Source organism: Hyaena hyaena, unplaced genomic scaffold, assembly GCF_003009895.1.
Source record: "Hyaena hyaena isolate Hyena2069 unplaced genomic scaffold, ASM300989v1 scaffold_254, whole genome shotgun sequence".
NCBI lineage: Eukaryota > Metazoa > Chordata > Mammalia > Carnivora > Hyaenidae > Hyaena > Hyaena hyaena.
The window spans coordinates 619,127-900,221 of record NW_024080890.1 but is presented as its reverse complement, the minus strand read 5'-3'; the positions used below and the strand labels follow the sequence as shown (position 1 = coordinate 900,221).

Sequence of the window (281,095 nt, the reverse complement as noted above, 5' to 3'; positions counted from 1 at the left end):
CGCCCAGGCCCTGGGGCAGCGGCGGAGGGCTCCCCCAATTCCAGGAGCCGCTTCGCGGAGCGAGCCGTGGGAAGAGGGACAGGCAGGGACACCGAGGCCTGGGCCCTGGGTCTCTGCGGCCTCGGGCTGGATCCCAGGCACTTCGGGCAGCGTTGGCTGGATACACAATCAATAGGAAATTTAGAAAATACAGAAGTGTGTAAGGATGTAAACAGAAGACACGGTGATACTCCCAGCAGGGCCATCTTTTTCCATCCAGTGTTTTGATAAAAACAGTATGGAGACCCTTTTCCGTCTGCCTTCTTCACCAGCCGCGGATGGGAAGTCGGGAAGCTTCCCGCCAGGCTGTTACGGAGCCATCAGATCGGTGGTTTTAGTGTCTGCCTGATTTAGTCCCTGATTTAACCGCTTGTTGTCCTCTCCTCTGCTAGGAGGCTTTCCCCTGACATTCCCCGGGAGGCTGGCTTGGGGAGGATGTGGCTGTTGGAGAGGCAGCCAGGGTCAAGGCTGACACCTGGCCCAGCCAGCTCAGGATGGCGCAGCCCCGGGGCGAGGGGTGGTCCCTGGAGGCCAAGGGCAGAATTTCGGGAACCTCAGGGCTTGCAGACACGCCTGGGGACCTGCAGGCACGGAGACCACTGCAGCAGAGCTCGGGGGCCATGCAGAGCAGAGAGCACCTCGTCCCTACGTTGCCAAGGTGACACGGAGGCCTCTGATTGCCCAGGAGGAGGCGCGGTTCCCCACCGGGCCTTTTCGTCCGTCTGCAAAGGTGTTTTCGTTCTCTCTGACCCGGTTTCCGTGGTTTTTGGCATTGTTGTTGTGTTGTTTGTTTGAAAAGAAAACACACAGACTTATGTCACGAGGAGGCAAAGACGTCACAGCCACCAACTAATAAAAATGACCATAAGCTAGTCCCCAGCCCAGGCACGTGCAGTGACGTCTCCCCAGTACGGCATGACTGCTAATGAGCCGTGCAGACAGGACATGGGACAAAGCGGCACAAAGTCTGTGGCGTTAGCACACTGTGGTCCTGCTCACGTCCCTGTGGTGGTCCCTGTGAGACCAGAAAGGACAAAAATTTGGTCGGGGAGAAACAAAGACAGCTCAGCCCACAGCTACTCAGGACGGGTGAGAGTTTTCAGGTGCGCAGAGCTTCTTGGGACCAGCCTGACCAGGAAGAAGATCTCACCAGCCTTGCCTCAGGGCCAGGAATCTCTGGGTCACCCCAGGACCTGGAAGGAAGCTTCTAGAACCTTCTAGAATCTTCTCACAAATAAATCAAAGACCTGAAACCAGTAGGCAAGGCTCAGGGCCTGGGCCACCAGATCGAAACCACAGAAGTGTCCAGGCTGCTAAACCAGCTGGGTTTGCTCAGGGCTCCTGTGCAGCCGCAGTGGATGCGGGGGCTGCCTCCCAGCTCCCCTCACCACGTCCACCAGCAGACGGGGGGTGATGTGTGATGGTCTGATGGAGGGTGAGCTATTCGGAACCGAAAGGTGGCTTAAGCTCCTAAAGACCAGAGGAAGCCCCCATGTCCCCGGCGGGCTTTGCCCACTTCAGCTCTGCTCATGTCCCGACAGAGGGAGCCCAGGTGCTCTCTGTGCGGGCCACTGACACCACGCCATCGGGGCTCTTGGTGGTGTTGCCGGGAAGTCCTCTCCCTTGCCCCTAGCTGCCGGCACCGGCTCCCGAGACTCCGGGGCTGGGGACCGGTTAGTGGCAGCCAAGCCGCTGAAGGAAGCTGGCCTGTCCACGCCGGGGCCGGCCCACAGCCCAGCTCCCGCTGTCCCCGCTCGATGGTGCGTGGCTGCAAGGCCCTTGAGTTGGTGTGAGGAGTACCTGAGGGGCTTTTGGGAGCCCCGAGTGCAGGAAAGGCCCACGATGGACAACTTTGAAATAATAGGACAAGCTCAGTAGGGGGATATCCCAGAGAAGCTGGCAGTAAGGGACACCTGATCTTGGGGCCATGGGCTGTGTGGGTGCTGCGGGCCGTGGGGCCGTGGGGCCGTGGGCTGAGGGAGAGACGTAGCATATGGCTGGGGAGGCTCAGCTGAGCAGGGCCGACTCGCGACTGCCAGGCAGCTGGCAGGGGGCCAGGTGGGGCAGTGCACATAAACGGGAGTGCCCAGCGAGGCGTCTTCCTTGGCCGCTGGCCCCTGAGCTGAGTTTATGCTGACCCTGACTGCGCCCCATCTCTCCACTCTGGGAGTGCCCTCCTCCAGGCCCTCCACCTAAAGCCGAGGCACTCAGAGACAGAGCCCAGACAACAGCTGCCTCCCCTCGCCCCCCCCCGTGCCCCCAAAACCCGATGAGGGAAGGGGGGGAAGGATGAGGAAGGAGACACTCAGGTTCTAGAAGCAGAAGTCCTTTGCTGGGTTCCTACCAGCTACAGGACAGGGTTCAACGAGACGCCCTCCCTCCTCCCTCCTCCCTCCTCCCTCCTGGTCATTCAGGAGGCTCTGCCCACCCTGGGGGCGGGGCACATGCCCCAAAGCCCATATTTTGAAATGTCGGCGGTGAAGCTGGGTCCTTCAGGCCCACACAGCTCACTCTACCCGCCCCCACCCTGGTCCAGTGAGTCTGGGGAGGCCTGAGGGGGCAGAGCCCAACAGGCCCGAGGGGCCCCCCCAGATTCGCTGGGTCCCGGGCCTCCGTTCCAGAAGCCCCTCTCCAGTGCCAGCGACCCTCAGTCCCGGCGTGAAGGGGCACGACTCTCCTGACTGGCACCTCTGGTCCTCGGGTCAAAGGCAACAACCTCCGTCCTGGGGCAGCCAGAGGGCTGGGCTTCAACCTTGAGTTGTTTCTGTGCTGGCTCATTTGCACACGTGTGCACGTATGGGGGGGGGGCTAGAACAGGTGTGTAAAGACTCCCACACCTGCACAGGGTGAGCTCTTCTTCTTCCGGGAAGAGGCCGGTGCTGGGGCCACGGCCGCGGACCCTGGGATTCCTGCGGTGGCCACATCCTCCTGACTCTGGGAAGAAGCCCCGGCCGGGGTGGGGGGGTCAGGAGCCCGCTGAGCAGAGGCAGAGGGACAGGCGAGGCCAGACCTGGGCTGTCGGGGGTGGGGTGCCACCCTCTGCTCCTGGGAGCCCCGCCCACTGTGTCGTCTCTATTGCCTTTAAGAAGCCAGGCTCAGAACAGTGAGCCACCACGTGACGCCCGTTGGGATGCCCAGTATAAAACACAAAGACTAAAAGAGCAAGTGTGGGCGAGGATGTGGACAAGTTGGACCCTGCGCACGGCTGGCGGGAATGTAACGCAGCACAGCCGCTGCGGAAACAGCATGGCGGCTCCTCAGAAAGCTAATAGTAGAATCACCACACGACCCAGCGGTCCCCTACAGGGTGTGTGCGCCCCAGGGACCCGAGAGCGGGACCCGAAGAGGTGGCAATCAGGATTATTCACAAGAGCTGGAATGCGGAATCAACCCCAACGTCCCTCCCCCGATGGGTGAGCAATAAGCACAGTGTGGACTGGTGGACGATGGAATACTACTCAGCCCTGAAAAGCAAGGACTCGCTGACATCTGCCACAGCATGAAGGAGCCTCAAGGACGTCATGCTGAGTGACGCCAGCCGGTCCCCGGAGGACAAATATTCTACTGATGCCACGTGCACGAGATTCCGACAGCAGAGCAGACACGTAGAGGCAGAAAGGAGAGTGCTGGTTGTGGGGGGCCTGGGAGTCTGTGTCATGGGGACAGAGTTTCTGTTTGGGGAGATGGAAAGTTCTGGAGATGGATGGTGTGAATTACTCTTTTTTGAAAAAAAATTCTAATGTTTATTTTTGAGAGAGACAGAGAGAGAGGGAGAGAGAGAGAGCGCGCAAGCAGGGGAGGGGCAGACAGAGGGAGACACAGAATCTGAAGCCACTCCAGGCTCTGAGCTGTCAGCACAGAGCCAGACGCGGGGCTTGAACCCATGAACTGTGAGATCATGACCTGAGCAGAAGTTATCCGAACACTCAGCTAACTGAGCTGCCCAGGCACCCCAGGAATGTGAATTATATAATGCCGCTGAACTGTGCACCTAAAAATGGTTAAGGCAGTAAACTTTATGTATATTTTATCACAGTAAAAAAACAAAAATGAAAAAAAAGCCACGTGCAAGGATTCAGCAAGACCCCAAGTGACCATCCCACAGAACTCCACCCCCGTCCTCACAGACCAGAGGCCACCTCTGCTCGGAGGCAAGCCCAGAATGCATGTGCTCAGGCACACACCGGCCACCGGGGAGATGTGGCTCAGACGCCGGCGGCCGCTCTGAGCCCACACTGGCAAGGGTCGTTCCCGGGAATTCAGGGCAGCGGGGGGACACTGTCCTTGGTCACCCCCACATCACCCTTCCCTCCATTCCGAGTGAGTCTCCCCGGAGCCCCACACTTCCTACAGCGGAGCCTCTCCTGTCCCCTGCTCCCCTCCCCCGTTGCCTGTGTCCAGCTCCGGTGACCCTGTGCTGAGGCTGGAAGGGCCCAGAACAAGGGAGGCGGGCCCTGTGGAGCAGGCGGAGGCCCTGGCGCACCTGCTGAAGGACTTGCACCCATAGGAGGCGGCCGGGCTGGAGGCAGGGCTCGGCTCACCATCTCCCATTCTCTCCTGTTAGCGGCCGCACGGGCAACCCACGAGCACGTACGCTTCTGTCCGGGACTGCAGCGCTGGACGTGAGGGGTGCGGGTGGGTGTGGCTTGAAGATCTGTGGTGTACGTGTCTCTGCGTGTCAGCCCCCCCCCCCAGTAAAGAGGAAATGATGGTTCTTGGGGTTACTGGACCACAAGCACCCCATGACCAAGGGACCAGCATGGGGCCCCTGGCCCTGTACCCACTACACTCACAGGGAGGCCCCCACTCCAGCCGCGTCCACCCACGTTGCGGCCAGAGCAGCCCCTGGCCTGGCCTGGTGCCCTCCGCCAGCTGAGACCCGAGGCCCCAAGCCCTCCGGGGAAGGACATGCTTCCTACGGGCCCCCACGTGGGTTTGCATTTCATATATCTTTTGGGGGAAGAGGATTTGAACCATAACTGGCATGCATTTTATTTAATTATTTAATTATTTATTTATCCTGGGGGGACTTTCATTTATTTATTTATTTTTTTAACAAATAGTTTATTGTCAAGTTCGTTTCCATATAACACCCAGTGCTCATCCCCACAAGTGCCCTCCTCTGTGCCCCTCACCCCCTTCCCCCCACTGTGCATGCATTTTAATGTGTAATTTTCAATATCTTTACTAAGATGGGCTCTTGCTATTATGTTTATTGGCCATTCGTGTTTCTTGTGAGTATCAGGCCTTCTTTCCTGCCCTGTCTTCCGTTAGCGGCTTTTAGCCAAGACTCCCTTGGTTGCGAGAAACAGAAATGCAACCCAAATGGCTTTAAGCTAAAAAGGAAGGTTTGTGGTTTCAGGTTAGGTGTCAGGCTGAGCTAGATCCAGGCGCTCGTAGGAAGTTTCTCTGTTCTCTTGCATCTTTTCAGCTCCGTCTCCCAGCTCAGCTGCCCTGTGTGGCCCTTGGTTTCCATCAGCTCATTCCGTCTTGCAGCCATGATGGCTAACACCGTGGGAGCGCCTGCCTTCCGCTCGGCGGTTCTGGCTCGCAGCCCATGGTCGCCCTTCATCGGCCAGGGGTGGGCCACACGTCTGACCTCTGGAGGGGAAGTGTAGATCAGCCGACTGAGTCTCACAGGCTACGGGTGAGAGAGGGGTGGTTCCTGAGTCCTGTTACCCCAGAAAGGAGCCACAGATGCCGTCGGGGGAGGAAATCAAAGCATGTCTGGTATTAAGGTGAATGCTTCTTATTTATTCTGAGAACCCTTTACATATTTTTCTTATGCTCTCTTTGTGAGTCTCTCCCTGGAGGCCAGCACTGCCTGCTGGCTGTGTCACTGCTCTGAAGCCCTTGCCCTACGGTGTCCTTGTGTGATGACATTACATCAGGAGGGTTGGTTAGGCCACATTCCCTGGGTGGAAACGATGCCGTCCAACAGAAAAGGGAAAAAAAAGTGTGGCTCGTACTTCCGTGAACAGCTAAGCATTTAAAAGCTTATCTGGGCACGGACGTCACCGGCGAAGGCTAGAGGGAAGGAACCGTCACTGCGCCTAATAAAAGTGTGGCCGCACCTGTAACAGTCACTGAGGTCGCGGTGAGAGAAAGGGCACCCAGGGCGGGTCGGGCAGGTGCAGCGGCCTCAGGCCCTCACTCGCTCTCAGCGGTGTGATAAGGAGCACACTCGGAGCTGTGAACCGCGTGAGCAGGTTGTGGGCTGAAGGCAAATAGAACGGGCGGCCTGACCCTCCCACAGGCTCATCCCAGGCAGGCCCTGGGTCCGCGGTCCAGAGGTCCAGCTTCAAGGCTGCCTCCCCCCAGCCGGCTCCCTGCCCTCCCCTCCCCCATGCTCTCCCTCGGCCCCTTTCCAACCTTTCCGGGGGGGTAGATTCTAAAGCGTCAGGGAGGACGTTCCTGTGGACACTGTGCTCCCCCACCCCCACCGTCAGGATCCCAGGCCACGTTGTCATTGTCGTCCTGGTTGTGAGCTTAAATTCAAGGATAACATCGCAGCTGGGGCTCCTGATAAGGGGCTTCTGCACGGCTGCAGGGCAGGAGTGTGCTGGGGCCGGGCGTGGGGCAGGCTCACGGCCACGTGTGGGGCAGGCTCACGGCCACGTGTGGCCCTCCTTACTGCCCGGAACGATGCATCTTTGGGGAGCCCCTCGGGGCGCAGGCCAGCCCTGCTGGGGAGCCCCTTTCCCAGGCCTGTGCCCAGGAAGGAGGGGTCTTTGGGGCTGAGAGAGCAGCCCAGGGCAGTGATTGCAGGGGCGGAGGGAGGGGGGGACAAAGCATGAAAGGCAGAGATAGGGTCACAACAGGCAAAGGTAGGCGTTGTTTCCTCAGGGTTTTCCAGAGACGTGGAGCCGGCAGGGGATGCATGGGGGGGTGGGTGACAGGTAGGTTGATACATGTCATGGGTGGATGGGCTCACGCGGTCGCAGAGGCTAACAGTCCCCGGGCCTGCGGCCTGGAGGCCAGGGACCCGGGACCGCTGTGGTTGAGTCCTTGGAGGCCAGGGGAAGGAGACACCCAGCGCCCCTCTTCCACCTGGGGCGAAGGGAGCCGGCAGAGGACCCCGCTCTGTGCCTTCTGGGACCCCCCGCAGGCCCCTCCCTCCGAGTCCCCGGCCCCTCAGGAAGTGGAGGTGGACAGTCAGGAGCCGGCAGGAGTCTGCCACCGGGTGGGGGCCAGGACCACGCACTGGGGAGCGGCCTGGAGAGACGGGGTCCCGTGGTGGCTGGCCCCACACGCTCCGTGGGACGAGGCCCAGGGCTTGGCCACGACAGAGAACGTGACCACCACTGCGTGGTTGGGCCTGGGCCCTGCACCCCCGGGGAGGGGCTGAGCTGTCACGGAGCAGCAGTGTGGGGTGGAGTCCCTGTGTCTGGGACTTGGGGACAATCCCTCCTTCCTGGAACTTCATTATATTCAGTACATGTAATTAATATTCTTCCTGTACGGAGATTGGAGGTGACTTCATGAGTCAGAAATACGCTTGCAAGCCCTTCAGGGTCAACTTTGCTGGTAGGGCCGCCCCCCAGCGGCCCCTGCACATGCTCACAGTCTCCCGCACACCCTGCTCACACGCACACCTGCACACGTGTGCTCACACGGTAACACCCACACGCCTCCCTCTGCACCCCCGACGGGCCACCCCCACCCCCACCAGGCACCGTTCCCCACTTCCCCTCGCAGCCACAGGGCACCCCTGCAGGCCTCGTGGCCGGCGTGACAAAATTGGCCAAACCCCGTGTAAACACACCTGTCTTCACGCGGGGCCGCCTCTCGTGTCTGCCGCACACGCTTCCTGCCTGGAAAACCGCGGAGCTGAGGGCTGCTAGGACGGTCCATGACGCGGTCCCTGACGGGCACCATCCCGGGCTGCAGGGCGGTCCCTGGGCTGGGGCTGGGCTGGCCGCCCGCAGGGTGGGGGTCTTGGTCTTGCAGGGCCAGAGGGTCACGAAGGAGCACAGCAGACAGGCCCGGGTCCCAGGGCAGCTCCACGCCGTCAGCCGAGGGATGTGAGTGCCCAGGTGGCAGGCACTGGGCAGCCTTAGCACGAGGGCCGAGCCCTGGGAACGGGGCCCAGGCGGCCAGGCCGGAGGTGGGAGGGGGCCGGGCCGGAGGCTGAGTGAGAACCGGCCGGAAGATGGCCAGAGGGGCTGGGGTTTCCCGAGAAAGAGCCTCAACCTGACCGGGTCCCCAGGCCCACTGAGGCACACGCAGTTCAGAAGCATCAATTTCTGCCAAACCGATTGTAACAATCCCAGGAGAGCCAGGGGCTGCCACGTGGGGCCGACGGGACTGTCCCCTTAGACGGGGAGCCCGGTGGGTCCCAGCTGCCCGGCCCCTGTGTCCAGGCTCCCAGCACGGGGGCCGCCTCTCCCAGGCCCCCACCCCCACCCCCTGACACCACCCGGGCTCCCGGGTCTCCGGCGGCTGCTTCCGGGCCTGTCTCTGGCTAGTCCAGTTCTAGAGGCGCTCACCACGCCCTCCTGAATGCCACAGGCTGCACCCGTGTCCCTGGGAGGGCAGTGAGGTCACTGTCTCTGACCTTTGTCCTTCCGCCCTGCCTCAGGGTGTGCTCAGTCTGTCTGAACTCCAGGAGCGAAGTCCCACCGAGGAGGCTGGGACGCGGCGCCGCGGCCGCACCGTGTGGGGTGCGGTCTGTGCGCCCGCCAGCAGCCTGTCCCCCGCACAGCCGTCCTCCCTCAGCCACCTGGGGCTGGCTCCAGATACACCGCTTCCCCCCGAATCCTGGCCTCGGGTCTGCCTTCAGGGATCCCAAACTGAGAGCCCTTGGCTTTGCCCCCAGCAAAGGGGCCCGAAGCCCACTCCCTCTCCCCCCAGGGCCTGTGGGTTCAGAGCCAGGGTTGGGGGAGTGGGCATCACTAGGGGCCTGTGGACGGGGCCACAGTGAAGGATCGCCCCCCGAGAAGGGGATTGCGAGGTGGGTCCGGCCACACCGTGGGGCTCCTGGCCCCGTGAGGTCATTCTCCTTGGGCTCCTTCCCCCTCCCAGAGCGGAGCCCGTGAATCCCCACCTTATTTAGATTAGGTTGGAAATAACTTCAGCTGCAGCCCTTGGCTGATTTAATCAGAGGAGAAGTGTGGAATCTCTTAGAACACTCCTGGTGCTGATGTTACCCGCCCGCCCTTGAAACGGGCTCTTAGCCACAGCTGCGACCTTGTGGGAACTCAGTGTGGGGCGTCCCTACCTGAGCCTCTGCGAGGAGGCGGGGAGCAGGGCATGCTGGGAAAATCCCAGCAGCACACCTGCCCCTTCCCTGCCATGCCCCTCCGGTAGCTTCCTGGGGGTCCACCTTCAGGAAACCTGACATTTTCAAATATAAATTTTTTTAAAGTTTATTTATTTTGAGAGAGAGAGAGAGAGAGAGAACATGAGTAGGGGAGGAGGAGAGACAGAGGAGGGAGAGAATCCCAAGCAGGTCTGTGCTATCAGTCCAGAGCCCAACATGGGGCTTGAACTCACAAACCATTAGTTCATGACCTGAACCTCTGAGCCACCCAGGCGTCCCTCAAACACAAATTTAAATAAAATGCAAGTGACTGAGGATTTATTTTCTTTGCATAATGGTTTCCAAAAGGATTCCCTTAAACATGACCTGAACATTGATTACTCTTTAAAAATTTTTTTTTAATGTTTATTTTTTTTTTGAGAGAGAGAGAGAGCGAGCAGGAGTGGGGGAGGGTCAGAGAGAGAAGGAGACATAGAATCCGAAGCAGCTCCAGGCTCCGAGCTGTCAGCACAGAGCCCGACACGGGGCTCGAACCCACAAATCGTGAGATCATGACCTGAGCCGAAGTCGGACACTTAACCGACTGAGCCCCCTGCACCCCTTGAATACTCTTATAAATGCAGCCTTCCTGGACGCAGGTCACTGCAGATCCGGGGTCCAGCAAGGCGCCCACAGGAGATCAAGGGGGCTGGGACGGTCCCAGACAGGCACACGTTGCATTGAAGGCCAAGCATGAGGCTCTAGGCAGTGACAGACACTCTGAGGGCAAATCACAAGGTGCAGAGGGACCGTTGCTTCTAGATGCTTCTTTATTGTGGGCCAGCTGCTGAGGCCTGGGCAACACAGCACAGTCAGCACAGAGCAGGGAGCCCCCAAGCTCATCATGCGGACCCCAGGGGGTGGGCATCAGGTCCGCGGTGGCAGGGGGGGGGGTGGCCACAGAGCTGAGCCGGGAGCACGGGAGGGAGCGGGTGAGTGCTCTTCCTCGCCGCGGCCCCCCAGCATCCCCAGGCCGGCCCCTTGGGATGCCCCCCCGAAGGAAGTGTAAAGGGTGAGGGCTGGTGGCCCACTCCCCCCACCAGCCCACCCTCCATCGCGTCTCCCCCCTCCTGGGGCTCAGTGTGGGCGCGCAGTGGGACCGGAGCCCCTCGTTGTGGACGACATGCCAGCCCCCCACACCACGCCACAGCGCAGGGTGGATGGCCTCCAAGGAGGGAAACTGCTCTGTAATTTGTGCTACGCGGGTGCGTTTGTGTCCTGGGGCCGCCGTAACACAGCGCGGCAGACTGGGCGGCGGCGGCCCTGTGTCCCCGAGTCCGGGGCTGGAGCCTGGGGCTGGGGGTCCCGCCCTTCCCGGGACGCGCCCCACGGCTTCCCCGTGTCCCCCTGCGGTCTCCCCCTAATGAGGACGCAGTCATGTGGGGCCGCGCCCGCCCCGCCGGCCTTACTTTAGCCTCATCACCGCGGTAAAGACCCCATCGCCAAATCCGGCCCCCTTCGGAGGTGCCGGGGGCCTGGGCGGCAGCCAGGCCTCTGGGAGGGACAGGGGCCTGTGAGCGCGGCATGAAGGGTGGGGACTCGCAGGACGGCGGCTGGGAACTCGCTCCTGCGTGTACTGGACACTTGTGTCGTGTCGCGTCTGCAGTGAAGGGGACGAACACAGCACTTCTGCTCGGGGCGGGGGCCTCGGGCGCGGGAAGAAGACGGCGGACACCAAGGACAAACGAGGACTTCTCAGCCCCCCTGCCACTCGCCCCTCGGGGTCCGTGGCTGCCGAGGGGAGGAGGGGCCGACCCCGGGGGGCTGGGGCTGGACCCCCGGAGAAGCACAGGGCCCAGGCCCAGGCCCAGCCCCCCCGCAGGGCCGGGCTCCTTCTCTGCCATTGCACAGCCGCGTCCCGCAGTGTAGACAGCCCGCCCGGCCGGCTCGCGGCCAGGAGGAGCCGGTCCCGCTCCCCGTCTTCACGTCCGATGAGGAGGAGATAGAGCTGCAGCCCCTGCCCTGCCCTGAGCCCCTTGTGCCTGGACCTTCCCTCTGGAAAGGACTCCCATCCCCGGGGCCCCTGAGGGTGTTTGGGCCGTGGCAGGGGGTCCGCAACCCCCTCCACCAGCCCCCCGGCAGGGCTTCCAGGGATGCGGCTCTCGCAACAGGAAGCCTGTGTCTCTGTCTTGAGAGTCACTCTTTCTGCAACGGCTTTAAAAACAGCGAATGTGAAGGAGCCGCGAATTGACTGAAGAGGGTGCGGACCTTGCCGGCCGCTGTGAGATCAGCGCTGTCCCGGCCTGGCTGGAGCCCACGCGGGCTCTGCCCCGCACTCCCCGGCCCCGCGCTCCCCGGCCCTGCGCCCCCCAGCCCTGCAGCAGGGTCAGGGCCGGGAGGGCTCCCGCTCCCAGCCCCCCCCCCCCCAGACCTTCCCTGCTCACTCCTCTGCAGGCCTGCCCCCACACGTGGTGAGGAAGAGCACCACTTTGCAGGGACGTGGGGCAAGAATGTGGGGGCGGGGGTGAGCTGTGTTTCCAGAAATTTCTTTCCCAGTGCAGAGTGATGTGTGAACCCTGCGGATTCGCTCTGATTGTATCAGGTCTCTCATTGATTACAGGAAGTCAGGGGCTGATGTCAGCAAGGCCCTCGGCTCCAGGGGAAGGAATCCAGTTGACCACTTCTGCCTGTGCTGTTTCCTCCCACCAACCCCCCCAAAAAATGACCTAGGCAAAAATCAGGCCTGGGTTTGGCACAAAATGTCCTTTTCAACATAGCCCTCCTGTAGGCGGACTGCAGAAGCCGTAGGCCTCCGGGCCTGGACCCCACCAAGGTCAGGAGACATGGCACTGGGAGGCAGCCCAGGGGTGCCCCAGGGTGGCCCGGCGCGTCCCAGAGTAACCCAGCGTGACCAGGGTGGCCCGGCGTGATCTGCAGTGGCCTTAGTGTGGCTACTGTGGCCCTGAGTGGCCTGGTGGAAGGTGGCCCCAGGTGGCCTTGGCTCAGAGGCTGGCCCTCCTGCAGGCTGGGGTCGCTCTCCCCCTCCCTCCGTGTGGCGCAGCCTCAGTCCCGCTTTGGCCTTGGGCCAGTGAGGACCCCGTGAGCCCCGCGGCCCGGCCCCCGCCCCCCTGCCGGCCAGGCACGCGGACTGAGGTGTGTTCACCCTGCTTCCAGCTCTACACCAAGCCCCTCGCAGCGTCTCTCCTGCTGTGCCCGCCGAGACCCCGGCCGCTGTGCCCACGCTGCACAGGAGGAAACTGAGGTTCGGGGCCGGGACTTTGTAGGCCACGGGGGAGGGGGAAGGCAAAGCCAGGCTTCACGCCCGTGGCATCTGACGGTGGCCCAAAGGCCACCAACAGGCTTTGCCATCTGTCTCTCAGAAAGCCTCTGTCAGGGGGACACGGGCCGGCCTGGCGGGATCCGAGCCCCCGAGGCGGGTTCACACCAAGCCCCCCATACCCCAGGCAGCTGGCTTCTCATCAGGATTCTCTTCATAGAAAACACGCTGAGGGCCCTTTGGGGACAGGAGTGAGCCACCCCCCCACCCTCAGTGCCACGTGGGGCAGCAGGGAGGGGCCGAGGACCTTCCACGATGTGAATGCCCACGGTCACCGGGGTGGCTCGGAAATGTGACTCTGGCCAAGCCGTGTCGAGAAGGAGCAGAGGACCGGGCCCTGCCCCCCCCCCCCGCCACCCGCTCCTCCCCCCACATCACAGGCTCTGGTTCTGCACCTGGGGCTTTGACACCTGGGACCCGCTGCCCCTGGAGGGATGCGTCTCCCCGGGCTTACTGATTCCTACACACAAACAGGGTGGGTTTGTGCCCTGTCCTCGCCCCCCCCACCCCTGCCCCGCACCTCAGCTCTGCCCAAGGTATGCAAATGAGCCGGTGGTAAGCCTGCTGACCCTGCCTCACCAGTTCGTTCCCCTGTAAACCACAGGCTCTGCCCACACCCCGCCCCCTCCTGACTGGCCTTGGTGCTTCGCCATGAGGCCCACGTGGTGTGCCACGAACACTTTCAGTGGCTGTCATCTCCTGATCTGTCGGCCTCACCAGAAGGACATTAAAAGTTAGATTTAAAAATTTGTTTTAATGTTTATTTATTTTTGAGAGAGAGAGCAGGGGAGAGGCAGAGAGAGAGGGAGACATAGAATCTGAAGCAGCTCCAGGCTCCGAGCCGTCAGCACAGAGCCCGACGCGGGGCTCGAACTCATGAACTTCAAGATCACAATCTGAGCCTAAGTCAGGTGCTTAACCAACTGAGCCACCCAGGCACCTCTAGTGTATTTATTAATTTTAAAGTGTGTGTGTGTGGGGGGGGGGGAGATTGGGCACGTGTGTGCGAGTGGAGGAGGGGCAGAGAGAGGGGGAGAGAGAGAGAGAGAATCCCAAGCAGGCTCTGTGCTGAGATGGTGACCTGAGTTGAAATCAGGAGTCACACACTTAACCGTCTGAGCCCCCCAGGCACCGTGAAAGCTGGATGTTAAACAACTGTGCGCACAGAGAGCTGTCGGGTCTGGCCTGGCAGAGGCCCCGCCCCTGGAAGAGCATTTGCAGTGACCGGTGTGCTCTGGGGTGTAATCCTCGGGTCCCCGTGGCCCTGGTGGACGCCGAGCTGTGAGCTCCAGGCCCGAGGCCTCTGCAGCAGGGACTGGGAGGGATCTGTGCCCTTGCTGGCCCCCTCCTGGGCCCCACTGCCCACATCCCTCCTCACCCTGGGGCAGGGCGGCCACCGTGAGGGCCCTTGAGGGTCTGCATCAGGTGTCCACAGAGGGGGCGGGCCACGGGGCAGGGCTGTTGCGTACACTCCCTCGGGTCTGCCCCCGGCCGGGAACCACCCCCTAAGCACCCCTGCATCCCCGCGAAAGGGACACCGGCCCCAAGACGGGCCCCAGGACCAGGGAGATGGAGATGGGCGGCCTCGTCAGGGCCAGCCTGGCTCCCTTCGTGCTCACTGCCAGAGCCTCAGTCTGGCCTGGGCTCACCTCCACCCTCTTCCCAACGTGGCCTCGCCCCTCTGCTTCTAGTCCAGCATATTCTGGCAGAGCGACCGCCAGAGCACACAGCCAACGCTTCCGCGGCCCAGGACCCTGTAAGAACCCCTCATGTCCCCTCCTCCCTGCTGCCTCGGGACCGAGTGGCCGGCTGTGCCGCCACCTGCCATCCTGTCCTGCCCCCCGCCCGCCCCCGCTGCCGGCCGGGACTCAGCAGCTGAGTCCCCGGGACAGCGGTGAGCGGCTGGCCTCTCTGCCGCTGCTGGAATCCAGCCCCTACGTCGTCACGTGCCCGTCACTCAGACTGCTCCCGAATCCGAGATGCCCAGGAGCCCCCTGGGGTCAGAGAAGTCAGCCCCGACTTGCCCAGTTGACTCTCAGAGACCATTCCTCAGAATGCGCCGGGACAGGAAGGCAGCAGTGACAGACAGAAGGGACAAGGGGGCTGCGCCGGGGAGATCCAGCCCAGGTCCCCCAGGGGCGGGACAAGCATGGGGGCCTCCCTTCCAGAAGCGCAGGCCTGGGGAGGCCCCGCGCTAAGGCCGCCCCACAATCCTCAACAGCAAAGAGCGGAGCATCAGGCAGGAGGGGTCAAGACTCTTGGCTGAGGGGTGACGGGTCAGGAAGCTGACACGCGGACTCCCGACCCCAGCGCAGACAGGCCAGCCGCCTCCCGCCCAGAGGACGGGCGAGCTGGGAGCAGACAGACATCAGAGGCGGCGGCGCCGGAAACCGGCTCATGCCCCCCAGACTTCGCCCTGTGCCCCCCGGGGCTTCCCGGCAGGACGCGCCTTGCCGGGCTCCGCAGGGTCCCCGCGGGGGGCTCGGCGTTCCGATCAGCAGATGTGACCTCAGAGTGGCGGCAGCTCCCTTTCTGGCCTGAGTTCCCAGCAGCAGAAACCGGAGCCCCGGGGAGAGTCCGGAAACAGGTGGCCCCCGGGGGAAGCCACGCTCCAGCCCCTCAGAGCCTCTCCACCTGCTGCGGGCACTTGCTCTGCGGGGTGGCCTGCAGGAGGCAGGGGGCACCTGCGCCCCGCTGAGCAGAGGTGCCCGCCCGCCCCCGCCCCCGCACACCCCGCCCCTGCAGCTGTGGGGCCTCCGGGCAGAGCGCCTGCTCACGTGTGGCTGCGGGTTCCGGGTTTGGCTCTTGCCTCAGGCTCCCGCGGGTCGCAAGTCTGGGAGCCGAGCAGCCAGAGACCCCTCGCTGTCAGTCGCCAGGAGAGCCTGCTGGGCCCTGCCCCGGCCGGGCCTCCCAGCCACCACCACCCTGCCCGCCCACTGCCCCCAGCTTCTTCCCGTCCCTCCACAGCATCTCCTGAAGTCACATCTGCCACACTCTTACCGTGTGTATAAAATGCAGCGCACCTCGTAAGAGGTAGAGTGTTTTGGGGCTCCTGTGGGGGCTCAGCCGGTTAAGCGTCCGAATGGCTCCAGTGATGATATTGCAGTTCGCGAGTCTGAGCCCCGCGTCGGGCTCTGTGCTGACAGCTCGGAGCCTGGAGCTGCTTCCCATTCTGTGTCTCCCCCTCTCTTTCTGCCTCTCTCCTGCTCCCTCTCTGTCTCTCTCTCTCTAAAAAATAATAAACATTTACAAATTAAAAAAAAAAAGAGTGTTTCCTTTTGTGTGACTTTGAGCTGCTGTGCTGTCTGAGGCCTGTTGCTTTCCCATTGGGTTCTTGGATCACATACGTCAGCAGCTTGGACAATGTCCCCCGTCCTCTCCCCAGATTCATGTCAGCTCAGAATGGGACCCTATTTGGAAACAGGGTCCTTGCAGATGTAATCAAGTTAAGACTCGGTCATGGGGGAACAGGGTGGGCCCAGGAGCTCCCGGAAGAGGGAAATTCCAACATGGCGGCGTGAACAAGCCAAGGAGCCGCTGGAGCCCCCGAGGCTGGATAGGGCAGGCAGGTGCCCCCTAGAGCCTCAGGAGGGAGCTCGCGGGCGAACGGCCCTGGCGCCAAGGGGAGAAGTTTCCGTTCACATGGCATCGAGACCGGACTGCGGGTGTGATGGGTGGTGGGTGGAGGGCAGAGGTCAGAGGAGAGGTTACCCCGGCAGAGTGGGCGGGGGCACGGGGGGCTCTCGGAGGTGCTGGGGGGCTCCACGTGGATCCCATTACAGAGGTGGGGGTCTCAGGGGTGTAGACGGGTGAGCGTGTGCCGAGCAGGACACAGGACGCGTGCCTTCCATGCTGCACGAGCTACACGCTCAAACGCCCTCTCCCCACCACCCTGGGAGTGTGCTCCTCTTCAGAAGCCGCACCTGCCTGGAAGGCGCCCGTGTACAGCTGGTAAGCTGACTCTCTGGGGCTGCCAGGGAGGCCCGGGGGTCTCCCGGGGGTCGGCCCAGCCGCAGGCAGTGGTGGGGGGTGGGCAGGGGGCGGGGAGCGGGGCCCACAGTCCAGCCCCTCCTCCCTGGCCTCCCTCGCTGGCTGCGGCCCAGCAGCCACGGACGTGCCCTCTCCCAGGGGTGAGCCTGGGTTCCCAGTCCTCGCCGACTGAGAACCCGCACGGGTCTTTGCCTCTTGGACTCGGTCTCCCCATCTGTGAAATTGGGGCAGCAGGAACCCGCCTCCCCATTGTAATGACAAGGAAGCCATGCACCTGCCAGGCCCTCACGAGGTCACTGCTTTATAAGTAGGTGCATAGAGCGGCCTTCCGGGTACGGGCTCACGGCCGCTGGGCGAGCAAAGCCTGGTGTGTGGCAGGACCGTTTGGGTTTTTCTTTTTTTTTTTTTTTTTAATGTTTTTTATTTATTTCTAGGAGATAGAGAGAGAGAGAGAGAGAGAGAGACAGCGTGAGCAGGGGAGGGTCAGAGAGAGAGGGAGACACAGAATCCGAAGCAGGCTCCAGGCTCTGAGCTGGCAGTCAGCACAGAGCCCGACGCGGGGCTCGAACCCACGAACCTCGAGACCATGACCCAAGCGAAAGTCGGACGCTTAACCAACTAAGCCACCCAGGCGCCCCCCGTTTGGGTTTTTCTATCCCTTCACAGCCCAGGCCAAGCCGCAAGCCCTCGGCGTCTGTGTGCTGATAACGGCCCCCGAGAGCTGGGACCCACGCCGCGGTGTGCAGTCAGCTCCCGTCCTCAGAAGGCTTATCGCCACACGGGTCTGGATGCCTTTCTAATTCCGGGCTTTCCGAGCAGCCTGTGGCTCCTTAAATGGTCAAATGAGGCCTGATGGTGGCCCCGTCGTCAGCTCTGCCTTCAATCACCTGCCACATTCTGCTGTCCCCGCACCAGCCCCGTGGGTCTGGGACAGCACTCACTGTCCCCACAAGCAGCCCCGGAAGGAAGCCACTTCCTCTGAGCACTGAGAGCCTGGGGACCCAGGGCCACACTGGCTGTGAGCGCACTCCCCAGAGGGCTGGACTGCACAGCCGGCTTTAGCAGTCTACCCCATGAGCTCCCCTTTCCTCCTAAAAGGTCACCTCACTCCCTGGTAAACACACTTCTGAAATCAAGGAAGAGTCTAATTGGAAAGATCAGGTGATTAATCTCAAGGACTCCAGGCACCGTAGATGCAGGTGCAGCTAGTCTGGGGGGGGGGGGCGCGGTCCTGAGCAGCCCCCCCCCCCAACCTGAGGCAGAGCCGTGAAGCACAACAGGGAGGCCCTCGGTGCCGTCGGGCCAGGGGACAGCAGAGCAGACGGTGGCGGGGCGGTGGGTCTGTGGCCCGAGGCCGCTCTGTCTTCTGTCCTGGTCTCCGTGTCCACAGCCCCCTTCTCTCCAATGTCCGGCTTGGGTGACGAGTCACAGGACCCCACCGCGGGTGCCCCCCTCTGCGTGTTGCCTCCAAGTCTCCCAGGGGACAAGCGGCGGTTTGGGGAGAGCGCCCCAGCCAGGCTGGCTGTCAAGAGGTCCCACCCCAGGAGGGAGGTCCCCGAGCCACCAGGGGCCCATGCTTGGCCGGGACACCCCCAGGTGCCCAGGGGCTTAAGGGGAATAGAGAGTAGGCGCTCTCATGGGAGCCCGGGGGCTCCAATCCTGATGAAGAGGTCAAAGCGCCACCATCTGGGTCACCCAGGGCCCGTTTCGGATTCGCCCTCCGTGAGAGTTCTTGCGCACGGCCTCTAGATGGCCGTTTGAGGGGTCCTGTCTCCGAGGCTGGGCCCACACTCCTGTCCCCAGGGGCAGGGCTGGGTCGTCCCACTCGGCCAGCGGTCTGCGCCCTGGGGGGTCTCACACGCAGTGAATTCGGACAGAGCAGCATCACGGCAGCAAGATCCTGGCTTTGAAGAAAGCACCCCCAACACTGCCCATGCGGGGGGGTGGGCAAGACGCTCGCGGAGCCCCTGTGGTCTTCGGGCAGGGGGCGCCCTGCCTATAGGCTTCTGCCGCTCCCCTACGTACCCCTCCATCGCCGTCACGGCCCCCCACTCCCACTGAGGGACACACGGGTCCCCGTGGCTGGCCCCATCTGTGCCCCAAGTGAGGAGGGGTGCCGAGGTGTCTGGGAGAACAGGACGACCCGCCACTGGGAGTGCAGGGGTGCTGCTGGGCGAGGCACCGAGGGCTTCCAGGCCTGTCTGTTCGTCCGTCCGTCTGCAGTGGTGCCCGCCAGCCTCTCTCTTCTAGTTGGGCCCCTGCCTCTGCAGGGTGAAGGTGCAGAAGAGCCCACAGCCCCTCCCCACCCCTCTAGCCGGCACTCGGTGTTCCCTGCACACCCCCCACCGTCTGCCCTGGGGTCTGGGGCGGGCTCTCAGACCACACTCAGGGCTCCGTGCTCTCCCTGCTCGCTCACCAGCGCCACAGGGCAGGGGCCGGGGTGCGGAGGAAGCTGGGCCGCCTCAGGTGCCCCGGGGCCGTGCTCCGTCCCCCCGGGGATGTCTGGGGTGCACTGTGCAAGGCCCACACGCGCCAGGCCAACTCCCCGGAGTCCAGTAGCCCGGGGGCGGCGAGCTCCAGGTCAGCCTCTGAAACAGACCCCGTTCCCAGGTGCTGAGTCTGCCCCTAACCCAACCCCCGTAAGCCTGCGGGGTCTCAGGCCTCTCCTTCCCCGTGGGCGGGAGGGAGAAGCCACGTTAGCCATCAAAGCGTTTAGAAGGAAGAGGCCTCAGGACCGTGAGGGCGCAGAGGCTGGCCCGGCTTTGGAGGGACGGATGTCTTTGCAGATTTCTCCCCCCGGTCCAGAATGTTCCGGACAACCGGGGTCAGTCGTCAGGGCTTGAGCATGCCCTCCACGTGCCAAGTGCTATGCTAGAGGGGGGTGTCCCGGAGGACCCAGGCACTCCATGTCTCCTGGGAGATTTCAGCCCAGAGGAGGACCCACCTGGGCCTCCGTTCCCACCGTGGGCACCCAAACTGAGTGCACCAGGGCTGTGCCCCCCAGGCCCCACCTGCATGTGGGCCTCCCTCCAGGCGACCTGGGTCATGGCTGGAAGGAAAGAGGATCCGAGGGCCTGGAGGCCAAAGGAGGGGACAGCAAGAGCCAGAGACGATAGAAGAGCTGCTGTCTTGTCCACCGCCCGTGACACAGTCTGTTCTCAGGCGCGGGCACACGGGCACACGGGCACACGTGTGTCCTGGGAGCGCAGTGGGCACCGTCCAGGGCCCTGGACACAAGTCACACAAGCAGAACTAAGAACACTTGACAAGCACACACACCAGACACACATCCCAAGTCACCTCCCGTCACGAGGGGTCCCGGAGTTCACCTGCCCTGACCCGCCTCGTGGGACATGCATCCCCTCCCAGCGACCCCGCCCCTCTCTGAACCAGGTGGAGGGAGCAAGGGGCAAGGGTCATCGGCCCTTTCCTGTGATTAAGGCCTACGGCCCGGGCGCTGGCCTCCAAGGGGCACGCTGGCCACCAAGGGGCACGCTGGCCTCCGCTGGCTGTTTCGGGAGTGGGGATCTGAGGGGAGCACCATCAAGGCAGGGTGGGGGGTTACTCCGCTCTCTCCACATGGCTCCGTGCCACGTCCCTGCTGGCGCAGCGGGGCCTCGCACGCCCCCCCCGCCGGTGTTAGAGTCCCCAGGGACGCTGTGCCCTCACAGCAGGGAGCCAAACGGCCCCATCCACAAGGAGCCCTGAGCAGAACCACGGTGGAGGTCACACACAGAGACCCGCAGAACCCACGGCCTGCCTGCTGGTTACTCCCCGTGGGGACACAAAGGTGACACAGTCCCGAGTGTGACAGTTCACACACAGCAGGGCTGAGGTGTGTGTGTGGGTGTCCTGTTGTGGGGGGGGCTTGGTGTGTGGGGGGCCTGGTGTCAGGGGAGTGTCAGGGGAGTGTCCCAGTGTCAGGGGGGTCCTGGTGTCAGGGGGTCCTGGTATCAGGGAGGGTCCCAGTGTGGGGGGGTCCTGGTGTCGGGGGTCCCAGTGTTGGGGGGTCCCAGCGTCAGGGGGGTCCTGGTGTCGGAGTGGGTCCTGGCGTCAGGGGGGTCCCCATCTTGCCAGCTGTTTGAGCTCCCGAGGAGACAGGCCAGACCTTTTGAGGCTCCCAGCAAGTTCCAGCCGCCGCAGCGGGGCGCCCCCAGACGGGAGGCATTAACAGCATTTCCTGATGACCTTCTCCTCCACCAGCTCCTCAAGCAGCTTCTCCATCAGGGCCTCCGGGTCAGAGACGCGGAGCTCCTGGAAATGGCTCCGGGCATGTTTTCTCCGCCAATGCTGCTGGATGCAGGTTCCTGGGGCTGGGGGAGTTCTCCACGGGGGGCTGGGGGCCACCCTGACGAAGCAGCACAGATGGGGCGGCATTCTCCCCCAGTGCTGGGGCCAGAAGCCCGGGTCCCAGGCGTCAGCAGGGTGGCCCCAGGCCCTTCTGGCTCCTGGCGATCCATGGCCACCCGGTGCCCCTCAGCCTGGGGGAGCCCAGTTCCATCCTGAGTGGAAGGGGACTTGGGGCGCTCCATGCAATGCCAGCTGGGACCCCCCGCACACACAGCACTGGTCTCTAACCAGGTTCTGAGCCCCCACCTTGGTGACCGTGGCCTTGGCTGGGGGCAGGGAGTTCGGCCCTGTTTGAACCCCAACCATTCAGCGAGCCTGCCCCCCGACATTCCCTGCCCCCTAAAACCCCGTCCCGGGAAAGCACACAGGCCGAGGCCATGGCTGGAGCTGGGCCGCGAGGACCTTCCCCTACGAGGGCGCCGTCCGCCGGCCTTCTCAGTGCGTCTTGAATGGAGAATCCTCAGAGGTCCTTTCTCTGATTAAAAAATAAAGCAGAGGGGCGCCTGGGGGGCTCAGTCAGTTAAGCGTCTGACTTCGGCTCAGGTCATGATCATATGGTTTGTGGGTTCGAGCCCCGCGTCGGGCTCTGAGCTGTCAGCACAGACAGCTTCTGATTCTGTGTCTCCCTCTCTCTCTGACCCTCCCCTGTTCACGCTGTTTCTCTCTCTCTCTCTCAGAAATAAATAAAAAATAAAAAAAAATTAGAAAAAAAAGCAGAAGGTTTTGAGGGTTATTGTATAATCATAAGATTTTTTTTACCCTGAAACAACAAATAAACTGAATTTCTTTCCTCCTCATTCTAAAAGGCACACTATCCCGGGAGGCCCTGAAGCGTTTGGGGTGGTGGCGGGCAGGGGGCACCTGGACACTCAGGGCGCTCAGGGCAGACGGGTCTGCGGGCTTCGGGGCCCCGGGCAGCAGAGGGCGAGGGGAGGCTGGGGAGGGGTGCGTCCTCTCCCCTGCGGGTCTGCCTCCCCTGGGCGGCACCACCGACTGCACACAGCAGCCGCACTCCTGGCACGGCTCACGCCCCCCCTCTGTCTGTGGGGTTACTCATTCCCTGGGCTGAAGAAGGCAATCATGGGCCCACTTCGTAGATGGAGACACTGAGGTGCAGGCAAGGTTCTTGCTGCATCCCGGGTCCCCTGACCAGTGAGAGGAGGGAGGGGACCCCTCCCGCCCCCCGTCAGCATCCTCCCCGCGGCCCATCCTCACACCCCGACCTCTGGACTGACATCCAAGTGGGACGACTGTTTACACAGTAAGCGGTAGGAGCACCTGGGCTTCCTTTAAGACTCTGAACCAAAAGAGAAAAAGAAACATTTTAAAGATCGCTGATGTTCTGAGAAGCTGAATTATCGGTTCGTGTTCCAGAACGGCTCCGCGTCTTCATCTCCTCGGCCCGGGGCGCCTGGCGGCGGAGGGGAGTGGGGGCTCGTGGGTCCTCCTTTCAGGGTCCCGGGGGTGGCCATGTGTGTGGAGCGAGGGGACACGGGCCAGGCCCGAGGGGCGCCCAGCTGGCCTGACCGCGATGGCCCTGGCGTCCTGATGTCCACAGCGATGGGACCTCACAGGGAGAGCCTCCTGGGACACTCAGGGGCCTGAGGGGTCCAGGCCAGGGCGGCCGCCGGGCATCACCTGGCCCCACCGCGCGGGAGCGGCCGGGGACCAGCACCTAGGCCCCCTGGACGGGGAGGGACCGAGTGCCCCGTTACCAGCACGTCTGTCTGTCATTCCTGCCACAGACCTCGTGCTTTCTGGACAGAAATAAGAATGTCCTTGAGGGACGTTTTGCATAAAAAGACGCCTAAGGGGCTCGCGGGGGCTCAGTCGGTTAGGCGTCCGACTTGGGCTCAGGTCACAATCCCACGGTTCCTGGGTTTGAGCCCCGCCCTGACAGTGTGGAGCCGGCTTGGGATTCTCTCTCCCTCTCTCTCTGCCCCCACCTCCGCTCCTGCTCATGCTCGCTCGCTCTCTCCCTCCGTCTCAAAAGAAGTACGTAACCTTTTTTAAAAATAAAAATAGATAAATAAAAAGAGCCATTCAGAAAGAAGGCGTCCGTGGAGGACGGGCCAGGTGCCCCATAGGTGCCCATCGGCGTTCATCAGTGCGCGGGTGTGAGGGGCCACACCTCTGTCTCATGCACGTGTCCCCCCACGTCCGGGCACAGGAGACAAGGACACATGCCCAGCTGCCTGCCAGGGGGGCTGCCAGGGCCGAGATGACGCACCGTCGGTCCGCTGGCCACACGGGGGCCACAGTCAGCAGGGAGGCCTGGCTGGAGAGGTGACCCTGGGCCCCGGACCTCATCGCGCCCAGGCCACCCCCTGCGCCCGCAGCCTGCAGCCCCCCATGCAGGGGTCTCAGGCTGTCCCAGTGGACATTCTCTGCCCCACGAGTGACCAGGGCCAGTCTTCGCTCAGGCTGCCTCTCCCATTGGCTCGGAGCCTGTGGGCAAGCCGCTCGGTGCCGTGGTTCAGCACCTCCCCAACCCCCCCAACCTTCTAAGCTTCTATCATCAGCCCCCTTTCTGCACCTTCCGGAAAAGTGACCCTTCCCTAAACCGCTCCACCCACGGGCTACTTGGACCAGCTTCTGAGCCATCCCCATCCCTTCCGTCACTAGGCTGCAATCCCCAGGGCCTCTCGGCCAGTGGGAGGAGGCGTCCAGCCCACAGCCTCGAGTAGGCACAGTGCCGGGTGTGGGCACCGAGGACGCGTCCCTCAGCCGACTCCACTCTCTGACCCCGTCGCCCAGCTCGGAGCTGCCAGATGCGAGTCTGGGGCTCATCGGGGTCTCAGGGTCAGGGCTCCTGAGCGCGTCCAGCGTGACCCAGTGGTGCCAGGAGCCAGCCTGCTCATCCCCCTGTGGCTGCGGACAGGAAGGGTCCCCCGCGTCCCCTCCAGGTGTGGGCAACCGGGTCTGGGTGACACAGCGGAAAAGGCACAGAACAGGTGCCAGGACTCCTGGCATCTGTGTGCGAGCCGGGCCTTGCGCTGTCGTGCACGTTTGGGAAACCGGGTACCAGGCTCTGCGTTCAGGAAGCCCACTGGTGGGTGTGGGCGCGAGGCTTCCTTCTGGAAACCACAGAGCTCCCGAGGGAGCCCCCGGACCGCCGGCTGCATTTCAGGGAGAACGCCTTCAAGAACGCACATGCCCGCTGGGGCGGGAACCCCGGGCGCGTCGGGGGCACGTCCCTGCTCGCGGGGGGGCAGGCCCTGCCCAGCCCCATGCTTGTCCATGACTGGGGCACAGAGGACCCCCGCACGCTCTCCAGGGGGCTCCGGGGATCCCACCGGGGGCCCAGCGTCGCCCCCGTCATCCCCTGTGCCCGAGGGAGTTCCGGAACCCCTTTCAGACTTTCCACCCAGGCCGGCCTCGCTGTGTGAGCTCGGGCAGGCCGCCATGCCTCCATCCTCCGGAAGCACCTGGTGGTGGGAAGGACGCTCAGCCAGCTGTGAACGCAGGCGGCCAAGTGGAGGCCTGACAGAGAGCCCGCCAGCCAGTGGGACCCTGGGACAGCGGTTTCCTCACAGAACATGGAGCTCAGCCAGGGCGAGAGCCGAAGGCCACAGGCGGGGGCGGGGCCGGGGGGCATCCGGCCACAGACGCCGTCGGTCCGGAGGTCCACCGCTCGGTCTGTGGAAGGCGGGGCTGTGCTCCCTCACACTGACAGGTGGGGAAACTGAGGCACGGAGCATTTAACATCCACCGCCCGAGACACGAAGTGCAAAGCCGCCCATCGGCGCTTGGACGTGGTCAGCATGACCACCCGGCCGCCCCGCTGCCCCGGGGCCGGGACGTCCAGAGCTCAGCCCCCGACGACCTGTAACGGCGGGAACCTTTCCTCAGAGCCGTTGTCCGCACGTCACCGTGTCGATGACGGGGGTCCCGAGGGAGGCCGGCAGGGTGCCGCCCGGCCTGCTTCGGGCTCAGAAGGTTCTCTTTAGTTCCGCTCACATGCAGTGCTGGGACCAGACATTGCCCTGTCCGGTCAGTACGCCCTGCTCTTACGACGCCTCCCAAGCGTGGGGTGAGGGGCCCGGACCCCAGCTGCGTGAGGCCCTCGCGTGTGCTGCACACGACTATAGGGGCTATCGCGCCCGGGGGGGGGGGCGGCCCGGGAGCCGGCCAGACAGAAGGAATTTGCAGCAGAAACGCCAGGTTGGAAATGGAAGGGGCAGGAACGCAGCGTCTGCTGCAGCCCCGTGAGGAGCACAAGACCCCTGGCCCCCTTCAAGGAGGAGGCGGCTGAGGCACAGAGAGGGCGAGTCACCTGCCCCAAGGCCACAGGGCCATTCTGGAGGTGGCCAGCAGGGCAGCAGCGGGGGCTGCTCCTCTCCCCTGGGCCGGGGCTGGGGGGGCCGTGCCCCGAGGCAAGCCTGGGGTCCCCGGGGGCTGAGTGGCCGGAGGCAGTGCTCAGACCCGCACACAGCTCCGGGCATGCCCAGTGAGAGCAGCACGGCCAAGCCCGCCCGCCCCAGCCTGGGCGCTGAGGCCCGGACAGGACGCATGCTGGGTGGAGCCGGGTGGCCCCGGGCTCCTGAGGGCTTGCGGGGACCTCGGAGCAGAAACACCGTGATGCGGCCACACAGCCCTGCCCCCCCCGCTTCCCCTCGCTCCCCCCCCGATCCCCCCTGCTTCCCCCTGCTCCCCCTGCTCCCCCTGCTCCTCCTCCTCCCCCCTGATCCCCCCTGCTCCCCCCGCTCCCCCGCTCCCCCCGCTCCCCCCCGCTCCCTCCCGCTCCCCCCGCTCCCCTCTGCTCCCCCTGCTTCCCCCTGCTCTGAAGGGCACGCTTGCCCAGCACTCACTGATCAGCTGGAATGGCCCCCAGGAGAGGAGCAAACCCCGGGGAAACCCTCCCACCCGCTCAGACCGTGACTTCATCAGTGGGTCACCCCCTCCTGAGTTCCTGATGAGAGCAGAGTCCACATCCCCATCCACGGGATGTGGAAAGGACACGCGCGGCCTGTGGACGGAGCTGGGGTCCAGGCTGCCGGCTGCGGGGAGGCTCAGGCAGGTGCTCAGGCGGGGCACGCGGGAGCTCTCCTGGGGACCCAGGCCACCACTTCCTGACCTCACGCTCAGGGGATCACAGCCAAATTCCCTCCATTTTTGAGTCTCGCTGCGCTTTGCTTTCCTACTTAAAGGCCAGGGCATTGCAAGGGGCTGCTGGCCCCCGGGGCGGCCTCCCCACCACCCGACTGCTCCATGGGCTGCCCCAGTAGGGGGCTCGTCACTCCCGGAAGCAGGTCCCCGCGTGTGCTGGCAGCAGGTGGGACCCAGGCAGGAGGGAGGCCGTGGTTCTGCGTGTGACCCCAGGGACAGTGCCCTTCAGCCTACAGGCCCTTTGCACTGGAAGCTTGTCACCTCTCGGGAGCACGGCCCAGTGTCTGTCTGCCCGGGCGTCCTGGGGCCACCTCCATCGATGAGGGACAGAACCGATGGCTAAATGCAGCCTGGGGTGCACTCGGCAGATGGCAACTCAACACCTTCTCCTGCTTTCCTGATCCTGTTCCCGAGATCATCCCCCTAATAAGCCACCTGTGCTCTGAGTCCTCGTCCTGATGAAGGTTCTGGGGCCTGAGAGCTGTAGCAGGTGCTTATAGGCCCAGCTGTCCCTCATCAGAAGTCACCCAGGGGTCCAGGGAGCCTCCCCACGTGGCTGTGATCATAGTGACAGCATGAGCTCCCAGCTCAGCCACGAGACCCTGGCTGCCATGTCCCTAGACTGAAGGCCACGGTCCCATCTGGCCTCCACCAGGCAGCTCTGCCAGGCTCATGGGTTTTTTGTTTTGTAATTTTTTTTTTTTTTTTTTGAGAGACAGAGCATGAGCAGAGGAGAGGCAGAGAGAGAGGGAGACACAGAATCTGAAGCAGCTCCAGGCTCCGAGCTGTCAGCTCAACTTGAACACATGAGCAGCCAAATCATGAGCTGAGCCAAAGTCAGACATTTAACCGACTGAGCCCCCCAGGTGCCCCCAGGCACGTGGGACCTTGGTACAGAAAGTCTGTGCTCCATGCATTATGCAAAGTCAACCCATGGCGCCAGCCTGGTGGCCAGCAGCCACGTGCTGGGCCGGCCACGTGGATCCCTCCTCCAGTGACCCCCTGCTAATGCCCAGAGAGCTACCCTGGGCAGCCCACGGGGCTCCCCCACCAGGACGTCTCTACCCTGGGCACGAGCAGGCCCCCAGCCTCCCCAGTCGCCTGCGGTGCTCAAGCAAACAGGTGCCCACCAGGCTCCCGGGGTGACCCGGATAGTTTGGGCTCACTGGTCCAGCTGAGTCCACAGCAGACACGCCGTACCCTCCTCCCCTCGACTGGGGTCAGTGGGCCCCCCAAACATTCCACTAATGCTGCCGCCAGTGTCTACACCAACCCCAGCATGTCTACATCACCACCACCACCAGCACCAGCATCTACACCTACCCCATGTGTCTACATCACCATCATCCACCACCACCACCACCAGCATCTACACCAACCCCAGAGCATCTACATCATCACCACCACCACCACCAACTCCAGCGTGTCTACATCACCACCATCCACCACCAGCATCTACACCTACCCCAGCACGTCTACATCACCACCAGCACCACCACCACCACCACCACCACCATCTACACCAACCCCAGCGCATCTGCATCGCCATCATCCACCACCACCACCAGCAGCAGCATTAACGTCATTGTCACAGCCCCCCGCTCTGGTGAGGAGAGCTGGGCACACAGAAGAGCCCAGCATTCGTTTGTCCATTGGCACACGGGGTCTCGCCTCCATCTGGAAGCGCTCATGGCCAACTGCGAGCTCCACTGCAGCGCCTCCCTGTGCCTCATGTGCTCCATCAGCGGGGGGCCAGCCCAGCCCAGGGGCAGTGGGGAGCACCCTGGATGAGGACCCCACCCCACCCTGGCAAGCGGGAGGGTGACATCGAGGCCCCTCCCACCGCTGGTCCGTTGGAAACGCTGCAGGAAGGGGTGCGCTGCCGCCTTGCTCCGGACTCGCTCCCTTGGCCCCTCTGCTCATTTCATCCCTCAGGCCAGCAGTCACCAGGATGCCACAGCTCATCCTGCAGTGCCAGGGGCCTCCCCGGCCGCCACACACCTGCACACGACACATGCGCAACGTACTCTCACAAGACACACACAGCACACACGCACCTCCCCGCACACACTCGTGTAACATACATGTGCACACTTGTGCTATGATACTTCATGCACAAAGAATCCACTTTGTGGATTGTGCTGTGTTCTAATAAGACTCTGGTTGTCCCCTCTGCAGGGTCAGAGCAGACTGGCCCCGCTGCCTGTATGGAGTTCTATCTGCTTCCAGGCCTGGAGAAGCGGCTACCTCCCACCCTGCCCGGGGCTCCCCTAGAAGGCCACTGCGGCCTCTCCAGCTGCAGCCGCCCTTGGGTCCTACAAAGAAAATCATCGCATACACTAACCTCACCACCCAAGGAAAATCAGGACCAGTGTGGACAGACTCCAGTGCAAGAGCAGAAAACCCACCAAGAAGCCCACCTGAGTCAGCACTTTTGCCCTAAAATTTCACACACTGCGTCCTTAAAAAGAATCGAGTGTGTGATTTCAGCTCTGTGACATTCTGGAAAAGGCAAAGCAATGGAAACAGCAAACAGATCAGGAGCTACTGGGGGTCGGGGAGGGGGTGGGGGCTCCTCTGAATGGTTACGGAATGGGCCACACGTGTCACGTTACATTTGTCAATACCCACCCCGAAGAATGTACAGTCCGAGGAAAGAACCCTGATGGGGACCACGGGCTTCAGTGAATAACAGGGCATCGCGACCGGCTCATGGGCCGTAAAGAGCACACGTAGCGCACTTCCCACAGGGAAGGGGGGGGGTGTGTGGAACCTGTACTTTCCCATCAAATCCTCTGCAAAGTGGAAAACTGCTATAAAAGAAATTAAGTCTATCAATTAGAAAGGCGGAGGAGGAGGAGGATCGGGCTGAGGCCCGGTCACTCTGAACAAATGCAGCAGCTGCAGGCTCTGACTGCCCCACAGAGAGGCTCCTGCGCCTGCACAGACACGGCCCACCCCTGGAAGCTGGGCTCCGGGCGGCGGAGGAGGCGCTGGCCTGTTTGCAGCCCAGCCGTCTGACAAGCTGCCTGACCACAGTCCTCGCAGGCGGGTGAGGGTCCCGGGGACTCCGGGCTGGGCCCGGGGCGGCCTGCTCACGCACATTCGCTTTGACAAATCACTGCGTTGCTTCATGGAGCCAATTGTAGTTTAAGGGGAGCCGTGTGTGCACCGACCGGCCTGCGCGCTGGAGCCCCACGCCCACCACGAGCCTGGGGCCAGGGCTGAGCCCTGTTGACTGAGCCCAGCCCATGCCAGCACCGCCACACGCACAGCCACCCACAGCCACCCTCGGCCGCCCCGCTCCTGACAGTGGGGCCTGGGGAAGGAAACCTCCCTCTTTCTTGTGTAAGGCCTGTTTTTCTGAGTAAACTCATTTTCCTAAGCAAGCGATCACATTCCTAAATCTATTCCCTCCAGATCATTCCTTCCACCAGCGTTTTGTCAACCGGATTCCAGGAAACAAAGAGGCCCTGAGAGACACGACCCTGGGGGCTGTGTCCTGGATTCACCCCAGGCAGTGGGGGCCGGTACCTCTCCCAGTGGGGAGAGAAGGCAATTCACGGGTGTCGCAGGGCACGGGCTTTGCTCCCCGCTGGGCCCCGGGGTGAGGACCCCGGCTAAGCCTCCCCCACAGGAACTGGCTCTTTCTTATGGATTTGCAGATGCAGGCCCAGCCTCACGTGGCCACAGCCTGAGGCCCAGGCGAGTGAAGGACTTGCCTGGTCCTGGGGGGGGCGTGGGGGTGGCGGGCGGGTCCCTGTCCTGGTGACAGAAGGGGCTGATCAGTAAGCTGAGCCCTTTGAAAGACTAATGAATTGTAAGTCTGTGCGAAGGACGGCAGCCGGACCGACTGGTCTCCCACAATATACACAAATGTCACGTAATTATGCCCTGCACCTGACACTAATGTCATGCTACATGCCAATCACATCTCAGTAAAGAAAAGACCCGGGGCGCCTGGGGGGCTCCGTCGGTTAAGCGTCCGACTTCGGCTCAGGTCATGATCTCACGGTTCATGGGTTTGAGCCCCGTGTCGGGCTCTGTGCTGACAGCTCAGGGACTGGAGCTGCTTTAGATTCTGTGTCTCCCTCTCTCTCTCTCTTTCTCTCTCAAAAATAAATAAACATTAAAAAACAGAATAGGATATCACAGACTGGGGGCCTCAAACAGTCGACACTTGTCCCTCACAGTCCTGGAGCCTGGGAGTCCAAGGTCCCACATCTCCTTGCCGCGTCCTGACACACCCTCACGCAAGCTCTGTCTTGTGTCTCTTGTTACGGGGGGCACGAATCCATTCACGGGGACCCCACCCTCACGACCAACCCCTTCCAAAGGCCCCACGTCCAGATACCGTCACATTGGGATTGGGGTTTCAACACAAGAATTTCAGGGCCACTAACGTTCAGACTGTTGCAATCAGGAAAGCTTGGTGACCACCCTTCTGGAAGGTTCACACGGCAGAGAGGCACCTTGTGGGCCATCCTGCCCTGATGCTGAGTTCCAAGCCCACAGGCAGCACCGGCCGCAGTGAGCAGGCAGGTCTCCAACCCGCCCTGACCCGCTGCCGGCCGCGGTCCCTGTGCCCGCCTTCCACACATCACCATCTTCCCAGAGCTGCTGGTGCGGCCCGGGTCTGGGCGCTCCGGCCCCGACGTGACGGAAATGCCGCGCTGTATTTCCAGTTCTGTCTTCTGGAAATGACCCACCAACAGAGGGCTGGGGACCAAAACCCGCTGGCGCCCCATGCAGACACCCCGCAGGGGAAGCCACAGGCGACGGAGCGGCCCTGACTCGTCTCTGCACACCTCTTAGCTCCCCGCGGACACGTGTTCCCCACGCGGCACCCCCCTCCGCCGCAGAGGTCACAGGGGAGGGCCTGGCTCTCCCTCTTCCGGGACTAAAATTGTGCAAGTTTTTAGGAATGGCAGGAATCCCAAATGTCATCCAAAGGACGCATGTTCTTTGATGTCATTTCAGATCACAAAGTCCATGCACGATTGATCTTTGGAAATCTCCAATCACGGGAATTGCACTGAGTGGTTTGTTTGACCCGCGTGTGGCCCGCTGTTCCGGGAACCGCTGGGTCTGCGGGCCTTGGGCACACGGGTCCGGAGGCCCCGGGGGCGGGGAAGGGCGTAGTCAGGGTCTCCTGCCCTGGCACCTTCTGCAGCACCCCCGCCGCATCGCCATCGAGTCGTGGGGCTGGGGTTCTGCTGAGTTCGCTCCCCCCCGGGCAAGAGCTTGGGGAGCAAGTTACAGAGACCCAGGCAGGCAACTCGTGGCCCCTGCTCTGATGCGGGATGGAGGCCAGGGCACTGGAGGGGGGGCTCTGGGGTCAACTCTGCCCTCGGGGTGCCTGTCAGGCCGCAACCTCGCCCCCCTGGAGCCAGAACAGACCCCTCGAATATCAATCAGTCCCTGGTGGAGACTTCCTTAGATCTGCTCCTTGGCTTGGGGACAGAACCGAAAGCCAAGCGGAGATTTGAGGTGTCTGGAACATTCCAGAGCTCTGGTCCTATTGCTCAGGGCCAGAAGCACATGCTGGCCACATCCTGACCTCAGGACGGCTCCTTGAAGTTAGTGGGTTTTTTTTCTTAGCTAAACCCCTTGCATTAAAGGGAATTTTTTTGAGATTTCCAATGTCTCCCCCCGCCTTAGTTCTCAAAGTATTTATTTCAGGGCCAAATTCCAGGCTTCCAGCCCTTGGGAAACCCCATTGCCTGAGCTTGGACCTGAGGATCCAAAGAACATGGAGGCACACCACACGCACACTCACGTGCCACCCCCACATACCACACGCTCACACACACCACCTGCACACCACGCGCACACATACAGGCGCCCCATGCACACTCACACCCTCCTCCCTCAGTCTCCGCAGACACCGCACAACCATCTCGTGTGCCCGCGCCCCTCCCCGCCTCCAGTCCCGTGGCTCTGGCTCCAGGGGCATCCACGTGTCTCCCCACAGGGCTCCGCACCCCACCCACCTCCCGCCCATCCGCCCCAGCCTCCCTGCGCCCTCTGAGAACACGGGCGTGGGCAGAGGCCCCGGAGCCACCCTGCGCACATGGTTCCCTTGTGCCCTCTCACCTCAGGGCCCCCCCCACTCCCCCAAGGGGGCCGGGTAGGGGCTTCCCCCATGGCCCCTCATTGCCACACCAGGCCCACGTCCTTCCAGCCTCCCTAAACTTCACACTGAAACGCACCCTTGTAGACGATGCCCCTCCCGTCCCTCAGGGATCCTCCAACCCGCCCCTCCCCCAGTCAGGGGCCCTCCGACCCGCCCCACCCCGGGGCCCTGGCACCTGCCTCTGCCACTGTCCCGCTCCACCCTGGTTCTTGGAAAAGCCAGCGTCCACCCGCCCCGCCCTCCCCACCCCACCCGCTCAGCCCGCTGGCCTCGCCCTGCCCCCCTCCCTGCCCGCTGGGCCCCAGATGGTGTCATCACAGGCACCGCCCTCCGGCCAGCGCCCCCCCCCCAGGCTGGGCCCTCGGGAGCCCGGGACCTCCCCTCCCCCTGCCTGTCATCTCCTCCTGGGGCTGCAGAGTCCACAGCACAGAGGAGGGAGCGTGAGAAAGGGCTGGAGTGTGTGTGTTTGTGTGCAGTGTAGGTGTGGTGTGTGTGCATGTGTGTTATGTGTGCATGTGTCTGCTGTGTGTACATGTGGTGTGTGCATATACGTGCGCATGTGTACACATGTGTGCAACATGTACATGTGTGTGGCATGCGCACATGTGTGCATGGTATCTGTATTGTACTATGTGTATCTGTGTGTGTAGTGTATATGCACATGTGTGCATGTGCGTGCATATGTGTGCATGTGCACGTCGTATGTGTGTGTGCCTGTGCGTGTGGTGTGTGTGCATGGGTCCAGGAATGCACATGTGGAGTGTGTGCACACGTGGTGTGTGTGTGTGTGCGCATGTGGTATGTGTGCATGTGTGTGCGCACATGGTATGTGTGTGAGTGTGTGATAAAGGTGCATGTGTGCGTGTGCACAGGTGGTTGTGTGCGTGTGATACCTGTGCGTGTTGTGTGTGTGCTACGTGTGCACGGTGTGTGCGCGTGCACACGTGCTGTGGAGGACCTGGCACGTGGGGGAGGGAGAGGAGGGAGGGGTCCCGGGTGCTGGCTGGCAGCCTCTCGTCTCTCCCCTGACCCGGCCCGGCCGACGGGCCTCGCTGGACAGGAGCCGCCCAAGGAGAGCAGGGTCGGGACACTGAGCCCTTGTAGGTGCGCTAGGGGCACTCCCCCCAGGCACGGGGCAGGGCCTGTGAGCCCCCGCACGGGGAACCTGGCGTGGCAGCCTGGGGGCCCGGGGAGGAGAGGTCAGCACGCGGCCCCGCCCCGCGCCCGCCCTGCAGAGGCGCACACGTGGAGAAGGGCCCCGGCTGGGACGTGGTGGGAGCCTGCAGTCGACCCCCACGGGCCTCTGCTTGACCCACACGGTGACAAGCCTCTGATGCTGCATCATTGTCCCCACAAGCCCGGGCCCACTGACCCGGCTGCCCCGTCCCCTGCTGCAGGCCGGCCCCCAAGCTGGCGGGGGAGGCCCCCCGGAAGGGGTGCAGCCATCAGGCGGATGCTGGCGCTGGTAGGGTGAGGAGGGAAGGGGCCACGCACAGAACACACTGGCGGCAGGGGAGCCCGATGCAGGGGTCCGGAGGGGCTCCTGGGACGCGGGCAGGCCCGGTGCCCTCCCTGCACACGACTCCTGTGTCTCCACAAGCCCTCGTTTCTACCCTGTCTGCCCCCTGGACTGCTGTTCCCCATGGTCACGTCACCTAATGTCGCTGCCCCCCCCCCGTACCTGGTGCCAGGGGCCACAGAATGAGTAAGAGTCAGCGAGCCAGTGAGCGCATTGCTGAGGGTCCGTGGGGCAGGACGCGGGGAGGGGCTGGAGGCGGGGGGCAGGGTGGGCAGGTCATGGGACCTGGGGTGTGGGTGGGTGAGTGGGTGCCCGACAGACACGCAGGGGCACTGGGGTGGCGGGATCTTCTGTCTTTCAGGGGGCTTGGACCCAAGGGAGCCCAGAGGTGCAGGCATGGGACCCAGGCCAGCGAGGAGGCTGCTTCCGGACGCTGCAGGGGAGGGGGGCACATGGCAGCCTCGAGGCTCCCCCCCGCCTGGGGGACGCAAGCCCTCACCTGGACCCCCTGCCCCTGAGCCACCAGCAGCGGCGTCCTGTGCTCCTGGGGCCGCGTGGCCGCGTCAGGGGGCCGTCCCCTGATCCTGCACCCCAATCCCGACTGCGCAGGCACCACCTAGCGGGCTCCGTGGTGGCCTGAGCGGAAACGGGGCGACCCATCGCGTGGGTTCCATTCCGTGGTGCGAGCACGTGGGTGGCAGCTGTGGCCTCTGGGAGATGGTCGCGCACGCATGCGCCTCACACCCCTTTTGCGCCCAGAGTGATGACGTGTTCACAGAAGCGACTCCCGCGCTCCAGCCCCGGTGGGCTGTGCACCGGCTTTATTTCTCTGTGTGTGGACTTGTTTATAGTCAGCTTGTTCCTCCCACAGGGGGGCCTGTGTCCGCTGCGGGGACCCCCAGAGCTCGGAGTGACCGGGTGGCTTCACCCGCACCCAGAAAAGCTGCCTGGGACTCACTCTAATGTGTGTGTGCGTGAGAACTGATGTGTGTGCCCGTATGTGGTGTGAATTGCGTGTGTGAGCGTGTGTGTGTGTGTGATGGTGTGTGAGTTCATGCAGGAGCGTGTGGGTGTGTGCTCGTGTGTTACTGTCTAGGTGAGTTCGTGTGTGAGTGTGTGTGTGTGCACACTGTGGTGTGTGCTCGTGTGTGTGTGAGCTCAGGTATGCAACATGTGCAACTATGTGTGTGAGTTTGTGTGTGTGACTGTGTGCATTCACGTGTGAGCACACGTGTGAGCACACTGTGGTACATCTGTGCTCATGTGTGAGCATGTGTGTGTGTGTGTGAGCACGTATGAGTGTGTGACTGCATCCAGTACGTGTGTCTGGAGCATCTCCCCTCAACGGCACACACGCTCACACGCTCTGCCTTCTGGGGGCCCCGGGCAAAGCCAGCTTGGGTCCACGTGACCCACGCCAGTGAGCACAAGAGCGAGAGGCCCCTCCTTTCCTGGGCCCCCAGCTGCTCAGACGCGCTGACCCAGGGCGCACAGGTGACTTCTCAGCTTCCCCGGGACAGGCACCCCCGGCCCCCGGCTGTCAGGACCAGGCAGGCCTGTGGCCCTGAAGGGCAATGAGGTCAGAAGGGCCAGACCCCTCGCTGCCCTGGGCGTGTGAGGCCAGGACTCCCAGGCACCGCGCACAGAGGGGCCCCGGGGTGCTCTGTGGCTCCAAACCCGGGCTGCACGCTCGCGGGCACACGGGCGCTTCCCGGCACAGTGGGGCCAGCTGTCTGTCCCCCCAGGACGCCAGGCCCCCACGGGCTCCAGGATTCAGAGCAGAGCAGTCTCACCGCGCGTTTGTTCGTGACTCCTGAGAAGTAAGAGGAAACAGGTGGCCCTCCCAGTGCTGGGGGCCGCACCCCTGCGGGGCTTCCTCTGCCAGCGGGAAAGTCCGAGCTTCGCCTCCAGACCGAGGCCCCACAGCTTCGCAGCTTTCCCCACAGAGGCCGCTTCCGTCACCACCCGGCCCAGAACATGCTCGCCGGGCAGGGAAGGACCCCGACGGCTCAGACGCGCGGCAGTGAAGCCGTCCTCTGCGCATCCCGGGCCGTGCCTCCACCTCCCTCTTCTGCACGCCCGCCCCCCCCTGCACCCCAGGCCCAGCTTTAAGACCCTCCTGGCTCCAGCCACCGGCCCACCTGCTGCCCCCCGCCCTCCTGGCTGCGCACGTGAGCCAGCTCTGCTGCCTGGATCCCGTCCTGGATCCTCAGCGCTGCCTGTCTATACTCCCCGCTGAGGAACATGGTGTAGATGGCTCGGCTGGTGCACGTGTTTCCATGTTAAACCACGGGGTCCGCTCTTAGCGCTGGCCTGGATCTCAGCTTCTGAACCCCCAGCGCCTCCCACATGCGTTCGGCGTCCACAAGGAGAACCTTCTCGACGCTCCCAAGAGGCCAGGACAGGCAGATCACAGGACGGCCACCAGTTCCTGCCGTGCAACAGCGTCTCCTCTTCCCAGATTCGTGGCGGACGATGGGCTGGGCCAAACCCCATCACTGTCCCAGGATGTGGAACGGAGCCGGGAGAGGTCAGCGACAGGATGCCTGCGGGCCCCACGCACCCAGCCCCCCAGAGACGAGCGGGGCCACAGCTCAGGGGGACATACGGTGTGGCCGCCCGGCCGCGATGCTCTCCGGACCCTGTTGGTGTTTTGGGAGGGGCAGAGACCACAGAGAGGAAGGCGAGGCCGTGTGTGGCCGACACAGCTTCGTGACTCGGGTCAAACCCCTCCCGCTGGAGCCTGGCCCAAGGAGCCGCCTCTGGGGCTGCTTGCTGCGAGGCGGGCCCTTGGCAGCAGCCCCCGCCCCCATCTCTGGGCAGCCCGGAAGCCCACCAGAGTCACCCGCTGACCATCCGATCACTCTTCACCAGTGAGTCAGGGGAAAAGAGAGTCCTCAATCCTCAAGTGTGAGGCTTACGATATGAATGACATCATTTTCCTTTTTTAAATTTTTTTTTATTTTTAAATGTTTTTATTTATTTCTGAGAGAGAGACAGAGACAGCATGAGCAGAGAGAGATGGAGACACAGAATCCGAAGCAGCTCCAGGCTCCGAGCTGTCAGCACAGAGCCCGACGCGGGGCTCGAACCCACGAACCGTGAGATCATGACCTGAGCTGAAGTCGGATGCTCAACCGACGGAGCCCCCCAGGCACCCCTGTTTTCCTGGATTTCATAAAGATTATATTTCTTGCAGGGCGCCTGGGGGGCTCAGTCAGTCGTGTCCAACTCTGGATTTCAGCTCAGGCCATGATCCCAGGGTTGTGAGATTGAGCCTCGAGTCGGGCTCTACACTGACAGTGTAGAGATCTCTCTCAATCTCTCTCTCTCTCTTTGCCCCTCCTCCTCCTCCTCCCTCTCTCTAAAATAAATTTTTTTAAAAAAAGCTTACATTTCCTGCTCTCAGAAAGAACGGAGGAATAATGGTCTGAGAATCCCGCCCCCCGCCCCCAGCCACACCCGTTAAAATGGCTGGACATGAAGGTGTGGACTCTGGACCTGGCAAAGGGCGGCATCTCAGAGCCTCACAATAGTGAGCAGTGACGTTTCTGGAAGGGACTCCATCCTTCTGGACAGAGGAGGCGGGAAAGGGGAAATCCTGGACAGGGAGGAGCTGGAGGCAGGACCCACTGCAGCCCAGCAAGGGCCACGGGCGCTGACCTGAGGTGGAAAGGCTGGTCCACGGCAGGTGAGATGGACTGTGGTCTGACCCAGCTAGGCTGATCGCTTGCAGCTTTAAAATGATAAAAGGGGGCCAGGGTGGGGGTGGGCTCAGCTGGTTGAGGGTCTGACTCTTGATTTCGGCTCAGGTCATGATCTCATGATTCATGATGAGTTCAAGCCCTGAGTCGGGCTCTGTGCTGACAGGGAGCAGCCTGCTTGGGATTCTCTCTCTCTCCCTGTCTGCTCCTCCCCTGAGTGCTCGCTCTCTCTCTTTCTCTCTCAAAATAGATCAAAAAAATTTTAACTTAAAAAAATAGGTAAAATTAAAAAAAGAAAGTCAACATTTCCCAGAGGATTTTAATAAGACCCAGAGCCTACACAACATAATATTTAAAACATTAAGGATAATCCCAGCAATCCAAAATTACTTGGTGTTCAAGGAACCACAAAAATCCTCAAGAGAATGACAAGCAACAGGTGTCCCCCCACATGGCCCAGCGCTGCCATCATCTGATAAAGACCTTGAAGCACCTGTTGTCATAACTATGCTCTATGTGGTAAAGGAAAATACCCTTGAAGTGAATGGAAAGATTCAAATTCTCTGCAGAGAAACAGAAACCACAAAAAAGAACTAAATAGAAAGTTTAGAACTGAAAGAAAATAGCTGAAATTAAAAAAAAAAATAGGCAGGCTTAATAAATGGCCATGACCGGAAACAATCAGCGAACATACAGATACATCCATGGAAAATTTCCCACCTGCACAACAAAGGAGAAGTAAGATTGGAAACAAGGAGAAGGCACAGAGCTTGGGGACCCTTCGCATAGTGTCGAGGTCCCCCGTTCATGGCGTTAGGGTCCCCAGGGTGGGGGGGAGGAGAACAGTGGTGCAGAAAACATCTGAACTAGTAATAGCAGAAACGTCCCAAATTTGGGGAAAGACAAATTTACAGCTTTTTTTTAAAGAAGTCTGGCCTTCTTTTTTTAAAAAAATTTTTTTAATGTTTTATTTATTTCTAGGAGAGAGAGAGAGAGAGACAGCGTGAGCAGGGGAGGGTCAGAGAGAGAGGGAGTCACAGACTCCGAAACAGGCTCCAGGCTCTGAGCTGGCAGTCAGCACAGAGCCCGACGCGGGGCTCGAACCCACGAACCGCGAGATCATGACCTTAGCGAAAGTCGGACGCTTAACTGACTAAGCCACCCAGGCGCCCCACAAATTTACAGCTTTAACAAAGCTCAGCAAATCCCCAACAGGCTAAACGGGAAGAAAATCACGCCCAGACACATCACAATCTGCTTAAGAACAACAGCAAGGATCATGAGGATCTCGAAGCAGCTGGAACTAAATGGCCCAGCCAGGGAACAGAACTCAAGTGATCGTGGATTTCTGATCGAGAGGCCACAAAAGGACATGGCAGAACCTGAAATGCATATTTCCAAGTAAAAGAAGTCGGTCGGAAAAGGCTACAGACTGTGTGCTTCCAACGCAGATATTCTGGGAAAAGGTAGACGTACAGAGACACAGGAAAGGCTGCTGGGGCTGGGGGAACGGATGGCCGGAAGGGGAGGGAAGCTACGTGTAAGATGCTGTATGGAGGCCACCTCTCATTACACACTGGTCCACACCGAGAGGGACCCGCACTGTCAGCTGGGGGCTTAAGTTGAGAGTAACAATGTAGCAATACTGGTCATCAGTTGTAACGAGTGTGCCTCCTTAGCAGGGGCGGGAAACCAAGCCGGCGAGAGGGTGCGCACCTCCCTGTACTTCCTGCTCGATTTTTCTGTCAACCTAAATCTGCTCTAAAAAAGACTGGTAATTCAAAAGAAATCAGGCACAGGATAAACAAGTACAAACATTTAAAAAGTCTTTAATGTTTTTATTTATTTTTGAGGGAGAGGCAGAGCGAGCAGGGGAGGGTCAGAGAGAGACGGAGACACAGAACCCAAAGCAGCTCCAGGCTCCGAGCTGTCAGCACGGAGCCCGACGCGGGGCTCGAACCCACGAACCGTGAGATCATGACCTGAGCCGGAGTCAGATGCTCAACCAACCGAGCCCCCCAGGCGCCCCTACAAACATTTTTTAAGACAACACGGAGGCAGAGAAGGCAGGGGGACGGCTTCTCCAAAGAAGGGTTATGTGGTTGGGGGCTCCTACGTTCTGTTGGAGGAGCCAAAACGGAAAGTACGCAGCCACACTGAGGTGAAGCCAAGAGCTAAGTTAAAAGGCAACACGAGGAAATACGGAGGCGAGAAGCAGGGCAGGGGAGCAGCGGCATGAAGCCGGGGGGCACCAGGAGCAAAAGCAAAATGCGACCCCGCCCGGGTCACCCGAGAGCAGTCAGGTGTCTGGTCCAAACACACCCGCCCGGTGCACAGCAGCAAACCGCACGGGTCCCTCGGAAAACCTTTCCGCAGCAAATCCGCGCTCGCGGTGTCCACGGAACACGCGGTCAGGAACCAGGGGCACGGCTCTGAGGCGGTATGTTCTAGACCAGTGACCGCGGCACCAAGAGACGGACAGCGAGCCCAGCTTTAATCCCAAGCTAGGCTCACGGCGGGCTTTGGGGGCCCTGGGCACCTGGCGGGGTGCTGAGCTGGGGCCGGTGGATCCCTGGGCACTGCCCCGGGGGGGTCCTATCACCCGCAGGCAGGTTCCCCCTCGCGCCCCCGCCCCCCCGCGTGGGGAGCAGTATCCTGGGGTCCAGGGCCCCGCACTGTGGTGGGGACGAGAGGGTCCTCACACTGAGGCGATGTCACAGGCGGCCCCACGGCACCTCCACCTCCACTTTCCATCCTGAGTCACGTTTGGCTCCGTGAGAACATTCTTCGTCTGCCCATTTGCTGAGGGTGAAACATCCAGGTTCCCTTCCAGCCGCAGAGGAAAGTTGGGGCCGGGAGGCTCCCACTGGGGCGCTGGGAAGGGGCCCACGCACGCCGAGGCCAGGCCCAGGCACTCCCCGCCCTCAGGCTGCGACCCCAGGGCAAGCGGGGGCTGGGTGACCCCAGGGAGACGGCCTCACGGGACACGCGGGGCGTGGCTGCCGTGGATGAACCGCAAACCCCACCTGCCTGCAGGCTGGACAGTGCGGCTTGGCTTCCCAAAAAAGAGTCCAGTGGCTTAGAGAGATGGACCCACTATTCCGTGTCTGCCTTCCTGGGACAGCCGCAGCGGGTGGGGGCGGCTGGGGGCCACGGGGGCGCCCGGCCCACAGTTTGGGTGACGGCGTGAAGAGAAACAGGGCTGGCCCCGCAGGGGAACTGAGAATAAAACAGAGCACCGTCTTCACGGGCCCCCCGGGGAGCCGCGGGGCTGGGCAGGCGCTCCCCGCGGTCCCTGTAACTGCGGCAGGTGGGGGGAGGGGAGATGGGCTGGAGGCACTGGGGGCGGCCGTCTGCGGAGGGGGTGTCTCAGGTTCCCCACAGGCCCCAAGTCCAGGTGTGAAGGGAGGGACCAGCGCCCCCCACCCCCGCCCCGTCATGATGGCAGGTGACTGGCGGCGGCGCCTGCGTGCGTGCGCGGGCACCGGGCGAGGCGGGTGGCACCGGGCGAGGCGGGCGGCGGGAGCAGGGCCGGGGTGGCCGCCCAGAGCCTCTGCGCCGTCCCTCTGCCCCAGCACTTTCTCCTGCGGGGCCGCCCCGCCCAGGCCCTTTCCTGCCGGCCGGGGCTTTCCGACCGTTACTCACCACGTTCCCGGTGTTTGTCCGTCTGGGCTCCTGCCCGTTCCTCGTTGCTTTCACTTGCCCGGGGCCTTTCTTGTCTTCACGCCACTCACGTAAGGAGGGCTTCGTGCGGCCGGCGCCCGGGGAGGCTGGCAAAGGGCCAGCCCGAGAGCAGGCCCCGGGCGCGCCCCAGCTCCCCGGCACCCGGACGGGTCAGTGCGGGGAGCACCCACGTCCCAGAGCCCGCCTGTCTAGCTCTGCCTCCCCCTGCCCCCAGGCTCCAGCTCAGAGAGCAAGCAGTGGCCTGGCCGAGAGGCAGGCCCACCATCTGCCCCAGACTATGAAGCTTGAGGGGTGGAGAGAGAGAGGGAGGAGGGAGGGGTCAGGGGACCCCGAGGGGCCAAGCAGGGCGTGATGGGGCAAGAGCAGGGTGCTGCTGGGGTGGGGTCCCCGGAAGCAGGTGCCGAGACCAGATCCCAGTTTATGTGGGAGGTGACCCTGACCCAGCAGGAGGGGAGTCGGGGAGGACAGGAGGTGGGGTCCCCCCGTGGGGGCCTCGGGGACACTACAGACCCACCCAAGGGCTGCCCTGGCTGGGGGGGGGGCGCTGAGTATCCCCCAGCCATCCGACATTGCCGCGGGCCCCGCGACAGCAACCTCCTACGTGTCTGGCTCCTGTGGCCAGATGGGGGCTTCAGGCAGCCATCAGCACGCCCAGAGGCCGGGTGCCCGGGGACCCACGGGGCCGGGGACAGGCTGCCCTGCCATGGCCACAGCTGGAGAGAGAAATAGCCGGCTTTTCCCCGTTCTGCCCACCACTAGGCTCCCACCAGAGAGTGAGATTGCCCAGGCCTGGGGCAGGCAGTGGAGCCCTGGGACCCAAGTTCACTGGCTGTTCTGGGAGCTCACGGGCCCAGCACCCCACGTGCCTCTCGGAGGCCCAGTGGGTGGGTGGCCTTGGCCTTGGCCCTGGCCCGCGGCAGGGGAATGTCCAGCAGACTTGCAGGGTCTGGGGTGGTCAGGGGAGCCTTCCCTGGGGCCGGGCTCTCCAAACAGCCCCGAGAAAATCACGGGCCCGAGCCCCACACCCCCACCACCATTTCCCATGGGCAGGGCCTGGGCGGCCAGGATGTCAGCTCTCGGGGGCCCAGCCCACCAGCTTCCACCCTGGGAAGGCCCTGCTCTCACGTGGGCCCTCAGTGGCGCTCAGGCGCCGCGTCTGTTCCCCGCCGGCTGCAGCGGAAGCGGGGCTCTCCACTTCCCGAGCGCTCCCGAGGCCGAGCTCTGTTTTATTCCCCAAATAGGAAGTCTTCTGCAAGCTTCTGGCCAGCTACACGGGGCACTGACTTCATCTCGGCCCGGACTGACGGGCAGGAAGTGTCATTACCTAACTGGGCCGATGGGCCGATAAGAAGCCCAAGGAGAAAGCCATCCACAGGCCTCGGCCCTGGGAAGCGGCAGGAAGGGCCGGCAGTCAGGGCCACGGGCGGGGAGGACCCGCCCCGCGGCTCGGGCCGTCCACACTGCCCCTCCTACGTCCCCGGGGGCCTCCTGAACACGCTTGCGAATGTACCAGGGCAGAAAAGTCCCTGAATGTCCTCCCTAAAATATTCACACTTAAAAATATTATGATTCAACCTCATGCTCGCACGATGGGGAGATGGTTCTCGGAAGAAAAGGTTTGAGGGCACGGATGGGTGCCTGGCACTCAGCCATCACCACGTCCTGCGTGGAATCCCTCAGGATCCCGAGAACCTCAGACCGATCGCTGTCGGCTCTGTGATTAGTCGAAGGGGTAGTAGCTTCACGCCTGCATTTGGGGGGAGGCCATCCGCCAGGCCCTCGGGGCAGGACCATCTCCCCAAGACGGAAGCTGCTGTCCTTCACCCCGAGGGGGAGAGAGGGGGCCCAGCCCTCAGAGAGGGCAGGCAGGCTGGTCTGCGGAGAGCAGCGCAGCCGGCTGTGGTCTCTGTGGTTATTTCCGCGGCCCCCACCTCTGCCCTCGAGACTCCAGGGCTCCCGGGCAGCACCCACATCAGCCCCTCATCTGGAACCCAGAGGCTGCCGGGCCCACAGGATGGTGGCTGTGGACACGAGCCAGGGCTCTGGGCCAGAGCGCCACAGAATCGCGTGGCCGCCCAGGAGCAGGGCAGGGGCGGCCGTCCAGCCCTCCACCCAGCCCCCCATTTCTGGAAGGGCTCTCTGCACGCCTGGAAGCCTCGGGCAACCAGATCGGCCCCTTGCCCGGCCTGAGGCTCCAAGTTCGTCTGCGCCGTCCTTAAATGAGGCCCCAACAGCCAGATTGTAGGTTTTGCAGAGAATCTTGAGCACTTTCCTCCTGGAGTCGGTCTCCTTCACACAGGAGGTCGCCGGGGGTCTGAGGCTGCCGCTGCTGAGGGCAGGGCCTCGCACGGAAGCTCCGTGGGGGAGAGGCAGCTAAGAGGGGGGCCTGGAGGCGGAGGACGGGAGGACAGCCTGGAGGGGACTGCAGGCACCAGGCCAGGATGCTCACGCACACCCCTCCGTCATGGCCCCAGCAGTCCGCAAGGAGATTCCCGAGTTACACGGGCTTGCGCAAGACCGCTCCTGAGGGTGCCCCATGTGCGGGCCGAGCCGACGCTTAGCACGTGACAGCAGCAGGTTCGGCCCTCACCCCTGCTCCCAGGGGAGGGGGCCTACTGGCCTGTGGCTGCATGACCTGGACTATGCCTTCAACCGGAGCGCCAAGCCCATGAGGGCCCCTACGACTGGCCAAGGCCCCGGAACTACACGGACAGGCTTGAGTCCCTCTCAAACCCCACCAGGTCCCACAGCCCCCTTCCCCACGCCGGGCCACCAGGTAGGGCCGAGGGGCTGGCTCCAGGCCTGAGCTGGCCGCTGGCCATCGTGTGAGCACAGGCCCCTGAGCCGGGGGGAGGGCCAGAGGCAGGCCTGGGCTGAACCCGACGTCCCAGGTGTGACCTTGCGAGTCATCAGGCCTCTTGCATCCCGGCCCGGGTTGCGGAGGATGACGCTGCCTCCAGGGAGGGAGGCCCCAGCCTCCCACACCCGGGCGCTCTCTGCGTTGCTGTCACTGCAGACACGCCCGGGCCTGGCTGCTCGGTCCCGGGGAGGGAGTGCTGCCCTGCTTCCGGGTCCGGGCCACTGCAGCGCCCTGGGGTCTGAGCCCTGGCGGGGGCTCTGGGTCTCAGGTGCTGGACTCAGGGGCCGCCGTGCCCGCCCTCGATTCTAGAGGCCAGAGTGGGCCCTTCTGGAGCTTATAAACGGGCCTCAAGACAGCCCTCGCCATCAGGGGGTCCTTCCCTCGACCCGCCGTTGCCAGCGGCCCACGGGTGCCCCCAGCCCACCTGCCGGGTCACCCGCCCCTGTGCCACCTCCTCAAATGTCCTTGCAGGTCAGAGGCTCAAGGTCATTCCTCACAGCAGAGCCTGGCCCCGGACAGTCAGAGCCTGGGGTCCTAGTGAGGCCCCCCATTCAAGGGCAGGAGGGGGCCTGAGGCAGCCCCCGGGGCCGGGCGGGGTGGGAGGCGGGCGGGGCACGGCCCCCCCACATCGTCGTCAGCCTTGGATCATCGCCTACAAGTTTTGTTCTGCTTTGTCAACCCCCGAGGCGCCCTGTGAATGTCCTGCCTCTCTGTCCCACAGCCTCACTCGCTGCTCTCCCTCGGGTGGGATCTGGGGAGTCCTGGCTCTCAACCCGGAAGTGCTCCGTCTCCCTCCCCTGTGGATCCAGGTAGGAGGACAGATGGCCTCCCCCCTCCCCTTCTCTACATGAGGGTATCTACCCACCCCCCCCCGCCGTGGCCCAACCCATCGGCCACCTCTGCCTCTGGGCCCTCCTGGGGAGGCTCGAAGCTGCCCACCCTCAACCAGCCCCTTTCTGCCCAAACCGGCGCAACCCGGTTCCTCGAGCCGCGTTGACAAACCCTGACCAACCCAGCAAGCAACCCCCCCTCCCCTGCCCCGTGTCTTCCGTCCAATCGTGCTCGCGCCCTGGGCTCTGCTCCCATCACCCCCGCATCCCGCTCCCCTGCCCCCTCCCCAGGCCCTTCTCTGGGGCTCCGCGAAGACACCTGTCGTCTGCACATCTGTCAGTGCCCCCGTGTGCCCATGTGTGCACACAGGTGTAAGCACGCATGCATGTGCGTGTGTGCTCAAGTGTGTGTGCACGCGTGCAAGCAGGCGCACGGGCGTGTGCATGTCTGAGCACGCCTGCGTGCACATTTGTGGGTGTGGGCACGTGTGTGCATGTGCAAACCCTCAGCTCCTCCTGTTTGCTCTCTGGGCAGACCCCGAGCCGTCTGCTACCTCCCTGGCCCGTCGGCACCTGCTCCAGCCTGTCCCGCCTTTGGAGTGTTTTATGTCAGCCACCCTATTTTTCATTTTTAGGATTTGCCATTTTCACGTCTCGCCACTCCTGTTCTGTATCCGCCGGTTTGATTTCATGATTTTATTTGAATGAGTGCGGTTTCTGGGGCACCTGGGGGCTCAGTCGGTTAAGCATCTGAGTCTTGGTTTCAGATCAGGTCATGACCTCACGGTTCGTGCGTTTGAGCCCTGCATCCAGCTGTGCTCACAGTGTGGAGCCTCCCTGGGATTCCTTCTCTCTCTCTCTCTCTCTCTCTGTCCTTCCCGGCTTGCACGGTTGTGTGTTCTCTTTCAAAATAAACAAACACTTTTTTAAAAAAACTGAATGAGTGTGGATTCTTCGCTTATTTCTTTGAGCATCACTGATTACCTGGGCATTTTGATTAGACGCTTCCATAAACTTAACTCCAACGGGAATAAACTCATGTTCTGCACATGGATTTTGTTGACTCTTTTTTTTTTAATTGGGATGAAATCCATACAACATAAAATTAACCATCTTAAAATGTGTAATTCAGTACCATTTCATAGATTCTCAGAGTTGTGCTACCATGGTCGCTTCTTAACATACAAAGTCTTGTATTTTTACATTGGGTTTGCTGACGTATTTTCAGTAGTTTCTCTTTGTTGCTTTGTTACTGGGGTTTCGCTTCTGCTTTTTTGGGTTTGGGTGTGTTTTTGTTTTTGTTTTGCCTCTCCCTCCCTGTCTAGACTTCTGTGTTTGCGGGAGCCTGTAGCCAGCCTGAGCCCAGGCCTCCTGCAGAGTCGGGGGCCAGCCCGTGGGGGTGGCGGCACAACCTTGGCCCTCTCCCATCTCTCGTCTCTGCCCCTCCCAGGAGTCCCTGGGGGGAGGGGAGGCCAGCAGCAGCATGCGCCCAGCCCCCTCTGCGCAGCCCGGCCCAGCCCCTTCCTTCACTCATGGGCCTGGGCCCTGGGAGCCGGGCCCCCAGAGGATGAGGGCTGGCCCGCCGAGCTTCCCCCACAGCCCACAGGGCTCGGCTCCAGCCCTGCTCGCGTCCCTCCGAGATCACCCGGCCTCCAGTCTGCAGAGAGGCTGGTCCTGCCCCCCGAGCCCCACAGCCATCGCCATGCCCCGCGGCGGGCAGAGGGTAGGCGTGAGCGCACAGGGCCACCTTGCCCCAAACTCACACCTGTTTCACTGGGGACTGGCTTTTGCTCTGGTAGAGCAAGGCCCTCCGGGCTGGGCGCCGCGCTGGGCTGCCGTGACGGAGGCTTCGGCCAGCAGTGTGCCCCGAGCACTCCCCACGCCGACCCTTTGCAGACGCCGGACACGGGGACCCACGTGCACATCCCAGGAGAGGAGGCTTGGTGTCTGAGGGCTGGGGACCACCCCGTCTGTGTGAAGCAGGTGCGCCGGGCGCCCAGGGGGCAGCAGCGAGCCCAGCCGCCCGCCCTCCGGGCAGCACTTCCACACCCGCAGAGGATGCGCCCGTGACCCCTTGTCCCCGTTTAGGGAACACTCCGTCCCCGAACAAGCCCAGGGAGCCTGCAGGGCACTTGCTGCACTTGCTGAGACCACGAGGGGACCCTCCAGACAGCGTCCTCTCTGGCATCCGCCAAGACCCATGCCAGACTTTGGGGAGACCTGGAAAACAGTTTGGAACAAGATATAGGAAATGAATTCTATGAAAGCCAATTAACAAAATGACCTTAACTGACCTGGAGATCAATTCTTTACGTGATCCGTTTATCCATAACTGCAGACACATTTTCAACCTGGTCTGGGCAGTTAGCTGCAGCCCTTTGCCAACACAGGCAGAGCAGGGGCTCAAAATTCTGGCCAAATGCCTTGGCCATGACCAAGGGCACATTCAGAAGAAAAGACAGTGGGCCAAGCTGGACCGGTGCATATTGGCAAATGTGGCTGCCGTACGTCAGCCGGGAAGAAGGTTGTGGGGATGTTCTCAGTTACTCACCAAGAAGATCTCCCGGGCCCTGGCTCTGGGCAAATGGGCTTCAGCTGAGGGGTGTAACTCTGAAGAAGCAGCAGGGCGCAGGGCTCAAGAGTGCTGCGGGTCCCAGCAGCGCCACCTCTGCCCGCTGTGTGGCCTCGGGCCAGTGACTCTCCCTCTCTGTGACTCAGTTCCCCCCATGGGATGGTTGTAAGGATTCGGTGAGCTCACACCGCCCAGGAAGTGCCTTCGCAGGTCAGTAACGCTCCCCGTGGCTGAGTCCCTGTTCCTTCTGCCCCCCCATCCCCCCCCCCAGCCTCCACCACGTCAGGGCCTGGGCCGGGACACCCCGAAGCCCCCACGGGGCCCTGGGGAAGGGACAGGCACACAGGCCCTCCCGGAGCCCCCGGAGCAGCTCCCTCCTCCCTCCTCCCTGCCTGCTCCTACACGGCCCTTCTGTCCCCTCCCCTCCCCCAACACCCCCTCCTTCCCCCCCCAACCTGCACTCCAGGCTGCCCCACCCAGGAGTCCCTCCCTCCCTCCTCCTCCCTCGTCCACCGCTATCAACTGCAGTGTTTCCCCAGCACTATCCGTGTACATTGTACACACACAGCAGGCTTTGCACACGGTACCTGAGCGCCTGGCTCTGTGCGCACGTACACTTGGGTTCACGCATCCTACAGGCCTCTGTCCTTCTTACTTTGGATACATTTCAAAGGAAATCCTTGTAGCCGGCTTTTGCGAGAGAAAAAGCAATAAGCAATCTAAACGACGGTCAATAGGGGAGGCCGCGCGTCACCAGGGACGCTGGGTGCTGCCCGCCGGGTGGGGGGGTTCCCAGGACAGACGGGCAAGCGGGCGAAGAGAAGTCGCACGTGTGCTGGCACCTGCCCAGCTTGTGCTCTGCGGGCCGGTCCTCGGAGGGGTCTCCAGGACGGAGCCCAGATGCCTGGGGGTGGGGGCAGGGAGGCAGCCTCTGCAGAGACCCTCCCTCTTGCCCCCTGGGGCCCCTCCAAGTAACGCGCCTGCACCCAAGTTCAGGGGACCCCAAACTAAGATGGGTCTCCTGCCTGAGACCATGATGGAGAGGTCCTAAACGTGGGTCACCGTCATGGCTGTGCTGCTCGGGAAAGTCCCTAAAACTCACCAACTTCACACTTAAAACAGGTGGATTTTATGGGATATAAATTCTACCTCCTAAAGGTGTTTTGAACAAAAGTTCCACATTAGGCCAAGGGAAGTTCACGAGGTGGGGCGGCCCGTGGGGGGGGGGGGCTCTGCCCCGTGCAGTGACCCGCCCGCAGTCCCCTGGCTACCACCCTGCAGCCGCGGGGCTCTCCTGGCCCAAGTTCACTCCTGCAGCTCAAACAAGAAAAACCTAAACAAACAAATGCGGCCGAGGCGCCCGGGCCGCACGCTTTGCTCCCGGCTGCAGCGGAACATTCTGTCTTGGAGCCCCCGCGGCTCCCTGCGCAGGGAGGTGGCCGGCCGCCAGCACCCACAGCTGCCAGCGCCACCCCGCGGGCCCCAGGCTCCTGTGAGGGCCCGTGACCCCAGGAGCACCTCCGTGAAGGGGCCCGGCCGGGCAGGCCAGGTGGCTTGGCGCCCCTCCCGCGATGCCCCTCGCCCTGCTCGCGTCCCGGACGAGCTGGTGCCCCGTCCCGTCGGCTGCTCGGGCCCCAGCCTCTCCTGGCCTCTGCCGGCCCGGCCCAGCGCCCCTCCACCCGCAAGGGGGGTTCCCAGGACGGATGGGCAAGCGGGCGAAGAGGAGTCCCACGTGTGCCGGCACCCGCCCCGGCCGGTCACGTGCTGCCCGCTGCCCACCCCAGCGGGAAGACTAAGAGGGGGACGGCCAGTCCCAGACGGGCATGGCGAACACGGCCGCCCGCCCGGCACCCTCTTACTGTCCGATGCTTCACTTATCAGACTCGGACGGAAATACGGGAACGTGGGAGCAGTTTTCTCGGCCAGCCGAGGCGTGACCACGGGCGAACGCGACCCCCGTCAAACCGCTAAAACTGCAGGTACTGGCTCAGCACCAGCGGACCCTGGCGGACACCTGGAACTTCTCGCTCGGCAGACGATACGCAAATGCAAGTGTCACCCAAATGGGGGCCACAGCTGCGCCCGAGCAGGTTCTCAGGCATCAGTCTGGCCTCTCCTTTGCTGCTGATCCGCACTGGTCCTCAGACCTTCCTAGCTTGTGACTCTGCTCCTTTCAAAGTTTTCCTGGAATTGAGGTGGTATTAGGCTGCCTTCCGGGGGTCACATGGGACCCGAGCCGAACACTAATGGTGACGATGGGACGGGATAGCCACCTGTTGACTGGTTTTTGACTTTTCATTAGGAAATCATCAAACATATACTAACGTGTTAGGTAGAAGAGTCCATCACCCCCACAGCCGTTGTTGACAGTGACCAACGACTGCCAGCCAGTGTCTCCATGTCTACACCCTGCCACGCCGGCCAGTGGCTCCATGTCTACACCCCCCACGTCAGCCAGTGGCTCCTTGTCCACACCCCGCCACGCCGGCCAGTGGCTCCTCACGCACACCCCGCCACACCAGCCAGTGGCTCCTCACGGACACCCCACCACGCCAGCCAGTGGCTCCATGTCTACACCCCACCATGTCGGTCAGTAGCTCTTCATCCACACCCCACCCACAGCCCAGCTTTACTCTCAAGTAAATCCCCGACATCAGACCGCTCCCACCATGGGGCCGCAGAAGCATCATAAAGACACTGTTTATAAAGGAACCATCGCACCGTCATTACACACACGGAAAGGAGAAGAATGCTCCCTTAGTACCATCAGGGTTCAAATCCCGCCCCCCCCACCCCCACCCCGGCACGCAAATGCTTTGGGACAGCTTATGTGTGCTGATACTCTGGGCTTATCACAGTCAGGCCTGAACCAGCTCGGGTGCTGCTCTGGTTGCCATGTCTCAGGTGGAGGTGGACGAGGGACTCTCGAGGTGGAGCCAGAACATCCCTCTGTCCTCTGAGCTTCTGGAAGCTTCTGGAAGCCAGCGGTCCCACCGGGAGCTCGCATCTCTTTCCGCTGGGCCGGAGGGGCACTGTGCCGTCCTGTGGTGCACGGTGTCTGGTGTCCCTCTCCCTGCGATTAGCCGATGGGGGTCTGGATGTGGTCGGCGTGTCCCACCCGCGGTGAGGGCCCCCGCGGGCTGGCCACCACCTCACCCCCACAGCCATTAGGGCCATCGGCCACATCTGTTATTGCAGTAGAAGCAGCAAAATGGCAATATCTTAATTCCAGGATTCATTCTTCATTTGTTAGCCGACTTACCGACTTTGTTTGCCGGGAAAGGCAGGATAAATAGTTGTTCCGTCACCTTATCGGTTTCTAAAGAATGAGTCGGTTTCCCAGCATCCTACAGAGGTGAAGAGCGAAGTAATTAACTGAAAGGTAAATACACAGGATGGCAGCACGGGGCATGGGCCGTGCACGGGGAAACAAGGCAGAATGAAGACCGTGAGCTGCGGAAGGCGCAGGGGACAGGAAACCTCACCTCAACATGCTGGAATGAGACCAAATGAAGTGAGGACATGAGCCTTGTGGGAATCGGGGGGAAAGCCTTCCGGTAAAGGGAGTGTCTTCTCCAGAAAAGCCTTTTCCACAGAAAAGCGTGTGGGCCCACGCACTTCCTCGAACGACGGGGCCCCTCCTGCCCAAGGGGGACAAGCAGATGGAGGGGGCACACAGGAGGCATGGTGCACACAGCTCCCCCACACACGGGGAGACGTCAGAAGCTGGAGTGGGGGGCGGGGGGGGGTGCATGACGTCCCTGGGGAAGCAGGGTGGGATAGAAAGATCTAATGGAGGGTGAGCAAAGAGGGACACGTGGACAGGCCACCAGGCCGCAGGAAGGGAGCCAGACTGAGGACCAGAGCCCACGACCCGACGAGCCCTTTCGGCCAGGCCGTTAGGAGCCGCCAGGCAGGGCGCAGGGAGTGGGCGGAGTGGGGGTGAGCAGCTGAGTGCGGCCAGGCTGGGGCTGCCGTCGGGCAAGGAATTGAAGCGTGAGGTTTCCCAGGCAAGTCCAGCGGAGGGAGGGGGACAAGGAGTTTCCAGACAGCACGACGGTGATTAGAGTGAGGCCGCCCCTGAACTGCGGGGAGGAGGGGCTCAGGTGCCCAGAGAGGCCAGCAGGAGGGGCGGGTGCCCGGGCTCCTGGGGACGGCGGCGCTGGGGCGAATGTCAGCAGGGATGCCTAGGTGACTCGGACTGGAGGACCGAGCAGGGGCCGGCTCCGGGAAGGAAGGGGTGCCAGAGGCCTGGGGGCGCTCTGGGGCGGCTCCGCAGGGCAGGGGACAGGAAGGGAGCTGGTGGCGGCGGAGTCCCCTGGGAGGGCCACTGAGCCGTCCGCCCCGAGCCCGTCCAGTGCTGCCGGCCGCAGGTCCTGACAGGCCAGCCGGGGCGGGGCAGCGCTGGCAGGCGACAGGGACCAGCTTGACAAAAGTCCCTAAAACGAGGTGGCTTTCACGGGAACAACAGCTGCCGCTCCGCGCTCCTCCCGGGGACCTGAGCCCCTGCTGTCCCTGCGTAGAGAAGACTCCGGGGTTCGTGGTGCGCAGGGGGAGCCCGGGTCGTCTGAGCCGCAGGCACCCCTCCAGCGGAGGCCAGGCCCGGGGCACTCCTGGGGCGTCTGAGCCCGTGCCAGCCCCCCGCCCGCCCCCCACGGTCAGCGTGTGTCACTCAGACAGGAGGCGGGGCGGTCGGAGCCGGTCTGGAGGGAGCGCCAGGACGGATGCAGGGGCCCTCGGGCACCCCCTGGGTCTTCCTCTGGGCGCACTCAGCAGGCGTGTCCTGGCTGTGGCCCAGCAGGGTTGCGGCGGACGAGGCCGGCGGTCTGGAGGGGCCTGTGGAATGCCTCCGGCTCTGCAGTCCTGAGGACGACTTGTGTCTGCACGTGTGGTCGGCCGCGACCAGGGGAGGCGGTGAAGGGCGCTGCCTCCTGGGTGTGGCCGCCAGGCCTCCTGTCCCCGCCGGGGGAGGGGCCGTCCTGGGGACGTGGGTGGCATCTGCTGCTGTGGACCTGGCACAATCTGCAAGGTGCGGCCGGCAGTGACCCCGGCGGAGGTAGGGGGCGAGCCGGGTGACAGTCCCCGTTTCTGCAGAAGGCTCCGACCCGCCCGGCTGCCTAGGAGGCAGACGGACACCCGCAGGCCAGCGCCCGCTTGGCGGCCCTCCGCGCCCTCCTCCGTGTGACAGCGGCACTCACGAGCAGGCTCTCGGGGGCCTCGGGGACGGCTCGGTGCGGGGGCTGACTGCTCTCGCAGGAGGAGACCTTGCTACAAGACGACGTCCGTCTGGCCTGTCCCAGCCTCCCCCACATGACCTGACCGGGACGCGGGCGGGACCCCTCGAGGCGGGGGGCCCTCTAGGCGGGCTGGGTCACACCCCACTCGAGGCCGAGGCCAGCGTTGTCTCCGCCAACAGACAGGACCTCTGGAATCCCTTCAGACCTGCCACTGCTTCCCTCGGTTGGGGCTCAGCTACTGAAATCCAGAAACTTCTCTGCAAGCCACTCCCAGTACAACACAAGCCTCACTTCCCCCCTGGATGGGCCTCCAGAGAGTGGGGCCACGTGGGGGTGCCAGGGCTGTCCGTACCCCTCCCACACACGTGTGCACACATGCATACAAGTACACACTCATGCACACACCACACACACGCATACACGGACACATGAACACACACGGGTGTGCACACATGAGGAAGTGCTCACTCACTTGTGCACACACCTCACGCATCCACACATGGACACATGAACACCCTCACACACGGGCGCACACACACGTGGAAGTACACACTCGTGTATATACCACACACATCCACACATGGACACACGAACACACGTGTGCACACACATGCACACACACACACACACACACAGGGCAGCTTCCCAGTCATCCCCCGCTGTCCCCTCAGCAAGAGCCCAGGCTCTTGCTCGCTGTGTGTGGGGACAGCCCGCCTGGCCTCAGGATCCTGAGGAGCCCCAGCCCCACCTACAGTCCGGGCTGCAGCCACGTGGCCGCGGGAGTGGGGGAGCAAACAGGTGGGGGAGTCCCGGCTGCGCCCCCCACCCCAGGAAGGCAGGCGCCCAGTGCTGAGTGGGGCCTGTGAGCAGCGGGCAGGCCAGGCTCCTCGCCGGCCGGGAATTCTGGAACTCGGGGCCGCTCACCCTGAGAGGTGGGGCGGCCGGTGCGGGCGGTGGGCAGAGCGGACGGCAGGCCTGGCTGCTCCCCTCCCGAGGCCCCGACGTCCCAGGCCAGCCCACTGGGGGCTGGAGCCCTGGTGCGAGGCCGATGCCCCGCTCGCGTGGCTCTGGGACCCGCCTTGGGCTCCCTGGGACAGAAGGGCACCCGCCGCCACCTGGCCTCCAGGCTCCCCTACTGCATGAACATTGGTGGGAGACATAAGCGCCCCCCGCCAGGATGCCCACGCCTCTTCTGGATGATGACGACCCCTCGCCCCAGCCCTGCCTCCCCACCCCCAGCGTGGCCCCCGGACCCTCCTTCCCCCTCCGGTGCTGCGGCTGCGCCCAGGGCAGACATGGTGGGGATCGGAGCAAAGCCCGGACTGGGCGCCACAACCGCGCCCGGGGCTGTGAGGCGGCATCACGGGAGCAGGGCCGCTCAGCCACAGGGCCCGCCACGGGCACACCGACCTGCCACACGGGGGGACGCGGCCCTGGCGGGCGGTGCTCCCCTCGGAAGCAACCGTGGCTCTAGGCCGTCACAGACACCCGTCTGGGGAGAGAGCCCCTGGGAGACGGGTCACGTGGGTGGACGCGGTGCCAGGCCGCTCGGAGGCGCTCAGGGTGCGCGGGCAGACCGGCCCACTCTGGCCGCTAGCCAGCTGCTGTCTAGAGCCTCTGGGGGCGCTGGCCGTGCACCGAGACGCGGGAGGGAGGCCAGCCGCTCAGGACTCCTTTCCAGGTCCCCGTGGACCCCGTCATCCCTCACGCTGGAGCCCAGTGCTGTGAGGCCCATGTCGAACACCATTCTCCCGGTGACGCCCAGAAGCCAACAAGAAACGGATGCCCCATTTCACCACTTTTGCTCGACAGTGCAGGGCGCCCTCGCCGGAGCAGCGAGCCAAGGCAGAGAGGCAGGAGGCAGGCACACCCAACAGGGAAGGCCATGAACTCTGTGCACACAGGACACGATCTCACACGTGGAAAACCCTCGAGACTGCGCGCGCACACACTCACACGCAGAAAACCACCACCGTCCGAACCAATAAACGAATTCAACAGATTTGTCGCGGATACAGAATCAGCACACAGAAGTCTGTCAGGCTTCTGTACACGGTCCGGAAAGGAACCTAAGAAAAGAATTCTGTTTACAACAGCAGCACAAATCCACCGAACCCCCAGGAATAAACGTGGTCAAGGAGAGCGCTTGCACGCGGAAATCCACTGTGGGCTGTGTGTCCACGTGGCTGGCCGTGGAGCCCAGGTGCCCAGTTCAACATTATTCTGGAACTCTCTGTGACTGAATGGGTAAACAAAGTGTGTGTATACGTATGCCTCGGTCCGTCTGGGCTGCCATAGGCCGGGTGGGTTATAAACAACAGACGTGCGTCTCACAGGGCTGGGGGCTGGGGGTCCACAAGCCGGGCGCCACCACATTCTGTGTGTGGGGAGGCCCCTTCTCTGTGTCCTCATGTTGGGGGGGAGGGACGGGGCTCCTGATAAGGGCACCGATCCCATCACGCCCCTCCCCCCATTAGGAGCTAATCACTTCCCAAAGGCCCCCCCTCAGTAACATCACACTGCGGGGTAGGAATTTAACAGAGTTTTGTAGGGATGCAGACGTCCCATCTACAGGTGTGAGGGAGGGCAGTCTGACACCTGCGGCCGCATGGATGAGCCCGGAGAACGTCACGCTGAGGGACACAAGGGCTTATGTCACAGGAGGTCAAAGGCCACGTGATCGCACTTATCTGAGGTCCCTGGGGCAGTCACATCCAGAGGCAGGAAGTGGGACGGTGGGGGCTGGGGAGGAGATGGCAAGTCAGCTCTAATGGGGACAGAGCTTCAGTCTGGGAGGATGGAAAGTTCTGGACACGGACGGCGTGGATGGCTGCACAACAACATGAGGGGCCTCAATGCCACGGACACGGACACTTAGAAATGGTTATGGTGGTAAATTTTGTGTTATTGTGTTTTACCAAATTAAAACCGGCCGAGCAGGCTGGGGAGAACTACGGGCGTCACAGGAAGTGCAGGACCGTGACAGCTGTGGCCCGTGTGTCCCCGTGTGCCCGTGTGTCCACGTGTGCCCGTGTGTCCCCGTGTGCCCATGTGTCCCCGTGTGCCGAACGTGCCTGCATGTGCGGTGTGTGCTGAGTGCCCGCCTGTGCCCACGTGCTGTGTGTCCTCGTGTGTGCCCTCTTGTGACCATGTACACCTGTCTGTACATGCCTGTGCCTATATGTGTCCTGGGTGCCCGTGGGCGCCCACGTATGCCATGTCTGCCTGCGTGTGCCCATGTGTGCTGTGTGTGTGCTCGCCTGTGCTCACATGTGCCGTGGGCCCATGTACCCACCTGTACCCACGTGTGCTATGTGTGCCACGTATGCCCGTGTGTGCCATATGTGCCGCCTGGGCCCGCGTGTGTGCCATGTGCCCGTGTGTGCTCTGGCGGCATGCACTTGTGCTCACTGGTCTGGGGCCACTCGGCGGGGCAGCTCTGCCTCTGGAGAAGTGGGCCTGGGGGACGCGTCCCGAGTCCCAGGGGCCCCCGTCAGCCGCTGCGACGGCCTGCAGCCCCAGAGCGGCTCCTGGAGTCTCGGCGCTGTGAGGAGCTCCCCGGACAGCAGCGCGGGGCCTGGACAAGGGGCCAGAAGACGGCCAGCTGGGGCCCCGGTTCTGGCGCCTCTGCTCCCTGGGGGGGCCGGCGGGGTCTTCCCGGGGGCAGCTGACATCCCTTCGTCCCGCGGTCACTCAGACACACCGACAGGAGTCAGCCGGTACTGGAGGTCACCTTTGAGGTCACTGGGTCACTGCTTTAACGTAGGGGATTTGCTCCCGCAGCCGTGGTCAGGAACTTGACCACTGGTGTGGCTGTGGGGTGTCCGTGAACAAGAATACAACGCATACACAACTCACAGAGTGCAAACCGCCGGGGTGTGCAAACACTGACGGGCGCTCCAGCGGAGCACGCCCGGGCGGACACACAGCCCCTGGAGGGACGAGAGCCCAGGTGTGACCCCAGCACTTTCAGCTGCTGCTGGAGGAGTGGGCGGACAGACGGCCCTTTCTCAAAAAGGACACAGAAGAGGACTTGGCACAATGGCCAGCTGCCTGCAGAGAGCCCGGAAGGACCGGCCACAAGTCCAGAGGGGGCGGCCGTCTCAATGCCACGTGCTCATCCTATGGTCACTATGCCCGCAGGGCCCCAAGGGCAGCTCCGGGCACAGCCAGACTCGGCAGGGACGAGGCGAGGCCAGTGTGGTGGGAGAGGTGGACAGATGCCCCCAGTCGGACCAGACGCAGGGCGCACCTGCCTGGACAGGTGGTCCCGCCTCCAGACTGGACTGTGACCCTGCGTCCCCCTTCATACCATCCACTGAGCTCGGGTCTCTCCCCTCCCCACCCTGCTAGGTTCACACTAACACACACCACGCACACGACACACACTCACACGTGCATCTTCCGCGGCAGGCCCACGCATCACCACCCTGCTGGACCGTCACCCCCTGGTTTCACCAGCAGTGGCTGCACGGCCCGCAGCCCCACCCCCGAACCTCGCGTGCAGTGATGGTTGGGGGTCGAGGTCGAGGCAGCCTGTCTTTCCTGCTGCAACAGGAAGTTCCCGCCACCTCCGCCCAACCCCTCAGGGGTCTCCCTCGCGGCACACCTGCAGCCTGGCCTTCTCACAGCCGCCAAGCACAAGCCAGAGCATGAGGCCCGAGCGAGGCGGAGGGAGGGACGCAGGACAGCCAGGCAGGCCCGGGCCTGGGTGGGAGGAGCGGCCTGAGCCCAGGCCCGAGGGGCCGCAGGGTGCGCGCGTTCTGCGAGGGGTGGGGGGCCAGGAGCCCTCAGACTGCTCCAGGGTCCCCATCGCGGGCACCTCGCCCAGCCCCATGGCCCTGGACACCTGTGTCCCCTCAACTACAGCACCCCGGCGCACAGTCCACTCACAGAAGCCACGTGGCCTCATCCAAGGGCACGCAGAGAGCCAGGCTCGCCCTGTCCTGCCCACGGAGGTAATGACCTCCATGACCTGCAGCTGTGGCCGAGGGGGAGGAGGGCATTTTGGAAGGGAGAGCGCGTGAATGTTTGGTTTAAGTAAAAGTACGAGCACAGAGCAAACCTGAGAAAATGAAACGAAGCGTGGACGCTGCTCTGCCCCGGCGGTAGGTATCAGGTGGGGGTGCTGCAGGCTGGGGGCTGAGGACCCCCTGGCACGTAGTGACCCAGGCCAACAAACCGACAGACTTGCTGACTTGGAAATGCGTGGCCGCAAGGGACCAAAACCCCTCCGTGCCCAACGAGTGCCACTCATCACCTCAGGGCCACTGCCAGGACCCCCGTCCCCAGGCCCTGTGAATTCGAGGCCCCTGGTGGCCACCGCACCTTCCCGGCTCCTCCCACCCAGCCCTGCAGGGCCAGGTGAGCACGGAGGGGGCTGGTGGGATTTGGGGGGCGGCACGGGAGGGGCTGTGCTGGGCCATGTCTGCCAGCATCCATCCCCGCAGAGCGGCCAGCCTCCGTCTGGAGGTGGGCGGGACACAGGAGGTCCCCCTGACAGCCCGTGACCTTGGTAATTGCCGAGCACCCCACCTCCATCGCTCTGTGAAACTGTTGCTGGGTGGCCAAGGACACAGCTTGGACGAGGACGCAGCCAGGCCTCAGACAGCCCCACCCAGGCCCGTGGTCCCAGCGGGCGCAGAACCAGTGAGTCTGGGCAGTGGTACTGGGTGCTCCCCCCAGGGGCCGGGTGAGAGAAGGACACAGGCTGCCATCAGCCGCTGACGAGAGGGGGCCTCCACATACAAAATGGGTATGTGGCCCGAGGGAGGTTCTGGTGGGGTTCAAGAGCCCCCAGAGGAGGGAGGGGCCGGGCAACCCCAGCTGTGGGTGCTGGAGGGCCACTGAGCACTACGGGGCTGGGCGGAAGGTGGCCTGTAGGCCCCCCCGGCCTCACCTACAGACGTGGGCTCTGCACCCTGAGGGCAGCTGACTTGGATGGACCGATATGCGTGGAAGCCGCTGGAACACAGTCCCCCACGCATCCAACATAAGATGTCCACAAATGTGGGAATAGTGGGCAGCTGAACAGGGGCGCCCAGAAGGTGGGTGGAAGGTGGGAGGCCCACCCGGTGTCCTGGACAGGTCACGGGCGGGGCTCAGAGCGGGAGACACGTGGCTGCCACAGCCCCCAGCATGGGGTCCCCGCAGCCCTGCTCCCATCACTGCCGTGCAAGGAGGAACGTGAGACGCGCAGGGTCCAGCAAGGGCAGAGTCACGCGAGAATCGAGGCTCCTGCAGAGCGCTGTCCGCCGGGAGCGGCCTGCGCCCACGTGCCACACATGCAGAAGGGCTCCGACCCTGTGGCCAGGGCAGAACACTCCGTGTCCCCATTGGCAGGGCTGTGCCCCACCTGTGTGTGGGCAGGTTACAAGCACCAGCCTCACTCCACCAGGTTGTCGGGCCAGTCTGTCCCCTGGGGCCCACACCCAGCGCCGGAGGGAGCTCAGAGGGGCCCCCAGCGGGCCAGTGCTCCCAGTGTGCAGGGGCCCGGGGCCTCCATTCCCTGTTCTGGAGCAGCAGGGGCAGCGGGTGCGGGGGTTGCACGGTGCTAGATCATCAGAGCTTCCCGGAGGCCAGCGAACCACTGACCCCGCTCACTGAGGTTCCCTACCTCCCCCTTGGGTACTTCTGGGGCAGGAGAGGGATGGGCCAATTCCGGAAACTTCCGAGGGTGGGACCCTGGAACCAAGATCCTTTCAAAGAGCAGGAAAACCTTGGCCTGAGGGTGTGGCTTTCCTTCTGGTTCCAAAGCCTTGACAGCCAGGCCAGAGGCCACGACTTGTTTGGGACCTGGGGCCACCCCGAGGGGTCAGCACCCTGTCCGGCTCCTATTTGTCTCAGTCCGAGTACGGGAAGGTCTTTGTTTTCGGATGGACACAACCAGACGGCCACCCATGACCCCGGGGTGGGGGGGCCTGTGGGGGATCCCAGGCCGTAACTGACACATCCGAGGGGCAGACACTCTGGATGCTGACTGGCAGGGACCCGCAGGTGGCCAGGGCGTCTCTGCTGCCTGACCTAGACCATGCTGGGTCCGCACACCCTCACACCAGCCTCAGCAGACAGCATGTCTGTCGTCAATGTCTCACTAGCCAAAGCTTCCAGACTTTTCTGCGTGCCCTCAACACCCCTCAGAGCACCGTCTGCTGCACACAGAGCTTCAGCAGCATCTCATAGCCAGACCCTGCTCCTAAATGGCTAGTTTCCAACAGTCTGACTAGACCTCAGGCGGTGACGCTAATGACCAGGAGCCAGTGAGGCCAGAGCCACAACACCTCACCCCAGCCTCGTGGGCCAGGCGGGGGTGGGGGGGAGGCTGCCCCACCGTGTCAGCCCCTCCAGCGGGGGGCAGGCCCCATTTCACTCCAGGGCTGACCCCACCCCCACCCCCGGGCGGTTGCTTAGTGACCAGTCCCTTGGCCTCAGAGAGCGTGTGGCTGTGTTAACACTGGTGTGGTTTTTAGATCAATGGCAAATTTCCTGCAGCAGAGGCAGCCAGACGTGGTGAACCCAAGTCTTTGCAAACGGGCCGCTTCCTCTTGGCCTTGGCCATGGGCAGGAAGTGGAGGCAGCGGAGGGTGGGAATGTGGTCCGAGGAAGGCCGGCGGGCTGCTGCTCTTTCCTCTTTGGCAGACACCTGCCTGGGTTCTGGTGAGCCCCCTTGCACCCAGTGACCTTCTGGGGCCTCTGAACCTTCGCACCCCACCCCACCCGCCAGGAGCAGGGTGCCCCATGGGGACAATGAGGAGCTCCGGAGGGGCTTGGGAAGCCATCCTCACCGCCCTGGGAAATAGGCTTGGCAGGAATCCAACAGCACCTGCTGGAGGGACAGACCCAGAGAAGTAACCCCTCACTTCCTCACACCCCAGCGTGCGTGCACACACACGGGGCGGGTCCACAGGGCCTTGAGGATGGCTGTGAAGGGCAGGAGTGGGTCAGGGGTACCTGCTGACTGCCGGCTGTGGCACGGGCGGGCAGCCTGCTGGGACACCCTTCATGCAGCTCCGAGGTAGAGATCAGTCTCAGCAGAGGGCTGTGCTCAGTACACAGAACCCCCTCAGCGTCCCTCCCCCCACACCCCAAACAGGGAGCAGCCCCATTTTCAGGGGACCTATGGGGACAGGAGGGGTCACCAAGAGACCTCAGATCCACAGGTGACCATGGAGAGGTACTGCGTATGCTCCGTCTGCAAAGTCACAGAGGGCCATGGCCAGGTTTCTTGGTGACATGACGGATGTGGTTGCCATCTGTGTGGAGCACCCAGTCCAGAGGGGAAGCAAGCGTTAAGTCATGTGTCAGAGTCCTGGGGCTGCCGGACCAAAGCACCCCAAACCGGGCAGATCGAACAGCAGAGATTTATTCTCGAAGTTCTGGAAGCCAGAAGTCTGAGATCAAGGTGTGGGTAGGGCTAGTCCCTCCTGAGGGCTGTGAGGGAGAATCTGCTTCAGGCTCTGGTGTTGGCTGACGTCTCTGACATTCCTTGGCTTGAAGAAACATCATCCCAATATCTGCCTGTGTGCCTGTGTCCAAATTTCCTTTTTATAAGGACACCAGTCATATTGGATTAGGACCCATCCGATGGCCTCACTGTAACTTGATCATCTGCAAAGATCCTCTTTCCAAATAAGGTTGCATCCACACATACTGGGGGTTGAGACTGGAACATCTTTGGGGTGGGGGGGACATGATTCAACTCTAACAAGTACTAAATCCCAAGTAAACATGTAAGTTCAGATTTCTGAAAGTGCTTTGAAGAAAAATATGGCAGCCGGGGCGACCTAATTACGCTTTAGATCCAGGAATGTGCTGTTATCAGAAGACGCCTCTCAATTGTTCTTCCTCACTGCCTATAGCCCCCATGTTTTGGGGGCTCACACGGAGGGTTGGGGAGCCCAGGGAGTCCGGGCAAGCCCCTGCCAGGCTGACTGGTGAGGGCAGGGCACGGTGATGCCAAGCAGGAACGGAGCCCCGAGGCAGCAGTGACCCGGTGCTCCAGCCACCTGGGGCTCCTCGGGAATCCATCCTGACAACGGGCCATCGGTGCCGGGCCGGCCCTACACATCGCTCTGACCTCAGAGCCGTGCTGCAGCGCTGCTGGCTCCCAGGGGAGTTCCAGCCTGAACGTTCGATCCTGCCTGCCGCCGCTGCCGTTTCCAGGAACCGCCATCACCCCGCCCCAGCCCCCACCCCAGGAGCCTGCTCTGGGAAATCAAAACGGAGAGTGGAAGGCAATTTCCAAAGAGCTTTCCCGGGAGGAAGCACATCACTCTTCCTTTTCCAGCTGCAGAGACCGTGGCTCCGAGGTGCCAGGTGGGCGGAGCTCCGGAACGGGCCGTGGCCCCCGCCCCCGCCACACGGTAGCCTTTGAAAGCAAGAGCAAGAGGAGGGGTGGGCGGAGGCGGAGGGGGCTTGGCCAGGGACTGGCTTTGACGTAAACCTCTAAGGCTTTGAATCCACTTTGTAGTCACAAGACTCCAGCCTGCACCAGCGGCCAGGTGGCCGGGTAGGCGCGACCCCAGCCCTCTGCGGACAGGGAAGGCAGTGCTCCGCCAGATGCTTTCCCTCAGGATTTGTACCGCCTTGAAACAGCAATACAGCAAATGAGCATAAGTTTCTGGAAATTAGAGAGAGAGAAAACGCTGAGTATTAGGAGGGTCTCTTGTTAGGGGCTTTTGCCTCCACCACCCGAAGGCTTCCCAAGCCTTGAGACCCCTCCTTCCTGCCTCTGCTGCCCCTCCACCCCGACCCCAGTGGTCTCCCGGCAACCACTACTTCCTGTCACCGTGGATGAGTTTGTGCTTGTGGAATGTACAGACGGCATCACACAGTATGTGCTCTGTTTTGCCTGCCTTCTTTTCACTAGTTATGTTGGGCTCCATTCCAGCTGTGGCACGCCCTGGATCACGCCGCCGTCCCCCCTGGCATGGGCGCCCACAGGTGACCCCTTGACCTGCTGGTGCACATCCGGTTTGTTGCTAGTCTGGGGCTGTTACCCATGAAGCTGCTGGCACACTTGTGGAGCCAGCATGGATCCTGCTTTCATTCCCCCAGGAGCACAATGGTTGGATCCTGTGTTTGGCATATGTTTAACTTTGAAAGAAACTTCTAGACTTTCCCTAAAGCAGGCATTAGCTCGTTCTCCCAGCATCAAGGAAGGGGAATTCCAGTTCATTCCCAACCTCATCAACCCTGGGGATGATCAATCTTGTAAAATTTCAGACGTTCTAATTAGTGCACAGCGGTATCTCGCCGGGTCTTGATTTGCATTTCCCTGATGATTAATGACGTGAACTTATTTCCTTATTTTCCATCGGTGCGTCTTTTGGTGAAATGTCTGTTCACAGTTTCATTTTGTTTTAAACTGGGTGGTTTCTTTCCCCGTTTTGGGCTTGGGGAGGTCTTTATATTTTTGGATGCCCACCCTTTGTCAGGTATGTGCTTCGCAAAGACTTCTCTCCCACTCTGTGGCTGGTCCTCCACTTCTTTCCGGTGACTTTGGAAAAGCAAAAGTCCTTCGTTTAATGCAGTCCAATCTGTCCATTTTCTTTTATGGCTCACGATTTTGGTGTTAAAGCTAAGAAATCTTTTCCTAACTCAAGGCTACAAAGATTTTCTCCTACATTCTTGTCTAGAAATTTTAGTTTTAGGTTAGGTATCTCAGTCTACGACTTTGAGTTATTGTTTAGTATATGGTGACAGGTAAGTTCCATCTGGGTGCCGAGGGACACGCAATATGTCAAAAAAAAAAAAAAAAAAAAAAGACCCTCCTTTCCCCACTGGATGACCTCTGTGCCTTTGCTGAAAATTGTCCATATATTTCTGGGTCTATTTCTGGACTCTATTCCATTCATGTGTTCATGTATCTTCACTAACGTCAACACCACACTGTCTTGATTGTGATAGTTTTATATAAGTCTTGAAATCAGGTAATATGTGTCTTCCAAATTCGCTCTTCCTATCCCATGGGTCTTTTACACTTCCATACGAACTTGACGATCAGCTTGTCGGCTTCTACAGAAGAGTCTGGTGGGATTTTGCTCTGAAGGAGATCAGTTTGGGGAGAAGTGACATTTTAATCAACTTGCATCTTCCAACCATGAACAAAGTCCTTCTCTCCATTTATTTAATTCATCTGAATTCCCTTCCACAATTTTTCCTTCAGCAATATTTAATAATTAAGTCAGAATTAGTATGCTTTTGGTTAAGATATATCCCTAAATATTTCATATTTTTGGCGTTTTTTTCCCTTAAATTTTGGATTCTGTTTGTTGCTTGTAAACAGAATACTGTTTCTTCAGAATAATCTTGTATTAACCTTCCTACTTTTACTAGTTCCAGAAGTTTCCTGCACGTGATCCTAAGATTTCCTACACAGTTAATCCTGTCATCGTGCAGTGGGACAACTTACTACTTCCTTTCTAGCCTGGATGCTGTGTTTTTCTTCCTTTTCCTGCCTACTGCACATGGTAGGGTGTCCCGAAAGCTGTTGCATCAAAGTGGTGAGAACAGACATGCTCGCCTACTCCTGGTCTTACGGGCTGAACCGTATCCCCCTAGAAGTTCCTATTACGTTGAAGTCCTGACCCACAGGACCTCAGCATGGGACCTTATTTGGAACTTGGGCCATTACAGATGTGATCGGTTGAGATGAGGCCACAGTGGGTAAGGCGCCCTATGTCCGATACGACTGTGTCCTCGCACAGGGGAATGTGGACACAGGCGTGCACACCGGGAGATGGCCGAGTGCAGATGCAGGCAGGGCGCCTGGTGACGCACCCACACTGCCCGCACACAGCAGGCGCTGGAGGGAGGCCTGGAACGGATTCTCCTTCACGGTCGCAGAAGGAACCAACCCCCGCAGACATCTGGGTTTTAAACCTCCAGCCTCCAGGCTGTAAGAGAATAAATCTGTTGTTTAAGCCTCCGGGGCTGTGGTCCTTTATCACAACAGCTCTAGCAAACTCAGAGGCGGAAAAGCATCCGGTCTTGCACCATTCATTAGGTAGATATCAGCTGTGGGTTTTTCATAGATGCCCTTTATCAGGTCGAAACCCTCATATTTGCAAGTAAAACAAGAAAAACAGAACAAAGCAAAACAAAACAGAACAAATACAATAATTAAAATGTACAGCGGTGCTAATCAGGGTCCAGGCCACGTGGCCGTGCTCCGTCCAGCAGGCGCTGAGCCGGGCTATCCCGCTTGCCCTGCCCGTGAGACACAGCCGGTAGCCACCGCTCCCCCGCCCTGGGCCGGCCCGGCCATGTGGACAACAGAGCACAAGCTGCTGTGGCTGAGGAGCCCTTCGGGCGGGCCGCCATCTCTGGCCTCTGCCCTCCCGGCTCTGAAATGCAGGGGGAAGCGTCCTGGGTTGTCAGCTCCTCCCTGGCCTGCAGGCTGGACAAGGCAGACCCTGGGGCAGGCACCGGCGTGGTGTCCGCTCCTCCAGCACACACGTGGCCAGGAGCCTCCGGGGCCGGGCAGAGAGAACGGAGAGCCAGGCCTGCCTTCAGGGAGCCACCATGCCACGGGAGCAGACCTGTGAGGACAGGGGTAACCCGCGGTGGGCGGGCCGCGGTGTGCAGGGACTGAGCCCGGGGGACACAGGGAAGCCGCGCTGCCAGCACTACCTGGTGCACCAGGTGTCCGAGGAACCCCTCCGGGGACACACCTGCGGCCCGGCATCTCCCGGTGACCCAGCGTGCCAGGGTCCAGGCGTGGCCCCTTCTGCCCGGACCCTAGTGGGGCCTGGCTGAGGGACACCCAGGGGAAGCTCAGAATGTGGAGGGGCTGCACTCCCAGGCTCCCTGAAATCTCCCCTCACCTCTTCCTGTCCAGCCTCCACCCACACAAACCTGCCCTGAGACACCAGGTGGTCCCGGCTTGGGGACCCCCACACTCTCCCTCCCGCCTTCTACAGGTTTTGAAAGTAGCCAGGATCCAGGCAAGGGAATGGGCCATGGGCCGCACACGGGGTGCCCGGCCCCCCACCCAGCCGGGCTCCAGAGAGACGCCCCCACCCCGGCCGGAAGCACAGCCTTCTCTGCAGGCGTCTTCACCACCGTGGCCGCCCCCCTTGGCCAGCGGAGCAGCTGCGGCAGGAGGTCCGCACACCTCCCCCCCCTGCAGTGGAGGTGGCACGTGGGGGCGCCTGCCCGGACAGGCAGTGCTGGCCGTCCGCCCAGCCAGGAAGAGCTTCCTGCCCTACTGAGAGCCGGGCTCCGGCGGGATCACATTTCAGCCCCTACAAAGCCTGGTAATGGAGGTGCTGGCTCAGAAATGCCCTTAAAAGGCAGAGGCTGGCCTGGCTTCCTGTTCCCAGGGGGAGAGCAGGGGCCGTGGGGGCGCCGACCAGGGCTGCCCCGGGAGCAGCCACGCTGGTCTCTGTGGCGACAGCTGCCCGGGTCCATTTATAACCCCCACTGGAGCAGAGGGCCCTGCCCACGCCCTCCATTCCTGGGAGCCCAGCAGTGAGGAAGGTGGGTCTGCTGGTCCCCGGACCAGTCTCCCACTCGGAGAATAGCCACCTTAGCCCGCCACTGATCATGCTCCGGGTCACCACTGCCTATCGTGTGCCTGGGGGAGGCCTCGCCCTTCCCCGTCACCCGCCCCCTGCTCGCCGAGAGGTGGGGTCAGTGGTGAGCTCTGGTCTTCATCCCAGTGAGATCCGAATCCTACACCTTGCCCCGCACTCCCCCAGCCCTGCTGGCCTCCGTGGGATGTCCCCACCCACCTGGCTCTCTCCTGCCTCCCGGGCCTTTGCACGTGCTGTGCTCCTGCGGTCCTCTGGCCGGTGCCGTCCCCCGTGCTGACTGTCCGTACCCTACATCGCTCTCACCAGCAGCAGCATCTGAAGTCCCAGTGCCTTTCTGCCGTGCCCGCCCTGCCCCGGTGCTGAGCTGTGAAAGGACCAGAAAGGGGAGCGGGGAGAGGGCGAACGGCTGGGGCGGTGGAGGCTGCTCAGCAGAGAGGCAGAGGCCCCAGGTCATGGCCCAGCTGCCTGAGGGGCTGCCACCACCACCACAGGGCAGGGGCGGGGCTGCTCCCCCATCATCAGCGCTGCTGGGGCTCCCTCCCCCCGCGCCCCTGCCTGTATAGCCTGCACTGTGTCCCCAGGTTCCCACCTTCATCCGAGCCCAGTTCTCTCCTGTGTAGGCCCGGGGCAGGAGGGAACCTCCAGCTGCCAGACACCCCTTGACCTCCCCTCCCCGGGGTCCCCCAGTGACCAAACGACAGCATCCACTGGGGGGCCACATGTGCCGCACACAGCAAGGGCCACCCTCCCCCGGCTCAGGGCCATCTGTCCGCAGACACAGCACCACCCGGGGAAGGAAGCCTCGGGGCGCCCGCCCCTTGCTCCCCTGGGGCCCCAAGAGCCAGAGATTCAAATGCTACCTGGCCTCATCTCACAGATGCCCGAGGGCCTGCTGGGGCTCCCGGGACAAGGTCCTGGCCAGGGGCGAGGCCAGGCCAAGAATCCTGTTCTGACCGCACCCGCACCCGGCTCTTCCGGAGACAGGGTTGATGTATCTGCCTGAGGCCGCAGGGCCAGGGCCTGAATGTGTCCCTTCCTTTTGAACCAAGAAGCCAACAAACTGAAGGGGGCTAGCGTTCTCTGGAAGGCCTGAGCAGTTCTCTGGGGGACAGCCCTGGCCGGAGGCGCACTGCCCACAGCCTGGGTACGGCCCCGGGCCCGGGCCGGAGCCCCCTCCCGGGGCCAGTTGCTGGGAAGCGCGGCCCCTGGGCTCCCTGGGCTCCTCTGGGCCTACAGCGCTGACGGAAGCTGCCCCCCGGCTGCGGCTCCGGGACCGCGGTCAGGGCTCAGCCGCCTGCTCCCTGCTCTGCAAGGACATAGCCCAGGCTCCCCCGGGGTCACTTCCAGTATCTGATCTGGGCTCCCTGGGGCCTGGCGTGTTTCCTGGAGAAGCTTCCTCAGGAAGCGCAAAGAGCGACCCCATTTCCCACGTTCCCAGAACTGGCAGGGAGCACAAACACTAATGGGCCTTCCCAAGGGGCCCGCGAGGAGCGGTGAGGAGAGCTCAGGGCCGAGTGTGACCCTGGGCCCAGCCCTGCCCTACCTCAGTTTCCCCAAAACAAACAAGGGTGAGTGTCCCCTTGCCCTGGACACTGCACCGCGGTGTTCTTCCTGCGGTCCCAGAACCTTCCAGAGCTCACAGAGCCGGTGTGGTCTCGGCACGCTGCGGTCACAGAAGCGGAGGCGATACCCAGGCTGGGCCTGGATGGGGGGAGGGGAGGGCAGAGCGGCCTTGGGCGGGGGCTGGGTGAGTGCTGGGACCACCCACACCCAGTGGTCAGGGGGACAGATGAAAACCCGGAGGCTCCCTCACCCCTGGCCCCACAGAGGGACTCAGGACACATACGTGTTGCCAGGCAGCGGTCACCGGCCCAACAGGCAGGCCGGGGCCGGAGCTGGGGGGGGACAGAAGACAGAGGACTTCACCGTGCCCTCGCGCCCTGTCATGGCAGGTAACGGGGGACTCGTGAAGGAGGGACAAGCATCCCCTAGCTGCGGTCTGCGGGGTGGGCCGTCCCTCCTCCTCCCTCCTCGCCTCTCCCTTTGTCACGGAACCAGGGGCACAGACCCTTGCTTCCTGAGAGCGTTCTCCATCGTCCACGCGGGCTCCTGCGGTCTGCACAGCAACGCGGTCAGCGTGCCTGGCGGGCGGCACCAGGCGACCTCCGCCCGGGCCGTGTTCATCACCCGCCTGTCTTCATCAGACCCCGTCGCGTGCACCTCTGCACCTGTGTTCTCGGGCTGGGCGCGGTTCTGAGCTGGGCCCGGGGCCCGGCAGCGCGCGCCCTCTGCAACCATGCGCTCCTAAGATGCACGACCGCTGAGCATGTCGCCGTGGCTGCTGGTCTCCCACCAGCCTGGAGGAGGCCAGGCCCCTGCACGGAGCTGCTGGGCGTCCTGACACCTGCTGCCCAGCGCGTGAGACTGACCGCCTCTTCCCACACCTGCGCCTGACAGTGCCCGTGTGGCCACTGGGCCATCGAACTTTTTCTCTCTGGTTTATAGGGTGTCTTCATTTTTTACGCACCGATCCTGTCGGTTCAAAGCGCTATAGACACCTCTCCCCACGGTGTGGCTGGCTCTTAATGTTTCCCTGAGGTGGTTGTCAGAATGTATCAGCCCCCAACCTTGTTTGAGGACACCCCTGCGCGGCATCTGTAAGATGCCCCCTCTATTTTGTCTGCCAGCCTGGAGAGCAGAAGGGCAGCACTGCAAATGTGGTGGCTTCTCCCTCCGGGTGAGAAACCGTTCCTAGGCAGACGGTCACCAGAAGGAGAGTCCCTGGCTTCGCTGCTGGCTTCAGGACAGGGCAGAAGCTTTGAGGGACCCTGTCACCTGGCATCAACCAGGGCCAGGAAAGGATTCCTCTCTGGGGCATCTCACAAAGCAGGAGGGGGCTGGAGGACACCCCAAAACAAACAAATCAAACAAATGGCCATGGCTCCCTCAGCGGCCCCTGCGGGGCAGGGGTACCCAGGAGTCGGGGGCCTGTGTGCACCAAAGCCTGGGGGTGAGGCTGGGGCAGGGGCAGGGCTGACTGGCGAGGGGCCCTCGAGGCCCATGAGGATGCAGATCCTGACTGGCTGCCTGGGGGCCTGGAGGCAGGGCGCCCCACCCTGTCCTCACAGGCACGTGGCGTCACCTCTGCCCTTGGGAGCGGTGCGCAACCTGAGAGCTCAGCCCCAGGCGCGGCTGAGTCAGCACCAAGTGCCGCTGAGAGCGCTGAATTGAACAGACAGTTCAGTTCGGTGCTGCGGCCTCGGCTCGCAGATAGAAACAGATCAGCGATGAAGATAAAGCAGACGGAGCATGGCGCGGCCGGTGCAGAGTTCCCCACGTTCGAACCACACACGTGACTGCAGGCGGGGGAGGGGGGTGTCTCTGGAGACACTGCTACCAACAGCAGCCCATGGCCGATCCCGTCCAGGTGAACCTGGAGCATGAATAGAAGGTGCCAGAAGGTGAGGACCAGCATGCAGCTGGCTTTGCCCGTGGCTGGGAGGCTGTGGCCATGTGATACTCAGGCTGCCCATTCTTGGCCAACACGTGGCTGCAAGTGGTCCGGGGTCAGCAGGGTCCCTGGCGTCAGAGAACACACTGGCAGGGGGCGCCAGCAAGTCACGAGGGCCCCTTCTGGGTCCCCCTCCTTATGTGCCACATTTACAGCACCTGTGCGCCACACTGAGACCACGCCTGCGCCCTCTCCTCTGCTGGACTCTCACAATCTCTGCGCGCACCTCTCCTTGTGCCTCAGTCTCCCCACCTGGGAACCCGGGCTGTGACAGCTGCACATTAGACAGGAAAACAAACAGGAACACGTGCCCGACAGCCGAACGGCAGTGACGTGGGCTTAGTCGTGTCCCCCACATTCCTATGTTGGTTGGAGCTCTGCCCCCAGCACCGCAGGATGTGGCTGTGTGCGGCGACGGGCCTTTGGAGAGGTGATTAGGGAAGACAGAGGTCACTAGGGTGGCCCTGATCCAACGTGACTGGTGTCCCATGAGAAGAGGAGACAAGGACAGACACAGCAGAGGGACGACCGCATGAGGCCCCGGGGAGGGGACGGCGTCCACGCACCCAGGAGAGAGGCCTCTGGAGGAGCCGGCCCGGCTCACGCCTTGGACTCTTTGAGCCTCCTGGCCTGTGGTACCCGTCCTGGCAGTTGGAGCCGAGACAGCGAGCGAGCTGGCACACGGCCGGACGGTGGTGTGCCTGGCCTGGCCGAAGGGGCGCCTGCCTGCCGTGGGGCTCCCTGTGCTGACACAGGCAGGCTCTCCCTGCAACACCACCCTTGGCAGGCATCCTGATGCCCGCAGTGTGGGGGGAGGGCACTTTGTTCTCCCAGGTGCTTGCTGACGGCTGTCTCCTCCCCATAACGCCTACATCGCTCCCAGCTCCAAGGTCACCACTCGCAGCCCGGGGCTGCCAGGCCCCCTGTCGTCGAGAAGGCGTGTCCCACTGGGGAAAGGGGGCGGCTGGAAGCCCCCAGCCCCAGAGCCACTGCACATCCAAGAGATTGGCTCGCGTCCCCACATCTGGGTGACCCACTAGAGAGCACCACGGTGGTCTTTTCCCCACCAGACCCTCAGAGCCACGGACAGCCGTCCCTGGGAGGGAGGGGAGCGTGTCCCACGTGGCCAGGGCTGCTGCAGGCCACTCTCAGGCAGGGTGGGGGCCACCTGAGTCCTCCGTCTGCAGCAGGCTGAGGCCTACATGACTGCCGTGCAGGGGCAGGCCCATGGGGAGAGCCACACGTAATCCTGCACAAGCTCACGTGTGCACTCGCACTCATACCCGTGCGTGAGCACACACTTGCTGCTAACACTGGGTTCATGAGATGCTTCTGAAACATGCGGTACGGAGCTCTGACAGGAGCAGACGGGCCTCAGTGGGCAGAGGGAAGGGACAGGACCTGAGGTCCCCGGGCGGGAAATATACTTTGGAACAATGCGGGAGCGTCTGACCACAGCAAAGGCCCTCGGGCACACGGTTCCTTGTGAAACTGCGACAGACACCTCCTCCTCCCCCTCAGGCTCCCCTCAGGAACTGGACAAAAGACCTGAGTGAAAGTAAGCAGACCATAAAACCTACGACCCACAAAGAACGGGATGGCCATAGACCACCCCTCATACGCTGGCAATGAGCCAATCAGGAACGGACCGCCGGCACCCACAGGTGTCCAGCCAGTAAGGCGACCAGCTGAGAACCTCACGGAACAAGGGTCCTTGCCTAGTGTCGCCGCATTCACCTTCCACCGTCCCCTCTGCGAAGAGAGCTTTCCACTGCTCTTCCCTCCTGATCTCACGCTCTAATGAGCTCCTGCCTGCTGCGCGTTCTGCGTCCGCCTCTTCTTTCTCTAAAGTGGCGGGACAATGGGCCCCGGGTACAAGGTGAAAACCCCGTGACAGGGCAGGCGGCAGCGGCCCGAGGCTCACGGTGACCCTGGGAGGCGGACACCACCCGTCAGAGCTGCAGGAGGCGCAGCGTGGGCCAGCGGCAGCTAGCAGGGCCGTCTGAACGCCGACGGCCCCACGGTGAGCATAGCCACGTGCGCTTCCACACGGGTGCGGAGCTGTCCCCAGCTGCCCGCGTCACCGCAGCCGTCCCCCCAGCTCAGGCCCGGGGTCCGTGCATGGTCACCCTTGACAAAGACCAGATGTCTGCCCCTTACTGCCCACTTACCAAAGCGCGAGCTCACGTCGGTGCCCGGGCTGAGGGGTGGAGGGTCTCCAGGCCTGCGGTGCGGAGGCCCAGCCCTGGACAGATGGTTGCACTGGAAATTGGGGGTCTGGGGACCCCGCTCCCCACAGGCCACCTAGGCCCTTGTTTCCATTCTCTGATCCAGTGGACGGAACCGCTGGGAAACGCGGGGGCAGCAGGCCTCCAGCTGCTGACCGCGGCCTCGGTGCCCTGGTGGGCCCCCCACCCCCCCGCCGCCTGCAGGCTGCACTGGAGCAGGGGACCGGAGCAGCACCTGCGGAGCCACGGGGCTGTCATTGCGCCCCGCTCTCACTCGTCACCCCTCCCAGCCCTCAGCGTGGCAGACGGCGGGATGCAGCATGGCACCCACCCTATGGGGCCGTAGCACCCCTTCCAGCGCAGGAAATGTGTGGCCACAGAGCACGTGGGCCTCTGCCTGGCAGGATGCTTGTTCCCGCCTGCCTCGTCGTCCCCGGGAAGTCAGCCTCCCAGCAGCCTCGCCCCCCACCAGGGCGAACCCCCCCAGTCCAGAGGGGCCAGAGCACTGGATGTGCCGTGTTGGCACCAACTTTCAGGGACGCATCTATCTCATTTCCCAGCAAAGCCAGGAAGCCGCCCTGGCACCCCGGCCGCCATCCCCCTGTGCGCTCTACAGGGAACCCCTGAGAAGGGCTCAGGTGGGGTCTGGGCAGCGATCCTCAAAGGAGAGGCGAGGGTGACAGAGGCCTCGAGCCCCACCCAATGGCGCACACACAAGAGCTGTCCGAGGGGCTGGACACCCAGACAACCGTAAGGCCCCCCAGAACCTCTCCTGTCAGCCCTCGGGGTCAGCATGTCCCCCTGGGAGCAACTACTGCTCTCAAGTCACCCTTCGAGAACCTTCATCCTCTGCGTCTTCCCAGGAAGTCATTGCTGTCACTCCCGGGGGCTGGAGGGGAGGGGTTGGTGGCACGCCTGGCACGGGAGGGGACACTGGGCCTCTGTAGCACCTGGCACAGCCCAGCAGCAGCCAAGCTGTCAGCGCAGGAGGGGAGGGAGCCCGGGACCGGCTGTCCCCAAAGGATGCCAGCAGCTTCTTCTAGAAGGCACACGGGGTGGGTTGGCTGCAAACGACGTGGGCGGCTAACGTGCACAGCCTGGCTGAGTCCCACAGCGGAGAGAAGCCGGGGCAGGCGCGGCTCAGGCCCGGCCACTCGGACCTGCTGGCCAGCCGCTCAGTGCTGCACCCTCCACAACCACCTCCATCCCTGCCATGGCACAGCGTGGACGGGTCCGGGCAGGCGAGCCAAGAGGGGCCTGACGGCGCTGTCCCCAGACGGCACGGGCCCCTGGCGGGGTTTGCTCACCTAATACTTCCTGCGTCCACATGTGCCAGGCCTGGTTCTTGGTCCTTCTCATGGAGAGAAGGCAAAAACCAATGCGCAGCATGAGCCGTGCCGGCTGGGGTCACAGGCGCCTGCGGAGCCTGGAGCCAGGGCGCAAGAGCCGGGCCCACGCTCCTGCTGCAAGGGCTGCGGGATGTCTCAGAAGTCTGAGCGAGGGACGGACGTGCTCAGGTTTATTTAAAAGATCGAGCTGGCGGCCGGGAGGAGAACGAACCGGGCACAGGGGCCAGATCTTGGTAAGTTGAGGGATACTGAGGAGGGGACCAAGGGGCCCACGGAGGCCCTGGTGGTGGCACATTCATGGCCCGGGGCCGGGCCGTAGCAGCCGCCTGTCAGCCAGATGCCGCCCTGGGTGTCCCGAGAGGCCAGGTGCCCGGGCACAGCACAGAGCCAGCGAGCCGTTTCATTCCTCAGGGTCTGGCTCCGCCAGTGAGTATGGCAGTAAGCAAGTGGGCAAGGATTTGCAAGGGGGTGATGCCAAACCGGCCATGGAGGGAAGCGTTCTAAAAAGGAAGTGGGGCAGGCTGGAGCAAGTGGGGAGAGGTCCCAGCGAGGCACCTGCTGGCCAGAGTGAGGGTCCTAAAGCAGATGAGAGGGGCTGGGGGGTGGGCAGGGCCAAGGGTCTAGGTGACCTGGGTGGCAACCAGGTCTGGTGCTGGCTGCCCAGGAACCAGTGCAGGATGGACAGCTGAGCCACCAGGAGGAAGGAGTGGAGAGGCAGGCCACACTCAGAGAGAAGGCACCAGAAAGAGATCTGTCAAGCAGGAGCGTCTCCTCCTCGTGGGACTCCAGTTAACATGCACACCGCATGCCCCGGCCAGCCGCAGAGCCTCCTGGGAGCAGGGCCCTCCTCCTGCTCAGGACTCAGCTCTCCAGGGACCCCTGCCACCCCCTCCAGGCTGTCTCGGGCCACCACTGAGACTCCACAGGCCCGGGGTGGGGGCCTCCCTCAGCCTCCTCCAGCTCAGAGGCCCTTCCCTGGTATGCAGTGCAGGGCGGAGCCCCATCAGGGGATGCGAGGAGGGGTCAGGACACAGGCCCCGAGATGCTACAATAGCCCTTCTTTGCCAACTTGGAATCAGTCTGCAATCCCACATGTGAGCCGACAGGCCAGGACTATGCAGATGTTTATGCGGACATACACTCAGCCCTCCCAACTATTTCCCAAGAAAGGACTAAGCCTGCAGGAAAATTCTAGTAACTGACTTTCTAGGAAGTGGGGGGAGGGGGAGCAATGTCCAGGAAGGACAGAGCTCAGGGTCAAGGGCAGTACACTGCTGGAACATTCCGCTGCCAGGGAGCAGGCAGGCCCTGGGCATCCTTGCTCCGACGGCACCCGTCTCCCACCAGGGCACTGACCCTCGTGCGGGCCCTCCCTGCCCTCTGCCCCCGAAAGGCCTGGGGGCCCCACAGCAGCGTCCGCCTTCAGCCGGGCCGCACCGCAGGCCCCTTCCCACCAGGCTGTACCAGCAGGAAAAGTGTGGGTGCCAAAGAGACTTTTGCCAAGAAAGAACGGCCTCGTGGGCCTGGCCTGGTCATTGCTGCCATGTCAGCCCTATGGGGCTGTGGCCGCCGCGGCCCCCAGGCTGCCATGTGAGGAGAAGGGCAGGGGAGTGGGTGTCTGGCAGGTGTGAACCCGCGGAGCGTGACCTCCCTTTTCTGGCCCGGCCTCCCAGTAACAACACTCCCCTCGTTGACGGGGTGTCTCTGCACAGCACAGCAAGCCACTTAGGCCCAGTAATCATCCCTCAAATTAAGCCTCACCCGTGCAGTTGCTGGCCAGGTTATAGAACGCGGCTCGGACATCCTCAGAGGCAGGAAGGAAACTCGGACCCGGCCGAGAGCAGTCTGCGTGTCCTCTGTTTCCCCCACTTCCTGCACAGCCCTCCTCCCCCCAGGCCTTCCTCTCCTCGAGGTAAGCAGCCTTCACTAGAGCTCGGCAGCACTACCGAACGTGATGCCGAGTCGGTCCAGACACTGGGAGACAAGCTACATAGGTCTCGAGGCCACGCAGGGGCCTGGCCAGCCGGCCATGGCCTCAGGGACCCCAGTGGCCCGCTCCCGCCACGCAACACCCGGGGACCGCATCCCGTCCTCTGCCAGCTTCTGCTCTTCACCCAAGACCACACTGACTCCCTGGCAGAGCCCAGCTCCGGGTGAGTCTGCGCCCCCTCCAAGCCCCAGTTCCTTCTGTTGTGGCAGGACCTCCCGCCCAACGGCTCACTCCTCCTAGAAAGGTAGCCCTGGACAAGGCGTGGGTGTCTGGTGGGAACCCCTCTTCCTGTTCGCAGACAACCTTCTTGCCGTGTCCTCACGTGGGAGAGAGAGAGACCACCTCTTAGGTCCTTTCCTACAGGAGCACGAATCCCACCATGAGGTTCACAGCTTCATGATCTCTACCCACCTCCCAGTACCGTCACATTGGGGGTTAGGGCCTCAACACACGAATTTGGGGGACACAAGTATGCAGTCACAGCAGCCACCGAGGCTCATCGCCCGCCCAGCATCACCCGCCCTGAGCTGGAAGTCGGGGGCACATGCCCTGCCCAGGGGGGCGCTGGCCAGCTGGGTCCCAGCAGCCCAGTGCCCCGTCCAAAGAGCCTGGGGCCAGGGCGAGGAGCAGGAAGTAGCTGGGGCGGGGGCTGCGGGCTACACCTGCAGGCAGTGGCTCCCAGAGTGAAGACGAGCCAGGGGTCCGGGCCTCAGACCCTGGCCCCACAACAGATTGCTGCTTGGGTCACATGGAAAGAAACCCGGGGCTGAGAGTTCTCTGGGGCGAGGCTAGAAACTGTGGAACCCCTACTGGCCTCCACCTCGTGGGCACCTTTAGGAAAACTGAAGGCAGACGGCAGAGACGGCAGAGGCGGGCTTGTGAGACAGCAGGCGGCGGAAGCAGCCAGGTGAGTCTCAGACACGTCCACGCTGCCGGGAGTCATCAAGGCTGGCGGTCTAGCCGGCGGGGCGTGGGCCAGGCCGCCCCCTCCAGCCTCCTGGGGACCTGCCCCAGGACAGCGTCACTCGCCTCTGCTGTACAACGTCTGCAGGAACATTCAGGTCCCAGGGAAGCCCTGTCCCCCACTTCTGGTGTGCTTAAGGCTCGCTGAGGAAATGCAGATTTTACAGGAGCCCAAACTACATGCAACCAGGAAGAAATGAATACTAGGGCCAAAACCACGCAACGGGATCCAAAGTCAAAAGTGAAAGCTGACCTGCAATGGATCCCACAGCTGGGGTTTTTCTACGTGGCCCTGCCCCCGTCGGCTGTTAAATGAATTTCCAAGAGTGAACAGCCATCAGGTCATGGAGGGGCAAGAGCCGACAGAGGCCTGTCGCTGTGGGCACACACCTCCTCTTCTATGAGGAGGCACCAACCCAGAGCGCCCGGCGCTTTGCTCCCGATGGGGCTCAGGACACGCATCAGTGCGGCGAGAGCTTTCCAGGTCCTGCCGGAGAAGCGAGGGCTGCCCGCCGTGAGCTGTAGGGTGGTGGCCTGGGAGCCACAGGAAGTGCCTGCTGGTTCACACAGGACCCCGTCCACAGGCCGCTGCAACAGGTGATCTGAGCCCCGCCCTGGAGATACTACATGCAGGTTTGCAAAGAACAGAAACAAGGTGAAGTTTGGTTTGTTCGGTTCCCCTTTACTCCTGGGGAACCCCGAGGCACAAATGTCCCTCTGCCCAGCACTGTCTGGAGAGGAAACCGTGGGAGCTGCCCCGCCCAGCTGGAGCAGCGGCCCCTGGAAGGAGGCTGGCCCTCCCAGCACAGGGGCAGAGCTTCCTTCTGCCTCTCTCAAGCAGGGCAAAGCACAGCCCAGAGCAAAATGTTCCAGAAGGACTAGGAAGCATGTGCTGAGTAGGGCAGGAGGTGCAATCTGCGGGACAAGTGAAGCCATCTGGCTGCCCCACGTGCTGCGGTGCCCCCTCGGTAGAGCCAGCTGCCGTGCCCGGGCCCCGGGATTAACGTCGGTGTGGACGACGGGCCCTGGCCCAGAATCCATGTGACTGATTATGGGACAGACAGGAAGGCTTTTCGCCTGCCCGGAGCTCAGTCAGGGTTTCCTACCAGGTGACAGTGCCAGAAGCCCCAGGGTACAGGCAGTTTTGTTCCTCGCTCGGAGTCTCCCTTGCTGGTGACATCAGCAGGGCGTAGAGCAGTGCCCGGCCTGCAGGGGTGCGGAGGGAGGAAGCTGATCAGCGCGCATCTGGGCCCCTAAGGCAGGGACTCTTATTCTAAAGCCGGGCCTCTGGCCTGAAGATTGGGCTTTTCTGCTGGCATTTTCCCAGGAATGGGATTTTTTCCAGCACAGCAAAGAAAACAAGATTGAGAAAGGTCAGAGGACAGTGGGGAGCAGAGGGAGCAGCAGAGGGGGGCTCTGCTCCAGGCTGCCCTGCGGTCCCAGACCCCAGGCATTCGGTTGCTGGTTCTCAGGGCAAATGCAAGCCTGACCTACGCTGACCTCGGGTGAGGAGGAGGTTTTAGGTTTGTCAGCAGGGCTGAGATGTCACCTGTCACCGTCAGCCTGGTCCTAACCAAATGTCTGACCACAAGCACACTTGGTCCACGTCCCAGAAACACGGGATGTAAGTGCCTCAGGGTCAGTGGGAGTCCTGCACCCACCGGCCGCCTCTCAAGCACCCAAGCCCCAGGCCCCACCCAGCAGGGGGTCGCAAAGTGAGGGGGGCGGGAGGAGATGCATCTCCTGGGAACCAGGAGCCACGGGTGCCCTGGAAACCCACACCGTGGACCTTCCTTAGCTCCGTGCAGGAAAAGCTCGGACACTAAATCATAACTGCGTGGTGACCAGTCCCTCAGTCAGGACTCAGGTAAGGAAAGGGGGTGCCGGGCCCACCCCATGAGGGGTGCTCAGTGGCCCAGCTGTCCCCTCTGCCGTCTTTGCTTGAGAACGTGGCTGAGGCCAGGCCCTGGAGGACAATCTCCCGGGATGCTGCTGCCTCTGGAGTTTAATTCTTTCATGTGCTTCCCATCCACTCCTAGAAAGAAATCTACACCTGGAGGCCTTGCTTTTCTTGTCTGTGGCCGAACTCCCACCAGGGTTTCATGGGGTTGGAGAAGACATAACAGGGTAACTGGCAGGACGAGAGCCAAGACACAGGCTCAGTGCTGCGGGAAGGTACGACGGACTCCACACGTGCGCACACGCACACACACGCGTGCACACACACAAGATCTGAGGCCGTAGCCACTCACCAGGCTGTCAGGGACGTCGTTACAAAGGCTTGGACTATGTCCACAGCTGAGTCGGGCAGAAAGGGTCTGGGGTGAGGGCGGGGCCTGTCTGTGAAGAGCTGGAGGGAGGCTCAGCCCCAGGACAAGTGGCCGCTGTGGCTTCAGCCAGAGGCACCCCCGGCCATCCAGCAAGTGGTCCAGAGGAGGGAAAGCCCAGAGCAGGAGAACCCCAGGGGCCCAGGGCCTCAGCCACCGCCCCGGAAGGGCTTCTCCCTCCTCACTCCCAGGGAGCCTGGGCTCAATGGAGTCAAGAGAGGAGAGAAGCAGGGGTGCAGGGCCTCACCAGTGGGGTGGGGGCTCCAGGAGCCAGCCTGGGCACGGCCACCTCTTCCCCCCGAGGGCAAACCTTCCAGCACAACCACTGGGGGGGGCTCCCCAGGGCAGGAGGAGCAAGGCAGGGGCCCCACTGCACTGCCCACGTGGGCGTCCATGGACCCAGGAGAGAACCCCGGGGTCCCACTCCCACGGGCCCCGGGCTGCTATCCGGCAGCCCCCCAGCCCACCTGGGGCAGAAGGCCCGGCCACCCGTGTGCCCCTGCCCCCGCCCGTCATCCCGATGTGAGAAACCGCCTCCTGCTGTCCTAGCGGGAGGAAGTGCGTCCCAATGCTCTGCTGCGGCTCTCGGAGAGCCCCCGGCTGGGACGCAGGCGGGGAAACACTGAATCACCCAGGAGAGCTCAACGCGCCAAGTACCACGCACAAAGGCAGCCAGTGTGCAGTGTGTTTATACAGATTGCCATGAAAACGGGTCACCTCAGAAAGCAGCTGGGGTGACTAAGAGGTGAGTTTCTGGCCCCAGGGAAACGTGCATTCTGTGAGCTCTGTGCCAGCTGGAGGGCCCTGCCCCACTCTGCCCTACGTGGCACCGTTCAAGCTCCAGCTGCCCTTACTCTGTCCTCCACAGGCATCTGGTTGAAGGCAGGGAGGAAAAGCAGAAGCGCCAGCCCTCTGCATGGGCCCCGGGGCCGCCCCTCCCCACTCTGCCCCCACGGGCCTGCCCGTCAGCCCCACCCCAGCCCAGGCCCGGCCTCCAGGAGCTGCCTTGCTGGCCCAGAGCAGGCAGGAGTCAGCCCCCAGCCCGTGCGCCTCAGCTCTGGGGGATCTCAAACAGAGTGACACAAATACTCTGCTTTCCCAGGCAAAGGGAAGACAGGCTGCAGTGACCGCAGCAACAATCAGCTCCCCGAGACAGCAGAAGGGAATATTAATTTCGCAAATGGAACTGCAGATACCAAGCAGAATCTTTCAAAAATAACACATTTCATTATTCATGATTCATCTAGGTCTCTCCCTGCATGTTATCTCCGTGTTCTCATGTGATCAGGCAGCCATAGGAGCCTGTCACGTATCCACACGTGGGCGGGCAGAGGGGTGGGTGGTGGACACTGCTGCCATCTCCCCTGCCTCCCTCCACCCGTTGTGGGCCAGCCGGCAGCACCCAGAGCGTGCCGGCCAGAGGGCGCCAAAGGGGCTGCAGGCCGGGAGGGCCCGAGAGCAGGGCCAGACCCTGGTCTGGAGAACAAGTGACCACGGATGGGGGCGGAGGTGACACCAGGTTGTGACTAGGGACTGCCACTGGTTCAAATCACAGCTCTGCCCCTCAGGCAAGTGGCCCCACTGCCCCGGGCATGTCCCCTGCCTGCAGACTGCGGCCATGCAGCAGACACAACCATGCAGCTGCCCCACCAGTACAGGGCCAACGTGCTCACGAGAGGCCTTCGGGTCTCACGGAAATCACGGTCTGTGTCATGTGTCATGCCAAGTGCTTCGTTACAGGCCTGGCCCTGCACCAGGCCGCGTGGGTCTCACGCCCAGGGCAATGGGTCCCTTACCAGCCACCGAAGGGTCCCCAGAAACTGTCCAGGAGATGGTACACATGCGCTTCCACGTATGTCTGTGGAGAGCGGCTTACGGGATTGGCCAAGAGCTCCAGCAGACCCGGGACGGCAGAGGGGCTGGCGGCGCAGGTGACTGCGAGCCGGGCCGGCACCGAGCGGGCTCTCTCCAACCCCACAGGGCCCCATCACCTCCGCCTCACCTCTGCTCCGCCCGACGTGCGTGCCTGGCAGGAGGTCAGGGGCAGGCGCAGCAAGAACCTGCACACACCGGGCCTCAGGTCTGGGTATGGGGGCACCGGCCCGGGACACCGGGCTTCACCCTGGGGAAGCGTGTGTCCCCCTGGTCTCGGGACCTGAACCCCTGCAGCTTACGGTGGTAGCGCGGGCGGCACCGCCAGGCCCAAGTCAGCGTGGCCGCCTGCCGGTCCTAAAAGCAGAATCTATCTTGTTTACATTTTAAAACGTAAATCCGATACGGCCCCTGCCCCTAGCTCTCCAACAATCTGCCATCACACAAGCAAACCATGAAGTCTGTCCCATGCCTGTACCCACAGCTTCCCTGCTATCTTCAAACTGACCCCCCCAAACAGGTGCCCAGGGGCCCTTGCACCCACTCTTCCTGCTGCCTAGACTCTCCTCTCAGATGTTCTAGAGTAACTGATGGAATAAAACCATTTAGTCTAAACCGCTGAGCTACAAATAAATATGCCTTCAATTTAACAACTAGGAGTTGGGGCGCCCGGGTGGCTTAGTCGGTTAAGCGTCCGACTTTCGCTTAGGTCATGATCTCGCGGTTCGTGGGTTCTAGCCCCGTGTCGGGCTCTGTGCTGACTGCCAGCTTTGAGCCTGGAGCCTTTTTCNGGAGTCTGTGTCTCCCTCTCTCTCTGACCCTCCCCTGCTCATGCTGTCTCTCTCTCTCCTAGAAATAAATAAAAATATTTTTAAAAAATAAAAATAAAAATAAATAAAAAATAAAAACTAGGAGCACCTGGGTGGCTCAGCTGGTTAAGTGTCAGTCTCTTGATTTCACATCAGATCATGATCTCATGGTTTATGCGATCGGCCCCACACCGGGCTCTGCGCTGACACTACTCGGGATTCTCTCTCCCTCTGTCTGTCCTTCCCCTACTCCAAGCCACTCAAAATAAGTAAAACTTTTAAAAAATGTAATCAACTATATAACCAAGAATTTTTTTTTTTTTTGAGTCATTTGGGCTACGTATGTTCTAAGAATATTAAATACGCATTCTTGGTGGGAAAGTACCAGCTGAGGAGGCTCCACCAGGAACAACTTAAAGTCCTTACAATAAAAGTGACTCATGAAAGAAAAAAAGATTTCTAACATACAAGGAGTATAACTCACATGACAACTGGTGTTCTGAATATCATACTAGCAATAACACTTCCAAAAGACAATCACAAAGTTCAACAAATGTTTGGGAAAACTGGAATCTACAGGCAAAAGAATGAAGTTGGACCCTTACCTCATATCATACCATATACAAAAATTAATTCAAAATGGATCAAAGAAATGAACTGCAAAGGTAAAACAAAATTCTTAGAAGAAAACATAGAGGAAAATCCTCATGACCATGAATTTGGTAATGATTTCTTGGATATGATGAAAGCACAAGCAACAGAAGAAAAAACAGATTAAGTTAGAACTGATAAAAATCTAAAACTCTTGTATATCAAGGGACACTACTGACAGAGTGAGAAGACAACCCACAGAACGTGAGTATTTGCAAATGACTTATCTCATAAGGGATTGATATCCAGAATATATAAAGAGCTCCTGGAACTCAACAACAATAGGCAAACAACCCGATTCAAAAACAGATAAAGGACTTAAACAGATATTTCTCCAAAGAAGATACACAAATGGCCATAATAAGCACACGAAAAGATGCTCAACATCACAGGTCCCCAGGGAAATACAAACCAAAAGCACAATGAGATACCACTTCACACCTGTAACGATGGCTACAATAATAATAAACAACAAAATAACCGGTGTTGGCAAGGCCACGGGGGAACTGGAGCCCTCGGGCACTGGCGCTGGTGGGAATGTGAGGCTGTACAGCTGCTGTGCAGAGCAGTCTGGCAGTTCCCTGAACACACACGGGGTCACCATGTGATACAGAAATTTCACAGAGACCCAGAGGCCTGTGCACCAATATCTGCTGCAGCATCACTGAAGCAGCCGAAAGGTGGAAGCCACCCAAGTGTCCATCAACAGATGAACGGGTCGGCAGGACACGGTACCGGTGACCCCATCACCGCGCTCTGCTTTCCTGTGCTTCATGGATACTGCAGTTTTTACAAACTGAAGGTTTATGGCCTCACTCGAGTCTGTCAGCACCATTTTTCTTTTTTTTTTTTTTCTTGAAAACCAAATTTCTTAGGCTGGTTTTCTTTTTTTTGTTTGTTAATTTTTTTAATGTTTTATTTATTTCTAGGAGAGAGAGAGAGAGACAGCATGAGCAGGGGAAGGTCAGAGAGAGAGGGAGTCACAGACTGAAACAGGCTCCAGGCTCTGAGCTGGCAGTCAGCACAGAGCCCGACGCGGGGCTCGAACCCACGAACCGTGAGATCATGACCTAAGCGAAAGTCGGACGCTTAACCGACTAAGACACCCAGGCGCCCCTGTCAGCACCATTTTTCCAACAGCATTTGCTCATTTACTATCCCTGTATCATGTTTTATTCTCACAATATTCCAAACTTCTTTATTATTCCTACATTTGTTATGGTGATCTGTGACGTTACTGTTGTACATGTTTGGGTGCCCTGAACCGCACCTATAGGAGATGACCAACCTCACTGGTAACTTAACTCTCCCTCTCCCCTCAGGCCTCCCCGTTCCCTGAGACACAATAATATTGACATTAGGCCCATCAGCAGACCAACAAAGCCTCAAGTGTCCACGTGATGGAAGAATCACGTCTCTCACTATGACTCAGAAGCTAGAAATGACGAAGCTTAGTAAGGAAGGCCTCGAAAGCTGACAGGCCAAAATCTTGGCCTCGTGCACCCAGCAGCCAAATGGCAAATGCAAAGAAAAAGTTCTTAAAGGGCGTTTTTAAAAGTGTTACTGCAGTGAACACACAGAGGATAAGAAAGTGCAACAGCCTGATTGCTGATATGGAGAAAGTTTCAGTGGTCTGGATAGAAGGTCAAACCAGCCCCAACACCCCCTTAACCCAGCCCCGTATGGAACAAGACCCCAGCTCCCCACCCTGGGGAGGCTGGGAGAGGCAGGGAGGCTGTGGAAGGGAAGTTGGAAGCTTGCAGGGGTTGGTCCGGGAGGGTGATGCAAAGATATTGTCTCCATAACAGAAGAGTGTGCGGAGAGGCAGCATGCGCCGATGTGGAGGCTGCCGCACATTCTCCGGAAGATCTCACGAGGGTGTCTACACGAAACCAGATTTTCAGTGTACAAGAAATAGGCTTCTATTGGAAGAACGTGCCATCTAGGACTTTCATGGCTGGAGGGGAGTCGGTGCCTGGCTTCAAAGCTACAGAGACAGCCCCACTCTTCTGTCAGGGGCTAACGCAGCTGGTGAACTCCATCTGAAACCAGTGCTCGCTGACCATTCTGAAGATCCTAGGGCCCTCAGCAGTTATGCTACCAGACTCCACTCTGCCGTGCTCTATAAAGGGCACAAAGCCTAGACGACAGCATGTCTGTTTACAACATGGTTTACTGAATATATTAAGCCCATCGCAGGAGACCTACTGCTCAGAAAGAACTATTCCTTTCAAAATACGACCATTCACTGATGGTGCCCCTGACCACCCAAGAGCTCTGAAGGAGATGAAAGAGGAGATCAATGTTGTTTTCAGGTCAGCTCACACATCCATTCTGCAGCCTACGGATTGAGAAGCCATTTTAACTTTCTAGTCTTATTATTGAAGAAATACATTTTGTAAGGTTTGGCTGCCATGGACAGTGATTTGTCTGATGGATCTGGGTAAATCAACTGAAAACCTTCTGGAAAGAATTCACCATTCTAGATGCTATTAGGAACATTTGAGACTCGTGGGAAGAGGGCATGAGCAGGAGTCTGGAAGAAGTGGACTCCAGCCCGCACGCAGGACTTCGGAGGGCTGAAGACGTCCGTGGAGGAAGTCCCCGCAGATGCGGCGGAGACAGCAGGAGGGCCAGAAGCAGAGGCGGAGCCTGAAGACAGGGCTGAGCAGCTGCGTCTCAGGAAAAGCCTGGACAGATGAGGAGCTGCTCCTTAAGGAGGAGCAAAGAAGGCGGTTTCCTGAGTTGGGACCTGCCACCGGTGACGGTGCTGTGAAGTCTACTGAAATGACACAAGGATCTGGAATATCCCATACAATTTGCTGAAAGAGCAGCAACAGGGCATGAGAGGTTCTACCGTGGGTAGAATGCTATCAAACAGCACCACAAACCACAGAGAAATCGTTCATGAAGGGAAGAGTCAATGGACGTGGCAAAGTTCATGACTGTTGTGAGAGGCTGCCACGGACACCCCAGGCTTCAGCAGCCACCAACGTAGAGGCAAGACGCTCCACCAGCAAAAGGATCACAACTTCCTGAAAGCTCAGACAATGGTTAGCATTTTTTTATGACTAAAGTATTTTTTAATTAAGGTACGTACACTGTGGTTCTTAGACACGGCGCTACCGGACACGTAACAGACTACAGTGTAGTGAAAACACAACCTTTACATGCACCGGGAAACCAAAACGTCAGACACTTTATTGCCACACCCGCTTTGCTGCGGGCGTCTGGAGCCGCGCCTCCAGTGTGTCTAGGCTATGCATGTACGCGGATACAATGGGGTATTATTTAGCCACAAAAAGGAACGAAATTCAGTCATGTGACGCAACACGGCTGAACCCTGCAGACATTACGCTAGAGTGAGATAAGCTGGGCCCGGGCGGACAGCATTCTAGGGTTCCACTTACATGAGGACGCGGTCAAACTCAGAGTCAGCTGTGGGGCAGGGGGGCCAGGGGCTGGGAAGAGGACACTCAGGGAATAAGGAGACCTTGCTTAATGGGGACAGAGTTTCAGTTCGATGTGATAAAAGATTCTGGAAATAGAGAGTGGAGATGGTTACACAACATTGTGAATATACTGATGCCACCGAATTCTGCACTTAAAAACGGTTAAAATGGTAATTTTATGCTTATCATTTCTATGTGGTAAATTCTGCCACAATTAACACTTAAAGAATTACGAATAAAAAAGGACAAGTCTTCATTCTGTAACAGGTACTAGCACAAAGGACTCCTCATTCTACACGTGGAGAGGATTTTAAAGGTGTGCGCTCTCCTAGCTGAGGGCGTTGGTGAGCCCTGGAAACAAGTCCTGGGAAGACGCGGGCGCACTGGTGGCCTCTCGGCCTCTCCGCCTGAGCCTGGGCTGGGACACTATCAGAGACTCTGTACCCAGCTCGTCACTCCGCCTTCTGAGCATGCCCACTCCCTCCGGGGTGCCGCGTCCCAGGCTGTCTGCGCCACCCCCAGGCCCACGCCCAGACCCTACTCCGGCCAGTGGAGGCCTGCTTGGGTGGTCAGATCTGCGTCCCGGGAGACGACAGAGCAGACTCTGTCTTCAGGGCGCTCAGGAAGCTAGTAAGTCTACAAAGTATTATCAACGCTCTCCATTCACACTAACGTCTGGCAGTAGAGCTAACAGCAGGTCTGGCAGAGACAGGGCGACGGGCAGATTTACGGCTCTCCGGGAAACCCCTGCATGCCCCGGTCGGCCTGCTTGCCTCGTGCTGGTTTCCTTCAAGCCCCTGACCTGTGATGCTCTGCTTGGCGCCCCAATTAACTTTAACCCCTGAATAAGTGAAAGGCACAGCGGCACACATACACCCAGGACGCAGACTCCTTACCGCACGCTGCGCCGTGGGCAGACCCGGCGATGAAGCACCTTCCTCCGAGCTGCGGTACCGTCTGCGTCCCAGCCAGGACCTCTCAGGCCCGTGGGCATGAGGGCTGCTCTGGGCACCCAGGCGGGGCGGGGGGGGGAGGAGGGGCAGGGGCGAGGTCTGGCTGCGAGCCTGGCAGGCTGACACTTTTACAGAAAAGTTGACAGCACCAAGGGGAAAAGAAAGAGTTCTTCGCCTTAACAGGAGAGGGTTCTTTAAAAGCTAAATTAAAAGATACACGTACCATTTTACTGCCTTTGTTTCTAGTTTTAAATTCATAAAAGACTTCAAACACCACCAAGTACATGCTTTTTTTTAAAGTAGGTTTCACACCCAGCACAGAGTCCAGTGTGGGGCTTGAACCTGGGATCAAGACCTGAGCTGAGATCAAGAGGCAGATGTCTAACCGAGTGAGCCCCTCAGGCATATGCTCTCACACATACTTTTTAAACTGAGACTTTGTTAGAACTCATGTGTTCCCCTTGACCTTCACATGAAGAACAGAAATGTTTGAAAGGCTAGCCATTCCTTAAAACTCGCTTCAATTTCAAATACTTTTCCTGTGATACACATTCAAAACATGCGTTTGTCACATGTTTCTCCCTGAAGGAGTTTTCATGAGGAAAAAACGTACCCTTCTCGATCACACCCATCTACTAATTAGCTAAGCTGCATGACACTGGTGCGTGGCCCGGTTCTGGCTCTCTCTATACACTGCAGAGCCGTCTTTGGCAGGAAAAGACCCTGCGTTTCCAGAGGCAGCACAAACTAATTACACCAGTTTATCCTGTTACCTTATCAAACAAATAACCAAAAAGATGATGCCATGCAAGGAAAAGCACAAACGCACAACACCCTCGATCTTATCTGCGGGTAATCAGACCTGCGGAGCCACAGTGCACAGATGGACCCATTTCCCCATCCGAGAATTTCAAATCGCCTCTTACAGCATCTCCCTGGCTCTGACGAGCTCGGCGTGTTCCACAATCTGTCGGCTCGTGAGACAGTGCAGCGCCTCTCTCCCGGCTCCTCGCTTCAGCCGCGGCTGTAAACGGCACATTGGTTCTAAAATCTACTTAGAAGAAAATGAAGTTATTCTAAAACCCTACACAGCAGGGACAGCTTATTCATGTCGGTGACGCCAGCACTGGCTGCCACGCTGAGAGGATGCCCGGAGCCCGAAGGCCCGCAGTGACACTGTGTGGGAAACAGCACAAGGAAGGACGCACTTCCCAGAGTGATGGTAAGGGTGCTGTAGATGGCGCGTCCTCTCACGCGGGGCGTCTGTGAGGGGGAGGTGGGGGGGTTGGTATAGTCTCCTCTGCTCTCTGAGAAGGGCCCTCACAGAGAGGGCACTCTGGCACACAGCCGTGTACATCATTTAAAGGATTTCAACCAACTGCATGGGTTCTCGTCCATAAGGCCCTTTTCATGATATCTTATGTGAAAAACGAGGCTTCTGAGTTTATAGTCCAACAGCCAACATTATAAGGAGAGTTTTTTCCTACCGACCAAGTCTATGCGTTGTACGCTTTGTAACATACAACTTTCTAATACCGAGACCATATTTCAGAAATAGCAGTGTGCACATCATTGACTCTTTTGGCTTTCTTTATTCAAAAATAAAACAGGCACACACAAAAAAAATAGAACTAAAATGTCCACTGTCACCTGAAATAGCAGGTTCGCCACAAGGCTTAAAGGTAAACTTGCATTTTAGGGTATAAAGTATAATCACTAGAGAGAGGATGAATTGTTTTTCAAACCATGTATCCCAGGAAAATGCTGACCAGTGGGGCAGGTCACCCCCCTTTGTATGGGGGGCCCACAGGTCTTAGAAAGTGTCCTGAGCAGCAGGAACAGCTCTAAGGTAGCCCTCTCTAGGCACAGGACATGGGCCTTTCTAGAAGGATGGGCTGTTCCACAGACTGCCCGTGGCAAGGTCACCAGCCTCACGCAGGGACTTTCGCTTCTAGGAGGAAGTCGTGTGGATACATATGCATTCACGTCCCTCTCGACTCACTCACGGTGTACCGTGCAGGACACACGGCGCGCGGTGATGGCTCCAGAATACAAGGTGGGGGCCCGGGGGAGGGAGGGACACGCGCCCCTACGCGTCAGGCTCCAGGGCGCGGAGATCCTCCAGGAGCTCCCGGGCCGCGGCCTGCAGGCGGGGGTTGCGGCTCTTGGCCATTGCCAGGATGCGCTGCAGGGGCAGGGAGCTCCGGAACTCCGAGGCGGACTTGCAGAAGACTTCCGGCTCCAGGACCACAGACTGGACAAGCCGCATCGCGTGAAGACACACCTCTGCGTCCGGGTCTGGGGAGAGAGGGAGCGCTTCCGGTTAGAGGGACCCCTGTAGGACCCAAAGCGACAGCTGCCCCCAAGGGCTCTTGGTCTTCCTGAGTGCCAGATGCCACCGCTTAGTAACGGCATGCTCACCGGGAGTGTCCCTGCCTGGTGTAACAGCACAGCTCACAAGAGCAACACGGCAAAACCCAATCACCGTCTGTTTTCTAACATCCGTCTCCAAATATTGCATCAGATCATTTTAAGATGTGGAACTAAAAACGTGAGGGCCTTGCACGCTGTCTGCTATAATTCTGTCCACTTCTAAGAGAGTTGTAAAAGGTATTACTTCAGGGGCACCTGGGGGGCTCAGTCGGTTAAGTGTCAGACTCGATTTCACCTCAGGTCATGATCTCATAGTTCGTGGGCCTGAACCCCTGCATCTGGCTCTGCGCTGACAGTGAGGAGACTTCTTGGGATTCTCTCTCTCCCTCTCCCTCTCTATTCTTCCCTTCTCTCCACACCCCCCACCACTCACTCTCTGGAAAATAAATAAATAAAGCATTAAATGAATGGATGAATGAATCAGTGAGTGAATGAATAAAAGGTATTACTTCATTTGCCCTCCAAGTGCATCAAATCCCTCAGTGGTCACATATGACACTGATCCTGTCAGGGCCACTGAGTTCCACAAAGTCACACTGTTTCCACTTTCCCCCAGGAAGTCTCTCTGGGGTTACACCCTGCATAGATGGTAGCACCACTAACACGAGCTAGACTGAAAGAGCCCAACAGAGAACTACACCCTTAACCAACATGTAGCTTGGTTACAAGCTCTCCCTCCTACATCTCCCTATTGGGAAACTTTAATCTGCCATTGATTCACTTTTTTTTTTTTCAGTGTTTATTTTATTTTTGAGAGGGGGGGGAGGGAGAGAGAGAGAGAGAGAGAGAGAGAGAGAGAGAGAGAGAGAGAGAGAATGTGGGCGGGAAAGGGGCAGAGAAAGAGCAAGACACAGAATACAAAGGAGCTCCGGGCTCCAACCTGTCAGCACAGAGCCTGACACGGGGCTCAAACCCACCAATCGTGAGATCATGACCTGAGCTGAAGTCGGACGCTTAACCAACTGAGCCACCCAGGCGCTCCTGCCATCCATTCACTTCTTGATTGAATTGGAACCTCTTGCCTACCACCATACTTACACCTTTCAAGAAGGAAGTGGACTGAAAGAGTGAACTAAATCAGTCCTCAGTGGGAACCCACACACCAAGGCTGCCAGAGGCTTCTGCTGTTGACCCAGGGCCCCCAGGGCATGGTGACGTACCCAGGCACAGGCCATCACAGTGCTGCTTTGGGGGAGGGGAGAGCAACTGTTCCTAGTACGGGGCCCTCCCGAGACCCGGGGAAGAGCATGGCCGCCACCTGGAAGTGTGCAGGATCACTGGGAAGGCCCCTCCACCCACACACAGATGGGCAGGAACTCAGCCAATGGACAAAGGATTCCCCTCGCCCTCCAGCGTCAGTCCAGCACACACCCAGCAGCCCGCACGAGCAGTCTACAGGCTAGGGGAGGAGCCAAAGGAGGAAGGAGACGCCCGAGAACACAGATACAAGGCAAGGCCAACAGCTCGGGGTGGAGCAGGACGCTTGGGCGACTCAGCCCTCATCCTCGGCACAAGGGAAAGACAGGAATCTGAAGCCAGGGGTACGCGGAAGGCAAGCACAGCAACAACAAACCCACACCCATCTCACCCCCACGGGCGGCCCAGCGGAGTAAGAGGCCGTGCCCACGAGTAAACACCATTACATCATTCTGTGCCACAGAGCCTGGCACACTACGGCCCAGGGGCCAAATGCAGCCCAGAAACCATGTCTGTGCAGGCTGTGGGCTAAGAGTAACTTTTACATTTTAAAGAGTTACTTTAAAAAGAGAAAGAGAGGGAGAAGAAGAATATGCGGCAGAAACCACATATAGTCTGAAAGCTTAAAATATTTACTATCCGACCCATTACAGAAAAAGTTTGCTCGACGGCCCTGACACAATGTCCAACACTGAATCGGAAATGACAAAGTCCAAGCAAAGGAAACCAAAAGTCCACAGTGGGTGCTAATCAACAGTGCCAGACTCAGAGACGAACCAGACACAGAAACAACTAGAAAAGGAATTTGAAATAAATATGATTAATAGACAGGAAAATACTGCCATAGGGTTCCTACAGTACACCTGAAGCAGGGGAATATTATTTAAAGATTAATTGAAGATTGTATTGAAACCTCAGGGCAACTAATAGAGTTTTTAGAGTATAAATGATAAGCCAACAGTGTAGATAAATTGAATATTAAAATAATCCAACAGCAAAAAAAAAAAAAAAAGAGGAAAGAAGAAACAACTAGAGATCTGTTTGTATTTCCTTCTGTGCAGTGACTGAGGGCAGTACAGATGCACTGATTAGAAGACAGAGAATGCACAAAATAGCAAACCCTACTATATGCAGTCCACAAGACACCCGAGAAAAATATAAAGACAAAAAAGTTTAAAAAAGTATTTAAAATGCCATACAAGCACTAATTAAAGGAGGGCTACAGAGCCTATGCTTTTACTGAACAAAGGAGACATCAGAACAAGAAATGTTACTAGGACTGAGGAGTGACACGGCGTAATGATAAACAGGTCAACACACCAAAAAGACCTAAGAGTCTCAATTATGTATGTACCTATCAACAGAGCTTTAAAAGACACAAAGCGAAATATGGTAGAACTCTGAGGGCAAATCAATTCACAATTAGAGCTGAAAATTTTAATGTCCTTATTTCCATTATTGATTTTAAAGGAGGAGGAAATGAAATCAGTAAAAATATAGAACCCCGAACAACACAAACTAAATGGGTTTAGCAACTGCATCCATATATCAGTAATAGTAAGTTGGAAATTGAATTTTTTAAAAGACATAAAACATTTAGGCATATAAATCTTACAAAATATGTGCAAGATTTGTATGCTAAAAACCGTAAAACACTGATGTAAAGAATTAAAGACAACACATGTAAATGGAGAGATAGAGAACCCGGTACTGTAATAATGTTAATCTCCCCACGGATCTTATACTCGATGCAATCCCCAAAGCCCAGTAGGCTCGTCTGTAGAAATCAACACCCTGATTTTCAAATTTATTTGGAAAAGCAAAGGAACTAAGACAGCCAAAACAATTTCAAAAAAGAAAAACACTGAAAGATTCAGAGTACTCAATTTCAAGGCTTACAGTTACCAAGACAGTGGGATACTGGTAAAAGGACAGACAGAGATAAATGGAACAGGATTAGAGAATCCAGGAACAGACCACAGTTTTGTAAAATCTCAACAAACATATAAATGCATTAAAAAAAAATTATAGCCTTTTCAGGGTGCCTGCCTGGTTCAGTCGGTAGAGCGTGCGACTCTTGATCTTGGGGTCGTGAGATCAAGCCCCACGTTAGGCCTAGATTTACTTAATAATTAAAAAAAAAAAAGATTCATCAGAGAACTCATGGCTGGCTTAATGTTGATGTTTTATTAAAGACTAAAACCACCTTATCTTGACAGACAGACAGACCTTCAAGGTCCAGTACTCCACTTTCAGTAAATTTCTGTTTAGGTTTTCTCTACCCTCGCCCCTCCCTCCACAGGAAGTATATAATCAGTCACTCCTCACAATCCCAAGTGCAGCTCTTTCAGCCCACAGATCCTGTCTCCCTGCTTTAATGAAACCACCTTTTTGCACCATAAAAAACTAATTAATTAAAAAAGTAATAGCCTTTTCTGGGGCACCTGGGTGGCTCAGTTGGTTAAGAGTCTGACTTCAGCTCAGGTCACACTCTTGCGGTTCATGAGTTTGAGACTCGGGTCAGGCTCTGTGCTGACAGCTCAGAGCCTGGAACCCACTTCGGATTCTGCGTCTCCCTCTCTCTCTGCCCCTTCCCTGCTTCTACTCTGTCTCTCTCTCTCTCTCTCCCTCAAAAATAAATAAATATTTAAAAAAATATAATAGGCTTTTCAACAGTTAGTGCTGGAAAAACTGAAAATCCGTATATAAAAACAGAGAACTTTAATCCATATCTTGCCTCACATATAAAACTTACATGAATTAATTAAAAACTTAAATGTAAAACCCAAAACTAGAAGAAAACAAGAGATCATCTTTTGTGACCCTGAGTTTGGTAAGGATTTCTTAGATATAAAACGAAAAGCACAATCCATACAAGAAAAAAAAAAGGACAACATGGGATACACAAAAATGCGAAGGCCAACACAAAAAGATGATGAGAATCTGCTTGGTGACTGCACTGGAAGGAAATATAGACTAAGAGAAAGATAATTATGTACCAAAACCGTACAGTGAGGAGAATAACACAGAACTCGGGTCCGTTCAGGCCACAGATTAGCAAATTCTGAGTTATAACTACTCAATTTATCGTTTAAAACAATCATGGAAAACCTTATTACTGAAGACTGAGAACATTCCTATAGATGGCTCAATTATGAGTCTGGAGGTAAGTGAATCAACCATAATGAGAAAAGACAGTCATCTGACCCCAACACAAAACGACACAGGTGTGAAGATTATCTGACAAGAGTTTTTAAGCAGCTGATATAAAAGTTATTCAATGAGCAACCATAACAAGCTGGAAGCAAATGAAAAAAAAAAGTCTCAGCAAAGAAATCAAAGTATAAAGAAGAATAAAAGGGAGTTGTTAGAACTGAAAAATAACAGGAGCACCTGGGTGGCTTAGTCGGTTAAGTGTCCGACTTCGGCTCAGGTCATGATCTCACGGTTCGTGGGTTTGAGCCCCGCATTGGGCTCTGTGCTGACAGCTCAGAGCCTGGAGCCTGCTTCAGATTCTGTATCTCCCTCTCTCTCTATGACCTTCCCCTGCTCATGATGTCTCTCTCTCTCTCTCAGAAATAAATAAAATATTTTAAAATATTATTTAAAAAAAGAACTGAAAAATAACAATAACTGAAATTAAAAACTTGACAGAGAAAGAACGGAAGGGACACAGAAAATGATCGGTGGACTAGAAGCTCGGACAACAGAACGCACCCAATCTGAATAACAGAGAGGAAAAAGATGGAGGAAAAAAGAACCCAAGGCCCTGGGTCCAGTGGGACTATGAAGATCTAACATTCATGTCATTGCAGGGCTGGAAAATACCCTAAGACAGAATGGCTGAGATTTTACCCTATTTGGCCAAATACACAAACTTACAGATCCAAAAAGCTGAGCAAACTCAAAGCAGGACAGACGCCAAGAAATCTACACCAAGACACACCCTAGCCAGACTTCTGAAAACTAAAAACAAAATAAATCTTGAGAGCTGCAAGAGAGAAATGACACATCACCTATAGAAGAAAAAACAACTCAATGATACCGATTTCTCATCAGAAACCACAGAGACCAGAATAAAGTGACACATTTTCCACATGCTGAAAGAAGAGAATCCTCAACCCAACAGCCTAGGTCCAGTGGAAATGTCCTTCAGAAACGAAGAGGAACTCAAGACATTCTCGGATGAAGGGCAAGTGAGAAGGTCTGTCGCCAGCAGACCTGCTGTACCGGCCTGGCTACGCCGCACAAGATGGGTACAGGGCGGTCACTGCTCAATCTGTTCAGTGACAGCCTGTCAGTAGAGTCGCTCAGCCGCTCCCTCGCATCGCTGCCTCGCCGTGCACTTCACTGGGTTAAATGTCCTGAAGGGACCTGAAACCGAAGGAAGCCTCGCATGCAAGTATGCGCCCTAGACAGCGGCCCACGGAGACCCAAGCAAATGTAAGTCCCTGATTTGACTCCTGCCACAGCCCTATGACCAACGTCCCCCGCCCCGCCCCCACCTCCCAGCACCTTTCCCTTGCGTGGCGCCCGTAGATAAGAGCCCCACTCTTCTGGTTTGAACAGACCAATCCAGCCTGAGCCCAGAATCCTGAAGCCCTTCAGCCGCAGACCTTCATTAAAGCCCCAGGTCTTGCCTCTGTCTGCGCTCTGCCTTGACTTCCCTGTGGGGCCCCTCAAGGTGTCCTACAGGGCCTTTTTCAATCAATCTTGTGGGCTGCCGTTGAACCGCAGCTCACCATCCAGCAACCTGTGCTGCACTTAGTAAGTGTTACTTTGACAATTCATCACACAGCCCCAAAGCGGAAACAACCCAGATGTCCATCAAGCAACGAATGGACAAGCAAAACATGGTGTGTCTGGGACACTGTCCGTCAGGGAGAAGGCAGAGAGTCCTGACGCGTGCTAAAATTCTGAGATGAAGGTAAATCCTTAGATACAGGAAGTGGACTTCCCCCCCCGGGGGTTGGGTGAAGAGAAACGGGAGTGACAGCTAATGGGCAGGGCGCTTTCTACAAGTGGTGATGAAAATATTCTAAAATTACACAGAAGGCAGTCCTGTTCGCACAACTCTGTGAATATACTGAAAACTACCGAATTACACACTATGCATAGTTGAATTTCATGGCTTATAAGTTACACCTGGTTTTAGGAAAAGGAGATCAGTGGGAAAACTGGCAAAACTCTAATGGGAGCCGAAGATGAGGTTCTCACGCCGCACCGATGTAGACGTGCTGCCTCACTAACCAGCCCACGGTCACGCAGGTGCTCACGCCGGGGAAGCGGGGGGAGCATGACTGAACTGTTCTGTTCCCACAGGTGACGTGTCATTTCTCTTGTGGGGCTTTCGATGTTTTTTTCTTTCTCTGTTCAATCTCGTATGTACAATTTCTGCAACTTTTCTGAAAATCTAAAAGAGTAAACTGAAGAGAAAATAGCTAAGGGAACTTTTCTGAACAGGAAAAAATGATAAAAGAAATAATCTTGGAACGCCAAGAAAAAATACAGAATGGAAAGAATAAAAATAAGGGTACATCCAATAAATGTTGCCCCTCCTCTTGAGCTCTCCAAATTATGTTTGCTGGTTGAAGCAAAAATTATTTCAGTGTCTGATATGGTTCTCAGTGTAAACAGAGGGAATATTTACGACAAGTTTAGAACAAATGGGGGAAGATAAGGGATGAAGGGAGGTAAAGCTTGTACACATCATCTGAACTGGAAAGAAGCTGGCATGAGTAGACAGGGATTAGTTGTTATATAGAACATAAAGCTACATGAATAAAAACATTCTTCTTGGGTGGTGGTGTCAAATGAAGTTAAATGTTACACACAGAAAACTGCACAAATTTACACGTACAGTTCAAAAAATTTGGACAAATGTATACCCCCATATAAACCCTAACCCTAGCAGGATGCGGAGCACTTCCCTCCCCAGAGCTCCCGCACCCCCTCCCTGAGCTCCCGCACCCCTTCCCCAGAGCTCCCGCACCCCTTCCCCAGAGCTCCCGCACCCCCGCCCCAGAGCTCCCGCACCCCCGCCCCAGAGCTCCCGCACCCCCCTCCCCGAGCTCCCACACCCTCTCCCCAGAGCTCGTGCACCTCCTCCCCTGCAGCCAATCCCAGCCCTTGCAAGACTGATGCTCTGACTCCCATCATCAGAAATCCGTTCTGCCTGTTCTTAAAAACCATGTACATGAGCCCACACTTTTTAAAGCGCTATTTCATCATTAAAGTTCGGGCACTGCAAAACAAACGAAATAATATTCTACTTGTTTTTTTCCCTACATTTTTATCAATTTAGCCCCCTGTTGACATTCTGGGGATTATTTTCCTCTCACAAAGTCTAACTAATAAGCACTGAGATGGACAGGAAACCCCTGCACTGCACTGTGTGTTCTCCCAAGCAGTAGCCACATGTCTTCGTTAAGTGTGTTTACATTTGGGAGTGGGGGTTGGGGGGGTGGGGGAGAGAAGTGAGCTGGGAGAGTCACCGGCAATTATAAGCCACCAATGCAACTTCCCCGGGTGGCATACTCCACAGCTCGGAGCGCTCACATCACTGGTACCTGTCCCAAATGTTCCCGATGAGCATGCAGCTCATGCAGTCACATCTGTCCCCAGCAGCAGCACCAGGAAGGAGCCACACTATAGCCCGGCGTAAGTAACACCATCACATCTGTGCTGCCTGCCAAAGTGACCTGCTGTGCAAGGTACACCGTCTCGGGGCGCCGGCCCACGCTGGGCCCACGCTGGGCAGGGGCACTGGCTGCTACCCAATGACTCAGTGGCAGGCAACACTCTTCCCACAGGGATTTGGGGAAAAATCCAAACTGGAACGTTAGGATGTAACCATATCTCAATAATATGATAAGGAATTTTTAAAGTGCATTTCTCTGAACACAAATAGAAGTGAAATGTTTTACCCTAAAGCTGGTATGTGCTGACCCGGGCTCCTTAGAGACAAGCCCCTGATGGGGACACCCTCCCTCTATGGGAAGGAAGGCCTAAGAACTCCCCTTGCCCACCTTCCTACTCACTGTCCCTCCCCATTCTCCACACACACTCATCATCACCATCAAGTTCACTCTGCGGGTCCCAAGCTGGGTCCCCCAGGACACCAGTTCCCCAGATGGTGATGGGTGTCTCCACCTACCCCACGCCCACCCCACTGAGCAGGGGAAGGAAGGAGGGGCAGAGTGGTACTCTGGGGATTGAGCCGTAACTAATTAAGGACTAGAGGACAAGGACGCGTCACTGAGGTGTCCCCAACTCCACACACCCCCTGGCAGCTCTTCACAGGCACTGACTCCCATGCCATACCTCGCACACACGGACACTTGCGCGGACACAAAGAAAACTCCCCAGACACAGCCCTATGGATCTCCCGAGATCCAAACCCACTTCTTAAAGTACAGCTCGCACACACGTTCCTGTGCACTCCCATACAGCCACACACACACACTCTAACACATGCTCATGTGCACACACTCTCACACATGCTTACATACACCCATGCACACATGCTCCGCACACTCACACATACTTACACATGCTCCCACACACTTCGACACACATGTTCATGCTCACACGCTCTCAAACACACCGTTTTTCTTAGTTTATTTATTTATTTTCAAAGAGAGAATGGGCATGAAGGGGGGAGAAGCAGAGGGAGAGGGAGAGAAACAGAGAGAGAGAGAGAGAGAGAGAGAGAGAAGCCCAAGCAGGCTCTGTGTTGTCAGCACAGAGCCGAAGGTGGGGCCCAAAGCAGGGCTTGAACTCACAAACCACAAACTGTGAGATCATGACCTGAGCCGAAGTAAGATGCTTAACTGACCACCCAGGCGCCCCTTAGCAAAACTACTAAAACAAAGGCGGGCTGGGCCATTGTCTTCTCACGTGGGAACCAAGGGCTTAGATCATCCGCACCATTAGTGTAAAGACCACACGAGGCGGCGAAGGGAAGCAGCTACCACAACGCCTGGCACGTAGCTGGTGTTCCGTGCATAGCAAGTCCCACAGCACACGGACAAACTCACCCCACTCCCACGCTTGCCACGAGGGCCTTCAGTGTCCTTCCAACAGAGCAGGACGCTCCAGCCCCAGGGCTCTTGCACCACAGACCCCGCTGGCTGGAGCGCGCTTTCCCAGAGACCCTAAGGGCCTTTGTGTAAGTCAGCTGCTCACTAGCCCTCCACAACCACCTTAAAATTAACACAAAAAACGAACGCGGCCCTCCTATCCCCTTTGCCAGCCCTCGTTTTCCCAATAGCACTGTAAACATCACAAAACACATTGTATGCTTTGTCTATTTACTCTCTCTGTTCTCCCTCTTCGCCCACCAGCTCCACAAAGGCAAGGATTTGGGCTGGACTCACTGCAGCATCCCTGGTACCTAGAATGGTGCCTGGCACACAGCAGGGGCGGGCACGTGATAAAAGTTTGCTGAGTGGATTAAGGAATTACGTAATTAGAAGAAAGCTCTGCTATCAGAAGTAAATCCAATGAGAAACACTCAGGAGGCGCACTACGCAGAAAGCACCACTCGCTAGTAGGGGAAGGAAAGGTCCACTAAGTAGTAAAGAGCTAAGTGACCTACTGAAGCATCAACACTGTGAAGACGTCCGTGCGACTTCCACCAGGACGAAAAGCTTTCGCAGCCTCCTCTGTGAAACCTGACAGGCGGAGCTAAAGTTGTAGGACAGCAAGGCCATTTCTGAAGAAGAAAGAGGTAGGAGGAAATGTCTGCACTGGCTATCAAGACGGACCAATCTTGACGAGAAACCACGTGAGACTGCAGAAGGACAGAGAGACGGGGAGGGGAGGGGAGGGCCCGGGGACACGAGTGGAATGCTGGTACAGGAACAAAGGTGGCTCTGAAGAGCCATGGGGATGGGGTCAGGGGACACCCACACGGGAAAACGATTGAACTGGGTTCCCAGCACATAGCACGTACCTAAATCAAGGAGACAGTACGACCCAGTGTGAAAGGCAAAAGGAGAAGGTGTCTAGGAGATGGCCCAGCACAGTGTGGTCATGACCCTGAGGTAGGCAAACCTCCCTTAACAAGAAGTGTAGAGCATCCAGACTACATTCACACTGAGACCTTCTGGCTCATCAAAACACACCATTAAGGGGAATAACGGAAGACACAGAGTGGTAAAAAAAAAAAAAATACTTCCAACTTTTACAAAAGCAAGAAAGATCCTGTTTCTAGAATGTAAAAGTTAATAAGACAACAGACAAGCCACCAGTAAAGCAGGCAGGAGATGGGAAGAGGACCTGAAAAAGACAATATCCAAAAGGCCAGGTGGAAGTGGCTGAAATGCAGGAGGCTGACAACGGCGGCGCTCGTGACAACGGAAAGCACGCGGACGCTACCGCGCCGCTGGCAGAACTTGCACTTGCCGCAGCCACTGGGGAGAGCGGCCCAGCACAGACTACTGGAGCTGGAGACGTGCACTCCCACGATCCAAACTTCCATTTCAAAGAGACACCCAACAGGAAAGTGTTTACCTGAGAAGGCACGAGAGGATATGGAACAAAATCCAGAAACGATCAGTCACTGGAGAAACGCACGTGAGGGAACACCATGCAGCAGTGGTGCTCAACCGCGAGCCCTCCAGGGAACATTCCGAGCCTCTCCGGTTATCACAACGGGGTCCGGGCAGGGGGTGCTCCTGGCACCTAGAGGGTCGAGACCAGGATGCCGCTCGACACCCCCGTGTGCGTGACGGCCCCCACATCGCAGCACTGTCCTGCCCCAGCGTCCACCGTGCTGAGAACACGGCACAGCAGCGAGCACGTCCACAGGGACGCGCAGCAGCAGGAGGGACCTCGCAAACAAGCATGGGTGCGCGGGGGCACGACTGCACGCTTCGCTGTTCTAGAACAGGCAGGGGGGACGCGAGAAGTGCTCAGGAGGAGCACAGCGTTTCCGGGGTGCTGACGACTCCCTGGTTCTCTGGTCACAGTGCCCCCCGCCCCTGCAGCACTTCTCTCCGTCACTTCTATCGTGTGCGCTTCTCTCTAAATACGCGGCACTCACTGAACTGGGTTTGATAATGGGAAGAAAGCAAAGAGGAAGAAAGGAGAAGGCAGAGAGGAGGACAGAGAAAGAAAAATGACCATCCGCGAAAATCACACCGAAGCCGCCCTTCCCACGTCTCTGGGCCAACGTAACTCCTGCGGTCCCCCGACCCGACAGCCTGGCACCCGGGTCAGTCCTCGGGGCCTCCCATTGTGTCCACATCTCTCTACCTTGGGCCCCCTGCTCTGCCAGGGGCCCCGCTGCCTGGCTCAGCTCCCAACTCCGCCACATGAGGCCTGGGTGGCAGCAGCAACGAGCTCACAGGGCTGGTGAGGCGAATTCACGGGTTAAGGTGTGGGACATGCTCAGAGGGAGCCCCAGCCCCAAGCAGACGCCCAGGAATGTGGGCGAACAGCGTCACCTCATCAACTACCATGTCCTGTGTCAATGCACTCATGCTTGACTTCTGGGATGGTCAATTTTCCGTGTCAACTCCACTGGCCCTGGAGATGCTCCAGCTGGTGAAACACTATTTCTGGGCGCGGCATGAGGGCTTCTCTGGGAAGGGCAGCACTGGGATCTACAGACTGAGCGCAGAAACCTCCCACGGGGGCGTGCGCACCTCCACGTGCTGAGGGCCTGAGCAGAACAGAGACACGAAGGAAGGGCAACTTCACATGGCTTGCGCGGGACTGCCCTCCCTCTCCTGCCCCCAGACTCTGGCGCACCCGGCCCTCAGGCTTTTGGACAATTCAGTCCGAAACACTGGCTTTCCTGGTCCACTGGCTTGCAGACGGCACAGTATGGGGGCTTCCTGGCCTCCAAAAGTACGTGAGCCAATTCCCATGATAAATCTCCTCCTATATAAATGTGTGTGTCTCCTACTGGTTCTGTTTCCTCTTTGATACACACACGCGTGCGCGCGCACACACACACACACACACGTTCTGTTTCTCCAGGGAACCCTGATACACCTGCCCTGCAAACGCCCAGCTCTCAAATACAGGGTGTGAGGCAGGAACCCCGGCAGACCAGATCCAGTGCCGCAGTGCTGTGCACAGCCCCGGAGCCTCGTGCCCGGACAGACGGGCCGACGCGGCACCGGAGGAGCTGCGTGGGGTGCAAAGCCTGCCAGGTCGCAGTGTGTGCCCCAGCGTCTACAAAGCGCATCCAGTCTTCCAGGCGGGCAGGAGAACGGCTGCCCATATCCTGCAGCAGGGGCCTCCGCTCCTGGGGGCTGCTGGCCCCAGCTGACTGTCTGTTAGACTCAAGTCTGACCTTGGAAAGACTCTGAAAATAAACACCCAACATGACTTCAAAATAAGCTACACATCACAGCAGCAGCTCATCAGCCAAGGAAGGAAGTATTTGCTTGGTTTTCCTTTGTTACTTGTGGTTCTTTTTTCCTTAGGCTGAAGAAATAGGTGCCTTGGGCATTAACCCACAAGGTACAAATGTCTCTAAAGCCACCAGAGTGTCCTCAGTGAAAATCTAAGAAGTAGGACTTCAAATGGTGCCTTGTACATTACTTGTTCCAAGTGACAAGTGAGCATTATTTAGAGAACGTCTCGTTTTTGTCACGTGGTCTATGAATCTCTTCAGCCGTTGGCTGCACTGTTTCCTCAGGGGACGGCTGTTCTTGCCCTACAATGACATCTGACTATTTCAGGTTATTAACGGCACCCACTAGCCCTTACATATAAATGTGTTTGTTACACCACAAAAGGTTTCTCTAAAATTACTTCTTTGTGGGAGAGGAAAAATTCATTAGATCAAAAGAATCCCATTAAAATAAAACCAAAATCCACCTTCACAAATCAACCAAACTGAACTGTCTGATTCTCTAACCAAGAGACAGTTACTGAGCCGTAAGCATGAAGACAGGCCAGACTCTCGGTGTGTGATGTTGCCAGAGGAGTCTCGTGTGAAAATAGCAGTTTGGGCATATTTAGCACTACGACATAACAACTGTGAGCAAATACTTTCACGGGTGACACCTAATCTGGTCGAGCATCTTGTCACCCCTCTAGGAACGGTCCCCGGCCAGCTGCAGCGCTCTTGCCACTGGGTGCCGCTAGGAGAGGAGTTTCAGAGAGTCCGGCACCTTACCCTATCTTCTCTCAAAAAGCTGATGAAAGATGAAACCGACACAAAAAGACAACAAGCCTGTGGAATGTAATAATCTTGACACGCATCCATGGAAAAGGGAGGGCAAGCATGCTTCGACCTGTCTGGAGTCAGCTCTAAAGAGAGAGATTGATAAAACGCATGAACTTCAAGGTGACTACAAAAGGTTTGACCGAAGAATCCTGTTAAACTACAAGAATAATTAAAATATAATTTTATTTTTAACTTTTCTTGACAAGAACCAAAATCTACTAAATGAAGCAAAACCGAACAGAAGCAATCAGGTCTCTCCTGATTCAACAGTTCACAGAAGGGGGATGGGGGGCTGCTCCAAGAAAGGGCTCTTCAGCGTGGAGGGTCTGGCCAGATGGCCGATGTGGGAAATGGAAACAGCCTGGGGGTCTCCTGGGGACTTCCGGTGGCAAGAGGAACCCTTCCATCAGAGTTCTGGAAGCACTTTCTTGTTCACTTCTGAACCCCCAGTTCCTGAGACAGGGCACGGAGCTCAACTGAGCACCTGCAATAAATGAGCTGGGGCTGCAGGCCGCAGGGTGCCCTGCCCGTGATGCCGGCCATCTCGGGGGCGGGTAAAGCCTCCCAGCTCAGCAGCACAGAACGCAAAGGGGGTGCCGAGCCCCAACAACGTGCTTCATGGGAGACGAAAGAAGTACAACCTCTAGTCTCTACTCTCTTACCCAGACATTTTTTTCTTAATCAAAATAGTTCCAGGCCACTAACAAGCAAGAGATCAGAAAGTGCAAATATGACCCCACTGATAATACCTACCACGGGACACTACAGAAGAAATGATCACACTTGGGGACGGGGCGTCTGGACAGGCTCTCTAGACAATGGTTTCAAGTGGATTTTGAAGGTCTGGGAATACAATGTATCTAACCATCATGTGACTCGGAAATGGATTAGTAAAACTACAGGTAGTGGGCTAGTTTGTTTACTTCTAAGTTCGTCTTTCCAAAGTCCAAAAAGACACTGTAACTCCAACCCTTATGAATAAAATGCCCCCATAACGGATGTGAACATGTTGGCTTCTTCCACGAGCTCATTTGTTTCTGAATTACACTCCAGCATCAGATTCCTCACTTCTCTTTCCAAAATCACTCAACTTATTCAAGCCGACACTTCAGACAACAGATCGCACGCAGAGGAAAGTGGGAAGGACGCTACTTAGCCCGATTAGGGATTCGCTCCTTGTCTAAAATACTCTGCATGGCGGACAGACTGGCTCTGACACTTAGGCAGAGCTTGAGCCACAACCAACCCGTCCCACTTCAACACGTATCAAATACATTAAAATAGGCAGGTGTCAGCAGCCATAACAGAAATACTGCTGGCAAACACAGAATTCTCAGAACGGTGTATCGTCTATTAACTGAAGGCAACACGTAATTTTTACATGTCAAATTCAATGTAGGGGGACTTTATGCATTCAGCCTGGCCCAGCAGGAGACACACGAGCTCAGGCACGGGGTCCAGTGTCAGAAGGCCGGGACATGAACAGCAACTGCCATACCTCTGAGAGACAGGCTGTGGCAAGGCAGGCATTCACATCCTCTGAGCCTTGGTCTCCTCGTCAGCAAACAAGCACGCCCGGCACCTCAGGGGCGCCACGGAGCACGTCAGGGAGTGCCTGGCAGGACGTGCCGGGCAGGGGGCTCGAACCAGACCAGAACCCTTCCTGGCTACTGCGTCTCCTCTGCCGCGGGACTATCACCCACCTGCACCTGCGGCCTGACAGAACTCGGGCCCCTTATCTCAAAGACACTTTCCAAGAATTGCCTTTTGGTTTAGTCTTCTGGGAAGTTTAGTTTATGGGTAACACGTTTTAAACGTGAGAGTCTGTGGCAGAAGACGTGCTTCTGTGTACTGGGCCAGCAAGATGTGGGGACAAGCGGTGGCAGGAACGTGCAGCTTTAAATGACCGGGAGAATGATGGCTGTAACCCCAGAGGAAAACGTACAGCCGCCAAATTTCCTCAGGCTGTAACCTTCTTCACTGGACCTTTGCCCTCACACAGAGACGAAAATAGACCTAAGGAAAAACAAGAAAGCCAGAAGCAGCAGTGACCCGTGGGACGGCATCGAGCACGTCCTGCCTAGAAGGACAGGACACGAAGCCATAAAAATTTTGAAGAAATGATGGCCTAAAATATCCACCCGCGAGGGAAGCTATAAACCAGAGCCCCGGGCAGACAGAACCACATGAGGCCCCTGAGAATCACTGGTTGAAAGGCAGTAACAGAGAGACACTGAAGAGCGACGGGGCTGTCACAGACAGGCACGAAGGGGTGGGCGGCCCCGGGTGCAAGGCCACGGAGCTGCAGCACTGGCGGAAGGGTCGAGAATGCCTGCCAGCCCACACCCCGCATGTGGCCCGGATGGCGGTGGGGGAGCACTGAGGGAGCGGGACACAGACCGTGGAACTCCACCGCCTCTCACCTCATAACTGTTGAAAGTCCTGCCGGCAGGAGGAAAGATCCCAGGCAGAAACTAAGGTCTCACACAGAGGAACGGAGAGGACCAGAAATGGCAAATATGTGGGTATTTCCCCTCATACCTTATCTTTCTTTTTAATGTCTTTTTTATTTTTGAGAGCGTGGGCACATGAGCAGGGAGGGGCAGAGAGAGGGGAACAGAGGACTTAGGTTCAAACTCACAAACCGTGAGATCATGACCTGAACTGAAGTTGGAAGCTTAACCGACTGAGCCACCCAGGCGGCCCTTCCTCATACCTTTTCAAAAAAAAATTTTTTTATTCATTTTTGAGAGAGGGAGACAGAGCACAAGCAGGAGAGGAACAGAGAGGGAGACACAAAATCGGAAGCAGGCTCCAGGCTTGGAGATGTCAGCACAGAGCCCGAACCCACAAACCTCGAGATCATGACCTAGGCTGAAGTCGGTCACTCAACCGACTGAGCCACCCACGCGCCCCTTTTCAACTTCTTTAAAAGGCAGCTGTTTAGGGGCACCTGGCTTGGCTCCGATGGTGGAGAGCGCAACTCGGGACTTCATGAGTTCAAGCCCCACACTGGGTGTAGAGATTACTTTAAAAAAAATAAATCTTAAAATGTATGAGTAAATAAATAAAAAACAAAAGGTAGCTTTTAAAGTAAAAATAATAAAAATGCTTCTGGGGTTTTCCACATATGTACGGCAACAATCACAAAAGGATGGAGGGGGAGGGGAGAGCAGTGCTGTAGACTTCCGAGCCTGTACCTGAGTGGCAGGATAGGTCTTGAAAGTGGACTATGATAAGTTAAGCTAATAGGCTAATAATGGAGATAAAATGAAATAAAAAAATAATACTGTCTTAATCCAAAAGAAAACAGACACTGAAGGTAAAGAAAGAACAAAGAAAATATAAAACAAATAGCACACAAACAACAGGATGACAGATTTAAACACACACACATTAATAATCACATTAAATATACATGTTAATATAAATTAAGTATCATTAAATATAAATTTAAAAAGTTTGTCAGGTTAATTTTCAAAATATAAGGCTCAACAATACACGGTTTACATGAATAATAAATTAATAAATGATTAATACATAATCAACTAATTAATAAAGCAAAAACCTTGTTTCAAATCAGAGGCCCCCAGGAACAGCTCTCAGCCCCACCGCCCTGATCCACTGATGAGACAGCCCAGCCAATGAGAGGTTGTCACAGCCCAGCCAATAAGAGATCACTACACTTCCAGCTCCTAGTTTAGTCCAATGGACTTTCTGTTTACAAGACTCCCAACTCTTCTTTCCCCTATAAAATAGCTTCCTCTGCTCCAATTCTTCGGATGTGTCCATACTGTTGCCCTAGGCAGGTGGTACTGGGTTGCAGTTCTCTGTTATTCCAGAATAAATCCAATTTTGCTGGTAAGATAACTGGCAGTTTTATTTTTAAGGTCAACACATGGAAATCGCATTAAGTATAAAGGCAGGGTAGGTTAAAAGGATGGAAATGTGTTTTCAACATAAATATATACATTATGTATTTTTATACGTATACTTTATACATGCATACATATAAATAGATATACTAATACTAATCATAAGGAAGTTGCAGTGGCTATACTGACCTCAGCAAAGTGGAATTCAGAGGAGGGATCATGACCAGGGATAAGAAAGGACACTGTGTAACCATCAAGAAGTCAATTGCTGGGGCGCCTGGGTGGCTCAGTCGGTTGAGCATCCAACTTCGGCTTAGGTCATGATCTCGCAGTTTGTAAGTTCAGGCCCCACGTCAGGCTCTGTGCTGACAGCTCAGAGCTTGGAGTCTGCTTCGGATTCTGTGTCTGTCTCTCTCTCTGACCCTCCCCTACAAAAGCTCTGTCTCTCTCTGTCTCTCAATAATAACAAACAAACAAAAAAGGAATCAATTCCTTAAGCAGACGTAACAGTCCTAAACGTGTATGTGCCTGCAAAACACATGAAGTGAAAACTGACACAGGTAAAAGGAACTAAATCCACAGAGGTGGTCACAGATTTTGACCTCCCTCTCCTGAAACTGACAGAACAGGAGACAGAAAACCAGGACAGATAAAGACCTCGGCAACATTATCAACCCCCTTCAAAGTATGACATTTATACAACCTGCCACCCAATAACAGAGGGACATACATTCTTTTTAAGCGCATGTGGGACATTTATAAGACAGACTAAAATTGGGGCCATAAATTAGGTTTCAAAAAACTTAGAAGGGCTAGAATCACACACGGTATGTTCTCTAACCACAGTGGAATTAAATTAGAATTCAACAGAAATATACCTGGAAAATCTCCAAATATCCGTAAATTAAATAAGCCAACCTAAACTAGAACATGTGCCATACAACATATCAAAAAGGTGGTGACACAAAGCTAATAAACAGATGGTGTCACCGTTCCCCCAAAGTCAGAACCACTCTGTATGTAGTGCAGAGACACTACATGATGCTGCACGCTTTATCAGCCATAGGTGACAAGTTCATATTTCATAATGAATTCACATATATTCAAAACACAAAGACACATAAGCATTCCCTTCACTGTAAATTATCCGGGGATCAAGAGGTCACCTGATGTAAATGCAGACACTAGAAGACCCATGAAGTCTAAGCCCCTGCATCACTGTTCTGCCTCGGAAGCACTCACAGACACTCCTCTCCTTGGTGGCTGCTGGCTGCCTCTCCCCCAAGCTTGCTTACTCCTCTCCGATCTTCCACTTCCACACGGCTCACTCCATCCATCCCTAGCCCTTCAGCCTCTCAGTCTCTCTGTCTTGCTTCTCCTCTCTCAGACTCAAAGGATGCCCTGGCCCAGCCACCCCTGTCTGGGGCACCTCTAGGGCCCGGCCTTCCCCACCCACTCAGTACACCCGCGCCAGGCCTGGTCACTCGTAGGCTCGCTGCTGTTTAGGGAATAAATGAACGAAACCAAAGGACAGTGAACATAAGAGGGAACACGTTCCCCAGAGAAGCACCTGCCACAACCCTGCATGGGTGAGCACAGCAGGCTTTGATCCTGGTTCCCCCGCCTGCTTGCTCTGTGGTTCCAGAAAAGCCATTTTCTGAAAGCCACTGCTCCACAAGATGGATGGGCAGCCACGGCCCCTCCACATGTGCTGGGCTCCTGCACGCTCAAGCACACCAAAAACCGGCTGTGCTGTGTGCAGTCCGGGGACACAAAGCTCCCCGAAGAACTCGTACAGAGCGCTGACTTCTCAGGGGAAACAAGGAAAACCTACATGCACGGAGTGTAACAAATCAGGAACCTAACTGGAAAGATATGGCTAAAAGGTTGTGGACCTTGTTGCCGTCTCCAGAAACCAGAGCAGGCTCCTTCATTCATCTGACAGATGCCGACGGAACATGACGGGCCTCAAACCACAGGTCACGTCTGCGTATCCTGCAGGGACAGGGTAGACAGGGTGGCCTCCCTGGAGGGCAGACCGTGTGAATGGAGGGCTGGCCAGGCTCAAGCAGGGCAAGAGGTCACAGAGAGGCAGTGCTGGGGAGGGTGCTAAGGACGGCGCGGGACATAGGCCTACCACTGGAGCCAAGCACCGTGCTGAGGGACGAGGGAGACTTCCCAGACTTCTCAGTTCATCTGCCTCCACGCTCTGCACATCTTTCCCTCAGCTCTGACTCCCGTGCTTTTGGGGAAACTCTGTGATGGGTAGTTTGGCTTGCCAGGGAGTCAGAAATTAGGAAGGTGTTCTGGCTGGAAACAAGAGGGTCCCACGTACTAGCACTGATTGCCCCGAGATCAAGTACTCCGCTAGCCCCCTTGCCCTAAAAGCCTCAGTTTCCCTGACTAAGCATGCTCTACAGCAGCCTTTGGTTACCCAGATCATTCCTGCACCCTAAAAGAGGGAGGAGGCCCAGACCATGGGCTGTGCAGGTGTCTTGGCAGACTGCCACCAGCAAGCTTTTCCTGGAAAAGGGGGCAGTCCCCTTGCCGAGGCTTTTCAACCCATGAGTCTATTCAGCTCTTAGATAGGCCAGCAAGCAGCCCAGCATCTAGCCCATCAGTGGCCACACGCTGGCTGATTCCTCTGAAGACACCTGCCAGGTGCACAGGCTGGGTGCTTACCTTGAGAAGGATGGCTCCCAAGCCGCCTCCACCTGCCGCACCCACGCCCATCCCTCCCATCCCTCCCGGACCCCAAGCCACAGGGCGCTGCCTTGTAGAGGAAGCCAGCCATCGCAGGACAGATCTCAGGCCCAGCCTCGTCCAGAGCTGCTGCGCCTCCCCTCCTGCCCAGGGGAAGGGTGGCTGAGGGGGGCCAGTAGGCAGGCAGCAGACACGCAGGGCTCCCGCCTGCCACGCAGCCCCCCTGCTCCCAGACCCCAAGCACCCACGGTGCACGTGAGGGCGGCAGACATGCAGAGCGTGTGAGGCCTTCCCGCCCCTTCCTCGCTTCTGCCTTCACAACAGCCTGTTCCCATCTGCTTCTGACTTAAGAATCGGAACTCAAACTGTTTGGATGTCTAGGGTCTGATATTTTTCAAACGTTACAGTGTATTTGTAACACGATGCTGGTGACAGGCAGCCAGCACTGGCACGGAGGAGGGTCACAGCACAGGAACACACCCGCCTCCTTCCATGCACGCGCACCTCACCCTCCTCGGGGCTCCCTAGCTTCCCTCCACAACTTCCTTCAAAGCCTGCGCAGTTCCGCAGTTCCGTGGAGAAGTGCTGAGCCTGCCAGCAAACCACACCCTTCATCTGGGCTCTAAACGTCTTTAGGAACTTGAGAAAATGTCCCTCTCCAGCTGCCACCCGGCTGCTGCAGGCCAGGCCGCGGTGCCAGCCACCCTCTGAGGACCCAGTTCCTCCCACAAGGAGATGCTGGTAAAAACCACATACGTGTGACCAGTAAGTTACACTTACGAGCACTTTCACACACATTACTGCAGTTATATCGTGGGGAAAATCCCTTTCAGCTAAAAGAAAATGAAACACTGCTGTCAGGTAGCCCTGGCAAATAAGCACGAGTGTGCCTCGGCTGACCCGGCGGGGACAATGGAATGGACAGTTGGGACCCTGCTGTGGGACAAGAAAAGTCCTAAAGGCGCCTTTCCTCCAGTCCACAGTTGAAAGAACAGCCGAAATTAGGTAGAATGAGAGACAGTGGCAGGTCCTAAGTGTACTGACGTCACCACTCACAGTCATTCCCACAGTCCCCTGTCCGATTTCACATAAGGGCACCAACACCAGGTGTGGGCCACCACCCTCCCGGGCCCAGATCAGCGACTTGAACTTCTATGTGGAAAAGCAGCTGAGCACTTGCCACTTGCTTTACACCTTCATGATCATCCGCGCCATGAAACCCACTCCCTGCCTGTGTGGCCTCGGAGCCTCCACACGTCCACAAGCCTCAGCATCTTTGCGGGTAAAACATCACTGTGGTGAAAGCCGTGGTGAGCGGAGGCGGTAGCCCAGGGGCTACCATGCAGGAAGCGCACAAGCCCGCGTGTGGCGCCCGTATTTGCCTCCCCGGTTCACTACAGAAACAGGACGTGGGCTGCCAGCGATGAAAAATTAAGCCAGACACACACCTTTCACAGTCTTACACAGAAGTCAGCCCTCCACTGCCCTCCAGCACAGATGAAAGCCTTGCCTTAGTGATGCTAAACTCTTTAAAGAAAGACATAATTCTGATCTATACTCCTAAGAGCTAAGCACCCTGTGCACAGTCTTGAAAATTAAATGTGTAAGTTACCTCTGCTGATGTTTAAAGTCGTGCAAAGTCAAGTGAAACAGCTAACTCAGTTTAAAAAGAAACTTCACTGAACATTATTTGAAGCCAAAATAGTGCTTTTAATGACCCTGATGCCATCCTCATTCCCATTTCTCACTTCCTACTGATAACACGACGGCCAGCATTATTAAGAAACTGCTCGGCTAAACCAGGCAAACTTGTCACCTGCAGACCTGCAGAGCACCAGCAATGGGGTCCGCAGACTCTGCGCTCTCGTACGCGCTCTGCGGCACACGTCAACGCCACTGTCTTACAGATAAGGACTAGAAGCACAGGCCAGTCACCAAAGGTGCCCAAAACAGAACAAACAAGTAGGATCCGCGCTCCCTCCCCGCCCTCCCCCTTCTCAAGGACGGCAGCGGCTCTGAGGACTTCTCTGGTCTTATACCTCATACTTTGTCAAGAAGAGAAAAGCCGGTTAAGATGGCTCTGGCGGGATGTGTTTTCAAGCAAATGCAGGTGTCCCTCTAACTGTTGCACCTTCTGTATACGCTTTCACTCTGCGTATTGAGAAGCCTGGAACGGACCTGGGGAGTGTTACTGAACTCGCCACAGAGCAGTGAGTCTGGATGGTTCAGCTCCAAGTACAAAACTGCAACTCAGAATGGCCTGAGCAGTGATAATCTACCTTCTCATGTCAAGTGCAGAAGCAGGGCTGGATTTGGTGGCTCGGTTACATCGCTGAGGGCCGGGATCCGTTCTTCCCTCCGTCCTGGCCCCACAGCACCACCTGCGAGGCTGCTCCCCTCGCTCGCGCTGAGGTACGTGCTTCCTTGTCCATATCCAGTGAGGGAGAAACGTCTCCACCACTCCCAGCCTGGAAGGGTCTATCAGCTCACACGTCCACCTGTGGCCCAGCGACTAGACAGAGGAAGCCATGCACGGACCGCTCACTGGCGCACCGGCAGGACCGCCGTGGCTGCCTGGGACCAGCAGGCCTCAAGTGTGCCTTACACACCGAGGTGAGCCCGGCCGGTGTGAGAAGCCGGATGCCTGGGCCCCGCTCCCAACCAACTACACTGTGGCCTTTAGGGATGGAGACCCAAGCACGAACATCAGGGCACAGGTATGTGTTTTCTTTCTTTTGTCTCTCTCTCTCTTTTTTCTTCCCCCAAAGCCTACTGGAGTGTAGGATCTCCTTCTCTATGTCACATGGTCCATAAAAGGGAAAGCGGAGCCTTGAATAGTCAGATCTAAGATGACGAAGGTGCTGGACAAACCTATACACAGACACAACCAAAGACATCATGAAAGCAGCCGCACCAGGGTGCGGTGCCCCTGCCCAGCTTCAAGTCACGCACGAGGGCGTAGGTGGTCTCAGAGTGCTATGATCTGCCCCGGCGTGAGAGACAACTTCGTAGCCTGCGGTTAATGTGAGCAAAGCGCTAATGGGTACTTTTCCGGATCACACTTGCTGGGCAGGGGGTGAGGGGAGAGGATCCCCACCTTCTGTGCTGTTCCTGGGTTGAAGTCACAGTGGCCTCTGGAGCCTTGGCAACATCTCTACTCTACATAGGTCTCTGTGGCCTGCTGGGACACTCGGCTGGGAGCGTGATGCAGGCAAGCCTAGAAGGTGCTCTGACCATGCGTCTGCCGGTCCAGCCAGGCCCTCCACTGGGACCCTATGACCTTGGGACACAGAAGTTTTACTCTACAGTTAGAGCACTTATAGTGTTATAGTTGTGTCCAAGAAATATAACCCAACAAATACTTGGTAAACACTAACTCCACGGTCTTTACCTTCTAAAGGGTTTCTTCTGACTTCTGAATAAATATGGCTTCCATGAGGTTACATAACTAACGTCTTCAACAGTGTGTGTTCACAGCTGGAAGGCTTGCAAATCAGGTGGGAAATGTCATCAGCTGAGGTTTAATAATCTGATGAAGAACAATAATCCTAAACACCAGATCTTTCATCAGTGAGTTAATGAAGAATAGTCAATGAAGTCTGAAAGAATACAGAATTCCTATGGAGAAAATGATCATAAAATTATTCTAGTATTAGTGACCTATATTAAAACAAACCACCATAAACGAAGCTAACTGCACACATTAGAAATCTACTTTTATCTTTATGTTTTTGTTTGTTTATAAGAGAGATCATGAACAGAGGAGAGGCAGAGAGAGACAGAGACAGAGAGAGTTCCAAGCAGGCTCCATGCTGTCAGCACAGAGACCAACAAGGGGTTCGAACTCATGAAACTATGAGACCATGACCTGAGAAAAATTCGACAGTTGGATGCTTAACCCACTGAGCCACCCAGGGCGCCCCCACATTTTAGAAGCCTACTTATCTGCCAGAAAAGACAAGACAAACTGTAAGAGAAAGTAACTCCTAGTCCAAGAAAATATTAAGTCACAGTGTGTTTTGAAGTAAGACATACTGATTTTTGTTTGGTTTTTAATTACTTCTTGGCTATCTGAAATTGAAAACCTGTAAAATCAGAATTGACTGCCGTTAGCACAAATGCCCGAAACTCTCTTCTCGCTACCCTTGACCAGGGCACTGCCAACCTCCTCACAACTAACGCCTGTCCCTGCCCCGCCGTGTGCCTCTCCTGCCCTGGACTCTATGCCCCGCAGACTCCAGGCTCCCAGGTTACCAGGGAGTCCCCACAGTCAAAGTATTTTCTCCACTCCTGTTTTCTGGGTCTTAAGTTACATCTGACACCATTAGACTCTCTTCTTCTTAGAGAACTATTTCCTCCTTCTTAAAAACTTTAGACAGCATTTCCATCTATTCTTCCAGTGAATTCTTTTTTTTTTTAATTTTTTTAAATGTTTTATTTATTTCTAGGAGAGAGAGAGAGACAGCATGAGCAGGGGAGGGTCAGAGAGAGAGGGAGTCACAGACTGAAACAGGCTCCAGGCTCTGAGCTGTCAGCACAGAGCCCAATGCGGGGCTCGAACCCACGAACCGCGAGATCATGACTTAAGCGAAAGTCAGACGCTCTACCGACTAAGCCACCCAGGCACCCCTCTTCCAGTGAATTCTTATGGCCTTCCTTTGAGGAGACAGGGACAGGATCCGTATTTCTCTTTTGTAGACGACAGCCCGAGCACTGTAGAATTACCCTGTACCCCATGCCTCTGGCCTATCACATAAACTCTTTAGTTTCTCATCACCAGTGACCTTCTGGATAGTTCCATTTGGATGCATATTTTTTACTGTTACTTCAAACTGAGAATGTCCCTCACCAAACTCAACTTCCCACACACACTAGTTCCCCTTCCTGAATTGCGACTTTAAGTTAATTACATCTTCATCAGACTATAGTAAATTTTAGATGGCTTTCAACTTGTTGGGTTTGACATATGTAAGCCAAAGGTTTCCTGACATCCTTCAAGATATGAAGTGGTTGGGGCACCTGGGTGGTTCAGTTGTGTCCAACTGTTGACCTCAGCTCAGGTCATGATTTCATGTTTTGTGTTCAGCCCTACGTTGGCTCTGCACTGACAGCATGAAGTCTGCTTGGGATTCTCCCTCTCCCCCTCTCTCTGCCCCTTACCCCATCTGTCTCTCTGGAGCACTTTCTCTCTCTCTCTCTCTGAAAATAAATAAAGCTTTTAAAAATCTTTGTAGGGGGGCCTGGGTGGCTTAGTCAGTTAAGTGTCCAACTGCAGCCTAGGTCATGATCTCACAGTTTGTGGGTTTGAGCCCCATGTCAGGCTCTGTGCTGACAGCTCAGAACCTGGAGCTGCTTCAGATTCTGTGTTTCCCTCTCTCTCTGCCCCTTCCCCAGTCACGCTCTCTCTCTCTCTCTCTCAAAAATAAACATTAAACATCAAATTTTTTTAATTAAAAATAATTAAAAAAAGAACAAAAATATCTTTGTAAATAAAGGCCATAGATATTTTGCTTTTCAATCGCACAGTTATCATCACCGTTCATGTGCTAGGGACGCAGCTCACCAAGACCGTGACATAGACAGTGCTCTTGCAAAGCCACAGACCTGGGCTGACAGGGACGCTGAGGTCACATAACTTCACTTAGCACCCAAACCCCTCGGCCTCCCTCTGCAGATATAACCCAGGGACATACAACCGAAGCCCCAACCTTCTCTGTGATAGAACCAAACTGCAAACAATGGCTTTTCCTCTCGAGATGATGGACAGCTTCACACAAACTGGTCTTTCGCTCACTCACTTGACACATATTTTTGAGCACCTCCTATGTGTTAAAGTTGCTGGGTTCCATCTGTGAACCAAACGAAGACCCCTGTGCTCTAGAAGCTCCCTCCCCAGTGTGGAAGACAGACAGCAACCCCCACGGAATGAGGAGGGAAACTGTTAAAGGTGACAATGAAGTAGAATCAAGGTGTGGGGTGGATGAGACAGGTGCACTGCCCTGGGAGAGGAAAATGAGGCTTACCCTAACTGAAGAAAAATAAGATGATTGATTCATAGAAGATTTCAGAGTAACCTGAAACTTGAGAAAAAGCTAGAGAACCAGGACTTAGAAAGGATGGGACCAAGCTGACACCAGCTACAGGGCTCCTCCCAGCACTTCTTACCTCAGCACCCCTCCCCTGGCATTGGTGATGGGCAGCCCAGGCAGCCAGGAGCACCACCACAGCAGCTCTAGACTCGAGCCCAGCGGTTCCAGGGTGCGGAGAGGTAAGAATCCTCTTCCTCACCAGCCTGAGCCAGCAGAGTCTGAGAGGAAGCCTCCAGTCCAGCTCCGCTCACACGCCCGTCACTGGGACCATCACTTGGCACCGCCGGGCCCCGCGCTGACCAGGCCGGAAGGCCCGCTCCAGGGGAAATAGGCGGGAGCATCCAGGGCACCAGCCCCAAAGAGACTAGTTCAAGGCCTAACTTTCCCGGCCCAGAGGCTAATCCTGCCAGCAGAGCCTAACCTGGGGTGTGGTCTCGGTCTGGGCTGGGTGGTCAACTTGAAGGACCCACCTGGAGAGGCTGCAGAACAGGAGGCGGCGCCCGCTGCGGCTGGGCCAGTGTGGGCAGCCACTAGCTGTTTGTGGGCCATGGCAGGAGCCCCAGAGGCTGAGGAAAGGGGACATGGATTCAGAAGACCCCAAGGTCCAGTCAGGGCTCAGGCCGGTGGCAAACGGGAGAGCCGAGCCGGAACGGAGGCCAGGGGCTGCGTGGAAAGCAGGGCAAGCACTGCGGTCAGGGTGGCCGCGGCCCGAGGGAGCACAGCCGCCGGCTCCAGGACGCCAAGCTACACAGGGCACTTCGGGGGCACGAGAGCTGGGGCCACAGCTGGGGCCACTGGGAGAGGCAGCTTGTGCAAGAGAGAACAGCAAAGAAACCTAAGACCTAGTTCCTAGAACAAAGAAATGGTCTAGCTGGACATAACCGGCATTTGTGAAACAAAAGAACAAGAAAACGTAAAACTGTCCCTGAATGATATGGGAAACGCAAGCAGGGAGGGCCCCACAGGCCCTGGGGCAGAGGAGGGCTCCCGAGAGGCACAACGGGGGCTGAGCCCCCAAAGACAAGCGGGAAGAGGAAACATGGACAGATATGGGGGGGTTTCAAAGTTGTGGGGCTTCTTACGTTTGCATGTGTAACACAAACAAGGTCGTAGTTACACGTTTTCGGGAAGCTACTTTCCCTGGGCAACGACATCCTCCAACTGTCTTACCGGGTTGTTTTACCACCTTGCACAATGGACACTTCAAACATTTATTTTTAATTGTGGTAAAAAATACACAACATACAATTTACCATGTTAACCATCCTCAAGCGTACAGTCCAGTGCTGCTAAGTCCATTCACCGCGCCTCGTGGCCAGCACCTCCCTCTGTCTCCAGGACTCTTTTCATCCTGTAAAATGGACACTCTGTCCACATTAACCCTTCTCCTTCCCCTGCCCCCGGCAACCGCTGTCCTTCTTCTGGTTTCTGAGCGTGCCTGCTCTATACCCCTCACAGGAGTGGAATCAGGCAGAATTTGGTTTTCTGGGACTGGCTTACTTCACTGCACATCACGTCCTCAAGATTCAACCATGTTGTAGCAGGTGTGAGAATGTCCTTCTCTGTGGCTGAAAACATCCCACTGCGTCTATGCTCCACATTTCCTGGTTGCTTCCGTATCTTGCTGCAGTGAATGTGGCCATCCAAACATCTCTTCAAGATCCTGTTGTTAATTCTTTTGGGTAAATACCCAGAAGAGGGATAAGAACTTTCATTCCTGCTAGGAGTCTTTCAAGCAACAGTTTCCACAGAGAGTCGCTCCGAAACACCAGCCCTCCCCAGGTGTCACACTCGGCACACGGCAAGGACTGGAGTTCCGGTGTCGTGTTCTCCCAGCTTGAAGAACTTCCTCTCTGGTAAAGAAGGTCTGCCAGCAATAAAATCTCTCAGACTTTGTTTACCCAGGAATGTATTTTGCCTCCACTTCTGAGGACTAGTTTAGCTGGACACAGAATTCTTGGTAGACAGCCTCTCCTTTCAGAACTTTTTTTAATTTTTTAATGTTTTATTTATTTTTGAGAGAGAGATAGAGACAGCATGAGCAGGGGAGGGTCAGAGAGAGAGAGACAGACAGACAGAATCTGAAGAGAGGCTCCAGGCTCTGAGCTAGCTGTCAGCACAGAGCCCGACGCAGGGCTCGAACCCACGAACTGTGAGATCATGACCTGAGCCAAAGTCGGACGCTCAACTGATTGAGACACCCAGGCGCCCCTGTCTTTTCAGAACTTTGAAAACCAGATCCCTCTGCTCCATGACCAGTTTCTGACAAGCGGAGAGCTGTTAATCTTGCTGTGCTTCTCTCGTACATGTTCTTCTCTTGCTCACTCCAAGAGCAAGTTTGTCTCAAGTTTTAACAATCGGACTGTGATTTGTCTAGATGTAGATCTGTGTGTATCCTACTCGGAGCGCTCTGCACTTCTTGGATGTGTAGGCTGGTTTTCATCAAAGTTAGGAAGTTTTCAGACATTATTTCTTCAAATAATTTTTTTTCTCTTCCTTTCCCTTGAGTCTCCTTCGGGGACTGCACATATTGGCGTTTCTGATAACATCCCACAGGCCTCTGAGCTTCATCATATTCTTCACCCGTTTTTATTTCTGTTCTTCAGACCAGATAATCTGTTTATCCAGCTCTCACTTTGCTGACTCTTCCCACTGCCGGCTCAAATCCGCTGTGGAGCCTGCCTAGCAAAGGCCATTAACTTCTACTCTTTTCTAGACTCTCCTCCTTGTACTTTATCTAGGCTGTTTCAATTTTTTTAAATCTTTATGGTAGATGTTTAGTTCATTAATTTTCTGCTTTCCTCCTTAAACTAATAAAATTTCTACCAAATACTTATTTAGATGCATTTCACCATTTTTAATATGTAACATTTTTATGATTCAGTTCAAAATATGACTTGTATTAGGATTCCTTCTCTTCATGGGTTACTTAATCTCTACATGTGGAATTTTACTAATTTTTTTGTCACTTATTTCCAGCTTCACTGAATTGTGGTCAAAGACGATATTCCACATGATTCTGATCATCTGAAATTTGTTGAGACATGTTTTCTTTATAACCCAAACTCCACAGGTTTTTGTTTTGAGACTGTATTAGGAATTGCATATACAAGTTCACAATTGTTATAGCCTTTGGATGAATTGATAAGAATCTGCCTCGTATGTTTTCCTTTTACTCTCAACCATAATGTACTATCGAGTTATAGATGGAACTATATAAACATACAGTTTGCTGATTACGATTATTTTAAATCCAGTCTTTTTAAGCGGGTCATTTAGTCCATTTGCACACATAGTTTGATTTCTTCTATCATATCTTCTCTTTTTGTTTTTTCTCTTGCCAGCTTCTGAATTACTTTTCACCTTCCATTTTATCTTCTATTCCTATTATTTATAGGTGTATGTTCTGTTTTTATTACCTAGAAATTTTAACCTGCGTATTAATTACCACGGTCTGAACTGAGCCATCACTACTGCTCTCAGCCTATCGTCCACCCAGGACGCGTGCCGCTGTTCTGCTCTTGCTGTTTCTAATTCCGTCACTTGGTTTTTGTTGGCTTTGTTCTATACAGTCCGCGCCTACTTAGACTTACCCACACATTTGCTACTCTCTCTGGCCCTCGTTCCGTGTGAGATGCCACCCCTCCTGAAGTATACCCCGGGAAGGTCTGTGGAGACGCAGTGTCAGTTCTCGTTTGTCTGAAACGTCTCCACCTCACCTCTCCTCTGAAGGATTTGCAGGAGGAAGAGACCTGCCAATCCAGGCTGACAGCTGTTCTCTCGGTATCAGATGGGACAGTGTCCTGTGCTGTCCGGAGTGTACCAGCACCCTAAGAGCCACTCCTCTGAAGCCACACCCCTTCGCTGTCGTTCTGCCTCTCAGACCCTCTCTAATACTCTGTGGTTTCCATCATGAAGATTTCACTCGCCCTGCTTACAAGTAGGCAGACTTCTCAAATGAAGTAACAAGTGTAGCAAGCTCCTTCAAACACTGTTCTTTTTTTTTTTTTTAATTTTTTTTAATGTTTTATTTATTTCTAGGAGAGAGAGAGAGAGAGAGACAGCGTGAGCAGGGGAGGGTCAGAGAGAGAGGGAGTCACAGACTGAAACAGGCTCCAGGCTCTGAGCTGGCAGTCAGCACAGAGCCCGACGCGGGGCTCGAACCCACGAACCGCGAGATCATGACCCAAGCAAAAGTCGTACGTTTAACCGACTAAGCCACCCAGGCGCCCCAACACTGTTCTGTTCCACTGCCTCTCGTTCCTTCCCAGGACCTGGTTAGTCACATGTGAAGTTCACAGTCTCTCCTCCACGTCCCTTATCGGCTCCCACTTTCCCCTTTCTCTGTGCTTCACTCTCAGTCATTTCTTCAGATCTGTCTGTATCAATTTAATTATCTCCTCAACTATGTATAATCTGCTGTGAAACTGTCTAATAAATTTATAATTGCAGTCATTATACTGTTCATCTCCAGAAATACTATTTGGTCCTTTTTCAGATCTGCCTGGTCACTTCTATACTGTCTCACTCTTTACTCATACATTAATCCCCTCTTTTATTTCTTGAAACACATTAAACATACTTTATACTGCTCCAATAATTCATATTATCTGAATCTTCTGCAAGTCTATGTTATGTGTTATTTATTAATGATGTTTTTCCCATGCTTCTTGTGATTTTTAATGTGTGAGCTCAGGTTCTTAAAACCTTATCTGTAAGAATTCTTTAAGGACTTGGTTGACGTCAAAGAATTCTCCAGAAAAGATCTTCACTGTTCTCTAAATGAGGACCACCCAGGAGGTTTGAATTAAGGCTTCAAAGATGCTTGAAAAGCAACCTATGGTGGTAAATTCTCAGAAGAGATTTTCCTCCACTTTGCTCAGTGCCAAAGGTCAAACAAACAATTGTTAATTCACAACTTCTTGGGAGCTTCCTGGTGTAATCTGAGATCAGCCCCTATAGACTGAGGGCAAGAAAAGACAGAAGAAAAAGGCTGCCATTCTAGCATCATAGCTGGCGGGTTTAATAAGGAAAGGAACTTAGGCACAAGGCTCGTCTCGGCCATCCACAAGATTTGCGGGTCCCTGCACTCACCACAGAATAAAAGAGTTAAAAACAGAATTATCCTATGATCTCACAACCGCACTACTAGGTATTTACCCAAAGGATACAAGAACACTAATTCAAACAGACACACGCACCCTAACTTTTATAGCAGCATTAGCTACAACAGCTAAATATAGAAAAAACCCAAGTGTCCCTCAACTGATGAATGGATAAAGAAAATGTGGTATGTGGGTATGTGGGTGTATACATATATGTAGACGTACACACACACACTGAAATATTACTCAGCCATAAAAAAGAAGGAAATCTTGCAATCTGCAATGACATGGATGGAGCCAGAGGGTATAATGCTGAATGAAATAAGTCGGCCAGAGAAAGACAGACACCATATGATTTTACTCATGTATGGGATTTAAGAAACAAAACAAAGGGAAAAAAACAGAGGGAGACGAACGAAGAAACAGACACCTGACTATACAGAACACACTGATGGCCACCAGCGGGGAGGCGAGGGGAGGATGGGTGGGACAGGCGACAGGGATCCAGGAGGGCACTTGTGGTGAGCACCACGTGTTGTATGGAGGTGTTGAATCACTATACTGAACACCTGAAACTAATATTACACCGAACGTTAAATAATTGGAATTTAAATAAAATTTTTAAATTTAAAAAAAATAGATAAAAACACTTCTATCTTAAAAAAAAAAAAGAAACAGTTCACACAGAGGCCTCGGTGGCTCCGTCACGTGTGCTGTCCAGACCGGTTCAATGCTCCATGACGGTCTCCAGGCTCGGTCCGTGTGGCAGCTGCCGGGAGCAAGGAAGACAAGCAGCAAGCACATTCCGAGAAGGAGGTGGGGGGTGAGGGGACTCCAGGGGCCTGGGTCCCACCCGGTCTCAAGCAGCAGTCATGCCCTCTCCACAACCTCCCCTAAGAGCAATGTCCCTGCCGTCCCTGAGGGATGGAGGGGTGTCCTGTTTGCCCCACAGTGTTGGTAAATGCCTGTGGGAGTCCCTCCCGGGCTACTCATCTGGGATGGGACCTGGGCTTTGTTTCCCGTCCTCGCACCCTGTGAGGCCATGGACACTGAAGGGCATTTTGACAAACACCCTCAAAGCAGGAGCTAGCTCAGGGCTATGACTTCTCTGGTGTCCCACCTTCACTTGGCTTTTGTGTTTTGGGTACATTTACTTTTTTTCTAACCCAAGCTCTAGAGGAACCCTTAAAAAAGGTGTTTTTTGTTTTTTTTGTTTTTGTTTTGTTTTACATCACACTCAGTGTTCTGTTTTCAGTAAGGAGAGTTGGTCTGGGATCTATTCCATCGTACCGCTGCCCCCCCACTTATGCCCTGCAAGGGTGGACAGAAGAGAGATCTGAGGAGGCGGCTGGAGTTCTTTAAATGAAAGATGACGGAGGCTCAAAACCAGGTGGGGGTGGTAGACGGCGGTCAGATTCTGGACATATTTCAAACCTTCAAGATTTCCTCACAGATTGGATGTGGGTGTGAAAGGAAAGGGAGACAATTCACTATAAGGTTTTTAAAGGCCTGAGAAATCGAAATAGAGTTGTCATTAACTGAGACTGGGAAGGCCGTGGCCAGAGGTCAGTGTGGGAAAAGATTAGGAATTTAGCCTGAACACACAGAGTTTCAGTATTCACTAGACGTCCGCATGGAGACGTCCGGATGCCTGCGAGAAGATGTCCGCGTGGAGACGTCTGAACGTCTATTAGGTATCCACGGGGGAGATGCCCAGTAGACAGTTGGACCTAAGAGTATGGAGATCAGGACAGAGGTCTGGGCCAAAGATACAAACTCGGTGGGATTGTCACGGTCCCACATGCCTGACACAAACTAAATAAATGTAAGACAGGAGCAAATGCCTTCCTATTCAACTTCGTACACATGGCCAGGAAACAGCACTAAAAAGTTCCAAGTGTGACCAAAATACTAGTTGCGCTAACAGTTACAGAACACGCGGTCATCATCCCAATACACCCTGTCCTCGTCAGCTATTCACGAGCTCTCCGTGTGGCTGTGTGGCTGAGAGGAATGTCAAGAATGCAGAGAAAGCCTGGGGACATGCCAGCCACACAGCTGAACAAGGGGGAGGAAAATGCAATCCAACAGACATTAACGGAAACGGTTATTTAGTCAGGGATGATTAACAGCACCTGGTCCTATACTCTGGACTGAAAAGTCCAGATACTTGCTAGTGACTTGCTACCTTTAGGTCAAAGGAAATAGAAGAAAATGAGCTTCCACTGCAGCATGAAAGACTTAGATGAGGCATAACATATTTAACACCGAGTATGTTAGGTGTTGGTTTAGGCAGTACTGCATTTTAATAAGCGTTAACACCCTTGAGGTAGAAATTTTCATCTTGCAGAACAGAAAAGTAGAATTCTAAGAGGTTAGGTAAATTCCTAAGTAGAAAAGCTGCAATTCTAATCTGAGTCAAATACATCCAAAGCTGACATCTTCAAAATACACCAAATCTCCCAACTGGAGAGCTGAAAACAGTAGGACACAATTATTAAGAGAAGTAATGAAATCTATTTTCCTAAATCTTCTAACAACTAGAACAGACTTTTATTTGTCTAGTATATTTTCACAGAGCAGATCTACCTGAAAAACAAAGGGATAGAATAAGCCGGTTTTCAGGTTCTGTCCTAGCTCTAAGCAGTTACAGGAGTCAAGAATTCTGACAACCACACTACCACAATCATACTACCAAGGAAGCATGGATTACTTTTCAGGGAACTATTTTTCTTCCTATCTTCCTGTTCTATAATAAAATATATATTCACCTTATTATAATATACACCAGATTCTATAACAAATTTCAATTTAAGATTTTTTTTAATGTTTATTTATTTTTGAGAGAGAGAGACAGAGCACTACCAGGAGGGGAGGGGCAGAGAGAGAGGGAGACACAGAATCAGAAGCAGGTTCCAGGCTCTGAGCGTCAGCACAGAGCCTGACACAGGGCTTAAACCCACAAACTGCGAGACTATGACCTGAGCCGAAGTTGGACACTCAACCAACTGAGCCACCCAGGTACTCCAACAAATTTCAATTTTTAAGCTGAAGTAATTCCATAAATAATTCGGGGGTCAAACGTCCTGGGTTTATGAGACCTTGTCTTTGTTTGACTGTGATAACAGCTCTAAAGGTATCAGGCAAAATGATTTTATAAAAGATTTACTAGGGTTTGGGTTGTGCTGTGTCAAAAGAACGATGGTCTTCATGGACAAGAAGGCCTGATGCCACCATGGGGAAAAGTGGTATTAAGACAACTTCACCATGGTCTCCTCCTGGACACGATCGACCGTTTAAGCAGAACAGTCTATCCAGGTCAAAGAGCACCATCTCCAGTGAGTCTCAGGGACACTCAGGCTGCTCGTGCCTAGACAGCTGTATAAATTAAATTCAGACCCAATGGTTCTCACTCAGCTGCAGACAATTTCTGGAACATCACTGCTAAACAGGACTCTGGAGAACATTCCACAAAGGCCCTCCTTTGAAGAAGTAAACAGCAGACAGAAGGTGCTAGCTTAAAAAGAGAGAGGCATCTGATTTCAAGACACCTGTGTCCAGGACAGGCAGGTAAGGGTGGGAAGCACCCAGAACTGGGCTTCCACGTCTGAGGTGCTTCTGCAAAACAGCAGTCCAACCCGGTGGCCACGAGAAAGAGCCTGGAGGCCACCTGACAGGGTTTCCACTCAGCGGCTATATGACCTTGAACAAGTCACTTCACCTTTATGGGCCTTTAGATGCCTCATCTATAAAAGAGAAATTACAGTATTTGCCTTATAAATGGCATTTAGAAAACGAAATCTGGGAATATGTGTAAAGCACTTAAAACAGTGACTGGCACTCAAAAAGCATTAGGTACTCTAATTATTGTTCCCCTGTCACCACCCCTCCCCCTCCAGCTGGCACTGTGGGCATCATGTGCCCATGACAACTGGACTGGACAGGTACCTGACAGGTCAGGTCCAGGATACACCCTTGGGTCTATGGTCCTTTAGTTCACACTCTCCAGAGAAAAAAGCTGTCTGGTCAAGCATCCAACCCCAGGGGCTAGGAGTTACCATGCAATGTAAAACACGGCCCTGAAGACTAAGGAAGTCTAGTGTTTTATCCTACTTGCCACCTAACGGGTCAGCAGACTGTGGTTTCACGGGTGTTAGCAGGAGAGACACAAGACCCTGAGTCCAAGACAAAGGAGTGCATTACTCACTAGCCAACGGCCACATCCTCATGTGGGCCAGGTCAGTGAGACCCAGTTCCACAGCACCATGAACAGGCCATGGGTTCGTTACACAGAAGGAACCCCAGATCTTTCGTAACGGGTAGTAAACCTACCTGACCTTTGCCCTAGAGGGAAGCATTACCCTTACTGCATGCTTGTAAACAAACCCACCCTCTGCTCTGAACAGAGAGAGTATCTCTACCTACTAAGGGTGTTCACCATACAAGCATCCTTGCAAAGACAGCCAGGAACAAAGGAGGTCAGTTCCTCTGTTCTTAAGATATAAAGAAACATGAAAGACCTCTGTTTCCCAACAATAACTACGTAAATGGATATATATACTATGTTCATGGATTGGAAGGCACAATACTGCTAAAATGCCAATTCTCCGCAAATGAAATGTCAGTTAACATAATCCCAATAAAAATTCCAACAGGATTTTTTTGGGTAGAAAGTGACATGCTGATTTCTCGAATTATCTGAAAATGAAAAGAATGTAGAAATAGTGGGACAAACTTTGAAAAACCAGAACAGTGTTGGAGGATTTACAGTGCCTGATGTTAAGATTTATTATAGAGTATGATATTGGCATAAAGACAAAAATGGATCCATAGAACAGAATAGCAAGTCCAAAACCACAGCCTCACATATACTGTCATGTGATCTTCAACAAAGATGAGAGGCAATCTGGTGTAGAAAGCAGCCTTCATAACAAATGGCATTATGCCAACCAAGCAGCCTTACATAAAACAAGAACTGGGATTCTCACCGCTTCCCACATACAAATATTATTCCAAAATGCATCACAGACATAAATGTAAAACTCAAAACTTTAGAACTATTAAAAGAAAACAAATTTAGGGACACTTGGGCAGCACAGTCGGTTGAGCGTCCAACTTAATTAAGCTCAGGTCATGATCTCACGGCTTGCGAGTTCAAGCCCCACAAATGGGTTTGCTGCTGTCAGCGCAGAGCCTGCTTCAGGTTCTTTGTCCCCCTCTCTCTATCCATCCCCTGCTTACGCTCTCTCAAAAGTAAATAAAACATTAGAGAACAAAAAAGGTAAACAAATTTAAAATTTATGTGACCTTGAATTAGACAAAGAATTCTACACCAAAAGCCCAATTCATAAAAGAAAAAGAACAAGTTAAACTTCATCAAAATTAAGAACTTCCATCCTTTGAAAATGCTTTTAAGAAAATGAAAAACAGGGGCACCTGGGTGGCTCAGTCGTTTAAATCCAACTTCGGCTCAGGTCATGATCTCACGGTTAGTGGGTTCGAGCCCCGTGTTGGGCTCTGTGCTGACAGCTAGCTCAGAGCCTGGAGCCTGTTTCAGATTCTGTGTTTCCCTCTCTCTCTGACCCTCCCTTGCTCATGCTGTCTCTCTCTCTCAGAAATAAATACAACATTAAAAATTAAAAAGAAAAAGAAAATGAAAAGACAAGCCACAGACTAGGAGAAAACATTTGCAAACCACGTATCTGACAAAGGATTTGCATCCAGAATAAACAAAGAACTCTCGATACTCAATTAAAACAACCCATTTTTTTTTTAATGGGCAAAAGATATGAAAAAATACCTTATCAGAGAAGATAGATGGACAGGAAATGTGTTCAACATCATTAGTCATAACAAAAATGCAAATTAAGACCACAGTAAGGTGCCTCTACACCCCTGCTGGGGGGTCTAAAGTTAAACAGAGAGACCACCCGACCACTGACAAGGACATGCAGATAACACGCTGCTGGGGGATGAGCAAAATGGTAGTATACACCTACCATACACCCAGACATTCTACTCCTAGGTATTTACCCAAAAGAAACGAAAACATATATCCATACAAAGACATATTAGAATGTTCATAGCAGTTTTATTTGTAATAGCCAAAATCTGTAGACAACCCAAATGTCTATCAACTGTAGCATACCCACATCACAGAATACTATTTAGCAATAAAAAGCAATCAACTATCAGTCCACAATAACAATATGGATGGATCTCAAAATAATTATGTTGAATGAGAAGCTAGGCAAAGCAGAATTCAAGATGTAGGATTCCAAGAATATAAACCAGTGGAAGATGAAAACTATAGTGCAAAAAGGGGGTGCATGTGTGTCTGGGAAGAGAGGAGCGGGGGGATAGGAGGGAGGGACCACCAAGTAGTACAAGGTACCTCTTGGGGGTGATGGGGTCATGTTCACTATCTATACTGTGGTACTGGTTTATTTTACAGGTGTATATTTATATCAAAACTTATCAATTGTTTGCTTTAAATGTGTGCAGTTTATTGCATGTCAATTATACCTCCAAAACGCTACTACAAAAATAAGCATTCACCAGCAAGTGGAACTGAAGCTCAAGCAGAGACTGACCTAAGTAATGAAAAAATAAGGAAAGTCCATTTTTGCATACTTGAGTGAAATATGTACCTACTAAACACACAGCGTTAAAAGTTATGATGGTGACACCTGGGTGGCTCAGTCAGTTAAGCATCCGACTCTATTTCAGCTCAGGTCATGATCTCACACTTCATGAGACTGGGCTCCACATCAGGCCTCAGTGTTGAAGCCTGCTTGGGACCCTCTCTCTCCCTCTGTCTGTTTCACTCCCACTGGTGCACACGTGCATGTGCGCTCTCTCTCAAAATAAATAAACATTAAAATAAATAAAATAAAAGCTATGAAGAACAGATTGGGACAAAATTTTAGGTTAACTTGGAGGTCAGACCACTGGCCACAACATTTTTCTATATGTGTCTCCTGAGGCAAGAAAAACAAAAGCAAAAATAAACTGTTGGGACTTCATCAAAATAAAAAGCTCTTGCACAGCAAGCAAAACCAACAAAATAAAAAGGTAACCTACAGAACAGGAGAAGACATTCACAAATGACAGGTCTGGTAAAGGGCAAGAATCGAAAATATGTAAAGAACTTACAAAACTCAACACCCAAAAAACAAACAATCCAATTAAAAAATAGGCAGGAGACAGGAACAGGCATTTCTCTAAAGAGGACATCCAGATGGTTAACAGGTACATGAAAGGATGCTGAACATCACTCATCATCAGGGAAATGCAAGTCAAAACCACGAGATACCTGTCAGAATGGCTAAAATCAACAACACAAGAAATAACAGGATTGGTGTGGATGCAGAGAAAGGGGAACCCTCATATACTATTGCTGGGAATGCGAACTGGTGCAGCCACTCTGGAAAACAGTATGGAGGTTCCTCAAAAAGTTAAAAATAGATCTACCCTATGATCCAGTAATCACACTACTGGTTATTTACCCAAAGAATATGAAATCGCTAATTTGAAAGGATATATGTATCCCTATGTATACTGCAGCATAATCTATAATAGCCAAATTATAGAAGCCATCCAAGCTGCTTCATCTATTGAATGGATAAAGAAGATGTATACATATAATGGAATATTACTCAGCCATAAAACGAATCAAATCTTGCTATCTGCAATGACACGAATGGATCTAGAGAGTATAATGATAAGTGAAATGAGCCAGTCACAGTAAGACAAGTATCATATGATTCTCTCACAATTAAGTGGAATTTAAGAAACAAAACAAGCAAACAAAGGGGACAGAGAGAGACAAACCAAGAAACAGACTCTTAACTATAGAGAACAAACTGGTGGTCACCAGAGGGAAGGTGGGTGGGGGCGTGGGAGGAACAGGTGAAAGGGATCAAGAGTACATTTATCATGACGAGCGCGAAGTAACACGCAGAATTGTTGAATGGCTATATTATACAGCGGAGACTAATACAACAGTGTAGGTTAACTACACAAAGAGAGTGGACGGAGATTTTATTTCAAAGAAAACAACAACCCCACATACACATAATACAAATGTAACTTCAGGGCTGCAAGCTCTCGGATTTCCTTCCCCCTCGCCCCCCGATTCTTTCCCTGACATTCGGAGCCCCAGACAACACACTCGTCACTGCACTGCCCGCAGAGAAAGGGATGGGTGAATGCCCTCTGCCAGCTGTTTTATAAGATACTTTCTCTTTGTGGCACAGAATCACAACCCGAGAGCCATGCTCCAGAAGCAGAAGCAGGAATCACCCAGCACCCCACTGAGCTCTCTCTAATTTGAAAGCTGTCTTTAAAGAAATGCTAATTTCCTCAGACCCTCCATCCCGCCCTTACACCCTCCTCCAGCCAGAGGAGCAGGCGCCCAGGCTAGAGGAGAAGCTGCGAGGGGGACCCCCTGTCCTCACCACTCAGGAGCCACCAGAGCAGCGGGATGAAGCCCGGGCTCTCGCTGATGTACTTGAGGCCTCTCAGGTTGATGCTCACGTTGTACAGCGCCATCAGCAGTAACCTGAAACGTAGAGAAGACAGGTTGAGGTGCTGCCCCACGTGGAGTCTCGCCCCCAACACGCCTCCTGGTGAGCACCGCAGGGGTCCTGCTCTACGAGCTAGGCGACAGGCACTGTAACGGGGTGTGGGTCCCCAGGACGCCACGGGAAACTGGGACGCTCCGGCAACAGGGGCACCTAAAACCACCTTTGGAAAGTGCACATAATTGCGGGACACGACTGCAGAGAGGGTCCCACAGGAAGCCTCAAGACCAGATTTACATAGTCCTCTCTTTTACTACCAGTCCTGCGCTTACACACAGGCAACCTGCAATTCACGTGTGCTGTGTTCTAACAGTTCCGTCCAGCTGCTTAAACCTATCTTTCATTCGCTGAAAATTATCCACAATATCGGGGTAGCACACTCAGGCCATACAACGTGTTTAATCCACAGCACAAGAGATGAAGAATGCCATAACCCCAGTCCTAACAACAGAAAAGACAGCATCCAGAGTTAATCAGGATCTTAGAAGCTATCTTAAGAACTGACCACAACTGTTAAGTTAGAGTCTAATGAAAACTGGAAAACCACCAGGCAGATTTCTAACAATACTGCAGAATAGAGATCCCAAAACCTCACATTGCAAAGCAATTTAAAAAATAAAAATAAAAAGGCTACACAAAGAATCTGCAAACCCCTGAAAGAATGGATGAGCTTGCAACAGTGCAGGGAAACTACCCCTGACCAGGAACTCGGTGAGAGTGCAAATTCAGGGAGGCGTGAGGGTAGACTCCAGAAACACACAGCCGTGGTGCAGCGGAGTGGCTCTGTGCAACGGGATGGAAGGAAGGGCCTCAGATGACAGGGCCTCAGGTCCCAGAGCCCCGCAGAAAACCAGGGGAGACTGAGCTGTCCGGCTGGGCATGGGTTCACTCACGCTTTGTGGATGGCCTGAAAATCCACAAGCCAATAATTTTAATACAAAGAGAGCTAGGATAGAATCCTCAACCTGGTCTTCAAAGAATTCCCACAAATACAGTACTAACAAATGTGAGTTCATAACAAAAATCACAAAAGCCATGAAAAACACGACCTCACAAATAAGAGCAGAGAGCGCCAGAATTTTAAAAAAAGAACTGTCACATACTAGAAGTGTCAATCGCAGAACAGAAAATGGGTATGTTTAGTAGGTATAGAAAATACAAAAAGAGGGGCGCCTTGGCAGCTCAGTTGGTTAAGTGTCCAACTTCGGCTCAGGTCGTGATCTCACAGTTTGTGAGTCTGAGCCCCGTGTCGGGCTCTCTGCGGTCTGCACGAAGCCTGCCTCACTCAGATCCTCTGTCACCTCTCTCTCTGCCCCTCCCCCACTTGCACACATTCTCTCTCAAAAATAAAAATAAATATTAAGAAAAATATAGCAATAAATTTAAGAAACAAGATAAAGGAGCTACTGAGTATTATAAATGGCCAGCCCATTCAAAGGAGAACCTAGAACTCACAAAAAATGAAATGGTGACAATCAAATGGTGCCATTCAGGGGACATGGGGCAGCTCAGGCTGATAGAGAGAGGCCCCACACAGAGACACAGAGGGAGTTAGGGGTGCTGCAGCGAGCAGAGCACAGGCGGGGAGGAGCGAGCGCAGGCAGGCGGGGACACAGCTCGGGGAGCACTACCGCGTGGGGCCAAACCGGCCCGGCCACGGCCAGCAGCACGGACTGCGTCCCCACAAGGCAGCCCCGAAGAGGTCCCGCGAGCAGCAGGGGCTGGAAAGCCATGGACGGCGCACAGAGTTTGCTGGTCACGCAGGAGCCAGAGCTGAAGAGCCGGGAAAGCTGGCCACCTGCCAGGACACACACTCCTTCTCTTCAGGAAGAGAGAACAGCGTCCAGAGTCCACAAAGACGGCCTGCGATGCCAGCATACGACGGAATATTTACCCGGCAGGGCCCACCAGGGTACAGAGAGTACGGCACTTGCTTGGGGTGCAAACGTAAGGGGTGCCAAACGTTCAGTAAACAAGGCTTTTGTAATGTATTGTACTGCAAACTTTTAAAAAAATCAGAACCACTGCAAAACTGCCATACTAAGCAATACGTCAACATTTTAAAGACGGACGGGATCGGTAACGGTGTCAGGCCAAGACTTGCTGGAGCCGGAAGCAGAAGAAAACAGAGAGTCAGTCCATTAACAAGGGACTGATTAAACAAACTGTGGTACACGCACACATGCGTGCCACAGAAAATGTTTACTAGTTTCCTGTTAAAAGAGTTGGTTTCTAAGCTCTGCAACTCATGCGTGTTTGCAGCCACGCAGCCTGCTGCAGGACCTGAGACCCCGGAAGCACACGGTTTCAGTGTGGACAGTGAGCCAACGCCAGTGGCTGGGAGCCCGAGCAGGGCACAGCGTGCAGAGACAGGCCGTGCTCGCCCCGTACTTCCACAGGCATCTTCCAAGTCAGAGTAACGCCACCACGTTCAGGAAGACAACACTGGGCTGGCACCCTCCAGGGCCGTGATGCTCCGTTCTCAGATTACAGCCCTCTGCCTTCTCACTGGCCACAAGATGAGCCAAACTTGCAAATCCTTTCAAGGTTTCCCACAAAATTTTACACATATCCAAAGCCTATTCACTAGGAATCTATTTAATGAGTTACTAAGAGTGGTTCATGCTGTATTCATGAGGAAAATTGAGCACTTTACCTAGAACTTTCTGAGGCCTCTAATCCAGGATTCTAAGAAGAGAGTTCTTTTTTCAGATCACCGACACAGGTTGTCGGAATTCCCTAAAATTAAATGCACTGTCCTTGCCGCTCCCAGGCTACGACAGCGGGGCTGAGTCACTGCCACACAGATGGTATGGCGCACAAAGCCACAAGTCCTTTCTGTCCCACCCTTTACAGGTAAGTTTGTGGCCCCTGCCTTAGAGAATGAAAATAAGCTAGCTGATCTTTTTTTTTTTTTAAAGCTAGCTAATCTTTAAATCTTAAAAGGCAAAATGAACACCTGAGTGATAGCTGGAATACGGGGCAAGTTCCAGGAAATACAGTCAGTTGAAATGCCCCACTGACTACCATGTAACTTTAAGGTGGCAAAAACAATTCGTAATATTGATAAATACCTTTAAAATTCATCTTTGGTCAAAATCAGCCATCCAGAAGCAGCTAAAATGGAACAAAGGTAATTGCAGTGACCTCATGTCATTGCCAGGCTGCATCCCACAGAAGACCAGAGACTTCTCCAAGGTCACACAGGACTTAGCAAACAACAAACCCAGAAAACTTTCTGTTCCAAGATTTCTACTCTAATCACAAATATTTTGCAAATAATGTATCAGATTTCCGACTGCAAAGTCAAGACAAAATGCAGAGTCGACTCTTCTGGCACTGAGGCATTAAAAGTAAATGTCATTTCCCAAACTACTGTAGTACCAGGAGTCCGACTTCCCTCCAGTGACATAAAAAGGTAGGCAAATTCTGCTTCCTTCCACAAAGCCAAGCAGAAGACTGGCTACAAACAGACAGACAGGCTTCCAGGGCACCCTGCAGTCTCCGTGGTCTTGGGAACCGTAGGCACATCTGACATTGACAGAGTAAGGACTGAAATCAAGGCTACAATAAAGATACTGGCAACCCTGAAATGGCACAAAAGCACCACAAGAAACTCTCTTTCAAAAAAAAGGACCTTCTCTCCACCCAGCTTTCCCAGGCCTGGGGCTGAACAGATGGGCCTGGTAAGAAGTCAGGAAGCCCTCCTGACTGAGGGACAGATGAGGCTGAGTCATCAGAAGTAAAGGTGACACTCCTGAACTATCTCACTCCTCTTAAAAGAAATGACAACTGGAGATAACAAAGAACAGCCACACCCAGGACTTCAAAACAACCCAACAATAAAAAACAAAAAGGCATAACCTCTGGAAACAAAAACCACAACTGGTCATCTGGATTAAAATCAAAAGTAGCCAAATTAGCACCATCAAGTAATGCTAAGGAACAATGAGCAATAAAATGCTTACAAAAGACTGCAAATGTTGAGAGAGAAGCAAATGGCAGAGCAATACAAGCAGACACTTCAGACCACACGCTGCACAGAAGCCAGTGGGTAGAGGACTCCCAACATAGATACTGGTAACCAGCAGTGTGTTCTCTCTAATTAAGAGGCTGTTTCTTCCTTTGCTTCTTTTTTTCCGCTTTGCTCATTTGTTTCTTAAATTCCACATATATTAGCCAGGTATGATACTTGTCTTGCTCTGACTTATTTCACTTAGCATAATACTCTCTAGAGCCAACCATATCGTTGCAAATGGCAAGATTTCATTCTTTCTTAATTCTGAATAAGATTCCATTTTATGTATATAGATACCTATATATATTTATTTTATATATATAGACATCTATATATATACACACACACACACACACAAATATGTATATATAGATACACACATACATGGATACATACATACCACATCTTTTTTTTTTTTTTAATATTTTTTATTTATTTCTAGGAGAGAGAGAGAGAGAGACAGCGTGAGCAGGGGAGGGTCAGAGAGAGAGGGAGACACAGATTCCGAAATTGGCTCCAGGCTCTGAACTGGCAGTCAGCACAGAGCCCGACGCAGGGCTCGAACCCACGAACCACGAGATCATGACCTAAGTGAAAGTCGGACGCTCAACCGACTAAGCCACCCAGGCGCCCAATACATACCACATCTTCTTTATTGATTCATCAGACGATGGACATTTGGGAGCTTCCATAGTCTGACTATTGTAAATAATGCTGGTATAAACGATGGGGTGCATGTACCCCCTTGAATCAGTATTTTTGTATCCTCTGGGTAAATACCTAGTAATACAATTGCTGGATCTTAGGGTAGCTCTATATTTAACTTTTTGAGGAAACTCCATACTGTTTTCCAGAGTGGCTGCACCAGTTTGCATTCCTACCAACAGTGGAATAGGGTTCCCTTTTCCCCACATCCTTGACATTACTTGTTTCTTATGTTGTTGACTTTAGTCATTCTGACAGGTGTGAGGTGGTAGCTCATTGTGGTTTGGATTTGCATTTCCCTGATGATGAGTGACATTGAGCAACTATTCAAGTGTCTGTTGGCCATCTGGATGTCTTAGGAGAGTAATGCCTGTTCATGCCTTCTGCCCATTTTTTCATTGGATTGTTTTTTGGGTGGTAAGTTCTATTAGTTCTTTATATATTTTGGATACTAACCCTTTATCAGACATGTCATTTCCAAATATTTTCTCCCATTAGGTAGGTTGCCTTTTAGTTTTGTTGGTTTCCTTTGCTGTGCTGAAGCTTTTTGTCTTCATGAAGTCCCAACAGTTTGCTTTTGCTTTGTTTCCCTTGCCTCTGGTGAGATATCCAGAAAGAACAGAAAGAAGTTGCTACTGCTGATGTCAGAGACCTCACTAACTATGTTCTCCTCTGGGGTTTTTATGATTTCCTGTCTCCCTTTTAGGTCTTTCATACAGTTTGAATTTATATTTATAGTGTAAGAAAGTGATCCAGTTTCATCCTTTTGCATGTTGCTGTCTAGTTTTTCCAACACCATTTGTTGAATAGACTGTCTTTTTTTCCACTGGATATTCTTTCCTGCTCTGTCAAAGATGAATTGACCATATAATTGTGGGTTCATTTCTGGATCTTCTATTCTGTTCCATTCTTCATGTCTATGTTTGTATTAGTACCATTCTGTTTTGGTCACTACAGCTTTGTAACATAACTTGAAATCTGGAATTGCGATGCCTCCAGCTTTACTTTTCTTATTCAAGGTCACTTTGGCTATTCAGGGTCTTTTGTGGTTCCATACACATATTAGGATTGTTTGGTGGTTGTTTTTTTAAATAAGTACAGTAATTACATAATCTGCCTGTTTTAGATTCTGTTCCCCCTTATCAAGTTAAAACCTAAAAATCCGTGTATATAACCCTAACCAAATGTCTATAAATTAATTTTTATCTACTGTGTAGCATTAAAGGCTGAGAAAAGATATAAAAGAACAACACAATACCCGCCTCCTTGGTTAAGAAAGAAAATCTTATCATCATTGTCAAATCCCCTTTGTGAACTAAATGCATACCTTATGGACGGGAGCGCCAGCACCTCCGTTTGCCAAATGACACAGCCCCGTACTTCTAGACAGCACATGTGCAGAGCCTGACAATCCCTGTATCAGTGTCGGTGGCACCATACCATGATATTCCACACACTCTGAGATACTTGTCTACGCTGACTTGTATAGTATTTTCACATGAATTGATCACACTCTATTTTCCTATCCTCCAGCTGACAAAGGTTTAGTTAATTCTTAGTATGTGCTATTACAAATGCACTAGGATCCTAGTGTTTATAGCTGAAACTCTTTCTGGAGTACGTATGCAAAGGTGGATTTCCTGTCCCAGGCATAAGCATAGTAACCTCAACAGATGCTGCCCCCTGCCTTCATTCCCCTCCCACGAGCAGTGGATAGGTGTAAGCTGGCTCTGGACTCACACTCTCCACAGCTCTTAACTGTCAGACACAAATTTTTTTTTTCAATGAGATAGAATGAAGTTATCTCATTATGGTTATAATTTGCATTATGATTGAAGCCAAGATTCTTTTTCCATATTTATGAAGCTTGCCAGTGTTTCCTTTGTGTACTGCCTGATGATCTCCTTTGCTCATATGTTTATTAAAATATCACATTATTTTTTTTCTTAATGAAAATGCCAAAATATAGATTGTTTTTTTTTTAAAAAAAAGTACATAGAATGATCAAACTGGATAGGTTGAAACCCTAAAAATGCCTTTCAGAAGAATCAAGATTATATTCAAACTACCACCTACCTATTGATAACTTAGTATTTTACTAATTCACTGAATGTTAACATTTTGTGGCTGAAAGCTCTTCTGCTGAAAAAGAATACACAGCAGTTCCCAGACCCCAAAAGGAAGAAGCAGTTTAGAAGCCTGATTGACCTTTGTTAATATCTGGAAATGCTGCCAATTCTAAGGAATTTGAACATAATCTAAGATTTTGTCCTCAAACATATGTTCCTCTTCAAAATATTTAACCATTGACCAACATCCTAGAAATATGTTGTAATGTCCTTAATAATAATACATTGTAACATGCCAGGGTGTCTGGGGGGTTCAGTCTGTTAAGCATCCGACTTAGGCTCAGGTCATGATCTCTCAGTTCACAAGTTCGAGCCCTGGGCCGGGCTGTGTGCTGACAGCTCAGAGCCTGAAGCCTGCTTCGGAATCTGTGTCTCCCTCTCTCTCTCTCTGCCCCTCCCCTGCTCATGCTCTGTTTCTCTCTGTCTCAAAAATAAACATTAAAAAAATAATAACTTTCCTACTACTTAGGACAAATAAAGTTTGACTGGTAATAATTAAGAAAACCCAATCATGTTTGAAGATTTCTTTTCAACTGGTATTAAGCTGTTCCTTATTGAAGGTTTCAGGTCACCCAAACACACAGTTACATTTTGCACGAGTTTTTACAACAAAGGTATAACCATAACCCAGAAAGTGAATGTTTGCATCCTTTGTTCATTTAGCATCATTTACTGAGTATCTTCTGTGTATCAGGCCTTGGGAAAACAGAGCTGGACACGGCCTGTGGCACCCAGAAGTTTTCAGCAAAGGGGGGAGAGATGAGCAATGCATCCACTGAGTGCACTGTGGTGCCTGCAGAGTTCCCTCTCCAAGCTTAGTGTCCTAAGTGTAGCCCTAAAGCTCAGCCACTATGACATTTTGGGGAAATGCTTCTAGAATCATCTTTACAAAGTACAGTCTGGGCTCTGACCTTCCAAGACAAGTTCTCTCTTCTTTGAAAATTGGGATTCCGCGGGAAAAATCAGCACGTTGGTCCTTAGGATGGGAAATCATCACTCCAAGAGGCTCAGCTCTGCAAATACAGCTCCGGCCACCCAGGGCTGCGTCCGTTCAACGACGGAATAATGCTAGTTTGGTCATAAAGTATGAACTGGTTTTCTAGAGAGCTCACAAGCTGGTTCTGCACCAGAGGAAATTTGTGCACCTAGGATTTCATGTGCAAGACTTCTCACTGACTAAGCGCTGCTGACAACTGGGAAGTCGTCACATGGACCAACAGACAACTTTTTCAAGTAGCAGGGCCAAGTACATCCCCTACTGCTAAGGCGCTTCTCTAACCGTCCCCCACGTGCCTGGGCAAAACACACCTTTGCGGAGCTTCTGTCCTCTGCAGCCTTCCCTGACTGTAAACACCATATCCTCCCCGGGCCCTGACTGTGGAACATGCCGTGTCGATAACCTGTAGTTGGTACAGAGTAACCACACCCCCTTCACGGGGCCTGCAGATGAACCCCAAATCTGAGGACAGCGTTATGCGGAGAACCGGCGGTCTTTGTTCGGGAAATACGGAGATGCCTCTCACCCCCTCCCCCCTGCCCCAGTCTCCCAACAGCTTGCCCTGCCTGAGGTCTCCTTTCACCAGCTGGGAGCCACCTCCACCCCAGGGCCTCCAGCAACGCATTCAATGATCCTAAGCAGCAGCTATAACAAGATGCTAAAAGGCCTCACATGGTCTGTTTGATAGGATTAGTAGAATCCTAATAAAGGACAGGCAATGACAATCAGTTACTGAGAAAATTCAGCACAAAAAAAAAAAATAAATAAAGGCTGGAGTTATCCTGATTCCTGATCCAGATCCCCCACATGAAACAAAACTTTCGTTTGTCCAGCTCCTGACTATCAGGAACAACAGCAACACCCGTGGCACGCTGCGGCGGCGGGGAGGGACGGGGCCCTGCCAGGAGAGGCTCAGGGTCCACACCAGGCTGAGCGCCAGCGCGGTGCGCGCCGGCCTCTGAGGTCCCAAGGCCCAGGTGCAACCCCGACTCAGCAGAGACCTTGCCCGCACACGCCCGCGTGACCTGAGGCCGGAGGTGGAGGACAGGAGCAGATGCCGGCGGTGACGGGGCGCTCCTGACCTGGCACGCCCTGACTGCCGGCTGATAATACAAGTGCTGTAGAAGACGGGGACGGAAGCCCTGCCAGGGGCTTGCCCGCAGCTGGCAGTGCTGACCGCCCCAGCCCTGGCTGACGGAGCCTGGCGTGGGGTCGGCCCGGGCTGCACACGGGCGCCTGGCGGAGAGGCTGTTGTGTGAGACTGTGAGAAATACCCACTGAGGATGCAGTCCCGGCTGGTGCGGCAGGACGGCGACCCCCTGGAGCCTGAATACCAAGGCTTACAAGACACACCACTGCAGCAGACCAGTCTGGCCACCCTGCTGGCAGCACAGAGCACCTCGAGAGGCCCAGCAGCCGCCAGTGCATCTGGCCACCAGACATCAGAAGTTTCTAGATTTGGAGTTAATAAAGGGTCTTCCCAGCAATAGCACTGCTAGGAATTTACCCAAGGGGGAATACAGGAGTGCTGATGCACAGGGGCACATGGACCCCAATGTTCATTCACACCAGCACTTTCAACAATAGCCAAATCATGGAAAGAGCCTGAAGGTCCATCAACCGACGAATGGATCAAGAAGATGTGGTTTATCTACACGATGGAATACTACATGGCAACGGGAAAGAATGAAATCTGGCCACGTGTAGCAACATGGATGGAGCTCAAAGGTGTTATGCTAAGTGAAATAAGTCAGGCAGAGAAGGACAGATGCCATATGTTTTCACTCATAGGTGGTTCAGGAGAAACTTAACAGAGGACCGTGGGGGGGGGAGGGGGAAATAGTTAAGGAGAGGGAGGGAGGCAAACCATAAGAGACTCTTAAATACTGAGAACAAACTGAGGGTTGATGGAGGGGTGGGAGGGGAAAACGGGGGATGGACATGGAGGAGGGCACTTGGGATGAGCACCGGGGGGGTGTTTTATGGAAACCAACTTGACAATAAACTATATTTAAAAAAGAAAAAAAAAAGTCTTCCCAAAACAGGCACATAAACCAGAAGTGAGAATGACGCAACCTGAGAGGACAGGACGCTGCCACAAGAGCGCCTCACTGTCGCCCTGGGGCTGTGTGCCGCCAGAGACCCCTCCGGGCCCCACAGGAGGGCGTCCGTGACACGGCCACAGCCCACAGGGCCCACGGGACCTCCAGAGGAAGCAAGAGGACAAGGCAACGTGAGCCGCACCCTCCGTGCCGGGCAGGGTGTCACGTCCGGTCAGGTAAACCCCAGGCCACTGAACTCCAGCAGAGCGGACAGAGGGGCCCTGATGAAGGGGCACAGCACAAACGGGAGCAAAAAGGCTGTGAGGCGCCAGCAGAGAGGGAGAGTCTGAAAGTGTCGAAGCAACAGAGGACGACCAGCTGAGCAAAACCCCAGAGGGCAGCTAGTCAAAACCAGGGGCGGGAGGGCCACTCACCCAAAAAGCCCAGAAGGCATGGCTTCCTCTGACGCACAGAGAAGGAAGAGGGCAGGTGGGCATGAAGGAAGCGGCCACCATAAGTAAGGTCACACCCCTACCCCCAATGCTCCCTGCGGCGCAGGAAGGAAAGCCACCTGCTGGGAACATACCTGCAGAGGACCGAGGAACAGCCAAGTGGTCAAGGTCACAGAGAGGCTGCAGTCTGACCTAGCCACTCTGAAGACCGAAGTGGAGACTGGTGAGGACACAGAGGAGCCCGGCTTCAGACCAGGAAGGGGTGAAACGGCATGGCTGCGCTGGGAGCCTTCTCAAGCATCGCTGAGCAGCCCGGGCCGCAGGACAGGAGGAGGGAATGGCAGGCCCAAGGCCGGAGCATCGGGAAATGGCGGGGGGGACCCGCGGCTGCCGACGGGCAAATAGAAACCCTGGTATGTTCCCCAGGGGGGTCCAGGGAAGCAAGACAGGAGGTAAGCCAGGAAGAGTGGCGGGTGATCAGGAGGGGAGAGAAGAGAAGTGTGAGGAGCAGGAGCTGTCAGCAGGCTTACGGGGGCAAGGGGAGAGGAGAAGGAACAGAGAGAACATGTGCCTGAGTGCTGCAGCAGCTCTGCCATTTCAGAGGCTGAACAAAGGCCGGGTGTGGCTGCAAGACTGGATTATTCACAGTGTAGAGATGAGTATCTCTGGAGTTGAGAAACACAAACAACCTTGACATCAGAGTATTGAAAGAATCATCTACAAACATGATCAAGACATTCAAGGAAGAAGGGAATGGCGGACAAGGGAAGCCACGACCCCAGCGCTTGCTGAGTGGACAAGGGGAGATGACTAGCTGCTTGAAATCAGAAGAAGGAAAAGGTTTTATATTAAGTGGAAGAGGAATGGATTTTTTAAATGGACTTTAAAAATCAAAGCTAGGACTTGCAGTTTTCAGTTCTGCATGTCAGGTGCTGGGGGCCATCACGACCTCCTAAGAATAGATAAAAAGCTCAACAGACTGAAAAGTCAACTCCTCCTCCTCTTGGATCCCAAGGGGGGGGGCACCAGGAAAACTGCTGTCCCCAAGACTGGAGAGACAGACAGGTGAATACAGGGGTCACAGCTCACTGGGGCACAGAGAGTCATAAGCAGAAACCACTGCAGGAGCAAGAAATCCTGAACGGTAACTGGTGAACCACCAGAGGCTCGGAGTAGACAAGTGTGAGCGTTACACAGTGTGGGGCGCCTGGCCTGGGTGCCCTCCACGACACTGCGACACGCACCTGCAGGAGTCTGACCAGGAGTCCAGAGCTGGATGAGGACAAAGGACCCACTGTGAAACACACCAGGCACCCTGTTCTTCCCAACGAGCCCTGCCATCAGGGGAACCTAGGTAACCAGACCCTAACTGACCTAGAGAAAGGACATAACCCAAGAGCGGTCCACTCCAGCCATCCCCTTCCACCTAAGGGCTTGGGGTGGGTAAGGGAGGAAAGAACTGAGAAACACTCATGAAGTTCATAGTCCAGAGGCACAGGCTCACTGGAAAACCGAGCCCGGGTCACAGGACTACAGAATGTGTCCTCCCCCCAACACCTCATCACCACGTTACTAAAGGCTGTTTACAGCAGTTCCTTCCACCCAGGTCATCGGTCTGGTTATCGAGGAAAACACACACACACACACACACACACACACACACACACGGCAGAAGGCAAAAGAAACCCATTTGCAGACAGAGCAAGCGAACAGCCAGACACAGCCAAGACGTGGAATTATCAGGCCAGGAATTCAGAACAACTGTGACGAATATGCTAAGGGCTCTGATGGATAAAGTAGACCGCACGCAAGAGCAGACAGGCAAACGTAAACAGAGAGATGGAAATCCTCAGGAAGAACCAGAAAGAAATGCCAGAGACAAAACGCACTGTGGCAGAAATGAAGGCTGCCTCTTTTGGGCCTCCTAGTGGACTGGACACGGCTGAGAAAAGCACCTCTGAGCTGGAGGCCGTAGCCACAGAAACCTGTGGAACTGAAAGGCAACGCGAACAAAGACAAAACCCAGAGGAGAACACGCAAGGACTGGGGGACAATCAGGAAGGTGTCACCTCCATGCGGTGGGAATGCCGGAGGAGAGAGAGAGACAGCGGCAGAAACAGGCTTGAAGCAACGACAGCTGAGAATTCCCTGAACAGACGTCAGACCCCAAACCCCAGGCCTGGGAGGCTCCGAGAACACCAAGCACAGTAAGTGCGAAACTCATGTGCCCCTGAACGCAGCCCTGCCAGACTGCAGAGAATCAGGGAGAAAGAGCAAGTCCTGAAAGGAGCCAGAGAAAAGAATACCTCACCTACATAGGACCAGAGACGAGATGACGGCAGCTTCTCTACAGAAGCCATGTGAGCACGGAGAGAGGACAGAGAAATATTTAAAACTGCTGCAGCCCCTCTGGAAAACAGTGTGGAGATTCCTCAAAAAATTAACAATAGAACTCCCCTAGGACCCAGCAATAGCACTGCTAGGAATTTACCCAAGGGACACAGGAGTGCTGATGCACAGGGGCACATGGACCCCAATGTTCACAGCAGCACTCTCAACAATAGCCAAAACATGGAAAGAGCCTAAGCGTCCATCAACAGACGAACGGATCCAGAAGATGTGGTTTATCTATACGATGGAATACTACATGGCAATGAGAAAGAATGACATCTGGCCTGTGTAGCAACATGGATGGACCTTGAGGGTGTTATGCTGAGCGAAATAAGTCAGACAGAGAAGGACAGATACCATATATTTGCACGTATAGGAGGATTAGGAGGAACTTAACAGAGGACCATGGGGGAGAAGAAGGTGGGAAACAGTTGGGGAGGAGGGGGAGGCAAACCATGAGAGACTCCTGAATGCTGAGAACAAACTGAGGACTGATGGGGGTGGAAGGGGGGAGATGGGCATGGAGGAGGGCACTTGTGGGGATGAGCACTGGGTGTTATGTGGAAATCAACTAGACAATAAACTATTTCAGAATAAAATAAAATAAAGTCAAAACTCAAGGCAAAAAAAAGAAAAATCCCAGTGAGATATTTTGTGGCTATTACTAAACTGACTCTAAGTGTATATGGAAAGGCAAAAGACCCAGGAAACAGCCTACTTAATACTGAAGAACAAAGCTGTAGGACTGACATCACCTGACCACAGTGATCAAGACAATTTGGTACTGGAGAAAGAAAAGAAATACATCAATGGACCAGAATAAAGAGCTCATTAATAGATCCACATAAATACAGTTAAATGATCTTCAACAAAGGAGCAAAGGCAATACAAGGGAGCAAAGCCACTCTCTTCAACAAGTGGTACTGGAACACTGGATATCCACACGAAAAAAAAACAAAAAAAAACTTAGACGCAGACATTACACCCTTCACAAAAATTACCTGCAAGTGAATCACAGACCTAACTGTAAAATGAAATACCCTACGGCTCCCGGGGTGTGACACAGGAGAACATCTATGACCCACACCACGGGACTGCCTTTTGTAGACAAACCACCAAAGTCCCTTAAAAAAAAAATTGATAAGCCAGACTGCATTAAAATTAAGAACTTTTACTCTGTGAAAGACCATGCCAAGAGACTAAGAAGACACAGACTGACAGAAAATATCTGCAAATCACACATCTGATAAAAGAGTATTATCCAAAATATACAAAGAACTCTTAAAAAACTCAAAGCCATGAAAAGATATGGAAGAACTTTAAAAGGATATTACTAAGTAAAAGCAACCAGTCTGAGAAGCCTTCCAACTGTATGACACTGTGGAAAAGGCAAAACCGTGGAGACAATAAAAAGATCACTCGTTGCCAGGGGCCGGGGCAGGAGAGGGGAGCAGGTAGAACACAGAAGATTTCTAGGGCGGCAGAAGTAACTCTGTATACTATTCATGAATATATGCTCTAACACACCAGCCCCAATCCACAGAATGTGCAACACCGAGAGTAAACTTAGGTAAACTACGTTCTTTGGGTGACTATGGTGTGTCAGTGAAGGTTCACTGGTGGCAAAAGAAAAAAAAAAGTAACATTCCAGTGAGTGATGTTAATAGTGGAAAAAGCTATGTACGTGTGGCGACACAGAGTAGATGGAAAATCTCTGTGTTTTCCAGTAAATTTCGTTGTGAAACTAAAACTGCTCTAAAAGATTTACGTCTTTAAAAAAAAAATCCCCATCTCTGGGTCTAAGGCACCCAAGCTGCTGAAAATGAGTAGCCATTAATCACAGAAGTGGAAAGGAAAGCAAACTTTCCAGGAAAGAGGCAAGTTACAGTCAAGACAGAGAGGGGCCAAAAAGGAAAGTTTACTTACAGTCCAAAAAAAGGTCCTGGTTCCAGAGGACTCAAGGTCATGAGTCAGCAGTGAGGAAAAGCATGAACAAACGGCATGCAATCAGAAGGCAGCCAGAGATGGTAACGTGAGGAGACCTGCTTAAGGCCAGTGCAGGCTGCGATCCCAAGCGGCTCTGAGGTGAACAGTCTATCCGCGGGCTTTGCTCCCTGTCAGGTGGAAAACTGCCAAGAGAGCAAGCGAACATGTCTGAACACAAGTCTGCCCGTCTCTCCGTGCAGGACAGGGGCTGCCTAACATGCAAAGGCCCAGAGCTTCACACACTGGAAGCAGAGAGACTAGAAGACACAAACCCCCATGTAAAGCTTTGCCTCGGAAGTGGGGCAGGGGGCTAACTGGCCCCCCAAACACTGACCTATACAGACCACAGAGGCAAGAGAGACAATGGTGTCGTATCCAGAACACATAAAAGACAGTAAGTTGTTACAAAAAAAACAACCCAAAAGGAAACAGGTAACAGACATGAACAGGTAATTCACAGGAAAAACAATGTAATGAAACAGTGAAAAGAGTTTCAACCTTACCAGTAATATACATCTAAAGACAGGCAGACAGATGGATGTAGATAATACAAATATCTTTGTAAGAAAAGAATAAACTGAAGTGCCGAGGAGGGTGTGGGAGGCATGGACCACTGGTGCCGTTGTTGGTGGAAGTCTATACTTTGGTGACTCATTTGGGCGCATCTTATCAAACTGGAAGCATGCATGCCTTATCTCTCAAATATGGCACTTCTGGGAAAACTCCTAGAGAAGCCTTCACATAGGTTAGCAAGCAGATATTTGCCAAAGATGTTCACTACACTTATTACATCTGCAGAGTAAAACCTGAAAATAACCTAACGTCCATCAATCTGGGATAAGACAATCCAAATGTTACATCTTCTTGGTATATTTAAAAGGAATTAACTACATACACAGACAACTTGTAAAAATATATACAAAACTATGTAAGTTATATGTGATGTTGTCTTATATGTATTGCTCATGGTCATATACTTGTTAGTGTCAAATACTAGAATAGACTCAAGAACCTGGTTCCAGATAAGATGGGAGTGAACACACCCCACCCTCTCGGTCCCACGGAGCGCAGCTATGGATTCCAAAAAGAACACACGAAGCAGCTATGTGAAGGCCTGAAAAGACAACAGCAGCAGACAGAATGGGAAAAGTCCAGAATTACGAGAACCTCCAAACAAGCAGAGAGTTTACCACTCAGCCCCGAAGCGCAGGCGTGGCCCTGACTCGCACAGGAAGGCGCTCCACACCGGAAGGCCTCATGCGCGGGCTCGAGCAGTAGAAAGGGGCTCTGCTGGCAGCGCGGCCTCCAAATAACTCCAACTATGTGGGAAGGAACTCGTCCTCACCACCAGAAGGAACTGTGACCCTCTGAAGCCCTGCTGTGGGCACAGCTGCAGAAGCCCAGGACACGGCGGGGCACACGGGGCCCCAGCACTCAGGCAAAGGACTGGAAGGGGAGCCCTGGGTACCTAACAAGCACCAAGCACACTATGGGAGTTAAAGAGCTCAGGCAAGTGGCCCCACAAGGTGGCCCCCGGCTTCACGCCAAACAAGGCACATATGAATCTAATCAGAAGGAGCATATCCCAGCCTGAGAACTGAACTGCCAGTGATCACCCAGGTCCCAGGCTGGCGCGGGTGGTACACGGGAGGGGCAGACCTAACCGTCCTGCGAAGGCTTTCTGAAACTGGGAATGACACTGAACACACAATATAGAGGAGGCCAGTGACAACCCATCACTTGGACCCAACCAGGCTGATTGCTCAAACAGAAACATCAACATTTTCCACAGTTTAAACAAGAACCGGGGTTTCAAAACATAATATTCAAATATCCACAGTACAACCCAAAATTAGCACACAAAGAAACAGGAAAAATCCCACCTCACGTGGGAAAAGATAACCAAGACACCAGGCCAACATGACAGAGACGATGAAAGTATCTGACAAAGACTTCAATGTTCCACGGAGGAAAAGCAACTGCTCAGAATGCACAGTGTAGTAGGCAGACTCCTAAAATGGCCCGAGATCTCCTGCCCTAAAACCCAGGCTGAACACAGAACACCCTGGTCGTGTTAAGTTACACGGCAGAGGGTCTCAGCAGACCTGAGGTTCCTAACAGAGTGACTTTCGGTTAATCAAAAGGGAGTCTATCCAGTCATGCCTAAGCTACACCTCCGAGCCCATCCACAGCAGAGCATTTTCTCCAGCCACTAGGAGAAGAGGAAGCCTGAGAGCGTCCAAGTGTAAGGACTCAGTGCGCTGCTGGAGCTGGAAGACAGGAGGCTCACGGGATCAGAAACTCCGTCAGCCCGGGAAGCTGAGAAGACTGCACAGGCCAGCCAGCGAGGAAACGAGGACCTGAGTCCTCCGTGCAGGGAGCTGGATTCACCAGCAACCTGAATGTGCCCCGAGTGGGTCCTCCAGACCCTCCGGAAGAGAGCCCAGCCTGCGTGCACCTTCGTTCTGGCCATGCGAGGCCCAGGTCAGGAGCCCAGGTGAGCTCTCTCGGACTCCTGACCCATAGGACTGTGAAGCAGGTGCTGTTTGAGCCATTAAATGTGTTACCCAGGAGAAAACAAAGGCAGATTTTGCTACCGGGAGGTAGGACACTGCGATAACCATCACCTATTTAAGTTCATTTTGAGGTAATTAAGAGAACCCTAAAGTGTCACATGACAGCATTTGGGACTCACTGATTGCTCTAAGGTGAGAATACTCTTTTTATTATTTTTCTAAAATAGTACTACACAAAGAGTGCATCCCTTAATTCTCCAAACAACATGTTTCTTCTATTTTGTTTAGATTATTGCCAAAGTAACTGTACTTGAAAAAGAAGCCCGATCATCAAATTCTAACGAATAGGCAAATAAATATGAGCTTTTTAATATCGTCTACCCTACACTTTGAGTTTGGTGCACTGTCCTGGCTTCAAGTCTCCCAGAAGCTGCAGAATGGTGTCCAACAGCACCCGGCTTGAATTAACCAAGAATTCTCGACCACATGCTATGGCAGCAACATCTGCAACAGAAAGATAAAACGAAGCATCAAAATTACTGTTACTTCAGAGTCTGGAAGGGTCTGGTCAAGACTGTATTTTTTGCTGTTTTTCCCCTGAGAGACCTAACAAAAACATAGAGCAGCCCATGAGGTATTACCAAACAGTGTCGTCCACAGAGCTGACAGCCCAGAAACTGTAAGTAACGAGCACGACAGTTACTAAGATGCTTAGCCATGTCCCCGGTGATTAGCAGATGCCTCTGCAGTGGCACCAAGCACTGGAACCTAAGCACGTCTGCTGCCTGGCCACAGCACGGCAGGTGGACACCTGCTCCAGAGTCCCGGACTCAACAGTGAGCAGTCAGGGTCCAAACAGAAAGTGGATGGGCCTTGCTTTGTCTGGGACCAAAGAAAGATGCTAAAATCCACCTTCAATGGGAGCGAAATCCTAAGGACTTTGAAGCACGATACCAAACTGAAATCATGAGATCAAAAAACAGCATGAACACTGGCCCTGAAAAACCTCTTTTTCTCAATTTTGCACCCTATTGTGGGTCAGCAAGGATGTTTCTTCATGCCTGAGGCGTTGCAAATCCAGCATGGAGATCAGAGCCGGTGACTGCCCCGGCTCCTACAGGACACTGCCACAGCTCCTCCAGGCTCTATCCACACTGGCAAATACCCACAAGGATACGTCGATGCTCCAAGTGTATGTCGTGCGTGTTGGTAAGATTTTTCTTTAGGTAGGGCTAACGATAAAGCACAATTCACAGTAACTAAATTCCTAACTCAAAGAAGCAGGCCAAACCGGAGCAGAAGCAGGGCGGGAGCCCAGTCCTCCCCGGCTTTAACGGGAATGCTTCCTAAACACGGCGTCTGCTATGTGATCCTGTGATCACTTCCTTACTAGTTTAAGAAGTTTTCTTCTATATTTAGTTGGCTGATAATTAGCAAGAATGGAGGATGAATTTTACCACTTACTTGTTCTGCCTATGATTAACTATAAGCTGATGGTGGAATATAAAATTTCAGGATATGACATTTTATCTGTGTTACCAGATCAAATTTGTGGAATCAGATCCTGGACATTCAGTTAAGCGTCTGACTTCGGCTCAGGTCATGATCTCATGGTTCGTGGGTTTGAGCCCCGCGTCGGGATCTGTGCTGACAGCTAGCTCACAGCCTGGAGCCTGCTTCAGATTCTGTGTCTTCCTCTCTCTCTGACCCTCCCCTGCTCACACTCTCTCTCTCTCTCAGAAATAAACATTAAAAAATAAAAAATAAAATAAAAAGAAGAATCAAGAGAGGCATATTAAAGTCTACTGGACCTAACAGACTTTTCCCCCACTTCTGCTTGCCTTTCCATCAAAATTTGCCTCATAAATCGATGCTATGTTATTTGGTATATCATCTCACGACAGCTATAACTTTACTGAAGATGAGACCCTTCACCGACACAAACTTACCTTCTGTGTTCAATGAATTTGAACGTGACAACTATATTTTCTAGTGTATGACACACTCTAATTTTAATAAAGAGAGATTTAGGGAGAAACTGAAGCTTTATTTTTTTTTTTAATTTTTTTTAATGTTTTATTTATTTCTAGGAGAGAGAGAGACAGCGTGAGCAGGGGAGGGTCAGAGAGAGAGGGAGTCACAGACTGAAACAGGCTCCAGGCTCTGAGCTGGCAGTCAGCACAGAGCCTGACGCGGGGCTCGAACCCACGAACCGCGAGATCATGACCTAAGCGAAAGTCGGACACTTAACCGACTAAGCCACCCAGGCGCCCCGAGAAACTGAAGCTTTAAGCATTTGGCATCATAAACTCCTAGAAAGTCATTTTAAGGTAGTTTTTTTCAGAGGAAAACCTTCTTCACGTAACTACAGGAAACCCCCTCCTGGAAACCCCACAGGAAGACATCTATTCTCGCTGCGTACTTCAGAGGCCAGTTCCCAGAGACGACCCCCCAGCAAACCACGCCTCCAGCGTGCACACCCTGGAGTCGTCCCCGCCCTGTGGCTCACGTGTAACCAGCAGCATGTGGCGGAACTGACACTGTGCCTGTCAAGGCAAGGCAGGAAGGAGCCTGACGCCTTGCACCTCAGTCTCGTGCCACTTCCTCTAGAAGCCCAGAGTCGCTAAGAATGAAATCTAACTGTCCTGAGGCTGCCACAATGCGGAGACCAGAGAGTACACAGAGATGCCCTGGGACCACATGCGGAGGGAGAGAAGAGAATGACACTGGGTGAGCCCCCAGCTGTTCGAGCCTCTGCAAGTCAGGCCGCCGCAGCCGAGGCCCCGAGCAGCACAGAGCAGACGTCACCCTGCCAAGCCCTGAGCAAAGTCAGCGACTGTCCTTGTTTGAGGACCTCAAGTGAGGTGATTAGAGAGCTGATGCCAGAGATCAACCAACTAACGAAAAACCGGAAAAGGCAGGGACTCCCAGCAGAGGTGCAAGGCAAGCACTTCTCACCTGGAGCAAACACTGGATGCCATAAGGGCCAGCAAGAAAAACTCAGCCAAAACTTTCAACAGACTGCTGGGTCAGCGGCCACCTGGGGCTGACAGTGAGCAGAGGGGACCCTGACTACGAAAGGAAGGTGGCAGAGGTTTGCCAGAGTTAATGGAAAGTCACAAAACAGCAAGTAGAAAAGCAATCTGTAAGGGGAGAGTTTATGGTATGTAAATTTTAAATTTCAAGTTGCTATTCAAATTCCAGTTAACATGCAGTGTAATACCAGTTTTGGCATACAATACAGTGATTCAAGACTTCCATACGTTACCTGGTGCTCATCTCAAGTGCCCTGCTCTCCTTAATCCCCATCACCTATTTCCCCCATCCCCCCACCTCCCCTCTGGCGACCATCAATTTGTTCTCTATAGTTAAGAGTGTTTCTCTGCCACTCTCTTTTGCTTTTGCTCATTTGCTGTTTCTCAAATTCTACATGTGAGTGAAATCATATGGTATCTTTCCCTTAGTGTTATATGGTCTAGCTACATCCATGTCATTGCAAATGGCAAGATTTTATTCTTTTTTATGGCTGAGTAATATCCCGTCTTATTTATCCATTCATCATTCGATGGACACTTGGGCTATTTCCATAGTTTGGCTATTATAAATAATGCTGCTATAAACATGGGGGTATACATATCCCTTTGAGTTACTATTTTTGTATTCTTTGGGTAAATACTTAGTACTGTGATTACTGGGTCGTAGGGTAGTTCTATTTTTTACTTCTTGAGGGACCTCCATACTGTTCTCCAGAGTGCCTGGTGCCTGCACCAGTTTGCATTCCCGTCAGCAGTGCAAGAGGGCTTCCCTTTCTCCACAGCCTCACCAACACCTGCTGTTTCTCCTGTTGTTGATTTTAGTCATTCTGACAGGTGTGAGGTGTTATCTCACTGTGGGTTTGATTTGTATTTCCCTGATGATGAATGATGTTGAGCATCTTTTCATGTGTCTGTTAGTCATCTGGGTGTCTTCTTTGGAAAAATATCTGTTTATGTCTTCTGCCCATTTTTTAAATTGAATTATTCATGTTTTGGGTGTTGATAAGTTCTTTATAGATTTTGGATTCTAGCCCTTTATCAGAAATGTCATTTGAAAATATCTTCCCCTATTCAGCAAATTGCCTTTTAGTTCTGTTGATTGTTTCCTTCACTGTGCAGAAGCTTTTTATCTTGATGAAATCCCAATAGTTTATTTCTACTTTTGTTTCCCTTGCCTCTGGAGACATGTCTAGAAAGAAGTTCCTATGGCCGAGGTCAAAGAGGTTATCGCCTGTGTTCACCTCTCCATCAGGATTCTGATGATTTCCCATCTCACACTTGGGTCTTTCATCCGTTTTGAACTTATTTTTGTTTATGATGTAAGAAAGTGGTCCATTTCATTCATCTGCATGTCACCATCCAGATTTCCCAGCACCATTTGTTGAAGAGAATGGTTTTTTCCCATTGGATATTCTTTCCTGCTCTGTCAAAGATGAGTTGACCATATAGTTGTGGGTCCATTTCTGGGTTTTCTGTTCTGTTCTACTGATCAATGTGTCTGTTTCTGTGCCAATACCATACTGTTTGGATGACTACAGCTTTGTAATATAATCTGACATCTGGAATTGTGATGCCTCCCACTTTGCTTTGCTCTTTCAAAACTGCTTTGGCTATTTGGGGTCTTTTGTGGTTCCATACAAATTTTAGGATTGTTTGTTCTAGCTCTGTGAAAAATGTCATGATGTTCTATACAGAAAACCTGAAAGACTCCACCAAAATACTGCTAGAACTAAAAAATGAATTCAGTCAAGTCACAGAATACAAAATTAATGTATAGAAATCTGTTGCATTTCTATACACCAATAATGAAGTAGCAGAAAGAGAAATTAAGGAATCCATCCCATTTACAACTGCACCAAAAACAGAAATATAAGCTTAACCAAAGTGATGAAAGACCTGTACTCTGAAAACTATAAAAACACTAACGAAAGAAACTGAAAATAACAAAGAAATAGAAAGACATTCCACACGCATGGACTGGAAGGACAAGTATTGTTACTATGTGCGTGCCACCCAAAGCAATATACACAATTAATGAATCCCTATCAAAATACCAACTGTGTGTAAATTTTTTGAAAAAAATCCTTGTTTTAGAAGGCAAAAGATCTACCTGATAGCTAGGTCAAGGTCTCTACTATACTGCCTACTCCCCATGGAACAGAGGGAGGTAGATTCCTAAGCCCCCACGGCCTCTGCAAAGCAGCATTTTAATAAAGCACCACTGTAGAAAGTAATCTTCCCAGTAAAATTCACCAGCATGTAAGTGAAAATATAAGTGCATGCTTTCTCTTTGTGAGTTCCCATGTGAGCCACTCCAAGCAGGAAAAAACAAAGCCAAGTTGAGTTTGTATGTCGGACAACAGGCTGGTTTACCTGTTGGCCAACTGCCTCACCCCCACACACTAGCCAGTAATTCGAGCAACTCAGATTCACAACATAGCAGAATGACAAACCATATCCATCACAGACCTTTATGGTCCCCTGAAAATAGCAGAGAGTCCAGTCACCAAGTCTGCAAATGCCTTCGGTTGGTTTAAAAAGAAATCTTGAAACATTAAAAGTTAGAGCAACGCAAGCCCCCTCCACCCAAAGGTGCGATGTTGGAAGCGTGCAGTGCTGTCCTGGAAAAGGACTGGGCTAAGTCAGGACTGGCCCAGACACCATCTGAGCCTCAAAATCCACCTCAAAAAAGTATCACCAATTTTTGAGGAATTATGAAGAAAATGTCTAAACAGGATCTAAGTCACTAGGATTTCAGTAGATGAAGGATGACACCATGAGGAAAAGAAGATTTCCTCTCTCTTTAACAGCAGAGAATTACCCTCAGAGTAGCACACGATAGAGCAAGGAGGACAGAGCAATGTAACAGAGTAAAATTGTAAAGAACAAAACTAATGGTCACGGCAACACGTCTAACTAGTTTACTGACTTCAGACTCACCGGTATATATCACTTCCCACTGTACTCAGATATGACGTATCAGTTATGTAGTCCTTCGGCTTTATCCCTTACAGTCATTGGGTCGTATATTTGCATCATAAGAATAACTACAATCTTTGGGAAACAATTTAGGTTTCGTACCCAAACAACAGCAAGAGCTGTCACTTACACTTAACTGAAGGTTCTACTTCAGCTAGACATCAGCAAAACAAAGGTATCTCCAAACAACAAGCAGCTAAACTTAAAAGTTTTATTTTGACTTCTTTCCGTGTGCTGAGCTGAACGGAACATGCAGACTCATCCTGTTGCTGAGATCGGTCACCTTCCTCACCGACTCTTACCACCATCCCCTGGGGGAGGCTCCACAATACCCGCACCTGGTGCCCATCCCAGACCCACTGAACCAGACTCTCCAGGGTAAGAACCACAGGGCATCTAGAAAGTTCCTGGGAGACGTTCCTGCACATGCCTCCACCCTGGCTGTCATCACCACTCCAGGCACACCGCTATCAGCTCAGTGCATCTAAGAAGTACTTACTTGTTACGATCCCCGCCAAAGCAAACACAAACTGATTTTCATCAGAATCGAGCTCCTTGACATCCCCATCCAGTGACTTCACAAAACTCTCCATTGTTTGACCAGTGATGTTGAAAAACTTCAAAGCTTTATCCTGAAAGTTTGGAAATGAAAGCATCACGCCTTTGCACCGATACCAGTACAAAATAGTCTAAGCGTGTGAGGGCGCAGAAGACACACTCGTTCTAATCACAGACACAGTATTTAGAAGTCTGCTCCTTCATTCCAAGCTCCCATTGAAATGACCAGGAAAAGGAAGTTTGGAAACTGCAGGAAACTTACCCTGCAGACTGACAGAAAGAGTAAAATAAAATACATGTGAGGGAACAGTTCAAATTTACACAGTGGTGGAAGCTTCGGGGCGGGCTCACCAGCACACACCAGGGACGGCTAGAGAAGTGTGTTCTGTTGCTTCTAGGCACGAAACCACAGGTTTCAACCTTTGGAGAACCGATTTTCAAATACAGTCCTAACAGAAACTTCAACTTGTCCAGAGATGAAGGCAGTGAGCAGGCCTGTCTGGCAGTCTAATAAATCTTCAGGACGTGGCCAACAGTATCTCCCAGTTTGCAGAACGTTTGGAAGGGCTTCCTGGGGGTGCTGGGCGCTAGGCAGCAGCTGAAAAGCCAACGCGCTCACGGACGGCACGAGGCAGCTTCATGGGCTGATACAAGTGTTCTCAGACTGGGTTGTGGTGATGATCACACAACTCTGGAAATGAGCTAAAACCACCGAACTGTATGCTCACAAATGGGTGAATTATACGGTACGTAAGTTACACAACAATAAAGGTGAAAATACAACCATCTCTCCACCTAAAGTCACACGGGATGTGTATTCTCTAAGTCATAAGTAATTTATGGCTGGGCCCCCGCCAGACATCCCTGACTTGTACTTCTGTTCAGGGCCACCCCACTCTCCTCAAGGGCAGCCACGGCCTCCCTGGCCCGTCTGGTCCTCTGGCACCACGCCTGCCTCAGGCACAGAGTCCCCCCACCCCTTGCCCCTGCCCCGTGCCAGGCGCTGCCGGAGCCGCCACAGGGAGCGTGGCGCTGGCCTTCCTGCCCCACCTCCACGCCCACAGCCCGCCTCCCATCTATCCTCACTCACAGTCAGGACAGTCTTCCCAAGGTCCCCTGCCCCACCACTCTTTTACTCAAAACCTCTAGTCTTACCACCCACCCGATAAAATCTGTGACCTGGCATTTGAGGTCTTTCAAAATCACATTCCACGCTACTTCCGGGGCCTCATCTCACCACGACTCTACCACACTACTCCTCCACTCTGTGTCAACTGGCCCACACAGGCCCTAAAACAAGCTCAGACTGCTCACCCCGCGCTTCTGATTAGGCTATTTCTCTCTTCTCCTGAGCTCGCCATTTTCTGTCACTGCCACCTATTCAAGTTAATCAAAGCCCATTTCAAATCTCTTTTCTCTGGGAAGTCTCTTGGGGTGTGTGGGTGGGTGTGTGTGTGAATGTATATACACACGTTTGTATTATTAACATAGGTATGTTAAACATATAACTTTCAACAAGTTAACTATTATGTTATCCATGGAATAACATATATAAAAGCACTTTAAACTTTTTTAAATGCAGGGCACCTGGGTGGCTCAGTCATCTAAGTGTCCAACTTCGACTCAGGTCATGATCTCACAATTTATTTGTGAGTTCAAGCCTTAGGTCAGGCTCTGTGCTGATGGCTCAGAACCTGGAGCCTGCTTTAGATTCTGTGTCTCCCCCTCTCTCTCTGCCCCTCCATGCTCACTCTGTCTCTCTCAAAAATCAACATTAAGAAAAAAATTTTTTAAATAAAAACTTTGTTAAATGCGTATAGATGTCAAGTAACAACCCTGAAGTGGCCCTATCTGCACAAACACTACAGGGATTGTGGGAGACCAGGGACCTTATTCCACTGACCTGGCACACGCCCTAGAGCAGCAGCACACGCCCTAGAGCAGCAGCTTACCCTGGACCCTGCACAGTGGCTGTGCCAACCCCTGACGCGTGAATAAAAGACATGGATTTCACCTACAGGTGCCTCAGCAGACACACTGTACCCTCCATGTTCCGTAAACACAGATCGACAACGTGCAGGGAGCCGCGGGTCAACACTTACTCCGCCCAGGATGGCCTTGACGACGTCCTCACTGCTGGAGACGCCCCACAGGAGCGTGCAGGCCGCCGCCCCCATCGCCGTGCAGTACTCGGCCTGCTGCAGGAGCTGCTGCTTTGCTTCGTTCAGCTGCTGTCGGAGAGCAAGCTTCTCCTAAAATCAAAGCAAAATCAATAAAACGATTAGCATTCAACCTTGAAATATCTCTATTGTGTTTCTCAAAGACTGAAAAAAATGCACACAGAATTATAGGAAACAGTCGGCAAATGAAAACTGGTCCTTCAACAGCTACAATCTATAGCTTTTTAAACTTGAGAGGAAAAATTGACAACACTCTGAAAAAAGAACATACTGCTATGCTAGACTTTATAAATACCGCAAAACTTGACTTCATCTTCCAGTAAAATGAAACATAAGGTGCCTCAGGGCTCAAGGGGCCCTACCCAGAATCAACGGTGACTGGGACACCACAGAGCAGTATCTGTGGACCGGAAGGTTCCAGAGGGCTCAGTCCACTGGAAAACCACCGCCTGACACAGCCAAGCCCAGCTAGGACAGATGTGACAGAAGCAGGGAGAAGTGCAGAGAGGGCCTCCAGGCACGCTGTGCATAGCCAGCTAAGCACCAGTGGGACAGCAAGATGGAGGCCACCAGCAGCTTCTGAATAACAGAGCTGGCAAGTTTCAGCCGGGGCTCCTCACAGTGAACCTTCCTCCTGACACTCCCTCTGACCACACAAACAGTCCTGAAGGTTCATTTCAGGTAGCTCTTGGGTAGTACAGGGCTTCCTGACCTCCCCAACCGCCACCACTGGTTGCACTATTTGTTTTACCTGAAGTTCCCTCAAAAGGTGAGAGCATTTCCCTACTTAATAAGAATAAACTTAACAAGTATAGAAACCTAGTTGAATACATTTATACCCAAGCATAATTAGAATAACAACTCTCCAAGTTAAAGTATTTTAGATGTTTTAGGTTTTTCTTTTGGAGAGGTGAGTGCAGGACAAATCGGGGGGGGGGGGGGGGGGGGGGAGAAATGAGCCATAAATCAAACTTTGTTGACATCATAATTTGGCGTAGGGTGGCCATTCACATCTACTGGGGCTGATGTATTTCATATGCAGAGTTTCAGACAAATGTGCACATATATTCACACTCACTCTAGGGGAAGGATGGTCACTGAACCCATGACGCATGTCAGTGTCTTAGGTGATGACAAACGCTAGCTGCACTCTAACAGTAGTCTGGACTCACAGATTCATTCTTCAAGTGTCTACAGCTGAACATACTCAAGTAATGGGGATGTGTGCAAACCTACATCAAGCATGTGCTTTAGGGACTCTAGCCCTTCTCTAGCTGAAGCAATCTGCATCCCAATTAGTTTGGTTATAACGGTTCTTTAACAAGATTGCTCAGTAACTGCTGAGAATGACCAGACAGGACAGTCTTCACTACAGTCACATTTGGTGGCTGCAGGCAGATATGTCCCAACACAGGGCTGCACACAGAGTACAATATCAAACAGAAACTCAGTGAAAGTAGTTCCATTCACAGTCACATCAAAAGTAAGAAAATACTTAGGGATACACTTAAGAAAAGCAGTTCAAGAGGTGCCTGGATGGCTCTGTCAGTTAAACATCTGCCTTCGGCTCAGCTCAGATCTCACATTTCGTGAGTCTGAGCCCCATATCGGGCTCTCTGCTATCAGTGCAGAGCTCGCTTCAGATCCTCTGTTCCCTTCTCTCTGTGCCCCTCCCCTACTTGTGCACTCTCTCACACGTGTGTGCTCTCTCTCTCAAAAATAAATAAATGAAAAATTAAAATTAAAAAAAAAAGACATTCAGCCAGCTCAAACTACTCTACCCCACCTCAAGGCCAGTTTCAAAATGACAAACTGAAAAAAGAAAATAAGAAGAATTGCGGGGGGAGAAAGAAAAGAAATGCAGTTCAAGACCTGTACAGTAAAAACTACAAAGCATTACTGAGAAAAAGTACAGAAGATCTAAACCAATGGAAAGATATACCATGTTCATGAACTGGAAAACTCAAAACTGGTAAAATGGTAATCACCCCAAACTGATCTACAGATTCAATGCAATCCCTATCAAAATTTCAGCAAGCTTCTTTGGGCAAAATCATAATCTGATTCTACAACGCATATGGAAATAAAAAAAAAAAACCTTTGAAAAAGAAAAACAATGTTAAAGGGGAACTAACACTGCCTGATTGCATTAAAAAATACAAAAACTTACTAGAAAGCTACAGAAATCAAACCAGTGTGGTATTGGCATCAGTACAGACATACAGATCAATGAAACATTAACATTTATGGCAACTGATTTTAACTGAAGGGCCAAGGCAATTCAATGGAAAAAGCAGTCTCTTTGACAAATGATCACAAAACAACTAGATAGTCATATGCAAAGAAATGAAAATAATAACAACTCAAAATGAATCACAGACCTAAATGTAAAATTTCTGGAAGAAAACCTCTGTGGCCTTGGGTTAGGCAAATATTTTAGATATAACAAAATCATAACCCATTAAAAAATGGTAAATTTAACTTCATCAAAACTTAAAACTTTTACTCTTCAAAAGACACCATTAGGAAAGTAAAAAGGCAAGCCATAGACTAAAAGAAATTATTTATAAATCGTACAAGGAAAAAAGGACTTGTGAGTAGAAAATATAAAGAACTCTTGCAACACAAAAATAAACATCCAATTAAAAATAGTCAAAAGATCATATACCTGAAACTCACGTAACATTGTGGGTCAAATATGTTTCAATGACAAAAAAATGATTTAAACAGGCAAAAGACATGAATAGGTATTTAACCAAAGAAAATATATGAATGAATAATAAACACATGAAAAGATGCTCAACATGAGGATAATGCAAATTAAAGCCACAATGAGATACTTCAACATACCACTAAAATGGCTATAATTCAAAGGAGCAACAATACCAAGTGTTCGCAAGAATACAGGAAAAGTATCACCTTCACATAGTGCTGGATAGAATGTAGAATGGCACACTCATTTTGTTAAACATTTTGGCAGTTTCTCACAAAGTTAACCATAAATTTACCATATGACCCAGGAATTTCACTCCTACGTATCTCCCCAAAAAAAGATTAAAATATATGTCCACACGAACACTTGTACATGAATGTTCACAGCAGTAGTACTCAAAAGAGTCAAAAAACTGGAAATAACTAAATACCTATCATAGTTGGTGAATAGATATAGAAAATGTGGTACAATAAAAAGAGCAATTTGACACATGTTAACATAAATGAACTTTCAAAGCATTACACCAGACGTACAAGACTACATATTGGATTATTTCATTTTTATAAAATATCCATAAAAGCTATGTCTATAGAGACAGAAAGTTGATTGGGGGTTGCTACAGCTAGAGCAAAGACTAACTATAAACATATACGTGATGGAAATGTTCTAAAAATTGGACAAAATCCAGCACTCACATGTGATAAAAATTCTCAGCAAACTAGCAATTGAAGGGAACTTCAACTTGATAAAAAAGTATCTACAAAACACCACAGCTCAAATCATACTTATGTTCATTATGGGGAAGGCTACAAACGAATGGGGGCAGAGAGTACATGGGAAGTCTCCGTATTTTCCAGTTTTGCTGTGAACACTGGAACATTGCTTAACTATAAAAAAGAATGAAATCTTGCCATTTGCAGTGACACACATGGACAGAGCTAGACAGCATATACAACGCAAGTCAGAGAAAGACAAATACCATATGATCTCACTCGTATGTGGAATTTAAGAAACAAACGAGCAAAGGGAAGGAAAAAGGGAGGGGCGAAACAAGAAACAGGCTCTTAGCTACGGAGAACTGACTGATGGTCACCAGAGGGGAGATGAGGGAGGGGGCGGGGGAAACAGGTGATGGGGATTAAGGAGGAGGAGGCCGCCTGTGATGAGCGCCCAGCGTGTGTGGAAGTGGTGAGTCACTATATCGTGCCCCTGAAACTAACACTACACTGCATGTTAACTGCAATTGAAATAAAAACTTAAAAAAAAAGTTCTTTTTTTTTAATCATACATAATGGTGAAAGACTGCTTTTCCCCCAAGATCAGGAACAAGGCAAGATTGTCCACTCTTGTCACTCTTACTCAACATAGTGCCAGAAGTTCCCCACAGTGTAATAACACAAAAGAAACAGAAAGTACACAGAGAAGAGAGAAGAAACAGAACTGTTCCCGTTTTGCAATGACATGATTATCTATATTTAGAAAGAAAGAAAGAAAGAAAGAAAGAAAGAAAGAAAGAAAGAAAGAAAGAAAGAAAAAAAGAAACTTGGGGCGCCTGGGGGGCTCAGCTGGTTAAGCATCCAACTTCAGCTCAGGTCATGATCTCACAGCTCATGAGTTCAAGCCCCATACCAGGCTCACTGTCATCAGCACAGAGCCGACTCCAGATCCTCTGTCCCCCACCATCCCCTCCCCTGCACATACGCTCTCTTTCTTTCTCTCTCTCAAAAATAAATAAACATTAAAAAAAAAAAAAAAAACTCCAGGGATTTTTTTTTTTAATTCCTAGATGGGGCACCTGGGTGGCTCAGTTGGTTAAGCATCCAACTCTTGATTTCGGCTCAGGTCATGGTCTCACAGTTCCTGGGTTTGTGCCCCGTGCACTCACAATGCAGAGACTGCTGGGGATTCTCTCTCTCCTCCGCTTGTGTGTGAATTCTCTCTCTCTCAAAATAAATAAACATTTTGAAATTAAAAAACAGGAGCACCTGGGTTGCTCAGTTGGTTGAGCATCTTACTTCAGCTCAGGTCACGATCTCATGGTTTGTGAGTTCGAGTCCTGCATCGGGCTTGCTGCTGTCAGTGCAGAGCCCACTTCAGATCCTCTGTCCACCTCCTCCCCACCCTCCCCCACTCACAGTCTCTCTCAAAAATTAACATTAAAAATAATAATAATAATAGGGGCGCCTGGGTGGCTCAGTCGGTTAAGTGACCAACTTCGGCTCAGGTCATGATCTCACAGTTCGTGGGTTCGAGCCCCACGTCGGGCTCTGTGCTGACAGCTCAGAGCCTGGAGCTGCTTCAGATTCTGTGTCTCCCTCTCTCTCTGACCCTCCTCTGTTCATGCTGTCTCTCCTCTCTCTCTATCTCTCAGAAATAAATAAAACATTTTAAAAAATTTAAAAAATAATAATAAATTAAAATTTAAGTAAATAAAACTCCTAGACCTCCTGTGACTTCAGCCAGGTCACAAGTTACAAGATTAACACACACAAAGCCATGACATTTCTGTATGTTAACAACAACAAAATGAAAACTAAAATCTAAAACATAACATCATTGGGATACCTGGGTGGCTCAGTCAGTTAAGCGTCTGACTTCAGCTTAGGTCATAATCTAACGGTTTGGGAGTTCAGGCCCCACATCAGGCTCTGTGCTTCAAACCGTGTCTCCCCCTCTCTCTGCCCCTCCTCCGTGTGTTCTCTCCTTTTCCCTTTCTCTCCCTCTCTCTCAAAAATACACATTTAAAAAATAAATTAAAAAAACAACGTCACTTCAGACTGTTCCACAGAAAAGGAAATGCACCCTGGCCACCGGCCCCATGCCTCCCGTGGCCAGTCTGCAGAGTGCTCTGAGCCAGTGCTACGGGCCTGTGCCTTGCCGAGCCTCTCCCTGCTGTCTGCCCAGCTCAGCCCTGCAATGCCGGGAGACCTGCACAAGAGGTCTGGGACTCTGAGCCTGCAGGAAGTGGACAAGCAGCTGATCTTCAGTGGAAGGTCAAATACACCAGGACAGAAGTCAACAAGGTGGACAAAGAGCTGACGCCACGCAGGCGAGGAACTGGCCTACCAGTATCACATGGGATGGCCCCGATCCAGGTCAGTGCTGCCCCTTGGTCATGACAGACCCAGATGCTCCCAGCAAGAAGGACCCCAAGTACAGGGAACAGCACCGTTTTCTGGTAGTCAACATGAAGGGCAATGACTGACATCAGCAGTGGCACAGTCCTCTCCGATTACATGGGATCTGGGCCTTCCAAGGCCTTCCTTCACCTTTACATCTGGCTGGTTTACGAGCAGAACGGGCCACTGAAGTATGACGAGCCCATTCTCAGCAGCCAATCTGGAGGCCACTGTGCTAAATTCAAAGTGGCATCTTCCTGCAAAAGCACCTCAGGTCCCTGACAGCCAGCATGTGTTGCCAGGCTGAATGGGATGACTATGTGCCCAACGCTACGAGCAGCTATCTGGAAAGCAGAGGGAAGCCAGGAGAGAGAAGCATCCTGGGGTCCCCAGCAGTACTCTCCAAGTTCAGGGAGAGTACTGAACTTCCCCATTCCCATTCTCACAGTTGGAACTCGAGCCATCACATACTGGTTTCAGAGGACTTCTCCTTCTGCCTGTCCTTTATAATTCTACAGTGTCACAGCCTGATTTATGTTTTGATCAAATCTGAGTACCATTCTGGGTGACATTTTGGTACTCAGATGGGGTCATCAAATTGTTAACATAATAGCAACCCAGAACTTAAAAAAAAAAAAAAAAAAAAAGAAGAAGAATTCAGGTAAAAAGACCAGGTCAACAGTAATAGAGCAGAGCATCAAAGAATCTTTAAGGAAGGTTTTAAAAAAACACATTCACTGCCTCTACCTCTGTGAGCCCAAGTCTGGAATTGTGCATAATGGCATCTTCTGGGTCGCATTTTCATGATGGTGTCTCTCACCAAGACAGCCATAGGCTGGTGTGTCCATCAACCCCCAGTGTGTTACATCTCAGACTGGTTATAAGGGGTGTCTCTGGTTCCTTTAAAAACCAGTACTGCAGGGGCGCCTGGGTGGCTTAGTCGGTTAAGAGTCCAACTTTCGCTTAGGTCATGATCTCGCGGTTCGTGGGTTCGAGCCCCACATCGGGCTCTGTGCTGACTGCCAGCTCGGAGCCTGGAGCCTGTTTCAGTCTGTGACTCCCTCTCTCTCTGACCCTCCCCTCCTCACGCTGTCTCTCTCTCTCCTAGAAATAAATAAAACATTTAAAAAAAAACAAAACAGTACTGCAAAAAGCAAGAGGGAGAGTCACTTTGCGATTAAGACACAGCCATCTAGAGGAGCTGCAGCGCTGGGTGAGAGGTTGTCAGAAATCCCGTCTGTGCCTGGTAAATTGATTACGCTTTACTGGTGTAAGAAAAGCCAATCTGGAGTTTCAGAATGTTCTATTAATTCAGCTATTTGCTTATAGTTTGATAAAAATAAAAACATTGGAACCAAGAAAGAAAAGAAATGCTTAAATAAAAATCTAACAAAACATGTAGGATCTGTGTGCTGAAAGTTACAAGCTGCTGATGGAAGAAATTAAAGACAGCATACATAAACGGAAAGACATGCTCTGTTTACAGACTGAAAGATGCAACATGGAGAACAGCTCTCCCCAAGCTGATCTATGGGGGATATAACAGAATTCTCATCTGAATCCCAGCAAAACTTTTTAAAGACACAGATGATCTTATGACAAAATGTATTTGGAACAGTACAGGACCTATCTAGACAATTTTGGAAAAGGAAAACCCAACGGGAAGAACCACTGCATCCAATGTTGAGGCTCACTTATGTAGCCACAGCAATCAAGACCGTGAGCTCTGGTGGGAGAGCAGATCGATGGATGGGCCAGAGCAGAAAAGCCAGAACAGACCAGGCAAATATGCCAACTGACTGCTGGCAGAGTTGCAAGAGCAGTTCCACAGAGGAAAGATCCGATCATCTCTTCCACAAAGTGTGGGGACAAATGGACCAAAAAAACAACCTCAACCAAAGTTCATACCTTGTACAAAACTTAACGCAAAATCGGGGTGCCTGGGTGGCTTAGCGGTTAAGCGGCCGACTTCAGCTCAGGTCATGGTCTCACGGTTCGTGAGTTCGAGCCCTGCGTCAGGCTCTCGGCTGACAGCTCGAAGCCTGGAGTCTGCTTTGGATTTTATGTCTCCCTCTCTCTCTCTCTCTGCCCTCCCCTGCTCACGCTCCATCTCTCAAAAATAAATGTATGTTTAAAAAAAAAAAAAAAACGCAAAATGGATTGCGAACTCAACTATAAAAATATAAAACCGTTAGGAAAAAAATTCCTTCAGACCAACGGTTACAAGAAAAGTTCTTACAACACTAAGAGCACAATCATGGAAGGAAAACCAACAAACTAGACATTACCCAGACTGGACCCTTTTGCTCTATAAAAGTCTCCATGAAGAAGAGGAAACAACATGCTCCACACTGGGAGAATCTATCTGCAAACCAGGTATCTAATAACAGACTTTTATCCAAGGTATATCAAGAGCTCTTTAAACTCAACAGTAAGAAAAAAAAAATTAGAAAATGGGGGAAAGACATGAACAGGTATTTCACAGAAGAGGCTACAAAAATGGCAAATAATCTTGTTAGGAGATCTCAGCATTACTACCCACAAGAAAAATGCAAATCAGAGCCACAACTCACCTACCAGAATGGCTACAATAAAATCAATGATAACACTAAATGCCAGTTAAGATGTGGAAGAAATGAATCACTCATACGTGGTGGGTGGGAATATAAAATGGGACAGCCACTCTGCAAAACAACTTGGCAATTTCTCACAAAAGTAAACATGCATTAGCACATAACCCAGTGACTGCACTCTTGGGCATCTATCCCAGAGAAAGGAAAACATATAATCACACAAAAACCTATACACAGATGTTTACAGCACCTCTACTCCTAACAGCGAAAAACTGGAAACAACCCAACAACTCCTTCCATGAGAAAACAGGTAAGTCAAGTGGGATCCAGCCATACCGTGGAACAATACACAGTAATAAAAAGGAACAGACTATTGATACAAGCAACAATCTGGGTGAATCTGAATGGAAAAAGTCATTTTCATGACACTCCATTTTCATGACATTCTTGAAATAAAATGATAGAGATTAAATTTTTTTTTTAACATTTATGTATTTTTGAGAGCGAGAGAGACACAGCACAAGTAGAGGAGGGGCAGAGAGAGGGAGACACAGAATCGGAAGCAGGCTCCAGGCTCCGAACTGTCAGCACAGAGCCCAATGCGGGGCTCAAACTCAGGAATGGCGAGATCATGACCTGAGCTGAAGTCACGTGCTTAACCGACTGAGCCCCCCAGGCGCCCTAAAATGATAGAGATTAATGTGACAACTATGTGGTAGTGGTTGCCTGGAGTTAAGTACAGGGCACAGGGTGGGTGTGCCTGTAGCAGGGCAGCATCTTTGTGGTGACGGAGGAGTTTGGGATCTTCAGTGCGGCAGTGGTGGATACATGAATCTATCCGTGTGATAAAAGGGCACATAACTGAGCGTGTGTGCACATGTACACACACACTTGGGGAAATACAAACAAATCCAGGTAAAACCGGTGTATCCAAATAACCTGTGTGGGTTGTACCAGTGTCGGCTTCCCAGCTTTGACCTTGTACTGAAGTGACGCAGGAGGCTGCACTCGGACAGACTGGATGGAGGGTACGGGGGCTCCCCTGGATCTGTTATGCCTTCCTGCAAACCTGTCATTCTTTCTGAAAACTTTTCACCAAAACCAAACTGGATTGCAGTGAAAGCTGCAGAACTCCATGCGACGACCAAAAATCTTCAAATTTCACTTTTACAGCAGACTGAGTCTGTGTTATGCAAAACACATCTCAATAAAGTTGCTTTTAACAAAGGAACAATAATCAAAACCTGATATATTTACATATTTAAAGTGAATATTCATACCTAACAGCATATCAAGCATAAAACTTTCAGGATTCCTTCAAAACCCTCTGTAGTTCATTTCTGATTTTAACTGAACTATACTATCAGTTTTTCTTCAAAAAGTTTCCTATAATAATACAATGTTTGCAACAGCTTCCATTTATCAGCACAAAAGTAGCAACTCTTTGCTAACAAATCAAAAACACAGATAACCAAAAACAGGTAGTCACGTGCAAGTTTGTTAACCATGAAAGGTGCGCACAAAAACACAGAGAAAATGAGACCACAAGCAAGCAACCGACATGCGTCTTGGCACCGGTGAACCCCCACACCGTCGGGGACTAGTTCACACACGCGGGAAAGCCAGGTCAGACACTAAAAAAGCTCTGCTGGCACTTTGTGGAGAGCCTCATCCAACCTCACAGGGACAGCACAGTCCTTCGAAAAGCAGTTCAGATGTCCCCCAACAGCTTCACCCACACCAGGGAAGCTGGGCTCTTTCTTCTCCGGAGTTCAAAGGTTGCCACTGCCAGAAGGCCTCTCCTGCCCAGCCCCTGAGTTCACATCAAGGCCCAGCTGGACTCCCATTGATCTGACTGAACTACCGCTGAGGAAACAGCTCACCTGAGGCCGGGAACCAAGCCGCCCTTGGCCAGTGGCCATTCTCCAGGGGGGTCAGAGGCTGCTGCTCACCCATCACTCCTCTTTATGACTTTGAGTCCACGCTATGTTTTCTCCTGTTTGCTTACGTTTGGAGCCAGTAACTGCTCTTTTCCTAATGACTTCTACCCATGCTGTGGTACCTTCTAGCAGTGCTCTAATGTGGGCTCCAGTGCCTGCATTCCTTCCTGGTTCCTCAACTCTAAACTAAGCTTCCCGCATCCAGCCCCATGATCTGTAGAGACCTGGACTGAGACCACAGAAGAGGCTGTGGAAAAGGCAGTGCTCAGTTCTCTACAACAAAAAGAGATGTGGCCTTGTCATCTGTATTAAATTGGCAGGACAGTTAAACAGGAAACTTAACTGGAAATAGGAAATAGTTTCATCTAAAATATTCCCACATTTTAACTAAGGTCAAAGTGTCAGGGCAGTAACACGCTGGTGATCTGACACCACTTTACCAAGGCCACTGCATCCTCCATCCACGCTGACTGGCGCTTTACCCGAATGGCTTATTTTTAAGCACTACATCTAAAATGCCCACAAAACATGCATTTTTTTCCCCCGACGCTTATCAATTTAAAAAGAAAAAAGGAAGCTAAGATTCTGCCCAGTTAAGTTTCTTTTTTTTTTTTTTTTTAGTGTTTTATCTATTTCTGAGAGAGAGGGAGAGAGACAGCGTGAGCAGGGGAGGGTCAGAGAGAGAGAGGGAGATACAGAATCTGAAGCAGGCTCCAGGCTCTGAGCTGTCAGCACAGAGCCCAATGTGGGGCTCAAACCCATGAACCGTGAGATCATGACCTGAGCCGAAGTCAGATGCCCAACGGACTAAGCCACCCAGGCGCCCCTGCCCAGTTAAGTTTCAACTTAACAAGGACACTTAGCAATTTAAGTAAGTACCAAACCAAAAGATGCATTGCTAATTTTTACCAAATTCCTTCTTGTGTGTTGGTCAACTTCTTTCAGACCACAAAACTTTCTGGCCCAGGCAAATTAGCCACACTGTCATCTTAGTTTGTCATGATTTAAACCATGACAAAACTAAAACTTTAACTTTTATTATGCGACAACTCAACTCAGTTTTGAGACTAAAACTCTTTCCCTGACCTTTTCTACTTGCTCAATATTAAAGTCCATACAAAACCCACCAGTTTGGAAAACCTCCACTGCAGCCTCAGACATTTGGAATCCCTTCGCCAGAGGAGGCAGGGTACCCATGACCAGCTACCGAACATTCCTCTATACTGACAGCGCCTGCTGGTGGTTCCTGTGAGCTAGGAGAAGCACCTGCCAGCTAACAGCGAACCATATACCGAGCCGCTATTAATAGTACTATTACAGTGCTACTACTTGAAAATAGAAGCATGCATACTCCTAATTTTATCATTTTATCCAAAGTGACAAGATAGTTCTAGCTTTACAGAAAAAAAGGGGAATTTGTTCCATAAAGTAAAAATGTGTAATTTTTGAGAAATTCTATTAGTCTTCTCAAATATTAAAATACATTTGTTATTTCTAAAATATCACTAAATGAGGGCACTGGGATGTCTTACTTGGTTGAGCCTCTGACTTCAGCTCAGGTCCTGATCTCATGGTTCTTGAGTTCAAGACAGCTCGGAGCCTGGAGCCTGCTTTGGATTCTGTGTCTCTCTCTCTGTCTGCCCCGCACCCAATAGCACATGCTCATGTGCTCTCTCTCTCAAAAGTAAACATTAAAAAAATTTCATTTAAATAATAAAATATCAGTAAATGATCCCTTAATCATATTTCTAGGTAATACATTAATCTCTGATTATAAATTATGATGTGCATTTTTTTCAAGATTCTTAGTATACTGTGACTTTCAATGTTCTGAAATGGTCTTTTAAACATAAAAATTAACAGAAAGTGACTATTACAAGGCACCCAGGAAATACTCTCCACATTAAATGGTCATAAAAGCCAACGTTGACTATTTTCCAACCCATTTAGAATACATACATCTTCAAACACCAGCTCTTGAGGCTCAGGGTCTAGAAAAGCTGCTGGCAACACTGCTTTGCGGCCGCAGCCACGACACAGGTGCGGCAGGCAGCAGCCTGGGAGCATCGTACCTTCTTCTCCCGTGTGCTGTCAACCTGCACGATCTCTAGGCGGGCTTTAAAGTGCTCACAATCCATTCTCAGTTGCTCTAATTCTTGCTCTTTCCTTTCCAGGTCTAGAAAAAAGAGACATAATACTACTCAATACTTCAAATCACTACCCTCTTCTAAGAATCCATTTGCCTAATCTTCTTTTAGGAAAACGGGCACTGCCTGCGCAGGTGGGATCATGCACACAACCAGTCCTTGACCAATATGCTAAAAGGCCCGCTTCGTACCCCAGAGCAGAAAGCACTATTTTTGTTGTTGTTGTCGGTCTTATGTTTTTAAGGCCTCATTTTACTGCCAGACTTGTACTCGAGGCTTTAAGAAAGTGGGTTATTTGCAGGGCTGAAGGCAGGGCTGAGAAGCCCGACTGTCTCGTGGCACAGACTTGTATCTGCTCCATAAAAAGCAGAAGGCGGCTCAGCGAGTAGACGGTGCCAGCCGGGGCTGATTCACAAAGCTCGTCTCACCAACTGGCAGACTGACTCAGTGGGAACAGCCGCAGCGGCACTCAATGGAGGGTGGGAGGAACGTGGTCACACAAGAAAAGGCCCCGGGGACAGCATGGCACCAGGGCATTCTTCCTCTCAACCACGTCCGCACAGATGATGATTCAAACGGCCAACACAAATCCCAAAGACATCACGTTAATGAGTCTGAAATCAAAAGCATTATCAACTCTAAATAAAGGATATTACGACATTCATAAAGCAATCTAGAGCTTAAACTGTTAAGGGCCTCGACTTCAGGGGCTACAAAGTCATCCATTTTTATGCTAACATAAACCAAGACTTGACGTGGAGCACAGTCCTGGGTCAAAGGCGTGCCTCGTGATTAAGCAGCAGTGCTTGTGGGGCACCAGAACCCCCCAAAGGACCTGCTCAAACACAGGCTGCTGCGGCCCCCGTCAGGGTTTCCGATTCAGGAGGCCGGAGCAGGGCCTGAAAACCTACACTTCTATCAAGTTCCTAAGTGAGGCTGATACTGCTGATCTGGGAAGAGACTCAGAAAAAGTACGCCCCCGGGACCATAACCTGGTCTCTGGTCACTAACAAAATGAAATTGACACACACCAGCTCGAGCAAATGAGGGAGCCCAGCCACAGGAGCATGGGGGGCAGAGAAATGGAGGGTAGTGGGGGGTGGCAGCGTGGAAACTTGCACCTTCCCCCACCTGGGAGGGGAGATGGTTTACAGCATCCCCCCAATGAAGTGCAGACCAGAGGGGCTGTGGCTTCATAGTCCAGGGGTCTGACACAGAGGGGCCGGCAGGGACAGGGGAGGTGTACCAAACGCTCTGGAGAAATGGATGGCGTCTTCATTTTCTAGGGACCCGTTGCCCTAGCGGAAGATTAGCACCTGAAGCTAAATACACCGGTACAGATTATGAAGCTGGCCAGCAGAACTCTTGAAGTGTGTTTCTGAGAAACTACGTGAAGTAATGTGAGACTATTTCCTCTCCCTCAAATCAGTTCTCTTTCTGCCCTTCTACAACGTATCATGCCACAACAGGACTTGCCCCACAACTCTATACTCTGCCCTACAAATTGTGGCCACCCAAGATATCAACTATCAGTCAAGTGCTTTATTTTTTTTAACGTTTGTTTATTTTTGAGAGAGAGAAAGAGACAGACAGACAGAGAAAGAGCATGAGTGGGGGAAGCAGCGCAGAGAGAGTGGGAGACAAAGAACCTGAAGCAGCTCCAGGCTCTGAGCTGTCAGTACAGAGCCCAATGCAGGGCTCGACCTCATGAACTGCGAGATCATGACCTGAGCCAAAGTTGGACATTTAACCGACTGAGCTACCCAGGTGCCCCTATGCTTTATTTTTTTTTTCATGTTTATTTATGAGAAAGAGAGAAAGAGAGTGGGGAAGAAGGCAGAAAGAGACGGAGATACAGAATCCACAGAATCCACAGAATCCACAGCAGGCTCTAGACTCAGAACTGTCAGCACAAAGCCCAACACAGGGCTTGGACTCACGAACCCTGAGATCATGACCTGAGTTGAAGTTGGACGCTTAACGGACTCAGCCACCCAGGCGCCCCTGAAGGATTATGCTTTGAAAAACTACAAAGTTGCCTTTTGTAACAATGTTAAATTAAAATATATATTATTTATAATTATGAATGAATCATAAAGTGCATATGGTCAAAAAAAGAAAGAAAATCAAAAAAGGAACTAAAATAAAATTAGTGGTACAAATTTTTTCTTTGCGGGTCACTTTTAAATTTTCTTGTATGGTTAAGCAGTGTATCACCCGAACATGCCAAAGAAGATAGGAAATTACATCTTTACAAGCTTTACTATGTATAAAATAGGGAGGAATTAATTCTGATCACCCAAAAGATTTTTGTTATAGTAACTTCAAAATCTTTTGCTCTACATACCTCTATACACCCTTACTACAGGGACAGGGCCACATCATCCCACTCTCCTATAGGCGCCCACAGAATTCAAAGTCAGCATCAGGAATTTCACACGCACCTGCCTAGGGCCCACTCCAGGCCCTGAGGCGGCAGGTGCCTTTCTGCTGTACAAGGCCGCCGCCGTGTGGCCAGATGGGGGCACTGCGATCACCGTCCAACAAAACCCCCACCTTGCGTTTCCAGCTTGGCCCCCAGAAGTGCCTGCGCCCAGAATACAAGGGCAGGGATTTTCATGTTTTGTTTTCTGATACATCCAAAATCCCTAGAACAGCACACGGAATTTTATAAGTATCTGTCCCACAAATAAATTTCACTTCTCTACACATTCCTTCTGCTAATCCTTGAATAGAAAAAAATGCACAGCTACTTTGACTATATGTCTCTTTCTCATAATGAGAATATACTGTTTTTGTGATTTTTTTTTTTTTTTAAATCCAGGGACAGATAGAATATGGACAGTGAATGCTCCATTATGGGAAATCAAGACATTATCTAACGCAGTCTCAATGTCAGAATAGGAAAGGAGCTGTCACCCAGCCTAAGAGTATCTTTTAACTGCTCACCTTTAGTGTTTAAAATGAAGGAGAAATCGGGGCGCCTGGGTGGCTTAGTCGGTTAAGCGTCTGACTTTCGCTTAGGTCATGATCTCGCGGTTTGTGGGTTCGAGCCCCGCGTCGGGCTCTGTGTTGACTGCCAGCTCAGAGCCTGGAGCCTGTTTCAGTCTGTGATTCCCTCTCTCTCTGACCCTCCCCTGCTCACGCTCTCTCTCTCTCTCTCTCTCTCTCTCCTAGAAATAAATAAATTTTTAAAAATAAAATAAAAAAAAAAAAATGAAGGAGAAATCTCCTCCACTTAACTGGTAACTAATTAAAGAGTGGCCAAGACAGACTACCAATGCATAAACACAACCTACCTCACAGGCTACTTCAACGTCGATATAGCTTCTGAAAGTTACAATCCTTTTTTTGATAGTTCTAATAACATGAGAATGCCTGTATCTCTTAATGTTTAACTTACTCATGGGAAGAGTACAGAGAACTATTACGGGCAGGAGACAGAGCTATACATGTAAATGAAAAGCAGCATTTCTAAAACACTCAGCAAAGACATGTAGACCACACAAAAGAGATCAATTTTTCCTACCCTTTTTTATCACCAGGTATACTTAAAATAAGCAAAGTAAACTATCAGTTGTTTCACGTATGTTAACAGAGAAAGTATTGTTTTTGATCAAAATAGCTCAAAGGCTCAAATCCAAAATAAAAGCTTTGTGGGGCGCCTGGGTGGCTTAGTTGGTTAAGCGTCCGACTTTTGCTTGGGTCATGATCTCGCGGTTCGTGGGTTCGAGCCCCGCGTCGGGCTCTGTGCTGACTGCCAGCTCAGAGCCTGGAGCCTGTTTCAGTCTGTGACTCCCTCTCTCTCTGACCCTCCCCTGCTCACGCTCTCTCTCTCCTAGAAATAAATAAAACATTTTAAAAAAACAAAAAAACAAAAAAAAACAAAAAACAAAATAAAAGCTTTGTAACAGCCCTTAACTTCTCCCTTCGCATCACTCTCCAATAGGTTTAGAAAAGACTTTCCCATTAGCCACTAATGGACTCCAACTTTACTTTGAACTGAGATTTGGAGGGCATATAACAAGCACCACAAACTGGGCAGCTTAGAACAGAAACATCTTCTCTCCTAGTTCCGGAGGCCACAGATCCAAAACCGCGCTGTCAGCAGGCACCCACGGGTGAGGCTCCTCCCTTGCCTCCTCCATCTTTCAGTAACCCTGTTGTTACAGAATTCCCACTGCCTCCGCTCTCCCCGGGCCTTCCCCTGGTCTCTTCACTTCACATCAGCTTCCTTGTGCACGTCTTCTCTGTGTCCAAATTTCCCCCTTTTGTAAGGACACCAGTCGTATTAGATCAGGGCTCACCCTAAAGACCTCATTTTAACTTAATCAGCCTGTCAACGTCAGTTCAAAAAGTGAAAAAATGAGAATATTTCAGAATCTGCTTTAAAAAATTCTTCAGTTAAAGAGATTAAGTGAATTTGAAATCTTTCTACCCACTCTAAGCCAGCAAAATAACACTTTAATTAGCTGTCAAATTTTTAAAACAAATCAAAGTGGGTTGGGGAAAAGAGTTGGAACCAGAACATGGAAATAGCATCTTTTTGCTGCACCGCCAAAAACCTGCTCCCCAAACCGCTCTTCTTTTTCTAACTTAAAGGCCACTGGAGTTATCTCTTATAAGATGACAAAAATGTGTGACTAACAGGAATTGGTTCTATCCTGACATTGCCAATGGACTTGGCAGTACCCTGTATCACTAACTTCAACATCTGTGTTGGAGCTCCACAGTCTACCTGTAAATTACGAAGGAAAGGGGTCAGGTTTTACCCTTTGAGCGTCGCCACGTTACCTAGCGATGCTTGACAAACACCAGGCAGAGAGTGCATCTCTACCTGAGTGACTCATCGACCACGCTCACTGGAGACTTGAAAATAAATACCATCGCAAACAACTAAGATCAATCTTGCTGAATTCAAATGAATTCTGTTAAAGCATCTCGCAGACCGTAGAGTTGCGAAACGTTTCATTCATTGGCACACAGAGAAAATGTTAACGACAGGGTGTCGGGAGTGATTCATTCAATCATGTATGTCTCTACCTTCTCCACCTCGGCTACGTTCCTACTTCCTCTGTCCAAAATCCCGTTAAGTCTCTTTCTTCTCCCCCCTCTTTTCTTCAGTCCCCTGCGTGGACAGTCTCCACGTGCCCTTCAGACCCCTCTCCTCCATGATCTGTGCTTCTGAGAGGCACAAGTCAACATCCACGGCAACTGGGCTCCTGTTAGGACAGGGCAGTGGCAGGGACCAAGAGACACGCAGAGGCATCTGCTCCACATCATCGCCTGTCTTCCAGCAGCAGCAACTCCCCTCCTGGGGGAGGCAGCCCCTGCCCTCTGGTAGCTCCTCTGCTCCCTAGTGTGGGTTCCCCAAACCTGGGCCACACACATCCCCCCACTTTAGGCTCCATGTTACCCCTCTTGTTTCTGCCAAGACATGGGGAAAAGACACTCTGAGATCATCTCACCTGGGTCACAGTAAACTTTTGGTCATATCAAATAATCTTTTTTTTTTTTAAGATTTTATTTTTAAGTAATCTCTCCTGCCAACACAGGGCTCAAACTCCCAACCCCAAGATGGAGCAAACCAGGCTCCACCTGCTGAGCCCACTGTGCACCCCAATAACGCCCCCTGGCACTCACCCTTCCTTCCATCCCACTCTCCATGATTCTCTCTCTGGTTCAGATTTCTGTGGCCCAGAAATAATCACTCTTTTATGAGCTGTAACAGAGGTCTTCCTCTTCTCATTCATACCAAAGTCTTGGGAAATTCATCTCCAAACACCCATCAACACTTGAGAGGCCACGTGGTACAAGTGCTTTCCAAACCCCACTTCTAACAACCCAACAGTGCCTAAGGGACACTTACGGTTCTGTGAAGATTAGTTTTTCCATTTTACTAGCTTTTTCAAACTTTTTATTTGGAAGTAGTTTCAAATTTACACAACATTGCACAAATAAAAAACATACAAGTACCCATGTTCCCTTTCCCCAGACTGATCTACTGGCAACATTTCACATTTGCTCTTCCCTTGTTCCGTATGCAGACACAGACACAGACACACACAGACACACACACACACACACCCAGACACACACACACACACACACAATACACTGAGCCGGCTGAGGTAAGTTACGTCTATCACGGCCCTTTATTCCTAAATACTTCAGTGACTTTTTCCCAGGAATAGGGATGTCCTAGACACCTACACTATACAGTTGTCAACTTCAGAAACATTAATATCAATACCTCTATCTAATCTGCCACCGACATTCAAATTCCCTCAAATGACCCCAAATTGTCCTTTATAGCATTTTCTTCCTTCAAGGTACAACCACCAGTCTAGTGTCAGGAATTGCCTTCAGTTGTCATTGCATCTTTAGCCTCCTTTAATCTAGAACATCTCCATAGTCAGTTTTTACTGTAGGACATTACAAAATGTTTTTAACAATTTAAAAATCACAACCACGTATATGGAAGGACTTACATTTCCAGCTATGATGGTGAGGGAGCAGATCAATCTTCTCACCAAGAATAATTAAAAAAGCAGAACTTAAAAAAATGGACTCCCTTGAAAGTATGTGAGAGCTACGGAGTCATGCCGGCCTTCAGGCTAGGACCCAGAGAAGGGGGATGTGCCCCGAGGTAGAGGACCCCAGCCTCCCACTGTCTTCTTCCCAAAGGCCCCGGCATATTCCAAAGCAGCACAGGGAAAGAGGCAGCAAAGCTGGGCAGAGTGGTCAGCGGTGGTACAGGGCTGGGAAATGAAAATAAACTACAGAGCTGCCAGATGACCAATACTCAGGGTCGGCCACGATCCCAGAGGAGATGGACGCATAGAAAATGGGCTGATGTCAGAGCCATCTCTGTTCCAGGCACTTAGCAGTGCACAGGCAACACACAGAGGCTGAAGAGGCAAGCAGACGGGGCGGTGGGGGGGGCACTTGCTAGAGAAAAACATCACCACTAAAAGTCTCTACAAGTTTCACTTTAAAAACTCCATTAATCAATAAAAAAATTACCAATAGATAAAATAGACAATACAAGCAGATCAACAGGTGATCCAGATATTAAAATTATCAGACTCAGAGGTGCCTGGGTGGCTCAGTCGGTTAAGTATCTGACTTCAGCTCAGGGCATGATCTCACAGCCCATGAGCTAGAGCCCCATGTCAGGCTCCGTGCTGACAGCTCAGAGCCTGGAGCCTGCTTTGGATTCTGTGTCTCCCTCTCTCTCTGACCCTCCTTAACTCACACTCTGTATCTCTTTTTCTTTAAAAAATAGATTTTAAAAAATTAAAAAAAAAAAAGAATGATCAGATTCAGACTATAAAATAACTGTGATTAATATTACAGGGAAAAAAAGGCAAAAAGAGAATTTTATCAAGGAGCTACAGTAAAATACAACCAAGTGGAAAACCAATACAACACCTAATAAATACTAATGATAAATTACATAAAAATAAATAACAGAACTAATAAAGAATTCAGAACCAAATCCACAGGTACACAGCCATTCACAACAAAGCCATTTCTATAGTAATGGAGGGAAAGACTTCTTTTCAACAAACGGGGCTGGGTCTGTTGGCCACATATGTCTAGTGGCTATTTTTTAAATAGGGTCAGCATAAATTATATAAGAACGTCACCGTTACAGAAAGTTCCATCGGACAATACTGACAGAGGCAAGGTGCTGCTGCACCTAATTTTAAATTACACAAAATAACTTTTTTCCACTGCTAAAGAAAATGAGTCACACCCTCTCCAGGGCATACCTGGCGGCACTAGATTGTGTTCAGTGCTGATATTCAAGAGACAAAACAAGGCTGGTTCACAGTATTCACATGAAAGCTATGGAGTCATAAACACTCATTTAAATAAAATTTAAAAGGTTAAAACAAATGTTGCAGATTTTAAAATTCAGAAATTAGACTGCAATTTATGTTTGGTGTCAACACAAAAAACTACACGATCACAACCCTAGACTCAGTATCTGACTGCCACTAAGACGTCAAGTTGTTTGTGAGTTCCATCACCTAACATCTGGAAGACAACCTGAGTGTTTGAAAAGTGTTCTATACGAGAATGAAGACTGAAACAGGCTGAACATGACGTTGGAAAAACTGGACAGCGACATGCAGATGAACGGAACTGGACCCCTTTCTCACACCACACACACAAATAAACTCAAAATAGATGAAAGACCTAAGTGTGAGACGGTAAGTCATCAAAATCCGAGAGGACAACACAGGCAGCAACCTCTGGCCTCGACCACAGCATCTGCTTATTAGACACATCTCCGAAGGCAAGTGGAATACAAGCAAAAATCAACTACTGGGACATCAGTGAGAGAAGAAGCTTCTGCACAGTAAAGAAAATATTCAATAAAACTAAAAGGCAACTGACAGAATAGGAGAAGACATTTGCAAATGGCACATTGAATAAAGGGTTAGTATCCAAAATCTATAAGACCTTACCAAACTCAACACCCAAAAAACGAATAATCCAATGAAGAAATGGGCAAAAGACATGAAGAGACACTTTTCCAAGGAAGACATCCAGAGGGCCAACAGACACGTGAAAAGATGCTCAACTTCCCACTCATCATCAGGGAAACACAAATCAAAACCACGATGAGATACCACCTCACACCTGTCAGAGTGGCTAAAACTAACAACTCGGGCAACAACAGATGCCGGCGAGGATGTGGAGAAACGGGCACCCTCTTGCACTGCTGGTAGGAATGCAAACTGGAGCAGACACTCTGGAAAACACTATGGAGATACCCCAAAAAATTAAAAATGGAACTACCCTACGACCCAGCAGCTGCACTCCTAGGTATTTATCTAAAGGATACAGGAGTGCTGATTCAAAGGGGCACATGCACCCCAATGTTTACAGCGGTGCTATCGACAATAGCCAAAGTATAGAAAGAGCCCAAATGTCCATTGATGGATGAATGGATAAAGATGTGGTTTATATATCCAATGCAATATTACTTGGCAATCAAAAAGAATGAAATCTTGCCATATGCAACAACACGGATGGAACTAGAGTGTATTATGCTAAGTAAGATAAGTTGATCAGAGAAAGATAAATATCACAGGATTTCACTAATATGTGGAATTTGAGATATAAAACAGATGAACATAAGGGAAGGGAAGGGAAGTAAGATAAAAACAGAGAGAGAAACAAACCCTAAAAGACTCTCAAATGCAGAGAACTGAGGGTTGCTGGAGGGGAGGTGGGTGGGGGGATGGACTAAATGGGTATGGGATATTAAGGAGGACACTTACTGGGATGAGCGGGGAGGGTTAATTGTAAGTGATGAATCACTAAATTCTACTCCTGGAACCATTATTACACTATATGTTAACTAATTCGGAGAAAAGAGGCTGAATGGTTCTCACTGTCTCTCTCCAAGTAAACTGGAGCCAATCAAGAAAGACAAGTGATTATTAGACCTTCTGATGCAATTATGAAACAAAAGAATCTGACCCCAATTTCAAGCTTCAAGATCAGTTTAACTACCTGAAAAGCATCCTGAGGTTGCACGGCAAAGTGTTTAAAATCTTGACCATTCTGTGATTTATGTCAGTTCACTCTGATCCTCCCTTTCTCTCAGCACCAAGGGGCCAAAGCACCTTAGCTCCATGAGATAGCAAGCAAGTTAGAGAGAGGAGCATGCAGAGACAGGGCGAGAAGCAACATCAGGACCAAATATTCAGGCACAGAGAATAAAATAGGAGGCAAAAACGGGCCCTGCCCTCCCGCAGACTCGTACCTAAGATGAGAATAAAACTTTATCTGAAGGAAAAGAACGCTGTGCTATAACATCTAACAGGACTAACAGGAAGACAGATCTTATCTAGGCAGTCAAATAAGGAAGTGAATCTGAACCTGAGGCTAAGTCCAATAATACAAAGTCTTCCAAGCCATGGTACAGTTTTGCTTAGGTTTTAGGGTGGTAGTGCTTTCTTGGGGAAAGGGGGTGTTTTTCTGGTCTTTATCCTAAAAGCAAGGAGAAGCCATTGAAGACATAAGCAGGGGAATGACATAAGCAAACAACGCTTACAAACTACACAGGCTGCAGGGTACAGAACAGACTGGAAAGTGACGACGAGTGGATGCTGCCAGGAGGCAAAGCTTCAGGCAAAACTGGCCTCAGCTCAGCAGTGGCAGTGAAGGCAGACTAGTGAATTCAGGGCACATCCAGGAGCGGGGACGTACAGGACTTAATGGGAAGAGAGACTCGGGGGGAGGAGGGGAGGAGAGGCAGACAGTGAGAGGGGTCCCAGGTCTCTAGGCAGACGGTGGTGTGCTGGGGAGACTGAGGAAGCCCAGCGTGGGGTGGGGTAGGAAGATGGGTATCATGAGTCAGAGGTCAGAAAGTAGCAATCTGTCCCGCAGGGTGTTAGGCTGGGCTAACAGACATATAAAGCCAGCTGCCAAGTTAACAGGAAAGAACACACTGCAGTGTCGTTAACAGCCCCTTTCAGTGACTGCTCATTTCTTATTCATAGAAAGCTTATTTTTTAAAATCCCAGACCATTTTGGAATTCTACCAGTAAAAAGAAAATGTCTCACTGTTCCATGCAGGATCAAAGTCACTAGGACACAGAGCAGCCGCCTTGATTTCCAGCCACCTGCAGAGCTTCAAATAAGGCACTTCAGACACGGTGTTGTCCAACTACGTACAAAGACAAGGCCCGGGTCCGCTGTAGTAGGATACGGTGATGGCCCCGCACATGGCCCTATTTTGCTTGGAGCCCATCACAACACGCAGGGCGCCTGGGTGGCTCAGTCAGTTAAACATCTGACTTTAGCTCAATCATGATCTCATGGTTTGTGAGTTCGAGCCCCGTGTCGGGCTCTGTGCTGACAGCTCGGAGCCTGAAGCCTGCTTCAGATTCTGTGTCTCCCTCTTTCTCTGCCTGTCTGCCACTCACACTCTGTCTCTCTCTCTCTCTCAACAATAAACAATTAAAAAAAAAAAAAAATGGTTTAACGTGCATTTCACCCGAACTCCACCCTTCCCCAAATCTCTTGGCAAAGCCAGCCTTTTGTTGGCAAGATGCCCATAGTTCCTCTGCTGTGTGCTCTCCCTCAGGGGACTCCGGGTCCCTGGTGATGGCTGCAGGCTGGCTGTTATAAGACAAATGGTGAGGATCTGAAATCATGGTGAAACAAGCAAGAAGGAACGCCACGGAGGAGTCTGATACAGCACCGCCAGCCTGGAGGTCTGGGCAAGCCTAGGACCAGACACCTGCCCGGAGCCACTGGCACGGAGACTGCCCACGGAAAAGCCACGCAGCGGGGGAGACGGGGCGTAGGTCTGAGCCTCAGGCAGCTCCACTAGCCAAAGGGCTGCTGCAAAGAAGGGCGCATGGGCAAAGCAGGCCAGGACAGGAAGGCCGGAGAGCAGGAAGACATGGCGCAGGGCTGAGGAAGACCAGGGGCCGCAAGGCAAGAGCACCTGAAGCCTAGGTGTGATCAAGTCACCACAGATTCGTATGTGGCCCCCGCTCCGACATACACGCAACCTGATGTTGTGTCTCTAAAGCTGACTCCTGCTGACCAATTCATGAGGCCCTGAGTGCCAGCTTATTACTCCGCAGAGGCAGAACCACCCAGTGCGCTGACATACCCAGCTGCGGACCAGCACTTCCGCTCCCGGAAGATAAATGCATGCGGGTGACTGAGTGCTCTCAGAGGGTCGCCGGAAGGGCACGGGACCAGAAGCAGGGACTCAGAAGCCAGTGAGCCAGAGCTACCACATAACCGGTGACACACACGCGGCAGGGTCCCAGTGGCACACAGAGGCCCGGGTGTTGAGAGTCACGGAAAGGACTACTTACAGAGACAAAGTGGGGATAAGGGACCCCCAACAACAGGGCTGCTGAGGCCCCAGAGACTGGCAAAGGCCCACCGATGAAGGAATGGGAGAAACGCTGTGACCGGAGCCCAGCGAGAGCAGAGACTGCCTTCGGGGCCTGAGGCGCAAGCCACAGCACCTGAGCAAACACCGGGCCTGAACTCTCTCTCCGCCCTCTGACGCCCTCCGCGGTGAGTCCCAGGCAGCCAGCACTTAAGCCGGAGGCGGCCGGTCAGCAGGAGTCCACCACAGGGCCACACACCGCAGGGACTAGGAGCGCGGCTCTGGGGGCTCCAGGGAGAAAAGCGGGGCGGGGAACTCCGGCAGCCCCAGCAGCTCCCCAAGTAAGCAGACACAGCTGCGCCCTCCACCAGGCACATATGTGCACACCGGACACACGAGCGGTTTGCACACCTTCCGTCTGCACCGGCGCTGGGGTGCCATGCGGGGCCTCAGAAGCAACTTTCCTAGAGGCCCTGGTGACTTTGAGCAGGGCGGGGCAGCCCGGTGTGTCAGCCTTGAGCGCTGAGGGCTGGCTCAGCGCGAGGGCACAGCCGGGCGCGGTGTGCCTCTGAGAACTTGCACCGGCTTCCAGACCGCCGCCTGACACAGCGGCTAGGCCAGAACCTCCAGCTCAAGCAGACTCGAATCGGGGCTCGACACTGACCTGTGCGTCCGCCTAGAGACTAGGAAACACACGGCGGTCTCCACGCACACAGTCATCTCCATGCAGCGTACCCACGGGGCAAGCTCTTTAATTTTTTAGAGCAGCGCTTTTCAATTACAAGAGCAGCAAACGTGAATGCCAAGGACGAGAGATGGAGAGAAAGGGAAGCTGGTGAGAAACTCGAAAACAGAAAAACTGGCAACCCTTCTTCCAACACAAACTTAGGTGTCTGGATCACTCATATGAGGGCACCTCTGTCCCTTAGGTCTTATGTGACTGTCCCAAGTGTAAGTACACGGACCGGAGCAGCACCTTAAAGCCTATTGACAGTTGCCATCCAGTCGTTTGTGCAACACCAATCTGCTGGAACAGCAGGTGTCCCCCTCGATGGCTGCTAACGAGGAAACTCACTTTTTTCTACAATCTTTAGCTTCTGGAAGCTTTCCAGCACTTCTCCATTTAGTATTCTGGGCAAGAAGTCCCGGATTTGCATTACTTCAGTTGTCAGCCGTTCCAGGTCCTTCTTTCTGACTTTAACGAATTCTTCCTTAGATCCCACGTGCTAAAAGGACAAGCAGATTTCAAGATGGTTAACATTTCCCTTGGGAGGACAAAGACCCGCAGCCCAAGGCGGCCTCCTCTCATTAGCACCTCTCACGTCTGTGAAGGTTCAGAAAGCAGGTCTTTACCCACCCTGCCCTCTGCTCTGTGGGGTACACGGAGCTGGAGCCGCAGGCTGCAAAGGGGAGCCAGTTTTTGTCCTTTCCCTAAACACGAGGCCTGAGGCCCCCTCTCGAAAGCCAAAGGACAGGCCGGCACCCGGCTCCCCGGCAGCCCCTCGGGAGGAAAAGGAAGGTCACGGCATTCCTGCTAGGGGCGCCCGGCCCGAGGGGGGTTGTCTCCCTTGGCGTCCCCAACCCCTCAAGGTTGTCCAGGTCACACGCAAAGGCACAGGCAGGCTGGGTGGCCTCCTCACGGTAACGCCGTCAAGGGGTCGGAACCGGGCCCCGAACCCGGGTCTCTCTCGCATCACGCGCAGTGGAGGTGACAGCGCGGCAACCTGTGGCCCTCATTCTCCCGAACCTTGCGCTGAGTCTTGGAAGGCGTGCTAGGGCCTTGTGAGGGGACTCGAGCTCGGACTGCAGGTCCCGCCGTCGCGCCCACCGCCCCGGGGCGCGGGGGTCCCCGCCACGCCCTCAGCCCCCTGCCCGGGCCACCCTGCCCCGCGGACGAGGCCCGGGCTGCCCGAAGAGCACTGGCAAACCCAGACAGACTGCCTCACAGCGCGGGAAAGCGAATGGTGGCAGCCCGGTCCCCCCTCACGGACCCGGCAGGCCTCCTCTGTCCCGCCTGCTTCGCCCATGGCTGCAGCGACCTCTGCTCCGTGCGCCTGCGCGGCGCCCTCTGACCCCCTCACGCCAGAAAGAGCGGGAACGTATCCACGCCGGGGCTCGGGAACGGCGAGCCGCGAGGCTCAAACCTCGCAGAGTTTGCGCTGCATTTTCCGCCTTACTGACTAGGGCTGGGCTTGGTGAGGTCCTGCGTCGGCTCTGCTGGGATGGCCGGAGTTTTAAACTCGTTAACTGCAAAATAGAAAGACAGTGAAACCCAAGTATACGGGGCAAGTTAAATAAGTCGAATTGGGCCTTTCCTGTTTGGCAAGGGACGCCAGACTAAGGGAACAGCCACCGCGCAGCCGGCGGCCACGCTCCCGCGCTGGGCTCTGCGCCCCGGGAGCAGGGCTCGAAGCCCGCTGACGACAGACTTCCTCGGGAAGTCGGCCCTGGAGGGGGGGTCCTGTCTAGCCAGCGGGCTGAGCAGCACGACCACCGTGAATTGGACGATGCCACCTAGTCCATTTACTTGCCCCAATATGGCCACTCAATTTACAAATGTACTGCGTTACTGCAATAACTGTGACATCGTTTGTTCCTAAGCTGGCAAAAAGCCAACACTGCCAGAGTTCCCTGAATGCTCCCCAAGCCTAAGGACGGACTCGCTAGCATTCGCTCCAAACTCCTGCCCCCTCACGGGGACCCGTAGCAGCCATTATCCCCTGCAGCTGCCCCTGCCGTCCTCTGCACTGGGACCCGACCCGGATCCTGTCCCTGTCACCCAAGGCCCTCGCTATCCACCTCAGGAGCTGCCCCCGCCCAGGACTTGTCCTTGCCCTGGGACCGGCCCCGGGACCCGGACACTGGGAGACGCTGGAGCGCGCTGCCTCGGCCAGCAGCGGAGGCTGAGACCTGGAGCCCGTCAGGGCGGCCGCTTAATGGAGCCAAAACCCCCAGAGACTGCCGCCCCTGCTCAGTCTCCACCCGGCAGAGGCGGCTGAGGAGTCCAGCACAATTAAAAACTCGGTGCTATCTCGTAGGGGAGTGATCGACAGGACGGAGACTTTGTAGAGTGAGCCTGCAGATTCTAGACTACTTAAATTGGCCATCCATCTTCCTGGCCAAGACCCAACGCTAGCTAACCTCGCCGCCGGACGCCGGGCCGCGGCGAGAGAGACGGCGGAGGCGCGGGGCGGAGCGGCGGCCGAACGCCAGCCAGGGCCGGCCGCGCTCGCTCCCGGAACGCGCGGCGAGCCGCGGCCGGCGCCTTTGTGACGCCATCAGCCCGCGCGCCGCCCCCGCCCGCGGCCGCCGGAGCGGGCCTCTTTCTGCGCAGACGCGGCCCCGGGCAGCTCGGCGGCGGCGGCGGCAGCGGCGGCGGGAGGCTGCGGGCGGCGGGAGGCTGCGGCCGGGGATGGTCCAGCGGGCGCGATGGCCCCCGCCATGCAGCCGGCCGAGCTCCAGTTCGCGCAGCGGCTGGCGTCCCACGAGAAGGGCATCCGGGACCGCGCGGTGAAGAAGCTGCGCCAGTACATCAGCGTGAAGACGCAGCGGGAGACAGGTGGGCGCCGGGCGGTCAGCCGCGCCACATGGCGGCCGTGCCGGGGGGAGCGGGGCGGGGGCGGGCGCCGAGCCGCGCTGCCGCCGCGGGCCTGGGTGCTTCCGCGCCGTGGGGACGGCCTCCTGCTGGGGCCGGCCCGGAGTGGCGGTGGAGGGGCTGCAGCCCGCAGGGGCGGGGTGTTGTGCCGAAAGTCGCGGCGAGTGGGAAGCCGAGGAAGGGCTGCCCGACCCCGAGCCTGCCCCTGAGTCACCAAACTTAGCCCGGTTTCTTCATCTGTGCTCCCCATTGATGGCACGTGTTATGGTACCCGACCCCTTAGGTGCGGAGTTACAGGAGACTAGCGAATCCCTACTTCCAGAGTTGCACCAGCACATCCGGGCGGGGCGTGGATAACTGAAATAGAGTTTTACAAGTGCAGCCAAGGGAAGAGGGAGCTCCGCTACTCTGCCTGGTGCGGGAAGGCCTCTGGGGCGACGTTCAACGGATCCGAACAGAGGCCGGAGAAGAGGGCGAATCTGCCCTGGGAGTGGCTGGAAGACCAGTTGAGGGTGTTACGATTTAAAGTTGGAAAAGTCAGCAATGGCCAAGTCACACTGGGCTTTCTGGTTTGCGTTTTAACTGCACTGGGGTGCCGTTGAAGGATTTCATTGACCTGAGCCAGGGTCCGTTCTGCAAACCCTTGAGAGTGTGAACCGTGACAGATGGTCACGGTTTTTAGATTGTGCTAGCATACATAATTTGATTTACTGCTAATACTAATACATTTGGAGTCTCCCTGAAAGAATAGATATTATCTGCCTGTGTACTGACTTTCTTAGTTTGTTCTATTTGGAGGAGAAATCACAAAAAGACTACCCAGGGAAAAGACAATAAGTTTGATGGGAAGTCTGCTAGAAAGGAATGAGGACCCAGTTCCTAACCTCAGCTCTGTTAAGGGCCTCCCTGAGGCATTTCGTTTACTCTGAGGGTTTCAGGTATCCCCAGCACACTGAAGGGTCATAAGTCTAAGTGTCTAGAGCAGACCTGGCACTTGCACCTGGCTGTCCCATGGGCCCCTCAGACTCACAGGCCCAAAAGTGAGTCATTTTCCTCCCCCTGAAACCCGTTCTCTTCTGCTTCTCCTCTGCCGCGTGTGTTCTCGTATCTTAGATGGTGTCCCCGCTCTCCACTCGCTCTAGCCGGACACGTGGTCATGTCCCAGACTCCTCTTCCTGATCCTCTCCCCCGACCCCTCACCCATCGTCTCTCAGGCCTACCATCTTTCATCTTCTGACATCCTCTGCCCTCACTGAAGACCCCCTTCATCTCATCCAGACCTCTGAACTTGCTTACTTCCTGACCAGTCTCCTTAACTCTGCCTTTGTGCCTCTCTTGAACCCATCCTCCGCACACCAGCCCAGGGTCGTCTTCCTAAACCAGCTCTGATCACATCACCTGCTTCTGTGGATTTCCAGGTCTGCAGGTAAGGTCTCTCCTTCCGTTCTCTTCCTACTTCGGGCCCTACGTGACTACTTCATGCTGGGTCCGCATCACTACTCCCCTCTCTGCCTTTGCTTCTCTTGTTCACTCTTGGCATCCAGTTCAATATCACTTCCTCCAAAGTGCCTTCCCCACCATCTCACCCCACCCCTCCAGGATTCCAAAATATCCGGTGGGTCTCCATGGCGGCACTTAGCTAAGTAGCTTCTTCCTTATCTGTTAGTGTGTCATTCTTCCCCCAACAGTGGAAGCTTCCAGTCTGTCTGCTTAGCTGGAAGTGGGAGCACATCCAGGCATGCACGGGCTCACCTGTATGAACACAAGGACTGAAGAAAGGCCAAATGCAGTACCTTTGGGCCAAGACAGCCAAACAGAACCTGTTGCTCAAACCTCTCTGATGAACAGGCTCAGGATTTGAAATGCTGAGAGGACACAGGGCCGTGAGGCCAGTGGGGTTACACTGGTGCCCCAGGGGCCCGTCTGGTCAGCACCCAGCACACTGAGAGTGACTTGGTCCGTGCTCTTTCACCCCCATGTCCACGTTGCGTAGAGCACACCGGGCGTCCAGATGAGGGGCTGCAATGTGAATGTCGCAGACAGTGGTGATGGGGCAGAATAGACAGGGCTCTGCCTCCACTGTGCTCCCGTCAACGTGAGGTGCAAGTCAGGAAATACCTTGTCCCGAAACTTGCGTCTCATTGGCAGGCTCAAAGTCTGTTGCCTTTTGTCTCGGGCGTAGTATATAAAGTCTGAAATTTTACTGATCTGCCCATCAGCAACATAAATAGCTTTGTGGGGGTTTTCTTTTTAGTTTTTAAGTAATATCAACGCCCAGCATGTGGCTTGAACTCCCGACCCCCAAGATCGAGAGTAAGATGCTCTACTGACTGAGCCAGCCAGGCACCCCAATAGCCTTGTAATTTAAAAACAAATTGGAAATCTTTGTAGTGCTTAAAGCAGCCGAATGTTGCTCCAGCGCTTTAGCTATTCTCGCAGAGCACTCACAGTGATCGCCGTCCTTGGTTTTACTCAGGAGAGCTCATTCCTTTGTGTCTTCAGCAAACAAAGCACCTACTGTGTGCTATGATTATTCTTGGCACGGGATGTAGGGCAGGGAACAAAAGAGACATCCCCCCCCCCCCAAGTTTTGGTGATTGCAACTTTAAACCTTTAACGTCTGCAGAAACTGGGATGGATCTTAAAATCAACCTGTGACTTTTATTTGCCCTCTTGCTTTCATTTGGTGACGCATAAAATAACGGTACAACGGACAGTTGATGGGGTCTCAGGTACAGTAACAGGGAAGCGTTTCTTCATACTGACAGGTTTGGGGGTCCCTGACTAACCCTGGTGTAGACTCGCCCCCACCTAACACGGCTCCTGAGCTCCTTTGGTGCTGACAGAAGCTGTCAGGCTTTCTCATTTCACAGCTTGTTGGAATTTACTCAGCCCACGTCTCACTTCATATTCCCCTCGTTTGTTGTGAAGTAACTAAACCTATGTTGTTGCCAGAAACTTAAGCGGCATTAAGTTAAAGAAACTCAACCCCAGGGGCACCCGGGTGGCTCCGTCAGTTAAGCATCCAACTTCAGCTCAGGTCATGATCTTAAGGTTCGTGAGTTCGAGCCCCCATGGGGCTCTGTGCTGACAGCTCAGAGCCTGGAGCTGCTTCAGATTCTGTCTCCCTCCCTCTCTGCCCCTCCTCCACTCACACCCTGTGTCTCTGTCTGTTTTTCTTTCAAAAATAAACAAACATTTAAAAAAAATTTTTTTTTAAGCAACAGGACAGATCAAAAAGCAATTGCGGAAGGAAACTGCTTTGATGCATATTTCACTCTCAGAATTTTCAGAGAAATTAAATGAGCGTTTCTCTGTTTTGCTTTAAATGCTTCAGAAATCGGTACTTTTGGCTTCTGGTTATGGAATGAATGAGGGGAAGAAAGGTGCAGCACAGAAAACACAGGCAGTGACTATGTAACAATGCTGCGTGGGTGGCACATAGTAGCTACACTGGGGAGCACCTGACTCCGATGTAACATTGTGTGTCAGCTGTACATCTTCTGGGGACATCTGGCTGGCTCGGGAGTGCAGCCTGCAACTCTTGATCTCCTGGTTGTGAGTTCAAGCTCCACGTTGGAGGTAGAGATTACCTAATAAATCAGAGTTTTGGGGCACCTGGGTGACTTGGTTAAGTGTCTGAATATGGTTTTGGTTCAGCTCATGATTTTGTGGTTCAGGGGATTGAGCCCCACATCAGGCTCCTCACTGACAGCACGGGACCTACTTGGGATTTTCTCTCTCTCTCTCTCTCTCTGCTCCGTCTTGCTCACATGCACGTCGACTTGTGTGCATTCTCTCTCTCTCCTAACATTTAAAAAAGGTTTAAACACAATTAAAAAAAAAAATTAGTACCTTGTTTTTACCACCTAAACTCCTAGGTGAAAATGAGTGATTTTTATACATATTTTGAAAATACATGTTTCCAAAGGAAAAGAGCTGCAGTCGCCTGTGGGTGGACAACACGAGATAATCCTAACACCTGCCAACTGCATAGCGCTTCGCTTTCAAAGTGCTTCTTGTATGGGCTTTTCGTTTTGCCCCTAACCATAAGCCGTGCACGTACTGCGGGTGCGGGAACGTGCTCGGGGCCCCTTGACAGTTGTCTGTGGCGACACAGCGGGGGCCCAGCCGTGGGTTTGTGCCCACCACACTTTGCCGCCTCACGTAGGATGAAACACTGAGGATATGTTTTCACATCCAACCCCTTTCCTGCTCACTGTTGAGGATCTGCTGTCGCTCTGCTACTTGGTCAAAATCCACAGTCTCCATCACAGAGACCTCTCTAGCACACTCGCCCTCCGACTCATACAGGTATGGATTAGGCACAGACAGCCTTGGCTTGACGCAAGGTGCACCCAGAAGAACCATCTGGAGATAAAAACACTGTGCTATTTTTAGTGGAAAAGGCCAGAATTTGGAGTACGTAGCACGTGTGGTGCTGTTCGGGTTTCACACACACAGCTACGCGTCTGTGCGTTTCTGGCTGCGTGTAAGTATTACGTCAAAGCACAGGAAGGATCTGGATGGAAAGACATACGTCAGGCAGGTAACAATGGCCCTCTGGGGTTCAGGAGGTAGTGAACAAGGCACCTTTGGTTGCGTAATTTCCAGCGTAATATACGAATACGAATTTTTTGCAATAAAAATGTGTTTTTATCGAATGAGACTTTTTCAGCTACAACCTGACGGAATGCCCAAGCCGAGCTGGTTGTAAGGGGAAAGCCAAGCACAGCGTCCTGCAGGAGCTCAGCTGAGCGCCAGCGCTGTTTCCTACACGGCAGTGTCTGCTCCCCCAGGTGGGCCCCCTCCTCGGGCTGGCACCGCCCCCCCCCCCAGCATGTGGCTCGGTGGCTGGGTGCAGGTGTGGCCTATGTCCCATCCAGGTGGGAGGGAGCGTCTCTCCTGGAGCCTGAGCAGGAGCCTCTGCGATGAGGTTATCTGTGCGGTCTTGAACCAGCCCCATGGCCAAGGCGAGTCACGCTTACTTGGAATAAGCCCAGCTTGCCCACCCCCCTGCGTATCCGGCGAGCCCCACCCAGACCCCTGCCTCCCCCGCCGACCCCTGCCTGGAAGGGGGCAGCGCTGGAGAGGCTCACGGGGCAGCAGAAACGGGGACACCCAGCACTGGGCCTCACAGGAACCGGCAACATTCTGTCTTGTTTCCTCTTAAATTGGCCTGTGGTCACGGTTTTCTCGTCCCCTTGTGAAGAGTTTTCTACACAAAGAATGGAAACAGCCCATGGTAGTACTTTGGTAACCTCACACGGTACTTGTTTTCTTCGTTTTTATTAATGACTCTTTCAGACGTACAAACCGTACGCCGCACGCTGCTGCAGCGTCTGTGACTACCTGGCTGGTGCGGGTCATCTGCCTGTTCCCTCCTCTCGCCAGCGTCTCAGGAAGCAATCTCAGACACGGCAGTTCTGCCTCAGTGCCTCGGCTTGTATCTCTGAAAGATGAGAAGTCTCTAACATACCACAGTACTCTTATCACATCTTTTTTCTTAAAAATCCCTTTAAATGGGGCTCCTGGGTGGCTCAGTCTGTTCAGCTTCAGACTTCGGCTTAGGTCATGATCTCACAGTTCGTGGGTTCGAGCCCCGCGTCGGGCTCTGTGCTGACAGCTCAGAGCCTGGAGCCTGTTTCAGATTCTGTGTCTTCCTCTGTCTCTGACCCGCCCCTGCTCACGCTGTCTCTGTCTTTCTCTCTCTCTCTCTCTCTCTCTCAGAAATTTAAAAATAAAAAAAAATTTTAATAAATGAAATACCTAACCTGTTGGGTTTTCCCATCATCTTCTACATTTTTCTAGGATTCATCAGAATCCAGGCAAGACCCAGTTTGCATTCAGCCCATCTGTCCGCAGTGCCTGTCCATGTTTTTCCTCTTGCAGTTTACTCATTGCAGGAACCGCGTCATTTGCCCAATGGAGTTGCTCACGTTTGGGGTTTTGCTGGCTGCATCCCATGGTCTCACGACATGTTCCTCTGTCCCCTGTATTTTCCCGCAAGCCAATATTAAATAGTCAGATTTGACCTGATGTCGGTTCGTTTTGGTGTTTGTAAGAATACTTAGCGGGTGGTGTGTGCACTTCCTTTTGCATCATATCCTACATTGAATGGAGAGTTGTGTCCGCGAGCCGAGATGGGCCAGTGGGTTTGGGTGTTACTGGCCTCGTGTATCCATTCCAAAGTTGCACCGTGTGTTTTCATCTGACGCTTTCCCAGCCATTGGCGATCGTTACCCCAACACTGGATTCATTAGTCTTAACATGACTGAATGTAAGCACAGGTCACTTTGACAGAGTTACTGTGGTCCTGACTGCGGCAGTCTCCGGTCTGGGGGCTTGGGGGGACCCGTCACTCGCACCATAGGTGTGCTAGCTATAGGCAGGTGCCCACGTGTGGGTTGTGCATAACGGGTAGGGGGGAGTTGCCCACGTGGTTTGCCCAACCCCTAAAGGTAGTGTGTTTCAGTAAACTTTACTGTAGTTTCTGGTATATTGGTTTTAAGTGAGAAACCATCACAAAGAATAAAAATGCACTGTAATAAAATTATCGATATGGGAAAGGTCTTATTCAATAACTCAGAAACCAGTATCTGTGTATATAAATACCTTCAACGGTAAGAAGCTCACTCTGAATATTATTAAGTAAACTTCAGTATGTCAAAAAGGATCTGTTTGCCATTTTTTAATTATCTGTTGGTATATTGAAATTACATTGATTCCAAATGTCCACGTTCTTGTGAATTTTTCCTCGTCCCTGTCGGTGAAGTCTTATCACAGGCCGTTTGTCACATACACCAAGACTCGGTCATGTTTGTTCTCCATGAACCTGGGGTCTGCCTGGGACCTAGAGGGCTGTTTGTGACTTGTGGCCTGGTCGGTGGCAGTGCAGGGCTCGTAGATGAGTCAGAAGAAGGCTACCCAGGTTGGTGTCACTTAAAACAAGGCCGTCATTGCCAAGCAAGTGAAAACCATAACCGGGGGGAAAGAGCTCAGCTCAGCCTTGAAAAGCTGTCCTCGCAAAAATAACCCCCGGAGCTCTGCCAGTTTCCGCGGGGCCAGGGGTGTGGGACACAGGTCGTCTCTTTTGTGGGATTTGCAGTTTAATTTGTCAGACTGACGAAAGTGTTGGTGCGCAGCAGGAGATGATAAACCACGTAGCCTGCGTGTGTTTACTCCGTGCCACAAGGAAGTGTGTGCCTCAAAGCTAAAAGACTACTGTAGGTGAAAGAATGGAAATGTGGTATTGCTGTCGCTGCCCGTGAGGCTGGGACAGGAAACGGGGGGACTCTGAAGTAAGATGTCTGTGCTGTTTTGTCCCCTAGGAGGTTTCAGTCAAGAAGAACTCCTGAAAATATGGAAAGGGCTCTTCTATTGCATGTGGGTGCAGGACGAACCCCTCGTACAGGTAACACACAGTTCCTTGTCCCCTGCCTGGGTGTCGGGCCCCAGACGGGTAGAGGGGCCCGGGGGTTCTTCGCCGCTTCCGTCCCCCATGCACAGAAACAGCTTGCAGTCACCGCCCGGGTTCAGTTGTCCCCTCTTGTCCATCTAGAAAGGGACACGGTGTCCAAGTCACCTTTTCAAATACTCTAGAATGTGCATAATTGAGAGATTCGGTATCTCTGTTGGAGTTTCATAGGCTGGTTCCAGGGTAGGTTTTACATGTTTTACAGTTTGTTTCACCTCCTCTTACCCGTGGTCGATAAGGCCACGGCACTGGGGTGAGAACCCGTGAGCACCGGGCTCCGGACCCCCCCTGCCATGACTTAAGTGGGTGCCAGGACCGGGCAGCCACCTGCTGGGGCCGGGATCTCTTTAAAGCAGGCGGTGGCCTGGCATCCGACACCCCTGCCTTAAAGTCAGTGGAGACGCACAGATGTGCATGTGCTCCTGGGCACCCCCCCCCCCCAGGCGCTGGGAGAAAACAGCTTTCACCGTCCACAGACCTTCGTTCTGCCGTGTAACCGCTAGTGAAGGGTAAGCTTTGAGGAGCGCTATCGAAACCCTTCAGTACAGAAAGGGTTTCTTTGGATTTAAACGTGCAGCTCTGCCTCTTTCCCGGCCGGCCGTGTGGCAGTGGGCTTTGATTTGTTGCTTTTACTCCACTGAACATATTTTGAGTAGGACAGCAGGGCAAAATATTTGTAAGTTACATTCAGAAGTAACAGCCGACAGCTTTAGTGGAGGAAGAAAACATGAACGGGAGCGTCCGTTTCCAGCCTGGGCGAGCAGCTAAAACGGGCGAGGAAGACGTGAGCCCAGGTGAAGCCCGAGGAGTTCCGGGAGGACTGTGCTCACGTCACGTGCGAAGAGGGTTCTCTCGCTGACACTCCCGGGGCCGGTCTCTTCCTCGAGCCAGACCACCAGATCCTCCCCGCAGATGAGCGTGCTGCGCCGGAGCAGGTCATGCCCTGGACAGAGCCGCCAGGGGAGCCGTTCACCTCCGCTTCCCACGCGCCTGCCTTTGCCGCCTGCTCCGAGCCAGCCGAGCTCAGGGCTCCCTGCTCCGCACGCACCCCTGAGGAGGGACGGTCCCTGTGTCTAACCGCCAGCAATCCGGGATTGGGGGCTTAGAAGAGACTCCCACTTTAAGGCTTATGTTTCCGAAGCCGGGAGATGACAGCTAGTTTACTCCTGCAGGTCCCTGGCACTGAAACTAGACGTACTCTCCTAACCAGGCAGCGTGGTCCTCCCAGCACCGCACGCGTAGTCGGCTGGGGTTGGGAGGTCCACACCCAGTAGCGTTCAGATGCTGGCGTGACAGGAGGTCCAGACCCCAGCAGATGCGGGGGGAGAGCAGGCTGCGGTGCTGCCCCGGCAGGGTGTCAGGGTGCCGCTGCCTGATAGCCCTGCTGTCTCTCCCCGACCCGCCTTTGCAGGAGGAGCTCGCGAACACGATTTCCCAGCTCGTCCACGTTGTGAACAACTCAGAGGCCCGTAAGTCCCGACGTTTCCATGACTTTTGAAACTTCCTTGTTCATCGGCTCTGGTAACTTGCCTAGGAAACTAGGCAGTACTGTTTCTTCTCTTTACTTGAGAGCTCTGGTTTTCTGGGGGGCTGGCTGCACGGGAACCTGGGGCTGCCTGTGGGCAGATGTCAGGCGACAAGCCTTCCCTGTGGGAACGCTGTGATGGGCTTAGATGCCGACCCTGAAAGAGGGCAAATGAAAGAGGCATCTTGTGCAGTTGAATCATGTGTGACATCTCAGAGTTTTCAGAAACATGGTTTAAGAAATGGAAATCTCCAGAGCCTCCAGATTTTGAGCTGTGCTGACACTCCCAGGGGCCGTGTGTGCGGGTCGCTGTCACCTCCGCGCGCAGGCTGTCCACCTGAAGACCGGAGCCAGTTAAGGGCCTCACTGGTGATAAGCCGTAAAGTATCGCTGCTCTCCCAAAAACAACACAGGGAGAGATGAATTCGTCCTGAGACATTCAGGCTTTGGTTACTGACGAAGGAAGAAAAAGACAGCATTATTGGTGGGTCTGCTCGGCGCTCCTCGGAGCAGAGCCATCCTCCCGGCCTCAGCGACCCCGAGTGCTCGCCGGCTCTCAGCCGGGTCCCGCAGACGTCTACACGCGGGGTATCATCTAGGTCTTCACTTACCAAGAAGGCATTGTGCAAAAAGAAGTAAAACAAACCAAAAAAAATCAACAAACGGTTATTTTTGGATGGAAGCGTGGTAGTTTCACGGCTCAGAAGAGAAAAATAGAATGTTTTGTTAGAGCTCAGACGGCTGACGCAGAACATGAAACACAAAGCTGAGTTTCTACACAGATCATCCAAGTGTTCATCAAAATTAATGGCTTTGGATCCATTGTTAGGTGTAGGTGGGTGGGAAAGGCCCATAGACGTGCCTCAGAGTTTTTTACTTTAATAGAAATGTGGCCTTGCGTTAGCTAAAGGAAAGGCCCACCAAGCATTGTAGTTGAACATCGAGATATTACCAGTCTACCTGTTTTAATAGGTTTTTATTTAAACATAAAAGGAATTATGGAGCATATTTAATTATCGACTAGGTCTTCTAGCTGCCAAAAAATTCTTGGAAAAAGTAAATGATAAATAATCCTAGTTTGTTTCTCTGTTACTTTCTTGCTTTATGGAACGCGTGAGCCTGAAAACCAAGCATTCAAAGCCTTTTGTTCACTGCAGAACACCTGTTCATCCAAACCTTCTGGCAAACGATGAATCGAGAGTGGAAGGGGATAGACCGGCTGCGCCTGGGCAAGTACTATATGGTAAGATCCGAGTACCTTTACCCCCGTTTGCTTCAGAGGCCCATGAAGGGAAAGGCATGGAGCATCTTGAGAACAATGGAAAGATCGATCTGTGAAGCAGAGTGAGCTCCAGGCTTAGTGTGTTGAGAGGCTGTGTGATCAAGGCACAGCACTTGGATATGTGCTCGGAGGCGCCTCTGTTTGCTCTTTCAGCTGCGGGGATGAGTGTGGGGATCCTTAGTTAACTCTCTGATGAAAAGGTAAATGCAGGGCGCCTGGGTGGCTCAGTCAGTTAAGCATCCAACTCTTGATTTCCGCTCAGGTCATGATCCTCACAGTTCATAAAATTGAGCCTCGAGTTGGGCTTTGCGCTGACAGTGTGGAGCCTGCTTGGGTTCTCTCCTTTCTTTCTCTCTCTCTCTCTCTCTCTCTCTCAAAACAAATAAACATTTAAAAAAAGAAAAGGTAACTGCAATTGTTGACTATATTTTCCCTTGGGAGATGCAGGCTGTACCGATTCCCCTGAGGCCCTGATTCTGCTGATTGGCGTTTCTCTTCCTTCTGTAACAAACGTGTTGTCTGTCTGTAGCTGATCCGTCTGGTCCTGAGGCAGTCCTTTGAGGTTCTGAAGCGAAATGGCTGGGAAGAAAGGTTAGTAAAGGATTCAGGTAGTGGCCGTAACACTTGCAAAGCAGTGTGATTTTCAAGCCTTGCACTTAGCTCGTATGAATTGCCTGATCTTTGCCTTCCACTCACTTATCTACTATGGGAAGCAAAGCTCCTTGCGCCCGGTAGAGGCTCGTAACGGGGCTGAGCACGCACGCAGCATTTAGACCTTTTTTGGTGACTGCGTTCCCCTCGTGAGCCTGTGTCAGCCTTGTACTGTTAGTGTGGCGGTGTGGCGCGGGAACGAGCATGACCGTGTCCCCCAGGCGCGCTGCCGCTAACAGCCGTGTGCTTCCTGTTCTTCAGCCGCATCAAGCTCTTCCTGGATGTGCTGGTGAAAGAGATCCTGCATCCTGAGAGCCAGTCTCCTAACGGAGTGAAGTTTCACTTCATCGGCATTTATCTGGATGAACTGTCCAAAGTGGGAGGGAGAGAGGTAAGGCGCAGTTAGGCACCCGGCCAGCGGTACGGTGCCGGCTCTTCCCCACGTGGGCCTAGAGGGGTGGAGGAAGCGCGGCGGGCACAGGCGCCGCCTGTACTGACAGACCCCCTCCCCGTGCGGGGCCGTGTCCCGAGCAGCCGGTGGGACACATGCACGAAGATCGTGCACCGAGGACACTCTTGGGAGGCTTCCGTGTAGGAGAGTCGAAAGCAGCCTACACGGCCCCATAGTAACACGGGACTGTGCTCTCAGTACTGATTTGTTGAGCAGCAGGCGGGAGAAACTGTGCCCGTGGCCGTGCCCTTTCCAGTCCCGTGTTTACGCGTGAGTGGACGGTGTGGGAAAGGAAACGTGGTTTTGGCATGCCAGCAGTGATGCTCTGAGTCTGGGATTCTCAGACCTTTTTTATTTTTCTAGTTTTACACGTTTTTGCCAGTGTTCTGCCGTGAACACGTATTCTCTTGAGAAGAAAGTAGAAACGGTCCCTTGGTCTTACAGTTTTCAGTCACGTCCATGTGGAGCCCGTCTGGTGGGGAGAGAAAGTAGAACAGCGCGGGCTGTTGGGGGGGTTTCTCTGGCCACCGGTCTCTGACACCCCGGTGGCTGGAAGATGGCCGTGACTTTAGATGGCCTTAGCCTGGTGCAGAGCATCTGGATGATTCACACCATGCTCAGCTTGGGCGCCGTGGAGAGCTGTTGTCCTTCTCCAACCTCCATGAAAAATGCAAACGGTCCCCCTCTGTAGGACTAGCAGAATGGGGCAGAGGCTCTTTTTTCCCCTCATGTTTTTCCTGTTTTGTTTCTAAATTCTAGCTTTTGGCAGATCAGAACCTCAAGTTCATTGATCCATTCTGCAAAATTGCTGCCAAGACAAAGGAGTAAGTAATTTCCGTGTTTGTTTTCTCTGCCTCACATGGTACTTCATTGTGGGTGATGGTGGTAGCTTGCGAGTCCCTGTGGCGGTTAACGTCGAGCCCGGACGGCTGAGCTCTCATTCTCTGCAGTGAGACTTTGGAAGCTTGGAATCCTAACTGGACTCCACCGGCTTTGCGGTCAGGCCCCAGGCCCTCCAGGAGCCGGCGCTTCCTGGACTGCAGCGCTGCCTGCTTTTACCACGAGGCTCCCCGGTGGCCCCGGAGTGTGGCGTGGCAGGCAGGCGGTGGCGCCGGGTGCCAGGAGGCTTTTCCCCCCGCCACACTCCATCGCAGGGCAGGGCCAGGCCCTCTGTTGTAACCAGCTTCTCATTGATTTTCTTACCCCCCAGCCAGACGCTGGTGCAGACGATAGCTAGGGGTGTTCTCGAAGTCATTGTAGACCAGTCTCCTCTCGGGCCCGAAGAGTCCCTCGAGGAGCAGGAACCCCACGCGGCCGAGAGCGAGCACCCTAAAGAAGAGACGCCTGAGTACGCGGTGGCCTGGAGACAGTCCGACAGTAAAATGAAGACCGGTAAGAGGATTTCTACAGTCTTTTTTTTTTCTACAAAGTTCTCATCAGACGAGCACCTTTTGGTACGTTTGTTGGAGCCTTGCTGACTACAACCTAGAGGTCACCGCAGGTGGCTCGGCCGCAGGCCACCCAGAGAAAGAGGCAGAGCCGTGCGGAAACGCCGGCCCTTGCCCAGGAGGCCTCGGCGACGTGCACATGCCTTCTTCCGGGTCGCCGGCTCCCTCGGGTTCTACCTTGTGTTGCTCTTCCTTTGACTCCTGTTTGTTTTTGTTGTTTTGGGTTTTTGATATCGGAAAACATCCTAATGTTGACTTGCATCTGCAAGAGGTCCTCAGCGGTCCCGTTGCAAACAACACTTGTTCCTAGAGCTCTGCTGCCTGATCTCCCCTTCTCTCCAGGGCTCCTTCTCTGAGGATGGATACCACTCACTGGGGGGTATCCTGTGGGGATTTTGTGCAGGGACCAGATGCCGTGCAGACCTCTCTTGTGTCTGTAGCAGCTGCATGTGGAGCGTGCATTTTTCGTTGCAGCACGTCCAGTCTGGCGGTGGCTCATGGCGTCTCAGGGCGCAGCATCGAAGTGTCAGTTAGCCAATAAAAAGCTAAGATTTCAAAAAGTGATGACCAGAGAAAATTTGATTTACATATTTTTTAATAACAGGACACCGAACTTTCTCTGTACCAGGAGCCAGGTTTTTAACATCATGCCTTTAAAAATCTGGAAAGAGGGGCGCCTGGGTGACTCAGTCGGATAGGCGTCTGACTCTTGATTTCACCTCAAGTCATGATCTCATGGTTCGTGGGTTCGAGCCCCATGTCGGACTCCACACTCAGCACAGAACCTGCTTCCCCCTCTCTCCCTCTCTCTCCCTCTCTCTCCCTCTCTCTCCCTCTCTCTCCCTCTCTCTCCCTCTCTCCCCCTCTCTCCCCCTCTCTCTGCCCGTCCCCTGCTCACGCTCCCTCCGTCTCAAAATAAATAAGCTTTAAAAAAACAAAAAATGAAAATAAATCTGGAAAGATACCAAAACGTCAATAGTCAGTCGTGCATGACAGCGTTACAGGTGACTTCTGCTTTCTTTGTACTTTGGTCTGTTGTGGGTTTTCTACGCTGACCATGTATTATTTTTTTCACCAGAAAAATCATTATCCTAAAAAGAAAGAAGAAAAAACCTAATCTTAAATTCCATGCAGGTCACAGAATTAACCAGATGACCTTGCACAGGTGCTGTGGTCGGGAGCTGTCTCTGGCTCACCCCTGCGCGCCAGGTGTCTGTCCGAACTGGAGACGCGCCCCAGCCTCTTCTGTCGTGCTGGCCGGGAGCACGGGGCCCTGCTGTCTCCAGGCTGTGCACTGGGCTGCACCTCTGATGAACTCATAGGATTTGAAAAATTGTGAGCTTTTATCTACCTCTTAGCTGGCCTCAGCACTCCCGGAGTTATTCTGTAAACGCTCCAGGTTGTGTTCGTATTAGTGTGCGTCTCCCGCCGCAACCCTGTGAGAAGCCAGCCTGTTAGCCGTACGGATTTTTGCCACAGCTTCAGGTCGACCCCTAGGTGTCGGGGCAGGCTCGCGCAGCGCAGCCGGAGGTTTGTGTGTGGTGTGATCGGAAGGCGGAATGTGTGCTTTACTCCGGGTTTCCTGTGAGGAGACTCGGGGGGGATTATGGATATCTCTGCGGGGTGTTCTCTGCAAGGAGACGCCGAGTGAGACAGCGGCTCCGGGGAAGCTGTCGCCGCCGTGCGCCTGCAACCATGTCTCGGGTATGTTTTGACAGCACCGGGCAGGCAGCACTCCGGACCTGATGGGCTCAGCGGCGATGGGGAGCACGGTGGTGGGAGCCCGGAGGGCGCTGGGCCCCTGCTCCAGGTGGGTAGAGGTGGATCTGCTGTGCTGTGGCCTGGCGGGTGGGAATTAGGGTCAGAGCTTATTATCCCCGAGGCCTGAGTGTAAAGTCGTCTTTAATCCCTTCCCTCGCTGACGTCACCTTCCCTACATGAGCTTCTCGGAGACAAGTTTAAACGTGACAGAATTTTGAAAGATGTCAGTGTTCACTTCGGCTTCAACCGTTGGGGTCTGTTCCGCACGTGCAGGGAAGCCAGCTCGGTGCTTCTCCCGTAGGGACAGGCCCCCAGGCTCCCGGGTGTCAGCTGGACACCTGGACTGACCCTGCAGAGAAGGCCACGCCTGGGCACGCGTCATGTGGTGTGTTTTACCAGGGGGTTTTGTTTGCTTAAAAAATAAAATAGAGCAGGTAAAGAGTAGTTTCCCCCAAAAACAGACAGCGAATTTTCCAAAGTTGCCGCCTAAGCCTTTGGTCACTGAGCCTCGGCACTGGCTGAGGACGCTTCTGGAGCCCCAGGCTGTGCTTTCCCTCCCCAGCGGGAGGGACTTTCCCCGTCGGCAGTCTGGCTGCGGACTCACGTCTCGTTGTTCTCACGCAGTTCGACTACAAGGCTGTCGCTGACCGACTCCTGGAGATCACCAGCAGGAAGAACACCCCTCCCTTCAACAGGAAGCGCCTCTCCAAACTCATCAAGAAGTGAGTGAGCGGTGGGTGCCCCGCTGATGCCCCCCGGCCCCCTTTGTACAGCTCAGGGTGGAGGGTGCCCCGGCCCGCTCCCCTCCGCCTGGCCTTGCTGGCTTCCAGCCACAGCAGCGCTGGGTGCACAGGGCAGCCGGGGGTTTGTGAGCAGGCCGCTCCCCGCCTCACAGCCCCATAGCTCCCCTCCCGGGCCGCGGCCTGAGGGCGTCAAGGACCTTGGCGGAGCCAGAAATCACAGCCCGAAAGGGCTGTGTCGGTGTTATCGGGGCAGACGGGTGTCACGAACCCGCTGCCTCACCTCCTCTGCAGCTAGGGCACGTGTGGTCATAGGTGTCACTGGCCATTGCAGCAGTTCGGCACGGGGCACCCTGGCTTAGCGGGGCTGGCGGCACGGGGCAGCCGAGGTTCACTGGCCTCTGTGTGAGCAGGCGCCCCTCAGGGCACTTGACATACATTCTGTCGGGTTCAGAAAGGCCCTGTAAACCCGTAAACCAGCTTCTGTCCTTCCCCGCCTCACAGATGGGCCAGCCGGGCACAGGGCAGGTGACCGTCTTGCCCAAGGTCACAGCTCCCAGGTGGCGGGGCTGCACTCAGACGTGCTGTCCACCCCCCACCTCCCCCTGGAGTCACGGCCCTTCCCTGCTCTTCTGACACCAGCGGGGGGGGCATGTTCCCTGGGCGAACACAGAAGGGACGAGCAGCCTCAGCCTGAAGAAGGACGCTTCCGTCTCTTTGGCTTTACGCAGACGAACCAAGATAGAGTCTCTGGGTCACCGCGTCCTGTGGTTGGCACTAATCGAGGGCCATTTGTCCTCCACTGGGGGCCTCTGCCTCACTCCAGGTTTCGCCTCCCCTTCTAGAAGAAGGAAGTGAACTGATGCACCTCCAGATAGCACGTCTTAAAAGTTGCGTGCAGGTGTTTGCAGAACACGGGAGGAGGGGTTTCTCAGAGCTTCTCCTGATTGCTTTTTCAGGTTTCAGGATCTCTCTGAAGGTGAGGAAGCCCAGGGGTCACGCTGACGACGCTGCGGGAGCGGGGCCCCACTGAGGCCCTCGCGGCAGCTGTGGAAACACAGGCTTGAGAGGCCCTGGCCGGGAACATGACGCCTGTGAAAGGCGTCAGCCGAGCCCTTGGGAGCGCCGCCGCGTCGGGCCTCTGCCAGTCGGCCCGTTTTCCCATCCCGGGACCGCGGCGGGGCCAGACCCGAGGCCGGGGGCATCGTCTTAGCAGGAAGGATTTCTGGCAGTTGAGGAAGGTTCCAGTTTGATTCCATAGAAAGAAGAGAAGCTAACCTCTCAGGGTGCTTTTCCTTTGTTGTCGTGGTCGGTTGTGCCCCGGGGGCAAAGCTGTTGGCCATGGGGACACGTGGGCGAGCCGGCAGCTCACCCGGCTGCGTGTGCGCCTGGGCACTTAGAACGGGGGCGGGGGGGGGGGGGCAACGGCCCAGCGACGGGCAGGCCCCAGGGCTTCCCCTGTGGTGCACGGTCCCCGTCAGCAGCTGACAGGTTGCACTGGGAAGGCGGCAAGGAGCCCCGATGGGCACGCGGGACTCAGGTGGGGAATCTCCCCGTGTGAGGTGGGACCGTGGGGACAGTCTCCACAAGCTGTGACCACAGTGCCTTTGGTGTCCAGCAGGCACCATATCCCAGCTCAGTTTTGCTGAGGACGTTTCTGCTGATGAAGATGACCAAACCCTCAACCGAGGAAAGCACAAGAAAAAAGGAAATAAACTTTTAGAGAAATCCGACCCGGAGAAAGAGGGAGGTGAGCCGCGAGCTTGCCGCGGACGCGGGGTGGGGAGGAGGACGCGGCAGCCCGCGGGGAGCCCCTCTGTCCCCAGGGCCTGCCAGAGCCAGGCGTCGGCTTGGGAGTGTGTCTTGCTTCCTGTGGGACCGCCGCCGGCTCCTAGGCTCTGAGCGTGTGTCCCCTCCTCGGGGCGCCTTCAGGGCTGCGGCCAGGAAGTGGAAATGCTAGAGAGACCCTGCCGTTGGAGCACTGGCCCTGTTTGCGCCCCATCCTGTGGCTTCGCCGTAGGGCCTGGGAACCAGTAATGCTGTTCCATCTCTGGGAACAGGCGTTTGGAGGCCTGCAGTCCCAGCCGGGATGGAAGGAATGGCGCCCCGCGACAAAGCTTGTGGGGTGTGGGGGCACAGAGGGCCAGGGCTCCTCTGGGGGTGGAACACGGGGTGGCTGTCGCCCTGCATCGGGCACCTGCGTATTGGGTGTGTGTCTCTAGGAAACAACTCGTTTCTTGCTGAGGAAGAGAGTGAAGGCAGCATTCAGAAGAGAAAAAGGAAAAAGAGGAAGAAGGCCCATCTCCATCCAGCACATTTAGGGTCGGGGGCCCAGGCCCTGCCCCCAGAACAGAACGGGAGCGGGGAGCCAGAGGGAAGAGCCCCAAAGATGCCTGCAGCTGAGCCGGGGGCGCCCGCGGCCCCTGGCCCGCAAGAGCAGGGCGTTTCGGGGCCTGCCCTAGTGCACAGGAAGCGGAAACGACCAAGGAAGAGGAGCCTGAGGGGCCAGGGCGAGAGCGCGGAGACCATGGACCCCACATCGCCACAGCCTCTGGAGGACACGGCCCGGGTGCCGTCCCCGCCCGCGGCCCCCACCAGCGGAGCCCCCGTCCACAAGAGGAAGAGGACACTCGGGGCCCTCCCCGTCAATGGCAGCGGCCCCCCCACGCTGGCCTGGCCCTCGCCCCAGCAGGAGGGCCGTCCAGCCGGCCTGCCCCCGGCCGGGAGACTGAAGAAAAAGAAGGGAGAGCCCAGTGGCCTTGATCTTCACAACCCATCCCACCAGAAAACCGCCATCTTGAAAAAGAGGAAGAAGATGAAAGAGATGTGTCACTTGGTGGAGCGCAGTGGAGTGCTCAAGTCCGAAGCCAGGCTTTTCCAGGCTCTGGTAAGGCAGCAGGCCCCGGCGCGGCCCCCCGTCTGCAGGCCGAGATCTGGGGGGCGGGTGGGGACAGGTCCATCCTCAGCACTGAGGAGCCTCCCTGGTTTACGAGGGAATACAGACGACTCTTGGTGGCCCTCCCAGTCCCCCACAAGGCTGCGGGAGGGCGGGCGCTGCTGCCCTGCGGGGTGAGCCGCCAGACGGCGTCGCTGTCCGATGCTGGTCCCCTTTCTCATCATCAACTCTGGCCAGTCCTCAGCCCCTTTTGGCAAAAGAGGCAGCCCCGAGTTTTCTTCTGTTTTGCTCTTTAATGAAGAGACAGTCATTGCTTACACGTCTGAGGCAGGGTCAGCGAGCGGTCAGGCTCGGGAGCATCTGCACCAGTGACGGTGCAGTTCCACTGTGACGCCAGCCACGCCAGGCACCTGTGGGCCGCTCCAGGGCGGTGGTAGAGGCGGAAACCTCGTAAGCTGCAGGCCCTGCCGGAACAGGCCTGCTGAGCACGTCCCACTCCCCTCCGTGCGGGCGCTGCCGCGGGCTCACACGCCAAGGCCTTGTCGGTGGGAACCTGCGTAGGCTGGGTTGCGTGCCGATCCGAGGCCGGTGGTATCCCCGCATGGTTACGTTAGCTTGTGTCAGAACACGTCGTAGCTGGGGAGGCCCTCAGAGCTCTCCGCCGGGCTCCAGGAAGCCTGCTCTCACCTGTGACCGCTCCCTGACCAGCTCTGTCACTTGGACCATTGTCCTGTGGCCGTTCACACACTTCATTTGCTGCCCTTTCTGCTTTCTTCATTTGCTGAGAATATCAGAGAGATCTCTGAATATCATTTCTCAGGCCCTTGGCAACCTCTCTTAGGATTAGAACTATTGCCAAGTAAGCCACGGGTCACGGGAGGTTTTCCTCCCAAAAGGGCCCCGCGTCTCTGCCAGTGGGGCCAAAGGTTCGCGAGAGGCCGCCTGGGTCTGCCCCTCGCTGGCAGCACTGTGGGTTCTGCGGGAAGGCGGCCCGCTCCCCAGCTGGGAGCTCCCAGGCCTGGCGGGAGCTAGCAGTGTGACCTCCCAGAGCCAGGGCAGGGTCCTTGCTGTGGGCCCGGAGGGCAGCGGTCAGACCCCCAGCGCGTCTCCTTATCTGCCTGACGTCACCCTCGTCCTTCCTGATCAGAAAGGAGGAGATGAGGGCGCCTGGGTGGCTCATCAGTGAAGTGTCCAGCTCTTGGTTTCAGCTCAGGTCATGATCTCCTGGTTCGTGGGTTCACTCCTCATGTTGGGCTCTGCTGATAGGGTGGAGCCTGCTTGGGAGTCTCTCTCTCTGCCCTTCGTTTGCACGCTCACTCTCTCTCAAAATGAATAAACTTAGAGAAAAAAAAAGAAATGAGAAAGTGAGTTATTACCTAATAGGTAGCCTTTGTAAGGCAGAAATCTCAGAACAGGGAACCTGAGTTTGGAGACGCATAAAGAGGGCATCTTGTGGGTGGGAGGCTAGGAGCCCCCTGCCCCTTGGCACAGCACCGTGGGAGGGAGCTGCCGCGCGTGCCTGAATCTGCACCCGGCCGGGTGGAAGCGGCGCTCATCACCTGCTGCAGGAAGCGGTGGGCGTGGGGGGTCTGCGCTGCAGACGCTGCGTCGTGGGGGCCCCGCCCGGCTGTGTGTGCACCCCTCACCCCGTCCCACTTCACCTCCGTGTGCCTCAGTGCCAACTCCCCTCTCGCCCTTCCCTCCCGTAGGGCAGTGGGGGGACTTTCAGCCTCTCCAAGAAGCAGCAGCCGAGGACAGAGAATGACTTTGTGAGGTTCGACACCCCCTTCCTGCCGAAGCCTCTGTTCTTCAGAAAAGCCAAGAGCGGTGCCTCTGCCGCCTGTGCGCACCCTGCCGGGCAGGTACGTGCACTCGGCCCAGCGCGCTGCCACCCGCCCCTGCAGCGCACAGCCCGGTCCCGCCCCAAGGCCGGGTGGGGGCGCTCTGGGCGCTGGGCCTCTGCTTCTGCCCACAGCACCTGGGGTCATGTTCAGGGAGCCCAGGTCTGCTGGCGGGGGACCGGGGTGGTCAGGGGACGTGCAGCTGCAATGGGTGACGCCTCGTCTGAGAGTTCGCAGAACAGGCCTAGGGGACGGGAGGAGGAGGGGATGGGGGCCCCTGCCCGGGACTCGGGGGCGGTCAGGGTGGGGGAAGGAGTGGGTGCCAGCCCCGTGGCCCCGTCACGGGGGTGGGAGAGAGCGGCAGCCATCACGGAGCCCGGGGGCAGCTTGGCCAGCAGCTGCTGCGGGTGTGTGGGGCAAGGGAGGAGCTACTGTGTGAGTAGCCTCTAACCGGCATTGACGACTGCCCGTGTTAATAGGCAGGTAGGGTGTCCCGGGGACACTGGGCGCACAGGGGACAAGCCCCTCCGGCAAAGCGTTTACGGGGCGGGGCTACGGGATCCGCACAGGGACGGGGCTGCTTTGTCACACGGAGCGTGTGCACATCCGGGAAGGTGTCAGACGTGCAACAGCTTGGTCAGTTCTGACGAATCGCCAGGACATCAGATGAGCTTGTGAAACGCAGGGAGGTGCGTCTCACCCCCTGGGTGAGAGCCTGTGCCGGTGTGCTGCCCCAGTGCGCGTGCACACTAAAACAACGGCCTTGACCTGGTGGGCTGCTTCCCGTCACGTGGAAGGTTTCAGACCCCGCGGTGCTCGCCTGCCCTCCCCGGTGCCGCACGCAGCTGCCGTGTGGCCACACACACACCCTGGGTCTCACTCTCCTGTGTCCTCCCTTTGCAGCGGGACAAGACGCCCTCAAGCTCCAAGAAGGTCACCTTCGGGCTGAACCGAAACATGACCGCGGGTGAGTGGGGGCCGCGTCTCCCGCTGCCCCGAGGCGGGCAGGGCCTGTGGTCCAGAGTCCGCAAGGGGCCTCTGGAAGGAGGCCATGTCCCCAAGCCCGCCCACCCAGACTTGCCAGAGCCTCAGAGGCTGGGGGACGTCTGACAGCCCTCCGGCCACGGCTGCCTGTGCTGGCATTTGGAGTCACCTGCCCAAGAGGAGACGGGAAAAGAGGGTGTTCTCGTCCCATTGCTTTCAGTGTCGGTACCGCTCCCCGGTTTGGTTCGGTTTGACAGAAACCAAACGTTTTGAAAGTGTAATGAGTTTCAGACCTGACTATGGGGACCACGAGGAGACGGGGGGTGGGGGGAACCATCCAGGGAGAGCTTGAGGTGCCCCCAGGCTGTTAGGCCTTGTCCTGGGAGCTGGGGCCTAAAAGAGTGTCCGGCCTCCTACAGAGAAAGGCTCCTCCTTGAGCCTCCATCAGGTCCATCCGTGTCCCGCTGCAGCCCGCCCCCAGGGTCAAGGTCAGAGTCAGAACCTGGCTCGCCGCACGGTCTTCTGACACTTGTGCACTCGCTCCCGTGAAACAGCCTCCATAGGGGCTCTCAGTTCCTCAAAGAGCTCCCAGCTCGCTGTCTGCAGGGCCTCGCGGCGGGGGGAGCGGCCCAGCTCTGAGGGGCCACCGGCAGTGCCAAGTGATGATGTGGCACCCACGTGGGGCGCTGCTGGGGCAGGCGGGAGGGGCGGAGGAACGGGTCCTCGTAACGTGTGGCCTTGCTTTCACCCGCCACAGAGTTCAAGAAGACAGACAAGAGCATCCTGGTCAGCCCCACGGGCCCCTCCCGGGTGGCCTTCAACCCTGAGCAGAGGCCCCTCCATGGCGTGCTGAAGACCCCCACCAGCTCACCAGCCTGCACCCCCCTGGGGGCCAGGAAGCTGCTGGCCGCCACGCCAAAGAGAAGGCCCACAGCCATGGACTTCTTCTAGGGCACCAGAGAGCCCTTTTAGGGACAGGTTTTGTACAGATGTTCTATAAATTGTAACTTTAAGAAGGTGGGTCGTTTTCTATTGTTTTATAACCACCATGAGTTGTACAAACGAGGCTGTGAGCGGAGCCACCACGACTCCACCCCTTCTGCGTGCGTCTTGCGGATCAGATCGTTTTGCGACAAACGCCGTCAGCGCAGGGGCTCTCTGGAGGCTCAGGTGCATGGATCTGAGTGCGGGAGCTGAGCACCGCGACCGCCACTCGGCCCTGACGCTGCAGGCACCGCAGAGCCCCCAGGGCACATCCTGGTCGGCTGACGGCTCGGAACTTGGGTGCCCAGCGCAGCGTGTGTTGGGGGGGGCCGGCTTCCAGTGGCCTGCAGTCCTTGTGAAGCATGTTGGCAGCGCCCCACCCACCCACCCTGCCGGCCTCGCGTGTGCTGGGCAGGGCTGTGTTGGGCCTGTACCCCGTCAGCCGTCGGTGGTGGTTTCTCTCTGGGTGCCCAGCGGAGGCGGGGAGGGCAGAGCCCCTGCCCCTGGGCCTTGTCCCCTTCCTTCCCTGTGTCCTACCTCTCAGGCCAGCCCAAGTGTCTTCACTGGTGAGCGCCCCCCGGCTCTCACCCGGGGCCGCCAGCACCGCCTTCCGGCAGGTCACGTGCTCTGCTTCCCTCCTCCAAACGCGAGCCTTTGCGCCAGCGCTCGCCGCGACTGGCGTCCCCCAAAGCAGCTTTCCCGACTTGGATTAAAATTCCTATCTTCAGAGGTGTGGCGTTGGAGTCCGGACGCCAGAGCCCGTGCCAGGGCAGAAGCACGCAGCCCTCCGGGGTTCCTTCTGCATATTTATGTGCCCGTAGCTACCTTTTATCTGAAGTATTGCAGCTTGCACTTACAATTTTTATAGAGTTCTGATTTCAGTTAATCACACGCATCAGCGGAAGGCGCTCCGACTTCAGTTGGAGAAGCAGGAGCAGAGCGTGGGGAAGCTACGTCTGTCCCTTGAGCCTGCGTGACGGACGGTGCTCACCCAGGGAAGGACACTGGGGCGCCCCAGCTCCTCCTTGAGTTTATGAAATAACAGATCACACTCTTGAAGAAGAGAGATGTGATTGGGTCTGTAGGCCTGGCACACGGGTGCCCAGTGCTTCCCTGGGTCTCTCTCTGCACAGGGGACCTCGGGCCTCCTGGGAGTGAAAACTGCCACCTCCCCCCACTCCTCCCCTGGAGAGGGCCCCGGCATTGCCTCTGTGGGGCCGGCCACAGCTTTGGGTGACAAGGGGCTCCTCCGGGATCGTGGGACTGTGTTGATTTGATTTTGGTTTCTTAATCACGTGATCAGGGTGGGGCTTCATCTGCGATACTGCTTCTGCGGGGTCGGGCGGCCCCTGGGAAGGAAGTGTGACCCTTGTCCTTTGCCTGCTCTGTGTTAAAGTCCTGTCACAATTAGGCCACGAGGAGAATAACACCAAACTGTCAAGTAGTGGTTGTAACAAGAAGTCTTAACACTGTGTAACGGTGACTGTGGTGGCGTTTGTATGGGGTCACGTGCTGCATTTGGTAAAATACAATCACATTCAGAACCAAATCTGATCGTGTGACGAGGTTAGATTTGAATATTCAAACTTTGTTAACTTTTTGTTTAAAAGAAATGTCTCGTTACCCTCGGCCAGATTATTTTTCTAACGGTTTTTGCTTTAGCTTTAATGATGGGCCACGTAATCCCGCTGCGCGAAGGCGTCTCAGCACCAGGGTGCACCCGTCTGCTGAGGCCCCCGTGGAGCGTCCCTGAGGGGCACCTGCCAGTCCTGCTGTCCTTCTGGACCCGGGCCCAGGGGTGACGGTGTGTCACCCTTGTCTCAGTCTGTCCTCACTCACTCTGTTCTCTGGGTGAGTTCAGGAGGTTTGCTGAGGCTTATTTTTAATGCCTACATTTTGGCAACGAAGGAAGAAAAAAAATTTTTAATTCTCATTACATACACATTCAACAAGAATGTGTCATACAAAGAAAATGTATTTAGGAAACCAATTTTCTATTTGATGCATGTTATTTTCCTAGGTGAAATCACTAAGGGGGCTGGAAGCCCAAAGCGGAAATGATTTACGTCCACGCTGGTGATCTTACAGTATTTTGTACAGCCGTCATCTTCCCCCTTACCCTGTTCGTCTGGTTGGTTTTGTACAATTTGGTATCACTTTATAAATGTGTAATCCTTTCTAACTCCTATTTACCCGAAAGCACAAAGAGGGGTCAAGGCCATCTGGAAGTGGTTATTAGTGTTGGAAAGGACATGAAATGGAAGCTGTGTTTTGATCTGTCTTCTCTGATCTGCCTGACCGCTGGCAAGAGCCGCCTGTTTACAGTCCCTTTGTACCCGTGTCTGCAGAGTGTGTGGGTCACGTCAAAGCCAAGTCCAATAAACAGCCTGTCTTTGCACTCGGATCTGTACTTGACGCTGGCTGTCCGTGCGCGTGAACGTACACGTCTTGGGGACGGAGTGTGCCGTGGGGTTGCGGGATGCTGACATCAGCCCTGAGCGCCTGATGACAGGCCTCTGCAGGCACCTGTCCTTCCCCCGGAGCCGGCGAGGGGTCGCGCGGGGGTCTCCCGGCTGGGTGAAGCAGAGCCACTGGCGCCGGGCCTGACGCCTCTGCTCCGCGGGCCCCTGTGTCAGCAGAGCGGCGCCGGCGTCCTAGCTGGAGACGCCCCGCTCCGGCCCAGGGAAGTGCCTGCCACCAGGATGTTGGACGCGGTCAGCGGCCACCTCCCCCCCCCCCCCCACTGGGGACCAGCAACGGGCTCCGTGGGGGGCAGGCAGGACACAGCACTAGGCTCTTGACCTTTATGTGCACCAGTTCCCGGCAGACGTCCCCAGCTGCACACGGCCTGGGTCCCCGACAAGTCCACTAGGGTCACTCAGCCCAGAAAATAGCAGCTAGAACAGCGGGAAGGCCTCCCCCCCCCGTCCAGTCCTGGCCTCACCCCAAGTCCCTGCACCCGCTTCTGCGACGTCGGGCGGGCGGGTTTCAGGCTGTCGCTGTTGTAGTGTCAGCTGGGCCTGACATCCGATTCCTCCTCATCGAAGTCGGGACACTCCCTGTCTCCTGCCCCCAGAGGCCTGTCTGCGCCCGCCCAGCCCCACCCGTCCTGACTGGCTGCGGCTGGGGGGGGCGGAGGGGGGGCAGCCCTGTTCCTGTCCCTCGTCCGCCACAGACCTGAAGTGGTGCTTACGTGGCGTTCACAGTGGTCCATCCCGGGCCCCTCACGGCGTCTGTGCCCAGTCTCCCAGCGCCCATGGGCACCCGCCATCCCATGCTGCCAGCATGGGCTCTGCTCTGTCCCCCTTTCCCGCCGGAGCTCACGGGCTGCAGCAGGACACCGCTGTCGTTACAGGAGCCACCGTCCTTAGGTCCTGAAGCCGCTAAGGCTGCAGGGGCGACAGCCCGCGAGACACACGCAGGGGACACGTGTGCCGGCTCAGCCGGGGATCAGATCTGTGTGGGGAGGGGGAGAGCAGGGCCACATGGAGGCCTGGTGCTGTCGGAGTGAGAATCCCCCACCCATGCATCTGCCTGGTTTGTACAGATCGGTGTCAGGCTTCACGCTGTGTGAGCCTCATAAGGGTCTGCTGAACTTAGCAAAGAAGTGTAGACGGTCTGGAAGGAGTGCTTGTGCTGAGTGTTGGAAAGAACTTTAAATTGAATCCTCGTTTTAATTTGAATGCATTTTTTTTCCCTTAATTTACCCAACTGCTGGCAAGGACTGTCTACAAGCAGGTGGGATTTGAACAGAGGCTAGAAGAGCGTGAAAAGTGATCCATGTGATAGGCACCTGGAGAGGGTACTGTGAGCAGAAAGGGCAGCACATACCAAGGCCCTGAGGCAGGTGCCTGTTCAGGGAGCTCTAAGAACGATAAGGATGCAGGACTTCTGGAATGGTAGTGTGACTTGCCCAGGGACACCTCTACCCAAGAGAGGCATCGGATAACTGGTCAGAATCAGTAACAGCCATTTATAGTCTCTGGAAGTGACCAAAGGGCTTCCAACAAATTGAGAAGCATCTATTCACTAAAATCCACAGCAGCTGCGGAAAGACGGCAGGAGGGTGGCTGTGGCAGCTGGAGGCCGTGGCCGCGGGGAAGCCCTTGGTGGGGTGGCCGCCGTCTTCCAGGCGGAAGGGCTGCTCCAGGAGTGCGGCAGCGGAGGGGCTCCCAGAGGGGCCAGAGGCTGGAGGAGGGCCGGCGGGGGTGCCGCGGGGACGGTGTGGGTGCTGCCGTGGGTGCTGCGGGACGCGCCCAGCAGGGCTCTGTGACTTGGAGCAAAGGCCCGTCTTCAACCCTGGGGGTGTGGGAGCTCCCCCACCCCCGCCCCAGGCATCTCCTCTCCTGCCCAGCTCTGCGCGCTTCACACATATGACAGCTTCCAGAAGGTAAGTCCTCGCGTGAGTCCCTGTTCACGGGCTTTCAGGAGCCACGGGGGCATCGGGCTCCACACAAGCGTGGGCTCCACGGGGCTGTGGGTTTGTCCCCTCGCAGCATGGACCCCGGCCAGGCCAGCAGCAGGGCACCTCGCCCACTGGGTCCCACCCAGGCCCGCGGAATCAGGCGCTCCCCACACCGGCTGAACTGAGCCGAATCCGGCGGGAAAACCACCACACCCAAGGGCTCGCTCTTTGCCTCCCAAGCTCAGGCCCGAGAAGCTTCGCACCAGCCCCACGGCCCCCCAGCTTCCTTTAGCCTTGTGGCTGTGTGGACATTTGCTGTATGTTTGGTTCACGTTTTCTGTTCGAACCCACTCCGAGTAAAGTATGGGCAACTTGACATTTTCTCCCGGAACCTCGTCACCGCGGCCTCACCTCCCTCGAGGGCCTGCTCAGAGTCCCCGACTTGTTCCTGACACATTTCTTTTGTAACCAGGAGGTGGCTGACCACGCGCTGCATTTGCTTACCGTGGTGTAAAGGCTTTCTCCTTCTAGAACACCTCCCCAAATTTTTCTCGTGAGAGTGCATCCTTGAGGAGTATGTCCGACCTTGACCCTGCAGCCCCTGGGTGGACTGGGGTGTCCATGCGAGCTGGGATGTTCCGCAGGACCCAGCGTAGGGAACCTGCCGGGCCAGGCACCGCGGGCGTGTGGCCAGGGCCAACGGGCACCGCCTCCCGGGTCCCGCCTCAAGCACAGGCTGTCCCCGTCTTTTGTCTCTGGGCGCTGAGAGGTCAGGAAGTCCTGGGTTAGCACGTCAGGAGGCAGACACGCAACAGGAGTGTGCAGCCACCGGACAGAAGCTGGCGTTGTGACGGAATACAGAATACACACAATACACGTGATTTCACCAAACGCCCCAACTAAATAGCACTTGCCTATACATGAGACATAGGCCAAGTCGAAGTTTTATTTGAAAACAACATGGACCAGGCCAGAACACTCGGTCCATAGTGACCCTGCAGGGGGGAGGGGGAGGATTGGCGAGGCCCGGAGAGGGCCCAGCCCTCACCCTGAGCCGCCCCCCACAGAGCCCACCTGCTCCCTGCACCCCACACTCGGCCGCTGAAGGAGCCCCGGGCCTCTCCCGTGGGCTGTCGCTGCAACCACACCATGACGCGGGCCTGAGAGGCACCAGGCTGCTCGGGGTCCAGGACCACAGGCACTGAAGACGCAACAGACACCCAGGGGCGCCTGGGAGGCCAGTCTGTTGAGCTTCAGACTTCGGCTCAGGTCATGATCTCACGGTCTGTGGGTTCAGGCCCCAAGTCGAGCTCTGTGCTGACAGCTCGGAGCCTGGAGCTGCTTCAGATTCTGTGTCTCCCTCTGTCTCTGCCCCTGCCCTGCTCATACTCTGTTTCTCTCTCAAAAATAAATAAGCATTTTTTAAAATCTTAAAAAAAAAAAGGGTCTTTGTAGATTTAGTCAATTTAAGTGCAGTCACGAGGGTGGGCGCTAAACGATACGGTGTATCTTCTCACAAAAGGGAAATGTGGACACAGGCAGCCGCACGCCAAAGACCGGTGAGGAGCCGGCAAGCAGCAGCGGCTGGAGCAGAACCTCCCCCCTCCCCCCAGGGACGCAGAGGGACCGGTCCTGCCCGCGCCCTGATCTTGCGCACCAGCGTCCAGAGCCGGGGGGGTGGGGGGCGGTGAGGCCGCCCATCCGCAGAGCTGGGCCGTGGTGCCCTGGACCACGATCACGTCGCCACGTGAGGCAGCAAGCAGAGAGAGGCCGCTAGGTCCGCAGGTGACGGGGCTGCTCTCGAGCCCGGATGGGGCTGTGCTCCCCGTGAACGGAGATCCACTGAAGCAGGTGGGCTGCGGGTGGGGCGGAGTCAGACTCGGAGGCCAGCCTCTCCCGGGCCAATGCTTCAGCCCTGCACCTGGCGGATGACACCACTCCAGAGGGACACACGGCCTCCCGCCAGACCCCAGCCCCGAGCAGCCGAATCAGAATGCCTTCTGTGAGGCCGCAAGTGGACACGACAACCTGCTACACTCACAACTTGCTGTGTCGCCTTGGCTACCGTACAAGGGACAGCGAGGTTCCTAATGAGACTGACTGACCTTCAGGCTTGCGCACCACCAGGCAGGCTCGCGGTCAGGCTAGGGTCAAGTGTGGGGTCAGGCACAGGATCAGATGCAGGGTCAGGCGCGGGATCAGGCGCAGGATCAGGCGCAGGGTCATCTGCGGGGTCAGGTGCAGGATCAGGCATGGGGTCAGGGATGGGATCAGGCGCAGGGTCAGGCACAGGATCAGATGCAGGGTGAGGCGAGGGGTCAGCTGCGGGGTCAGGCGCAGGGTCAGGCTCTGGCTGGCCACCTGGCGCTGGGAACCGCGACTAGACAGACACACAGGCCTGTAAGGGAAGGCTCAGACGCCAGTGGGCGTTGCCATTGGAAACGGATCCACCGAACGGTAAACGGCTCTAGGTAAAGGGCAGAATAAAACAGCATGATGTGTCGCCTTGCATGGCATTCGCAGCCCTGGAAAGTGTGAAAGCCACGCAAACACTTCGTGCTCCTGTCCGTCTCTCTGGCCAGTCGGCCCTCACGAAACCCCGCAGGCCGCAGGCTGGGGCTGAAACAGCAGGCGTCTACTCCCCGCTGCCCTGGAGCTGGAAGCTGGGGATCTGGGTGCAGGCGCGGTCGGCGTCGTGGTGAGGGCTTCTCCCTGGTTTGCAGATGGCCGCCCTCTCGCCCTGCCCTCGCCTGGCAGAGGGAGGGACGGAGAGAGCTCCCCGCGTTTCCTCTCCTAAGGACACTGACCCCGTGGGATCAGGCCCACCTTTATGGCCTCATTTAACCCTAATCGCTTCCTTCGTCCAAACACAACACACTGGGCAGGGGGGCTGCAGCCTATGGGTTTGGGGGACACGGTTCAATCCGTCACAGTGTTTAGATGGGACACATACGTAGGTCCTGGGTTCCATCATCAGTGACCGTATTTCACCCACGTCACAGTGGGCCGGGCGAGTGCGGACCGTCTGGTACTTTGCCGGATGGGAAGCCTGTGTCACCCCGAGTACAAGCTGCTAAAGCGCCGTGGCCCTTGGGCCCTCAACAGTGGGCGCAGAGCAGACGTACCCTGAGCCGGGGTCGGCCAGCTGGGCGCCGCTGTTTACAGACGCCACTGAAGCCCCTTGCGTTGGGAGAGTGGGTGGTGGAACGGGTTGCAGCTGGTTTCCGAGGACGACCCGGGGTGGGGGGGGGGTTCTCTTCACATAACCCTTTAAACGCTGCCCGCTGTGTCCTCTGGGCCCAGGGCTCTAACCACGCACACACTATGCCCTTTGACTACTTCTACGTGTCACGAAGGCCCTCCTCGCCCTTCTCGTGGTTTATTTAAATTCTGTTTTCTCCGTCTTCCTATTAACCGGCCCCTCCATCCACCCTGGCTGGGTCCTGTCTCCTGCCGAACCCATGACTAAACGACTTCCTTCGGATGGGGCTTTCTACGTGGTTCCCATCACAGCTGGTGGGCGTTTCCGTGGCACACGCGTACAGCGGCGCAGCTGGCAGTCTGTGTCCAAATTCCCAGAGACGAGCACGCTGTTTAATCCCAAGCTTCCACTGCTAGAAATTGGACACGAGGAGATCACTGTGAGTGCGCGGAGACCGTGTCAAGTGTGTACTCCCAGGGCTTTCGTACCAAGGGCGTTACGTCTGCCGTTACTCCCGTGGGTGAGATGTAGGCAGAGCCACGGCTGCCCCTGGGGGCTCCACGGGGCCACTCCGTCCGGTCCGGGACACGGCGTGTCTTCAGTGCTGTGGCAGATCGCTGTCGCTCTGGCCCCGAGGGGATAGCCAGTGCGTCCGGGCATGTTGTCCGAAAATACGTCTGTAGGGGCCCCTGGGTGGCTCGGCCCGCTAAGCATCTGACTTAAAACTATCCTAAAAAATAAGCTCTATGAATGTATTCTTTTTTAAATTTTTTTTATTTTTTATTTGCGAGACAGAGAAAGAGCATAAGCAGGAAAGGGGCAGAGAGCGAGGGAGACAGAGAGGATCCCAAGCAGGCTCCACACCCACAGGGAGTCCACCACGGGGCCCGGACCCACGACTGTGAGATCATGACTGGAGTCGAAATCAAGAGTTAGATGCTTACCTGGCACCCCTAGAATTTAACTTTTCTCAGAGTAAAAGAATCCGGTCAGTCATGCCATCTCCTAACATGCCGGGGTCAGTAGCACATGGTGGCATGCATCCTTCCACGCCAACGAAGACGACTCTGTGTCATCGTGACTGTATTTCACTCCTGCAGAGGGATATTTAAGGCTTCTCTCAGCAAATCCGGGCCTCGGTCAATGTGTGTTGCGGCCGTTACTGCTGCTTCCCTGCAGTGGAGGCTCAGTTAACCTACAGGAAGGAGCTCACCAGTCAGTGCTGCGCCCCCAGCTCAGGTGGGGGCTCGGCTCCCTGCGAGCGGAAAGCCCCCTCGCCCTGAGCCAGTCTCTACTGTTTAGTTTAAATTTTTAAAATTTTTTTAATGTTTATTTTTGAGACAGAGACAGAGAGACAGAGTACAAGTGGGGGAGGGGCAGAGAGAGAGGGAGATGCAGAATCGGAAGCATCTCCAGGCTCCGAGCTGTGAGCACAGAGCCGAGGCGGTAGTGCAGATTTAGAGTCCCCTACACCCCTGCCCCCACAGTCTCCCCGTCTACGAACACCGCCAATGATGGGCACGTTGCTCACAACTATGGATGAGCGTTATTTCCTGACTGACTGAGGCCCACGGTTTATATCAGGCTCACTCCTGGCGGTGTGCGCTCTGTGGGTTTGCACGGATGTGTAATGACTTGCACCCATCGTAGTCTCATCCACCCTGAATGTCCTCAGTGCTCTCCCTGCTCATTCCTCCCCCCTCCCCTCGAAACCCTGGCAACCACGGGTTTTCCTCCGATGGTGTCTGTAGTGTGACCCTTTCCTGAAGGCCACACAGATGGGGCTCTCCTGTGTGCAGCCTTTTCACATCGGCTGCTTTCACTTAGCAACGTGCATTTACATTTCCTCCGTGTCTCTCTGTGTTTTGAAAAAAATTAGTTTTTTTTACGTATGTTTATTTTTGAGAGAGACAGAATGAGCAGGGAAGGGGCAGAGAGGGAGAGAGAGAATCCCAAGCAGGCTCCATGCTTTCAATGCGGAGCAAGACGCGGGGCTCAAACTCATGAACCGTGAGATCCTGACCCGAGCCGAAGTCGGACGCCTGACCGACTGAGCCGCCCAGGCGTCCCCACTGTGCTTTGACAGCTCACGTATTTCATTGCTGAGCAGTGTCCTCTTGTCTGCAGGTGACACACTGTGTTTATTCCCTTCACCTGCTGAAGGACATCTTTGTTGCTGCCATTTTGGGCAATTGTGAGTAAAGCTGCAATAAACATCCATGGGCAGGTTTTTGTGTGGACGTAAGTTTTCTTTTTATGAATGTTTATTTATTTTTGAGAGAGAGAGAGACAGGGAGGCAGAGGATCCCAAGCAAGCTCCATGAGATGGTGATCTGAGCTGAAATCAAGTGCTTAACTGAGTCACCCAGGTGTCCCTGGATGTATGTTGTGTTTTTTTAAGTGTTTTTTTTTTTTTAATGTTTATTTATTCTTGAGAGAGAGACACAGAGCTCAAGCAGGGGAAGGGCTGCAAGCAGGCTGTGAAGCAGCTCCAGGCCCCGAGCTGTCAGCACAGAGGCCGACATGGGGCTCAAACCCACAAATTGTGAGGTCATGACCTGAGCTGAAGTCAGGCACTTTAACCAACTGAGCCACCCAGGCGCCCCTGCACTTCTGTTATTGAAGTATTGTTGACACACCATCTTCTATTAGCTGCAGGTGCTCAGCACGGGGACGTGACTAGCCTGGCATGATGCGATGCTCACCATAAGAAATGCCGTTGGCATCAGTCACCGTACTACGTTATTACAAGGTCATCGACGGTGTTCCTCATGCAGTACTTTTCCATCCCATGACTCATCTATTTTATAACTGGAAGTGTGTGACTATTCATCCCCCCAACTTCCTCCCTCTGGCCACCATGAACTCATTCTCTGTATTTATGAGTCTGTTTCTGTTGTTTGTGTGTTTCTTTTGTTTTTAGAGTCCATGTGTCAGTGAGGTCGTACGGTGTCTGTCTCTGACCGAGTTCACCGAGCAGAAAACTCTCTAGCTCCACCCATGTTGTTGCCAATGGCAAGACCTCATTTCCTTGGGGGGTATTTGTTTTCTTGTTACTGAGTTTTAAGGGTTCTTTGTATATTTTGGACACGAGTGCTTTATCAGTGTTTTACAAGATTTACGGATTTGCTCTGATGCTGGGACACACAAGGAGACACTTGGTGACGCTCAGCTGAAATGCTGACCTGGGCACATCAGCAAACCGGACACAACCAAGGAAAGAGTCAGCGAACTTGAAGATATGTCACTAGAAACTTCCCTACTGAAATGCAGAGAGAAGGAAGAATGGGGAAAAAAATCCCGGAACTTCAGGACAATCACAAAGGGTGTGGCACACTTGCGGCATCCCCAGGGGAGAGGGAAGACAGAGCAGGGACAGAAGGCGTACGTGAATTCATAATAGCAGATAACTTTCCAAAATTCATGACAGACACCAAACCACGGATCCAGGCAGCTAAGGAAACACCAAGCAAAATTTTTAAAAAGTTAAAAATTAAAACATCTACTCATAAACATATCCTATTGAAACTGCAGAAAATCAGAGACAAAGAAAATCTTGTAAGAGGGCAGAGGAAAAGCCACCTCACCTGGGGAGAAGCAAAGGCCCCCAGGTGAGGGAGAAGAGAGGAGAAGTGAGCCCCCGCCTAGGGTCCCCTTCCCTGGAAACTTCCCTGCAGATGGAAGGAGGAAGAGACTCCTGCTGAGAAGGCCGGACGCGTTTGTTGCCGGCAGACCTGCCTTGTGAGGACGCTCAAAAATGCCCCTCGACAGTGACACTCAGAAGCTGTCCTAGCCTGTCCCCCCTCCCGAGACGGAAGCTGAGGGGCGCTGCTCAGACTCACACAGGCTCTGGTGGGTGACCCCGCCCCACCCCCACCCCCAGGCACATGATGACGCTGCTCAGGGCACTTCAAACCCATTGCTTCCCTTCCTACTTCACCAAACACTGGGGATTCTCTCGGGTCTTTACAGCTGGACCCCAGAGGGGCTCCCGGAAGTGAGCCCACCAAGCCCCCCCACCGAGAGTTTGGACCCTCGGGCTGGTCCACACTCAGCCTCCACCAGGTTGGCACCTACAGTTTTTTTTTTTTTTTATGTTTTATTTATTTCTAGGAGAGAGAGAGAGAGACAGCGTGAGCAGGGGAGGGTCAGAGAGAGAGGGAGACAACAGAATCTGAAACAGGCTCCAGGCTCTGAGCCTGACGCGGGGCTCGAACCCACAAACCACGAGATCATGACCTGAGCCGAAATCGGACGTTCAACCGACTGAACCACCCAGGCACCCCAGGTTGTCACCTACAGTGTAACTGTTCCTATGGTTACCAGTTCCGGAAGCTTCCGCCTGGGGTGAGTCCACCTCAGCTGTAACTGTATTCCCTTCCTTCTCTCCAGATTTGGGCGTGGCAGTCTATGCGGGGCCTCAGTGCTCTGACAGGGCTGAGGGAAGTTACAGACTGTCAGTCTGGTCATTCTCCCCCATGAGGGTGGACGTGACGGCGTCTGGCCTCTGCAAGCGTCCGAGCTGGGGCTGGACGTCCCAGCCTGGCTTGCGTCTGAATAACGGGAATGCGGTTTTGTCCACCTCTTTTCTAAGTCTTGACTTCTTTTTTTTTTTTAAGTTTATTTTTTTTAGTTTGAGAAAGATACAGATAGCAAGCAGGAGAGGGGTAGAGAGAGAAGAAGACAGAATCCTAGCAGGCTCCACGTTGTCAGCTGTCAGCACAGAGCCCGATGTGGGGCTCGAACTCACAAACTGTGAGATCATGACCTGAGCCGAAATCAAGAGTCAGATGCTTGGGGCGCCTGGGTGGCTCAGTCGGTTAAGCGTCCGACTTCGGCTCAGGTCATGATCACATGGTTTATGGGTTCGAGCCCCGCGTCGGGCTCTGTGCTGACAGCTCGGAGCCTGGAGCTGCTTCAGATTCTATGTCTCCCTCTCTCTCTGACCCTCCCCGACTCATGCTCTGTCTCTCTCTGTCTCAAAAATAAATCAAAAACAAAAAAAGTTTAAAAAAAAAGATTCAGATGCTTAACCGACTAAGCCCCCTAGGTACCCCTAAGTCTCGACTTCTGTTTTTTCCTGATGTTTGCTTTGAATGTCCTTTTATTTCTTTAACTTTTAAAACAGCTTGATTGGAATATATTTTATACACCCTAGAGTTTACCTGTTGAACATGAACAACTCACTGGTTTTCTGTCTATTCACAGAATTGCAAATCTCTAACAACCACCTAATTCTAGAACATTTTCCCTACTATCCCCCATCACTTGCTTGTCAGCCATCCCTCCCCATTCTGCCCCCTTGACCCCCCCCACCCCACCCTTGCAACCACCCCCTACCTCCCTTCTCCGAGGATCTGCCTTTTCTGGACCTTTCGCACAAACGGACTCCTGCCCTCTGGGGCTTTGCTGTGGCGGGCACCGGTGTTCTTTGGGGAGGAAAGATCGATCTCTGCCCGATCATCATCCGAAGGTAAGGTGAGGGGCACCCGGCTCCACCTCCGAGCTCCTGGCTCACCCCCGGGCAGCGTCCGCCAAGCCTGGGAGCCCTGGTCACAGATATGTTGGCCACGAAGACCAACTCGTATTTGATTACGTCCACCATCCAGGAGCGCGCCTCGGGGAGGATGCCCGTGTGGGTGCTGTCCCTGCCCTGCGTCCAGCCACCCCACAGGGTCGCAGGGCAGAAGGCGGGACACAGCAGAGGAAGGAAGCAGAAAGGCCGGTGAAGGGCCAGACCGGGGTGCCGGAAACGGGGTGGGGGCTGGGGGAGAAAGGGACGGAAAGGCGCTGTGTGCCCTGGATGGACGCAGCACGGCGACAGGGCCCGTGTCTTCTCCTCACCCCTACGGCCGCACCCCACGGGAACAGAAGGCACTGGACCAGTTACTTTCCCAGCTGGGGCTCATGGCTGAGAAGGACCCTCTGGGGACTGTCTGCCCAAGGCCAGCAGATACCGCTAGGCACGGACGAGCACCGGGCCACCCTGGCCCTGGGGAGCTCGGGGGACAGGCCCCGCCCCAGCAGGAAGGCCCTCCACCCCACTCCCCCACCCACAGGCCCACACTCCCATGGTGCCAGCCACAGGCCTCCAGCAGCATCCGGAATGAACCAGAACACCGAGCCACAGCCCTGGTTTTGTGTTTTTTTCTAAAGGAATGTTCTTCAGCCCTTGGTCCAACACTTGTGCTGTAAGGCCACAAGTCTAAATGTCTAAACCAAACTGACTCCATGACAGGCTTTAAGTTTCCCCTCTGAACTAGAAGGCCTGAGTTTCGGGTTCCCCGAAACCATCAGGCAGTTACACATTGCCCAAGGCAGGAGAAACCACCCTTGCAACACCCAGTCAGGAAAGGCCAGCGACCACCCTCCACAGTGTTAAGGGAGAGGCCTGGAGATAGAAACTATAGATGGGACCCTGTTACCTAATGTTAAAGTTAACCCATTAGTCGCCGAGTAAGACCCTAGGCTCGCTCTGTGATTGGTTAAATTTAAAGGTACTCTAAACTTTGTAATTGGATCCCGCCAAAAATAACAAATACTCTAGACAATGTGTGTGGTCAAACCCGCTGTCAATGATGTTGTATAATTATGATTGGATCGCTGTTCCCGTGTCACAACTTCTGTAACTCCCCCATCTCAAACCCCATAAAAACCCTACTCTGCCCTTGTTCGGGGCTCTCAGCATGGATCCACTGCGCTGGTGAGGTCTGGGAGCCTGAGCTCGAGCCCGTAATAAAGGCCTTTGCCTTTGCATGCGTGACTCGGTCTCCCCGGTGGTCTCTGGTCGGTGAGGATACTGTGATCTGGGTATAACAGTGCCTTTGATGCTACATCTGATACGGAGGCTCTCAGAGAACAGGGGCTTTGCTCTCGTTACGCTGGATCTTTCTCCAAGCCTGCAGTAAAACGTACAAAATGTGCTTTTTCCTTCTGGAACATCTTGTGTGGACAGGCCGGTGGTATCAAGGCCATTCACACAGCTGTGCAGCCGAGCCCTCCCTCCGTCTCCGGGAGCTCGGCCCCCGCGGCGCGCGGACTCCCCAGCCCCTCCCCCCGCCCTGGCACCCGCCGTCCTGCCTTCCGTCTCTGTGCCCCTGACTCCTCCAGGGACCTCGTAGAAGTGGACTCGCGCACTGTCTGTCTTTTGTGTCCGGGCTCTATCAGTGAGCATCACGGGCTCACGGTTCATCCGGGCAGGTGTCACAATGTCCTTCCTGTCTGAGGCTGAATAATAGTCTGTTGTATATATTGCTTGTAGAGGCTCCTTTTACGTAACAGGCTTGAGCACTGGAATGTAAAGCAAGGCTAAAGTGTCCCCAGTGACCACCACCAGCCAAATGCACACGGGCACCTTGGGCGACCCGCCTTGACATACCCTAGGCCATAACTGACCAGTGGGCTACTTACTTCCAGACACAGGCACCGAAAAAGGGAAGATTCCATTTGTCCCCAAGCCTCCAATCTTCCCCCTTTAAAAACAGCCCTGACCCACTGCCTTGATGCAGACAGACCCTCATTTGCTGCCCTGCCCCTTGATCCCTTGCTGTCCATTCTACAAACTTCTACCTCCTTGGTTTTTTGTTTTAATTTTTTTCTTTTTAATGTTTTCTTTCTTTTTTTAAATAGTTTATTGTCAAGTTGGTTTCCATATAACACCCAGTGCTCATCCCCACAAGTGCCCTCCTCCATGCCCATCACCCTCCTTCCCCTCCCCTCTGTTTTATTTATTTCTGAGAGAGAGACAGCTTGAGCAGGGGAGGGTCAGAGAGAGGGAGACACAGAATCTGAAACAGGATCCAGGCTCCGAGCTGTCAGCACAGAGCCCGACGCAGGGCTTGAACCCACGAACCGTGAGATCATGACCTGAGCCAAAGTCAGACGCTCAACCGACTGAGCCACCCAGGAACCCCAACTTCTACCTCCTTTGTTCTGCCTTGGGTGAATCCTTTTATCCCCTGGGCAAACTGAGCGGTATAAGGATCGTCACGCCACATTTGGGGACCCCCATCCGATCAAGGAGACACCACCTCGTTAAGTAAAAAAAAGCCAACCAACCAATTTAAAAATCTAATCATCTTTATTTTTTAAAAAAATTTTATAGTTTATTTTTGAGACAGAGAGAGACAGGGCACAAGTGGGAGATGGGCAGAGAGAGAGGGAGACAGATAATCTGAAACAGGCTCCAGGCTCTGGGCTGTCAGCATAGAGATCGATGTGGGACTCGAACCCACAAACTGCGAGATCATGACCTGAGCTGAAGTCGGACGCTTAACCAACTAAGCCCCCCAGGTGCCCCTCTAATCATCCTTATTAAGTGATTCACAGATTGGGCAGCACCCCCATCTGCCAAGTAGAGGCGGGGCTCCAAGGAGCTGTAGAGATGGAAGGATTTTACAGAAGGAGGGTGGGGTAGAAGGTTACTAGCAAAAGAATTTTCCCAGGCGAAGCCCATTTCCCGTGCGGGGACAGGTAAGGGGTCTTATCACGCAGCTGACCTCCTCCTTCTCCGGAGGAGGGAGAGGTCCCCCCGGTCGGCTCACTGTGCGGACTGGAAATCCCTGGCTTTACTGGGGGAGGTTGCAACTGCAGTTACTAGCTTAGGGCTTAAGCCCTGGTGGGGAACCCAGTCTAAGTGACGCCATTTTAGACCTGTGGTTTGCTCCTCAACAAGCATGGACCGCATTTTGTTTAGCCGTCCATGCCTTGATGGATACTGGGTGGTTTCCACAGTTTGGCCCTTGCGAGTAACGCTGTGACACGGGTGTACAATACCTGGGGATTCTCGCTTTCGGTTATTTTGGGCGGGTCTCCGGAAGTGGGACTGCCAGGTCACATGGTGATCCCATGACTAAGTGTTTGAGAAATTGACTTTTTTCAACATGCACCCACGCACTCACCCTCCCGTCAACTCTCCCCCCACCTCCCTCCACCCAGCGTTTATTTGACTACCACCCGTCAGCACGGTGCAGATGTCGGGGTCCAGGACAGCCGCTCCCTGTGTTACTGGAGTTCCAGTCTGGCAGGAAAGTGGGTTTTATTAATCCCCAGGATATACCGCATGCTGCACGTTTCCTGCCCTGTGTGATTTCCGCGAGAACTGGGCAGGATCTGCTGTTCCGCTTTTCCAGATGAGGTGCCGGTGAGCGGAGGGGCCTCGGGCACAGTGAGGACCACAGGTGCCGAGGATGTGTGAGCCGGCGGCTTCCGGTGCAGGACCCGGTCCAGGCCAGCCTTATTCGTGCGATTTCAGAAGCGAACAAGATCCTCTAAAACTCCAGCTTTCACGGGGCGCCGGGGCCTCAGGCAGGTGAGCCCCCGACTCTTGACCTCAGTTCCGGTCAGGATCTCACAGTTTGTGGGATGGAGCCCCATGGAGGCTCTATGTTAACAGCGCTGAGCCTGCTTGGGACTCCTCTCTCTCTCTCTCTCTCTCCTAAAATAAACTTAAAAAACAAATTTCCACAATTAGATTAATCCCTTTTATTTGCACTTTTGATTTCTATAAAACTCTAGGGAGAAATTACACAAACTCATGCCTAAAAACACTTCCTGTGGTTTTTACTTGCCAATTTTCAAGGAGTCTTTAAAAATGCAGATACATGGGGAGCCTGAGTGGCTCAGTTGGTTAAGTGTCCGACTTCAGCTCAGGTCATGATCTAACAGTTTGTGGGTTCGAGCCCCGCGTCAGGCTCTGTGCTGACAGCTCAGAGCCTGGAGCTGCTTCAGATTCTGTGTCTCCCTCTCTCTCTGCCCCTCCCCTGCTTGCAGTCTGCCTCCCTCTCTCTCTCAAAAATAAACATTAAAAAAATTTTTTTTTTAATTTTAAAAATATAGATACCTAATCCCAATGAAGCTGAGTGAAAATCATCATCAGGGGCTGACCGGAATGTACGTTATATACTTTCCGAGTATAATCTGACAATATATGTACTAAGAACCAAGATATAACCTACTCTGTTACTTGCATTCTACTTCAAGGATGTTAGCTAAGAAAGTCATCAGAAATGCACACAAAACGATGCTCAGCGTCCCTCCTCATCAGGGAAATACAAATCAAAACCACACTGAGATACCACCTCACGCCAGTCAGAGTGGCTGAAATGAGCAAATCAGAGAACTCGAGATGCTGGCGAGGATGTGGAGACACGGGCTCCCTCCTACACTGTTGGTGGGAATGTAAACTGGTACAGCCCCTCTGGAAAACAGTGTGCAGTTTCCTCAGGAAACTAACACTAGAACTCCCCTAGGACCCAGCAGTAGCACTGCTAGGAATTTACCCAAGGGACACAGGAGTGCTGATGCATAGGGGCACATGGACCCCAGTGTTCACAGCAGCACTCCCAACAATAGCCAAAACATGGAAAGAGCCTAAGTGTCCATCCGCGGACGAATGGATCAAGAAGATGTGGTTTATCTATACCATGGAATACTACATGGCAATGAGAAACAGTGAAATCTGGCCTGTGTAGCAACATGGATGGACCTTGAGGGTGTGATGCTGAGCGAAATAAGTCAGGCAGAGAAGGACAGATGCCATATGTTTGCACGTATAGGAGGATTAGGAGGAACTTAACTGAGGAACCAGGGGGAGAAGAAGGGGGGAAATGGTGGGGGAAAGGGAGAGACTCTTGAATGCTGACAAAAACTGAGGACTGATGGATGTGGGGGGAGGGATGGGCATGGAGGAGGGCACTTGTGGGGATGAGCACTGGGTGTGATGTGGAAACTAATTTGACAATAAACTATTTGTAAAAAAAAAAAAAGAAAGAAAAAAAAAGAAATGCACACAAAGATTAACTTACAAGTAAAGCCAGTGAAATATTTGTTAACTATGAGAAACTGGGCATAACCTGACTATTCAGTGAGAGGATTAGTTAAATTGTTGTAAGCTCATGTGATGGAAGTCACGTAGGCGTGGAAGCTCACTGAGAACATCAGACGACGTGGGGGAAGTACAAAAATATACTGTAAATATACATCATTGACTACGGTCTCAATCTTTGTCTAAAGAGTCTAACGTCAGTATGTTTCTTAACCTTTTTAAAATCTTTTTATTCATTTTTGAGAGACAAAGAGAGACAGAACACTAGCGGGGGGGGGGGTGTCACAGAATGGGAAGCAGCTCCAGGCTCCGAGCTGTCAGCACAGAGTCTGATGTGGGGCTCAAACTCCCAAACCGTGAGATCCTGACCCGAGCCAAAGTCAGACGCCCAACTGAGTGAGCCCCCCGGGCACCCCTAATGTCCGTGTTTCTTGAGCACTTATGTTCGTGTAAAATGACACCAACGTGCCTGGAGAGAAGACCAGAAAGCCGTACGCCCTGGAGACCATGGAACTGGGAGCAGCTTCAAGTTGCTCCTTGTAACGCGGTCATGCCCCCAGGCTGTCTACGACATGAGCTTCTCCTGCAGCTGGAGGACCCCGAGGGACGTTTTCGAGTCTCCGTGGGGCACTGTACGGGAGCCCCAACCCAACCAGTGAGGCGGCCGTGTCCCGTTAGACGGGATGAAAATCCATCGGCCCCTTGCATGGAGCTCCCAGTACAAAGAGCGAATTCCCTCGCTTTCCCTCGGTTCTTTCTCCATGAATAATTTGCCCCAAGAGGCCCCTCGAGGGTCTAATTTCCTGGCTTTTGGCCCAGATTTTGAATCTTTTCTGAGTTAAAGTATCACTAAGGAGAACTAAGGAGAAAGAAGAAACATTTCCAATAGAGTCTGGTCAGAAAGAGAGGATGAGGCTCAGGGTTATTTCTCTGGGTGGGAATAGTGAGCAGCGACAGGACTCCCCCCCCCCCCCCCGGGTTTAAGAGGACACTTGTCACACATTTTTCTGAACTCCCGGGAGAAAGCTCTCCAGGTGAGCCCGGAGCGGTTTTGGGTGGAGCCTGCAGGTCGGGGACAGCCTCAAGGCTGCAAGGCCAGCCTCAAACCAGCCGAGCGTGTTCGAAGATTAAAAAGTAGAAAACCACACCCAGAAGGTCAGGGAAGAATCTAGGGGGTTGTCTAGGGCTCTGAAGATACTGGCCCAAAGCACTCAAAAGGTTAAAAAAAAAAAAAAAAAATCTTGGCTATTCCCAAGAGGAAAGCAAAAACGATAATCTGTTCAAATAAAAAACAACATGTATTCCAGGCTTCAGGCTTAGTCGTTGCCTGTTTTTTGTTTTTTGGTTTTTTTTTTTTGTAAGTAATCTGTAAACCCAACATGGGGCTCGAACTCACCTCCCCGAGATGGAGAGTCACAGGGTTCATCTCCAATGGGAACAGAGCTCCCCCCGTCTGAGCGCAGAGCCGAGGGCTGACCTGGACCACGGACGCCTTGTCTAACCCCAGGCCTGCAGACCGACTTCTTGTTCGGTTCCTTGCCTTCCCAGCCGCTCTGTTACCTTGTGTGCTGCGCGGCCTGTCTTCTGTTCGGCTCTGGGCGCCGCGTGAGAGGCCAGGTGTGAAGCGTCACTGAGCTTGGAATCCTGAACCTGCTTTATAATTATATTAACTTCGCGTTATGACTGAACGGAGCCCGCGTTGGGACAGACGCACCTCGTGTGCACCCTGGGGACAGTTCCGGTCTGCGAGGCGGTGTGCTCTGAAAACAGAGGCGCATAGTTTGCAAGGCAAAAAGGTGTTCATGGGGATTATCTTAGCTCAGGCCGCCACAGAGCACCACAGGCCGGTGGCTTAAACAACCCTCCTTTATTTTCTCACGGCTCTAGACGCTGGAAGTTGAAGATTGCCCTTGAACTTGCTCTGACTCGGGTCCCCGTGAGAGCCTCCTGGCCGGCGTGGGCTCTCATACCTGTCCTCAAGCGGGCACCGTGGAGAGCTGGCCCTCTGCTGTTTCTTCTGTGTGATGGGGGAAACAGAGCAAGAGAAATGTCACTTAAATCTCCTGACAGCTCGCAGCCCACTGACGGACGCCTGAAATATGTAGTGTGACCTTCCTCGAGCAACTCATGGCTGCCTTAGAGCCTTAATGTTTATGGTTTTTTAAATTTTTTTTAATGTTTATTTTTTGAGAGATAGACATAGTTTGAGTGGGGGAGGGGCAGATAGAGAGGGAGACACAGAATCTGAAGCAGCTCCAGGCTCTGAGCTGTCAGCACAGAGCCCGACGCGGGGCTCGAACCCACAAACTGCGAGATCATGACCTGAGCCAAAGTCAGACATTTAACTGACTGAGCCACCCAGGCGCCCCAATGTTTTCTTAAAGACTAAAAGTAGGAGCGCCTGGGTGGCTCAGTCAGTGGAGTGGTTGAGCATCTGACTTCAGCCCAGGTCAAGATCTCATAGTTTGTGGGTTCAAGCCCTGTTTTGGGCTTTCGGCTGGCAGCAGAGAGCCTGCTTTAATTTCTTGTTCTTTCCCTGTGTCTCTCCCCTGATCATGCTCTCTCTCTCAAAAATAAATATTAAGCAGAATTGGGGGGAAATACATTAAAAGTAACCTTAACAGCAGCTAGCCCCACAAGGGCCTGAAAGCCTTGCTTCCAAATTCTTTAGAGACTTACGCCGTCCCTGGTCCCCCTAACTCATAAGTATATAACCAGTCACTCTTCACAGTCCCGGGCAGCTCTTTCCGCCCACAGGTCCTGTCCCCGTGCTATAATGAAATCACCTTTTTGCACCAAAAACATCTCAAGAATTTTCTTAGCTGTTTGCTCACAAACCCAACGCTTCCAAATTTCATCATAAGGATCCTAATGCTATCAAGTCAGGCCCCACCTCTTATGACCCCTTCGATCCCACTTAACCTTAATTACCTCCCAAAGGCCCCGTCTCCAAAAACCGTGACTTTGAGGGGTAGGGCTTTTCAACATACGAGTATGCTGGCTGGGGGCGGGGGGGGGGTGGGTACAAGGTGTCTGTGACAGTGGGTGGGCCTCTGGAGACCCACATCCCTCGTTGCCAACATCAGAGACGGCCGTCTGGCCGGGGAAAACCTGGGACGCATGACGTGAGCTGGGCCAGCCTGTACTTGCAGTATGGTCACCATCTTCGGGACCAATGCCGTCACCTTGGACCACGAGGGGCAGGCTCCAGGCTAGCGGGTGGCGTGCCTCAGTGAAGCCAGAATTCGGACACGGGTAGCAGGCGCGGCCGTACCCAAGAGCCACAGGCCAGGCAGCTTCACCAGCCAAGTCGTTCTCTCCCGGCTCTGGACACGAGAGGCCCAAGGCCAAGGTGTCCGCAGGGCTGGCTCCTTCCGGGGGTCGTGAAGGAGAGTCTGTTCTGCGCCTCTGGCTGTGGCTGGTATGCAGCCATCTCCCCGTGTCCCGTCTTCCTCTCTTCCTAAGGACACCAGCTGTGTTGGATTTAGGGCCCACCATGACGACTGCATTTCAACTTGATTATACCTGCAAAACGCCCTATTTCTAAGTAAGGTCACATTCTCAGGTGCGGGAGTGAGGACTGTGACATGTGAATTGGGGGAGAAGACAGTTCCACGTGTGTCAGGCAGCCTGTATGTGAAGTTCACCTCCAGTGGAAGGTGGGGTCGGCCAGCCTCTTCCCAGGGTCACAGCACCCCTCTGGCGTGGCGGGTGGGGGGACACTGGCCCTAGTGGGGTTCCAGACCCAGGGTGCTGCTCTGAAGGTGTTGCCGAGACACAGGGGCGCGAGAACACGTGGCTCCGGGGTCCCAAACAGGCCAGGCTCGGCACTGGCTGCTGACAAACCCCCAAGACAGTGAACGAAGGAGGAGGTTATTTCAGGGAGGCCAACGTGGGGAAGATGGCGGCTAACGTTTCAGAGACCGTCTCCAAAGTGCCGGAAACACTTCCGGGTTTGTGGGGGGGGGGCGGGGGGGGAAGTGGGGGCAAGGTGGTGGGTCCGTGCAGGTGGGCGGTGAAGGTCAGGTCCGTCACCGTCTTGGGGTCCCTCACGCTGGGCCTCCCTGGCTCCGGGCGGTGCTCGAGGGGGTAGTTTGGGTCCCCACCAGGCGACGCTTTGCCTGAGTTAAGAGATGGCCTGGAAGCAAGAACGTCATCAGTCAGAAAGCACAGACGGAGGCAAGAAAGGAGGTGGCCGACGTCCTCATTCAAAGGTGTTAGGCGCTGGGCTCTCCCGGCTCGTAGGGCAGAGGTGCCATCCAAGCTTCCGGGCATCCGCAAGACCCGAGCACCACCCATGTCGTTAAAGAACACGACTTCTAACACCCCTTACCGGACGAGCCTGTGGCAGGCTCCCTCTGGGTGTGCACTCCGGATTTGGGCATTTCAAATGCCACCAGGGTTTAGGTGAAAATGTGCTGACAAGTTTTACCATCACTGCACCCAAATGGAAAAAAAATTACCAATCAGGGAACCTGGGTGGCTCAGTAGGTTAAGTGTCTGACTCTTACTTTTGGCTCGGTCATGATCTCGCAGTTTTGTGAGTTCGAGCCCCAAGTCAGGGTCTATGCTGACAGTGGGGAGCCTGCTTGGGATTCTCTCTCTCTCTCTCTCTCTCTCTCTCTCTCTGTGCCCCTCCCCTGCTCAGGCTGTCTCTGCCTGTCTCAAAATAAATAAACGTTACAAAAAATTACTAATCACTCACATGGTCACCAAAATCGTGGTCCTTTTCCAAGGCTTCAGGCCCTTCCTGAACACAAATTACCACCAGCTGCTCAGAGAGCAGTAACTCAAGTGCTCTTTTGGAAAACGAGCTCAGGGCATGAGAAAATTCTCTCAGTTCTTGGGTTCTTTCTTGGTGAACGGCCTTCTCAGAACCTCCCGGACCCACCCACTTGCGTCTACAGCCACCCTCCCGAGCAGGGGCCCTGCAGTCCGCTGCCTCTTCCAAATCAGCTAAGAGTTTTGCCCCACACTGCCCCACACCGGGGAAGGGCAGGCCTGCCCAGGAGGGACCCAGGACTGGGTGCAAGGGGTCCCGAGGGGCTCTGCACCCCTGCCCCCCCGACACAGAGGTGAGGCAGCCCCCTATCATTTGGCTGGGCCAGGATTGGGATATCTTTTCAATAGACTGGTGGTTTCGGAAAGTCTTCATTCACTATGAGTCATCAGGAAAGAGGTTTGTGTACTGATAATTAGCAGCAACTAGCAGTGCTCATAAAACACCAAATTCGCTTGCCTGCCTAATCCGAGTGGCCCCAGGGGCACCCGCAGAGTGGAAAGGGTGCCCTGGGGCCCAGGTTCACTGACATGGGACAGGGCTGGGCCTTGTCCAGTTTACCAGCTTCTCCAGGTGACTCTCTGGTGACTAGTCCGAGAACCATGGGCACTGGGAGTGAGGAACCTAGAACTTTCCAAAGCTCCACGAAAAGTCAGTTCACCAAAACGTCATTCCCAGGCTTCTGACCTCTACCTGGGCCCTCTGCAAGGAAGAGGCCACCAGAGCCCGAAGTCCCGAGGCGGGTGAGCCTCTTCCCCTTAGTGCTCTGGATTTACCTGGGCTGAAGGTAGGAGGGGGTGGGGATGAAGAATGGGGGAGGCGGCTTACAGGTTTGCCCAGAAAAAGAGGGACAGTGGATGAAAGGTCGAGGTGGGGAGGGGTGAGATCAGATGCAGACACAGATTCGTGAGGCCCTCCTGAGAGCCAAGGGCAGCTGACCTCAGAGGAGGAAGGAGCAGAGGCAGCGAGGGCGGCGGCCAGCCCGCTGGTGGCTGCGGATCCGCGGGGCTCTCTCCCAGCAGCAGCCGTCCCCGATTTTCTCTCCCTGTTTCCGCGGCGCTGAAGCTGGGCGAACCTCTACCACGTAAGGTGTGGTGGACTTTCAACATCACTCTGTGAAATGGGCTTAGCACATAGTAACCACTCAATGGATGTTAGTTATTACTGTTACTGTTTTTAATCACGACACCCTTCGTGTCCCCAGTCTGGGCAGCTCAGCCACTGCCCTTCCTCGCTGCCCCCGCACCTATGGGCAGCGCCCCAGGCTTCTCCCCAGGCTGCAGGAGTTTAAACACATGCAGCCCTGGGTCACCACAAGGGACCCCAACACCCAGTCTGGAAGTCTGAAGCCCCCAGGACAGGTGGGGGTTGGGCGGGGAGCCCAGGGAATGCCTCAGCCTGGAGGGGCGGCAGAGAGAGGTGAAGGGCAGGGTCGTGACTGTTGAGGGCGGGCAACTCGCGCTCGCGGCGGGCTCTGAACCTGGAGAGGAGGTGGGGGGGGGACAAGGACCACGTGGCCGGGGCTGGGAGGGACCAAGCGCCCTGGGGTCCCCAAGGGTCTCAAGGCACCGCGGAGATGTAGCGCCCCCCAGGCGTCCCCTGGACTGGCGCCCCCGGCGGGCAGGGCGGGCTCAGGGCTAGTGCTTCGCGACCCCGGTCGGCGCAGTGGCCGGAAGGGTGGCCCCGGGCGTGCCCCCACCCGCCCCCCGCCTGCCCGCACTGTCGCACGCGCTCGGGTCAGAAGCGGGGCCCGCGGACCTCGTGCACGGAAGGGGCGACGCGGCAGCGCCCTCGCCGGCCGGCCCGGAAAGCGCCACCCCGCGTCCCGCACGGTGGCCGCGCCCGCCCACGCGCCGGGAGCCGGCGTGACGCCGCCACCGGGGCCCCAGCGGGGCGCGGCTCCGGCCGTCTGGGTCCCCGGCGCGTGGGCGGGCGCGGTGGGCGGGGCCGCGCGAAGCCCCGCCCCCGCCCGCTTGGGCCCCGCGGTGCCCGCCGCGCTGAGGTCACAGGGAGGCGGCCTGGCGCCCGAGCCGAGCGCCTGCGCCGAGCGGAGCCCCGCGGAGCCCGGCGAGCGGCGCACACGCTGACGCCCGCCCGGCCCCGCGCCGCCGCGGCAGGCCCGGCATGGAGGGGGAGTGCCGGGTGCTCTCCATCCAGAGCCACGTCGTCCGCGGCTACGTGGGCAACCGGGCGGCCACGTTCCCGCTGCAGGTACGCGCCGCCCGCCGGTGCGGCTTACGTAACCGGCCGGGGGTCCCCGCGCCCGCGTGCGGGCTCTGTGACCTTGGCCCGGCCGCCGGGCCCGCGCCCTGCGGGGAACGGGGCCCGGGGTGGGGGGAGGCCTGCGCTGGGCGCGCGCCCGCCGAGGACGGGGCCCGGCGTGCAGGCTGTGGCGCCCTCGCCACCCGCGCCCCTGCCTGCTGCGCGCGGCCGGGGACCCCCCCCGGAGGCGGGGGAAGGCGGCGCGGGGCGTCCGGACCCTGCCCGGGGCGGGGGGGGGGGACGGAAGGCAGGTGTTCGCGCGCTCACCTGCCGAGGGGAGGGGCGAGCTCGCGGACCCTGGCTTCTGGCGGCCGGGGTGCGGCCCGCCTTGCGGCTGGCTCTTGGCGAGGTGGTGGCCAGGGAGGCGGGCGGGGCGAGAAGGCCTGCCTGCAGGTGCTGGTTGTGCAGAATAGCCCGGGGACCCACTCAGGCCCGTACCCTGGCTTTAGAAGCTGGTTTTCAAGTGTTGCAGCCTGCACTTAATGACAGACCTTCCCCGCTTGTCTTTGACGGGGTCTCACGGGCCAGGCACCCACTGCTTCCTATTGCAGCCCCAAGGTTACAGCTGGGTGGCTCTTGGAGGTGCGGGAGGAGGCCTGGGTGGCCTAGACTTTCACGCCCAGGCAGCACTGGGTGATGGACACTTCCTTCCCTTGTCTGCCCGGCAGGAGGGCTGGGTGGTCATGGCAAGGTCGTGGCTCCCCTGGACGCGCCCCCCCTACCCCGACTCCCACAAGAAGCAGGTACTGTCGGTCAGTGGATTGCCTGCCCCCAGCTCTGTGGGGGAGGGAAGCTGGTTACGCGTAGGTGGATCAGGTGGGCAGGGGGCTGGGGCGCTCTGTGCTTGGGGAGGGAGGTGCGGGGCACACCTCGAAGGCAGAACCAGGCAGGGCTCAAGAACAGCCTCAGCCTGCGGTCCCAGGAGGGACGCCCCTTCTCTGCCAGGCAGCGGTGGGAGCTGTGCCCTTGGCAGAGGCGTGTGGCCCTGTGGCCTCCTTGTGCCCTGTGCCTGGTCCCTCCTCCGTGTCTGTCCACACTCCTTCCTCCCTGCACTGGGCACCCATCCCCTCCTCAGCTCACCTGGGTCCTGCAGTGATGCCCTGCGTTCCCTCCAGGCGCATGCTCTCCACTTCCACACCGGGGACTCTAGGGAGGGGGCTCCTCCAGACCCCCCCGGGGGAGGTGGCTCGGAAGGTCAGAGCTGTGATTCTGACCTGGGCCTCCGCCAGTGCCCAGCCTCCTTACCTGTGTGCTGGGGGTGGGGGCTCTGCCTCCCATCTGACTCATGCCGGCACTTCCTTCTCGGGCTGTGAGGCCCAGAGGAGCCTGGGTGGGTATCTCTGAAGTGTTAGGTTCCTGAACTCGAAGAGGCCACCTTCCACACCGAGCTCAGTTCCTTTGGCTGTGGAACAGTCGCGATGCCTGCTTCCCGGGTGGTTTTAGGGGAGACCGGTGTGTCTTAGAGGCTGCTGGATGAGGTGGGCCGGCACCGCCCGGGGCTGCTGTGTTCCACCCACCGCGCAGGAAGACCAGAGCAGGGCCAGGCGGCCTGGAAAGGTGCCTGGGGCGTCTCGTGTGGGCTGGGGCCTCAGGTACCTGCCTGTGTGTGGTTTTGGGGCCTTAATTACTTCTCCCTAATTACAGAAATAAGACGTACTCTCGGGATGGAGAGAGGGCTGAGGAGGGGAGAAAACCAGGGGTGGTGATCCCCCAGACATGTTGTGCCCCAAGCTGGACCCCAAACGGGGAATATCCGTGTGTTTTCAGGCAGCCATAACAAAGTACTGTGGACCAGGCGGTGTAGATGGTAGTTAGCTCTCTCTTGATTCTGGAAGTCCAAGATCAAGGTGTCAGCAAGGCTGTGTCCTCCTGAAACATCTGTCTCTCTGTGGCACATAGATGGCTGTCTTCACTTGGTTCCTCTGTGCGCGTCTGTGTCCTGATCTCTGCTCATAAGGACACCAGTCAGATTGTACCAGCGCCACACTACTGACCTCATTTTACCTTAGTTACCTCTGGAAAGATCCCGTCTCTAAATACAGTCACTTTCTGAGGTGCTGGGGGCCAGGGTTTCAGCAGAGGAATTTGGGGAACACAATTCAGCCCACAACAACAAATTCCGGAAATTTCTTCATTCTTTGGGCACTCTCCATAACAACTTAATGCTTCCTCGACGAGAGTCTAGACTCCTTACCAGTCTGCAAATGCTTGCCAAGGCCGGGCTGCTTCGCTCTGGTGGGATCGATCTGGAAATCCCGCAGGGCGCTCCACAGGGTCCCAGGCTGGCATTCCACTACCCACCTGCCTGCTCCCCACATCTGCGCCCTGCTGGAGCAGGGAGGGGTGGGCGGCCTGAGGACCGACCTCAGGACCAGCCCTGGTGCCGGCCGGGTGGGGTTGGACAGAGCCCAGGATAGCCGTGAGTCGCACACTTGCAGATTCCAGCAGCGGCCCGCAGCGCCCCGAGCTGTGCTTAGACAGGGGTAGAGTCTCGACCCGGCCGACGCCGTACAGCTGGAGTCCGGCACCGGTTCACAGGGCGCCTGGCTGTGCTCGCAGGAAGAGAACTCGCACAGGGTGGCAGCAGGCGGGCTCTGGCTGGGCTCCACGGACTTGCAAAGACTGGAGAAGCCCCGGTGGGGACTGACACAGTGTCCCTTTGTCCTGGACTTCTGGCTCAGGGGCTGGGCCCTGCCTGCTGAGCCTCTCCAAGCCTCAGGAGCAGATTGGCAGTCAGATGATGCCCGCTCCCAGGGGCACCGTCTAGACGGAGTGCGGCCCGCGGTGCTGGCACGGTGAGAGCCTGTTCCTGGGGAGCTCCCGCCGCTGCAGGGTGAGGGTGGCATGAGTCTGCGAGTCACGGGCGTCAGGGGCCGTGGCTCCCAACCTGCTTTTTGCACACCGCTTGCAGGCAGCCCACGAGCAGCCGCCTTCTCCAGGCAGAGGAAAGTGTCGTACGGAAGGGAAGGAGGCAGAACCTTGATCGTGGAGATTTGTTTTCAGACCCGAGTCCAAAGTATGTTTCAGTGACCAGCACAGGAGGGAAGAGCTGGGGCTCGTGGACTCCGTGACCCCATCCGTGGAGGGAGGGCTGCCAGGTCAAGGTCACACAGGCCAGGATGCGTCTGGGCTGCCGCCCTGTGTGGGGCTGGGCCTTCCCGCTGCTCTGACCTTCTGTCCTAGGGTCAGGAAAGACCAGGGAAGGATGTGGCGAGGGGAGATGAGGTGCAGCCTGTCGCCGGCCACCTCCACCCCACACGCTGCTGGGGTCTCCTTCTCTTGGAAGCTGGAAACTTAAATTCTCCCGGGCCGGGAAGTCCAGTCCCTTCCAGCCCCGTGGCGTCCCTGTGTGCTCGTCCGTTCTGCGGCGACTCCATACTTGCGTGTCCCCCAGGGGGAGGGGAGACCCTGGGACCCCCAGGCAGCCCGCTCCCGTGCCCCTGTGGTGAAGGCCCAGCAGGCCCCAAGGCGGAGGGTGGTGCGGGCTCGTCCTGGGGTCTCTCTCCCTCTCGCTTGGAACCACAGAGATTCACTCTCTTGCCGTGCCGGGGCCCAGAAGCCGAAGTCAGGGTGTCGGCCAGGGGCCACGTGCCCTCTGAAGGGTCCCTGGGAGGAGCTTGCCTCAGACTCATGTGACCTCTGTCCTGGGAGGCCGGTGTCCCTGGAGGGTCACAGCGGAGAGGTGCAGCCCTGAAGGGTCCTGGTGGCAGGGAAACACGAAATTCCTGAATTCTGGCAGCTTTGAGAATCTGACTTGGGCCATCGCTCAGAACCCTTTTATTTTATTTTATTTTATTTTATTTTACTTTACTTTACTTTGTTTTATTTATTTCTGAGAGAGAGAGACAGCATGAGCAGGGGAGGGCCAGAGAGAGAGAGAGGGAGACACAGAATCAGAAACAGGCTCCACGCTCTGAGCTGTCAGCACAGAGCCTGATGTGGGGCTTGAACCCACGAACTGAGATCATGACCTGAGCTGAAGTCCAACGCTCAACTGACTGAGCCACCCAGGCGCCCCTCTCAGAACCCATTTATACAGCACGTCTCTGCTCAGCCAGGGAGGCAGGGCCCTAGGGGGTCCTGGGGAGCTGGCCGCACGCGGGGCCCGCTGCAGAACCCGGCCTCGTTCCCGGACTCTCCGGGCCCATGGGTGCAGAAGCAGACCCGAGACCTAAGATATCTATGGCGGCCGGTGGACATTCCATGTTTTTGTACAGGGCACATTTGCCGCAGTGGCCTGTGGCTCGGGCATCCCTCAGGAGGGGGCTGGTGGGCAGTGGGATGTGCTGCGAGGCCCCTGGCCCAGAACGTGGGTGGAGACCCCTACCTGCCGAGTGACGCTGGCTATGGCAGCTGGGCCAGAGGGCTGGCGGGGCCCCCTGCTGGGCTGCGGGGCCCCAGGTGTGGCAGGATCCCCTAGAGATGCGTGACAGGGGGCCGGGTGGAGAGGTTGTTTCTTTCCAGCCTCGCGCCTTTAAGAACCCCTGGAGCCTCAAGGTGGCCTTCTCAGAGGAAGTGCTTTACTTTTTCCTTAGCCGTCCAGGGATAGAAAGGGCCCTTCCACACATAACTGCATTTGGAAGGTACCAGAAGAATGTCCCCCTGCCCTTTAAAAGACATGGCTTTTGCCTTAACATCTCTCCTGGGGACATAGGTTGGCGACCAGCACCAGAGAGCTGGCCCCAGACAGTGCCCGTCCCTCCTGCCCACTGTGCACTCCGGGTTTGGCACTCTTCCCAGGCTCCTCTGCACTTTCCCTCGTGCTCCGGGATGCACACCTCTGCTCCCTCTGCTCCCTCCCTCCCTCCACGTGTGGTGTTCTGTTTCCTGTTCTGTTCCTTGCCGGCAGTGTGACCGGGGCGTGGTCAGTCCTGGGACAGGTGTTGCTTTGGCTCCTTCCCAGGAATGTCCAGAATTGCTTGATTTCTTGATTTCCCAACTTTCTTTTTTGGTTTGGGACTGGGGTTTCTGTTGTTCCTTTTTTTTTTTTTTTACTTTTTTAAATGTTTGTTTAGAGAGACAGAGAGAGAAAGTGAGCAGGGGAGGGGCAGAGAGAGGAAGACAGAATCATAAGCAAGCTCTGTCTGTACCCGATGCAGGGCTTGAACCCACGAACTGCGAGATCAAGACCTGAGCCAAAAGCAAGAGTCCCACGCTTAACTGACTGAGCCCCCCAGACGCCCCTTTAAAAAAATTTTTTTAACGTGTGTTTATTTTTAAGAGAGAGAAAGAGAGCGTGCGAGGACAGGAGGGGCAGAGAGGGAGGGGGAGACACAGAATCCGAAGCAGCTGCAGGCTTTGTGAGCTGTCAGCAGCGAGCCCAACACCAGGCTCGAACTCACAAACCGTGAGATCATGAACTGAGCCAAAGTCGGATGCTTAACTGACTGAGCCCCCCCCTCCCCCCGCGATCCTCTGTGCCTGTCATGGAGAAAGCAAGAGCTCACATGGTCCCATTCTCTGACCTTTTCCTCGCTGCGTGCGTGCTTGCATGCATGCGTATGTGGGTGTTGTGTGTCATAGCCGTGCTCTGAGCAGGGCCCTGTCCCCTGTTGAAGTGCTCCTCACCGGGGCCTGGGGTGGGACTGTGCTCTCCGGAAGTGCAAGGGTGCGTCCGTGAGCAGGGGGCTCATGGAACTTGGGGGCCGTTGGCTCTGTGGCTCACGGGCTTGGTCACCCCCTGCCCAGGCCTGCGTGGAGCTTTTGAAATCGAACCGGCCGGTTCTGCTTGTAGAGTGTTCTGGAAGAGTGACACAGAAGAACAAAACAAACGGAGTTTCTCAGGGAGAGAGGAAGCAGGCGTGGGGCCCCAGGCCACATGGTCGAACCCTGTGGCGGGCCGAGGGGGCAGCGCCCTGTTCCCCGTGTATGCCCAGGTGCTGCTGGGGGCTTGGTGTGAGACCCCCTTCTCCCCGGACTCTCCAGCGCAGCCTAGTCCCCTGGCAGGACCCCCCCCCCCCGGCCCCCAGCTAGTTCATGGGCCGTTTGCCCCGCCATTGAGCACTTCAAGCCTGGAAGTTGGGGAGTGGGCTGTGCCGGGGGCAGGGCCAGGGTCTCAGGGCCCAGGCGGTGACGGCTGAGGCAGGGGCGCACACATGGGCCAAGGTGGGCTTGAGTTGAAGGCGGGCTGCAGGCTGCCGTGGGGGCGTGGGGCCGTTTCCAGCAGAAGTTCCTGTTGGAGGTCAGGGAACAGGGGACGGTGTGGAGCTGACCGGTCACAGGTAGTGGGCAGGACGCTGGGCACCGCGCCCCGAGCATGCCAGCAGTCACGTCAGGCTCTGGCGTCCTCTCTTTCCTAATCCTGATTTCCTGCAGAAGCAAGCCAGAATGAGGGTTCTTAAAGACCGTGACCCCTCCCTGCCCAGCACGAACCTCTCCTGCAGAGGAGCCCGGGGCGGGGGGAGGAGGGGTGGAGCTGCGCTGGAAACTTCCAGAACTTCCCCTCTTCTACTGTTCTGAGCTCACATCCTAGCGAGGGCGGACTGCCCGCCGTGCTGCTGAGCTAATGGCCGTGTCTTGCTGGCTGTCAGCAGAGTGGGTTGATGATTGCATCAGTGAGGGGGATCTGGCCTCGGAGAACATGCCATGCATGCGTCACCCGCCCAAGGCCCCTCCTCCCTCCATCGGGAAAGGCCACAGGTCTACGTGGGGCGGAAGACGGCAGCCGTGGGGGTCGGACCACCGAGCTGGAGTACGTGCCAGCGTCCCCGCCGTCGTCACTCGCTCTTGGCCGGACAGCTGGACCGGGCGTTTGAAGGCCCCCTCCCCCACAGTCCCCGCAGCTGTCCTGTGCACCACCCCTCCCCCACCCCGCACGCCGAGCCCACCCAGAGGCCTGAGAAGCTGGAGCCATTTCCAAGCGGCCTCTCCCGCCCCGGCTCTTCCTCCCGGCAGGGAACGTGGTGGGGTGCTTCCTGCACGCCCTGTGCACGTCTGCACCCCCATCCGCTGGCGGGTCGAGGGGCTGCTCCCACCGGCTGCGTGTCCAGCGCTGGGACCTGTCAGGAGAGCCTGTGGTTTGGGCTGCGAGCCCGTGGGTCCCTGGAACCCGGCACCCTTGTTGCCCCCTTGGCTTGTTGTGCTTCCGTGGCCGTGGAGCAGCCGGTTTTCCTTGGCAGCCGCGTGGACGCGCAGGGGCTCGCTGGGCAGAGGGAGGGGTGCGCTCTGTCGTGGGACTCCTTGGCCAAGGCTCCCGGCTTTCTCTGAAATGGGAGCGCATTTGCCAGTGGACCCCGGGGCCGGGGCTTGGGCCGCGCCAGCCTTCGTTCAGGGTGCAGGGGGTGGTGGGCGCGTCCTAGGGGCTCGCGGTTGGCGGGGGGTTCCCAGGGCCCCGAAACCCCACCGAGTCCCGGTGCTGCAGCAGAGGCCAAGAAGACAAGGTTCTCAGCAAGGTCTCGATAGTCTGCACTCAGGACAGCTGCTCACAAGCATAGAGGTTTCAGAGATTTTGGGGGGGTTCAGAAAGTGACCAGTAGCTCTGTGGCCGCAGCGTGGAATTGGTGGAGTGGTGGGACGCACAGCCTGGGGGTCCCGAGCTCATTCCGTGGGCAGGGGCAGGCCCCTGTGGGGTGGGGTTTCACGGGTCCATCTGGGGGTGGGGGTGAGGACCGCCGAACACGCCCGCACAGAGATGGAGGGTCCATGGAGGCGGGTGGCCACCCCGGCGGGACTGGGGGAGGGGCCCTGCCCCCGCGTGTGGCAGTGAGAGTGGGTGTAGCTGGTGGCGCCCCTTCTGCGCCGAGGCCCTTCTTCAGCCGCCCTCCCCGGGCTGAACGTCTTCCCTCCCTCTCCTTCTTCTTAAAGCGCCTTCTGCATCTTTCACCGTGTGCTGCGGCTGTGCTGGTAGACGTTTAAAAGGCAACCCAGGTGTGGGGGAGGCCGAGTCCTGTGTGTGCGCCCGTTTCCGTGGTGACTGCACACTCGCAGCGTGGGCAGAAGCGGCACGCACCACGGCCTCCATTGTGTGGGATTTCGCCAGAGCCGTCGCTGGCAGTGAGATGTAGGGGCGTCACGGGGGGGTGAGGACAGGCTAGCCGGTGGACTCGTTTTCCACGCGTAAGCGAGTTCAGTAACCGCGTCAACGGCTCCTTGTGAATCAGTCCCGCACGGCACGCGCCGAGTCCTCCCTCGCGGAGCGTGGCCCTCCCTTCCGCGGCTCAGCCCAGACACCTGCTTCTAACGCACGCACGCCTGTAACGAGTGGACTCAGCTGGGAAGTGTCCCTTGGGCCACAGACGGTCATCGTGGGAGAGCCACCCCCTCCCGGGAGCCTCCGACACTCGGGTGCGGTTGTGCGGGGTGAGCGAGGGCTCCGGGGTTCACCGCGGAACCAGAGGACCGCCACCCAGGGGAAGAGCCAGACCGCCAGGACTGCCCTGGAAGTTAGCCCCATGTGGGCTCGTGTCCGCGCGGCACAAGGGTCCTTTCCCACGGAACGTGACTTGTGCGCAGCCTGTGAAGGGCCGGGAATGTGGACGTGCGTGTGCCGCACACCGAGCGGGAGGTGAGCCTGGTTGGGAGGAACCCGGCTGCCCACGACGTGTGTCCGGGACGCTCTACAGGGTCCTGGACCGAGGATCGGTCTGTGTCCGGCTCCCTTGGGCGGAGGGGGGCGAGGCGAGATGGTCCCGCCGGGTCCGGTCCAGAAATGGGGACCAGAGCAGTTATTTCCACAAAGAGTTCGTTAGGTATTACCCAGGTACCCTTGTCCCCCGCTTTCCGGAAGTTCACACCAGCCACTTTCACGCAAGACTTTCGTTCGTGCCTGTTTGGGCTGATGGAGACCATCACTGTACTAATGCAGGTCCTCGCAGAGCAGAGCAGCGTGAACTTCTGGGGAGCAGGGGGTGCACCCGCCTTCTGCTGCTGTTTTGTCTTAGGCAAGGTTGGTGTGCAAGCAGGGAAAGCGCGGGTCGGAGCTGCGCCCTAAGGAGGCACCTGCAGGGCCCCCAGGGCACCTGCCTCAGCAGGTAGCTGGGAGGGGTACTGGGTGCCTAGGGGGCGTGGGGGCAGGGGCTCTGCGCCCCAGGAGGGGGGCATGGAGGGCGTTAGCGCAGAGCCTCCTCAGTGCCCCCTGGCTGGGGGGTGGGCCGCACCTGCGCAGTGGAGCGCCTGTGGCCGTGCATGCCCTGCGCACAGCACGTGCACTGAGAAATCAGCCACGTCGGCTGCTGGCTTGGAAGGCGGGCGGCCCGCTGCCGAGCTGGCCCTCATTCAGGAGCACGAAATAGAGACTTCATCCTCGGATCGGTTTGCCAGCTTCAAAGGACTAATTATCTATACATCCAGAGGCAATGGAGTGCGATATTTTGGCACTGTTTTCCAGATTTGTGTCATGGTCGCTTCAAATCTGTTTCTTTAGCCTTGATTAGAATTCTAAGGGACTTGAGGCCTCGCAAGTGGAATCTGGGAAGAGGAGGCCGTGCATCTGGCAGGCAGATTTGCAAGGGCCCGTTTTCACAGTTTGGTTTAATAACACTGGCGATTTTTATTTTATTTCTCGAAGTTTGGATAACACCCACTTAATGATTCTGGAGAGACTTGTCAGATGCCAGTCGTGAGTGTGTATAGCACAGTGAACCACAGTGGGGAGCCCATCCGTGGGCCACGGCCAGTGTGGGAGTGCCCACCCCCGCCCCCAGCTGCTGGAGGCAGCCACCCCTGACCGCCACACGTACCTCTGCCTGTCTCGGAGCGTGCAGGGGGGACTTGCGGGTGGTCAGTGGTGTTCGGGTGAGTAGGGGGAGGCTGGGGAGTCCCCGGAGCGCTCATCGCCCTCGGTCCCTGCCCTCTGTCTCCCTCACCCGCCCACCGCCCCTCCCCTTCCATGCCCCCATCCCTCCCACTGTGTCCTCCTCCGCCACATTCCACAGGGCGCTGGCCCGGCCCCTCCGCGGGAACTGAGTTCTAGTGTCCCCGTGCCCCGCGGAGGATCTGTTTCTCTGTCCCCAGAGTTTGTCGGAGTGTCTCACCCACTGGCCCCCCTTCCGTCCTTGTGGGCCAGGGTCATAAAAAGCACCTTTGTTCCTTCTCATTTTCCTGGGGCTGCGGAGGGGGAGGGTCCAGAGGTCAGTGGGACTCGGGGAGCCAGACGTGCTGCGGTCTGTCGAGTGCTAGTAGCCTGCCTGCCCTGGCACCACACCCGCTCCAGGCACCCCGCCCCCCGCCCCAGGCACCCCGCGGTCTTGGCACTTCTGCAGGTGCCTCCTGGCGTCCCACTGCGTGTGTGTGGCTCGTGTGGCTGGGGTCCGCAGATGGCCTCAGCTAAGGATGTGAACTGAGACCTGGCGGGGGGGGGGTGGGGGGACGGAGGGAAGACGCACGCCTACTGGGGTGGCTGGGGGCCGGGCCTGGGGTCTGGAGCAGGGCACCGGCGGGACAGACACCGGGACAAACGGGGTGGGTGCGTCCCATCAACAGATACCCAAGGGGTCATGCCCTGTCCCCACATGTGTCAAAGAACGGGGTCACGGGGTCAGGCCCCCCTGGAGGCTGGCCATCACAGAGGGCAGCAGTGACTGGCCCACCGTGTGCCACGGCACATGAGAATGTGGCCCATGGCCCGGAGGGCTCTGCAGTGTTCTGTTGCCCGCGTGCATCGCACCTGCCTGTTACACGTGGGAAAACGGGAAAACTGAGCCGAAGGAAAGGTCGGCCTGGGATTTGCCAGCCCACAGGCAAACAGCTGTCCGCGCTGGCTTGTGTAGACGTGTGGGCTGTTTGATTTCATTTGTAATTTCTTTTTAATGTTTATTTATTTTGGAAGAGTGAGCGAATGAGTGGGTACAGGGGGGAGAGAGACGGGGAGAGAGATTCCCAACAGGCTCTGCGCTGTCCGCACAGAGCCTGACTCGGTGCTCCGTCCCATGAACAGTGAGATCATGAACCAAAATCAAGAGTCCGACACTTAACCAACTGAGCCACCCAGGCGCCCCTGCACTATTTTGGATATAAGTTTTCTTCCCCTTCGTTGAGAGAGGAGCTCCTGTTCTTTATAAACGTGGCCCCTGACTCGGTGGCACCTGGAACTCGTCTGCGGTCACCTGCTTTCTGTGCTGCACCCCCAGGGGCCACACGGGCCCAGGCCGGGTGCCCCCTTGCAGCCAGTGGGTAGGGGCTGATGCTGCTGGGGAAGGGCCAGCCGGCTGTGCCGTCCAGGGGGGAGCCCCTTGGCCTTCCCTCCCCAGAGGGGCTGGGGCGTCAAACCTCGTCTGGGAGACAAAGACGGCCTCACAGCTCTCTTTCAGCGTCTGAACAGACGGACGCCTCGCTGTCTTGCACTTTCAAGCATTTTTGCTTGGCAGGATTTCCAGAAGGGAGTTCCTGCGGTGGGGGTGGGGGAGGGCAGCGGCTCAGAGGCGCGGGTCTCCGGGCTGCTCGCGGCCACATGCTTCCAGACGAAGCCCCCACCAGACGCGCACGGCACCGAAGTGGGGGTGTTAGCCCCACTCGAGGGGCGCCCCCGGCCGCCCCTGGGGTCCCGGCTCTCTCACACCTGGTCCTTCTCTGTCTTGCAGGTTTTGGGATTTGAGATTGACGCGTTGAACTCCGTCCAGTTTTCAAACCACACAGGTAAGGCGTTGGCCTCCGTGGTTGCCGCAGAGCAGGGTGCGGGCACGCGACGTGGCCTCGAGAAATCTGGGGGCCCCACCCCTCATCTGATGAGCTGGAGCCGGAGGGTTGGAGGGTCCTGGTGTGGACACCGTTAGAACGCAGCCCGGCTGCGGGAAGCTGGGACCCGGGCCGGGTTGGTGTAGCCTCTCAGCCCCTGGGTCTCCCCTGAAACGAGGATGGGATCCTAGCTGTGCCGTCTTCTGAGTGGCGGGACACCGAGGGCCGTGAGCACAGCCCCGTGTGTGCAAGCTGCTCGTGGACACGTAGGCGGATCCTGATTTTCTCCGTTACAAACCCGCGCCTCGGGAGCCCCCGTGCCCTCCGTGTCAGCACAAAGGGGACCCCAAGGACTTCTGTACGGAGGCCTTGAAGCAGAATCGCCAATGCAAAGGCACGGGAGGGTCACGGCCCTCAGAAAGGCTTCCCGAGCCGGCTCCCCACAGCCCCCTGCTCCACGGCCCTGGCGGGGGGCCCTGCCCTGTGACCCCACGGTGCCGGAGCAGCCGGCAAACGAGGCCACTCGCTTCCTGGAAACATCCCACCGTCAACTCTTCTGAAGTTACCCTGAACCCGGACGGAAGCTGCGGAGTACAGAATGTCCCAGAAGCACCCGGCAGCGAGCCGGCAGGGAGCGCGGGCGGCGCCTGCAGCTCCGCCCGCGCCCTGAGGGAAGATCGCCTGTAGTTCTGGCATGGTTTTTCTTGGAAGGGATGGGGTTTCATGAGTCATAAATCAAGGGAGGAATGGTGTTCGGGATCTGGAAGAGAAGCCTGCGGTCCGCACTGACAGCCCGTGCCTGGTTTTGCTTTGCCCAGTGTCCACGCTCCTGTGGTTTGGAGACGCCTCAGTGGACTCCGTGAACTTCCCTGGATCCCACGTGCTTTATTGGCCGTTTTAACCACCTTCCTTTCTGTTTGTCTAAGTCAAGGAGCCAAGCTGACTTGGACGCCGCACGCTGGAATTCAGTTCCTCGCTGCACCTGGCGTTGGGACATGCGCAGCGTGCGTTCAGCCTCACACCTGGCTCAGAAGCTGCTACTGCCCTTGGCCCAGACCCCGGCTGAGGGGAGGGGGTTCTGGGGCCGAAGCGGCCGGTGGCCGCTTTCGGGGCTCCCGTAAAGGTCTTCAGGTGCCGGGGGACTGGCCGTCCTGAGGGGTCCAAGCCTGCGAGGGGCGCGTGGAGGCCCGACCCCAGAGTGCTTGGAGCCCCCGCTGCTGCGGGCGCGGTCGGGGCCAGGAGAGGGATGCGGGCTTCACCCTGGGGCTCCTGGAAGGGCCCCCGCCGCACCTCCAGATGCGTGAGGGGAGGGGAGGGGACCCCCCTGGGGCCGTTTGTGCAGCCTGATTGGAATCTCATGGGTTCAGTCCTGGGCTTTGCACCCAGAAGTACTTGGGGTGTTTTTTGTTTTTACTTCTTTTTGAAGTGGGTTTTTTTTGTGTGTTTTTTTTTTTTTTTTTTTTAGCGAGAGCATGTGAGTGAGTGGGGGAGGGGCAGAGAGAGAATCCCACGCAGGCTCCACCTTCACCTCGGAGCCCAGTGCACAGCTTGATCCCATCTACCCTGGGATCGTGACCTGAGCCAAAATCAAAATCAAAATCATTGGACACTTAACCGACTGAGCTACCCAGGTGCCCCTGGAAAGTTCTCCTTTTGTTAATAACGACCCTACTCCGATATTTATGTGCTGTAGAATTAAGTCACCTGTTTGAGCGTATCACTCAGTGGTTTCAAGTGCACTCCCTGGGGTTTTCACTGCTCCAGCGCGAGCCGTACGAGTACCCGCCTGTCCCTCACCCCTGACCCTCCTCCCAGCCGCTGACCGCTATCCCTCTTTCTTCCGTCTGTGGCTGTGTCCGCCTTGGAGGCTTCCTCCACGCAGAATCCTGGGACAGGTGACCGCCAGCGACTGGCTTCTCTCTGAGCGCCGTGTTCTCTGGGCTCATCCGTGTGGCAGCCGGTGCCAGCGCTCCGCGCCTTCTGAGGCTGGAGGGCGCTGCCCGCCGTATGGATGCACCGCGTCTCGTGCATCCCTTTGTTGACGGACACGGTTTGTGAGTCGTGGCTGTCACAGAGATTGCGGCCTTGAGCAGCCGTTTGCACGTGTTTCTGGGACCACTTCTCCCGTCTCCCCAGACAGATGCACCCAGAGGCACAACTGCTCGATCTGAGAGTAACCCTGACCATGTGAACGGCTGCCAGCCTGGTTTCCACGGTGGCTGTGCCGTCTTGTCCCTGCCCACGGGCAGAAGGGCCCCCCCTTCTTCCGTGCTCATCGGCACGTGTCTAGCCATCCTGGTGGGTGTGATGCGGGATCTGTTAAAAACCGGAGTTCAGCCGAGTAAACTGGAAGACCTAACTGGTTTTGTTAAATGACTCATGAATCAGGTGGCATCCCATCTTGAAAGTGGAGGGGGCTCCGCTGAGCTGAAGGGAAAAAAGGGTTTTAAAGACAGAGGGAGCATTAATAAAAGAAGAAAGGGATTTAGCAGGGGATGCTTTGGGTTCAGGCAAGGTTGTCCGTCTGAGGGGACCGGAACGGGTCTGCCGGTCAGCTTCCCAGTAGTGACCAGGAGATTCCACGTTGACCGGCTAAAGGCTCCGCTCCAGGGTGGAAACTGCAGTCAGGTTCAGTATCAGGTCTTGCTCACTGACTTGGGGCCCTAGTGTGAGACACCCCATTTCAGGCCCGTTTCCCTTTAACAGAGCTCGTTATGGCTCGACTCAGAGCTGACTCTTCAGGTCGAGGCCACAGAGCCTCCGTCCTGGGTGAGCAGGACTCGCATCCCTTGCCCTGTTACCAGCCAGATGGTGAATAACGGAGGCTTTGCAGCTTCCGTGCCCTCGCAGCGTGAGAGCAGCGAGGGGCCGCGGGCCAAGGGGTGGCCCTATGCGGCTCACAAGTCTGCTCTTTTTGCCCTAACCACTTAAACATGCAAAAACATGCAAAAAACTGTGCTGATGTGTGCGGTGGGCCAGACACGGCCACGGGCCCTCGTCTGTGGACCCCCTGCTCCAGGTCTGTGCCTCTCGGGTTCGTGTGTAGATAGGAAGCTCCTGGGGCCTTGCTGATAGTGAGTGCCTGGCCCGCCCCCAAACACTCACCAGCTGGGCCTGGGCCTGAGAATCTGCGTTCCAGACGAGCCCCCAGGGCTGTGGCTGCTGCTAATGTCAGAGGCCCCACGGGGCATAGGAAGCATGAGGTGAATCACAGAAGGTGGGTGTGCTTTGTGGGATGGAGGCCTTGGGACATCAGGGGGTCAGGGGGTCATTCCTAGGGCTCAAGGATGGCTCAGGAGTAGCAGGGGCCCCAGGACCACCCCCGGATGTGCCAGTTCCCCGGGGGCCCTCCCAGGACTCGGCACGGAGAGCTACTGAGGCCCAGGGAAAAGGCGCGGGGAGAAGCCGGGCACCAGGCGCACACTCCGGGGCCACCAGGACGAGGGTGTGCCGGTGGGGCCCCGGCCCCGGCCCGCGCGGGCAGGGCTCGTCCTCCGTGGCGGGACGGTCCCTTAGGAGGCCTGCAGTCTGCGTGCCCACGTGCCCAGAGCAAGCACTTCAGCCGGGGTGCCTGCAGGAGCCGAAAACCCGGGGCAGAGCCTGCCCCTAATTCGCGTTTGGCTCTCTGCCCCACCTTGACCTGAGGCTGCCCTTGGTGGCCTGGCGGCCTCCGTCTCATGGGGCCGAGTTGGCAGGATGTGACGCGGCCTGCCGATCAGGTGCCCAGGGAGCAGCGATGGGGCCGCTCGGCCTGGAGGGGGGGATGGGCCCCCTTGAGGGGGGCCCTCCTCAACAGGGGAGGCTGGAGGGGCCACCCACCGTGACCTGGGACGGGGTCTCCCCGGGGAGAAGGTGCACAGCTCTGCATCCTCGCGATGCGGGCGTGCGGGCCGGTGTGCAGGGCCGACCGGCCTCGCTGCGCTGGGCTGACTCCCAGGGGACCGGCGGTGGGAGGGGCCCCGCGGCCAGTGGTGGCACGGGAGGCGGCGGTGTCTGCAGGGGGCTTTGAGGCAGACGGTGTCGGAGGGCCCACCGAAGCACGGCGCCGTCGAGGGCGAGGGAGCGAGCGTCCGGGCCGCAGTGGGCCGTGGGGGGGGGGGGGCTGTGTTTCACACGCGTGCCCTGGTGTTAAGGCTCCGGCCACCCTGCCCTCCCCCAGGCTACCCGCACTGGAAAGGCCAAGTGCTGAACTCAGATGAACTCCAGGAGCTGTACGAAGGCCTGAAGCTGAACAGCGTGAATAAGTATGACTACGTGCTCACGGGTGAGTGTCCGGGCAGCTGGGTGCCTCGCTCCCGCGGGGGGTGGGCATGGGGAGGGACCCCCACCCTGGGCCCTGCCTCCTTCTAGGAGGGAAGGGCTGTGCTGCCAAGAATTCGGTGGCGCCCTAGTAACGGCCGCGCCCTGCTAGCGTGACCTGGGGTGTCCTGGCCCCATGCTGCTCTCAGACAGGCCACATCGGGGTTCTGGGACCTGTGTGGGGTTGGGGGACACGCAGGGGCTTGAGAGTGAAAACACCCTGGCAACGTGCTGCATCAGTTCATTAGTCAACTTAATGGGAAAAGTATCTATTTGTATTTGTATATGTAGTTAGAAGTAAACGGACTTGTTATTGACAATGGAAATGGGGCGCCTGGGGGCTCAGTTGGTTGAGCTTCCGACTTTGGCTCAGGTCACGGTCTCACGGTTCGTGGGTTCAAGCCCCATGTCGGGCTCTGTGCTGACAGCTCGGAGCCTGGAGCTGCTTCGGATTCTGTGTCTCCCTCCCTCTCTGCTCTTCCCCTGCTTGTACTGTGTCTCTCTCAAAAATATCTAAGCATTAAAAAAAACTTTTTAAAGAAAATGGGAAAGACAAAAGAAAATATTCTTTGTACACCTATCACTCACGGCTTCTTCCATTCGTTCAAAACTTGACGGGGCGCCTGGCTGGCTCAGTTGGTTGAGCATCTGACTCTTAATTTCGGCTCAGGTCTTGATCTTACAGTTGGGGGGACTGAGACCCCCATGAAGAGCTCCATGCCGAGCGTGGGATTCTCTGTCTCTGCCCCCACCTCCACTCATGTGTGTATGCACTCTTTTAACAACAACAACAACAAAATACTCTAAAAAAAAATAAAATAAAATGACGCTTTGGGAAACGCCCAGTGTCCCTCAGGGACTGTGGATGTTGTTTTTGTTTTTTGTTTTTTAAGTTTATTTATTTTGAGAGAGAGCATGCGCTTGCTCGTGGGCAAGGGAGGGGCAGAAAGAAAGAGTCAATCCCAAGCAGGCTCTCTGCTCAGTGCAGAGCCCGAGGCGGGGCTTGATCGCACGACAGCAGGATCACGGCCTGAGCTGAGCTCGGGGGTGAGACACTTAGCCCCCCGGCGGCCCTGCAGCAGGGGGCGTTGATGGTGCTTTTTTTCCCTGGGCCGCGGTCTGGGTGGGAGCCTTCCGACAAGGTGGCTGCATCTCCCTGCCACAGGTTACACGAGGGACAAGTCCTTCCTGGCCTCCGTGGTGGACATCGTGCGGGAGCTGAAGCAGCAGAACTCCAGGCTGGTGTACGGTAGGCGCCGGGTTCTGCTGCGTGCCTGCTGGGCCGCCGCCTTCTCCGGTGGGGTTGGCCGGGGGCCCGGGGACGGGGGGCTTGGCCTCCTTCCTCCTGGACGCCCCTCCTTCACGGCCCGCCTCCCCTGGTCCTGGAAGCCGCAGAGCTCTGGGCAGGGATCAGAATGGCCTCACGGTGACCCTGGCAGAGGAACAGGTTATATACCTGCTGTCGTCAGCGTGCCCGTGTGGCCACCCTTGACCCCGGAGAGGGTGGACATGGATGTCCCGGGTGGGGCCTGGCCAGGGAGGGGTCAGGGTGGGGCCAGGGTGGACACCCGCCCGGAGCAGAGCTGAGGCGCACGCAAGGCCCGTCTGTCCTGCCCCCCGGGGCTGCAGCGCCAGCTCTCAGGGTGTCCCGCGAGCAGAGGCCCCGCCAGGCAAGACTCATGGGACACTGTGGTCGCCACCCCCCCCGGACTCATGCGCACGTGCAGGCCTCTGCAGGGCCACACGTGACCCTCCCTGCATCCAGGTGGGAGCCCCGGTGTCCTGCCGTGTGGGTCCCACCACTGCGAACGCTAGCGGGCTTGGGGCCCCAGCGGCCCTGGTGCGTTCTTGCTGCCTCCGCCGCGCAGACGGGGGCCTTCCCTGAGGGGCGTCTCCCAGGCAGCCACGCCGGTCCCCGGCCTCCGCCGGCCTCACTGCAGGTCCCGCACGACATGTGGCTTTGCGCATGCCGCGGACCGCCACACGAAGGGAACGTGCCGGTGTGGTGGCGGGAGGGAATGGGGCCACTGTTCCAGCCACGCTCTCGAGAAAGGCGCTAACGATGGTCAGATAGGGAGTCAAGCAGAGCAGTCAGTCTCGGACCACAGCGTGGGGCGCGGGTAACCGGCGAGGGAAGGTAGAGGCCGTGCTTTCCCCGAGCGATCGGCCACACACGCGGAGTGTAACGGAGGTCAGCGGTAAGCTCTCTCCTCTTGGGAGGCGTGACTTTTGCTAACAGACGCCCTTTGTGTCCCACAGTATGCGACCCGGTGATGGGGGACAAGTGGAACGGCGAGGGCTCTATGGTTAGTGACCTCGTGCGCGCTGGTCCTGACGCGGGGCACTGACCGCCCACACGCCTGCCCTGGGGTGGACGCCAGCCTGGAAGCGGGTCGGCGGACGAGCTTTTCTGTAAAGGGCCTGAGAGCGGACGTTTGGGGACGCACGTCCCTCTTCGTCACAAAGCAGCCCCCGCTAGCTCGGTCGGTGGAGCCTGTGACTCTTGACCTTGGGGTTGTGGGTTCAAGGCTCACACGGGGTGTAGAGCTTACTTAAAAATAAAGTCTTTAAGGAAAATAAATAGCTGCAAACAGGCACGGCCGCCTTCTAATAAACTTCCCCACAGACGCTGAAGTCTGAATTTCCTGTAGTCTCCATGTGTCCCGAATGTTGCTTGTCTTTCCTTTTCCCCCGTAACCGTGTCAGAGCAGACAGGCCGTAGCTTTCTGCCCCTGACGTGGTGCAGGGCGGGTGGTCAGTCTGCTGGTGGGAGTCCCCCCGGGGCCAGCAGGGGAGCTTGGCAGGTGGGGCATGGAGGGCGCCTGGGACCCTGCCCTGGGACCCCGGTGTTGGGAGCCGTTTCTGAGCTCATAGGTTGAGAAAGAACTCCCTGTGGGGTGAAGGAGCCGGCCTCCAGCACCCCGGAGTCCCCAGGCGAGCCCGCGCAGGCCCAGCCGCAGGGCGCAGCGTCTCGTGCCTGCGGCGGGGCTCTGGGCCCCGAGCCTGGACCGCGCCGCTCTGAGCAAGCTCTCGGGTCTCCTTCCCTCCGCCGTGCGCGTCAGCCTGTGCCCTGTCGCCCTCTAGTACGTTCCGGAGGACCTCCTTCCAGTCTACAGAGAGAAGGTTGTGCCGGTGGCAGACATCATAACCCCCAACCAATTCGAGGCTGAGTAAGTAATTCGAAAGCACGGAAGGTTTCAGACGCCCCCCACCCCCCTGGGGAGGGCTGTTCCAGCGCCGGTCAGACCCCCCTCCCAAGGTACTGCTTCAGGTGGGGGGGCTGGCCCGATGCTCTGGCCCAACGACGATGGCGGGTGTTATTTCCCCCTGACCCCTGTGCCCGTGATGACCCCCGGCCGTCCTCCTGGGCAGCATGGGCCTTCGGGGACGGAAAGGGGAGGAGCTTAGGGCACAGGTGGGTGACACCAGCTGTGGGAGGGGGGTCCCACGCCACCTGACGCAGGCGGCCACCTGGAGCTCTGACACCTTCTGTGGCCACTGAGTGGGGCTGTGTCTTGCTGTCCCTTGCCGCTGTTAAATTTTACCCCCGACTGGCCCTTGGGTGCATCGCGGGGCCAGCAGACACTGAGTGGGTTCCTGTGGGGATGGGGGGCTCGCCGGAGCTCTGGGGATGATTCCAGCAGGCCCCAGAGGAGCAAGGGCTCACCCGTGCCTCCCCCGTCTTCCAGGTTACTCAGTGGCAGAAAGATCCACAGTCAAGAAGAAGCGCTAGCGGTAAGGAGACCTTCCGAGGCCTGGTGTGGGACAGGTGCAGCGCTCATGGGGGGAGGGGAGGTGGGCCCCCCAGGTGGCCAGCACCCTGCCCAAGCCTGAAGGATGTGCTGCAAGTTCTGTCTTAGCCTCTGGGCAGGGCACCGGCAGCTTGATGCTGGCCTGGGTCGCTCAGCCCCCCGCCCACTCTGCATCAGGCAGCTGCCCTGCTTGAGCTTCCTGGGGCGTCTGTAGCAAGTCCCGCAGACAGGCGGCCGAGAACAACACAAGAATGTTCTGTCTGGTCCTGGGGCCAGAAAGCCAAGATCGAGGTGTCGGTGGGACCGTTCCTGGCCCAAAACCGAAGGGACGAAGCCGGTGCTTGCCGGCCTCCCAGCTTCTGGCCACTGCTGGCGCCCCTGGGTTTGTAGAGCCGTCGCCAGCCTCTGCTGTTTGCAGGGGGCCTCCGTGGCACACGGTGTGTCCCGCGTCCTCACCTTCTCTCTGAGGACGCCAGGCTAGGACCCGGGTCCACGCAGCAACCTCATCCTAACTCGCTTGAATCTGTGCAGACCGTGTTTTCTCACGAGGAAACAGGAAACACTCTGAGGTTCTGGGCTTAGGGTTCCAGCATCTGTCTCTGGGCGCACAGTTCAGCCCACAGCGGTGGCAGCATTTAGTGAGTGCTTGCTGTGTGCCAGATACCATGAGTCCAGCTTGCCGAGTGCAGCACTCACACACACCCATGACCTGTGTGTGTGCTGGAGAGGCTGGCCCCCGCGGGCGCCAGGGGCAGCCTTCCAGAGGTGCGCACCACCGCCCCGGCCCACAGTCAGAGAAGCAGGGACCAGAAACCACCAGTTGGGTTCTGCCCAACACCAGTGGGGGGGGGGTGTGTGCACGTTTGTGGGGTGGTGTGCGTGTCTGGGCACACGTGTGCACGTGTCTGTGTGCGTGCATACACGAAGAGGTTTATGGGCCAGGAGTCAGCTCGCACCTTGGGGGGCTGGCTGGGCGCATCTGGAAGCCGTGGGCCTCGCCGACGGGGTGGCAGGAAGTGAGACAGGCGAGGGTTCCTCTTCAAAGCTCTTCAACTTCCCTGTGGGACTAGTCACCCGCCTGTCATTTGGCCACAGAGGGAATCCTGGGCCACGTGCCCCAGCAGTGTCCGCACCCCGTCCGTGGCAGGGCCTCATCAGACACGTGCGCTCTTGTCATCATCCAGGAAACAAATCCGAGCGCCAGGTCTGGTTCCGGCCACACCTGGGCCCGAGGGCTGCGGGCCTCTTTCCCCAGTGTGCAGAGGGATGAGGGTGCCCCCCTCTCTGCTCTCAGGGTCTGGCTCCGAGCTGGCACAGCATCTGGGGACTCAGAGTCAGGTGGCGCTGGGCAGGAGAGCAGTGGGGCCGGGGTCACAGGTGACCCTCCTCTGCTGTGCGCCCGTGTGCCCCGAGGACTGTGGGAGATTCCTGGTGTGTGCCTGGGTGGTGCCCTGAGCAGGGTGGGGGCCAGGTGGGAGGCACGCCCCACGTGTGGGGCAGGGACACATCTCCCATGGCCTGCACCGGACTGTGGAGTGGAGGGCGCCTGCCTGCACGGTCACACGCCCGGCTCTGAGGCCCCTGTGCGAGGAGGGAAGGAAAAGCCACTTACAGAGAGCTTGTCCCTTGTCACATGACCCTGTGGCCTGTCTGCACTGCAGCCACAGGCCCTAGGCTGACAGGGGCCGGGGTGTAGCCACATGCTGCGGCACAGGGGAGGCTTCTCTGGGCCGGGGAGCCCAACTCAGGGACCCCCCTGCCCAGGACCAGACACTCAGGGCTCCCCACAGTGAGCCACGTGGGTGGGAATCCCCACAGAGGCCAGCCCCCTGCATTCCGGGTTCGGGCACCCCTCTCTGGTGTAGCTGGCGCTCTCCTGAGCCCCAGCTCTGCCCGGTGGGTGTTTTAGCCCCACGCATGTATTGTGGGAGGACAGGGAGCCTCCGGCCGCCGGCCTGTCTGGACACACTGCAGGAGAGCTTCGCTGAGTGAAGGAGCGAGCAAGCGGCTTCCCCGCGACCTGGCAGTCTGATGGTGGGCGTGGGTTGACTGCCCCGGGGCCAGCTGAGACAGGAAGGCAGTCTGGGGCCTGGTTGGCATCTTCCTCTGGAACGTGGGTCCAGGACGAGAGTGGGGTCCGGCGGATGTGTGAGCAGGCGGGCGTCGTGCCGGCCGGGCCTGAAGGCTTGGGCGCAGGTGGCCGGGCCGCGGCCGACACAGTCCTGTGCTCCGGCAGGTGATGGACGTGCTGCACGCCATGGGCCCCGACACGGTGGTCATCACCAGCTCCGACCTGCCCTCCCCGAGGGGCAGCGACTACCTGATCGCGCTGGGGAGCCAGAGGATCCGTAAGTCCTGCGCCTGCCCCCCCCCCCCCCCCCGCCCACCTTCCGCCGCGGGTGCCCTGAGGCCTCCCTGGCTTTGGCTTCAGTGCGGGGGATATCAGGCCTCGCACAGCAGCAGGTGCTCGGTGTCCTGAACTCCTGTCACGCCCTAAACACCCTGAGAACAAACCTGAGAGAGGTTTCTGTGCGTCGGTGCGGGGCCCTCCCCACGGTCACCGAGCAGCCAGCCCGCCGTGCCCACGGCGCACCAGCGGTTCCCGGAGAGCGTCTGTCTTCCGGGCTCGGGTCACGTGGACGGCCCGCCTAGAGCCCTGGGCTCAGAGCCAGGCGTCCACACCCTCTCCTCCCACAGAGCTGGGCGTCCCTGTGGGGCCTACCTGTCAGCTGTAGACTCGTGTAAACACACCTGGGTTGGTGTGTTCTCTGGGGGAATGAAATGACACAGGAGGCCGGGTCACAGCCACTGCCCCAGAGAGCATGGAGCTCTCTTACCACTCCCTCTGTCTTCAGGAGAGCGTGCCCCGGTGCACACACCCATGCACATCCCCGTGCACACCCATCACTCCTGTGCATGTCCCTGTGCAGACCACGTATGCCCTCGTACACACACCCATGTGCCCTTGTGCATGCACGCCCGTTTACCCATGCATGCTCTGGGCACAGCCATGCATACACCCATGTACCCCTGTGTGTGCCCATGCATCCGTGTCCATGTGCACACCCATGCACGTGTCCCCTTTGCAGTAACCTCACGGTCCCCGCGGCTGTAGGTGCCCTTGTTACTGCCCCAGGCCGGGGCGCCCTCTGCACCGTCACGCGCGCTGGTCCCTCACGCCCGGCCGGGGGCTCTGGTACCTACCCCCTCCCTGGTGACGGGGCCGCCATCGGTTCTGGCCACCGAGCCCCTCCCTGCCGCCGTGCAGGGGAGGGGCGGGGAGGAGAGCGGGCCAGTTCCCAGCCTGAGGGGCTGGCGTCTCCTGGCCCGGGGCCCCGGAGCCCGTCAGCAGTGCTCTCCTGCAGGGAAGCCCGACGGCTCCGTGGTGACGGAGCGCATCCGCATGGAGACACACAAGGTGGACGCAGTCTTCGTGGGCACCGGCGACCTCTTCGCCGCCATGCTCCTGGCTTGGACACACAAGCACCCCAACAATCTCAAGGTGAGCAGGACACGCCCCCTCCCTGCTGCAGTCGGGGTCGATCTGGGTTCCTCAGGGGCTCAAACAGGCCACTCGTGCACCACACGCTGGAGTCGCCTGCTGGGCCCGGGCAGCCCTGAGCCACAGGAGGGCGGGGGCCCGGGGGCCTCACCGCAGCCTCAGCGGGTCCGGAATGAGGAGCGTCTCCCGCGAGAGCAGCACAGTGAAATTTGTGCTAAGATGTCATCGCCCCGGTGAGTCGAGAGACTCAGAGGCGGGGGCCCCTTGGAGGGATGAGGGGCAGGGCTGTGAAGTGAGACTGGCAGAGAAGCTCAGCTCGTGAGGCAGTCTGTGTGTCCATCCGCGTGTCCGTCCATCCCTCCCCGACCCCTGCTTTGTGTGCACACGTCTACTAAACGCGTTCATGCAGAGATAAAGCCATTCTGTGCGGCCTCTGCTGGATGAGCGGATCCCTTGCTACCGATTCTGTGAACGGGGGTGTGCGGTGGCCCCGCATGGCCTGTGGTTAAGCTCAGGAGTGACACGTACTTGGTGGCGGTCAAGGCTTGGCTGCTGTCTCTAGAACGTGCGTGGGAAGGGCAGCCGTGCAGGGCGGTTAGCGAGGGGCCACGCCCCCGTCTGCACTGGGTCCGCTCAGAAGGAGCTCCAGGTCGGCATCTGGAAGTGGATGTGCCAGGGCCCTGGGGTTGGGCACAGTCCCCGTCCCCTCAGTGAGCGCGTCGGAGATGCAGGGCTGCACCAGAGCCCTGTTCCTCTTGCCTACAAGGCCCAGGGGCAAGCGCTGGGCTGTGTGTCCATGCCCGTCCCTCCTCCACCCAGGGACCAGGGGGGTCTCAGACCTGTGTGTCCTTGCCTGTCCCCACACACACCCAGGGACCAGGGGGAGCCCAGAGCTGCTTCTGCAGTTGGTGGCCATGGGAGCCTTGCCAGGTACAGGGCACCTTGGCCATCTGGTGCACAGTGGACACCTTGCTGCTGGGCCGCCTGAGGCCAAACCCAGGTTCAGCACTCACTTCCCCAGCTCCTGCTAAGCCCCGAGTCCTTGACTTTGAGGTGCCGGTAAGCAACGACTTTGGCCAATTCTGGGATAGGAACGGTTTTCGATGAAGAGTCTAGTTCATCGTAGAAACACTTATTAAGCACCTACTGCATGGCAGACAGTACTGACGTGTCCTAGAGCCCAGCCCTCCCCCAGAGCACACGGCTAATCCTAGTACCCAGGCATCTGTCCAGCTCTCTGGGCTTGGTTGTTGGGGAGCGTGTGATGGTGAAGCCAGCGCCCTGGTGACTCGGGGTAGAGACGGGGTTTGGGTGCGGGGAGAATCCCGTCCAGGCCGTGGCCACACGGACCACGTGTGTGTGTCTCCCGCCCTGCAGGTGGCCTGTGAGAAGACCTTGTCGGCCATGCACCATGTTCTGCAGCGGACCATCACGTGTGCCAAAGGTACCTCCGAGCAGGGCCCTCGAGGGGAGGGGGAGGGGGCCGCACCTGCCAGGCACCAGGGCCGACAGCGGGGTCCCGAGGCTCCCTCCGCCTCTGCTAGCCTGCGAGCTCGTGCCCCCCGTGAGGCCCTGGCACAGAGGACTCACGCGAGGGAAGGGGGCAGGAAACGGGTGGTTTCTGCTCTGTCCCTGTCCCTGTCCCCGACTCTCTGTCTTGTAGCCCAGGCAGGGGGAGGACTGAAGCCCAGCCCGGCGCAGCTGGAGCTGCGGATGGTCCAGAGCAAGAAGGACATCGAGAACCCGGAGATCGTGGTCCGGGCCGCGGTGCTGTGAGGGCCCGCGTGCCACCCCCTAACGCACAGCGTGTCGGTGCGTCTGTCGTCCCTGTGAAAACGTAGCGTCTGCCTTAGAGCCGTGACTGAAACTTGGTATTTTTTTCCTTCGTGAGTGTCCAGCATCTACCGGTCTTAATTGTGAAAATGTGCTGGTCGTGCTTTTTAAAAATCACAAAGCAATCACAGAAATCTGTAATTCCGGGAACCCGGCTCCCCGTCCCCCAGGGCGCCAGCTCCGTGGGCCCCCGGTCCACGGGCGTGTCCCATCCGAGCGGGCGAGAGCCGGGGAGCCCTGGGGTGTGTGCGCCCCTGAGAAAGGGTCGGGTCTTAGCCATCTGCGTCTGGGAGAATTTTGCCAAATGTCTCTGTTGTCCTGCGACCCGCTCTTCTGTTCGTGCTTGAGACGTCTTGTGTCTTGTCACCTGGCCGTGGGGGGGTCGCCGGGATTGCATCACTGCAGGAACAGGGCGATGCCAGCCGGCCCAGACATGCCCTAGGGATGAGCAAGGGCTTGTGAGGCTGGAACAGCTCAGCCCGTTGTGTTCCTTCCGGAACCTTCACCTGGTCCAGGGCACAGGGGGTTAAGTCTGTGTTTGCCACCCGTGGCTGGGGGCAGATCTTGTGCCACGTGGTCGTGCAGAGGCAGGTAGAGGGCAGTGGGCACCATTGGCATATTTAACCCCACGTGGGGACCAGTTACCCTGTGCGCTCACCCCTCCCCACTCGGTCCTGCCCTCCACGCCCGCCCGAAGCCCGTGTGCACGAGGCCCCCAGAAAGACGGCTGCAGCTCCTGCCCCTCCTCCGAGGAGAGAGTGTTGGCACATCGGGGGAGGGGCAGAGGCAGAGGGCCTGGCCAGTGGCTCTCAGATGCCCTGGGCGAGGGCCGCAGCACAGGCTAGACACCAGGCGGGTCATGTGCTGCCAGGGCGACCTCTGTGGCCCCCCTTAATTTTGAGGACCCCCAGGTGTGGCTGCAAGTAGGGGTGCCCAACTCCCCTCCTGCCCTGGGGAGAACAGAAGTTCTCATCTCCCAGGAGCCCATTGCCCGGAGGGAGACAGAGTCTGCAGCGTAGGGGGAAACGAGCAGACGCCCCACAGGGACCCCCCAACCCCGTCCCACTGGCGGGTCCTCTCCTGCAACCCGCACTCCTCTGTGGCCGGAACAGTGTCCCCAGACCCACTGCCACCTCCTAGGTAGGGTGGTGGTCAGTCCATTGCAGACTCCTCGAAACAAAGAAATACCAACGTCCGTGCTGTCTGTCTGTCCACGTCCTGAGTGTCCAGTCTCGAGCGCTAGTGCCCGGCTGCCCATGCACGGGCTCGGTGGTTCGCGGCTCCCCACAGCGGCCGCGGGCTGGGGGTCTGTCATCCCCTGTCGCATTTCCTGGTTCTGAGAACTAGCCTCCACTGCGCAGAGCCCGGCCCGGCCCTCCCTGACCCAGGAGGAAGGGGAGCCCGTAGCCGGCTGCCTCCCCAGCAGGGTGAGCGTGGGGACCAGGGCTGCACCCGTCACTGCCAAACAGAGCTGGGGAGATGGCCACACTTCTTTGTAAACACGGAGAGCAAGCACTCGGCAGGGAAGGAGCCTAAGCGATCTCTCTGCGATGAGATGGGGGGCTCACGTGAGGGTACGGTGCAGGGCGGAGGGGCCGGCTGTGCGCACCATGGCCTTGGAAACACTGCGAACGCTGCTCCTCTGCTCTCTGAGTTTTCTTTCAGGGGCTCAGCCTTTGTCTTACACATGATGCTTTTATCCCCCCCCCCCCCATACTGTACATAGGACGATAGTTATTCCACTGTGAACTTCCTGTCAAACCGTGAACTTTCTGGCTGGATCCTGGATGTTCTCATGTGTCTCCTCTGACTGTGAAGCCCCGACCGCTGGGGGGTAGGGGGGGACTTGAGCCCTCTGCCCCCAGCAGTGGGACCTCTGCGTCCCGAGAGCCCCTACAGGGTGCGGGGCTCCTGTAGAAACCTCGCCAGCTTCCCCCGGCAAAGCTGCGCGGGCCACGTGCTGCTGCTGAGCCCAGCGCCGTGTAGGGCTCGGTCCCCCATCGTGGACACGCAGGCCCTGGCTTGTCTGTGCTTAGAATTTCCCATCCAGAGGTCAGTCGTGGTCACTAGCAGTGTTTTTTGGTTTTTTATTTTTTTTTTTTACACAGGTTGGGTCCAAATTAGAATAAATCTTTGTCTTTACTTTCCATAGTTTAGTCACACGCAAAGTAATAATTATATATTTTAAAATGAGAAATGTATCGGTCCTAAGTCGCCTGCTTATCACCAGAGTACAGATTTCAATACAGTTTTTCAAAGCTTCTGTAGACCTTAAGAATGAATTACAAACTACTCTTTTTTTAAAGCCATTTTCGCATCCTCGCCAAGTCTTGCAGAGGTAATCGTGGTGACCTGCGTTATTTTTTAATCTACGTCAGCGACGGTAAAAATGGGGCTTCGTCGTCCTGTTCTTAACCTTTGTTGGAACCAATTTTTAAAATGTCATCTGACTTTACAACGGCCTGAGCCTGGTCTGGGGTGCTTTTCGTGTCCAGAACGGGGGCTGGAGCGCCCTGCCCAGCCTTGTAGATGCAGAATCCGCCTCCTCCCCACCTTCATCATCCAGGAAGGTAACGCTGTGTGTGGGATGGGAGCCCTCGCAGGCTGAGTCCTCGCCTCTGGGGAGCAGGTGGGCGGGGCCGGGTATGCTAGCTGTCCCCAGGCCACTCCTGACTGCCATTTCCTCCTTGCTGGACCTCACGTTCACTGCTAGTTGAAATGTACAGTAAAGGAGGTAACAGCGTTCTAGCTGTTGGACTTGCACCATGAGCACACCCTCCCCTTACCCTTCGATGGGGCCACCTGCTCAGGGCATCGGTCTGTCTGCCTGATTCAGAGGCCCCTGTGAGCACTCTGGGTTCTGCCACCAGAATAGCCAGGCTCTCTGTCTTCCTTCTCTGCCCCCCGCAGGTTGCTGGGGTCTCCTTCACGCGCGTGTCCCCATGGGACAGGGTTTCAGTAGACCCCCACGCCAGCACCTGCCTGGGCCAGGAGGCGGGGAAGGAAGTTTGAGTGGGCAGAGGGGCCAGTGTGCAGGCCAGGGTGCTGAGAGTGTGGTCCTGGCTGTCTGAGTCTCAGTGGGCGCCACGTGGCCCCCAGACTCCACTCTGCCCCCCAGAGGGGCGTGGCCGCCAAGCTACCTGTGTTCATCCCACACCAACCAGTGCAGGTGGGCACTCATAAGGACCCCTCTTCCTGGGAGGGCAGCTCTGGGAGCCCAGGAGACCTCCCGCTTCATTTCTGCCCTGAGGGTGCTTGAAGCACAGTGACCAAGGCCCGCACCTGTGTGTGTGTGCTGCCGTCGCTTTGTGGCACGGGCAGTCAGGTGGTCAGAGGGCCTTTGGGGGTGAAAAGTGTCAAGAACCTTGTTTATAGAGCTCCCACCAAGGTTGCAGAATCCAGCCACCCACTTCCACCCTCTGCCGGCAGAGGGCGGGCGTCGGGGCCCCACCCTGGAGCTTGCACACATCCCCGCCCTGCTCTGGGGTGCTTCTGTAGTGCACAGGGCTCCGTGCTAGTGACGGCGCTGGGCCTCGGGCTCTGTGCCCTGGGCGCGTCTGCGCTGCCCCAGGGCCAAGTTCCACAATCTCGGGCTCCTAGTGCGTGTGTCTCCTGCTTTACTCCCGAAGGTGCTGATCACAGCGCGGGTCTTACAGACGCATCCTGCCTGTCTTAAGAGGTTGTGCTCGTGACCCCACCCACCACGTGTTCCTTTGCTTAAGACAGAGCTTAATGAGTTCACTTCAGTTCTGACTTCGAGGCCATTTCCAAACTTTGTACCAATGGAAAGCTCTTCCTAGAATTTTCTTTTTAGATCCTGGCGGAGTAAACAGGTGTTGTGAAAGCTTTCCCGCTGTCCCAGCCCTGTGCTCAGAGCAGGGGACTCCCGCTGATCCCCCACTGCAGGCGAGCCCTGGGTGGGGCAGTCCCCACCCCACGCTGGGGCAAGTTTCCACCTTCTGCATCTGGAAGCCGGTTCTGGTGGGAAGAGACTCACTGTCCTGGGCCCCTGCAGGTCGCCTGGGGAGCTGGATGGCAAGGGCCCTAGCCCTTCGGTGCAGCAGAATAGGGCGACATGAGGAGGGCCCTCCACTCTCTGCTCTGTGGTAGCCGGCAGTCTGGGGAGGGAGCGGGGGCGCACCCCACCCCCACGCTGTTCTGAGCTGTGGGACAGGGCCTCTGGCTTCCATCCACTGTACTTAGTTTCTGGTGCAGGACTCAGCTCCGGGCACAAGGGGGTGAGTGCCGGGGGGGAGGGGAACAGAAAGGGAGAATCTGGCTGGGCGGCAGCGGGGACAGGAGCAGAAGGTGCCTTCGTGTACCCGCAAACGTGTGGGCCTGGGGTCCCTACGGGTGGCATAGATGTTCCTCCTGGGGACGGGGCGTGAATTCCTGATGTACATGTAGCCTCCGAAGTGAAGAGTGCGTGGATGGTGTTTTGGATGCTTCTGACTTTACAGCGGCATACTTTCCCATGTAGGATTTTAGGTGGGATTCCGGCCAATGATTGCAAGACTGGACCGACAGGAGGGTTGAGGTGCTGACTCAGAGCCCAGCTGGTGCTGGCCTGGGCCTTCCCGGAAATTTAACTCAGACTGTGGAGGCTGTGTGACCCCCTCAGAACGAAGCACGTTGCCCCTGGGGCCTGGCTGTGAGGGAGGGCCGGGGTCTCCAGCCCCCCTGCCCCGTGCACGTGTTGTAAAGTCCCTGCCAGCTCTGTAGCGGCCGTGTCTGTATGCTGGTCCTACTGACTTATGATTCCATAAATAAATCTTTTTCTGGCCGTGGTGTTGAAGTGCAATGGTTTTTCCCCCCGCAGGGATCCCCCAGTAATTATCTCCTGGTACCCGAAGCCCCCTGCCACCAGCCGGCCAGCCTGGAGGTGCTGACCACTGGAAAGCATGGGAGCTGAGGCCGAAAACCTGTCTAAGGGAAAGAGCTTGCCCCAGCCACCCACAGGGCCCAGGCCCGTCCCACCCACTGTGTTCTGCGCCCTGGGGGCTGGCCTCTAAGCTCCTCCCCAGGGCAGGGAACCCAGGAAGGCGGGCTCCCTTTCCCAGCGCCCCGCCCCCACCGCCACTAGTCTGGGGACCAGCCTCATCGCTGACTGATGACTGTCACTGCTCCTGCTTCTGGTGCCTGGTTTCAGTCCCTTCGCACGTGGGTGGTGACAGCCCGTCCTACAGGCTGGGCAGGTACTGTGCTCCCTCCATGACTCACCCACACCTTTGGGAGTGACTCCCCAGCGCCGGCCCATAAGGCAGAAGGGTGAAAACACCTTGAACTCGGCCCCACTGTTGGCCCCTCCCTGACACACACACACCCCGCCCCCCCCTCCCCGTTATCTGGCCTGCAAGTCTCTTCCTGTGGACTGACCTTTGTGGCTGTAACACATCCACAAATGCAGTGGCTCAGAGCAACTCTGGACATGGGACGTGTGCAAATAGGTGGGCGGGGCCGGTTCCTCCAGAAGGCTCCAGGGAGAATCTGCCCCACCTTTTCCAGCTTCTAGAGGGTTCTGTGCTCCCAGGCCCCTCCCACCTCTTCACACCCCTGGTGTGGCCTCTTCAGTCCCACCCTGGCCCCTGCCCCCTCTTCTAAGGACCCTGGGATCACATTGGGGCCCCCAGAGGGCCTGGGATCACCTCTCCAGCTCAAGACCCTGAGCTTAATCACATCTGATGAGTCCCTTTGCCGTGTAAGGTCACAGCCACGGGTTCCGGGCCCCGGCCCAGGGATATCCTGGGGGACATTATTCAACCCACTGCCTCCAGGGATGAGGGTGGGCGTGAGGTCCAGCAAGTCCTGACACGGTCCCCTTTCCCTGTCTGACCCTGCGTGAAGTGTCCAGCAGAGGACACGCACGGCTTTGACCCTCACTCCTGGCGCAGGCGTCCCCCGGGGTGGGCGGGAAGGCCGGCCTGGAGTGCAGGCCCCGCCCTGGAGCCCACTCACCAGGGTTTGTCAGGCTGCTCCTGGGAGAGAGCCTGGGCCCCACCCTTGCGCTGCACTGGTACAGGGCAGGGGTGCCCTACACTGGTACAGGGCAGGGGAGCCCTCCCAGGGGCAGGCGGGCACAGGGAAAGGGACAAGGCAGGGGGAGGGGGACAAGACACGGGGCAGGGTGTGACCTAGCTGGCCAGGTGGGTCAAGCGGGGGCATCTCTGATCTTTTCCAGGTCAGAGTTCACCCCACAGATTGGGCCCCCTGGGTGTTTGAGGTGTGTGGCTTAGCTTTGGGCAGGGGTGGGCCCCCCTGGGCTGGGTGCCAGAGCCGCTGCAGCAGAGGCCGGGGCAGCTTGGGATGGACAGGTGAGGGAGGCCAGTCCCAGGCCCAGCAGAGGTGAGCTGGGAGCAGTACGACACCAGAAAGCCCCGAGTTAGAGAAGAAGTACGCCCTCCTCCGTTATCTGGTCCCTTGTCAACTACCTGCCAGGGGCCAGCCACTGCGGACTCTGCCTGGGGTCAAGTAGGGGAAGTAAATGACCAAAGTATCCGCACCAATAACCCGGGCTGACAAATCAACGTGCGGGGGGGGGGTGGGGCTCGCTGCAGGAGGGGCATGTGTCCCGTAGTCCCGAGGGGTCACCTGGGTGTCTGTGCAGGGCTTGCCCCCATTTGCGTCCCTGCCCGCAGTGGGGTCAGCAGGCTTCTGGACGTTTGCCAGTGGAGCAGGACAGAGGCGGGGCCCAACATGGTTTCTCTCTGCTCTTCTCTCAGTAAGAGTGTTACCTGGACGTTTTAATAATTGTGGCTCCTCAGGTCTTTGCCCATTTTACTATAGGAGTTTTCATTCCCCCCCCCTCACTTTTTTTTTGAGAGAGAGAGTGCATACAGGAGTGGGGGCTTACTAAGTGCTCCTCCCCTCACCCCCTCAAGTGTTGTCTGCTTCTCCAGGACAGAGAAGACTGCTACGGGGGCCCAGCAGGGGGCGCCTTTCCCAGCTGCCTTTAAGTGAGGCCCCTCTCCGCCCAGAACTCTCAGCCAATGTTCCTCTTCCCAAAGCCTGACCTTGCATCCCCATTCCTGAACCGGGTCAGTGCACCATGCAGGCCCCGCCTCTGCCCTTGCGGGGCGGGGTGGGGGGGGTCCCTGGCACGCTCCCCAGCTCCGAGCACACCCCACCGCACCCAGCCTCGGAGTGCTCCCAGAACATGGCACCGCGCAGATTGCAGCCAGCCGACAAACAGGGAATCAGATCCACGTTGGCCTAGAGATAGAGGAACAAGTAATTGATGTCTCTTGTGCACTGGACACAATTGTTGGTGTGACTAACCCGTCATTACCAGCTGGGGCGCGCCAGAGATCCTAAAGGAGCTGTTCAGAAGTGGCATCAATGCAGTTTCTGTCCGTGCAGAAGCAGGGACATGGCTCCAGTGCACAAGGGCTAGAAAAAACTAGAATTCTAGGGGCACCTGGGTGGCCCAGATGGTTTGTGTCCAACTCTTGACTTCAGCCCAGGTCATGATCTCACAGTTCCTGAGTTTGAGCCCCTCACTGGGGCCTGCTTGGGATTCTGTCTCTGTCTCTGTCTCTCTCTCTCTTCCCCTCCCCCCTTGCTATCTCTCACAAAATACATAAAAATAAGCCTAAAAAATTAGAATTCTAGAGGAATGGATGGATTCCCCTACAGTCTGTGTCTGGAGACAAGCTTTTAATCTATGACCCAAAACAAATTACAACTTGGAAAAAATATCTGCAACTTGTTAAGGGAGAACACTGCTAATGTATCAATAACTCTTAAAAGTGGGGGGAGGGGCACCTGGGTGGCTTAGTTGGTTAACCGTCAGTCTTAATTTTTGGATCAGATCATGATCTCACGGTTCATGGGATTGAGCGCCGCGTGGGGCTCTGTGCTGACAGCGCGGAGCCTGCTTGGAGTTCTGTCTCTCCTCTGTCTGTTAGTTCTTCACTTCAATGCAAAATTGCTTAACTACCAAGAATAAGAGCCTGTTGGGAAAGCTTTTCATTCTTGTAGTTCAAGAGTGGAGATTGGGACGCACACAGCTCGTATTAAGGTTTTCCTCTTGCCACTTTTAATTTTTTTTAATGTTTGTTTATTTTTGACGGGGGCGGGCAGAAAGAGGGAGACACAGACTCTGAAGCAGCACCAGGCTCTGAGCTGTCAGCACAGAGGCCGACGTGGGCTCCAACCCATGAACAGCAAGATCATGACCTGAGTGGACGTCGGACATTTAACTGACTGAGCCCCCCAGGCGCCCCTCTTCTTGCTGCTTTCAAGCTCTTTGCTCACCACGTGACCCGCGTGTGCTCTTACTTCCCTCGCGATCTGGGCCGCACGCTCCTTCCGCTGCAGCCCCAGCACCAAGGGCCACCCGCCGTAAATGCAAAGTGGTTTGGCGATTTGAGACGGACTTGAACCCCAGGAATAATTGTCTGCCATGACCCCAACCACACGGACCTCTCGCCAGCCCTTAGTCGTGCAATAATAACAGTGTGCTCTTTACGTGCCAAACGCAGACACAGGGCAAACCCTGCACTGACCTCACTGATGGTGGGGACCCTCTGTTGACACCCAGAGATGTGCTGCTGCCCGGAAGCTCGGAGGATGAGCTCAGAGCCCCTTCGGGTGGACGGTGCTCAGTGAGGCCGCACAATTATTCCCTGTTCCCCACGTACACCTGTGGCCTCGTCTGCACACGTGTGTATGTCTACTGGAGTGTAAGCTGGTGTGTGACTGCTTCCAAGTACATCTGGACCTAAATCTAGAATCAGATTTGCCCTTTTATTTTGTGGGAGACACGAAGGCCTGGAGACAGGCCACCGACCAAGCAGGAGCGTGGTGGGCGGGGCGGGGGCGGGGGCGGGGCTCCTGGAGGCCGGGGTCTGCCATCCCCGTGTTGGGGTCTTGGGCGACTCTCCCCGGCCCGGCTCTGCGACACAACCAAATTAGCGCATCACTCTCACCTCCTGATGCGTCTATGAGGGATTATGGCCTCAGATGAAGCAAAGAAAAAAAACCACAAAGGAATAAATTTGTCAAGACTTAAAAATACGTATTTAAATGAGAATAGAAGCACTCTTTGAAAGTAATTCAGATCATTGATCGCATTGACTTTGTCTCTCCCAACAAAAGTCAGGAGAGCTGCGTGACCCCTCCCTCCCCCTCCCCCAGGATAGAAAAGGCCTCTGCTTATGGCCCCAGGGACGTCCACAGAGAACAGAACCACACAGACGGGCCATGTTCAGAACGGGAGCTAGAAATACGCCAGTTCGTCATGCCTGGCTTTGTGGGTCTGATAGTTGGACAAGGCCAAGGGCTTGTTTTCGTGCGGGAGACTTTCAAACACTCGAATGTGCACAAACTCATCATCGTCAACCTGAACCTGGAGAGACACAGAGAAGAGACAGACGAGTGAGGCTGGGGGACCTCTGACCCTAAGTGCCGCTGCTGGGTCAGCCTGCATGAGGACGCCCCGGACAGGGGTGGGGACTGGGATCCCACCCACTCCTGGCCCCCCTCCCCCGTGGCCGACCCTCACCTTGATGAAGTAGTTCCTCCCCGCGACCACCTGGCTCCTGAACTCCACAGCCTTAAAAGTAGCGAACTTCTTATTCTCCTGCTCTTCCAGCTGGGCCTTCACCTAGGGGAGGGGACAGAACGGGGACATGAGTGGCTTCCCGCCTGCTACAGGACCTCACACAGCTTCGTTCTCACAGGGAACACTGCAGACGGAATTCCCACGCCCGCCCATTCCAGATCTTCTACAGCAAGAAGTTCTTTATAGCGGAGAGGTGCGTTAAATGGTCAGCTCTCCCAATAAAGGGCAGAAAACTCCCGAACTCTACCGGTTTTCAGGACGGGACTTCAGCATGTCACTGGCCCTTCGTTTTCTAGGCATGGGAGCTTTTAAACTTTTCATCATTACAACCCTATATACAAGTTTGCACCCCGTTTCCCTTAACAGCTGAACAGTATGATGGAAAGGCCGTATGTAATTATTTACTCTTAGAGATGTGCCACGAGTGTCTTCGCTACTTCTGTCCTGAGTGCCCCGTGACGCAGGAGGCGGCAGGCACAGGGCTTTGCAGGTAAAAAGCACTTGGCTGAGTGTTTATTTTATTCTTAAATGTTTATTTGTTTTTGAGAGAGAGCGTGAGTGGGGAAGGGCCGGGGCGGCTGGGCTCTGAGCTGACAGCAGCGAATCCAATGCAGGCCTCAAACTCTCAAACAGTGAGATCACAACCTGAGCTGAAGCCGGACACTCAACCAACTGAATCACTCAGGTGGCCCTACTGCGTCTTTAAGATGTAGGGCCTTTGTGCAGAAGCTGATCCTTGTCTCAAGTGCCAAAGAGTAATCTGTGCAACCTCAGGGTACATGCTGGGTCATGTGCCTTTCTCCTTGGGGCCGGTGCTGACCTGTGTCTATTTTTTTTTAATTTTTTTTTGCATTTCTACTTATTATTGAGAGACAGAGAGAGACAGAGCATGAGCATGGGAGGGGCAAAGAGAGGGGGAGACACAGGCTCCAGGCGCTGAGCTGTCAGCACAGAGCCCAACACAGGGCTCTAACTCATAAACTAAGAGATCATGACCTGAGCTGAAGTCGGATGCTTACGACTGAACCCCCCAGGCGCCCCTGACCTGTGTCTAAATACTCACCCGGAGCCCCCTTCTTTATGCAAACCCCCATGCTAGGTCTGCAGGAATGGACTGCTGACAGTTTACAGAACGGGGGGGTTGGGGGGTGGGGGGGGCGGGCGGGCTGGGGGTGAGTGACACCCCCACAAAGGTGCAGGGCTTTGGGAAGGAATCACCTCTCCCTTGGTCTGCTTCAGTAGAGGCAGGAAAGCCCTGGGCCACTGGCAAGGGATGGTGAGAAAAGCCAGGTGCAGGTGGCCAAACAGGTAATGTGGGAGCCTCGGCTGCCAGGCCAGGCCCCTGCCTACGGGGTGGGTGCTCATCAGACCGGTGCAGACCAGGGGGAAGACGGGCTGGCCTGTAGCCAAGGGGCTCGGAGGCCCAAGGCCCAAGCGCCCCGGACTGGTGGGCGCTCCTCACGGGCTGGGGGTGAGGGGGCTGCCACACAAAGTCTTCTTACCGGGGGTCAGTCCCAGCCGCCTCTCCCTGCAAAGGAGTGGGCACAAACGTGCTAAGGTGGGGATCCCGCCTGCCCCGGCCTCTCAGAGCCGCCCAGGGGGCGGGCTGGCCGCCTCAGTTTCTCCCAGCAGCGACACCACCGCTACAGGTCACTTTCAAATGATCAACACCAAATTCAAGAGGAAATGACCGTAGCCGCGCTCGAACTCCCCTGACGAGCGAGGAGCCTCTAGCCCCGGCCGGGAAGGCCGCGGGGGAGGGGCCGGAGCCCCCGCAGCCTTCCCTGCGAATCCTCATTTCCCGGGTCCCGTGGGGCTGAGTCACCAGCCCGCACTGCGGTCGCGCGGTGGAGCCGCCTGAGCGAGGCCCGGGGCTGCCGGGGGCAGGGGGCTGGGGGCGCCGGCAGGCGAGGGGCGCCGAAGGTCGGAGGGGCACTTCTGCCCGCTCGGCGCCCCCTCGCCACCACCTGCCTGCGGTCGCAGACGGGAAATCGAGGCGGCGGCCGGGCGGCTGACGGGAGACTCGCGCGGAGGGGACCCCAGGCTTGCGCCCGCAGGCCTCGCCGCCGGGAGCGCCTTCCGGGGCCCCCCCCGCCCCCCTACCTGGTCGGCGATGGCCTGGGTCTCGGCCGTGGCGGGCTTAGTGGCGGAGGGCGCCCCGCACATCATCCTGGCGACGGTCGGAGGAGCTGCGGCCGGAGCGGAACCCAGACCTGACGCGCCGGCTCGGCTTAAAGCCGGAGACGGTCACGTGACGCCAGGGCGGGGCCGGGGCGGCGGGGGCGGGGCCGGAGGGCGGGGCTCGGTGGGGCGGGGGCGGGGCCGGAGGGCGGGGCTCGGTGGGGCTCGGCTCCTACGGCGGGCGCCTGACGGACGACTGCCTGGGGCCCCGCAAGGTGGGTGTGGTGTCGTCCTTCTCCGGCGGGTCAGGACGGGGTGGGGGCGAGCCAGCTGGGGCCGGCTGGGGTCAGGCCCCACTTGGGGGCTAGGGTGGGGTCTGCCGGGCAGGACGCAGGGGGGGCGGGGGCGGCGAGCGGGTCACAGGCAGGTATGGGGTTACCTGGACCCGAGATGACAGCTGCGGAAGGGCAGAGCTGTGTGGTGTCGGACTAACTGCTGAACATCTCTGTTCCGTCTGTGGGGATAATACTTCTAACCAGTCTCCAAGGGTTTTGAGTTTTATAAAGCTCTAAACGAGTTAATAAGTGTAAAACGTGTTGAGCCCCAGGGCCAGCTGATAGAGTTATTACCATCACTATCTGTAATTAACACACTGCCTTAAATCTCTCCCATAATTAGCATCACTTTTTCTACCCAAAGGCCCTCGAAAATGCTGACATTTATCTCTCATTCCATGATGCCCCGGGTTCCCGTCTTGCTGGAGCCAGAGAAAAAGACCAGACAGCATGTCTCCCCCACCCAGGGTCCTGGGGCCACTTGGAGCCTTGGACATCACTTCAGCCTGAACTCTGTGACACCTCGCGTGTGAGGTTTCGTGCCGGAGACCGAAACTGCACAGGTCACCCCTGATGGCAAGGCCCAGGGAAGAGACTGCAAGGCAGTCAGAAGAACCCCCGGAAGAATTCTTCTTCTCTACTTTGTCTGTACCTTTTACTCTCACTTCTGCTGTTAGTCTATTCTAGGGTTAATATGAAACCAGAATCGCCCAAAGTTCCCCCCCTTCTCCAAAATGGAATGTACCTAAATATCATGTCTGCCCCCTCAATCAGATGTTGTCTAATGAATATTGTAGCAATTAGCAAAATTGGAGACAGTCTGCCATGCATGGGGTCTATAAGAGACCTAGACTTCATTTTCCTTGTATGGGTCTAACTGCCAGTAAGAACACATATTATGCCATAAGCAGAGACAAAAACAGGACTTACTAGTTGTGGAGGACCTTCTCGAAAAAGTGTTAGAGAAAAATTTGCCTGCTGACTTCAAGCCTGTAAGGCAACTTATGGATTGTCCTGGCCAAAGAATGAGATTGGTAAATGTAGAGACCAAATTCTAGTTCATCCACGTAAAACATTTCCATACGTCATCTATGATAAATGTTGACATTGTTCTTTCTTAGTAAGGGGTTGTGAGAGTCTGTTACCTACAACCATGGGTACAAGTATATCCTGTTTTTGCACACCCACTGAACTTAAACAATTAAAGGGCACCGTGATCTCATGTATTCTGGCAATATGCTTCACTTATCCTTAGATACCCGGCCATACATAGTAAAGAATATGTAGAACTTTGCTATGACTACCTGGTTAAATGTTATTGGTTGAAGTGGAAATCATGTACCATGAAATCACTGTTGCCAAGAAAACTTAGAAATGTTAAGTCCTATGACTGTACTCAAAAAATGTAAATTGTTTAAGCATGATTGTTTGAATTTGCTATATAAAAACCCTAAGCTGAAGAATAAATTTGAGCAGTCCACCTGAAGAGGCTGCTCCGTGTCTTCTTTTTTTTTTTTTTATTTATTTCTAGGAGAGAGAGAGAGAGACAGCACGAGCAGGGGAGGGTCAGAGAGAGAGGGAGTCACAGACTGAAACGGGCTTCAGGCTCTGAGCTGGCAGTCAGCACAGAGCCCGACGCGGGGCTCGAACCCACGAAACGCGAGATCATGACCTAAGCGAAAGTCGGACGCTTAACCGACTAAGCCACCCAGGCGCCCCTACTCCGTGTCTTCTTTCGCCAACACCAACCATCACTCTCCGGGCCAACCCTGGCTTGCAGAGGCTGGTCCCCTGCAGTTTCAGACTTTCCCGGCGTAAGGAAGCCAAGGCCTCTTTCCTGGGCGTCTTGTGGACCCTTCCTCCGCAGGACACTCGGCTCCTTTGCTCTCGTCTTCATGGTCTGAGGCCGGGGGTCTGTACGCCTGTTTCCAGGGCTCATCAGCTGCTTGTGTTCCCTCATGCAAAAATTTGTCATCACAATCCATTGATAATTAAATTCTAGCCCCAGAAATTCTTGAAAGAAAAAAGAAAGGAAGGAAGGAAGGAAGAAAGGAAAAGCAGGAAGAAAAGGAAAGATATAACATTTATGCAACAAGCATTTACCAGTTACCAGTTCATCTTCACTAGCAAGGGAAATAGCAGTGAAGGCAGCCTAAACACAGGTGCCCGGCGCCCCTGCTTTCCATCACAGGCCTGGCCACCTGGGGACGCTACCTGAGTGGCCACCTGAGTGAACTGTGGCTTTACTTCCAAGCCAGGGCCCCTTGAAGGGAGCCGGCCCTCTGGAGGGATGGAGAAAATTGGGACGCATCAAGGGAAGGAGGCCTTGCTGTAAACTAATACAGGCAGAGGGTTTCCTAAGCGAGAAGCATCAGCAGAATCAAGGGGAAGGCTGGGACCCAGGTCGGGGGTACGTGTGGTGCAGCCGCACCGGGCACGCAACAGGCCGTCCCCTAACCACCTGTGTCCTTCGTGGCGTCCCCAGCAGTCAGACGGGTAGCACTGGTCTGTTCCTCACCTTCGTACCTGTCACATAGGAGGCACTAAACAAATCATCGGTTCTGTAAATTAAAAAAATAAAACTAGAATTGGAGAACTCAATGCCAGGAAGGAAGGAAAATTCATGGATGGACAGAAAATTTATAAAAATCTCCATCCTAGGGGCGCCTGGGTGGCTTAGTCGGTTAAGCGTCCGACTTTCACTTAGGTCATGATCTCGTGGTTCGTGGGTTCGAGCCCCACGTTGGGCTCTGTGCTGACTGCCAGCTCAGAGCCTGGAGCCTGTTTCAGTCTGTGACCCTCTCTCTCTATGACCCACCCCTGCTCATGCTCTCTCTCTCCTAGAAATAAAAAATAAAACATTAAAAAAAATTTGTTTTAAATCTCCATCCTAGAATTTAGAGGCACCGTGAAGCCAGCCGCCACCTGTAGCAAGGGGCTGTACAGGTGGAGGAAGCGCTTCTAGAAGGGCATGGTCCCGTTTCCCCACCATCTGCTCCACCGGCTGATCCAGGGGCAGATCCCAGGCTTCTCCCCGGAGATCCGGCTCACGGTGGCGCCCTGGTGGCGGGCATTCTCTGAGCTGTTCACCGTAGCCATCTCTGAAGGTGGAATACATAATAACTGTGTTCTCTGTGATTTTCTGTATTTTCCTTAGGTATTATTTAAGCAAATTTTGTTTTTAGAAAAAACAAATTGGCTTTTTTTTAATCCTGCATATTGTTGAGAAAATAACAATGTCACGGGAAAAATGCTAGGCGTGTTATTGAAAAGCAGTTTCAAAACTGTCAAGAGAGTGCTTAATAAAATTAGTAAGTTATACTAATAAGTTAATTTGTAATTAATAAAAGTCTTTCGCACAGAAAAGGATAAGCAGATGTGTGCAAAGTTGTTCCTTTAGATCATAAGACTATGTCTGGCTCCTTCTCCTGACCTTTCTTATTTCCCTAATTTTCTATAATAAGAAATTGAGAGCATACACACGGGGATGAAGCACGCATATGAAACAGGAGTGAGTGGGTTGGAGTCTGGGAAGGTCTGCAGGCAGGAGGCAGGGGGCTCCGGTGAGGGGGTCACTGGGCTGGGACATTTAGCTAAAGCCAGAACGTGGTCTCGTTTGCCAGCAAAGTGAATCTTTGGGCCCCTCATTCAGAAAATATGAAGAACTGGAGGCACCAGGGTGGCACCTGGGTGGCTCAGTCGGTTAAGCATCTGTCTCCAGCTCAGGTCATGATTTCACGGTTCATAAGTTCGAGCCCCGTGTCTGGCTCTGTGCTGACAGCTCGGAGCCTGGAGCTGCTTCGGATTCTGTGTCTCCCTCTTTCTGCCCCTCCCTGGCTCCCGCTCTGTCTCTCTCTCTCAAAAATAAATATTAAAAAAAAAAAAAGAAAATATGAAGGATTTCCAGGTGGCAGCAACAGAGACACGCCAGCCCTTCTGAGGGTGGGGGTCCCGTGGAGGACACACACGGATCACCCATGGAGGGGTCCCAGCTCGGAGGCGAGGCTCTCCTGGGCCGGGCGCCATGGGCCAGCCTGGCCGTATCCTCTGCCTTGGGTCGGCCAGGCTCTGGGCGGAAGGGCAGCCTGGGAGCCTCTCTGCTCTCCTACCACAGGGCAAAAGCCATACCTCCCTGGAAGCAGTGTGTTAAGGCTTACAAAGTGCCTATGACGTCTGAGGCGCATAGTAGCCGGTCTTTAGATGCCGGTGACTATTAATTATCTCATCTTCTTTGCCCCTTCTGGAGTGGGGCGAACAGCACCTCCCTGAAGGTCATGTGCACCGGAAACTGAGAACGTGATGTTAATTTGGAGGTAGGGTCTTCCCGGATGTCATTAGTTACGAGAGATTCCTCGTGGGTCCTACTAAGTCCAACTGTGTCCTTGCAAGAAAACAAGACAGGGAGACACGGACAGGAGGAGCAGCACGTGAAGACAGCCACACGGGGAGGGGGCCACGCGGTGAGTGGGGGAAGGGTCCTCCCCTAGAGTCTTCCTGGGGGGGCATGGCCCTGCCGACCCCTGGATTTCAGGCTTCCGGCCTCCAGCTTATGGCTCCTAATTCCGGCGGCCCCGGGGAACTGACACACCTTAATTGCACATCTTACACACGCATTCTGGCAGAGGTGCACAGCTAGGTCTCACAGGTGTCACACACGCGCTCCAGGGCCCGCCATTTCCATCATGTTACACTTGGAGTTCAAAACCAAGACGTAGGAAAACACAGAGGATCCACAAACACTGATTTTTCTATGTTCTAGAAAACAAAACACAGGTGGGACACAGATCAGAAATGGGTCCCCAACTGGGCACCTGGGTGGCTCAGTCGGTTAAGCGTCCGACTTCGGCTCAGGTCATGATCTCACAGTTCGTGGGTTTGAGTCCCGCATCTGGCTCTGTGCTGACAGCTTGGAGCCTGGAGCCTGTTTCGGATTCTGTGTCTCCCTCTCTCTCTGACTCTCCCCTGTTCACACAGTCTCTCTCTCAGAAATAAATAAATTTTTTAAAAAATTAAAAAAAAAAGAAAAGAAATGGGTCCCCGTGATATTGTATGGAAACATAATGGTGCTTACTATTTGCAGAGTACATAAGCACACGTCTGTTGCTAATTTGTACCCAGTGCGCTGTCCACCGCTCTTGCTACACACCGTCGCCACCGCCCCCGTGCTGGGTGTGGGCGGGCGGACGGACAGCCCTGCCTTCGTAGGACAGACCGCATGCGGTAATGTGTACAGAAGTTGGAAGACACGTCTGTTCCCCAAATTCCCATCAGACTTTTTTTTTTCTTTGTCGAATATTTAAAACTTTTTAAAATGAAATCGTTTTAGGTTCCCAAGACCGTATAGTTTCTGTAAGCTCTGCATGCGGTTTCCCTAAGTGTCGCTGCTGTGCATAAGCAGAAACAGCAGTGACGAGAAGCAGGAAATGAGTGTCCGGTTACAGCAAAGAGCTGACCCACAGAGTGACCCACTATCGTCCCCGTGAGGCTCTCTTTCTGGTCCAGGCGCCTCCCACACGGCGCGGACACTCAGCTCTTCAGTCTTTGTCATTCAGGGCCATGATACTTTTTTTCTTTAAAATTTTTTTAAAAATGTTTACTCATTTTGAGAGAGACAGAGAGTGAGCGGCGAAGAGTCAGAGACAGAGGGAGACACAGAATCCGAAGCAGCTCCAGGCTGCGAGCTGTCGGCACAGAGCCCGACGCGGGGCTCGAACTCAAGAGCTGTGAGATCATGATCTGAGTGGAAGTTGGACGCTCAACTGACTGAGTCACCCAGGCACCCCAGGACCTAGATACTTGTAAAGAGTATAGATGACCGTCTTTTGAGGACGGATCCTCACTGGGGCTGGGGGACATTTCCTCATGGTCAGGTTGAGGTTGTGCATTTTGAGCAGGAATGCGCTGTCGGTGCAAAATGAACAAACCCTTAGAATCTCTCAAAGAAAGAAAGAGAGATTCCTTCGAGCCCGGGTGAGGACGGCTGTCCGGAAAACACCATCTTCACAGGGAAGGAAGTGCTCGGAGAATGAACAGTTTTTACAGCTATATGCTCTTAGGCACCGTGTGAGACACAGAGCAGCGTCCAGGCAGGAGTCACGAGTGTGGCGGGAAGGACCAGGGGCGGCAGCAGCGCTGGGCGGCGGCTCAAGGACAAGACGACTTCCCTGTGCAGCTTCCTCGTTCCCGGAGCAGGTGCGCAGCGCGGGGCCGCGGCCGTGAATCAGGCTCTGGGCCCACACACACGAGGTATAGTCAGGCTGACTGAGAAAGTAATGTAAACGCTCCCCCCGCCGCCCCGTAAATCAGGCCTTCAGAGGGGTTTTCTCTCTCATCACCACCAAAGTGATGCTGTGCCCTTCCAGAGCCCCTTAGGGAAGGTGCCCGGTATCCGTGTGTTTTATCACTGGTGACGTTGACTTTCATCCTGAATAAAGTTACCACTTTCCTATTGTAACCACTAAGTACCTTTGAGACAATGCAAATATCACTTTTCTCTATCATACTTTTGCCTCTAATTTTATTATCCATTGCTGGTTCTTGCCTGCAATGCCCAACAGATTTTGAAAAGTTTCCCAAAGAGGGATAATTTTGCATTTTCTAAAAATGTTTATTTTTGAGAGAGAGAGAGAGAGAGCAAGGGAGGGTCAGAGAGAGACAGAGACAGAGGTTCTGAGGCAGGCTCCTTGCTGACAGCAGATAGCCCGATATGGGGCTTGAACCCGCCAACTGCAAGATTATGACCCAAGCCGAAGTCCAATACTCAACGGACTGAACCACCCAGGAACCCCTGATAATTTTGCATTTAGAACATAGCACTTTTATTATTTTGGTAAATGGACATGATACAAATCTTTTATTAGCTGCCAGTATCTAATAGCTGTATATACGGTAAAGCCTATTTTAGTTATATATTGGTGCATTTCATTGCATTAAAAATTTTTTTAATGTTTTATTTATTTCTGAGAGAGAGAGAGACAGCGTGAGCAGGGGAGGGTCAGAGAGAGAGGGAGACACAGAATCTGAAGTAGCTCCAGGCTCTGAGCTGTCAGCACAGACCCTGACGCGGGGCTCGAACCCACGAACCATGAGATCATGACCTGAGCCGAAGTCGGACGCTCAACTGACTGGGTCCCCCAGGTGCCCTGTCATTGCATTTTGTTGTTGAAATTTCGCCTCACAACTTACCTGTGTGTTTATTAAAGTCGCTCTTTTCTTCAGGTTTGGTTGTCTTCTGCCTTCTGTCTGGATAGCACGAGGGTGCGTCACTTCGTGACCAACCTTGTCTTGTTTATTGCATTGCTGTTTATCAATGGGACCTAGATAGCTGGTGAAAGATCTCATTCTGATTCTAAAACCAGTTTCTAAAATATTTCCCAACTCTTTTCATGAAAATCTCCAAAAATAGAGAACGTTGGGAAAAGACGGCACCACACCCCTGTATTCCTGTCCCCCTTTGCCAATGTCAGCCTTTGCTAACAGTTTGCCACATTTGCTTTCCTACCACGCATGATTATTTATTGAATTAACTTCCAGATATCATGACGCGTCACTATTACCACTTTACATAGATATTTCCTGAAAATAAGGACATTCTTCGATACCCAATATTGGCGAATTATGGTTCATGGGCCAAATCCATCACACCTGTTTTTTTTAATTTTTTTAAGTTTTTATTTATTTATTTATTTTTAATATTTTTATTTATTTCTAGGAGAGAGAGAGAGAGAGAGAGACAGCGTGAGCAGGGGAGGGTCAGAGAGAGAGGGAGTGACAGACTCTGAAACAGGCTCCAGGCTCTGAGCTGGCAGTCAGCACAGAGCCCGACGTGGGGCTCGAACCCACGAACCGCGAGATCATGACCCAAGCGAAAGTCGGACGCTTAACTGACTAAGCCACCCAGGTGCCCCAAGGTTTTTTTTTTTTTAAAGTAAGCTTTACGCCCACAGTGGGGCTCAAACTCACGACCCCGCGATCAAGAGTCACATGCTCCACCGACTGAGCCAGCCAGGCGCCCCACATACCACCTGGTTTTGAAATAAAGTTTTACCAGAACACAGCCATGCTCATCAGTTCCACGTTGTCTACGGCTGCTTTTGCACCACAGTAGAAGCTGTCTGGCCTTTAATTCTGAAAATATTCACTATCTTACAACTGTGTAGAGAGTTGAGGTAAGTCCTGACTGCTTTCCTTAGAACCCGTGCTCCTACAGTCGGCTGGTGTCTGAGAACGTGGAAGTCAAGGGGGTTCCCACCACCAGGTGATAATGGTGCCCCACTGGGCCGAAGCATTTGCATAAACGATGTGGCTAGCTGACCCTGAAAATACAGCCATTATGTTACCAGCTGAAATGGGTTTGTTCAGGAATAGCAGAGAATTACACTGGGGAGCAAGCAAGCTGCTAAAAACTGCACAGGCTCGTCCAACAAATGGGAAGGGGCTGTTTTGAACAAAAGTCCATTGGAGAAAGGCAGGAGTTCGGGGTGACAGTCATTTCTCATTAGCTGCATTGCACAGGTGGCCAGTTCCCGGTAAGAGACGCAAAGTACATCTTTTCCTGTCGGGACCTGTCACTGAGGATTCTCGCACGTGGAGGCTCTTCTGCCGGCACTGTAACTGACAACTGTTCCTGTGACTGAAGCTGAGGGGTAGGGACCCCCCCTTTTAGCTTCTCAACTCCATTCCAGTGAGGTCTCCCTTTGCTAATTTTCACAGGCTTATGCTGAACACCCGCTCTCCCTCTGGGGGTTGGAATTTTGGTACAAGCCAGGCCGGGGGTTTCCATGGGATCAGCCCTGGGTAAAAGCCTCAGGTGCTGATCTCTGACCAGTTCCCTGGTAAATGACATCCCACATATGTGTCACAGCTCTTTGCTGGGGAATTAAGTGAATTCTGTGTGACCCCACTGAGAAAAGCTTCTGGAAGCTTCCTCCTTGACTCAGTTTATAAGTCTTTTCCCTGTGCTGATTTTGCTTTGTATTCTTTTGCCATCATAAATCATAGCCATGAATCGTCCTAGCAAATCAGGGAGCCTGGGGGTCATCTTGGGATCCCTGGACACATAGCCCTTTAAAGAAAAACCCTGCTGATGGGGCACCTGGGTGGCTCAGTTGGTTAAGTGTCTGACTTCGGCTAAGGTCATGATCTCGCGGTTCTTGAGTTCGAGCCCCACATCAGGCTCTGTGCTGACAGTTCGGAGCCTGGAGCCTGCTTGTGATTCTGTGTCTCCCTCTCTCTCTGCCCTTACCTCGTTTGTACTCTCTCTCTCTCAAAAATAAATAAACATTAAAAAGAAAGAAAAAACATGCTGAACCCCATTCTACAAAAACAGGAGTCACACCTGAGAAAAGAAACTATTCTGTACTATAATCTAACATCTAGCCTGTATGCAAGCTTTCCCAATTGTTTCCAAAATGACCTTTCAGCTTTTTCTTTGAACCAGGATCCAGTCGATATTTGTAGGTTTCATTCTCCGTCCTTTATATGCTCATTCATTCCTTCCTTGTTTATGACATTAACTTGTGAAGAGAACAGGATAGCTGTCCGGTAACTGTCCCAGACCCGGGTTCACGACTGTTTTCTCACACTCTGTAGAGGGCCTTCCTCTGCAGGGGTGCAGACCTAAAGGCTGGGCAAGGTTCCGGCCAGCCTGTGCTGCAAGTGATGCTGGTGTTAGTGAGCCCTCTCAACCCTAGAGGCCAATGGTTATTCCTTGTTGCACTTTCTTGAGACGTTGACGTTGACAATGACCACACCATTGCAACATCTGACCAGAAAAGCCCTCATAGCAACAGAGCGTCTAGAAGACTACATGCAGCACGTCCCCTTCCCTGCCTGTGACCAGCGGCTGAGCACATACCAGACCCCACCCGTGACCATGCACTCTGCCTGCCCTCTTACACGCACCTTTGAGGCTGTCTCTAGAAAACTCTAGAAAACACCCTTGAGGCTGTCCATCTTGCCAGCGGTGGAGAGGCCAGTTAGTAAAGCTGGAGTCCGCTGTGTCCCAATAGCCAGCACCCAGAGCAAATTTCTACCTTTCTCTTTCCCGAACCCTCCTCTCTTGAGCTCTTGGCTTCTCTTGAGATGTTTAACCCAGGCTCTGGTCCGACGACAGCGCTGGCAAACCCAGCCCTGAGCTGCGCTTCAAGGGCCCCTCGATTCCTGGGAGCAAGCAGTTGGCCAGGCAGCGCCAGGGCTTCCCTGCCTTTCCTGAGTTAGCGGCTGTGACAGACCCTTCGGGAAGACTGGTACACGGTGCCCTGGTGGTGCCAGGCCATTTGGGGTGCGGCCGACACCCCCTCCCCGAGACATGTTTTTCCTCCGTTGTTGCCTTTTCAGATGTCTGTCGCCTGCATCAAGGGTCGGGGGCGCTGCACGGGCCCCTCTGCTTGCTCTCTGGCTTCCCTTGCTGAGAGCCCCCCTCACTGGCGGAGTGAACTGCAGCCCCCTAAATGTCTGGCACACGCTTAATGACCTCTTCCTCTTTTTTTTTTTTTTCAAGTTTATTTATTTATTTTGAGAGGGGGAGAGAGAGAGCTCACGCGCCCGCACGCTGGGGGAGGGGGAGAGAGAGGGAAAGACCGAGAATTCCAAGCCGACTCGGCACTGCCAGCACGGAGCCCCATGCAGGGCTCGATCTCACCGACGCTGAGATCGGGACCTGAGCCTAAATGAAGATTCCTGACACTCAACCGACAGAGCCACCCAGGCGCCCCATAATGGTCTCTCTTTAACCCCGAGCGTCCAGGGCGCAGGGTCACCCTGCAGAGCCAGGCGAAGCGGCCATTCTGGACCGGCCGCTAGGCGGCGGTATTTGCTCCCCGCGAGAGGCCGGCGCGGTCCGTGACGTCATTCGCGCGCGCCGAGCGAGGGCGGTAACGTCACGCGCACGACCCAGAGAGAGCGGCGCGGTCTGTGACGTCACGCGCGCGCCCAGGCGAAGCGACGTGGTCCCGGGTGTGCGGGGGTCGGTGGCTTTCGCCATGGGTCCCCGCGTGCAGTTGCCCCCGGAGATCCAGCTGGCCCAGCGTCTGGCGGGGAACGAGCAGGTGACGCGGGACCGGGCGGTCAGGAAGCTCCGGAAATACATCGTCGCCAGGACTCAGCGGGCGGCAGGTTGGCGCGGGCCTGGCGGGGCGGGGGCGGGGGCGCCTTGCGGGGTGGGACCGCGGCGGGGGTCGCGGGGCGGCTGGGGGCCGGAGGAGGCGCGGGCCGGGTGGGGCCTGCGAACCACGCGGGACCTCCACCTCCACGTGGCCGGGCCGGCGCGGCGGGGCCTCCGAGTGCCGCTCCCCACGCTCCCCTCCCCTGCCCGCCGAGCTCTCGGCCTGCGTCCCCTCCCCTCCGCAGCCACCTGCGGCCCCGCGGGGGCGGTGACCACGTGTTCCTCTTCGTGGAACCCCCTCTCCAGGTCTTAGCTCCTTTTCTCAGCCCAGAATCCCCGCTCCGGGAACCGGCGCCGTCATCAGGCCGTGTGTCCCCGTATCTCTGCTACCCGGGGTTTGGGCGCTCGGCTTTTCCCCTCAGTGCGGCATTTGTTGCCGTCGGCAGTTTCCTCTTTGTGTAATTATTGGGTTTGATGTGAGTTAACTGCAGTGTAGCCTCTGCCAGGGCAGAGCACATGCTTCTTGTGAACTGGTCTCTTTTAACGCTGGCTCTGAAAACGTGGCCTGTATCAGCAGCTTCAGCGTCACTCGGACTTGTGTTCGAAATGCAAATTATTGAGTCCCATTCTAGCCCTAATGAGTCCGGAACCCTCCAGGTGAGTCCGTTCCTGGTGCTAAAGTCAGAAACGTGGCTTCCGGAACGGAGTGCCAGGCCCTTATGTAGGATCTCTGTAAATATTTCAAGCGATTCTCTATGTCTCCCTTACTAATCTGAATGGTTTAACTTTTTCTTTTAAAATTTGAAGCCTGGCACAAAAGTGCGCACACGCCAAGTGCAGAGCTGAGTGACTTAGGACCATCAAATTCCCGTTGTGTTGAGAGTCCAGAAATGGAATACAGATACTTGTAGGTTCTTGTTTATTGAATGAATGAATGGCCGTTGCCTGGGAGACTAGGCCCAGGCCCAGCGGGTTCTGAGCCAAGAGGATGGCATGGGAGGAGACGGCCAGGTGCCCTTACGGTGCGAGGCTTTGATGTAATTCAGGGAGTCGCTTTTCTCTGGCTTTGTTCCTGGCGTTAAAACCTTGGCTTTACTTGAGTGTTGCCGATCCCGGTGCAGGTGGTTTCACTCACGATGAGCTGCTGAAGGTCTGGAAAGGACTGTTTTACTGCATGTGGATGCAGGACAAGCCACTCCTCCAGGTGAGTGTGTGTGTGTGTGTGGTGGGGGGCAGGGGCCAGCAGAAGCCGGAGCAGCGGGATCAGTGGGTGGACAGATGGGCATTTCATGTGGCCCAAGACACTGGGTGCAGTTTTACAGCTTTGATGCTTTTTTTTTGTTTTTCATTAAGAACATTTTTTTGAATTAAATATGAAACTACCCTACGATCCAGCAATTGCACTACTAGGTATTTGTTGAAGGGGTACAAGTGGGCTGTTTCGAAGGCGCACATGCACCCCCATATTTATAGCAGCGCTATCCACAGTAGCCAAAGTATGGAGAGCGCCCAAATGTGCATCGATGGATGAATGGATAAAGAAGATGTGGGTTATGTATACAATGGATTATTACTCGGCAGTTGAAAAGAATGAAATCTTGCCTTTTGCAACTACGTGGATGGAACCAGAGAGTATTATGCTAAGGGAAATTAGAGAAAGACCGTTACTATGTGATTTCACTCATATGAGGAATTTACGGTACAAAACAGATGAACGTAAGGGAAGGGAAGCAAAAATGATATAAAAATAGAGAGCAGGGCAAAATATAAGAGACTCTTTAGAGAATAAACAGAGGGTTGTGGGAGGGGCGATGGGCCAAATGGGTGAGGGGCATTAAGGCATCTCCTCCTGAAATCATTGTTGCACTATATGCTGACTAACTTGGATGTAAATTAAAAAAAACAGTGAAATAAGTAGATAAACAAGAAACCCAAAAAATATTGTAATAACATCCTTTTACATGAAAAAAATTTTTTAATATTTATTTTTGAGACAGAACATGAGTGGGGAGGGGCAGAGAGAGGGAGACATAGAATCAGAATCAGGCTCCAGGCTTCAAGCTGTCAGCACACAGCCCGATGCAGGGCTCGAACTCAAGAGCCGTGAGATCATGATCTGAGCAGAAGTCAGATGTTTGACCTGCTGAGCCCCCCGGGCACCCCCCTCTCTGCTGTGGCTTCTTGTAAGACCACGTTTCTTCAGGGTCTGAGAGTGATTTTCACTGTGTACCACACAGGAGGAACTAGGGAGGACCATTTCCCAGCTCATCCATGCTTTTCAGAGCACAGAGGCACGTGAGTACCCTTGCCCTGGGGAGGCCCTGGGATGAGGGCAGAGCTGCTGGGCGCCAGCTGCCAGGCGTGGGGGGCTGGCGTCCCGAGACCGAGAGCCAGCGGGAGCCCCTGCTCGGGCTGCTGCTGCGCTCCCTGCAGAGTTCTGTGGTGCCCAACTCCAGGTGCCCAACAAGGCGTGGGCAGGGCTGGTTCCTCGAGGCCTTGCTCCTGGCTGTGCAGACGCTGTCCTCACCTGTTCATCCCTCTGTGTGTCTGTGTCCTGAGCTCTTCTTACAAGGACACCAGTCAGATTGGCTTAGGGCCACATCACTGCTCGCATTTTACCTTCATCACCTCTTTAAAGACCTGATCTTCAGATAAAGTTATTCCAAGATTCTGGGGTTAGGGCTTCGACGTGCATTTGGGGGACACAGCCTGTCGCACTGTGTGTGTGACTTCGTGTTATCCGTAGTGTCATGTGCCTGAGCGGGTTAGCGGGTGTGGGGGCCAGGTGTCAGGGGCGGGTGCTGGCTGGAGCAGCCCCTTCACTGGCTGGCGGCTTTGCCAGCTCTGTGCGCCTGTTCTTCAGAGGCCGTGGCTGCGGTTTGAGGTTGTAGCTGGGCTCTGCTTGCCATCTGAGGTCCCCCTAGTCCCCTTTCTAAGCCTGGTTCTGACCCTGCTTCTGAGCTCCACGGCCTGGGGCTGGGGACCCGGGGTTGGCCGCGCATGCCGTCCTGACCGCGTTTCCCCACACTCTGTCACCTCGCTTCTGAGAGCAGCCTCTGCGTTCCCGTGACCCCCTTCT

The 281,095-nt window shown here is 55.2% G+C and overlaps 5 protein-coding genes, 2 long non-coding RNA genes and 1 pseudogene across 11 annotated transcripts in view; 5 read left to right on the top strand and 3 right to left on the bottom strand.

The window, feature by feature from the left end:
• Positions 1-50,220: 50,220 nt before the first annotated feature.
• LOC120240645 lies at positions 50,221-51,289 on the bottom strand. The gene is made up of 3 exons (XR_005530678.1): positions 50,857-51,289; positions 50,634-50,718; positions 50,221-50,444 (listed from the first exon to the last, which is right to left on the bottom strand). It is a non-coding gene; the product is annotated as an uncharacterized LOC120240645 (long non-coding RNA).
• A 36,534-nt stretch (positions 51,290-87,823) lies between these two features.
• On the bottom strand, positions 87,824-182,016 carry LOC120240693 (heat shock transcription factor 2 binding protein). Of its 2 annotated transcripts, none has more exons than XM_039245513.1 (9): positions 181,931-182,016; positions 180,781-181,036; positions 179,865-180,015; positions 166,834-166,937; positions 154,339-154,488; positions 152,178-152,310; positions 146,051-146,168; positions 128,303-128,406; positions 87,824-88,549 (listed from the first exon to the last, which is right to left on the bottom strand). In XM_039245513.1, the coding sequence occupies exons 2-9, from the start codon at positions 180,814-180,816 to the stop codon at positions 88,341-88,343; spliced, it is 1,005 nt and encodes a 334-aa protein (XP_039101444.1). In that variant the 5' UTR covers positions 180,817-181,036; positions 181,931-182,016; the 3' UTR covers positions 87,824-88,340. The 2 variants fall into 2 exon arrangements, with proteins under 2 accessions (XP_039101444.1, XP_039101445.1); XM_039245514.1 differs by lacking the exon at positions 181,931-182,016 and adding an exon at positions 181,589-181,849.
• Positions 160,046-160,672, top strand: LOC120240666 (annotated as a pseudogene).
• A 146-nt stretch (positions 182,017-182,162) lies between the features above and the next one.
• RRP1B (ribosomal RNA processing 1B) lies at positions 182,163-206,828 on the top strand. 2 transcript variants are annotated; one of them, XM_039245435.1, is made up of 16 exons: positions 182,163-182,348; positions 189,716-189,798; positions 191,273-191,330; positions 192,544-192,629; positions 193,198-193,259; positions 193,581-193,710; positions 194,530-194,594; positions 194,981-195,162; positions 196,937-197,028; positions 197,604-197,701; positions 198,679-198,698; positions 199,341-199,469; positions 199,942-200,606; positions 202,325-202,477; positions 203,360-203,423; positions 204,198-206,828. In XM_039245435.1, the coding sequence occupies exons 1-16, from the start codon at positions 182,219-182,221 to the stop codon at positions 204,389-204,391; spliced, it is 2,211 nt and encodes a 736-aa protein (XP_039101366.1). In that variant the 5' UTR covers positions 182,163-182,218; the 3' UTR covers positions 204,392-206,828. The 2 variants fall into 2 exon arrangements, with proteins under 2 accessions (XP_039101366.1, XP_039101365.1); XM_039245434.1 differs by having other exon boundaries at positions 199,338-199,469.
• Positions 206,829-220,908: 14,080 nt separating this feature from the next.
• Positions 220,909-225,044, top strand: LOC120240653. 2 transcript variants are annotated; one of them, XR_005530681.1, is made up of 4 exons: positions 220,909-221,065; positions 221,163-221,341; positions 221,869-221,922; positions 224,744-225,044. It is a non-coding gene; the product is annotated as an uncharacterized LOC120240653 (long non-coding RNA). The 2 variants fall into 2 exon arrangements; XR_005530680.1 differs by lacking the exon at positions 224,744-225,044 and having other exon boundaries at positions 221,869-222,110.
• A 4,641-nt stretch (positions 225,045-229,685) lies between these two features.
• On the top strand, positions 229,686-257,236 carry PDXK (pyridoxal kinase). Its single transcript, XM_039245425.1, has 11 exons — positions 229,686-229,847; positions 241,415-241,469; positions 245,668-245,772; positions 246,973-247,056; positions 248,067-248,113; positions 248,892-248,977; positions 249,497-249,542; positions 251,796-251,907; positions 252,925-253,061; positions 254,439-254,505; positions 254,725-257,236. The coding sequence occupies exons 1-11, from the start codon at positions 229,761-229,763 to the stop codon at positions 254,835-254,837; spliced, it is 939 nt and encodes a 312-aa protein (XP_039101356.1). The 5' UTR covers positions 229,686-229,760; the 3' UTR covers positions 254,838-257,236.
• Positions 257,237-263,885: 6,649 nt separating this feature from the next.
• Positions 263,886-266,705, bottom strand: CSTB (cystatin B). Its single transcript, XM_039245408.1, has 3 exons — positions 266,560-266,705; positions 264,397-264,498; positions 263,886-264,240 (listed from the first exon to the last, which is right to left on the bottom strand). Exons 1-3 carry the CDS (start codon positions 266,623-266,625, stop codon positions 264,112-264,114), a joined length of 297 nt encoding a protein of 98 aa, XP_039101339.1. The 5' UTR covers positions 266,626-266,705; the 3' UTR covers positions 263,886-264,111.
• An 11,138-nt stretch (positions 266,706-277,843) lies between these two features.
• RRP1 (ribosomal RNA processing 1) overlaps positions 277,844-281,095 on the top strand; it is a 13,334-nt gene continuing 10,082 nt past the window's right edge. For both annotated transcript variants that reach the window (XM_039245501.1, XM_039245503.1), the window contains exons 1-3: positions 277,844-278,027; positions 279,138-279,220; positions 280,254-280,311. In XM_039245501.1, coding sequence (XP_039101432.1) covers positions 277,895-278,027; positions 279,138-279,220; positions 280,254-280,311 — 274 coding nt within the window. In that variant the 5' untranslated portion in view covers positions 277,844-277,894. The remainder of the gene's footprint in view (positions 278,028-279,137; positions 279,221-280,253; positions 280,312-281,095) is intronic.

What these genes read in the sequence shown, in the direction of transcription:
- PDXK (XM_039245425.1), top strand. Translation starts at nt 229,761, where the DNA reads ATGGAGGGGGAGTGCCGGGTGCTCTCCATCCAGAGCCACGTCGTCCGC. An exon ending in GTATGACTACGTGCTCACGG is followed by an intron (nt 245,773 to 246,972) that starts GTGAGTGTCCGG and finishes TCCCTGCCACAG; the next exon opens with GTTACACGAGGGACAAGTCC. An exon ending in AGCACCCCAACAATCTCAAG is followed by an intron (nt 253,062 to 254,438) that starts GTGAGCAGGACA and finishes CCCGCCCTGCAG; the next exon opens with GTGGCCTGTGAGAAGACCTT.
- CSTB (XM_039245408.1), bottom strand. Translation starts at nt 266,625, where the DNA reads ATGATGTGCGGGGCGCCCTCCGCCACTAAGCCCGCCACGGCCGAGACC. An exon ending in CCCAGGCCATCGCCGACCAG is followed by an intron (nt 264,499 to 266,559) that starts GTAGGGGGGCGG and finishes CCCCTCCCCTAG; the next exon opens with GTGAAGGCCCAGCTGGAAGA. An exon ending in GGAGGAACTACTTCATCAAG is followed by an intron (nt 264,241 to 264,396) that starts GTGAGGGTCGGC and finishes GTGTCTCTCCAG; the next exon opens with GTTCAGGTTGACGATGATGA.
- LOC120240693 (XM_039245513.1), bottom strand. Translation starts at nt 180,816, where the DNA reads ATGGGCGAAGCAGGCGGGACAGAGGAGGCCTGCCGG. An exon ending in TCAAGGCCATCCTGGGCGGA is followed by an intron (nt 152,311 to 154,338) that starts GTAAGTGTTGAC and finishes CCAAACTTTCAG; the next exon opens with GATAAAGCTTTGAAGTTTTT. An exon ending in TTTGGCGGGGATCGTAACAA is followed by an intron (nt 146,169 to 152,177) that starts GTAAGTACTTCT and finishes TTTCTGTTGCAG; the next exon opens with ATGTTGCTGCCATAGCATGT.
- RRP1B (XM_039245434.1), top strand. Translation starts at nt 182,219, where the DNA reads ATGGCCCCCGCCATGCAGCCGGCCGAGCTCCAGTTCGCGCAGCGGCTG. An exon ending in ATTGCTGCCAAGACAAAGGA is followed by an intron (nt 194,595 to 194,980) that starts GTAAGTAATTTC and finishes CTTACCCCCCAG; the next exon opens with CCAGACGCTGGTGCAGACGA. An exon ending in GAACCGAAACATGACCGCGG is followed by an intron (nt 203,424 to 204,197) that starts GTGAGTGGGGGC and finishes CACCCGCCACAG; the next exon opens with AGTTCAAGAAGACAGACAAG.